Here is a 288,358-nt window from a genome sequence, read left to right as displayed (position 1 = left end):
TAATTTCATAGTAAACAAACTGTAGTAACTGATTATCCCTAATAGGGCACTGCCAAGCCAAAAATAGAATACAAACACAGAGTCCAAGGGAGCCACCCGGTCAACACCAAGGTACGGCAGCTCCTTTCCTGGTCTCAGTTTTACTCATTTCTGACTTTGCTTTCTGTCGGGCGTGTACTACCTGCTATCTGTGCACAGGGGCTAAAAGGAGGAGGAGGATAAAGATGATGAAAAAGGGGAAGAATTAAAAGAATGAGACCAGACACGAGTATAAGAATATAACTTCTTTAAAGAGATTGCCTATAAAGGAAACTATTTACAAAAACAAACAACAAAACAAAAAACTATAGTAAGGGCTTACCCTCATCTACTACAAACAATTAGGAGTCTAATATAAAAGCTTCCAACAGATCGGGATTTTTAATAAAAAAGAAACCAGTATTTTTGAACACCTTCTTTACTCCAAAAGCTATAAGCGATTTATAGCTACTCCCTGAGGAAAATACTACCCCCATTTTAAAGTATTCAATCAAATAATACTATTTGAGAGTCCAAGCAAGAATCTCAATGCCTACCAGTCCGACTCCAAAGCCCACGGACACTGTCATAATAGGGAAGATGAGTTAATACACTTTGTTTACTATGAAATTACCAGCCATTTCCTAAATTTCCACTTCAGCTCCAGGGCTGGCGGAGATAATCACTTTAAGGTTCCTCTGCTTTCAAATCTAGAATAAAGTTTTAGATTGAAATAACATTTTTAGAATACTTTTAAAATCTATAAATCTCTTAACACTTGCAACTGATTCTGGCCAATGTTTTGAACATGAAGGCTTGGCAACATACCAATGCATCTCCTCTCAAAAACAGTCAGCAAGAAGGAAAAGAATTCACGTGAAATTCTTACAAGATGTACTAAATGCTGTGTAGAAAGACAGACTGAAGTAAACAGACCAGAGGCTAGAGTACATAATGCTTCCAGCTATAAACAACTGAAACAAACAGAAAACCCTGTGACATTATCCTGTAAGCACTGTAAATAGGGAAAACTGAGCATGGCCAAGGACTTCCCACAGGCCTCTGGATAGGGAGGCCATGAGTGAGTAAGCAAAAGACACTCAACACATGACTGCAAATGAATCTTCTGCAGATAGAAAAGTTTGCAAACTGGGGCGCCTGGATGGCTCAGTCAGTTAAGCGTCCAACCTCAGCTCAGGTCATGATCTCACACTCCATGAGTTCGATCCCCGTGTCAGGCTCTGTGCTGACACCGCAGAGCCTGGAGCCTGTTCAGATTCTATGTCTCCCCTCTTTCTGACCCTCCCATACTCATGTTCTGTCTCTCTCTGTCTCAAAAATAACTAAAAACATTAAAAAAAATGTTTTTTAAAGTTTGCAAACATTAACTAGGAAGTGTGTCAAATTTCACAGGCAAGGTGATAGATAGCAAAACAGGTAAATAAAGAAGAATGTCCTTCAAAAGTAGGGTGGCCATGTCTCTGTCAGAGCCCGTTCTCTGGCATAATTATTTATAGCACGCCCTTTATCTCTCAAAAGTGTCCCAGTTTGGCAATTACATTGTTATTCTACTCAAAAGTAATATTTAACAATGAAAAGGCAATGAATTAAAACAGGGGGGAAAAGGGAAAGAAAGCCCCTTCTGCTTGCACAGTGGCTTCCCATACAGATCTGAGGAGTATTTCTTTGGGTGTATCCATTGTGCCTTTCAATTATTCATTTACTCATTCTGTCATTCAACAGTATTTCTGGAGTCTCATTATATCCCAGCATTGTACAGGCACTGGGGCAAATAGAAAAAGTGAAGCTGGGAAGGAAAGACAGACAGACCTGGAAATAATATACATCTAATACACAGAACAGGAAACCTGAATGGTCCTGGGAACCCAGAGAAGGGAGTGTTTTTTTTCCCCAACTGCAGAAAGCTCCCACATGGAAATGTTCAAACCCACACACAAAATCTCTACACTCAAAAAAGCCCTAAGTATCAGACTTCAGCACAGATCCACTAACAAAATAGCAGTAAGAAAAAAAATTAACATCTATCACTTCCAAACCATATGGTTATAAATATGAAGGCCAGGAAATAGCCCTTGCAAAATTCTGGTAAATAAATCCCACTAATCATTAAAGATTATGTTAGGAAAAAAAGATAAATTTTGGGCAAAGGAAACTGGTAGAGTAGAGGTTATGGATTCTAATTCTAGATTCAAAAACACAAAGAAAAAAAAAAAGGAAACAGGCAGTATTTCTCAGAGTAGCTCTTTGAGGACCGATCAGTAATTTTAAAAAAGCACCTGGAAAAAAAAAAAAAAAAAAAAAAAAACAGCTATTTTTAAAAGTCGCAGATTAATGAAAATATTTTGCAACCACCAGTCTCAAATATTACTCTAAAAACAAAAAAGACACAGACCAAAACATCTCTCAAGTCACAAAACACTGAGCAGAAATAAAACAGGTTAGCTGCTAAAGCACAACACACACAATGAAAACAAAATGCTTAGCTGTGCCTACCCTACATGATCCTCTTAAAGATTACTTTAATCTTACTTTTCCATTCGTAACTCATAAAAACTAACATCAAAAATTTTAAGAGCTGTTGAGTGTGACTGTTCTGAAACCATCCTTGACCTTACAAACAAATCACTAATCTCACCAGGGTGGTAAGACAACCCATAATTGGTTCAGTAGACAAAAATGTGTTTCTCTTGCTAGTATCAGTTCTTTCAATAGCAACCCCCTCAAAGTGCAGCATTCATTTTCCCCTCTGTTTCTGCTAGTAGAAATTAAAGCTAGATTACCAATGTTGTCTTACCATTATGTGAAGTCACCTTCTACTTTTAGAAAAAAAAAAAAATGGGAGTTTCACTACAAATATGACTGATGGTAACTGGAACTGGAGGTCTACATGCAGTCTTTACAAGAAATTTGCCTCCTAGGAAACATAACCGAAATGGGACAGGTGCACACGGTGGAAATGGCTAACCTTCCACATGAAAGCTTAAAACCAGAAACTTCTTCTGATAGGCCTGTGATGAAATCAAGAGTTCTCTCTGGAGGAAAGAGGTGATTCTTCCCCCAGAGGATATAAATTGGCAACAGCAAAGAAAATTTAAACACTGTATATAAAGTTTTATCACTTCTACCACACTACATACTTTTAAGAGTGTACAATAGCTTCCCGAAGCATACAAAGTTACACAGAGAAGGTAAACAAATTTACTGACCATTATGCAAGGTCAATGAATATCCTATGTATCTTATATCTTGGAATAGTCACTATTAAACAGTCTCATTTGCAATTAACTAAAATGCTGACAGAAGCATTTTCTATACACCATTCTTATCAAATGAAGAGGTCTAGGGGCTCATTAAGCCTTGTATTTCATCCTGGACATTTTATTAAGTTTATAATGCATACACAGTTACATGATAAAAACACTGAAATCTGTGAAACATTCATTAAACATAACTGTAAGCATAAAGCATGGCCTTTAATTAATAAAGCACCAAAAGCTTCTGCAATAATAACCAACACTTTATTTTGAAATCACTGGGAAAATAAACTGAGAAGAGATCATTTATATCTCCCTGAGAGTGTAACTTCTACAGGGTTAAAAAAAACATACAAAGCAACTAACAACTCTAAATTGTAGAGTGGCTCATCTGAGAAAAACAATGTAAAATGAAGTCTAGTAACGTCAGAAATGTTTTGCAAGAATTGCTCTTTGGGCTAGGAGTAGCAAGCATGCGATTAAATGCTACTGCCTCCATTCTTCCTCAAATGATTAAAAAGTTCCCAGCCCCAGTTTTACCTATGTACAACCACCATGCACAGACACTGTCAGCATCTTGGCTCGACACTCATCAGTAACCCACCCGGATGCAAACCGAAGTGGGTGGAGAAGCAGGAAAACCCTAAGGACGTGGAACACTTGCAAGGGGAAAAGGACGGGGCCGTCATTCCCTTCATGTTCCCATCTCCTTGCTGGCAGATTTGCAGATTCCACCACTAGAGAGAGTTTGGCAGCTTCACAATGGGGCCGCCTGCTCAGCGTCTGACTGCCGCCCGCCTGGAAACCCCTTTCCCCCGCTTATCACCCGCCCTACAAAAGTCCACCCGCGACAGGTGGGGAGAGGGCGGCAATGGCCAACAACAAATCTGCCGCTTTCGCTTCTGGCCAGCAACCCGCCCCAATCTACAAGCGCGCCCCTCCCGGCACTGCCTGCCTGTCCGCCCCCGCTGTACCCGCAGACGCGCAGCGGGCGCGGGCTGCGGGCTCTCGGGCGACCTCACCCCCAGGATTGCAGTGGGGGCGAGGAGGGCCGGCGAGATAAGACCTTCAGGGCTCGCCCGTGGGCGCTATCTGGCCGGGGCAGTCGCACCAGGCGCGCGGCCGTGGCGCGCCGCCAGAGGCGCAGCAGGCCAGGGAAAGAGCTACTTCTCAATGGGGCCCCGAGGCCGTCTGCCCCGCGGTGCGGGCACGCCGGCGGAGGAACCAGCGTGCGCGCCAACGCGCCTGGACTTCCGCACCGCCGCACCGCGGGAGAGGCGCTCCGGATCGCCGAGTCCCCGCACCTCCCCGGCGAGCGCACGCCGCGCGCACACGGGGGCGCACGCCCCCGCACACTCACACGCGCTGCACACTCACGGCGTCTCCAGCCCCACCCCTGTGCCAAGCAGCCGCGGGCTCCCCGCACCCCGTAGGGGCCCCACCCAGTTCACCAGACCCCAGCCTCCAGCTCGGGCGCTCAGGGACCAGCCCGCCGAGGCTCGGGGCCCCTGGGGTCGCCTCGTCGTCCACCCCGAGGCCGACCCGCCTGCCTGGGGTTCCCCGGCACCGCGCGGGCACCGCGGGCACCGCGCGCCCGGCCCCGACACGAGGCAGGGAGGAAGGGGCGGTGCCGCGACTGGGCTGGCACCGGAGCTCGGTGACTGGAGCACCCCCCAACCCACCCATCACCACCACCTTTTCTGCAGCACAAAAGGTTGCAGGCGGAACCGCCGTCCCCGTGCAACCTACCGGTGGCCCAGGGCTCTGCCACCTCCGCCGCGCCTGGGCCGCAGAGCCGGAGAGAAGGGCGGGAGAGGCGCAGGGCTGCGGCGCCGAGAGCCGGGCAGAGGCCGCCAGCCGAGCCAGCCGGGTACCCTCTCCTCTCCCACCGCGCTCGGAGCCAGCTACCGCCCGGCGTAGTCCCCGCCTCCTCCTCCGCCGCCGCCGCCGCCCGCCTTCCCGCCCTCCTCCCTCCGGCTGCGGAGGCGCAGCCCGTCTGCGCTGGGCCCGCCTCCTGCGCCCTGCTCTGACACCCGGAGGAAGGGCGGGCCGGCCGGAGAAAGGCGCTAAGAGGCCCGAAGTAGTTGGCGGGGGCGGGGGAGTTGCGGACTGGGAAGGGGAGGAGGAGTCGTAACACCTCCTCCCAGTCCAAACCTGCAGCCCAACTGAAGAGCTCCGACTCGCTGGCCTAGGCTGCACGTACGTTTCCTCAGGTGGTGTGGTGATGTTTCTCATTCGTGAGTCTCTGCTTAAAGGACTCAGCCCTGAGCAGACTGAAAGCCCATGAAATTACAAATTTGACCCTTCAAATCTTAGAAAACTGCTAAATATCTAGGGAATGGAGTGAGGTGAATTCAAATTCACATTCTGATTGGATTAGCTCTTTTTGAAGCCTCAGGCTTGATCTTTTCCATTCTTGTAAGAAATTCTTTTCTTTGATCAAGATTTTCTGTTCTCAATTCATATGCATCTCCTCCGCCAAACAGGTTCACAAACTCAGTGATAAGAATATATGCCAAGACTTTTCACGTGAATTTCCAAATTTATACCTCTCGACAAATTTGTGAGGGAGTGACCGATTATCCACATCCTAAAGGTTTGGAAAGTTTAACTTCCTCGAGGTCACACTTGTACTTAGTGCCTGAGCTGAGTCTGAACCCAGGCACTGGAAACACGAAATTGTTTATAGATGTTGCTAATTTATGTTCCAGTCTCAATCCAAGAGAGTTGTTACTGTTCTTTCTTTTTTTTAACAAAATACTTTATGTGAACACAAAAGGCATAAACGTAATAGAAATTTAAACAAATCTTGATTCAAACTTGTTCCCAAATCTGTATATGCTTCTGATAACATAAAAACAAATAAACCCGAACACCCCTGTTTCAAAAGAGCGATGCCCATCGGCTTCTCCGCTAGAAGACATTTTATATTACCTCTCTGTGTCCTAAAGTAAGTATGGGAAGTTAGAGGGAGAAGAAGACTTTGAAGAATATTCTCTAAAGAACAATTTTAGAAAACACAAATTAATTAAAATTGTTTTTAATGTTTAATTTTTTTTAATGTTTTTATTTATTTTTGAGACAGAGAGAGAGAGAGCATGAGCAGGGGAGGGGCAGAGAGAGAGGGAGACACAGAATCTGAAACAGGCTCCAGACTGTCAGCACAGAGCCTAACGCGGGGCTTGAACTCAAGAAATGTGAGATGGTGACCTGAGCTGAAGTTGGTCGCTTAACCGACTGAGACACCCAGGTGCCCCTTAAAAATTTTTTAAAATGTTTATTTACTTTTGAGAGACAGAAAGAGAGAGCGTGAGTGGGGGAGGAGCAGAGAGAGAGGGAGACACAGTATCTGAAGCAGGCTCCAGGCTCTGGGCTGTCAGCACAGAGCCCAAAGTGGGGCTCGAACCCATTAGCCGCGATATCATGACCTGAGCTGAAGTCGGTCGCTTAACCGACTGAGACACCCAGGTGCCCCAAAAAGCATAAATTACTTTATTTCAAACGTAGATGTGTACATAACTTCTCAAATATAGAACCTGGCACAACATACTAAGTATCAAATAAACTAATGGATTTTTTTTTTTTTTTGCATCAGTACTTCAGGAGAACACACTGAAAGTTATTGCAGATTATAATCTGTGACACAGCAGTGAATTGTTCTGATGATCATTCTCATAAAACCACTTCCAAAACAATGTGTATATTATATTAGGAAACTTCCTTTCATTCTGTCCTGTCTGAAATCTTAAAACCTTTTCAGAAGAATGCCTTGTACTTGCTCTTTGCTCTGACCGTTTAGCGATGTTTTTTTGACCAAAAGCAACAAAGTGCTGATTTGTCCTTAAGTTTTTTGTTTTTTTGTTTTTAAGTTTATTCATTTAGAGAGACAGAGACAGAGTGAGAGCGAGCACCTGTGCTCAAGGGGCATGCAGGGAGGGGCAGAGAGAGAGAATCCCAAACAGGCTCCTTGCTGTCATGACAGTGCAGAGCCCAGTGCAGGGCTCCATCCCACGAATTGCAAGATCATGACCCGAGCTGAAATCAAGAGTCAGATGCTCAAATGACTGAGCCACCCAGGTGCCCTTGCCCTTGAGTTTATTAGGCTCCAGGCTAACCCTCTTAGGAGAGCATTGTCTCCAAATTGCCTTGCTCCTTGGGTGGTGCTTGCATCCTTGCCTTAACTCCTCATCCAATCAAAACTTCAGTCTAGGATTGTCACATAGAACACCTGCCTAATAAACCAATTTGTGAGGCGGTTAATGACTGATAATAGCTTTATGTGTGGCCCCTCAATGACATGTCTGTGCCACCTAAAGACGCTGACTGGGACTGCCTTAATTCAGATGTGTTGTGGCTTGTAGGGGCTGGAGCTCAAGGGAGGTGGGGAATGTGGAAGCTCTTGCCAGAGCTTTCCCATATTCTGTGAAGATGATCTATTCAATCTACAAAGAAAAATGCTGTGCTTATAAACAATAGGGACAAAGGTAGAATAGACCTTGTGATCTGAAAGGCCATCTTTGCCTCAAGCCAGCCTCCCCAGAAAAATCACTTTAAAATGACGGTTGTCTGGGAAGGATTATACATTGATGTAAATAGTATTTATGATGTAAATAGTAAATAGCAAACAGCCAGCTTACGAGAACAGGATAGGTAAATTTGATAATAACATAGTGGATATAAAACAGAAACTACAGGGGCGCCTGGGTAGTTCAGTCTGTTAAGCGCTGGACTTTGGCTCAGGTCATGACTTCATGGTTTGTTAGTTTGAGCCCCAGGTAGGGCTCTGTGCTGACAGCTTGGAGCCTGAAGCCTGCTTCAGATTCTGTGTCTCCCTCTCTCTCTGCCCCTCCCCTGCTCACATTCTTTCTCTCAAAAATAAATAAATATTAAAAAATGTAAAAAAAAAAAAAAAAGAAAAGAGAAACTACAAAGCCAAGTGTGTAAGAAATACCACGTTGCACATTTCCTCTAAACCCTTTTGTTTGCATCGGGGGCTAACTAGGAAAATAGAGACCACTTCAAGTTTTTCCAAACAGACAACTAAACACAAGGAAAGGATAACACAGGCAATGGAAGAACTCAGAAGCTAAACAGGGGTTGGTGAAGTGAGCATAGACCCTTGCTGGAGAACTAAGGGGAGTAGAGAGGGTTACTGGAACCCAGGGACCCGGAGGTATGGCCAACCTGGGAGCTATGGCCAACCTGGGAGCTATGGCCGTAGAGGAGAAACAGCTACTGCCAAGTAGTCCTTTATGGCAGGGAAAAGGGGGAAATGTAAATAGGTTCTCCTCTCCTCCTGCCCTCTGATCTCCTGCCAGTGCCTGACATTTAGCCAAATGTAGACTCCCGCCATCATGAGAACCAGGAAAACACCCTTCAGGGCTTAGCCCTTCTGCAACATGGAGGCAAACAGGGGAAGGACATGGGGTGTGCATCTAAGGGCAAACAGGCCCCAGATCAGCACATCTTTTTATTTCACTTTCAAGGCTTCAGTCTTTCTCCCAGTTTTTTCCCCACTCCCTTGGGTAGGGTCAAAGTTCCAAGAGTTCCATTCCAGGCCATGGGTAGGTAGTGATGACAGGCAGTGGGAAGAAGTCCTTTGGTTTATATGCAATTATCCACAGAGGTTTCTATTGTCCCTTCCCAGAACTATCACCTATGGCAGCAGGCTGCAGTGCACAACATGTCCATAGATGGGATGGCCCTGTCCTATACACTTGAATCCTCCCTTTAGCCCTCTCCTATTCTAGCACACACTTGGAGCCAAAGAATATTTCTAAGGTCTAGGACTGTCCTACTAAGCCTCACACATTATCAGTCATTTATATTTAGGGTCCTTTATCAAACATATGATATAGGCAGGTTGAAAGTTTAAGAATGAAAAAAAAAGATACATCATGCAAATATTGTTGAAAACAAGAGTAGCATCATTAATATTAGATAAAGTAGACCTCAGATCAAAGAAAATTGATAGAAAGGGCATTATAAGATGATTAAATGGTCAATATACCCAGAGACTACTGTGCAATACACCAAATAGGAGAGCTGCAAATTACGTAAAACAAAAGCTGGTGAACTGAAAAGAGAAATAGGCAAACATACACTTACAGTTGAAGACCTCAACACCCCTCTATTAAGAACTGATAGAACAACTAGACAATAAATCAGCAAGGATCAATAACAACATCACCCAACAGGCTGTAACTGACATCTATGGAACACTCCACCCAAGAACAGAAGAATGTACAACTTTTTTTTTTTTTTTTTTTTCAACGTTTTTTATTTATTTTTGGGACAGAGAGAGACAGAGCATGAACGGGAGAGGGGCAGAGAGAGAGGGAGACACAGAATCGGAAACAGGCTCCAGGCTCCGAGCCATCAGCCCAGAGCCTGACGCGGGGCTCGAACTCACGGACCGCAAGATCGTGACCTGGCTGAAGTCGGACGCTTAACCGACTGCGCCACCCAGGCGCCCCTGTACAACTTTTTTTTTAATGTTTATTTTATTTATTTTGAGATAGAGAGCATGAGCAGGGGAGGGACAGAGAGAGAGAGAGAAAGAGAGAACCCCAAGCAGGCTCCACGCTGTTAACACAAGAGCCCAATGTGGGGCTCAATCTCATGAATAGCAAGATCATGACTTGAGCCGAAATCAAGAGCCAGACGCTCAACTGACTGAGCCATACAGGGGCACTTGTATAGTCTTTTCAAATGCCCATGGAACATACACCAAGAAGGACTATCCTGGTTCATAAATCAAATCTGAACAAATCTAAAACAACAAATCATACAGAGCATTTCCTCCAACTATAAGGAAATCAAACTAGAAATCAATACCACAAAGAAAACCAGAAAATGCCCAACACTTGGAACAAAACAACAAATTTCTACATAATCCATTAATCAAAGAGGAAATCTCAAGGGAAATTTTAAAAATACATTTATTTAACAGAGTGAAAATGAAAATACAACATTTCAGAACATGTGGGACACAGGTAAAGCAGTCCTGAGAAGGAAATTTGTAGCACTAAAAAGAGTACATTAGAAGAGAGGAAAATCTCAGATTAATAATCTCTTATTTTAAGAATCTAAAAACAAACAAGCAAACAAAAAGAGCAAAATAAACCCAAAGCAAAAATCAGAACAGAAATCAATGGAATTGAAACAGAAAACAATGGAGAAAATGAATGAAATGGAAAGCTGGTTCTTTGAAAGTATCAGTAAAACTCAGTTTCTAGCAAAACTAAAAAAAAGAAAATCCAAATGATCAAAATCAGGAATAAAACAGAGGATGTCACTGTAGGCCCTGAAGACATTAAAAGGGCAGTTAGAAAATACTAGGAACAACTCTACACTCATACATTGGACAACTTAAATGAAATGGACCAATTCCTTGAAAAATATAAACTACCCAAATATACCCAATATGAAGTAGATAATAAGAACAACCATGTAACTATTAAAGAAATTTAATTCATAACTTTACAGCTTCCAAAAAGCAATATCTGGGTTGAGAGAACTCCTAAAACCTCTATCATACATTTAAAGGATTAGTACCAGGGGTGCCTGGGTGGCTCAGTTGGTTAAGCAGGTAAACAGTTAAGCGTCCAACTTTGGGTCAGGTCACAATTTCATATTTTGTGAGTTCCAGTCCCGTGTCAGGTTCTGTGCTGACAGCTCAGAGCCTGGAGCCTGCTTTGGATTCTGTGTCTCCCTCTCTCTCTGCCCCTCCCCCACTTGTACTTTGTCTCTCTCTCTCTCTCTCTCTCCCAAAAATAAATAAATAAACATGAAAATAAATATATAAAAAAAAAAAGAATTAGTACCAACTCTGTGGTCCCTTTCAGAAAAAGGATGAGGAATGAACACTTCCCAATTCATTTTATGAAGCTAATAGTACTCTGATACCAAAACCAGAAAAAGACACTACTAAAAAAAGAAATCTGCAGACAAATATCCCTCATGAATATAGTTGTAAAAAAACTCAACAAAATATTAGCAAATAAAAATCAGTGATATATAAAAAGAAGTATACACTATGACTGAGGGAGTTTATATCAGGGATGAAAGGCTGGCTTGATACTTAAAAATCAATCAATGTTATCCATCATAGTAATATATTAAAGTAGAAAACTCATATGATCTCATCAATTAATAAAGAAAAGGCATTTGACAAAATTCAACAGCTATTCATGATTTTTAAAAAAGCTCATAGAAAATGGGAATGAAGAGGAACCTTCTCAATTTGATAATGAGCATCTATAAAAAAAAGCTACAGTTAATATGATATTAATAGTGGAAGATGAAATGCTTTCCCCTAAGCACTTGGGAAAATACAAAATTGTTCTCACTACTCATCTTCAAATTGTGCTGGAATTTCTAGCCAGTACAATAAGGCAAGAAAAGATTGGAATAGAAGAAAGAAAACTACTTCTATTTTCAGATGACCTAATTTTCTATGGAAAATCCCTAGAAATCTACAAACAAAAACAAATAAACAAACAAGTTCCTAGAACCATTTGAAGAGTTCAACAAGGCCTCAATATACAAGATATACATACAAAAGTCTACAGTATTTCTGTGTACCTGTAATGAGTATATGGAAACCAAAATTTAAAATACAGTATCAATAACAATCACTCAAAAAAGAAATATCTAGGTATAGGTATAGGACTTATATGTTGAAAACTATAAAATGTTGATAAAAGAAATCAAAGATCTAAATAAACAGAGAGACATACTGTGTTCACGGATTGGAAGATTCAACCTAGTAAAGATATCAGATCTCTTTAAATTGATCTGCTGGTTTAATGAAGTCCCTACCAAAGTCCCAATAAGGTTTTTTGTAGACAGAGATGAGTTTATTCTATAATCTATATGGAAAGGCACAGTCCCTAGAACAGCTTAAAAAAAAAATCTTAAGAAGAATAAAGCAGAGAGAATCAGTCTACTCCTTTGGAAACTGATTTTTGACATAGAAGCAAAAGCAATTCAACAGAGGAAAGATAGCCTTTAGAACAAATATTGCTCCAAGCCATCGGACATCTTGGAAAAGAAAATTGAAGCTCAACGTGTCTTACACTTTCTGCAAAAATTAACTAAAAATGAATCTTGAACTTAAATGTAAAACATAAAACTATAAAAACTATAAAACTTTTCAAAAACGCTAAACTTTTAGCTAAAACATGCAAAACATGATTCATAAGATGAAAAACTAATAAAGTGGACTTCATGAAAATTAAAAACATTCGCTCTGCTAAAAACCCTGTTAAGAGGATCAAAAGACAAACTGAAGATGGGGAGAAAATATTTACGGATCATATACCTAATGAAGAACTGGAATCTAGAATACATTATAAATGTTTAAAACTCAACCGTAAAAAACTCAATCCAATTAGAAAATAGGCAAAAGATATTTAGAGATATTTCACCAAAGAGGATATACAGATGGCAAATTGGCACATGGAAAGATCACTAGCCATTATGGGAATGCAAAGTAAAACCACAATGAGATACTACTTACATAACTATCATAATGGCTAAAATAACAAATAGTGACGACACCAAATGCTGGTGAGTATGTGGAGAAACTGAATCATTCACATTGCTGGTAAAAATGTAACATGGCAGAGCCACTGTGGAAAACAATCTGGAAAAACACTCTGGAAAAAATTAAACATGCAGCTACATATGACCTAGCGATTACACTCCTGAGCACTCTTTCCAGGGAAATGAACACCTACATTTACTCAACAAACTCTACATGAATACTTATAGCCTTCATAATAATGCTCAGCATTATTCATTATAGTCAGAAACAGGAAACAACCCAGGTGTTGTTCAATGGGTGAATGGTTAAACAGTGATGCAACCATACCATGGAATACTACTCGGCAATAAAAAGGAAAAAAACTATAGATTCATGCAACAATCTGCAGAGAATTGTACTGAAACAAAAAAGCCAATCTCAAAATCTTACAATCTGTATGATTCCATAAATAGGAAATTCTTGAAATGACAAAATTATAGAAATGGAGAAGAGATTAATGGTTGCCAGGGGTTAAGGCTGTGATATTGCACCATAATATAGTACCACGTAGCACTATACTGTAAGTTACCAATGGGGAAAACTGGCTAAAGAGTTCATGGAATCTCTCTGTATTATTTCCTATAACTGCAAAATAACTCAAAATAACAAACGTTAAAATATTGGATTTAAAAGCAGCACATCTGCATATTTAGAACATATTTTTAGAAGCATAGCCCAGAAGTGGAAAGTATTAGTTGCCCCCAGGGAGGAAAGATGATGGAAAGGAAAGATGATGGCTGGGGAACACAGTGGGAGGTAAATTTGAAATATACTCTTCTGTATATTTCCAATTTTGAACTATGCAAAATTAATGCCTATTCAAAAAATAAATTTTCACATATCTATTTTGTAATTCCTCAGCCAATCAAAGCCTGATGATTTCCAATTGTTAACAGTCTTGATTAACCTGTTAATTTTCTATTCAGAAAGTACATGAAGTGGCTCTTTTCCCCTTCCAGTCATTAACCTATTGCAGTATTACAAGTACTTTGTTCTTCCTAAACACTTAGCCAAAATCTTTATTTTTTTTTAATTATGAACATTCACTTTTATATACTCATTCTTTTCCAGAATAAAAAGCAGTTGGTGGGAAAATCTTTGTTCCTCTTTGTTACTAGTGTAGTTACTACAGTTTGTTTACTATGAAATTACCACCATTTCCTAGACTTCCACATCAGCTCCGGGGCACGAGTGGGATAATTACTTTAAGGCTCCTCTGTTTTCCAATCCAGAATGAAGTTTTAGGTTGATTTTTCTTTTGCTGTTGAAAAAATGTTGGACAATACATTTCTTCAGTGCATTTACAAGTTTGAAAGGAAGCATGTATCACCAAGTACATGGTGCAAATTATATGAAAGTTTGATTGAGATTTTACACTGTTTTTGAAAACGATTTTTGATTTAGACTTAAACCAGATCCAGACTTTTCCCATGTTCCTCCTGCTGGGTTTTCAATCTAAAATTGCCAGAAGTCTAAATGAAGTTTATCTCACTTTGTGATAGATGTAGTCCTGAAATATTCAGCGGAAATGTCGATCTGTATTTGATGCCCAACCACTGGTTGATACGTGTTTTTCCTGCCTTACGATTTATGATTTTAAAGTATCTTACCCGCTCCTGGAAGAAAGGGCCCGTGACTTAGAATGACTTCGTGGAAGACTGCGCTATGTGCTGTGACATGCTAACACTTTCCAGTTGGAAATAACACTAGAACTAGTAGCTAAAACTACCTCCCGCTAATCATTTCACAAGTGAGGCAGTAAAGCTTTAAAATAAAGTGCCTCCCCACACATTGGAAATAGAATTCCATTTACAGAAATTAATTTACATTTTTCAGGAACATGGTTATTGTGTAAAAAGCTGTACATCCGGGCTTATGGCTGAACAGAGGCCACATGTATATAAAGCAACGTCAGTGGGCTTTGGAGCCAGACGAGATGGGGTTCAGGTTCAGACAGCGTCACCTGATGGAATACTTACACTGGGGAGGATACGTCCTCGTGGAGTAGAAGTTAAGATGCAGTGAAAACAAATGGTGTAGGGCTTTTGGCGTCCAGAGGTGCTCAAAAACCTTAGTTTCTTCTTTAATTTCCCTTCCCCATTAAAAATCGATTTACTTGAATTAAGAAGTCAGGTTGCCGGGGCGCCTGGGCAGCTGAGTGGGTTAAGCCTCCAACTTCGGCTCAGGTCACGATCTCACAGTTGGTGGGTTCGAGCCCCCATTCAGGATCTGTGCTGACAGCTCGGAGCCTGCAGCCTGCTTGGAATTCTGTGTCTCCCTCTGTCTCTGTCTCAAAAATAAAGAAACATCTACAAAAGAAAAGAAGTCAAGTTGAGCTTTCTAACAGTAGTATTGGGGAAATTTGGAGGGGTGAGTGTATGAAATAAAGAATGTATTGTCGGGCAACAGCTTCGTGACATCACAGTTCACTTTATGTAAAAACCAGAGGCTTCATTGGTGGAGGAGAAGCTAGTGTTCATCATCGAGGTGTCTTGGCTCCCCAGTCTGAACAGGGTTTGTGCCACAGGCGGTGGCAGGGAGCGTGTCTGTTTCTTAAGTGGACCCACGTTCCGAAGGCTGATAAACGTGTGAGCTGCTCGGAATGATGGTTCTTGGTGCACGAACTCCTTCCAGTTCCTCAAGCTGCAGAGGCAAATCCCTTTAATTCGGGAATTATCCCTTTCCTTTGGCTAAAACTCTTCAGTACTGGCAAGGGGACAGTAATAAAGTGACAAAGTCCTTGCCTTTTCCCTTGCTGTTTGCAGTTGGGCATGTTTCATGGTAGCCACTGTGTCGGGCCCTGTGCACCTGTGGGGGTGAAGTGGCTCCACAAGGCTCATTTGGGGCTCCCTCGTCCCAAGTTAAACACAACAACAGAAATGCAGCAACCCAAGAAATCTTTCCAGGTGGAAAGGACTTTGGGGAATTTTCTTGGCCTTAAGAAGTTAAGCCAATTAACTAGTCAGGTAAGAGGTGAAGATACATTCTCTTACACATTATCTCCCATATTATATTACAGTTAGAAATATGTTTCTATTCCTTACTATGAATTTAAACTTTTGTGCTCTGACATTTATTGTTCATTTCCCTCCCCCACCCGTGTATTTGTCTCTTTCTCTGTGTGTGTGTGTGTGTGTGTGTGTGTGTGTGTGTGTGTTTTATTCATTAGTTACCCCTAGGAAGGATAAATGGATATGGCTTATTCTGTTTTTATTTTTTTATTTTTTTAATGTTTATTTATTTTTGAGAGAAAGGGAGAACACATGTGGGGGACAGGCAGAGAGAGAGAGAGAGGGGCACAAGGAGAGGGAGACACAGAATCTGAAGCAGGCTCAAGGCTCCGAGCTGTCAGCACAGAGCTCAATGCAGGGCTTGAACTCACAAACTGTGAGATCATGATCTGAGCTGAAGTTAGACGTTTAACTGACTGAGCCACCCAGGTGCCCCAGACATAGCTTATTCTTAAACCTTAGGACACTTCACTTTTTGAGAGCCAAAGCCAACATGGACTTTCTGCTGAAATTCCTTGATGTTGTTCCAGATTGAATATCTCACTGAAAATATGCTTGAGGATGATTTCGTTTTCTGGATTACATTCCTTGGAGGAAGGGGCTAGAAACAAGGGCAGGTTAAGTCCCTGTGGGGCAGGCCATAGGGTTTTACTAAAACGGGGAGGGTGAACATTGGCAGCAAGGAAAAAGAAGGAAGAAGAACAAGACAGATAGTGTTTGCTCTTAAATGATCCCTTTGATGGGCAGAACTTGCCTGTTTTTCTTTTCTCTTGGACTAGGGAAACAGACATATTTGGGGTATAATATTAAATAATATTAAAGGTTTTTAACCTTTGTTGTAATTAATTTTATTAAATTATTCTTCATTCTTCAGAGAAAACTGTTTCACCCATACAGCCTTGACTGCTGGCACTTTTGGGGAATTAGACTACATAGTAATAAATCAAAGTGCAGAATTTCCAACCACAGGAACATGGAGTCCAGGCCAGTACCCTAGCAGGGCGGACAGTAGGGAGTTCTAGAAGGTAGTAGCCCCCAGTGGAACTGAGGGCAATGGAGAGGATGCGGCATGAGGACCAGTTACCAAGATGAGGCTTCGGAGGTGGGGGTGGGGGGATGTGAAATGAACCTTCTCCTTCACAAATCTCATAAAGAGAGTAAAAGTCGGTGAAATGGGAGAGGTTGTCACATAGATCACACTCAGTAGACACAAAGTATCCCTACTCACAACGTGAAAGAAACCCCAGTTCCCACATTTGCCTCTCCCCTTCTTATCTTGGGTGCTTTCTTTCATTAGGAACAAACTTCCAATGTCAGAGAATTATCAGCTGTGTAGTCACCTAATCAAATAAGACAACAAATCAATCTGAGACCATTTTAACAGGTTAGTTCCTATTAAATCAGTAGATTAACACCAGTAATATACTGTATCTACATGAGCATCCACCTTCATTGAAGATGGCACAGAGCCACAGTTCCATAAGGCATTAACCTAATGTACATCAACTCAAATTTATGAAGATATGTGAAGTTTCTTTGATGTTTCTGTATTTCCATATTGTTTCAATAGCCACAAGTGAAATGTTGTAGCTAAAGAATATTTAAGATGCCTCTTTTACTGTAAGTTTCTAGTTGCCAGTTGAAGTCCCTACATTGACATTTAACTCTGACATCTACATTTCAAAGTATCCTGCCCTTGTTGATGTATAATTTGCATACAATAAGTTCTTAGCTCAAACTCTAATGTAGTCAAAAGGACAGTCAAATCACAGAACTTTCATACACTCGTTTCTGTAAATAGCACACATATATTAATGCGCACCACATGGGTGATTATCATTTTGGGGGTTTTTTGGAACTCAAAGAGATTTTTATATTGAAGTCATCATCCTACCTAAGTATTCAGCAGAATTCATGAATAGAAGACTCATAGGGACAGAATGGTCTAGATATCAATGGTCACTAACCTCCGTCTCTCTGTACTCATTATTGAAAAAGATAGTCTTATTAGGAGACTGGACTCTCCTTTTGTTGCACATGACCAAAGCTTTGAAATGTTGAGAGGTAGCATCTGTGAAGGATAAGCTGGTGTTCAAAAAGCTTCGTGCAGTTTTTTTCTCTCTCATCCTATGCTAAAGTTGATGATTTAACAACTGTAAAGATCAACTTATCCATTTCCTGGAAAAATCCACTACCCAAAGTCATATAAAACAAATTTGGAGTAGAAAGTCCATTTAATCACTTCTCAAAGAAATATTTCGCTGGCAGAGAAAGCAACTTGATATTAGAAGTTTGCCCATTTAGGATTTCAGTAAGAACTGCACATACCCTCACGGGGTTGGGTAGATTATCCAGGTCCTCCTGTTGGCCCATTTGACCTCTCTTTCCTGGGCAACCTAAAGACAAGAGCCCTAAATGGTTTCCAAGCCTCGATTTCCACTTCTCCAAGCTACCCTTTCGGTTCTTTGAACCTCTAAGTATTTACCTGGAAAAGCCCCCATGGCTGTCTTACAAAGAAAGCTTCTCTGAATCAACCTTTTTTTTTAAGAGACAGTATCTGGTTTGTTGAGGACGTGGCACCTCCATCCACCACAATTTAGTGAGTTTAATCAACAATTATTGTTTTAAGTACCTTAGCAAATAGGATGACTATGACTTCCTTATAAGGCATTGTGATTTTTGCACTATCACTTTATTGATTATTTTTGAAACTTAAGCCCATTCTTAATGACACAGCCAGAAATTGTAAGTCGGCTCTTGGGTTCCTGTGCTTCTCAGTAACATAGCCATCTTGGGAATGCTACGTTATTAACTCTATTATGATTATTACCAGGCAAATGAAAGCTTTGTTTCTCCATGCTAAATCACAGAATCAGAAAGTAAAGAGTTGGCTTTTAAAATCACACTGTGCATGCTTAAGTTTGGGCCTTAAATCAAACCTGGTGTGTTTGTATGTATGTATGTATGTATGTATGTATGAGAGGTGGGGAGGGAGAGAGAGGGTGGAGGAGAGAGAAAGAGAGTGAGAGAGCGAGAGAGAGAGATGAGACATTACTACATTCTTGGAGGAAGGCTGATCATCCTTTCCCCCCTAAAACCTAGGTTAGCTTTACCATGTCTCTGTAGTCACATTTTCAGTTCTTGCCTTTCCATTGCTACAAATCCTGGATGAGCAACTTTCTTCATTCCCACATTCTGGGAGCATACCTGCGACATACAATCAATACCTTCTTGGTCTAGATTCTATTCCCTCAAATCCCTTAGTCCCCAGGATATTCAACAAAGAACTGTTGAGCAAGGAGCAATTGCTCACCAGCCCTCCAGGTCTTGCAGAAGGTATAGATCAGAGATCAAAGCTTTTTTTTTCTCTTTTATCACCATAATTCAGTGCTAGTACATAGTGAGCACTCAATAAATATTGAGAGAAGCAAGGAAGGAAGGGGAATTTTGCAATTGATCTGGCAAAAAACAAACAAAAAACTGGGTGCTTACTTTTTATGGCATGGCATAAAGGGGTTGGTGGTTAGGAAATCCCAATGCCTAAGATCACTCAGAAGCAAGACTGCCATTTTATATATATGGGGGAGAGGGAAGATACTAACACACGTGAAAGTGGTGATGATGATGATGATGGTGACAATGATAATATTTCTTACTTAAAATTTACTGATTTTTAACTGGAGGACTAAAAAATTGAGGAAAGAACACACTTTGATCCGGTTATAATAATATTAGTTACAATCATTTACATGAACAACTTCTATCTAAGCCAGACTACTTTGCAATATGATAATGATAATAAACATTTTAATAGGTGAGCTTACTTTTATTATAATTTTATCCCACTGAAGTATTAATCTATATATACTTCTTCATAGCTGTCAGGTAGTAGAGTGATGTTTATTCAGAATATTGCTTAGGACTTTAAAAGAGTCAAAGAAAATATTGCATCTAGTCAAGGGAAAATATATTTCCCCCAGCTGTGGTGAATAAGCTGTTTTGCTCTTTTACTAATTATCCATATCCTCAAACCAGGTTGGATTATCTTCATAATCAGCCTTTGCAAACAAGTGCTATTTTGTTTTGATTACAAACAAGTTGATAGCTTAGAAATGTAATAATTTCTTATGAACAGTACATACAGGGATAAGCTGTATGTGTTTAGGGATACCTGATCTGCTTTTCCTGAAATTTACTAAGCTTTGTATCTTGGATATTCTTAAATTTTATAGACTATGCCTAAATGTGGCTTTTTCTTTATTTCTCATTTTTGTCACACACTATATATATTTTTTTCACTGAAAACATTCACCTTTCATTCTGGGCAATTGATGTCCATTGTTTCTTCAAACATTAACTCCTCTCTCTACTTCTGGGACTCCTAATATCAAGATGTTAGCTTTTATACTTATCACCTCCACATTGCTTAGCTTTCCTTTTATATTTTCTGTGTCGTTATCTTTACCTGTTCCCTTCTGGGAGAGTGCCTCCATCAAATCTCCAACATATTCATTAATTCTGCTATTGTGCCAATTCTACTTTTTATCCTGTCTATTGTGCTCTTTATTTCAAGTCCTATACTATTTTACACATAATATTTCCACCTGTTACTTTTCACATTTTCATACTGTTTCATATTGGTAATATCTTTCCTAAGCCATTTGAGTGTATTTATAATGCTTATTTTGAATCCTTGTCCCATCAGTTGTAAAATTTATTCTTTTGATGGACTCTAATGCAGTTTGCTGTTTTCTTTTAAAATAGCTGTGCTCCTTAGATATCTCCTTACTTTAACCTTTCAGTTAATATTGCTATTGGAGTACACATTGCTCTGTCCAGAAACATATGTGGGGGAAGATGAAAGGTCAAACTCCAGTCTAACTCAGACCTGATGCCCTTGGAGTGTTTGTGGGGCAGCGGACAGGTGTGCGCCTAAAGGTGGAGTGCCATGGGCACCAGAAAAACATCTTAGTTTGTGTCACCAGTCCTGGAGGTTTGGGTGAGGAGGCAGGGGAAGAGAGGTGACTGTCCAAGGCTATCAATCTCCACCTGCTTGTTTTTGAAACTCCTAACCAACATTTGGGTTGCCAAGATTTTACACTTGAGGACACTTGCATCTATGTGGATTCTGGGCACAACTGAGGCAAGATCGAGAATGCCCTGGACTAGGACCTTCATTCCCTCATGCAACCATTCAAAACAGCCCTCAATCTTCCCAGGAATTTCTGACAGCTTGCTGTCTATCCTGATGTTTCTATTTCCACTGTTTTCACTGGCGTTGATATTGGGGCAGTGATCTTGTGGTGCCTGATAGCACAGTGTCTTGATAGGAAGGGGTGATTAAAACTTATCTTACTTGGGGTGTCTGGGTGTCTCAGTTGGTTAAGTGGCCAACTTTGGCTCAGGTCATGATCTCACAGTTCGTGAGTTTGAGCCCCACATTGGGCTCTCTACTGTCAGCAGAGAGCCTGCTTCAGATCCTCTGTTCCCCTCTCTCTTTGCCCCTCCCCTGCTCATGCTTGCTTTCTCTCTCTCTCAAAAATAAGTAAACATTAAAAAAAAACTTACCTTACTGAAACTCCATATAAAATCATGCATGGTACTCCAGCGCTTCATAAACATTGTTAACATTTTGTGTAGGCCCACGGTGACAAGATGCTTCATTGCAATATGGAACTTTCAAGCAAGTAAATGGTATTCTATGATAAAATATATTATGGTTGTGAGATTGGAAATGATAAGTCAATACGTATCACCCAAAAATGTGGCCGTGTTTGTTTTATCTCTTCTATCTGAGACACATGATTGTGTTGTGTTTCTGATCCAGAAAGAGAAAATCCTTTAAGATAGCATCACAGGCCCACCAAAATCTGGCTGGCAGAATTTGCTTTGGCTCCTCTGATACATAGCAGTGCTAACTTCTTGCTTGCTTTAGTCTAGGCTGCTAAATTTGTGTTTTAAAAACAGTCAACCGTCAAATCCCAGTCCTTTAACACCACACGAGTTAACATTTCTCTCTCGTGTTATATGTCACCATAAAAATGCCCTGCTTCGTACAGTCATTCAAGGACACAGGCTGATGGACCTTCCACTATGCCAACACATGGTGGGAGAAGAGAGAGAAAGGACATCTTAGATCTGCTCTGCTGCACCACTGCTGCTCAAAGCTCATTGGCTAGAACTAGTCAAATTGCCAGGTCTGTCCCCAACGGCCGGAATGTGTTGTTTTCCATATGCCTCAAAGGAGAGGAGATTGGATATTGACGAGCTACCACATGTCCTCAATGCTGTGTCAAATGTGTTTATGATATAAGCTTGGTTTCCAAGATGATACACTACTCAGATTCTCCTCTTAGCTTTTTTATTCACTTTTTCTCCCAGTGGATTTACTTCTTTCACATCCCTTATAAATATGTTTCCCAAGGTTCAATTTCCAGCCATATGCTACACTTCTTATGTACTATTTTTCTTGAAGATTTAAGAATCATCTATCATGGTGTCTCTCATAGTTCCTTAACTATAGAAGTCTAACAAATATTGAATTATTGATGAGCTAATTAAATATGAGCTCAAAGCTAAATGCTGATTTTAGAAATTCTATATTTGGTATGCATATTTAGCAATCTTTTAAACTTAATAGTATAAATCTTCAGCATTCTACCTCCTTTTTCTCATTTCTCTTTTCAGTTTTTTTTCACCTTAACACCTTAACTTTACTATTAAAAAAAAAGTATTAACTGTATAATGAACTCTGGCCTTTGATAAACCAGAGTTTATAAGTAATAACAGCATGAGGATATTCAAATGATGAAAAAGTAAACAAGAAAGCAAAGTATTATTTTTTATTTCCTGCTTTCTTTTTTTTTAAATTTTTTTTTAACATTTATTTATTTTTGAGACAGAGAGAGACAGAGCATGAATGGGGGAGGGTCAGAGAGAGAGAGGGAGACACAGAATCTGAAACAGGCTCGAGGCTCTGAGCTGTCAGCACAGAGCCCGATGCAGGGCTTGAACTCATGAACTGCAAGATCATGACCTGAGCCGAAGTCGGACGCTTATCCAACTGAGCCACCCAGGCGCCCCTTTATTTCCTGCTTTAAACCACTGAGTGACCATCTTCTTTATCAGTTGTCTCTAATGACTGTTACACAAATAATGCTAACTTCAGTGCAAGAATAATTTTGGAAACAGTATTTCTTTTGTTTAGTATCTTCAATTGGAAGCTTTTTTAGAAGAGTAGTGATTTTCATAGGTAGGAGCAACGTTTAGGGCTAGATGACCAAAACTAATGTTTTAAAATACTGAAAGTCATCTTCATTAAAAGACTTTTATGTGGATATATAAGTAACTCAAAACACAAAATAGATTCATTTAAAAAAATCTATCGAACACAACTGTACTTAAGGCATCTTGTATAAATTCACTTTGAAATCTCTGACATTCAGGTAACAATGAATAGATTTCTAAAAATGTATCTAATCCTCTTAGATGGATTTAAATTTGTACATTTCTCTGTGTGTACTATGTATGAATATATATAGACACATGTACATATATGTCTCTGTATCTATATATCTAAAGAGAGAGCAAGGCCGATGATCTGACTCTTGTTCCTGCTGTTTTGTCATTGGGTTCCATGGGCCAGGAAAACTTTTTCTTGCATTCATTTTTCTTTGTTTAGTCCAAAAATATACCAAAGGGAAACTATGATTCCATATGGAATTAGAGGTATACTTTTTACTCTATGCCAAACATATTCATAAACAAGAGTCATAAATCAGATTAATTTTCAACTAAATTATACTGAACCTCTACTATAACTGCCTGCTAGAGTGCTAAATGCTTTTATGTATCTTTTATGTTTTATAAAGAGCCAGAAAACAGTACCATATATATAAAAATACTATGTCTATTATGATTTTTTATAGATTTATTGGAGTATAACTAAAATAAAACAAACTGCACTTATTTAAAAAGTACAATTTGTTAAGTATTGATGTATGTACACACTTGTGAACTCATCCCAACAACCCAGATAATGAAGATATCAATCAGCTGCAGAGTTACCTTGTACCTTTGTCATCCTTTCCTCCCACAGCGATCGCATTACCACCCCGTCCCCCACCTGGGCAGCCGGTGATCTGCTTTGTCATTAGATTTGTTTTCATATTCTAACATGCTACATACATGGAATGATATAGTACAGATTCTCTTACGCCTGGCTTCCTACAATCATCACAATTATATGGAGACTCATTCCTGTTCCTGCATGTATCTACAGTGTTCTATTTTAATGCAGAATAGTACATGTCCATGGTTTGGATATATCACAATGTGTTTATGTAGTCACCTGTTTGTAGACATTACAAGTAAAGCTGTTATGAACATTCAGGTTCAAGTATTTGTGCGCATTATGTTTTCATTTATCATGGGTGGATATGTACGAGTGGGATGACTGAGTCATATGATACGTATATGTTAATTTTTAAAGTAGGTGTCAAACTCTTTTCCAACATGGTCATATCATTTTAAATTCTCACTAATAGCGTATGAGGGTTCTGGTGGTTCTGCTTCCTTGCCAACACTTAGTACAATCAGCATTTTTAATTTTACTCATTCTAACAAGGGTGTAGTAGTATCTCATTGTGGGTTTAATTTATATTTTCTTAGTGACAATTAATGTTATGCATTTTTCATACGCATCTATGCAATTCTTTGAGGAAGCAGATATTGAGATATTTTGCAAATCTGGATATAGGAGTGTATGTGCCTTCAAAAGTGTTTATACTTTTTTTGTTTTTGTAGTATTTTAGAAGTCTGAAATTATTTGAGTAAAAAAGTAAAAGAGAAGAAAATTGTTATGAATATGGTCACAGGAATTATAAATGTTAAATAATCTCTAAGAATATATTTGCATATACAAATATAATAAATATTTAAAGTATAAATATATACAATATAATATTAAATATCATATAATATTATATTAAATAATAGTTTAAACCCCAAATGATGCTGGCAAAGATCAAGAAGTGGAGAAGGACAGGTGTGAAGAAACAGAAACATAAAAAGCTTCCTATCTATTGAAGTGAACTGAGTCAAAAAAAAAGTTAGTTTCAGTCTTCACTTGCATAATTAGAGATCTGTTTTTTCAATGCAAGTACAAACAAGAAATGAAACCCGTACAAATCACTGCAAAAGACAAAAGCAAAAGAACCAAATTCCTTATATCGAAAGACAAAGAGCACGGGGCTTGGCACCAACACATAAAAATAAAGAATTTAAAACAACATAACAGACAAATCATACATAAAGATTCTTTGAGACACGCAAAAAAAATGTTCATGACAAAATGTTAAATATAATATGTGAGATGCAAACGTGTATTCAGAATGACCATAATTATGTTAAACACACACATATATATTCAGCATAGAAAAAGAATGAATGGGGCCACCTGGGTGGCTCAGTGGGTTAAGTATCCGACTTTGGCTCAGGTCTTGATCTCACCATTTGTGAGTTCGAGCCCCACGTCCGGCTCTGTGTTGACAGCTTAGAACCTGGAGCCTGCTTTGGATCCTGTGTCTCCCTCTCTCTCTGTCCCCCAGCCCCCTGCTTGTGCTCTGTTTTTCTCTCTCTCTCAAAAATAAGTAAACATTTTTTTAAAATTAAAAAAAGACAAAAATGAATAGAGGTAAATACATCAAAGTAGTTGTCTTTGGGTGGTAAACTATGCATACTTTTTATTTTCTTAATTATAATTTATGTTTTTTTCAAAGTTGTCTATAGTGAGCATGAATTACTTTTATGCCAAAAATAGGAGTTGTATTTTAAAAAAGAAAAATATAGCTTTTTATCTCTCCCTGTTTCTAGAGCTAAACCTGATTAAATGGTGCATGAAATGGCATCAAGACCTTCTGCCTAACATTTTCCATGAAAAATGTAAGTCTGCCCCTCGGGCAACATTGCTGAGGTAACAAGTTTTATCACTTAAGTTGTTTTACCTGGAACACTATCCCTCACATCAATTTTAGTTTCATCTTGGGTATATGAAAGGTCATAGCAAGAAGTTACAGGAATAAACATTAATGTCAGTCAATTTTGATTAAAGTGGAAAACTTTCTCCCATTCCAGAGGACCTAAAAGAGAGGGAGTTTTTCCTTTAATTTTTCAATTGTTGTTTGTATTATTAGATGGTTTGGGATCACCTCCAGCAGTGTTCTATTTGACTTCATGGATTCACAAAGGCAGCAGAGGGCAGAGATTAAGAGCATGGCCTCTGGAGACAGGATCTAGACCTGAGTCCCAGTCCTTAAGCTAATAAATGTCTTTGTGCCTTAGTTCCCTCATCTGTGAAATGGGGATGATAATAGTATTACCTACCTCACAATTATTTTGAGAATTTGACGAATTCATGTTTGTAACATGCTCTGAACAGTGCCTGAAACACAGTGAGTGTTGTAGAAGTCTTAATTAAACAGACAAAATAGATAACTGAATTGTAGTCTATGGCACTTCCATCTTCCACCAAGCTCTTGTCCCCTAGAGTAACATAAAGTACTATTTCTATATCTTGTCATACACAGAATTGTGAAACACATTGCATTTTTCCATTTTTCCATTGTGCTCCTGCTTCCTTTTGGTCTCCTAGTCTTCTAGATACAGTGGTTTTCAACCCTTTCTTTATCTTCCATCACCTCCTCAAAAGCTACCTCTCCCCATGGATCCTGCATTCTTGCAGTCCTATTTTCTATTTTCCAGAATCATGGCTGGGGATAATCTCCACACCAACTTTTCTTTACGTGCTCTTCCTTTGCACAGAGCCTTTCTGGAGGTCATGCATCAATCCTATGGATCCAGAATGGTGTGACAAAGAACAGTCGTCAGAGGGACATTAAGCAAGTGTGCTGAGGAAAAGGAAATGGTGTTCAGAACTCCTAGGAAGTCAGTAAATATTCTGGGTTTAGCAAAACTAATCTATGCAATTTTGAGGACTCTATAATATGCTCACGTGTATGTTCCAGTAGGGAGGGAAAAGTGTGCACCATTTCTCAAGCTTATTTGCCTTGTGGAAACTTTTATTTTCTCTCTCTATTCCTGTTGACACCTGGAAGAGTTGGCAGAACACCGCTCTGAAAAATGCTGCATGCCTTTGCTGAAAGGAGTGGCACTCTGTGGTGGAAACAGTCTTGTGGGGAAGAAATATTTCTGAAGACACCATTCAAATTACACCATTTTGCTTTGGTGGCCAGAATAGATTCATCATCAAAATCCTGAAGGTAATTTGATGTCCCTCATCCTGCCCCAGGTCTTCATATGTGTATTCATTCTACACATTTAAAAAAAAAATTTTTTTTTAATGTTTATTTATTTTTGAGACAGAGAGAGACAGAGCATGAATGGGGGAGGGGCAGAGAGAGAGGGAGACACAGAATCAGAAGCAGGCTCTAGGCTCTGAGCCATCAGCCCAGAGCTTGATGTGGGGCTCGAACTCATGAACCGTGCGATTGTGACCTGAGCTGAAGTCGGACGCTCAACCGACTGAGCCACCCAGGTGCCCCTCATTCTACACATTTTTATGGAGAGCCCACTGCATGGCTAGATGAGCACCCCTGACTTTGTTTCCTTGGTTGGGACCACAGAGCCTTACTGGACAGCTGAGAAGGACTATGTGCTGAAGATTGGAAAATAGGGATCAGACATTCAGGTAAGGGACTTTACCCCCCACTTTATGGCACCAGGAAACAGAGTCAGATCCTAGGTGTGGATGGATTGTGAAGGAAGTAGACAGTCATGTGAATTCTGCTTGGTCCACTCTTTACAGTACACCATTCGAGTGTCCTTGGCAACATTCACTCGATCTTCAGTTTAAGAATGGTACAACTTAGAGTCCAACAAGTTACATGAGCTGATAATAAAAACAGTGATGAAAATAGAAAATATTTACTATGTTAGGCACTTTACATATGTTAAATCTGCTTTTACTTTACTTGGAGGGCTAAGTATATTCCTGTCCCTGGTTGAAATGTCAGGCAGATACCTGAATTTTTGGAATCTTAACAAGAACATACGCCTTCTAACCCCATCTGGGCATAAGAATATTCTCAGTTTAATCATTAAAATGCTCAGTGCAGTGTAATAACTCATGTTCCAAGCTTTCTTCCAAGTTAGTCCTCCCTTCCTGTCCCAGCGTGGGCAACTCCTCACACCCTCACTGCAGAGGTAGAGTCCGGGGCAGGAAAGCCCTGCTTGGCTGGCACAGATTGCACCTTTGGGGCTCCTGAGCTGGTGGACCCCTAGGGCTGAGTCCTTCTCTGGCAGAGCTCCTCAGAGACACTGCTGCTGGGGCTCTCACACTGTGAGGCTCACTGCGCCTTGCCCCAACTGGTCATCATGATTCCTCCCTCCTGCCCTGGGCATCTACTTGGTGACCCATCTCCTTTGTGGTGTTCAAGGAATTAAAAAGGAAGCCATGAGACTGAGCTGGCTCTACTGTCTTGGTAGCCTGTGTAAACAAGCAGAAACTTAAACACGAGTCAATTCCTGTAAATGCACTCCTTTGAAGAAAACGAAATTTAAGAACAACCAATCACAAACAGCCAACTGGTTGCTCCTAAATAAGGCAACCACATAAGCTACATTCAATCAGTTTCCTTGCTTTACTTCCAGGTTTGCTTTATAAAAGCCTTTTTCTCCCACCTCTTGTCCATGCAGTGCTCCATCCCTATCCACACTTGCTCTAATAAACTCTTGAAAATTGCAATGGGCCTCAGGTTACCCTGTAACACTGAGTATCAGATTGTCTTTCCAGATAGGGATTCTTCACATCCTTGGAGTTCACATCTTGTCCATGAGAAACAGCCATGCTTTCTGGCAGTCAGCAATAGAAGTGTACTTCGCAAGCAGTTCAGCTCTCCTCCCTTGGCTCTGCTACCTCAGGCCTAACCAGCCACAGCCTCTCACATGACCTTCATGTGCTTCAACTCCAGGACACTCATGTCAAGTCCTCCCAGTGTCTCAAACTCACAAACCATGAGATCAAGACCTGAGTCAAAGTCGGATGCCCAACCAGCTGAGCCACCCAGGTGTCTCTAAATTCTCTTTAAAAACAATTCTTTCTTTTGACCCATCCAAGCTCTCTCACATGCTTGAGGGTATGTATTGAGCTGAAGTTTGCAGTGGCTGATAACTCTTTTCTCAGGTACTGCATCAGTGGCCTATTGAATACCTTGCTACAAAATGTGGAGATATGTTGAACCTATGATTTAGTTCTCAGCCTTTGGGGATTCAGTGTAAACTGAGGTAGGGGGTCTCAATCTAACATCCTGGTATACAACCAGTGTCTGATTTCAAGTGATAGATGTTCTCTGATTATTAATTAGAGACTAGTTACTGGAGTACAGTATAAGCATCACACAGCCAAGGATTTCTATCCTTTTAAAAAGTACTATATCCCCAGCTCCTAGAACATTTTGAGCCTGACATACAGTGGCTCAACAAAGTTTTGTTAAATTTATGTATTATTTTACAGATAAGACAATTGAGGCTTAGAAAGGGTAAGTAACCTGTCCAAACTTAGTCACCTAGTAAACCATGGAGCCATGGTTTGAATAATTGGTGATAGAAAGCAACTAATGGTAATCAGGTATATTTTATTTAAGCTTTTCTTTTTTTTTAAAGCTCTTCTTTTATATATATTCTGTGACTTTATATAGAACTATTTGCATAGAGCCTTTAAATTCATGTTATTTTCATAGAAATCTTCTAGAATTTGATTACCCTGTATTTCAGAGATTCATGCTGGCTCATCGCCTATCAGACAACCTGACCTTGGATGGCTACACTGCCATCTGGTGTTGAATATATGAATTGCCTTTATTAAACACCTTTAGGATAATGGCTTTTTTGAAACTTTATATCCACTAAGTCATTTAATTTTCACAACGACCCTGTAAAATAGGTACTATTTGTATACCCATTTTATAGATGACTTATACACTGGCAGGACCAGGACTTGATCCCAGGCTGTCTAGCTCCAAACCTCAGTCTTTTATTACATTGTCATGTTTTTCTATAGAGGAGAACCAATTCACTCTATTTCAGTAATACTAGATGTTTTAGACCCTCTGCCTTCTCACACTTCTCCAACCTGATGTTGTAATTTTATGGGTTCATTATTATCTCCACCAGCCATATAGTTGATACTAGGGAGAAACTCAAAATCATTTTGTTATTTACTCATATAATTTTCTTTTCCTCATTTCTGAGTATTTTACCACCAATCCAAGTGAGGAAAGTTACAGTCTGGTATTTCACCAACCATAATGAAGCTTACTCTTCAACATCTATCATCTCTAGTTCAATAAACACTATGCAAGAGTTCACATGATATTGTTATAAAATAATGATCCACATGGAAATGTTTGCCTCATTACTTTATAGTTATTTCTCCTAAAGTTAATACTTCACTACCTGAATGGTTTGGAGGAGAACAGCTCTCCTTTGCTGAATCAGAAAATCTGATAATTGCATATCATTAATCTAATGTCATAGCACATTAAAAAAAATGAGTAGGTCAAACATTCTTAGTGAGACCAACATTTAATGCTATGCCCATTATTTTCATAATGTTTACTATCTTTAAAATGCCTTGCAGTTTGCAGGGCACTTTCACATAGCTTTTTTTGTTTTGTTTTGTTTTTATTCTTATAATTACAATTTGAAGTAAGTATTTGTACTCTCATTTACAGATGAGGAAGTTAAGACTTAGAAAGGTTTTGTGACATGTCCAGGGACATAGTTAATAAGTAGCTGAGCTAGTGCTAGAACTCTGTCTGATTATAATCTGGAACCAGACCATTTAAAAGGCTTTCCTAATATCCATACTAATGTCAATTTCTAAATGATCTTTCTCTCGCAAGAGATACATCCATGAGAAAAGAATTTCAAGGTCAAATGCATTTGGGGAACACTGTCTATTAAGTTCCCCATTGGAAGAATCACAGACTTGTTATCATTTTTAAAGGCTATGAAGGACCCTTGCATTAATGAAGCACATTTAACTTTGTTTAACCTGGGCTTATTCCCAGATTTAATTAATCATTGAACTTTTTCCCCCAAGTAATTGGTAATAACAGACAAAAGACCTGCATTAACAACTGTTCAGCTTTAACTGAACAGTGTATTACCAACCATTCTAAAAGGCCCAAGGCTCCATGTGGACAGGCCGTATTTTGGATGAGTTTAGGAAAGATTAGAGCAAGACAGTAGTCGTGAAAGAACAGAAGTGTTTGCTTTTGCTTTTTAGTTTTTAGTCAAAGGGACTTGCCTCACTATAAACGCCATGAAAGTAAGAACCATTTCTAAACATTTTGTGAGGCATATAGTGCAATCCCAAAAATGTATGTTATGGAGAAGAGTGGCATTAATTTCTCACATCAGTTTTATTAATCATAAACATTTGTTTATCAGAAAATTGGAAACTTAAGCCTATTTTTTTTACTTAATAAGGGGCATAGCACTGGGCAATTCTGATGCAGAAAGATCATTTACATAACTGCTATATGTTTAAGGGACTTCTGACCATCATCACTTAATGAATTGACCAATGTCCCATACGTAGTTTTCTTTTTCTTTTTTTTTTTTAATTTTATTTGAGAGGGAGAGAGAGAGAGAGTGCATGCGTACAAGTGGGGGAGGGGCAGAGAGAGGAAGAAAGACAGAGAGAGAGAGCCCCAAGCAGGCTCTGCACTGTCAGTGTGGAGCCTGATGTGGGGCTCCAACTCATGAACCATGAGATCATGACTTGAGCCAAAATCAAGAGTGAGATGCTTAACTGACTGAGCCACCCAAGTGCCCCACCCATATGTTGTTTTCTTAAAGGTCCACATTAATGCCAATAACATATTAGAGGGGATTCAAATCTATTAGAAAATAAATTATCTCACAATTGGAAAAATAAATATTTTCTACAGTACTTTTTGACTTAAAAATCAATTCTCTTTCCTTTTTTCCTCTCTTCTATTCTCTCATTCACCTGTTTACTGATCCAAATTTCTTATCTCAGAACTCTACAGTAAAGGAATTTCAAATGTCAGACAGAGTGGGTACAAATGGACAGACCGATGTATATCTTCAGTGCACCTAAAGCCCTGGCACATTTGGACAAGCACAGGTACAACCTGCCACACAGATACATATTAATTTAGCAGTCTCTCCTGCCCACTCCCTCCACCAAAATGGAACGGAAAACTTAAATCTAAACTTGTATTATGCCACATTTCAGTCAGGTCTTTAAATGAGTATTCTATGCTGGGCACTAGATTGTATTCTTGGCATCATGAATCTTCCATGAGTGATAACTCTGCTTGCAATAAAAGGTCAACAACAATTTTGAACAATTCGGTTTTTCTCCAAACATTTAATTCTTGCCTGCATGAGCACCTTCATGTATACAGACACACACAAACATAGAGTTTACTAAATTATTGCTCTTTCAAAACCTACTGTTTACTGGTAAGAGAATTTGAAAACCCAGTAGCCACATAGCAAGTCTGAAAACAACTCATAAGCTACCAAATTATAATAAACCTGGATTTAATCCTACAGATTGTTCCCTATTACGCTCATCCCTAAAGACCAGGAATTTCACATAGGTCTAATTGGTATACCTTTGTACTTTGTAAAGAGACACCCAGACTATTGTAAACTGCCACACTTGAATTGCTTTCGTGGTGGAAATATTTACTAAAGGTCAAGTTGTATCATTCAAGCAAATAAATCCTAACAAGAGCAAAGGCTGAAATGTCTTAAGTGGCCTTCCACTTCCAGGAACCTAAGAGGTGTCTCTTCACCTGTTCTGTGGTATTGAGGAAATAATAATATCTTACCTTGGTGGTATGCTTCATAGTCTACCAAACATTTTCCCATATATCATCTTACTGTTGCTTATCACAAAAAGCCTGGAAAGCAGGAAAAGCAGATATTATTTTGAATTTTACCTAAAAGGCAACTGAAGTTGGAGGAAGGTGACCAGTTTGCCCAGGGAGATGTACTAGTGGAGGACAGGGCTGAGACCCACAGACCTCCCAGATTTTCATTCAGTTCTCTTCCCATAACCACACTGTGGTCAGAGTTGACATACAGACTGAATAAATAAAAGATAAGGTTGAGTTATACTTCTTTTCAAAAAAATTTTTTTTAATGTTTATTTATTTTTGAGAGAGACAGAGACAGAGCATGAGCAGGGGAGGGGCAGAGAGAGAGGGAGACACAGAATCCGAAGCAGGCTCCAGGCTCTTGAGCTGTCCGCATAGTGCCCAACGTGGGGCTCAATCCCATGGACTGTGGGATCATGACCTGAGCTGAAGCCGGACACTTAACTGACTGAGCCACCCAGGTGCCCCAAGCTATACTTCTTGCATGAAGATTCCTGAAACCCAGTCAAGCTACCAGAATTTCTGTGCACTAAAATACTTCTGATTTCAAAAATATTTTTTTTCAGTAACTGCATAATGAATTGCAAACACCAAATGATACTTCCTCAGGACTTCAGCCACTTGGCAAGGTTAGCAAATTAAAGTAATAAGCAGTGAGAGAGCTAATCATTGAAAGATGGTTCTGTGAGACAAAAATGCCCAGAAGTTGGGCCACCTGAATTCCTTTTCCAGCTATGTCACTGACTTACTGTGTTTCCTTTGGCAAACTCTCTGGAGGTCAACTTCCTTATCTATCAAGAATAATAATACCTGCTCTGTTAATCTCCCCAGGCTCTAAGGAGCTTGGAAAAATAATTTACGATGAAGTTGAAAATAATGTCTCTATTCAAATGAAAGGCCTGTAGCTGAGTTACTTGACTAGAACTTCTTCTCTTTTTAAATCATGTGAATAATAAATAGGCTTAGCATTTTAAAAATCGTGTATTTTATTTCTGGTAATATATGCAACATTTCAGAAAAATACAAGCAATTTTATATTCCTTTCTGATGTTCTAATGACTACCCCCATTTACTCTGATTTTGCTTATACTTTTCTTTTTAATAAAGATGCCAATTGAAAGTGAAATGTATACTCAAGGAAATATTTAATGTCTTATCCATAGTTTGAGGAGTGTGAAGCAAGAACCAAAAATTGGGCAGGCTTCAATCCAAACAGATTCTGTAGTAAACTGGCTTCTTCAAAGTGAAAACTGAAATGGAAAAGCTAGGAATCTGTTATCTGTACAGTTTTGGCAATCAACTTCTTAGTAATGCAGTTAGGACAATGAGGTGAAGATACCATTCTCCTGTTTGTACTTAGTCATTATTTAAAAGCTGGCAAGATTCCAGAAAAGTATAACTTTTTTTTCTTTTAGAGAAAGAGAGAAAGAGAGAGAGAGAGAGAGAGAGAGAGAGAGAGAGAGAGAGAGAGAGAACCCCAAGTAGGCTCCAGACTTAGCGTGGAGCCTGATGCAGAGCTCAATCCCACAACCCTGAGATCATGACCTGAGATGAATTCAAGAGTTGTATGCTCAACTGACTGAGCCACCCAGGTGCCCCAGCTTAATAACTTTTCACACGAATTGCAAAAGGCTGTTAGTGAAATAACTTGTTTTTATTGTAATACAGTTTGCTAAGCACTAATTAGGTGCAAAAAAACATTATTCAACCTTCATATGCCTGTGCTAGAAAGCATTGAGGGTGTAGACAGTTTGTTAAACTTAGAAGTGATTTGATGCATAGAAATTGTCAAACCTAGAGATGTTTTAAGAAAGGAAAATGGTAAGTAATGGAATTAAATTTGTTAAGGAGGTTATGTAGCAGGATTTTAACACCAAGGAAAGTACTTTATTTTTTATTTTTTAAGCCATACTTATAGCTACTTTAAATTTTATTTACTTTAATTTTACTTTATTTTCCTTGCAGATTATTTTGATTTTTGCAATAAATATTCTGTCTCAATCTAAATTGGGGTAGATCAAAAAAATAAGTTGCTTATCACACAGACAGCAATGCATTTAATTAGGAATTAAACTATATACCAAAACCCACACTTCTACTACCCCACACTGTATCTCTTTACAACTTTTGATCCCATAATTCCACCTCTTGTAATTTACTACAAGGAAATAATTTATCAGAAGAAAACAAGCTGTCAGGAAAGAAAAAGAAGGAATTTAAGGTGTCTATAATAACACACATTTAAACAAATTAAGGTAGATGAACTAACAGGCTATTTACATATTGTGAAAGAGACTTCCTATTAATGAAAAGTTCAACTCTTACAATGTACCTACCCTTTCTTCCCAAACCACTCTAAAGTGACAAGAAAGGCGGGGGTGGGGGGGGTTGGGGGTTGGGGGGGGTGGGGGAACAACATAAAGAGAGTATGAATGGAAAGAACATCACATGAGAGGTGTCAACGGATTTATGGAAAGAAAAAAGCCCAGCACATTGTGTTACTGGATTTAAAGAGCAGAGGCAACTGCACTTGAAGGCACTGCAGATGGGGACACCAAAGAAAAGCAAACCAGCCACTCCAGGAAGCAGGGAAGGGCTGGGGGCATATGGCTCAGTGGGAGGCAAGGATGGGATGTGGCTTGGGGGAAAGGCTGTGTGGAAGACAATGATGGATTTCTCTTCAACATCTGTTTCTCACCCAGTCTTCTACAGGCTCACCCTTTCTCCTTCTTGGAAGAACACTGTGTCCTTCTCTGAGTGGGACCATGTGACTCAGAGGAGGACATGGGCACAGAATCTGGGAAACATAAAGCTAACACAGGAAAGCAAGGAGGCAGGCTTAGAGAAGGGGCCCACCCTGGAGCGACTCTGTTAATTGAGTTCTGCAATGCATGTGGTCAAGGGCAGCCTGAGGGCACAAAAAAGACTATTCAGAGAGCACTTTGGCTTTTAAAATGCTCAATTTAGTAAGGTTACAAATTCAAAATTCTTAAGCACTTGACTTAAAGATAACAGTATCATATTTATAAAGCTAGTAAATTTTAATCACTTTTTAGGGATCCTCTTATTAATATTCAATCCCATTTAGTAGCTTGGTTCATGAGACTTGTTTAAACTTTTTAAACTGCATTTTAAATGCTTTAAATGTGCGACACATATTCCAATCCAAGGTGCTCATATAATTCTTATAAATTTAATGTTAGATTTCAACTTGAAATCAAATTAAATCAATTACGCATCTTAAAATTAGAATCATAAAGCTGATTTGTTAAGTCCAATTAAAGTTTTCTTAAATACTACAGTTACATAAAACTCAAAACTGCAGATTCTTTTTTAAAATTTTTTTAATTGTTTTTAACATTTATTCATTTTTTGAGAGACAGAGAGAGACAGAACATGAGCAGGGAAGGAGCAGAGAGAGGGAGACACAGAATCCAAAGCAGGCTCCAGACTCCCAGCAGGATGGGATTCTTGCCTTCAATTTTGATTGGACTTACCGAGCACTGTTTATAGCTGCTATACTAAGTAAGCCATGACCTAAAGAAGGAAGAGGCTTTTAAGTACACTGCAACTCTTAAAATGAAAGTACACATTACCTATTTTTTCTGTCTACTCAAAGAAGTTATTTCAGCACAGAGACAGATGTGGGGCTTGAACTCACAAACTACCAGATCATGACCTGAGCTGTAGTCAGATGCTTAACCGACTGAGCCACCCAGGCGCCCCTTTAAAAAAATTTTTAAAGTTTATTTATTTTTGACAGGGAGAGAGAGAGAGGTGGGAGACAGAGAATCCCAACAGGCTCTGTACCACTAGTGCAGACTCCATGTGGGGCTTGAACTCAAACCATGAGATCATGACCTGAGCTGAAATCAAGAGCTGGTCTCTCAACTGACTGAGAGAGAGCATGTCTGTGCAAGTGAGGGAGGGACAGTGTTAGAGGGAAGGAGAATCTTAAGCAGGCTCCAACTCAGGGTGGAGCCCCACAGGAGACAGGACGGCAGGGTTCAATCTTATACCCACTGTGAGACTATGACCAAGCCAAAATTAAGAGCTGGATGGTCAACCAACTAAGCCACCCAGGTACCCCTGCAGAGATTCTTTAACACAAAAAAACATTGTTACTTTGATTCCCTAAATATTCCTCTAAATTCTGAGTCTTATCAAGGTTAAAAGATAAATAGTTCTTTCCCACTAAGGAAAAAACCACTACCTACCAATAAAATATTGAACTTACCATCCTATGTCATTTTTATGGCCATCTTCTCAGCTTGTTCAGTTTCCTTCTGTTCTGAGAAGACCTTGGACTAGGCAAGGATGGGATTCTTGCCTTCAACTTTGATGGGACTTAATGAGCACTGCTTATAGCTGCTATACTAAGAAAGTCATGACCTAAAGAAGGAAGATTTTAAGTGTGCTGCAACTCTTAGAATGGAAACACAAATTATCTAATTTTTCTGTCTACTCAAAGAATTCTTTAAGTCGACCACTTCCATGTATTTGGCTATATGACTTGATGGGATTTTGAATTTCTTTGGCCCTTCTTCAAGTATAAATATCTCCCTGTCTAACTTTAAAAACTGAACTTTACGAACCCTTCATTCATTTTGAATTTTTCCTGACTGGTAAGACCACACAACTCTTAGGGATAGAAAGATGTCATTGGATTGACCTCTGAGTATCTGTCATTGTTTTTTTGTCTAGTTTTGTGGGCCCAACTTCTAAAGTCATCCTACTGACAAGAAACAAGAAGGTGATATTCAAGGGGAAAACATGGAACTAATTAGTTACCTGTTACTTTGAAAATAATATTGAACTCTGCTTTATATATTCATTGGAAAATTTAAAAAACTCACAATACATATACTGAATGGGAACCAATGAAACAGTTTCAAGAAGACCAAGTATTTTACAAGAAAAGGAACAATCAGAGCATTCTACCTGGCTCAGCAATAAGCAGTATTTACAGAACCACTAACTGTATGCACTGATTAATGAAGTAAATTATCCTTGAAAAATCAGGGATTCAGGTACCCTTTGAGTCCCTTAGACAAAAGGACTTCAGACTTGATTCAATTGCTGATTCCTTTCATTTCTGATACCTTCTGGTTTTAATTTCTTGCTTTTGAGCTGCTACATGCATTTCCAAAATAAATATTTTATCCAGAATTTTTAAGTGTTTGAAATATAAGTTGCTCACTCATTTTGCCATGGTCTCTGTGATTGCTTTAGAGCACTTGGTCTCCAATAGATAGTAAATTCCTTGAAGAATGGCAACAGGACTTTCATTTTCACCAGGGTTTAGCACAGTAATGGGTTTATAATCAGCAACCACCACGCATTTGGTGAAGGAATGCCTTTCGGAAGACAGTGAGAAAAGCATTTGATAAATTATGGGGTTAATGGCCAGATTAATGACATAAGCCTTCCAAGGGTATTTGCATATTAAAAGGGGTTATCTATGTGTTTGGCAGGGAGTTCACTGAGCTTTCTTAATGATTCTCCCTACATAGACACTGTATCCAGCAAGTAGGTAAGATTTTGAGCAGATAAATTCCTCCCAAATTCTTACTCCTTACTTAGCAACCAACTTTCCTGCTCAGGTCGTAGCCTCCTGGCCCAAGTCTGTAATATGGGGGTCACCTGATTCCTATGGAGTAACTCTAGTTTTTTAGGGATAATTTTTTTTTTTTTTTTTTTTTGGTCAAAATGAGTTATAACCATGTTATGATAGGTTGTTATCAGTCTATTATTTCTCATACAGCAAGACAAATCATCCACTTCTTTGTGGTTGCAGCATTGGTCAGAATATAGAGGGCAGAAGGTAACAAGGAAAAGAACTTTCTTAGAATCACATCACCATAGACTAAAGACAGCTGAGAACCCAGATGATCATTTTATGCCACAACTTTACAGATGTCCATTTTAACAACCAGACAAGGCAATAATGCACATGTAGTAGAAATATAGAACTTATTCTATAGACTCAAAGATTTCCTATTAGCCATCTGCTTTTACACAATCATAGTACTACATCATCAATATGCTGGGTATAATTTTTTTCTTGTTCTTGCTGTAAAAACATTTCCATAACTATATTCTATTCTGTTTAAATATAAAAAAGCTTGCATTTATATTATCAACCAATATCCAGAACTAAATGAACTCAGGTTAACAAATGGGAGCTAGTAAAATCCTCATATAGATAATTCTAAAATTATAAATATTGAAGCATAAACTTTATTTATGCTTACTGTTAACAGTAAGTTCCTTAAATGAGCATCTGGGGAGCAAGAGGGAGTAGTAATGGCCATCAGTACCAGTAACTCTTACTTTAGTTATGCTATCTACCTAAATTAATGTTCAAGAACAAGGTAGGTATGGCATATGGCATATTAGAAACTTTCAGAAAGGTTTCTAAATGACTAATGAAGAATCAGTTATACAAAACTGTTGTGAGTTAAAACATTAGGGACTCCCAGGTCTCATTTTACTATAGGACAAGTTAGCATTTCTATGTATGGCAAGAGAGTCTTTAATTATCTGGCCTCCAACTTCTTCATATCAGCAATGTTTTTTGGTAGTACAGTAGAGCTTACGTTCTTTTATTCTCTCTGCCTCACTTCTCCCTCATTTTTTTCCCTTCATTTTTCCATCTATCCATCCATCCATCCACCTTTAACAATGAGCATTCTAGTCAATTGACTGGTTTCAGAAAAATCTAGTTTTCGAAAGTAGCAAAACACTTTCAGAAGGCACACTGTTTTTTTTAGCTCTTAAAAAAATCATCCTTCATATATCAAGGACTCTTGAAGCACGTTACATGGAATGATAAATAAACAGCTTACTTTCTTCATCGAGATACATCCTTGTAAGGGCTTTAAAATGGGTATCTAAATCATACATCCGTTATCTCACCAGGGTCACATAAATTGTGTCATTCACACCACACATGACATGAGATGGATGGGTGGGAGGGAAGGCCTCATTTTGTTTTGTTAAATACTGTTGTTTTATTTAAACCTTGCTTTGAGAAGGACTGTATTGTCTTATTTGAAAGATTTTATAAATGGAAAAGATGCCGAAATAACCTTGATTTTTTTTATTTTTTTGGTTTGCCAGATTGTTACTAGGCAAGCTATTCCTGTGGCAACAAAAGCAACCACAGAAGAGTATTGGGAGCTGTCTAGAACATCCTTGACTGCAAAAATGCTGAAATACAACTGAAAACAGAAGCCTGGTTGACATCTGGACTATATACAACTCCATTACAACAAAAGAACACAAATAATGCTTCAAATTTGTTCTTCCTTTTGCAGTTTACCAAATTATCATTTCATTTGATCCTGACAACATTGGACTTTAGGCATAAGTGGCATTATTAACTTCATTTAAAAAAACATAGCTGTGGTAAGAAAATAGAAACTTCTCCTTTTCTTCCTCTTCTTATTCCTTGATGTCAAAGGATAGTAATAAAAAAAGTGATATCCAGTTTGAAAATGGAGAAATCATTTCTCAATAAAAATGATCATCCCCAAATATAAATATAAATTATCTTAAAATAAAAGAAATATAAACAGTCTTCAACAAAACTATAAAACACTTGTAACCTCCGCCACAACTTCTGAGAAAGAGCTAACAGATGCAGTCAAGATATAAAAGGAAGATCCCTGGAGAGGATGCTTACAGCTCCAGACCTCAAAGTTATCAGAGCAACAGACTCCAAAATAGCTGGCATATTCTAAGGGGCAAAGCCAATTCCTTGTCTGAAACAATGGAAATGGAGTCAGCACCACCATTCGGGTGTTTTCTGGATACTTCCTGGTACCACAGAGGAGCAGAGCTGCAAAGCCCAAGGAGGAAATATAGACATGTCACTTACAAGAAGCAGTATGTGGATGAGACAAGAGTGGAGGAAAGACGCCCCAAAGGGGAGCAGCTCTGTGGCTGACAGTCACTGTTTGCTGCAGAGAATAAAAAGGCTAAAAAACAACTTTTGTAGACCTGCAGACCTGGGATAAGTCGCTTCCGTATTACCCAGGAAGAATTGTTAGCCCAAAATGCTATTAACTACCATATGGAAGTATATCAAATAGGTGATCCAGAAAGGAACTTATTTCGAGATGAGTGGTAAATGAAAATGAGCCTGCATAATAGTGTTCATACAAATATACTCCAAAAAAAGCAGGACTGGAACGGGAGAAACAATAGCAGATAAAACCATTCATTGGAAAAAATGAATCCACTGAGCATATGAAATATATGACCAAATAAGGAAACAAAAACTTCATCCAGAGATACAAGCGATCAGAAACCACATAGTGACACAACCAAAGGAAATGCAACAGGAGCTAAAAGACTTTAGGAAAGAAATGGAAAAGAGAAGAAGACGACCATCCTCCAAACAATGCTACACCAGAGGGAATACAAGAGATGGGTAAACTGAGAGAAGGCCAAGAGGGGATAAGGTGGAAATAATTTCAACCTGTTAATGAGGGGTTCAAAATATAGCATTTAAACTGATAAGCATGTAATAAAGGCATAAAACATTTACAGGTATAAAGCTAAACACAAGAACCAAGGAAATAATACTCTCAACTTAAACTGCTCTAGAGGAAAGGCAGAAAAAAGTACACTAATTGGACATTGCTCCTAACAGGGTATCAAGAGCATCTAAAAAATGAAATATATAAATCAAAATTACAGTTAAGAAGAGAACAAGTGGAACAAAGGGAAGTACAGCAAACACGGATAGTACAATGAAAGTGTAGTGTTCATATTGTTGATCACTTACCCCTTATTCATTCCTCCACCCCTTTCCTAAAAGAACCCTAATTTTGGTCATATATCTATCCTTTTTTCACATAATCTTATGCTTAAAAGCAAGGATTCTTAATTGGGAGTGATTCTGCCTCTGTAGGGGACATTTGGCAATGTCTGGAGACAATTTAGACTCTCTTTCAGGGGGTGTTACTGGCATTTAGGTTAGAGACCGGGACGAGGAGACCAATTTCAGGCCAAAACCCTATGTGTGATCTTTTAGGCCTTCTTTATCATGGGCAATTTAAAAAAGTTTTGCCTGGAAGTCTTTATGAGGAAAAGCTGTCCTCCATACACAGTCTTCTAAGGGAGCTATCTAGTCAAAGACACCAAGGGCCAGCATGCTTATATTCATATCTGCACTCCTAGCCCTGACACCTCCATTCAGAGGCCTCATTCTTATGGGACTCCTTCAGGTGTCTCCACTGAGACCTTCCCGGGGACAGGTCTTGACCAAGGTATTCTCCTCCACTCTGTTTTTCCACTTCTAGCCTTTCCTTCTCTCCCTGTCCCCAGTTCCCTGGGTTCATAAAATGGCAGTGCTCCTCAGCAATGATCAAAATTTCCACCAAAAATTGTTTTCAAAACACTGAGACAATTTCCTCCACCTGCACTGCTTGATTGACCCTTGCCCAGTGCCATTCAGTGGGGGGCTAGGAAAGAACAGTGAGGAGCCAGTGCTACATTCCTTTTTGGTCTCCTGCTTATATTGCCACAGTAAGTAAATAAAAATTTGATTATTATTTTCATTTTGGCTCATTGCCTTAACTGACTACCTCAACTAGCAGCTTAGCATAGGATTATTGCTAAACATCCTACTATGCAGAGAACAGCTCCCAGAAAAGCATTAAACGGTCCGAACTGTCAACAGGACTGAGGCATTTGGCAGAACTTGACTCTATCACCACCACCTCCAGAGCCAATAAGCCCATGGATTTCTCCTAGAGAATGTTATTCATCCAGGAGCAATAGATGACCAAATAAGAAGGCCTAATCATACTGAAATGAAAGACTATTCCATGGCTGAGGGAGAATTTTCCTCAATTTTTGTTGTGTTGGACATGAACAAGAGAACATAAAACCCTGACTGCCACTGGCAGCCATCGTGTGAACATGATGTGTGAACATTGTGGGAAAGCAACTTTGGGATGAAGTACTTGTACTATGCTACAGGAGTGAGGTAGAGAACCCGGGTCTTTGATGACAGTATGACTGAAAGCACTGTGTCCAGAACGCACCCCGTCTATGGACTTCCCAAAATGGGTAATAAATTTCCTTATGATTTTAAGTTTCAACTGGAGTTTTTCTTACTTGCAATGAAAACTGTTCTACAAAAAAGATTAAAAAAAAAAAAAAACTAAAAAAGCAATAAAAACAGAAAGCATTAATCTAAAAGCAGAAATATATTACATATAAAAACACTACACTAATGTATGAAATAGGAGGAATCCTAAAAGTGAATCACAAAGCAAACCACACTATTTTAAAATACCTAAACACAGTGACACAAACATAAACAAATTCAGGGATAGATAAAGGTGTATCAAGCAAATGTACTTTAAAATAAAACGTCATAATCTTAATATCTGACATTTTAAACTATAAGGCAAAAGCATCCAATGAAATAACAACAAAAGATATTGTTATAATGATAAATGTAAAACCCACATTGTAAATGTAGCAGTCATGAATTCATATGCAACAGAAGACATAAAAACATAGAAAGAAATAAAAAAAAAAACACAGGCAATAAAAGGAGAAAATCCTTATATGGAAAGTTTCCTTTACCTCTTTCAAGTCATGACTAAGCACATGGGCCAAAGGAAAAGGTTATAGAAAACCTAAGTGATATATTTGAGATATAATTTATATATGTTATAAAAGAATAGATTTTATAAAGTTTTCCATTCTCTGAAAATACAGAGTAGACCCTTCAACAAAAACTGACCCATATAAAGAAAACCTTACACGGCAATAGTTTGGTACCTATGAATGATTCTGTGCAAAGGGAGAGCTATTTCTACTTGAATTCCTTATATCAAGTGACCCCTTCAGAAGGATAAAAATTGTCCCCATGGGCAAGAATGCTGCTGTTGATGACAGCTCTGGGTACAGCTCAAGAGAATTAGAGAGGGTCTAAACTCACAGAGTTTACTAAGAATCCCAACATTACTAAGAATAATATAGGCAGTCTACTCTGCCCAGATAAACCAAGGATAAAATGAGGTCATATTAATGAATACTATATGTAAAGCAAACTTTGATAAGCACACAAGGAAATACTGTGGACTTTCCATTAAAGTATGCACACAAGACCAAGTAAAAGCAAAATCTTAGCATGAAAAAAATTTAGCATGAAACTAGGTAATAGTGGACATGCACATTAGAGTCAGCAAAACCTGGAGGAAACTCTGGGTAATAATACTGTTCAAAAGAGGCTTTTGTCTTGTCTTAAGAATTGTAATTAGATCTTTATTGAAGAGCGATACATTTAGCTTTTCTCTTTTAATTGCTGTCTATTGCCCTTTTGTTCCATGTATATGCAAGCACACTGTCACATGTTCTCTGTCCCTTTACATGGAAATGGAAATGCCTCCATTTCCTGCTCAAAGGAAACCTGAGATAAGCTGTTCAGCACATTTTGCTCTTTAATCCAATGTTGGTACAACACCCCAAAAGTATTTCCTGGTATTTAGAATGGACTTAGGAGAATCCTATAGAACCAGGGCAGCAAAATCTGCCAGCATTGCTTCAAGGGGAAAGTGAGGTCTGCGTTCAGATGCGGGATTAAGGATGGAAAGATGGAATAATGCACCATGAAGACTAACATCCTAGAATGGCTGGACAGCTCCTCAGGATGGGCTTTCTCATCTCTGCTGCTTGGAGGACTGGGCTGCAAGAAACAGTATCTTGCAGTATTTAAAACAAACAAACCCATACAGGGATAGAATCATGGGAGAAACGGATGGTTCAGTCAAACCTGCACTAAAGAATGATAACTGTAATTTCTTGCTCTGATATATAAGACTTCTGTTGTTTTAGAAAATGATTCAAAGATTCTTTCAAATCAGTTTATCTAATCAGTCTACACAAAAATATTACAGAGTTTAGTGACTACGGTGAAATCATAGTTCACGTATAACAATGGTAAAAATGAGCTATGCTGAATTTCTGTAGCTAATTTCTAGGAAATAGATATGGCCAACAGTAAGTTTTATTTCATATCTGAGATTAGCATCGTTTAATACTCAAATAGTTTTCTTACTTCTACTTTGAAAGCTAAAAGTAAAGAAATAAAGACTAGAAATCAAAAATAAGTTGCCACTTCATTGACTCTCTGATTCTGGAAATAAAATATTTTAATTAAGTTCCACTTAAAAAATAAAAGTAGCTTCTTACTCCCACACTGAGCACATTAACATTTTCACATACAGAAAGTTTAGGTACATTCAACTGTTTACAAGACATGTCTCCATATAATACAAGTACATTCACGTGAAGTATATGAACTTATATAATTGTATATATTTGTGACTTTTGCATCTGGTACCTTTTAAAACTAACACTTAATATGTTTATTTTCTAAATGTCAATTCATAGGTGATGATTTAAAGTTAGGAGAGCCTCCTGAAGAGTTTTAATAGTTGTGTTCGTATGAGAATTCAATAATATCCTAAATATAAGCTTCAAAGTAAAGCTTTAGCAACTTAAGTTACCTGACTGGCAATGCATGGAATTCTTACCAGGTTGTATTGTTTGGTTTACAGTTTAAGTCATTCAAGTGGCTTATAATTATTTGTGCACTAGGGGATAAAAAAGCACCAATACAGTAAATATTTTTTCACATCACATATGAAATCACAAAACAATGATCTCAATTTCCTTTCAAAATCTAATAGTTTGAAAAGAGCATTTATATCCAATGTTCAATCTTTAAGCTTTCTTAGTGAGATCAACTGATACACTAGAGATAAGAATGGAAATGCTAAAAAGAGGTGTTATGCATAATATCTCCTAACTACAGAATTGAGACATTCTCCTCACACTGCTGATATCCATTTTTGAACTGGTTTCCTTAGATCTAAAAAGAACTCTGAAAATAAGTGTAACATTTATAAACTTATCAACTATGTCTCTTAAAAAGAAATTCTAAAGATGTCTTTCTTCCCGATACATAAAGCAGTATTTTCCTGATGAGCAAAAGCACCTTATGATAAGGAAATATATAAAGCAAGTATTTTCTACAAATTAATATAGAAATTTATGCACATAAAGGTGTAGTCACCCCAGCTGTATATGTAATATTTTAAATAATACACAATAAAAAAAAAAACCTCAAAGCACATATTGGAAAAATAACCCATATGCTAGTACTCCAGTTATTAAATATTGCAGCATATATGTAATTCTAACAATTGGAGGAAAAAAGTTTCTAATCCAAATGGTCAGTGAAATCTCTTTGGAAATACACTTTAAAAATCTGTAATATGTAATCCTGGCTGTCAAATTCCAACTCAAGCTACAGGTTTTTATAGCTGACATACAATCCCATGAAAATGAAAGTATGTACAGAGGTCACCTCACAGATTCTTGAGTAAACAGCATTACTGGTGAGACACTGGGACAGGCAGGCTGAGGTCTCCTGTCGTTTTCTTTACAGAGGGAACATAGCAAACATAATATTAAGAATGACAGACCTTCATCACCGTAAGTTTTGCTAAAATGTTAATAAACATTGTTTTAAACATTTCAAGATCAAGAGAAAAGGTCCTTACCTGAATATATACAAAGAATTCTCTAGATTTAACATATTTTGAAATGAATACAGAGGTGTATAAGGAGAAACATCAATTACTTGCTTTGACAGTTTTCAGTCAAGGTTTATTACGTGTCTTTTTCTATCGAACAACGTGATTTTTATAAATATATGGAGCTCCAGCTTCCGCTAAGATTTCATTTCTTTTTCCCAGTGGTTTTTTTGTGTTCATGCATTTCTGTTTTGCTAGCTATAGTCTTTTTTCGAGATGAGGTATTAGGAACAACGGCATTAGAAGGTCCGCTGGTAGCTATACAAAAAAAGAAAAATTGTTTAGATTTTCACAAGCAATTCACGTTCAAATACTACTGCTAAGTGACAAATAATTAACTTTATAACTGTGATGTAAATGAAACATTGTAAACATCCAATAGAGCATTTTTAACCTTTTAACTTTTTAGAATTCAACATCAATACAGGAAAGTAAGGTCAATGGGGTGTGTTCCAAATTTGTCTTTTCACTCTACATTCTTCCTTAAAAACTAATTTATTCCATCATTTTTAACTACCATCTATCTATTGTGCTAACAATATTCAAATGTATACTTTTGGTTCAGGTCTTTTCCCTTACTTCAAGATCTGTTTATTCTGTTCATCCTATCAGAAATCTCTCTATATATAAAACTGACAGTAAACATAAACTTAATATGCTTAATAATGAACTTGTCATTTCCCCTTAAATCTATTTTCTCCTCTTTTATATTACCACTACTTAAAAAGTTCAAATATTAGAAAACTATACACAGTCTTGACTTAGAACTCATCCTTCTACATCCAAACCAACATTAAGCCCTTATGAGTTATTAAAAAGTTATTCTAAGACAGATGACACTTCTGGTATGGATGGGCAGCCCTATCAGACTAATTCTCCTGCAGGTTAACAAGTATAAACTCTGGATAAAATATGAAAAACAACTACTTGAAGACACTGAAGAGTAAACAAAAGCAGGTGTATACTGGAAAAAAAAAAAATCAACACTTGGAGGAAGGAAACTCATGTTGAGTCCCCCCCACCCTCATTTTTTTGAAAGCTGTAGGCCTAAGGAGAGTATCTGGTCTGAACCATGTGCAATGACTACAACTAAACATGAAACTCATTCTTACTAGCATGAAGAACCAGAAGACAAGTACTGGAGCAACTATAGCTGCTGGAAAATCAGGTGGGAGATCCCAGAAAGGGAGAGTCTCCAGTTCTTTGTATAAAGCATGATCACATTTATGGCATGGGGAGGGTAGGCTCCAAGAGTGTAGCTAAGGCCAAAAGAAAATATGTGAAAGATGAGCTGCTGACTACTTCAAGGAACACAGTTTTCCAACATGAGTTCGCCCAAGGTTAACTCTTTGCTTGAAAAAAACCCAAACAACTCAATACTCTTGGGAAAAGCGTAACAAAAATAACAGTCTGGAGTTTATACAACATCTCATTCATAATGTCTAGGATGCAATCCAAAAGTACTCAATGTATGAAAAAAAACAGGAAAACATCTTTCTTCTTGGGAATGGATAAATTGGTAGAGACTATTTCTGAGGTCAGCTAGATTAGTACACAAGAATGTTAAAGCAAGTACTTTAACTTACTCAAGAACAAAGGAAAATATGCTTATGATAAATAAAATTTTGGAGATCTCTGAAGAATCAAAAAAGAGTATCTAAAACTAAGGAATAAATATCTGAAAAAAAACCCACTAGATAGCTTAACAGCAGAATGGAGATGATAGGTAAAAGTGAACATCAACCCAGATTATAAAAAAAAAAAAAAAAAAAAAAAAAAAAAAAAAAAAAAATTCTAAGCATGCTTGCCATAGTCAAATTGCTGAGAATCAAAGATAAAGAAAAAATATTGAAAGCAGGCAGAAAAAAATAATTCAACCCACTGCACACATTGGGACAATTCAAATTACCAAAGACTTCTCATCAGAAACAATGGGAACCCTAAATAGGACACAACACCTTTAAAACACTGAAAGAAAAAACTTTCTTCCTCAAATTGTCAATCAAGACTTTTTCAAATACAGTAAGAGATCTGCAGTATAAAAATGCTAAAGAGATTCAGGTAGAAGGCAAATAAAACCAGATGGAAACAAAGATTTAGAAAAAGGAATGAAGACTGATGGCTAATGTGTGGATAAATAAAATACTTTTTTCTCTTCCAAGTGTCATTAAAATACATGACTGTGTAAAGCAAATATTCTAACATTGTACTGTAGCCTTTATAATATATGTGGAAGTAACATACATGGATAACTATGTGTCAAGGATGGGTGGAGAGGAAGGTAAATGAATCTACAGAGTTGCAAGGTTCCCACATTTTACTCTGAGTAGTATAAAATTATCTCTAAGTAGATCATGAAAAGTTAGGTATATTTATAGCCACTAATTAAAGAATGATGCAAAAAGGTAAAGCTACAAAGTCAATAGATAAGTTAAAATAAAACTCTAAAAAATATTGAATACAAAACAAGGCAGAAAAGAATAAAAGAATAACAATCAGAATGTATAAACCAAAAATATAATAACATAGTAGATCTAACCCAACCATATCAATAATTACAATGTTAATGAACCAGAAACATTGCAACTATAAGGCAGATATTGTTAGAATGGGTTTTTAAATTTTTAAAAAATATTTATATTCTTTGAGAGAGAGAGAGAGAGAGAGAGAGAGAGACAGACAGAATCGGAAGCAGGCTCCAGGCTCTGAGCTATCAGCACAGAGCCTGATGTGGGACTCAAACCCACAAACTGAGAGATCATGACCTAAGCCAAAGTTGGATGCTTAACTGAATGAGCAACCCAGGTGTCCCTAGAATGGGTTTTTAAAGAAGCCAAATATATATTGCCTACAAAAAAAAAAAAAAAAAAAAAAAAAAAAATCCCTTGCATATGAAGACCACAGGTTGTTTGGAAAAATAATCCATGCATACAGTAAGCATTAGAAATGTGAGGTAGCAAAATTGACATCAGATAAACTTTAGGACAAAGCATTACTAGGAATCAAAGGGAAATTTCATGATGATAAGTGAGTCAATACATTAGGAAGGCATACCAAATATGTATGTATGTAATCACAAAGCTTCAAAGCACAGAATAAAAACTGATTGAATTAAAGGAAGAAAAAGACAATTGTACAGCTGTGAGTGGAAATTGCTCTCTAAGCAATTGATAGCACATTCAGAACCTCTCCTCCCATCCACATGTCCCCACCCCTCAAAATAGGAAAAACACAGAAGATATGAAAAAGATTATCAGCAATTCTGACCTAATGGATACTGATAGAACATTACATCAATGAACTATGGAATAAAAATTCTTTTTTAGTGCTCTTGCTGCATTTAAGATGTACCAAGTCCAAATGTTAAGCCATAAAATAGCTCACATTTAAAATACTAAGACTGTACAGTATATGTTTTGTAATTGCAACGGTATGAAGGAATTGGTAACAAGACATCCAAACCCCAACCCCCAAATATTTGGAAAGTAACCAATATGTGTCTAAATACTCCATGACTCAAGGAATAAATCACAAATTATAAAGTATTTTAACTGAATGAGAATGAGAATTAAATGTAACTTTTGTGAGATGTAGCTAAAGAAGTACTCAGAGGGAAACTTAAAGCCTTAAATGTTTCTGTAACAGGAGAAGAAATGTCTAATAAAAAGTGATTTAAGAAACTAGAAAGAGAATAAAGGTCAACCCAAAGTAAGTAGGAGGATGGAAATATTAAAAGAGAGAAATCAGTGAACTATAAAACAAACAGCTAAAATCTGTTTCTTTGAAAACACCAACAGAAGGGATAAATCCCTAGTGGGAATAATGAAAAAAAAATCATAACACAAATTATCAGTATCATGAATAACAGAAATTATTACTAAATTCATTAAAAGGATAGTGCAGTGGGGCGCCTAGGTGACTCAGTCAGTGAAGTGCCTGACTTCGGCTCAGGTCATGATCTCATGGTTCGTAAGTTCGAGTCCCACCTTGGGCTCTGTGTTCCAGAGCCTGAAGCCTGGAACCTGATTCAGATTTTGTGTCTCCCTCTCTCTCTGCCCCTCCCCTGCTCGCTCTCTCTCTCTCTCTCTCTCTCTCTCTCTCAAAAATAAAAATAAACATTAAAAAATATTTAAAATAAATTAAAAAAGGATAATGAAGTAACAAGAAGATTGACAACTTAGATAAAATGAACAAATTCCTTGAAAAACCAAGTTACCAAAGCCATCACTAAAATGTAACAGAAAATTAATTCTATCAAAATTTAAGTAAGAAATACCTCTCTTATAAAAAACTTCATTCAGAAAATAGAAGTGGAAGAAATACTTCCAAATCATTTTGAGGCCAGCATCATCAGCCTGATACCAACATTTAAAAGACATCACAAAAACAAAAACCAACATGAAAACAAAAACAACAACAAAAACAAAAAATAACTACAGACGAATCATTGTCTTTTAAAAATGCAGGTGTCAAAATCCTCAAGGTCAAACTGAATCCAGCAACATTTATATAAATTATTCATCATGACCAAGTGGGGTCCATTCCAGGAATGCAAGATTGGCTTTTATTGGCTTATGTTACATTGAAAAAGTCAAAATAACACCACTTCATCTTTATTATTTAAAAAGGCATATGAAATAATACATTTATTATGTGTCTAATATATAGAGAAAAACAATGGACCATGATTCAAAGAGCATTCAAATCTTAGGCCTACGACTGTTATGTGAACAGGGATTAGTCACAACCTCTGCAATTTTTTCATCCGTAATGGCATAAGAATGGTATTGATCTCTGAAGGCCATGTTTAGAAATGTATGAACAAAAAAAGTGTTTTGTAGCATAAAAAACTATACAAATGTTAGCTTTGAGTTGTATATGGAATACACTGTAATTTATATTTAAGATACTTTTTCAGTTGTCTGTACCTGCATATATTGATTATTTAGACGGTGCAAACTTTAACTATATTTAAGATATTGCCTTTAATTTATAAGGCCGGATAACCTGACAGAACTATTATCAGGGATAAATGATCAAGTCAGTGGTACAGAGTGCTGTAAGAGTTCTTGTTTTGGTAATCATATAAATACATCACCAGTGGAGGGGGCTGGGTTGGGAGTGGGAAGTAAAGGGAGAACATTTTAGAAGAAAAATGACCTGAGTATCACAAGGATTTATTTGGGAGGCAGTGAACAGTTTGGCAACAGTGTAACAACAGCAACTAACATTTAGTGAGTGTTTACTATGTATGTCAAGTACTTTACATAGGTTATTGCATTCATTTCTGACAACCTTTAAAGGAGTACTATTACCCCGATTTTAGGACTATGAAACTGAGGATCAGAGAGGTTAGTAACTTACCCAAAGTCATAAAGCTAATAAGTAGTAGTGTTGAGATTTTAATCTAGGTCCCTCTGACTCCCAAGCCTAAACTATTAACCAAAAGAATTTGTGAGAGCACTAAAATGCTGAAAAGAATGAAGAAATTTCCAGTGAGGATACAGTCAAACCTTGGAGCTATATAGAATTCTCTCAAGAAAAAAAAAGGTATAGGGTAAGAAAAAGTGAACAGTTGGATGACCCTGTCTGGCATAGCAAAGTAGGAAGAAGAACAACTGTCAGATAAGACTAGAAGAATCGGGTAAAGGGAAATAACAGCAAGGCAGAGTACACCGTGGAAGTCAGAGTAAGAGAGGATTTCAGCAAGGATCAACCACACAGTCAAATATGCCAAAAAATAAGAACAAAAAAACAGTTGGGGTGTCTGGCTGGCTGAGTCAGTAGAGCATGAAACTCTTGATGTTGGGGTTGTGAGCTCAAGTCCCACGTTGGGTGCAGGGATTAGTTAAAAAATAAAATCTTTAAAAAAAATAGAAAAAAAGCTGATAAAAGATAGTTGAATTTGGTACTCATGTCATTAGACTGCGCATGGAGAATTAAAACACTGTAAAGAAAGAGACAAAAATAGGGGGCGTGTGGGTGGCTCAGTTGGTTAAGCGTCCAACTTCAGCCCAGGTCATGATCTCATGGTTCATGAGTTTGAGCCCTGCGTCAGGCTCTATGCTGACAGCTTGGAGCCTGGAGCCTGCTTTGGATTCTGTGTCTCCCCCTCTCTCTGTCCCTCCCATGTTCATGCTCTGTCTCTGTCTCTCAATACTAATAAATAAATGTTTTAAAAAATTAAAAAAAAAATCTTTCATATAAAATGACTAAAATAAAGCCTAGACTCAAAAGAAAAGCAATAGGAGACAGTTCATAAGTTAGTTTTGAGAACAGTATGAGTATGAAATATATTTTATTAACAGATACAGTGGCGGGGGAGACAACAGAGGAAAAAATACAAATACATCAACAGACTACAATAACGGTTTTTAACTCTAGGAAGTATAATGATCCTTTTTAAAAACAGATTTTAAACTCAAAAGGCAAGCTATTACTACTCCTCTAATTGCACTACAGAATCCACAAATTCACACAGTGCTAACCTGGCTTGCTGCTTGCTTTCGTATTCTTTAAGGTAGCTGGTGGTGTTGGGAGGATTTTTGCAGGTGTATACGTATTTAAAGATATTTTTCTTCTCATTACTGGACTGGAACGTGAAGCTGAAGAGGCTGAAAAGAAAAAAAAAAACAAAACAGATATGGCAGTTCAGTAATTTCCTACCAAGTCCTTACATTTAGAAATTTCTAATGACATATTTAGTGGACTTAGGACTATACGTTACAGGAGAAAATAGACAATGCAAGGTTTACAAAGTAAATTCGGATACATCATCTTTCCTATAAAAAGTTCTCTCATGCTCTTAGCCCAATAGATGTTCTGTTTATACTGCAAATAATAAGCATTTAACAGTATTTACTAATGGCATGCCAAGAATAGAGCAATGGACTTAATTTTATTGTCCTGATAGAAACTCAGATTCTTAAGGGATGGCAGAGAGCTAATGGCATAATTTTACTGCCTAGTTAAAAAAAAAAAAAAAAAGTCCCAAATTGTTTTTCTCTTAAAAATATGAAGTAGAGATTCAGGGACAGTTACTTTGTAAACACTATGGTCTATTAATCTATTGTATTTATAAGTAATAAATCAGACTGTCTCCCTATATTATCTAGTGAGATTTATCTTAATGCAAGGACTTTTAAAGATTTTTTTTCTCTTTCTAATCAAGGTGGAGTGGTTGAGAGGCATGAAAAGGAAAAGTACGGTAATTCTGAAGTATGAAGTCCTCTGGGGAAGGAGAGCTTCTGGCATGAGCTTCCAGGTTCTTAACTGAAGGGAGGTGAGGAGTTAACAAAACACCAACTCGCCTGCTTTTGCAATTTTTGGAGGACCTGATAGCAATAAACAGCATGTCTCTGAAAAACAAATACGTGAGCCAGTCACAGCAAATGTGTTTCATGTGGCTGACCCGTATCTACACTGAATGAATACAAATCCCATTGGCAGAAGCTCCAAGTAGTCACTAACGATATAACATACAAGTGATGACAAAAATCCCGAAAGCATCATGTAAAGCACTACACCACTACTAAGCTCTTTCCTGCTTACATGTTTGATCCTGTCTCGTTAACTTCCATCTCTAACTTATCCAGTTAGTATTTCCACACCTTTCCCCCCATCTGATACTGTTAGTGTTCCATTGTAAGCTACCTTCTAGTTGCCACAAAATTGATTTAATTTTGTTTGAAGTGAGGAAAAAGCCTTTCTGAACGACAGAGGATTAACAATATCGGCTTCATTATAAATAGCACAAAATCAATATAGTCTACATTATAATGCTAATTCCTTGACAATTCAGGGAATTAAGTATAAAATAATATAAATATACTGTGATTACTAAATATTAATTCTGCAGTTACAGTATAAAATAGAGGATTCAGAGGCTTCTATTACAGCTGGCACCTATTTTCTTTTCTTTTTTTAATATGAAATTTATTGTTAAATTGGTTTCCACACCACACCCAGTGCTCATCCCAACAGGTGCCCTCCTTAGTGCCCATCACCCACTTTCCCCTCCCTCCCACCCCCCATCAAACCTCACTTAATTCTGCAGTTACAGTATAAAACAGAGGATTCAGAGGCTTCTATTATAGCTGGCACCTATTTTCTTTACTACTCAAGAAGAACTAGAAAACCATACACTCAGAAGACATGGGTTTTTTAGTATTGCTTGACCACTAACCACTTGATTTCCTCAATGGTGTCTAAGTTTTTTTTCTTTAAAGAATAATTTTTTCTCAAATGAAATCTTAAATCAAATAGATGAAAACATATACTCTAGTTGAAGCAGCCATGCATGACATAAGGCCTAACCATTCAGCATCATCTTCCTAATGGAATTTCCAAAAGCTCTTGGGAATACAGTCTGAAGATCAATGAACTAGCTTGATTTTAAGGTTTATTCAACTCAATGAGTTGCATTAACTGTATTTACGTTCTTATCTAGTTTCCTTAGTAAGTAATGGCATGAAATTTTAAGAGAACTAGAGAATATGGGGTACAACTTATATCCATGATATAGAAAAGAGCTAATCTGAACTGGAAAAGGAATTTAATATCCTTCATTAATACACCTCAATAATATACTCTGATTAATTGAATTCACTAACCACAGAAATAAAGCCATCATAATAAAACAGCACCACAGAATATACCTTCAGAGATTTTCTTTCTGTAAATGTTCTACCAATTCTCTTTCCAAAACAGATGTCATTACTGCTGTTACCTGTAAGTCACTCACTGAAAATCTTCTAAATTCTAAATAACATTGATTATCTATCCTAAGTTCTTTTTTACTAATTAGAACTTTTCTTTCATCTTTATTTTAAGATTATAAATCCTTGCCCCAGTGAAGCTGTGAAACATCAAATATAAAGGGGTAAATGGTAAATGAGAATTAATTCAGGTTCTCCACTGCATTCTGAGGAAAAGCATTTTCCATTCTATCAGCTAACAGGGAAAAGAAGATAAACATACTTCATTTTCCTAACTTTGACCTCACACAGCTTAAAGAAGTTATTTCATTTGGAGTATTATCAATTCTCAGAGTCAGACACATTCACAGGAAAACTTTGAAATTAAATCCTACTTCCTAAAACCATTCTTAAAGTGAAATATTTTAGAACATAAACCCAAGTATCTCTCCATTGCCATCAATGATTGAAACCTGACCTCTACTACCAGACGTGGAAGAAAAGGGAAGCCCACTATACTGGAGAAATGCAAGGGGTGCCATTTAGACAGAATACAATGTGACGAGAACTCTCTAGAATAATACAATGTGGAAGCCAGAAAAGGGAAGAGAACAGCAATACACGAAAGTGGCTTTCATTCCAAGACCTCTGGTTTCATTCTTCAGAGAAACACATTTATAGTACGCTCCTTACAAAAAGAAGAAAGGTATACACTCAATGTTTGTGACTTTCCAAAAAATAGGACTAGCCCTAGCAAGATTCTTAACTAAGCAGAGCATGCTCTCCCAAACTGGATGCTTCCTAAACTGGAAATTCCCACAGGCTGAAGGATCCTATAGAGCTGAGGATCATAGTAGTCAGCTGACTTCTCATACCCAAAAAAGGTAGCCCTAAAGGTTTCCCAGAATGATGTCCCTCAGAATAGTGCTACATGGTGTCTAAATGTGTCACCAAAAATGTGTCTTCTCAAAAAATAAGTTTTGGAAAATCTAAGTATACAGTTTTCCTACATTAATGTAACTCTGTCTCTCCAAAGGGAGGTGGGATATAATACAGTTTCCAAAATTTACTGAGTCATGAATCCCTTTTCTTCACACACATGCATTAACTTTTGCAGAATATTTTCTGAAGAACATAATTTGAAAACCTGTTGTCCTAATTTGCTCTCTTTAGCCAAGAGCTCCTTCTGAATCATTGTGAATATGTACCAGAGGTGGTGAGGCATGGATGGTTATTTGTGCATGTGTGGGTTAATGACAAATGGTATTTTGTAGTTTTTAAAAAGTTTATTGTAAAATCACACACAATAAGAAAACGAAAAAAAGGCCATCAGTCTATATTGTTGACTTCTATTGCTGGATCTTAGATTTTTTTTTTTTTTCCTTTTTTGGGAGGAAAGTTTTTTGGGAGTTATAAAGAAAAGTGGTGCATTCCACATCAATAACACCAAAGAATTTCAAATAATGTTCCTTTATACCCCCTTCTCTCCTAAAATTTTATTCACTATCACTACATGAGTTTGTTGTAATAATTCTTCTTATAGTCTGATAATATCACTGCCACAAAATAATGAAACTAATAACAATAACAACAACAACAACAACAATAATAACAATAATAATTATTTTCCTACAAATTTCAGGGGTCTTCCGTGGAACTTCACTTGATGGAGAAGCAATGGAAGCAAGAAATTCATCCACCTGCTTTAAAGACAGGGCATTGTGAAGAGTTTCTAGAGGACAAATAGATGGCACCATGGAATACAATTCAAAGCCTGAAAAAAAGAAATGAAAAAAAATTTGGATATTTAAAAAATAATTAAGAAGGAAGAAGACCATTGCTTAGAACTGTACAGGTTAGGTCTTTCCAATCTATCACATGCAATCACATGAGATCTCTGAAGTCATGACACCAGATGCTATGCAATATGGGACTGGAACAAGATGTGACAAATATTTCATTTTAAATGTATTCACATAGTACCGCATGCACACAATTTCATTCTACACTTTAGTAAAATCTAAGAATGATACTTAAAGAAAAAAAACCTGGGGGGGGGGGGGACAGAAAAATTACATTAAGTTTATACTTTATAAAAATCAGGTCTATTTGACAGGTAAGTTGATGCCATGATGTGTCTCTGATGCTAGGATGTTAAAATTAACTTCTTGTTGAAAAATGATTACATTGTAATTACTTGAGGAGTGATTTTAAGTAACTTTTCTAGTAATACCAAGGCCAACAATACTCTCTAGTGTGACCTGAAAACCACACTCATTCATTTATGCTGAAAATCAAATTCCAAAACACATTTTACCTACCTTTATTGAAATAACTCAAATATTCTATTGTTGGAAATTGCTAGCTGAGTACCGTTAGGCCAAGTAAAAAGCAATACAAAATACAGACATGTTTGCATTCAACAATGGCACAGAAATAGAAAAATTTCATGAAACAAACCATGCACATAAATATTAATACCATCAGTGAAACAAAACTGCTTACAATATACACTTTTTTAAAAAACAAGATATAGGTTATTCGCTTTTTATAAAAATTGCCTGTTGATTTAAATTTTATTCAACTGAATGGCTTTTAAAATTGCTCTCATAAACAATTAAAGTAGTAAGTCTTCCTGCACCTCTTCTTTCTAACATTCAAACTAATTTCCCTCCAAAGGAAATACTTTTAATACTTAGATTAAGATTTTATATAAAGGCTAACGTTATTAAATAAAAAGTAAAAATTAATTAAACTCAAACAGACTACAACATTCTCTGCTTCAATAGGCATGTGCTCATTTTAACACTGACTGATATTTACTTAATTTCAGGAGGAAACAGTGACCCAAGAACTGACTAATTCTTGGCTGGAATAGGGAAACTGGTTAAAAGAGAATCTAATCTTTCTATGAAAATAACCAAAGGATTTACAAAATTGGTATGTTTGATTTTCAGGTGCAAACCAAAGCATGATGGAATGTTACATATGCTTAAAGAACAAAACAAAACAAACTATACCATAACAGCAGCTAAAGCACCTAAATAAAGCACTAAAAGAATTGGGCTTGCACAAGTAATACATTTTTTTAAAGTATAAGACTCATGCAAATAAGCGCAAACCCTTTCTTTGCATTACACTGAACTTAGCAATGTTATGTTTTTTATCCTTTCATCAGAATGTTGCTAAGTATTCTGTAACAGCTATTTCCTTGCATTTGCCTGTTAGATTTTATAACAGGCAAATAATAATATAATCAGGTTCCTCAGGACTGCATTTTTTCCCCATTTATCTTTAGTAAACTTTGTATTTAATGCACAATGAAAGGGTTAGCGCAGCAATTTAAAAAGCCACCCTGCTGTCATGTTTAGAAGCTATAAAAACATACCACTGGAGCCTAGACATTCCACAGAGGAAACGGACCAGCACCTATAGAGGTGTAGGTGTTCTGCACAGAGGCCCAGAAAATAAGGTAAAGCACTGTCAGAAGATACTTGTTTCACCATGTTCCTTGAACTAAAGATGAAGGGAGGGGGTAAGTCCATGATATGTATTAAGATGGAAATAACATGAAAGTTAGGGGGAAATAAAAAGTGAAAGAGTCAAATGACAATTCATAGGACAGATAAGACAACACAGTATAAAAAAGAAAAAAAATCTTGAAAACCCCAAAGAAACATTTCTAGAATTGAAAGAAATGCATTTTAAACGCATTTTAAACGCATTAAGTCACATGTGTGGAAAATCCACATTTTTAAAAAAGCTTTAGCCAAAGGAATATAAAGTTACTTGATTTTCTGTTAAATTTAACTTTTTTTTTTTTTTTTTTAAAGCTTCAGTAAACACAGATTTCTCCTATGTAAAACTTTCCATACTGGCTGTAAATACATAAGCATTCTGCACAAAAACTATAGTCAGTCTTAAACCTGCAATGTCTCTTCTTAGAATTTTGTGACTTGTTTTTCTTGTGACTTTGGTTTTTCTTCTAAGAAGTTCTTTAGAAGCTGCAGCTGTATCAAATAAGGATCTTTTTCTTCAGAAAGTAGCATTTAAAGAGCTACAAAGGAGGAAAAGCACATAAGCTTTAAGGGTAAATTTTCTTGTTGAGGATGAGATCTTCTTACTCCACCTCCAGAAGTATTTAGTGCACTTCTATAGGATCCAGAAGGGGGAGAATGGCTATAAACTTGTGTTTAATCCTTCAGTTTCATCTAAGTTTTTGAAAGACTTGACTTGAATTTTTGAAAGGTGTATTTGCAGTTAAAAGGAAAAAAAAAAATTCCAGGGGATAAAAGTACCTTCATTCCGAATAAAAGCAAAAACGGGTATGTTTTCTTTTAAATTCTTCTATCCTCAATTATTTACAAGTGGTCAGTAAATATTCCCTCTTGACCCAGAAGAACAAGCTCTGTGTAAGAAAGCTGTAATAATGCAACAATTCAGTTTATAAACAATGGCCACAAAAACACTTTACTGTACTGTTCAGCCTCAGAAATTGAATTTAACTGAATGAGCTTTCTAGATTTTTAGCTTAGTGTTCTTCCTATCAGAAGTTCTCCAAATTTTAACGAAAAGCAGTGGTACCAAAAAGAATTGGTTGCTTGACAACAGCAAACCATACGGACACATGAGGATAAAGTAAATACTGGATAAAATTTTCAGAGGTCTCCAGACCAGGTTGAGTTTGCTTTAGACAAAGAGCCACTGATAAATGTTACACAGTGAAATCTGCATCTCCTAGTTCCCAAGAACTTTTCAAAGACATCATCTGGCTGTTTGACAAGCGTGGCTCAGTATTTTTTATCAAGTAGCTCAATAAAATAACTATGTGATCAGAAAAGAATTCAGGAAGAACAAAAAACATTAAAATAATTAAGACTTAAAAAGAAAACAATACTAATTGTTGTATTTTTAAAATTTGTGTAGACTGATCACTTGAGAAATTAGAAGGGATTTTTAGGTGCTAATTTAGTATTAAAACTCATCATCATTGTGGTCATTTAAAAATTTGAGATGAGTGATGTTAAATGATTGTGTAAATTACAGCTGATAAAGGGAGCGAGACAGTATCAATATTTTGGATTAATAGTAAGTTGGAATTACATGCCAACTGAAATTAAGAATGGAGAAATGAATGATACTGTATACCCCACAGTTTGAAATAAAAGAAAAATAAAAAAGGATGAAGCAGGGGAGTATCTTTTAAAATAAAAGCAAAACGTACCATTGGTTGGGTGTCGAGCAAATGAGATAGAAAACCTTTTAACAGCAGAACCGCGTGTGGCGTCTGAGAAAGAGAAAAACAGGTACCTGAAATTCGTAATAGCTACCAAAAGAAGGACACTTAAAAAAAGAGGGAAAAAACAAATATATAAGGAGGTTAGAATTAGGTGACATGCAGAAGGGAATGAGAGAGGGTACTGGTTAAAAGTAAAATGGCTTGAGGATAGAGGCAAAGTGTTTAATGAAATACACAAAAGAAAGAAAAGCAGGATGAGCCAGCAATTCTGTTAAGTCCATGTTTTACTGACTTAAGTAAATTTGTGGATATATGAAAAGAAGTTTTAAATAAATCAAAGGGTAATAAACACTCCTATTAATAGAAGGGACAAGGTTCCAGAAGCCTCCAAGGATAGTCCAAATATTAAAACTTAAGGTACATTAACAACAGTGAGAGGCTATCCAACTAGGGATTCTAAAATATTCTCATCATATGTTTGTTTTTATAAAAATATTGCCAAGTATAGAAGTATATTTTCTTCTACTTATCTACATTCCATTCACTTTATTTTATTTTTATCAATATCAGTAAGTAAAATAAGGGATAACGATAAACAAAAGTTTAAAAGATCAAAGAAAGATTTATTCTTTATAATATGGCTTATCAACTATCTAAAAGACCCAATACATGTAATGCAGCTCTAAACTTCACATTTGAACAAACTATTTATTGAATAAGTACTGTATGTCTAACTACTATTAACTCTTTGATGAAACATGAATCCAAGCTATGGATGAGAGAGCACTGGTTGTCATTTAGGCAAAGGGTGCTAGGATTCCATTTGAGTTAGTCAGTGGGCTTAGGCTTGTCTTTGAGAAGTACTATATGCTCATGGGTGTGTGCATGGGTGTGGATATGAATCTGTGTGTGCATGTGTGCACATACCATCTATGCAGCCAGAAGAAGTCAGCTTTTTACGATGAGTACGAGCATAATCCTGTAGGTTAGGTGCGCTTGAAGAACCCCCGAGCACCGAGGTGCTAAACAGGCCCGCACAGTGAGACCCTGATGGGAGTTAGAGAAAATACATACACAACGGGTGTTCTTCCATTCACATTGGGAATTCATGCAGCATGCAATAACATGGCTCTTACCACACTTATCTGGCAGTGCCTTGAACAGGCTCACAATTCGCTTGTAATGTCAAGTTTAATATAATCACCACCACCATTTATCATATGTACAAATAAGGGTACTTAACACTGTATAAAATGTTGTCTTTGAGGAAAATAATATGCCTACACAATTAGACATATACATTTTAAAACTATTAAAAACACTACTATAGAAGTTAATTTAGGTTGATAAGGGATTCTGTCAATTTGCATTAACAGGTCATATAAAGAAATCTCTCTTCGCACAGATCTAGTCACAATAGATCAGCATTTTTGAATGTATGTCTGTAAATGAAGAATTTTGTCTGGTACCCTTGAGTTAAGAATCATCAACATATGTTATGAAATAAAACAAAGCTTGCTAATTTGTGAGAAGACCAGGTAAGAACAACTTCTTGTAGGTCATCCAGGCCTAAATCACCTTACACTTCTAATACTTGAATGACTTAAGATCTTAATTAATAAGACCCTATGAAACACATTATTAGCAAATAAAACACAGCCAATCCAACTGATGCTTAGTTTATAGTCAAAGTCTTCACACCCAAGTAAAACTTTTACCACTAGGTGAAGATTAAATAAGTTTCTATCAAATACATTTTGATACATAAAGGAAGATCATGTGGGAATATTAAGTTACCAACACAAGCTATACGTAATTAACTAAAGATCTTCAAGTAAGTAGGCATCAACAAGCAGTTCATATACTTAGTATACAGAGCAAAGTACATATATAGTTGAAAATTACTTATTTATACTTTTATTAAACCTATTTAGACAACTACTTACAGTATGCTATTACCTCATATAATTTATCAACAATGAGCTTAAAACCGATAAGTTTAGCAAGATCTTTCTCGATGTTGCTTTGCAACATTATTTGCAAAGAACCAATTATGTTCTATAGGTCAAGAAAGAGTAACAACTATCCCTGTGCATTAGTTTTGCTTTGGTTTTTCTTAGGAAATAGTCAAAAGGAAAATTAATACACCAAGAAAGGGTTTAAAACACTCTTTACTAACTTAAAAACAACAACAACAACAACAACAACAACAACAACAATTTTTTAAAGTAGGCTTCACAATAGCACAGAGCCCAACGCGGGGCTTGAACTCATGACCCTGAGACCAAGACCTGAGCTGAGATCAAGAGTTGGATGCTTAATCCACTGAGCCACCCAGGCGCCCCCCTAAATTTTTTTTTTTTAATCAGAAAAGTAGAAGGTTCTGTTTTGTATGCAATAGCGTATTCACAATTTTATCAAGTGGGAAAAATGAAGTTCCTTCCTAAATTAAAGAATTTTGGGATTTTAATTTACAGAATACAAGACTAAAAACTACCCTTGGCAATTGGACTAAGCAGTTTACATTATGGACACTTAAAAAAAATTATACATCAAAATTAAATGCTATTTCTTGTTCATTTTATCAAAACTTTATTGTATACTTTGAGTTGTACAACTCAACATTTTTGAATTAGTGTATGTTAAATAAAAATAAAGCATAGCATTTGGTCATGCTTTCGTCACTGAAGAGTTAGTTTTACATGTGTGCAAAATAGGGAGTTGAAGGTCTGGAGTTCAATTTCCTTTAGACCACATACCTACAGTAGGGTTCTGCTTCTGTTCCACAAGAGTTCTTGGTGTTCGCAGATAATTAGCGTTTTCAGATACAACCTGCACAAGGAAAGCAAAATAAATGAGGTAAAACAGTAAAATCAATTTAAAAGTCCATACTTCATTTGCAGCCTGTTCCAGACAGACAAAGGTTAATAAGCTGTATGATAAATATTAGTAGAAATACATAAAACATGAAAGATCATGCAAGATCCCCTTCTGAAGGGAGTCCATTTCATATGAAGTCCTTGCAATGAAGTGGTGCAAAGCAGGCATTCAGAATGAAATATCATGTATGAAACAAGACAGATGAAAAGAAACAATTAATAGATTGATAAAATTTCACACTCTCTTAAAAGAAGCCAAATGCCCACTTTTAAACAGCTCCTGTATTTGAAGGGGGGAAAAAACAATCACAAACAAAAGAAAAGACAGACAGAGACTGTTGAGGTCACCATACAATTACTGATCCATGCACGGGCTTTATCAGAGTAACCTTTAAATATTCACAGCCTTAATGGATACCATAATCCCTTTTCCTATAATCAAATGCATTATACTTCCAAAAGGAAATTGCTGAAATTCTCAAAAAAGTCATGTGTAACAGCATGGAAGTGTAAAACCTTCCATTATAAAACAAAACAAACCCCCAAACCCTAGTATTTTAAATTTCCAAATGTCATCACAGAAAGTCCTTCTGAAATCATTTAACTTTGGCCCACATTATTAGTGGGCACCTATACATTATACCCTCTCATAAAGAGAGCATTAAAATATTACACAACTAAACCCCATGCTGTATATATCCCTTAGATACTTCCAGATAATGCAATAGTGAGGGAGAGAACAATCAGTATTACATGAGCCCTGCTAATTAACACAGAACCATGTAAATCTTGGATTTTAAAAAATGTTCAAACTCTCAGCAAATTCCAAATGGAGTCTAATATTTCAATTATGGGGGAAATGGTTACTGAATTTTCTTACCATCAAATTATGTAATTTTGTTTCTAAATGTTTTAACGGACAACTATGCCAAAAAAACGATTTCTCTCCTTTAAAAAAATTTTTTTATTAACACTAAAAGTTCCAGGAGTATAAAACTTATTAATTTTTTACTCCTGGATATTTAAAACCCTCCCAGTAAAAATCCTAAACACATGCAATGTAAGTGGTTTCTTTCCCTCAAATATTGTCAGATATCACAAGCATTTGAAAATTAAAAATTAAAATACAGAAGGATTTACTCTGATGTTAAATATAAGGGATTAGATGTCCTCAAAGACAGCTATTTGTTGCTCTGAATGCAGGTAGAAAATTTTAATGAAGTAAAGTTTAAAAACCTGTTGCCATGAGCCAAAAATACTGGATGTGAAAGCCAATGATTTGGGGGAGACAGGGGAAGAAGTGATTTGTTCCCCTGATCTGCGTCTTCGACGCCCAGTACCCACACCACTGGTATAATGCAGCCAGGTACCAGTACCCTCTGGGCTAGACACACTCAGGGGGCTCTCTTCCTGGAAGTGAGAAAGGGGCAAAAAAAAAAAAAAAAAAAAAAAAAAAAAAAAAAAAAAAAAAAAAAAAGCAGAGCATGCAAAGTTAGATACAACAGAGCCAAATGATCAGAAAGAAAAAAAAATACAGTTTGTTTGCATTTGTTTAACAATTTTTAAAAAACTATTAAACAGTAATTTGGGAGCCAAATAATTCAAATATTTGAGAAACTGACAGGAATGGCTTACAAATCTAATTGCATGTGACAACAACTGTAAGAATTACCTTATTATCTTAAATATACAAAATATCTATACTGCTTAATAGTTGTTCCTTGTCTCTTAAAACTGGAAAGATTTAACAATTTTCTGTCTTAGCAACTTATAAAATATGAAAGTATTGTTTAATTTTAGATATTCAAGACGTTTTGTGCTATACTAACCTTTTAACCCAAAGCACTAAAGAATTGTGCAAAGGGTTAAAGAGATTTCAATGTATGTAAGGTAGAAAAGAAAACCTGTCTGCCAGCCATATTTAAAAAAAAAAAAAAAAAAAAAAAGAGGTAAGATGTATTCAAACTGCACTTGTTTCCACTTTCAAGTTATTTATTTGTTTACCCCCTCCAAAGATTATTCATAGAGTTCAATAGGCAAAACATGCAGCAAACATTCTCATTTACATGTTTGCATGTTCAGGTTTCAGACAGTGAGGACAGAGTAAAATCTACTTGCACAAAATGAAGAGAATAGTCTTTCTCTCTGTGTGTCTTTTGGAAGTACAAACTTCTGATATCCATGGAGATGGTGGATGCTGGAAAAAGTCTTCAAGGTTTTACTTGAATTATTTACCTTATGGAAGTAAAAGTTTAGCATGGCATAGAAATAATCTCTTGAAAGCAACTATTTAAGTATGAGAAAAAGGTTTATAAATGTGTTCTGCGTCTTAAGAATTAACAAAGGGCAGTAATTTTGTTGAAGATTTTATAAACATAAATGTGTTGCAAAATGGACTCCCAACACATTTGGCTGTATCAGTGTTATAACGTTTTTGGAGTGCAGGAGAAGGTTTAATGGTGAAATTTTGAACAATCTGATTAATTTGCAGATTGTTCTTATTCAACAACATCAAAATCACTGCCCTCACACAAATGGTAGTTTAGGTTATATTAATATGTCATTTCCCGATTTTTTTTAATTAAAGATACCTGAACATAACCCCAGGTATCTCATTTTTAAATTAAGTATAGTAGAACATAATCCCAAATTCTACAGTTGTTAGTCGTCCTCTTTTATAATTAACTTAGAATATCATAGAAATCCTAACTAGTACACAATTTTCATTATAAAATTATAACAATCTATTTTACTGATGGATGTTTTTCCTATTCATACTTGCCCAACTGGGTCACAGATATATTTGAAATTTGAGAATCGTAAAGCACTTATGTTTGTATAATTTGAGGCTATAGAAATGAGCATAATTCTTTTTTGTTGTTTATATTGACTCAACAACTGCTAAATAAATGTTATACCTAACTCTTAAGTCTTGGCATGTTTAATTATCAACAAAAAATATTTTTCTAATTAAAAGTTTATGGTTGTTTCTATCTTACAATCTTGCTCTATGCTTTTACTTTAGCATTTAGACAACATTTATAAGCACTAATCTCAATCAGTGCTGGGGAGAATCATGCTACTGAGAACACAGATAACCCAAAATTAAGGTATTTAAAATATAAAAATATATACAGGTGTTAAATATTTACTTAACTAGCTACAATCCAACTATTCAACTTTCCTCTTAAGTCTTCTTTTAGTAGTTATTTAAGTGTTATTCTATTAGAGAACATAAGAACTAGCTTTATTTAATTGTAGACAAAGGTAAACTTTCAACTATCTCTTCAAATTTTCAAATTCCTATACTGGTTTTTGCAATCAGGCTGACATTTTAGAAGTTCATATCTTTATTACAGTGTCACTGGAATCAGTTGTTGTTGAAGCATTTCTGGCAATACCTTTCTCCTTTCAGACAAAAATTATTCTCTGCTCATTACATCAAACTCTTAAAAAAGTTCTTTATTAGAATAACCTAAAGTGACAGGACAAAAAAAAAAAATAGATCAGCTCTTGGAAAGGTCTTATTTTACCGTATTTATTCAACTTGGTTACAAAAACTATACATAGAGCTCCAGATTCTTAAAACTGATCTCTTTTTTAATAGCCTCTATATTTTTAAAATATTTATTAGAAAAATAGGCAAAGATAAAAATAAAAAATCTGTCAGGGTCCCAAGTTCCATAATTAAAGCTGTATTTTCTTTTCTGGTTTATTAAAATATAGTTAGTTTATTTAATGAAAACGTGCTCTGACACATATGCTTACTTCATTTGTAGCCATCTTCCTAGATCTTGGAAGTGGAGACTTCCTGTGTATATGAATTGGCTCTGATACCATTGGTTTGAACAGTATCACAGCACGATCAACCTCATCTTTTTTAGAAGTATGTGGTTCCTCATCATTATCAATTTTAAAAGATCTCCTGCCTTCATTCTGTAGGCAAAGAATACAACATATAAAATTCAGATAAATTCTCTTCTGATGAACAATTCAACCACCAGTTGGTGAAGTCAGTTGAAGTACATATACAAGTTTGTTTATTCAAATCAATCCATATTAATTGAATTTTTACAACAGCCTAGTACTGTACTAGGTATCATGAGACAGATGACAGAGTACCCAACTTTAATAAAAACATATACTCCACAGAGAAATTAAACAGCTAAATGACAATATAAAGCCATCTAAAACAAAGTACTTAATTTTTATCAAATGCCAAAATAAATAAGAAATAATAACAAATGACAGTAATAACAGACATCAATTTTATTATATAGGAATGGCATCAGCATGAGCACAAACTAAAATAGCATTTTAATTTATAAATTTCAGAATATTTAAATTCTGTTCCAAATATTCCCAACACATGTAATGACTGCATACATAAATAATCATGCGATGACCTACTAAATATTTACTGGGTGTGCCAGGACACAGATGAATAAGATGAAGTCCCAGGTAAAAGATAAACAAATTAAAAAAATTTATACCAAATATATATCTATAATAGAGTAAGTAAATTGGGGCATAGTCATAACACTAAAACACGTTTTGTAAAGCAGCAACAATGAACAGACTAAAAGTAAATATAATTATATCAAAGAATCTCACAAACATAAGATTAGCAAAAAGAAGTCAAGCAGAAGTACCTAAAACCCCTCATCAAACTAAGGAGTATAGGAAATGAAGAGGAACTTCTTTCATTGGTTAAGCGATATCTAAAATCTTGACACATCGGGGCACCTGGGTGGCTCAGTTGGTTGAGCATCTGACTTTAGCTCAGGTCATGATCTAACGGCTTATGAGTTCGAGCCCTGTGTGGGGTTGTGCTTACAGCTCAGAGCCTGGAGCCTGCTTTGGATTCTGTGTCTCCCTCTCTCTCTGCCCCTCCCCTGCTCGTGCTTGCTCATACTCTCTCTCTCTCTCTCTCTCTCAAAATAAATAAACATTAAAAAAAAAAGATCTTGACACATCATCAGTTAATAAATCACTGAAATATTAGTGTGTCTACCATTACTAAATCTACTCAACACTGTACTGGACATTTGTCACAATTAATAGATATGGTCATATACATAGGAAATCCAAATGACTCTATGGATAAACTACTAGAATGAATAATAGCATGCAATGAGGCTGCTAGTTATAAAATCTTCATATAAAAATGAGTTAAAATTCAATTTGACAATAACAAACAAAGGAGAATTTGAATAAGCCATTTATGATAGCATAAAAATACAAAGACCTAGGAACTAATCTGACAAAGATACAACACATGAAAAAAGTCCCTTAATTGTACCAAAAAGATATAAAAATAGCTAAATAAATTCAGAGATATACCAAGTCCTTGTTATTGCCCTCAAATACTGTGTTATTGCCCTCAAAATTGATCTGGAGAATTTATGTCATCTCAATCAAAATCCCAAAAAGATCTCTTTGCAACATTACTTTTGCTTTAGCTTGAGAATGTCTAAGTGTTTAGTATCAACACTTCTATTCAACACCATACTGGTCCAAGCTAGTAGCACTTCATAAAAGCATATCCAAATGGCCAATAAACATATGAAAAGGTGCCAATCGTTACTGGTCATGAGGATAATGTAAATTTAAACCTTGACAAGAAATCACTACATATCCCTCAAAATGGCTACATTAAAAAAAAAATCTATTTATCTATCTATATCTATATCTGTATCTGTATCTATATCATACCAGGGGCTGACAAAGATGGCAGTATCTTTAGAAAACTATTTGACTGTATTATCTCAAGCTGAACATATGCACACCCTATGACCTAGCAAGTTTACTCCTTGATGTATATCCAAAAGAAATATGTACATATATTCACCAAAAGACTTGTACAAGAATGTTCATGAAAGCACTCATCTTCATAGCTTGACTGGAAACAAATGATCAAAGTGGAATAGATGAACACATTGCACTATATTTACTTCTATATATTGTTGCCATGTAATCCTAATGACAACAGAAACAACAGAATGGATGAAACTCATTAACATAATGAAAGAAAACCCACCTCACACCCCCCAAAAAAGCATGTATTTTGTGATTTCATTTATAACAAGTTCAAAAATATTCATAATTAAAACATGGTGCTGTCTTGATAGGTATCTTTGGGGAGAAGACAGGGAGACTATGACAGGGAGGGGCACAACTGGATCTTCTGGAATGATGATATTATTCTATCTATTACCTGGTTGGCTGTTTTATAATTGTGTTCCTTTTGCAATACATCATTAAGCTATACACTTTGGATTTATCAATATGAGTTATAGTTTAGTAAAAAGTTTTAAATTTAATATATATTTAACTTTGTAAGATCACTCTAAGAATTAAAATACAATAATTTGTGCCAAGTGCTTATTATTATTAGCACAATGTTTACCATGCAATAGTGCTCTGTGGGAGATGCAGGAGAGAAGCATCAAAGGAAAAGACTTCAAAAGGGAAAGGCTGGAGAAGGTGCAAGGCCTTAGGAAATGTTTACATACCTGAACTAGGCTGGCTAGACTCCTAAGCCTAGAGCCATTAACATTGTCCAGGGCCAGATCCTCCTTCACACCTGACCCTTCCTAGTGTTATAGCAACAATTAACTCGAAATTCAACCTTGAAAAGCTAAACCATTAGATTAATTAACACTTGCTTAGATGACTTTATGCACAATTATCCTAACAAAAAGCTTCATTCTGGAGGGGGGGGGGGGGCCCTGGGGCCTCATTCCATCCAGTATGAGGACCTTTGCTTAACTGCACTTTATTTGCGCACTCATCTTTTGCGACAGGCCATACTCCTTGCAACAGTGCTCAAGTAATATGACAACCAAAACCCAAACCAAAACTATAGTTAAGCATTGTAAATAATGGCCTTAAAAATACAAAAAGTTTAGGGGCCCCGGGGTGGCTCAGTCGGTTAAGTGTCAGACTTGGGCTCAGATCATGATCTCCTGGCTTGTGAGTTCGAGCCCCACATTGGGTTCTGTGTTAACAGCTCAGAGCCTGGAGCCTGCTTGGATTCTGTGTCTCCCTCTCTCTCTGCCCCTACCCAGCTCGAGCTCTGTTTCTGTCTCTGTCACTGTCTCTCTCTCAAAAATGAAGAACATCAAAAAAATTTTGAAAAAAATACAAAAAAATCTAAATAAAACATAAAATTCTAGTATGCTCAGAAATGTTGTCCTCCCAGGCCTGGGTGGCTCAGTTGGTTAAGTCTTCAACTCCTGATTTCGGCTCAGGTCATGATCTCACAGTATATAACCAAGCCCTGAGAATTTCATCTTTATTACCTCTCTTGAAGCTGGTCTATATCCATAGCCTGATGGTAAATTTTTGTCTTCTTCGCATCCTTTAGCTCCAGGACTAAAATGTAATTCAACATGAAAGCGTTCCTCTGAGGAAAGATCCTAAAAAATATTATAGAACATTTTCAAAATGAAAAACGTCAGGCTATTTATTTACCTATGGTAATACACCCAAATCAAGAACTCTTTTTACCTTGTTAGGATCCTCATAAAGCATGATAACAATCTGAGTCATATAATTGAGTTCATTGACAACATTTAAGTAATCCATAGCCCGTTTCCACTGTTCATCCTTCGATTCCTAAACAAAAGGTATATGGTAAGCATTTTCTCCTATTGCTTTACTTGAAAGTCACTCTATTTTCATTATGGTAGTTATTTAATCTTGAGTGATACCATACAAATAAGGTAAATAAGTATATGCTCAACCTCTCAAAATAACTCCACTATCTTTAAGTCTTGATAAATTACTTATGTTTAGGTTAATTATTTTAAAAATCTGTTATGGCATTCTTAGAAAGTCTAGTGGTAACTTTTTTTTAATAGCTTCTAGAATTTAAAAATTAAAAATCTCTAGAAATACAAACCCACAACTGAATTCTGAGGGTAAGGAGCAGTGAGTTGTTAACCTTAAGTTCCAAAGTACCTGATGTAGTATCATGCTTCGTAAACTGAATACCATCGTCTAAGAATAGAGCTATTTTTCCACCATCAAATAGTGCATGTATGTATTACATGCCTATCCGTAAATATGCCTTGTTACACTGCAGTGGTATTTAAAATAATCAGCAGGAGGTGGCACATGTAAGTTCCATTAATCTTACCATCTCTTTCATCGCTCCTCCACCTTCATTTAGATAATCATGGTCTTTAAACATCTAATCACAGAGCATCAGAACTGAAAGGGATCCTAGAGAACATGAACTACAAACATTCTAAGTAGAAAATTCTATCTGAAAAGGTTAAACTAGTCAAGGTACAAAGTCTACAGTCAATAGTCAATAGGGTCCACATCACAGAAAACTCTTTCATATGTCATAAACTTTAGAAATAAAGGCATACAACAATTTTCTGCATATAGTAAGAGCATTCAGTATTTTGCACTTCAGTATAAAATGTGCATTGTTTTAAGAAATGAAATTTGATATACAAAAGCCCAAACTTATAACACCACATGTTAATTGCATATTAAAAAACCCCAGAAAACAAAACTAGCATGTATTTCCTTTTCAAATTTAGACACTCGACATCCCTGAGGAAGCATGCCCCTTTTCAAGTTTATGGAAGAGTAAAATTAAATATACATCATATAATTTGTATTCTTCCATGTGTGCTTAGCATCATTATAACAAATGGCTATCCACACCTCTAAATGCTGTAATGCCAAGCCATCAAAGCTGCTACTCTTAACCTAAGCAATACTCCAGAGAAACAACTGCATCTGTGTGTTTGTGAGTGTATTTGGGGAAGGTATATGTGCAAATATATATACATTTTTTTAAAAATTAATAAAGAAAAATGTAAGTTAGTATAACATTTCTGAGTTACACTAAATGAGAATTACTATAAATGAAGGGTTTAAATTAAATACTAAAATTTTTCAATAGGTTCATGATCCTACATTATGAATAAGAACACCATCTAATAATATCTAATTCAGTGCTGTAGGTACAGGTTCTGCTAGGTCAGTGCTAATGAAGAGATGAAATTAAATAATATTTAGTAGCACTTTTATATTTATATGTTATATATAGTACTATATATCTTTATGTACTATACATATTGTATATATAATAATATATATATATACTATGTGTAGTATGTATATAATATATATAGCACTATATATACTACATATTTAGTATATTTAGCATATATTTAGTAACTTCCTGAATATAGTCAGTATGCAAAAATCCATAAAACCTTTTTTTTTTTTAATTAAGTCTCATTCAATATAGTCCCTGAAATGTTGTTTACAATATTGTTTCCTTAACAAACACCTTTAAAAAAAAATCTATTATGGAGAGCTAGATTTTACCGAGTTCACACTGAAAAATCTACAGTTTCAACAGGGAAGAGAATGAACAAGGTTTTAAGTATATTAGTTACAGGGTCTTATAAAGATATTATGACCTGGGACAATGATTTATAGTTCAAATAAATTAATTTTTTAAAATTAGCAAATGGGACATCATATTGATATTATAGACTTTACATGTATTTACTAACGTGAAAAATACTTTTTTTTTTCAAAAATCTGGAAGCAGAGTTTTAAAAGAATGGTGTTCAGTTTCTGTTTTATAAATGCAGCTGAGCGTGAGATATACTCAACAAGCTCTATTGTATTGCCATCACCCTAGTCCAAATTACATCATCTTTTTTAGATCACTGCCATAGCTTCCTAACTGGTTTCTTCATATCTACTCCAGCCTATCTGCTGTCCACACAGCAACCAAAGCCATTTACTTCCCTGCTTAAAAATGGCTTTCTAATCCCTTTAGGATTCCCAAAGCACTGGCTCTTCATCCTTATTTGTTGCCATTTTCTCCATTGCTCACTATTATGCTCCATAGCCTTGTTCTATTGGTTCCTATATGTTCCATGCTTCATCCCCTAAGTAAATGTAAGAGAGTAAAAAATGAACCATGTAAGAGACGTAGTTCTCTCCCCCAAAAACAATTCCATCATTACTATTGGATATGTGAATTCTTGCCTTGCTAATTAAGGGTCATTTTTTTCCCCAACTATTTCGTTTATTAAAGCTGCAAGGGATGTCACTTGGCTATTCCTTAGGGACCAACAAGAAACCAAAACAAGAGGGAAGAACATATGAATTAGAAAACATGATTAGAACAGAACACTGAAATAACTTCAGGGTTACTTTAATATTAGTTATTCATCAAGGCTAATAATAAAATTAAGAACCAAGAGACATAAAAACAAATCTTTGTTATACATCTAATTTCCCTTTACTAAAAAAGTAGGAAAACAAGGCTGGATTTTCTTTTAAGGACCGACCATTTTGTTAACAGATGTGTATAGATGTGTACATCAATATATATACCAATGTCAAATTTAGGATGTAATAGAATAAGAAAATTAAAGGAAAATTCTTATTTGTTGCTATTTTACAGATGATGCAAAAATATTTTTGATATATGACAGGGTGACATTGTATTTTGGATAATCTATGGTTTGGGTATACTGAGAAACAAAGAAGATATTCAAATTTTTAAGTCTCTTTGGTACATTATCACTTCCATTGTCAATCCCTACAATGTCATTTTTTTTATCTTTTCAAATGCAAAATCTCTGGAAATCTTATTACCAGCCACTACTTTACTGTCATTAATATGTTGGCTTAACTCTGTACTTTTAACTCACATCTGTGTCCTCACATATGAACATACTCAAGCTGTCTAAAACTAAACTTACTACTTTCTTTCTAAGACCTGATCCTCTCCGTAGGTGTTAGTTTTATCAGTGAATGGGTAGGAATATCTACCAATTTACCCATATTAGAGATATGGGAATCTTTCTCAATTCTCTTCTCTTTCTTAACCTTCATACCTGTGAGCACTGGAAGGCTCTCAAGGAGAGCATTAGTGAAAGCCTAATGGGCCGTGAAAAGGTTGTTGGCGAGGGATTATAGAAAGAAAAATGTTACTGGAAGGTATAAGAAAAAGAACTCTTGCTATGTAGTGGCATAAAGTGTAAAAACACTAGCCTGTAGATGGTGGAAAATAAAAAGCATATCTAATGAGCTAGCTATGGAGATTTCTAGGAAAAGTACTGAACATGTCATCAAGATTCTTCTCACTGCCTGTGACAGGAGACAGCTAAGCTGCAGGCAAATTGTCAATTACAAAGAAGCCAAGACTTAAAAAAAAAAAAAACACCAAAAAAACTGTTCCTCATTCCGAGCCTTTTTAGGGAACAAACAATGCTGTAATTAAAAGATGGCTTTCAGGAAGAAAGGGTACACAGGAATCCGCCATGAAAACGATGTGACTACAAAAACACTTGTTAAGACCTCAAATCCTCCAAAGAAACAGAAGACTTCCTCAGGATCTTAGGAATATGTTTTTCAGATGCTCAGAATTAAGTAATAAGGATTGCTGAGTGCCATCCCTTAATAACCACAGAGGGAACCCAAGGTAGAAAAGGGCTTATCCTTAAGAGATCTTTGGGTATGATTTATTTAGTACAATATATTTCAAATTACTCCAGTATGATAGAACCCTAATTAAAGAATGGGCAACATGTACCTAGGTAGATTTCAAAATTGCTATGACCAATGACTACAGTATACCTTCTGTTTTACCCTCTCTTGAAGTTTATCTACTATAGTTATCTCATGCCTAACCCACCACTGTATAATGGGTATTTGAAGGACAGATAATTGGTCTCTTCAGTGCATAGGTCTTTAAGACTGAATGCTTTTGAGCACTCAAGGAGTTGTGTCCAAGAAGCCCCATCTACATCTGGACCTGACTTAGATGAAGAAGCCTGGGATGCCAAGTTTATAATTAAATAGGATAGGATGGGTATTACTGGGTAAAAGGTTAAGTGAATTTTGAATATGGGAGAAATATGGATTGTGCGGTCAAGATGAGACATATTCTCATCGGATAATATGACAGTGACACTCCACTCATGTAGTAAGGTGGATCTATCTCCCCACCTCTTGAACCTGGATGAACCTCTGTGATTGCCTCAATCAGTACAGCTCAGTATAAGTGATGTTATGTGACTTTGTAAGTTAGGTCATAAAAATGTCTTGCACTTGCACCTTGTTCCATTTTGAAACTAAATCTTGGAACTCAGCTACCATGTTTGGAGGAAGCAGGTCACATGAAGAGGCCAGATGTAAGTATTGTGGTCAAGAACTCAAGCTGAAGTTCTAGCTGACATACAGCATCAAGCACCAGACCTGAGGAAAGCTTTAGATGATTCAAACCCCAGTCACTGTCTAACTACAACCTCATGAGAGACCCAAAGCGAAACTGCCTAAGTATATCAGTCAATCCTTTAAGCTGTGAGATAAAAATGTGATTGTTTTAAGCTAAACTTTGGTATGATTCATTACTAACAGTAGATGAGAGGAGCAATATCCAAACAAACACCAAGTTCTTTCTAACCCCTAAATAACTCAAATTTATCAGCTTCTCTTTATCTTATTACCACCAGCCTATAACATCATCTAAAATATTTTGCATTTGGGGCACCCGGGTGGCTCAGTTGGTTAAGCGGCCGACTTCGGCTCAGGTCATGATCTCGCGGTCTGTGAGTTCGAGCCCCGCGTCGGGCTCTGTGCTGACAGCTCAGAGCCTGGAGCCTGTTTCAGATTCTGTGTCTCCCTCTCTCTGACCCTCCCCCGTTCATGCTCTCTGTCTCAAAAATGAATAAACGTTAAAAAAAATAAAATAAAAAAAAATATTTTGCATTATTGTTTGTTTAAATTAATCTTCTCCAAAGGGAAGGGAACATGTCTTTATTCCCAACATCTATCACAGCGCTTGGAATATAGTAGACACTTGACAAATGATGGCAAATGATCAACTGTTGAAACTGCACAGTAAAGACTGGTGTTAGTGATTTGATTACAAATTCACAGAACCATATTTGTTAAGTAGATGGGAATAACTTACTTTACTTACATTGCATAAGGCACCATAGCGAAGAATAGATAGTAAAGAATGTACATGACTTTCACTGGTAAAATATAACCTGGTACGGACATGACGTTCAGGAGACAGAACACCTCTGGAATACCTGAAGTTAATAGCAGACAGTATTAGAATATAAGCATACAGTCAAAACTCATTAAGTACTGACATTATTTTGTAAAGTGGAACTTAATCTTACTAGAAGTCAAAGACCACAATAAGTAAATCTATCAGTCTTCCAACCACAAGGAGGAGTTACCTTAGTAGATATTCCTCTAACATGAAGATTAACTAGAACTAACTAGAAGTTCTGAGATTAGTCAAAACAAAAGTTAACATTAGTCAAGTTCACTGCAAATAATTTGGTCATTTTAGCTCCTCTATTAGCAATGACAACTGTCTTAGCACTAAGGAAGTTCACAGACATTTATGGTGCTGAATGGGGTACACATTGATGATCCCATGTGAATGATGACACATATCACCTTTTCCTGTACACCTCAGTTTTTCCTCAATTTGGAGACTTAAAGAACCTTGGTTGGAAGTTAACTGTTAGGAATATCTAGGTAATCCTTATTTCCATAGTGCGCTAAGTGACACATTCCTGATTTCTTCATAGGAACATTAGAGTTGAAGTATGCAAAAACAGATGCCTACAGATTTAAATACCAGTACAGTCTCTTACACAGGGTGGAGTTTATTTACAGTGTCATCATCTTGTGTCCTCTGAAGGTCTGAGCGAATTTTTCTAACTAGAGGAGTACAGTAGCCTTTGGCAATCTCCAGTTTTTCAGCTTTAGTTATACCATATTCCTGAGCAGAAAATACATGATATTAGAAAAAGGGTATAATGACAAAGCACTCTAACAAATGCACTGCTAAAACATTCTAGTAACAGACAAAATATTTCTATTAAGCTTTTTTTCTTAATATTACACAATTCCTAGTTTACATTTTTTGCAACTGCAAGGATACTATTCCTACAACTATTAAGTATAATGGGAAAATTTTTTTGGTAGAACTGAAAAAGCAAGTGATTTCTTAAAAGGGAAGGATGAATGGATGAATGTAATCTTTATGGACAGAAGCTCAACTGAATCATAAAGTTTTCAATGACGAAATAACCCTAAAAGAAAGATGGATTAAGGACATAAACACTAAAGCACAGAACAACAATCAATAACCCTATGAAAAGAAATATAAATGAAACCATGAGATTTGATTTAAATGTCCAAGATGAAAAAGGCTAAACAATTATTTAAAAGCCTTTGGCTAATACTTTTAAAGACTTACCTAGTGGTGAGCAAGAAATGTCATGAAACTGTCAAATTTAATTATGCCTATGAGTTAATTAAATTTACAATGAGGAATTACGATATGAAGTGTTAAGAGAACATACTCATAATTGTAATAAAAATGAGATCAAAGAGGTAGATTTAAAAATGACCTGATGTGTGAAGAGAAAAAGCTTTGACAGCTGTGTAGATGGAAAGAGGGAGAAAGCAGAAAAGTGGAGTGGGAGGGACAGAGACAGAAAGGAGAGAAGAGAGAAGGAGGGAAGAAACAGGCATACTATCTCTCTCCAAGTTCATTCAGGATATCTGAATTTAAAGGCTACTTCCTGCTATCAGGAACTTCCCAGATAGCAAAAATTCTTTATGGATAACAGATCTGAGAAGTGCCAAATAAAGAAGAGGTTGATTGATTACAGATGGAAGGCCTATGAAAATACTTCTTGGTGTCATTTATCTTAAACTAAAGCTTCATTGGTTCAATAACCTTACCAACATAGGTGACTGTGAATTGGGTATGCAAAAAACATGTATGTATACATATAATTGTGTATATGTGAACAAAAGGAAAATATTGGCATTAAAAATCATCAGGGGAGGGGTGCCTTGGTGGCTCAGTCGGGTAAGCATCCGACTTTGGCTCAGGTAACGATCTCGCTGTCATGGGTTTGAGCCCCATATTGGGCTCTGTGCTGACAGCTCAGAGCCTGGAACCTGCTTTGGATTCTGTGTGTGTCTCTCTCTCTTCCCCTGTTCACAGTCTGTCTCTCATTCTTTCTGAAAAATAAACATTAAAAAAATTTTTTTTGTTGTATGAAAACCAATTTGACAATAAATTTCATATATTAAAAAAATAATAAAATAAATAAAAATTAAAAAAAAATTTTTTAATTAAAAAAAATCATCAGGGGGAAATTGTGTGTGTGTGTGTGTGTGTGTGTGTGTGTGTTGTTACCAAGGTATGAATAAACAGGTAGTCTTCTACACTGTTTAACTGGAAGAAAACTGGTAAAAGATTTCTGGAGCTACAGAAATAGTCTTGAGTGCATGTAAAGATATTTAAAGAGAGCGAAATAAAAGAGATCATATTCCCAAATATGAAAAAATGGTTACATAATTATTACATCATACCATTTAGCTATTAGAAATAACGATGTACATATAGGTTTAATAAAATGAAAGAAGTTCTTCGTTCTAAGTGAAGAGACAAAAATCAGGTTGTAAAATAGTATGGCTTTCCTGGTTCCCTTTTGCAAAGAATACATTTGTTATATGTATGAATTTATGAGAAAAACTGTATCTTCATGATTCAAGAGAAAAGTCCTTTTAGAATTTTCCGAAACATTAAAATGTTTTTCTCTAGTTGGTAACATCACAGTGATCTTTTTTGCTATTTCTACATTTTCTAAATTTACACATAAGTATATTAATTTTGTAATAAAGAAATCTTTCCCTTTAACATATTGACATATTTTGTTCATCTGCTACCACCAACTGGGATCAAATAACTGTTAGATATCTTAGTTCTCAAGTGTAATTACAATATTTCTGCCATAAATAGGACTAACTAAAATACCAGATGAGGCTATCTGAAAGCTTATTATGTGGTTTTACTTAATGAGAGTGTCAATTGACTTTCTATGGCAAATACTGTTATAAACAATCCTCTGCATTTCACAATCCATAAATATTCAAAGACACGGTTTTCAAACTTTCTTAAATGTGATCTCTGTTAAGAAAACCTTAATACCAAATTTAGTCTTTAGATACTCTTATTGACTGCCATACAATCATGATGATTTTAAAGTATCATTTTTAAGCCAGGGCCTCTATTTGCTGAAAATTGAGACTGGTCAAAAGGTGAAAAGTTAATTTTATCACAGCAGAAATTCTGTTAACAGCTGAAAATTAGTTTAACTGTTAAAATAATTAAAAGTAATTATGTTGTATTTAAGCTTAGATATGATTAGAAGCACATATTTCACATAGCACTGATATAAAAATTAATCAGTTCAATGTAAGAGTAGAAATGTATTTTTAGAGGTATAGCAACACTTTGAGGTACACCAGATCATATATGCATTTTTCTTGCACAGTGATATTCTCTAAAACTAAATTAGTATATTCTAAACAAGTCAAAATTTTACATTATTTGACTGAATCAAGTCTCTCTGCTTGAAATACTCTTTATTTCCTTGAAAATGAGGTAGGCAAAATTTTCATTTTTCCCCATTATAAACTATAGTATCATTACAATTACTACATATACATTAGTAATTTTTAGTTTGTTCAGTGATTGAAAATGCCTGTTTTTTTTTTTTTTTGTCCATGGTTCTGGATTTATAAAGGCTTACTTAAAGTAACAAAACAAAATATTATTTATTGGGGGCGCCTGGGTGGCGCAGTCGGTTAAGCGTCCGACTTCAGCCAGGTCACGATCTCGCGGTCTGTGAGTTCGAGCCCCGCGTCAGGCTCTGGGCTGATGGCTCGGAGCCTGGAGCCTGTTTCTGATTCTGTGTCTCCCTCTCTCTCTGCCCCTCCCCCGTTCATGCTCTGTCTCTCTCTGTCCCAAAAATAAATAAAAAACGTTGAAAAAAAAAAAATTAAAAAAAAAATATTATTTATTGGAATGAATTCAGCACTTCATTAGAAAAGAAGAGATCCCAAATTTTTGCCACAATAAAGAATATCAAACCAAAAAGTTAGGGAGGTAAACCCAAAGTTGTCCTTTCCTCAAATTATAATTTCAAAACTCTAGGAAAGCATGTAAAAAAAAAACCTCAGCTTTTAAAGTTATAACTTTACCAAAATATAATTATGATTTTACCAAAAATAAGACTGATTCTGGCAAGCTTGGACAAAATGTTGTCTGAAGAGATGTAAGGTTTAAAAAATAAATAATTTATCCAAGAAAAAAATTCTGGAGATGTCTTCAAATAAGGTCTCAGACTGCTGAGAAGATCTAAGCTAAGTGCATCAAAAGACAATGTAACAGAGACTGAGAACCACTGAGCAAGACCAATTACTTTAAAAGATACAAATGACATCTCAAATCTTTCCCAAACTATTCTCATTTTTACTGGTTCTTTTAATTACAGTACTTTAAAAAATTCATTATAAAAATTTAAGTTACAAGGAGATGGTAAGAAATTTCTTCAGTGATGTAAGTAATATACCTGAAATACATACATAACACATAAGAGAGATTACATCTAAATCCCTTTTAACACTTGACTATCTTTTTAAGCCCAACTCTAAGAAACCAACTTTTCATTCCCGATTCTAGAACATGTAGTATATACATAACTGAAAAAGAGGAGACATGAGGTAAAATAAGCCATGTAACAAAACAGACATGATTATGTAACAAATCATTTGTGTATTTAGCCACTAAAGTGGTAAGTTTAGATATACTTAAAGCATACTTTGAATAATGAATATAGTCACCTGAAATATTTAAGAATCTTATATTAACAGCTCACCTGTTAAACAGCATACTTAAAAATAATCTCCACTGTAAGAATAAGTATAAATAATATGCACTGAACCTAATATGCACAAAGCAATACAAAACAGTGAAAAAAAACTGGATCTTACACTTCCAACCACTGAATCATGTAATATACCAAAGATGGTCTATATTATACATCTGATCAAACAAATAGTGTTCTCTCATGCTGAAAGAATAAGCTAATCTTTAACATGAACACAAGTAATTATAGGTAAGTTGTGCACTGTCTGAATTTCCAATTTGTCAAAGCCTGCAGTTTTTCCTGAACTTTCTGTAAATATTAAGGACACTGATCTTATTTAACTATTTTTATATGTATCTTTAAGTGAAGCAACTTTTGCTCAGAATCCTCATACTCTTCATGTATTCCATTTTTTCCTGCTTTTTAAGTTTGCTCATAGTTGGAATGTCTGATCTACTCCAATCTCCTCTTTAAAGGTCTTTTTTTTTTTTTTTTAATTTTTTTAATGTTTATTTATTTTTGAGACAGAGAGACAGAGCATGAACGGGGGAGGGTCAGAGAGAGAGGGAGACACAGAATCTGAAACAGGCTCCAGGCTCTGAGCCATCAGCACAGAGCCTGACGCGGGGCTTGAACTCACGAACCGCGAGATCATGACCTGAGCCGAAGTCGGACGCTTAACCGACTGAGCCACCCAGGCGCCCCTCCAATCTCTTCTTTACAGTATCCACATAATCATTAGTAATTGAGTTGAAAACGGGTCCCAAAAGGGTATCTGCTAACATTTCCTGTATCTCAATTTGTCTTGTTACTTACCTCTTTATTATCAATCTGATTCTCTGCCCTAATTACATTTAAATTATTTGAATTCTGGTTACACCTTTATTTTTATTCTCCTATAAATGAAAAGACCCATGACCCAACCCACACCCCTCTGATAACAACTTACACCTTGACCTCTAAATAATAATTTCAAAATACTTGCACATGAAGTAAAAAGACTTGCAAAATTTAGAGCCACAGGTACGATTTTCTCCCATTCCTCACATATTTTCATAGCACAGACTTGATAGGTACATAATGGGTACCCAGCAAACACTTAAGTAATTTATTCCACCCTGTTTTAGTTGTCTTGTTTGTTAGTATATTACTGTTCTTTAAGAGTATCAATTCTTAAATTTTAAAAAGTCACTACAATCAAACTATTAGAAAATCAGGTAATGACTTACTATAGTAAAAAGTTTTGAATATAAAATTCACAATTATTCAGTTTCCTTTTAAAAGTTATGGATTTTATAGAGAGAAGAAAACCAACTATGTTTTTTTTAAAAAATTTTTTTTTTTAACGTTTATTTTATTTTTGAGACAGGGAGAGACAGAACATCAACAGGGGAGGGTCAGAGAGAGGGAGACACAGAATCTGAAGCAGGCTCCAGGCTCTGAGCTGTCCGCACAGAGCCCAAAGTGGGGCTAGAACTCGCAGACTGTGAGATCATGACCTGAGCCGAAGTCGGCCACTTAACCGACTGAGCCACCCAGGCACCCCAAAACCAACTATGTTTTATCCAGTGATAGGCATTGTAAAAGAATCTACACAACACTGTAAGAAAACTGATTCCTAGGAATTACTCACCTGAGGGATAACAATATCTGCTAATGCCTTTGAAAGCCTGTATAATTCCATTGTATTTTCTAATTTCAAGGAACCATTATGCTGAACATCATATTTTATACAGTCATATATGTCAGGGATTTTACTAATGTCGTATCTTCCATTCTTTGTTTTAAAGTCTTTTTCCAACTTGGACCATCTACGTAGCATAAGCTCTAATGTTTCACTATGGTAAAGTTGAATATCTAAAACAACATAACAAATTTAGCATATTAAACTTAGACTCAGATTAAGGGTATATATTAAAAAGTTGACAATTAGAAACATTTTTAAATATCAGAGGTATAACTGTTAAGAAAGTAGGGAATATTACCATAGGAGTATACTATTAGTAACCATACATTTTATACACTTAAATAAAAGATATAAATACATGGCTTAGGACTTGGGTTTGGGTTTGTAAAAGACCTATCCTCATGTTACACACTTCAATAATCAAAAGAAAAAGAACAACAATAACAAAACTCTTAGGCTAATACATTTTCAATTCAAAATTTAAATACTATATAATTTTCTTATTAGATTCACAAAACTAACAGAATAGACAGTCTTTAGCCGAAAGGAATCTTAGAAATTAAATAGCTGAAAGGATTTATTCTTACCACCAAGAATCCTAGATTTCAAAGTTGCCAAATTAAAACCAAGCTAATCTCAGAGTGAGAGTCCAGATCTTCTTCCAATTGTTTGCTTCTTATTATGCTAGTTATTTGCTGCCTAACTATATGACAATGCTACATAATTAATCAAATAGTATTTTATTATCTTTGTCATGCTATCATGGATAAAATAAACCATAACCTAATTATTATTCTTTTGCTGGATGTATGTTAACTCATACCTAGATACAGTATGAGACTTAATTTTTTAAGAACTGATGTATCTTATTTTAAAATGTTTATAGTAATTAGTTAATATTTTTATTTGCTTTATGTTCCAAGGCACATAGTATTTACCTGATGATTTGGGATCTTCCATTCGATGTCTGATCTGAGAAGTCAAACTTTGTATCAAGGAATAAACTTTGTCACAGGTCTTCACAGGATTTTTAATTAAATGCATTGATTTGATAAGAGAAATGCTCCCAGATGGAGTAAGCTACAAATGAGTAAAGTATATATTTCACATGTAGTTATGCCTAATTGTCCAAGAGAACAATATACAAAACTTTCCAGTAGTTGGAGAACAATTTAATACCACACATGAAGATGACCCCCCCAAATATAGTAATAACATCAAGAAGGAAGTAAAAATCTCAGAATTACATGTTAAAAAAATAGCAAACATAAGCTATCATTAGATTGTCCACAGAGAAAATTTAGCAAAAGTACTCTAACTTACAATGAGAGTTTATTCTAACAGTGACAAATTGCTGACTCAATATGGTTCTAGTCGTTTGACATATATTTACATGTAATAACACTAAGACTCTATTATTTTCACCATCTTTTTCCAGATGAGGTACTTAACAGAGGTTAGGCAACTTGCCTAAGACCAAACCAAGAGTATGTCAAGAGTGGGATAAACTATAATGGATTCATATATAAATTTATCAGTAATTTATAATGTAAATAAAACTGCCTTAAACAAAGATTTTCATAATAAATTAAAAAAAACTAGCTTTATGCAGATTTTGATATACCTAAAAATATAATTTCCAAAAGATTGAAAGTAAAAAAAGATATACAATCCAAAATCAAGTAAGAGGGGAAAAGCTGTTGTTACTATATTCATCTCAAAACTTTGAGGCAAAATGTACTGATTGAAATGTATCTATTCTAAATTTGTAATCTACCTAATAACATGGTATCAAATATGTAAAGCAAAAATTAAGAGAACTACAAAGACAAGGAAAATCCACGAGTGAGAAATTTTAACACACAACAGTGAAGAAAGGAAAAAAGTCACAAAGTTTTGTTTTTATTGAAATGATAGAAAGTTCAAAATAAAAAAAGTTTAACTTAAAAATGTCATAGGTTTGGAAATTCTAAAACTACAGCTCTGAATCATCTATGACCAAAGAAGAAATCACAAAGGAAATTAGAAAATATCCCAAACTGCATAAACCACAAAATTTATGCATATAATCATAAAGGGAAATTTATGGCCTAAAGTCCTTATTTTAGAAAAGATTGAACATTCAAGAATTAATAAGTAGACAGCTAGTGACACAGGTTTACAAAAGTGGAAGGAAAAAAATATAAGCAAAAATTAATCAAGTAGAAAACAAGTGTAAAATTCAGAAGACCAACAAATCAGTTATTTCTTTGAAGGGAGTAATAAAGTATATTAACCATGGTTAAACTGATCAAGAGAAAAAAAAACTGTAGAATGTTATGAAATAAGAAGTGACAACTCTACAAAATCCTATAGACATCACAAAGAATTTTTTTTTTTTCAACGTTTTTTATTTATTTTTGGGACAGAGAGAGACAGAGCATGAACGGGGGAGGGGCAGAGAGAGAGGGAGACACAGAATCGGAAACAGGCTCCAGGCTCCGAGCCATCAGCCCAGAGCCTGACGCGGGGCTCGAACTCACGGACCGCGAGATCGTGACCTGGCTGAAGCCGGACGCTTAACCGACTGCGCCACCCAGGCGCCCCGACATCACAAAGAATTTAAAGAGGATACGATAAACTCTTACAACAATGTAACTTAATACTGACACAACACATAACAACAATTACCCTGGACTCCATGATTATAATGATTATTTGATTTCCCACAAAGAAAATGTCCATAGGATTTATCAGTAAATTTTACCGAACATTTCATTAAAGATATGTATACAAACTATTCTCCCAAAATAGGACTCCCTAACTAAATTTATGAGACTAGCATAATCCCGATATTGAAAGCAGACAAAGGCATAAGAATTAAAATTTAAAGGTTAATCTGAATCCTGAACATAGATGTAAAACTTCTAACCAAAAATAGTAAACCCAAACCAGTGAGATATATTAACACCACCACCACCACCACTATGTATCTATGTAAATTGACTTTATTTTAGGAGCCAAGATAGCTTAACTTTATTTACTTTTAAGAAAAAGTGAGCATGAAAGGGACAGAGAGACAGGGGCACAGAGGATCCAAAGCAGGCTCTGTGCTGACAGCAGAGAGCCTGATGCAGGGCTCGAACTCAAGAACCGTGAGATTGCGACCTGAGCTGAAGTTGGACACTTAACTGACTAAGTTGCCCAGGTGCCCCGGAAGAGCCAAAATAGCTTTACATCACAAAAAATCATACGATGCAACAGATGAAAAGAAAATGATGAAATTCAGTAACTTTTCATGACAAAACTTTTAGCAAAATAGGGACAGAGTGAAATTTATTTTGAAACAGAATAGTTATTACAAAATGTACAGAAAACATACCTAACGGACAAGCATTAAAGGCTTTCTTTGAGAACATGGACAAGAAAATAAATGCCACTTCTATTGAACATTGTTTTGAATGTGCTAGTTATTGAAGTTAAACAAGAAAAAGAATAAAACAAATAAGGATCAGAAAGGAAGAAACAAACCTGTGAGTATGCTTTTAAAGGATCAAAAAATCTACAGAAATATTATTAAACTAACAAATGAGTTCAATAAGGTTGATGCATATAAAGTCAATATTAAAAAGCTATTTCTACGTATCAACAATCAAAATAAAATTTTTAGAAGTACTATTTACAATGGCATAAAAATATATTAAGATAAATTTTCAGAAACTAGATTTGATGCATCTAAATCAATAACAACAGGATATTTGACAGCATATTTTAAAATTTATATGGAAATGCAAAAAAAGTCCTGAACAACTTGAAGAAGGAAGCATGTAGGACTTGAGAGATCTTATTCAGTGGCCCAGGATCGAGAAAAGAATATAGTGTAGAAATAGACCACCAGATAGATTATAAAGATGATACTATAAAGTGATACTATAAAGGGGAGACTTTTGGTATGTGGTATTGGTATATTTGGATGTATATACAGTTGGCAAAAATTAAGTTTGACATCTTTACCTTATAGCGCACACAAAAGTCAATTTTAGCTGGATTACAGATAAATGTGAAGGGCAAAACAATAAAGCTTATAGAAGATCATACATAAGAGTATTTTATGACCTCTAGTTAGAAAAAGAAACATTAAAATGCACTGACCACAAAGGGGAGTGGGAGATAGAGGCATCCAGTTATTGAAGTCATGAGGACAGACAGTACAGCATAGGGAATATGGTCAGTGGTCCTGTAATAGCACTGTGTGGTGATAGATGGTAACTAGACTCGTGATGCTGAGCAAAGCATAGAACATATAGATTTGTCTAATCACTATACTGTACACCTGAAACAACACTGTGTGTCAATTATACCTCACTAATTAAAAAAAAAAAGAAAGAAATTAGACGACATCAAAACTGCACTGACCATAAAGGAAAAAAATTCAACTTGGAGTTCATGAAAAATAAGAACCTCTGCTTACTGAAAGACATCATAAAGGCTCAGAATAGGTGGTGGTATTTAGAACACATATCCAAAGAACCTCTACCACTCAATAAGAAAAATACAGACAAAAGGTAGAAATAAAGGACAAGAGATTTAATAGAAGGCTTCATGAAAGACGGTATCTAAATGGTCAAAAAACATCAAAGCCACATTGAACTACTACACATCCATCTTCAGAATGGCCAAAACTGAATAGTCGGAGAATGCAAAGAATAGAGACTATGTAGAACAATGATTATTTTCATGGACTTCTAGTGGGAGTATAAATTGGTTCAATGACTTTGGAAAACAGTTTGACATTATCTGATACTGAAACATAAGCATACTGTGGGTCACAACAATTCCAATCCTAGAATGTACCCAAGAGAATGTATGCTCATATGCAGTGGGAGACATACAAGGACACTCATAGAAATATTAATCACAACAGCCCAAAACTATAACAATGATACAAGGTATATATCAATTACAGTATGTTCATAAAATAGAATACGGGTCATTAAACTATGGCCTGCAGGCCAAATGTGGTCTGTGGCATAGCCCATGGACAAAGAAAGGTATTCACATTTTTATTTTTATTTTTTTAAGTTTGTTTATTTATTTATTTTTGACAGACAGTGCATATGCAGGAGGGCAGAGAGAGACATAGAGAGAGAAGGAGACAGAGAATCCCAAGTGGGCTACACACTGTCAGTGCGGAACCTGACGTGGGGCTCAAACTCATGAACCACAACCTGAGTCCAAATCAAGAGACGGTCACTTAACCAACTAAGCTACCCAGGTGCCCCAGTATTTTTAAAAGGTGGTTAAAAATCAAAAAGAGTATGCATCAAGCGACCACATGTGACCGGCAAAGCCTAAAATTTACTATCTGGTCTTCTACAGAAAAAGTTTGTTGGTCCCTGAAATAAAGTACTACATAGAACTGATTATTAGTTAACTATGGAAATTCTCAAAAATACAGATAAATGTCACAAACACGACATAGGGCACAAGAAGCCAAACATAAAAGAAAACCTAATCTAATGTAAGAAACTTAGAAAACAGCCAAAACTGAGACCATAGTAGTTAGGGATGATTACTTATCCAAATAAGTATTCTTGATATAAGAAGACTATAAAAAAAGAGCACTATTAAGTCAGGATAGTAATTATTTCTAGGAGTTTGGGAAGGAGTTGCAATTGAGAAGGGGCACAAAGGGATCAGAGGTGTCTCAATGTTCTATTTCTCCATCTGGATGGGGACTATTGGAGTATTTGCTTTATTTAAAAAAAAAAAAATAATGTTTATTTTTGACACAGAGAGAGAGGCAGCATGAGCAGGACAGGGACAGAAAGAGAGGGAGACAAAGAATCCTAAGCAGGCTCCAGGCTCTGAGCCATCAGCACAGAGCCTGACACCGGGCTAGAACCCACGAACTGTGAGATCATGACCTGAGCTGAAGTCAGACGCTTAACCGAAGTCAGGCGCTTAACCGACTGAGCCACCCAGGCGCTCTTAGGAGTACTGCTTTATAATACAATAGGCTCTAAGTTTTTGTTTTATATACTTTTCTGTGTGTGCATATTTCACAATGTAGAAGAGTTTGCTAAGACCCACCTTTTCATAATCTTCAGCCGTAAAATCTCTATCTTTCTGAAGTATTTCATGAAGTCTTGCTTTCACACGTTGCTGGCAACTGCTCAAAGAGTCACTATCACTATCCAAAAGACCATTCATATTCGCACTTTTTACCATCTGAACAAGAATGGGTGTAAGCTCTCCTTCTAGAGCTAAGAGCCCCTAAACATATTAAATAAAGCCAACACAAATTCAAAAATTAGTATGCAAATTAATGAAAAGTATCATAATTATTTTGTTACATGCTGAATTTCATAAGGAATAAGCTAACTATTTGCAATGAATAAACTTTATTAATAATACAACCTATCACAATTTCAGGGCTTGAGCTGGAAATTTCAAATTCGGAATGTTTAAATATTGCCTTAGCAAAAATCTTTTAAAATGTGGTATTAGATGAAATTTCTAGTAATTCTGAAAAACATTTATTTATACCTTTGCAAAAGCAGCTGCAGTCATCTGGACTCGTCCTTCATCAGAGGCATATATTTTGAGGTCATGTCGGTAGGTACTATGTAATCTAAGTAAACCACAACCAGGAAATCCTGCATAATCTCCTGAAAATAAATACTCAAATCACTTAAGCTATATTTTTGTCTCAGTGTATTTCTATAAATATTTAGTAACATCTCAAAATAAGTGAAGATTTGAAAAAACAATGCATAAACTTAACCAAATTAAAGAAACTCCAAGATTTACCTTGACCTCCAGGATACATACACCTGAAAGCTCTTCCAAGTTCTTCAGCCTGGACCCTGCCTGCAGGAGTTAGTTCTCCTCCCCATTTTAGAACCAAAAGTAAGGATGGTTCTTCTCTTCGGCTGTCTAAGATATATGTTAATGAATAAAAGCAAATAAATGTCAAGTTGGTTTCTTTTAAAGAGGCGTATTTCAAGATTAATTTTTTCTTTATTTTCTCTTCTGTAGCGGAAAATAGCTTTTATGTAAATTATTTTGTTCCTTTGAACATACCTATCTTTGTATGCTTTTGATTCTGTAGGGAACAACCCTTGTTCTACCTGTTAAAATCTTACTCTAATTTCATAATCTCTTCCTCACTTTAGGAAGAAAGCTCTTTCCCAGTTTTCTGAAAGGAAGCAATGTTTCCACCTTCCCTGTTCTCATAGTGATATGACAGCAATAGTATTTGTCCAATATATTTAATTTGTCACAGCTGTTACATTAAGAGCTCCCTCACCACAGCGTCGAGATCTTGTCTTTATATCAAGAGGCTCGCATAAAAGGTAATGTTAGCCAAAGTGAAGATGTATACATTTTTACAAAGAGGAATCAATGATTTGTATAATTTTTTGAAAGATGTGAGAGAGCCTAAAACTTACTATAATTTAAACTTATGAATGAGATATACAATAAAATGTAGCCAAGAGCAGCTTTTTACATTTGGAATTGTGAGGGCACCTGGGTGGCTCGGTCGGTTAAGCGTCCAACTTTGGCTCAGGTCATGATCTCACGGTCCGTGAGTTCGAGCCCCGCATCGGGCTCTGTGCTGACAGCTCAGAGCCTGGAGCCTGTTTCAGATTCTGTGTCTCCCTCTCTCTCTGCCCCTCCCCTGTTCATGCTCTGTCTCTGTCTCAAAAATAAATAAACGTTAAAAAAAAAAAAATTTAAATTTGGAATTGTGTAATCTTTTTCTGTTCCCGACCAAAGTTTTTTCTCAGATATTCCACAAGCGAATGAATTTCTGTACCTAATTTATCTGCCCTTTATGTCCTAAGATCTGCATTAGGCTACAGAAAAGAGGTAATTTAAAAATGAGCAATATAAGTGCTAAAAAACTTAATGATGATTCATGAAAAGTGATAGGAATCAACTTTGTGCTAGGGGTAGTACCTTGTAGTTGTATGCGCTTCATCATGCAGGCTAATATTAATTTATGGAAGGACAATTAATTAACAGACTTTTTCAATCATTATATACAGAATATTTTTTATTACAAACATTAAAGTATAGGAAATTAATCTGTATTGCTACCAATCACAAAGTGTGACACAGTAGCAATGTCAAATTTTAAAATAAATATATGAAGATCAATATAAATAAACTTGTGTTCACATTAAAATAATCACTACTTCAATTTATGCCACTATAAATAATGCCATTTTGGATATCCCCACAGGCCAATCTTTCCCTGAATATTTGATCACTTCCTTGGGATAAATCCTTATAAGTAGAATTAAGATCATAGCATATGAGAGATGACTGGGTGGCTCAGTTGGTTAAGCATCAGACTCTTGATTTCGGCTTAGGTCATGATCTCATGATTTGTGAGTTTGAGCTCCACATGGGGCTCAGCACTGTCAGTGCAGAGCCTGCTTGGGATTCTTTCTCTCTCTCTCTCTCTCTCTCTCTCTCTCTCTCTCTCTCTCTCTCTCCCCCTCTCTCTCTCTCCCTCCCTCCCTCTCTTACACACTGTCAAAATAAATAAATGAACTTAAAAAAAAGGTAAAAGCATATTTGAAGTTTCTTATATTGCCAAATTACCTTTCAAAGGGCTACATCAATTTATACTCCTACCAACAGACTGAAATCCACTCATACTATATTCTCATCAACATTCTTTAATAATGATTTGACAAAATAATAAGAAAACACTCTGCTAGTGAGATAGGCAAAAGTAATTATTACTATTATTATAACTGTTTTATTGGGCATCTACATTTCTTCATGAAATGGTTTCTACAATTTCTGCCCATTATTATTATTTTTTTAATGCTTATTTATTTATTTTTGAGACAGAGAGAGAGAGGTGGAGGGAGGGAGGGAGGGGGGGAGAGAGAGAGAGAGAGTGAGCACAAGCAGGGGAGGGATAGAGAGAAAGGGAGACAAAGAATCCAAAGTGGGCTGCAGGCTCTGAGCTGTCAGCGCAGGGCCCAATGCGGGGCCAAACCCACAAACTATGAGATCATAACCTGAGCCTAAGTCAGATGCTCAATTGACCCAACCAGGTCAACCAGGCACCCCTCTGCCCATTTTTACTTTAAAACATAAATGAATTTTTGGAGTTTTATGCTGACTGCTTTTAGGAGAATGACCTTATTTAAATGCTTTATTCAGACTTAATTGGTGGAGGAAATTAACTAATTAGAAACATGATTATTGGTATTCTTTCAAATAGTCTTTTTGTACTTTTTGAGCTTTCTTCCTGAACACTCTGCCCTCTTCTACCAAAAGAGGAAGAAAGGGACCGATTAAGTAACATTTAGTTATAAATAAGGTTTCTGAAACAATCCCAGAGTAAATGGGGAGTCCTACAGTTTTTAAAATAAAATAGATCCTTTCCTTAAAGGGTAAACTATCCTTTATTTATTTATTATTTAAAAAAATTTTTTTTAATGTTTTTATTTATTTTTGAGAGAGAGAGAGAGAGAGAGAGAGACAGCATGTGAGCAGGGGAGGGGCAGACAGAGACAGGAAGACACAGGTATCTGAAGTGGCTCCAAGCTCTGAGCTGTCAGCACAGAGCCCGAGGCGGGGCTTGAACTCACAACACGTGAGATCATGACCTGAGCCTAAATCAGACGCTTAACTGAGCCACCCAGGAGCCCCAATCTATCCTCTATTTAAAGGATAGGAAGCAAAGTTGACAAAACTCCACTTTAATTTTCCTTTATTCAGCATGTCAGCTCCTTAACTGTTACAAAGGAGAGGGTACAAAGGCAGTACAATGAGTAATAAGTCTCTACATATAATTAAAACACAATAGGCATTAATAGTGATATACCTTCCTCTTCACTAGATGTTTTAGGACAACCATGAGGGAGATAAGTTAGTTGGACTTTACGATTTATTCCAGAAAAATGGCCATACCTGAAAAACAAAATGGCAAGCAGAATGAACGATTTTCAGTAAGTGTTCAATGAAACCTCTTAAAGAGAAACTAAAATCCATCTAGATAAAAATTAAATCTACATATTAATGCCCTCCTCTGTTTTTAATTAATTGTTGAATTCTTTAAAATACTGTAGCAGAAAGTCTGTACCATAGGTAGTCATTCTAATCTCATTAGAAAGGAAAACAAAAAAGTTTCTCTACAAAAGTTAGACAATTTTGAAGAGATGACAAAGTATAGAAATATATAAAACAGAAATGTATGGGCATTTAAAAAATTAAGGAAATAAGATTCTAGGTGGCCAAGTGTAAAAGCTTCCAATAGTAATAATGGTGTTATCAATTTCACTTGACTAAAGCATAGTTCAAAATTGTTTTTTACTTAAACAACATTTAATCTGTGCTCAAGTTAGACATGTTGCTTTCATCCTAAGTGGTACTTCATAAAAGATCCAAATGTTTCTCATCAAAATTAAAAGTAAAACTAAAACAAGAAACTTCAACACAACAATCTATTTTCTCACTGGTGCAAATAAAAGTCTCACTAGACTTTCGCTAATTTCTCTTCAGCTTCAGCACTAAAGTGGAAAACGATCAAACTGTGAAGGCAACGTAACATAGAAAGTCATACATTATAAAAGAACACTGTTATCAAATTTAGTTATCAAAATTAAGGGTTTCAAAAATATTCTCACATTTCTAATACGGTCTTAAGTTGTTCAAGTTTTGACTTGTTTTCTTCAATTTCAGAATCATTATTTTGCCCCAGCTCCATAAGAAGTTGTCGGGCAATGTCCAGCACTTCCTATAAAATAATAAAGAACTGAATTTTTATGTAACTTTGCCATTAGCAATTTATAACCAACAAGCAGTCAAATGCACTTGCCTGTAATTGTTTTGGCTTTTTGAGTTTTAATTTCCCAGATTTATATCCATCACACTTTTCAAAAAGATCGAAAAATCTTATTAAAACAAAAGAGCACAGTTAGTCCTTTGCAATAATTAATATTACTACCATATACTTAACATAAATCAATTATAAATGAAGACATGGGACTTGGTCTATGGATTTCAAATACTGTATGTCCTCTTTCACTATAGAAGGTTGCTCATTTACTGTCAGTGACAAAACTTGGTATTCTCCTAACCACGGCAAGCTAATAATCACTATAGATTATTTTTAAAAGTTTTCTCATGATGGAAACTGAATATATGATTGTAAAATTGCATATCATATTCTCTGAAGTCACTGCATACGTATACATATAAAAAATGTTTCAACACATATTTATTGGCTCAAGTTTTAAATTTTTATTATTTCCAAATCAAATAGTGAATAGAAATAACAAACTTTTATTCTACCAAGTTTTTTCTACAAGGTTGAGAGGTTAAAGGACTCAGAGAAAGCAATGTGAGAGAATAACAAACCAAGATTAAACATCTTAGGATGTTTACACTTTTACAATAAACGAAAGGTGGGTCAGATGGATGATAATTTACAGATATTGCCATCATAATTTTCAGATGCTAATATATACAATTACTTTAAATGGATTTTGTCTCCATCCAGTGGTTTAAATTAATGGCCAAGAAATGGGAAAACAGTTTTCCTATATGATGTATTGATCAAAATAGCTAATCACCTATCAGAAATCTTAAATTATCTCCTAAGTGTTAAATTATTCCCCTTAAAACATACTTTTGATGCCTCACTTCCATTTTCATTTTTTGTTTTGGTGTTCGATCCCCATGACGTATTACAGCTATGACACATCTGAGTTCCATCCTAAAATAAAATAAAAGTTCTCAATTTTCTAACAAAGATTTGTGTTATATAATTCAGACTCACACAACATCTCATTTCTTTAGAGCCATCTTTTACCATTTCAAAAAGTTTCCTATGAAGATAGTACTTGTAACAACTAGTCAATTTTATCAAATCCAATCTTAAAAAGATTTTAAGAAGCTGGAGGGGGAGTAATATTAAGCTATATATCAGCTTCTTCTCTAGAGATGACTATGCTAACTTTGGAATAAAAGTAAACGGATGACAATCCCGGAACTTCATAAAATACTTGGTCTGTAGCAGAGATCATTACAGACTGAGATTTCATTAAATCAAAGCAAAATAAAGCTTTACTTGATAGCTGCTATATTTATTTTGCCCTTGTAAGAAGAACAAGTACTTCAAACTCAAATTACTAGAAGATAAAACTGTCTTAGAAAGAATGCTAGGGTATAATTTAGTGTTTGCAAAACTACAGGCCACAGAACACAACCCTGCAGGATTTTAATAAGTTACCTAAAAATTTTTATGTTAAATAGTTTGAGAATACTGGTTTAAAACAAAATTAAATATTTGTGTTTCTCCATCCCAACCAGCCCTTCGCAGAATATTTAACATGCTAATGTAAATGTCTAACTTGTAAATATGAAGCATTTGGTCAACCCACCTGAGTAGCAGGTGAGTTTCAAGCAGTAATTTTCACTAGAATATTATAAAACAGTTTCGCAATATTGGTCTAATTAATTTACCTCAAGATAAAACTGTATATTTTTTCTTTATACAATAAGAGAATAAAAGCTGTACAGCCACTGACTATGAACCTTTAAGTGACATACCTGTTGGTACCTCCTTTATTTTTGTGACTTAATTCAATAGTTCTATAGTTACACAAGCATTTTTCAGGATTTTATTTAATTTTTTTTCAGATTTTATTTTTAACAATACAAAAGAGTTTTGGTCTAGGTGGACCCTTGCAAAAGCATATAATCTATTTTTCCATCTGCAAAGTGAATTATATGAAAACATACAAAGTGTCCAATGATCATTTAGAAATTTAATCTTTATTGTAATAGCAGAGACTGATGTACAAAACCCAAGGAATTTCTAAATGAAAATATTCAAACTTACATAGTTCCAGATGTAGTTGGTACAATTGGGATATCTTCAGCTTCTAAGGGTATTGACCAGGGGATATGAAATTGTGGAGCAAGCTCTCGCATTACAATATTGCTTTGATACAAAAATAAAAAGCTAAGAATTAATTTACTTTAAGGCAAACCTCAGTACTTAATGACTAATGATATAATCAATGAAATTAAAGTCAAACTAGTGATTCTGTGATTACAGCACACAAAAATTAACTCAAAGAATCAATCCTGATAAAGATAAACTAGATTAGCAGTTCTAAACTGGTATATCAGAACACCCTAAAGAGATGCCATGAATTTGGAATTATTAATTATTTACGTTAGTTTTAAAATATAAGTCACATTGGATTCAAATAAATCACTATAACTGCATCATATGCACTTATAGATACAATCTGAAAACCAAGATTGGCTCCTCTTTATGGCTACGGATCATTTCTTACAAGTTTATTGATCACTTTTGAAGTTACTCTAAATACTGTGGCTCTTTTTTAATAAATTTCTATTATACTTTCCTAATAGGGTTAAAAACAGAAAACATGTTAAGTAATTATAAAACATTTTTTGTTTTGCTTAAATTTAGCACTTATTCATGCTAAAATTTAGTAAGCTCCCCTAAATTTCACCTTAAGCGTTAAGTTCACCAATCTTTAAAATATTCTATAAAAGCTGACTCCAATTAGGACAATACATTTATTTATTTATTTATTAATAATAAATATTTATTTATTTATTTATAAATAAATAAATATTTATTTATATTTATTTGAGTGAGGGAGAGAGAGTGCATGCATGAGTGGGTGAAAGGGGCAGAAGGAGAGAGAGAGAGAGAGTGAATATCCTAAGGAGACTCCAAGCTAAGCATCACATGAGGCTGGATCCCACCAACCTGGGATCTTGACCTAAACTGAAATCAAGAGTGAGATGGTCAACCGACTGAGCCACCCAAGTGCCCCATGATAACACATTTTAAAATGTAAGTTTCTTATGGCTCTGTCATATATACTTTGAAATGGTTCAAAAATATTTGTCTTATGAATCTTCTAAATCAAACTATAAGAAAATAGGTCAAAGAATATAAAAATGGTATTTCTACATGCAGTAATTTCTTTTGGATTCACTAATAATCTCATGGGATTATCTTTAACTGACATATGCTTGTAGAAAGCAGTATCATTCAAAAGAACCCTGAATTCCAAATATTTCTATTTTACGCTAGTTACTTATTTCATGAATATTCATTCTGTACCTTAAAGTAAGAGAATTAAACCTTTTCAATTATGTATCAAAATCTTGAGGGACAAAGTAACCTAACAAATTAGCTGTTTCGACTAACAATCACTGTAATAATCACGGTATATATTTGTGAATCTATGAAGTTAAATATCTTTAAAACTTCATCTATATTGGCCCTAAATTAATCCGCCTTTGACAACCTGAAGTATAATTCAAGATTTGTCATAGTTCTTTGGAGATGTCATTTTGTGAACATTTGTTTTTACTCTAGAATGCTTATAAGATTCTGATCATTTGATGCATTTACAATTATTTGGTTTCTGAATACCTACTATGCATTAGCTATAACAAAGGTATAGAAGAAAAAGATAAAAAATTCTTACCCAAGTATTTTTGCACAATCATCATAATACTTCATGGAATTTTTCACAAAACTGAAGCCATTGACATCACAGACATAGGACTGTCCGTTGGCCCGTAACAAATCAAAACCACAAACTGTTTGCTATTTAAAATAAATTGTAAGCTTTAAAGTTACATTTGAATTAGGATTCACAATGTACTAGTCTTATTACAACATATCAAATTTTATAAATGCCTAAAAATGTACTACTGCATCTTAGTTTACTTCATAGTAAGTAATGAAATTACTCATCTGTAATCTGAGTATTCTGAAAATATGTCAAACATACTATATGATTGTTTTAGTTCCACACCATGAAGTAAATATGGAACAAAAATGCTTCAGGGACTAGAGAGGCCAAAAAATAACCTACTGTATCAAGAAGTTCTTCAAGTAATATTTAATTAAAAAGAGTAAAAAAATTTTTAAAGGCTTTGTAAAATTTTGTGATAGTAGAAATTATATCACTTTAATCCAAAGCATCAAGGAAAACATAAAGAAAAAATAGTTTTGAAGATATGTCCCAGAGGAAATGTCCAATTATCCCTATGAATCTTTTTTTAAAGAAAGATTTTATTTTTATGTAATCTTTACACCCACTGTGGGGTTTAAGCTCACAACCCTGAGATTAAGAGTCGCAGGCTCCACAAACTGAGCCAACCAGGTGCCCTTCGTTCTGAATCTTTTAAAACTTGACAACTATATACTTGTGAGCACTTGAAATAAATTAAATACATTTTATTTGGGAGAAGAAAACCATTGCAAGGTATAAATTTCCTACTCAGGCTCCAAGAATTTTCTAACTTCTGCATTTTACATTCAAATCATGACACATTAGCATAAATATGATTTTAAGTCATGTCTTTTAGAATCCTGGTATTACGAAGTTAAGACAATTCATACAAAGCTATTAAAATATACTTACAGGATAATATTCCTTCCATAAAAGTGACTTCAAATTATTAAGACATAAAGTATTATTTAATAACCAGTAACACATCCTAGTCTTTACATTATAACTCAAGACAAGACTTCAAAAAGGTGAAGTTTATCCTTTGTTAGATGCAAGTTGCACTACTTCTATTTAAATCTTTACCATACATTACTGGAAACCTAATGATGTAGACTGAGGGAACTAGTCAAATGTTAGAAGTAAAAAGTTTTCTTTAAGGAATGTTATTTGTATTGCTTTCAAAAACACATTTTATTATATACAATAAATAGGCTAAAGGATGTATTACCAAGGCTAGAAGACTACTGAAGACCTTTTTTATTCAAGAAAACAATCACGTATCAATTCTGAGTAAATAGTACTTGCAACCAGTTGTTTTAAGCATGTTAAATAATACCTCTAAACACTGGTTAATGCTACTGTTTTAGTTAAGTTTTCCTCCATCATTTTAATTTCTGAATAAATTGACAAAATTGCCTTTTATATAACAGATAAAATAGAGAGAAACAAAGGCCTTCACTTATTATATATTTTTATTAATGGCGCTATAAGAATCCCCTGAAAAGTACATAAACCATTTAAATGTATCATTTTTATTTTCTCAGCTTACTTCTCCCACTAAATGCCCAAGTAACATTTCTTTTACTCAAAAAAGACATTGGAATTTCTTTGACAGGGGCCTGTATGGCCTTTAAAACATCTTACCTTAAAAGCAAGGCAGACTTTCCAAGCAATTAATTTCTCGCGTGCATTCAGAATAACAGGGTATCTAACTTCTTTTCCCTCACTATCTCGTTCCACCTTGCCATCGAGGGCTGGAGATTTTCGAGCCTCAGCATGAGCATAATCTGGACCCACTGTATAAACCTTTCATTAAAGTTAAAATATATAAAAAATTTTATATTATTTAAAATGTATTTTAAAAAACAGCAGACAACAACCTAAAGAAAAATAATAAAACTTTACTTCAGTCTCCAGACTATTCATTTCACACCTCTTTCTATTTCACATGCCAAAATTTTCAATACAATGGAAAAGGTTATAAACAATAACATGGCAAAAAAATGGTAAAGTGAAGTTCTGTTCTTTACAGAGACTGATTATGCTGAGCATTATGAGGGAATACTAGGTTGTATATGAGGTGATCTTTTTCAAATTGTTTTAAGTTTAACAAAGGAGAGGTACAAGTTAATTATAAAAACATAAAAGAAAGTAATGGCCAAAAGGAAGATTAAAAAATGGGGGTGGTGGTGAGGGACAGCATAGAATGAAAAGCAGATAAGAAAGAAAACAGCACCCCAAGCACAGGTAATTAAAACAGAGGCCAGAGGTGTTAAAGAGCATGATGTATTCAGATAAGAGTAAATTATTTAGTATAGTTTATACTGTAAGAAATAAGGTTGATAGAAGACAGACTAAAACATTCTGTATGCCACACTTAAGAACCTGATTATTATCCTCTGGTCAACAAAAATCCATAAGAGAATTTTAAAGGAGAGGCTCATGATCAGGTTTATACCTTAGACCAAGGTCTAGGTCTTTGTCACCAAAAGAAGTCAAACATATTTTTACATTATGCTACAGTTGCTGTGGATCTCAAACATCATTTATGCTAATCAATGCTTAGAAACTGGTGGCTATTAGACCTTTACTGCTTTATTATTTAATGTCCTTTTAAAGAAGCATACATTTTATTGTATCACCAAGTTGTTTATTAAATATTTTTATAACTGTATTTCAATAAAATTTGTCTCCTTGGCAATCCTGTTTTAAGCATTTAAGAACATTATTCTAAATAAAGGGTCCATGGCCTTCAGACTGTCAAAGGCATTCATAATACAAAACAGATTAAGAATCTCTAGTCACCAAAAAAAAAAAAAAAAAAAAAAAAGAGAGAGAGAGAGAGATCCAGAATATAGATATAACTAATTAAAGGGTAATCTCTTTTTCTGTTGCCATCGGTAAACTAAATACAAAATTAAAATATACTGTAATCAATCCTACCTTTACGTCAGTACCATCTGTGGGCATAAACTCTTCATATATATATGAGCCTGTTTTTCGTACATTGCTTTCTGGGGAATAAACACTACTTCTACTGCCAATCTGAAAACAAAGATGTCCATGAATATAAAAACTAAATTATTCATCTCATTTTATTAATATAAACTTTCACCATATTTTTCCATCTTAGATATTTCCAAAAAATTTTTTTGTTGTACAAGTATTTAACAACATTTACTATACAGTTGACGCTGTATTATTTTCTTTTTTTTTTTTTTAATTTTTTTTTTTTTCAACGTTTTTTATTTATTTTTGGGACAGAGAGAGACAGAGCATGAACGGGGGAGGGGCAGAGAGAGAGGGAGACACAGGATCGGAAACAGGCTCCAGGCTCCGAGCCATCAGCCCAGAGCCTGACGCGGGGCGCGAACTCACGGACCGCGAGATCGTGACCTGGCTGAAGTCGGACGCTTAACCGACTGCGCCACCCAGGCGCCCCAGACGCTGTATTATTTTCTACCATAATTACAATTTATATGTAAGTTAAATAGCATAAATATACAATGAATGGTAAGAATAATGTTTCTTAGATTCAACCATGTTGTTGCATGTAACCTGGTTTGTTCACTTTCTCTACTATAGAATTTTCCACTGTGTACGTACACGGAATTCATTCATTAATGGATATTTCGGCTGTTTTCTAAGCTTTTGTCAGTAGAATAGTTTTGCTTGGAATATTCTTATATGTGTCCCATGTGCAAGAGGGTTTCTAATGTATGTTCTACAAGTAGAATTACCAGGTGATAGAATTGCTAGGTGCTCATATTCAACATACAAAGATAATACCAAAATCCTTTATGAACTGTTTTAACAATTTAGAGTTCTCTTAGCACATATATTAGTTCCCACTGCTCTACTATAATTGGTATCGTTAGACTTAATATTTGCCACTCTAATGGATATAAAATAGTATCCCACTGTGTTTTTTCTTTGCATTTCCATGATTATAAATGTACACACATTTTAAATCTTAATGTATTATTAAATTATATTGCTAAGAGGCTATATTAACTTGCATTCCTGCCAACAACATGTGGGCTTGTGCTTGTTTTCCAACTACCTCAATCTTTTAGATCTTTGGCAATCCAAAAAGTAATTCAATGTCATTAACTTTTAGACTTCATTTGCATTTATTTTATTATGGGTGCAATTTTTTTTAAATCTTTAATATTATTTTTTATTATTTTTATTTTTTTTAATATATGAAATTTATTGTCAAATTGGTTTCCATACAACACCCAGTGCTCATCCCAAAAGACGCCCTCTTCAATACCCATCACCCACCCTCCCCTCCCTCCCACCCCCCCATCAACCCTCAGTTTGTTCTTAGTTTTTAAGACTCTCTTATGCTTTGGCTCTCTCCCACTCTAACCTCTTTTTTTTTTTCTTCCCCTCCCCCATGGGTTTCTGTTAAGTTCCTCAGGATCCACATAAGAGTGAAAACATATGGTATCTGTCTTTCTCTGTATGACTTATTTCACTTAGCATAACACTCTCCAGTTCCATCCATGTTGCTTCAAAGGGTCATATTTCATTCTTTCTCATTGCCATGTAGTACTCCATTGTGTATATAAACCACAATTTCTTTATCCATTTATCAGTTGATGGACATTTAGGGTCTTTCCATAATTTGGCTATTGTTGAGAGTGCTGCTATAAACATTGGGGTACAAGTGCCCCTATGCATCAGTACTTGAGTATCCCTTGGGTAAATTCCTAGCAGTGCTACTGCTGGGTCGTAGGGTAGGTCTATTTTTAATTTTTTGAGGAACCTCCAAACTTTTCTAGAGCGGCTGCACCAGTTTGCATTCCCACCAACAGTGCAAGAGGGTTCCCGTTTCTCCACATCCTCTTATGGGTGCAATTTTGAGCATACTGTCATGTATGTAAAAATTATTGGTATTATTTTTGTCTATGAATCATCCATCTTGGGGTCTATTTTTCTTCTCTTTCTCTGTTTTAAATAGGCTCCATGCCTAATGTGGGGCTTAAACTCACACCCTGAGTCGCATGCTCTACCAACTGAGCCATTCAGGTGCCCTAAGGTGCCATTTTTTCTTTTCTTTTTTTTTTTTTTTTAACACTTATTTATTATTGAAAGACAGAGAGAGACAGAGCATGAGCAGGGGAGGGGCCGAGAGATGGGGAGATAACAGAATCCAAAGCAGGCTCCAGGCTCTGAGCTGTCAGCAAGAGCCAGACGCGGGGCTCGAACTCACAAACCACAAGATCATGACCTAAGCCTAAGTCGGAGGCTTAACTGACGGAGCCACCCAGGTGCCCCAAGGTGCCATTTTTCTTAAATACTGCTGATCTTTACCTGATTTCTCATAGGCCAGATACATAACTGGAAGATGCAAATGAAATCAAATAATACTCTTCATACTTTGTACCTAGAAATTTTGCATGCATTGCATTAAAAAATAAAATAATGCCTTGCTTTTCTAACAAAGAAGAGTACCAGTTTTCATTTATTCCTAAATGATACATTCTTAGTCTTAATTCTATTAAATACTTGATTACTTTTAGTAAAATTTGCACAAAGTATGAAGAACAGTATTCCCTGGGATAACAAAGGTTTACCTTCCGAAAAAGTCTTTGACTCCCACCACCAGCAGATGTTGGGTAGTAAATGTAAACATTATGATCCTCTGCACTGACTGGCTTTTCTACAAATGGCTTTTGAAAAACTTCACCATTTACTTCTACATGATCTTCACCTTCAATCAGATTGCACTCTAAAAGTCAAACAGAACATCAGGAAAAATTACATACTGTATATTATCTGGAAATAGTATAATTATTGAAGTTTTTACTACAATGGAGAGTACAAAGAAAAGTAAGCTTGGATAATATATGATTTGATTTTAGTTAAAACTATTTATGCAAACAACATACATCAACATCTATGATCTATGACATTAAAAACTATAGTTTTTCTTCAAAATCTTATGAACCTGTCATTTCACCTTATCAATCCACAGAATACAAAGTTAGATAGGAAATGACACCAACAAGAAAGACTGAGAAATAATTTTAGAACGCTATCATCTTCTGAAAAATGTAAGGGATCATTTGTATCACAGATACCATAAAACATGAAATTATTCAGGTTACTAAAGTAACCTATACAAAGTAAGCAAGCAATCTAATTAGGAAGTTATTTTTTTTACCTCTAGACAAATGAGGGAAGTTCCCTGTTACAGATAATAAATGCTATATTTTGTTTTTAATAAAAGTTGCTTTTAGATACAATAAAATCATCAGAATTCCCTAAAATACTCTTATCAGAATATTAAATCTTAATGCAGATAAACATTTATCTTGGTTTTTTTAGACTGCTATATATAACTTACATGGTATGTTTTAGATAACCAGAAAAATGAAGCAAAGGGTGCTTTAAGACATTAGTAGGTAATAATACTCCAAAGTTCCTAGTCATCAGAAATTTAATCACAGCATTCTAGTGTGAAGTTTCTAATGCTTAATTCAAGAGTCACAGATAAATCACTTGTTTACACTAATCAATACAAATTTATTAAGCACATAATTTAAAAATTCTTCTTTACATTTCCCAAATAGATGTCAAATGCAAACCAAAGAAAAGTAGGATATATAACTCTTAAATTATTACTGGGTCTTTTAGCTTATAGTGCTACACTTCAACTGGACATAATGCTTAATTGGTTCATTTCTTTAAAAAAAGTAAACAAAATACTATGAATTCTTCAAATTCCTTCTACTTAATTATAGAAGGGAAGTGGCTCAAAAGTATGTTGAGTGACAAAAGGCAGCTCGCTCAAAATCTCTTACTCTTACCTTTGGGATTATTTGGGTCACGGTTCAAAATTGCGTAACGTGGAAGTAAAATACCTTCAGCCTGAAGAATACTGTATACTTCTCTCCTGAAAAAAAGCGAAAACATCCTTTATTGTTTTATTCTATTTCACGAGTACATTATTACTATTGTATTACTAAAAAGGCATGGATATCAAGCCTTATTTTTTAAACAAAAATTTGTCATTTAAAGTATTGAAAAAATATGTATTCAAAGGAAATATTATGCAATATTAAAACAAAAACGTCTGCACAATACTTTATGTGGCATATTAAAATACTAACATTTAAAATTGGGAATGTAAATGCATAAAAAGAAATGGTCAAATAAAGTTGCTATAAGCAATGACAGAATATTACCTAACCATTAAAAACTTTATACCTAAAGAATATTTAATGGCATGGGAAAATGTTCATTGTATTGTAAGAGAAAAGTGACCCTGTGTAAAATGTGAGTGCATGTACATATTGCTTTCTATATGAAAAAAATATGACAGATATGGTGGCAGGGTAAAATCCTTCCTTGATGCTTTTATTTTCCAAATTTCTTAAAGTAAATATGCATTTTCATATATATGCATATAATATATAAGCATGTATTAATATGGAAATCTAGGAAAAATGTTTTAAAGTTTTAGATATCAATAATGTCACTATCTGGAAGAACAGAATACCAGAAACAAAAAACCATAAGGCCTTATAGTTTATAAAGTATTTTCATACATATAATCTCATATTGTAATGTTCACATAAAGGAAAATCAAATGTTGGTGAAATCATAAGGGTAGCCATCAGAGTGAAACATCAAACAATATAAATAAATATATTTGCATTTTACAGTTTCTCTTGGAAACCCATGCTTTTGGCCTGTAAAATGAATGCTAAGATAGTGAGGTATTTTTCAAAACAGTTGCACTTTACCATTAAAAATAATCTAGTATAGTCCTAATTTCATCATCAGTCACCATGACAGAGAAGTTGTTCATAATTTTCAGTGGTTCAGTAGACTCCAGAAATTAAATAAATCTGGTTTAAGTCCTCGTCCCACTATTTGCAGGACTACTTGTGACTTTGGGCAAATCAATTCATCTCCCTGATTTGCAAGATTCTTCATCTACAAAATTGGGTATAAATACCTATTCTTAAGTATTATTTAGAGGATACCAAAATTAACGTATATGAAAACACCTGATGCCGTATCAGCTTACAGTCTATACTAAAAAAATGTTAATTTTCCTTCCCTTATTCAGCCATCTCCATCACTCACCTATCTTGTATGAGATACTGCATATTCAAGTCATTGATTACAAATGGATTCCTGAGTTTTGCATAGGCAACTGCTTTGTCCAGTGGAAATCCTAAGAACACATATTATTAACATATTCTGTACAATCTCAAGATAAGTTGACATCTATAACTCTATCAATTTGAATTTATGCCATTTCTGATAAAAGGTTAGTTTTATTAATCACTACTTTCCATATAAATCATGGAAAAATAAACACATAAAACTTAACTTGTACTATTAATAAGTCTTATTTTTTCCTAGATTATTAATTTGATTGATAAGGCACAATAAGCTAGTGGTTATATAACCAAATTTAGACCACTGACACATTAGTCAACACCTGATTATTCAAAGTCAATGATAAAAAGTTAAGATTACCTCATACACAAACAGAAATCTATATATAAATAAATATATCACAATCACTTGGTGATTTTTAAAATATATATAACTCTTTTTCTCACTTTTAAAATTTGATATCTATACATATAAATTGTTGATAATTCAAAGAATTTATGCATCTTTAAAATAGTAAAACAAAAGTTAATTCTCTTGCAAAGATATGCTCTAAATATAAAGTATATGAGTAGAATCATACTTGCTGTTACTTGGTCAACGTTAAGATATCAGAAATTAACTCAAAAATGACTAGACTTTGGTAAAATTACTAATTACAAGGAAAATAAATCAAATGGCAGATATAGTAAGAGGTCTAAAGTATCTAAAGCATTTTAATGATTCTACTATGCTGTCTGTATTGATGCTAAAAGCTCCAGTTTTATCCATCAATACCTATTACTTAGAGATGGTAAGGCAGTATTCCCTAGAGGTTAATATAACAGGGTCCAAAGTCCTGGCTCCATCTTTCATTAGCTACGTGATCTCGGGCAAATTTACCTAAAATCTCTCAGCCCCTGATTCACAACTATAAATGGGTATTTTAACAGTCTTACCTAGTAGTTTTTGGAGGAACTCCATCAAGGAGTATACATAAAACACTTAGCACAGTACCTGACATAATAAGCTCCCAATAAATATTATTATTCCTTAAATGAAAATATTTTAATGAATATCTAATTGAAGAAACAGAGTAAAAATCATTAGGTATGCATAACTTTAGAATTTAACTATAGCACACTATAGTATACCTGTGAAGACGCTGTGTTTTGTAGCATTATCGGAACGGTTGGAGAAGTTAAGTACTAAGGCATACTGAAGTTAAAAAAAACTAAACAAAAAACCATAGTCAGTTAAAAAAGACTTATTCCTAAATTCCTTTTAGTTTTTAAAATGTAATGAAAGTACTCTATACCTAGAATCACTTGGCCACAAATTACAAACCCTTCTACTTTTGTAAAGACTCTCAGAAGAATTCATCACTTGTCATAAAGGTATCTCAAGGTCTATGATTTCATGTTTCCTAACAGAACTCAGCATATAGGAACCCTTATTCAGTTCCCTGCTTTTGTTGTTGTTGTGGTTAAAGAGGACATTTCCCTTACCAAGAGACAGCATATGGGATATCACCTTGGAGAGCACCTAGTTTTTACAAGCAAATAAATAGCTCTGTAGGAAGAACCATGTAGTAGTAAGGGAAGAAACCTTACCCTCAAAGATAAGCTAATTTTCATATTCTCTGAAATAAAGGACTTCAGTTTATAAAGAAGACCAGGGCCTTGGCTTCTCTATAGGCTATAGGAGCACAAGAAGTCTCAAACATGCTCCACCCCTTTCTGGCTGAAGACGTTTCTTGAATACCTAAGTAAAGTGAAACTTTAACACAGCTAGAGATTACATATTTTGGTAACAAGTTTGCTTTAATGTGAATTCATTTATAACTGAGTACATATCTTTTAAATTATAGTTCTTAGCAAGAAATACATTTAATTCACAGATAACTGGGTAATAAAAATTTCAGATGTTCACTAATAATTTTGATTAGTGGGTTTTACTATGAAGGCATATTTTACCATCAAGTAATACTGAAGTTTAATTATATTTCACTTTGGTTTATAAAAGAAACCGAGTAAAGTCTAAAATTCAAATATTAAGCGCCTCAGAAATAAAATATAAAAATGTATATGAGGAAACATCATTTTCTATATGACAAAAGCATAGACCTTAAAATATTCATTAATTCAAGAATTCATTCTAAATAACTTAGAGTAACAAAGATATACTTTCAAAGAATTCATCAACCTATTTTTCACTATTTTTAATAGTGAAAACCGGAGACTAATTGTTAAGATACTGGCTGAATATGTTATAGTATATCCTCATGATGACAAGCTGTCATTAAAAATCAGGTCTCTGAAGAATGTAATGAAAGGAAAATAAACCTCGATATAGTTAATGGAAAATTAAATATAAAATTACATATACACTGTAATAGTAAATTTGTTTTTAAAAAATATACAGAGGAAAAATGGCTGAAAAGAAATATATCAAAATGTTAGCAACACTGATCTGTGAGAGTGGGTAAGTTTAATTTTATTTTTCTATTTTATCTAATAATCTACAATTAGTATGTATTGGTTTTATTATAAGAGGATAAAAGTAGTTCCCACCCCATTCTTTAATACCTTTAGAATGGAAAGAAATAAGACAATCACATAAAGGCCAGTTTTCTACTGGTTCATTCAAAATGACATCTTCTTCAAATACTACTACTGTGATATATTTAAATAAGGAGATCCGTTCAAGAATTTCCTTCATTGGTTTGGATTTGGATTTCTTTGCCATGGAACATATTCCAACCACAATCTGTCTTTCCGGCGGCTAAAACAGAAGGAAAACAAAACAAAACAATCAGGTTGACTCGACACGAACTGCAAAGTAGAGCTATTTTAAATCTTGTTCAGAAGTAGATGAGGGATGTGATTAATACAAATGACACACTAACCAAAAAAGGCATTTTTCAAAATTACATTGTTATTATAATAAATAACAAATAGTTGTTTACAAAGGTTTGGAAAAAATTCTAAAACAATACACTTTCAGGACATCGTTACTATTTTCATTCTGATTTTAAACTTAAATACTCCTTTCTTGACTGTCTTCAACACTTGTTGTTCTCCTTAAAAAAGAAAGGGGAAAATAAGGGCCAAAACTTATCTAATCCAAGTAAAAAGACCAATGAGAGTGAGATAAAGAATTCTCTTGCCTAAAATAAGATGTTCTGACTACAAAGCTGTACTACAGTGTTGAACTATTTTTTGGAGACTGAGCTTGAATAGGAGTTGGTCACCAATGACAACTTGGAAGAAAATTTTGGAGAACGCCAAACTGCTAACAGAGGTGTCATTGCTCTTTGAAGCTCCTATCTTTATACTCAATATTCCCATTAATGGTGTTGCTCATCTCTGGCACCCCTACTATAGCTAAAAGGCCATGGTTCATCCTGAAACTAAAAAAAGGAGGAGACAGAAATAATTTATGAGCAGCTCACAGGTTTACAAAACCACTCAAGATTCATTCTGAGGTCTCTGCATTTAAATAGTTAATAATTTATCAAATAAATAAAGCTGTGTCTAGTTTTTCTTTTTAGTTTTCCCCCTTCCATATTTTATATATTTCAGATGACAATATAATCCGTGCTCAAGTGTTTTACTAGACTCTCTCTTATAAATCTAAAAATAAAATAGGATAACATCAGATTTAAATTGCTATTCTTTATGCCTAAAATTAGATTTCCTCATTGCCTCTTCTAACTCATAAAATCTAGAGGTCAAATTGGTATTGAATTTGATTGTAAAAATCCTAACCTTCCCAGGATTTGCTGTCTTTCCACCTTGATTATCCACTTTTATGTTCCCTTATTCAATTATTTCCTGATCAAAAGCCTCTATCCAGCTCATGATGTTCCTAATGAATATTTCCCTAGCCAACAAAAGTACTCAAGCTAAACCATCAACAAAACAAAAAAGGCAACCTACTGAATGGGAGGAGATACTTGCAAATGATATATCTATTAAGGGGTCAACTTCTAAAATATACAAAGAACTCCTACAACTCAACATCAAAAAAACCCAAATAATCCAATTAAAAAATGAACAGAGGACCTTAGTCGGACATTTCTCCAAAGAAGACATACAGATGGGCAAAAGATTCATGAAAAGATGGTCGACAACACTAATCATCAGGAAAATGTAAATCAAAACCACAATGACACATCACCTCGCACTTGTCAAAAAGGCTAGTATCAAAAAGACGAGACATAACAAGAGTTGGCAAGGATGTGGAGAAAAAGGAATCCTCATGCACCATTGGTGGGAATGCAAACTGGAGCAACCACTGTAGAAAACAGTATGGAGGTTCCTCAAAAACTTAAAAATAGCATATTACCTATTAATCCTACTTCCGGGTATTTACTAAGAAAATAAAAACACTAATTCAAAAAGATATGTTTACTGCATCATTATTTACAACAGCCAAGATATGGAAGCAACCTAAGTGTCCATCCATAAATGGATACACGTGATATATATTATATATATTACACATACCATATATAGTGTATATATAATGTATATGTGTATATATACATATATATAGATATAGAATATATATACATGCATGTATATGTATATATATATATATATTTAAATTAAGCTTATATCAGGCATAAAAAAGAATGAAGGGGTGCCTGGGAGGCTCAGCTGGTTGAGCATCTAACTTCGACTCAGGTCTTGATCTTGCGGTTTGTGAGTTTGAGCCCCACATCGGGCTCATTGGTATCAGCCTGGAGCCTGCTTTGGCTTCTCTGTCCCCCTTTCTCTGCCCCTCCCCTGCTTGTGCTCTTTCTCTGTATCTCAAAAATAAACCTTAAAAAAAAAAAAAAAAAAAAAAGAAAAAGAATGAAATCTTGCCATTCACAATAACATGGATGGACTTATAGGATATTATGCTAAGTGAAACAGAAAAACATATACCTTATGATTCCACTTACATGTGGAATCTAAAAACTGGAAGAAATAAAAAAATAAAAAAACCATCTAGACTCAAACACAGAGAACAAACTGGTGGCTCTCAGTGGGAAGGGGAGGTGCAAGGATGGGTGAAACACGTGAAGGGGATTAAGAGGTACAGACTTCCAGTTATAAAATAGAGAAGTTAAAGGGATGAAAAGTACAGCATAGGGCATACAAAGTAGAAACTTTGTATGGTGACAGATGGTAACTACACTTATCATGGTGAGCATTCTGTAATGTATACAATTGCTGAATCACCATGTTGTACACATGAAACTAATGTCAATTATATTTCAGTAAAAACAGCATTCAACCTAACACTTCCTACTGTTTTACAGATTAAAAGGCTACTTTTACTTTATTTTATTTACTTTTATTTTATTCAATATTAAAATGCTAAATTTTGTTTATTACAGATCTATTTAATATCTACTCATTGGCTAAGATCAACTAGAAACTTTCAAGTTTAAAATGCACAAATAAAGCTGCATTAAGACAAAATCACAGAATTTTTCTATCAGGTAAAATTACGTGATAGCATGTAATTACTTTTTAAACAGATCTAAATTACTTTGTCAGATTTAATGTCTAAAATGAAATTCATACCTTTAATCTTAAAAACAGAATGACCTAGAACAAATCATTTTGTTCTATAGGTCAACAATCTATAGGTCAAATGAACCAAATTGAAGCTACTCAAAAGTGACAATTATACATCACAAATGTGAGTTCAATTTAATTAGTGCCAATAGTCTAAGAATTAAACTAAAAGTTAAATATACAGAAACTACCTACACTCAAAGTGCTGTGAATCTAACAGGGATTACAGTAACAATGCAGTACATTATGATACATGGAATACAAGTATATGTGTTAAGGTATAGAATGGTACTGAGGAAGAAGTATTCAAGTTTACAAGGAGAAGGGGAAGAATCAATATGAATAATGAGCAGGGTTTTGAAGAATGAAAAACTATTCACAAGGTATCCCTTCCCAGAAAAGGGCATTCTATACAGATAAAGGAATATACCCAACGGCGAAGAGGCATGGCACAACATAGAATAACACGTGAAAAGCAAAAATTTGATACTGCTAAAACATAAAAGGCAGAAGGGACGAGAGACAAATAGAGTTCTGGATATAAGGGACAGAAGTCCTTATCTGGAAAAAGTGGACTTGATGGTCAGTGACATTCACAGTGTGTTCAGATGTACTCTAGTGAAAAGGGATAGCAGTACTTGAAGCAGAGTCAATAGCACTTCCTAGTTTAAGTCAGCCAGAGAAGGTCTGCTTTCCTGTTTTACTTATTGGATTTCTAGACAATACTTCAGATGAAGAAAAGCACTGCTCGTAAGAGAAGCTTGAAAATCATCTTTCCTGGGCTGAGGATGAGGGGTGGGTGGGAAAGGTTTCAAGTGAAAGCTGTCTGATTCACATTTCAGACATGCATAACTGTACTGGGAAAAGTATTAAATAATTAGGAAAAAAGATTTAAAGAATAATCTAATAGCTATTTTTGGTTTGTTTTTAACTACTTTTACCAAGTATAACAGGTTTGAAAACAAAATTCTCTTTCGAACTGGAAATATAAGGGAAAAAAACATAAGTTTGTATCTTGAATCAGTCTTCACAGTAAAGCAATGTCTATGTGTAAAGGGAAAACAAGACAAATGTTGAGCTAATATAGCTATGGTAAAATGAACATAATAAATGGGTGTTATTCCTGAAGATCCACTATGGTTATACATCCTAATAGATAAGATAAAAAAGAAAGTAAGACTTACACAGTTACACACCCCTGTGGATACTTGAGGTAGCCTCTCCTAGCCACACAGTTACAGGCTTCTGAATAGTTAATACATAAGGCTATCTGAGTCAAGCACCACTTGTATTGACAACATGACAAACTTAACGAAGCTAAGAAGTCCTTCTTTGTAACTTTAAAATGATTTCCTTCAACTTACTTCTTTCTCTTGACATGTTTTTTAGGTACTTCTACATACAAGAAATCCTTTGGTTTATGGCCCTATTCTTTTTGCCATGTTTTCAACTGAGTCTTGTGTCACGCTAGGCATACCAGTGAAAGACACTAGAATAAGCATCATTAAACAACTTAGAACTCTGACTCCTGATTGGATTTCTTGATGCAACATAGATTCAATAATGTTGTAATGAAACATGCTGTTTTAGTGCAAAAGACTTCCAACAAATTACTGTGTGCAAAAATGGCTTCACAATTTAGACAGTAATAATTCACTTTAACAGTGATGAGTAAGAAGTCTATACTGTACTGGTCTTCTCTCACCAAACAACTTACAGACTCATCCTCTTCCTCCTCATCTTCATCTGCATGGTGGAAGAAATGTCGATAATTTCCTGAATTTATTTCTGTATCTTCAGGCCCAACAAAGAACCTGGGGGCTTCACTCATTTTTATTTCATTTGATATAGATATAAAGCACTATACTAAAATTGCTTTTAAATAAACCATTCTCTCTCTACTATACAAGGTCTGTTGCAGCTTGTTTTTGCTTTTACAATCACTTGAAATTGTGATGACAGTTAGCTGGCAAATGTTCTTCTGTTCTCAGATATCATTGCTTCATTTGTTGATGAAGTTTAAAAGAGAGAGGCTTAGTGCTTCAGTGAGTCGATGCAACAATCTTTCTACCTAAAATACAATGAAAAAAATAATTTTGGAGACTGTACTTCAAAAACATTCATGTAAAAGTAAAATGATACTTGTAAAATCATTACCAGTAATTTGATGCATACCTTCAAATACAAAGACATTTTCTTCCATGATATTAAAAAATTAGGCATTGATATTCAATAATCTACATTTTAACAATTCAGCACTGATTCAAAAATAACAAAAAGACAGTAACAGTAACAAAAATACACAGTAAATTCTTTAAGTCCAAAAATATCTAATAAGTGAGAAAATTATTCAAATTATAACAAAATTCCATTAAAAGCTGAATTCCTTTGCAACACAGTTCAGTAATATCTGAATAGATCAGATCAATATCTGGGGGAAAAAAACCCCAGATAAAATGCAATGTAAATTTAAAACCCATTGACAACTATAAATCAATTTGAAAACTCATTAAATCAATTTTTAAAAGGTTTTAACTTGAAAGTTCAACTTGCAAACGAGGCTTTTTTTAATTTTTATCTTTTTTAGGGAACAAAACCTTTCTGCATTCTAGTCTCAAAAAATATCAATAAAACGAGAGTAAAGAAAATATTTCATTTTAACAGCAGCTTTTGAAGTTTTAGAAGTCAAAAATTCTTTGGCTGAACTAATAAAAATCTATGGATTCTCTCCTCAAAAAAAAAAAATGTACAAGTGTAACAAATTCTGCAAAAATTTTATGTGATTGACACCCAAGCTTTCCACATAAACAGATGTCTATCAACATCAGTTCAAGAAATCTCATGTAACAGTGACATCTCAAAATATTCTTTACCAAAGTTGTTTACATGTACTTGTTTCTTGGTCACATTAAAACTAATTACTTACCAAGATGAAACTATATATCAAATAATTCATTGGATTACTGGTAATATAATAAATTATTTGATCAAATATTCTTAAGAGTTGGGAGTGTATGTTAGATAAAAAACTGTAAGGTGTAACTCCAAAACTCTTATTTCTAAAGATGTAATTCTAGTTTAATTGGTGGCTCCCTATTAAATACTGAAACCCTAGTGTACCTAGGCAGGCTTCATTGTATCCAATTTTCAAATTAAAATTGCATGGTGTTATGAAATTTAAAACAGTTTGTGATTAAAAAAGGTAGAAATACTTGTTCAAAAGACAAAAGCTACTCAACTCCGATTTATAAATTGGAAAGTACATTGCTACTAAAGTATCGACACTCGAGGAAGTGGTTCTCAAACTTCATCATACATCAGAATCACCAGGAGGGCTTGTTAAAATACTAAAGTCTCAAAGTGGGAGCCAATACTCTGCATTTTTAAAATTCCATGGTGATGCTGATGCTGCTGGACTGGTAATCACACTTTGAGAACCACTGCTCTAAGAGCGCCTGGATGGCTTAGTCTAATAAGTGTCAGATTCTAGATTTCAGCTCAGGTCATGATCTCACGACCCCAAGGAGGGATTCTCTTTCTCCCTCTCTCTCTGCCCCCTCCCCTGCTCAGGTTCCCACTTGCTCGTGCTCTCTCAAAAGAAATCAACTTTTTTAAAAAGGAGAGAGAACCATTGTTCTAGACTTTGACAAAAGTGGGTTAGAAAGCTTTTTCTAATAGTTGTTCAGATCCGTATCCTTAACTAAGTTACTGAAACTCTCTAGCCACCATCTGTAAACTGTGATAAATTTAATAAATTATTTTGAAAACTAAATGCCAAAGCAGCAATTTAGCACAGGGTAAACATTTAGTAAATGTGAGGTGTTTCTTTTATTGGCTTTTATAATTAAAAAAGAGATTCCTGATCTAACTTAACTGGCACAGAACAAAGACAAACAATTTAGTTTAGAATGTACCTATTTACTGCCCTTGCAATGAAGCCACAGAAACTCCTCTTTGCCACTGCTTCTGCTGGAGACCTCATTACGTTTTCTAGTCTTACCACACTGCTTCAGACTGTCATGAACACTACTGCCTGGAATAAATACTCATCTTCTCCCCAAATTTAAGCTACTTAATCCTTAAAATGACAACTTGGATCATCCATCAGTCCTATGTAGTGTACAGAAGTCCGTCTTTCTTGAGGACCCTCAGCTCTTACTGCTCAGTCTAAATAGACACATGACCAATTTTCCTGAAACCCCAAAAGCATTTTCCGGATGGAAACACTGCTGTGAATGGTGACAATGCTGCTGTCAACGCTAAGTGTAATATCCTCACAACTACCATGAAAGTCATAGGAGTTTAAAACCCAAAATGGCAAGATTTGACTGGACAACTCTGAACCTTCTGCACGTCAGTTTAATCACTCGCTTTAAAAAACCCACGCTACCGTCAGTATTTTGGTTTCTAAACTATTTACTTCTGCATCAGAACAAGGAAGCTCCATGAGGACAGAGATCATTTCGTCAGACATAAATAGGCACACTGAACTTGTTTTTAATGAATACTTTCAACCACTTAAAATGTTAGTGAAGTAACTGGAAGCAACGAAGCACAATGGTAAGACAATAGTAACAGTCAATAATACAGATTTTGGAACCTGAAAAATCTGGTTTCTAACAGAGGTTCAAACGTTTACTAATAGCAAAAGTTTATTAGGACGAGTTAAGTGACCTCTCCAAGCCTCAGTACCTACCTCTGGAAAATGAGACGAATAATCTAACATACATCATGGAATTGTTGAGAAGTACATGAGAACATATGTAAATCACCTGGCACACATAAGAACTCAGTCAATGGCGGCTATCTTTAATATTTAATCTGCCTGAAACAAAAACTGTATTTTTCATTGAAGAATTTTCAAAAGCAAAACAATACCCTATCCCAGCGTCGGGCAAGGATGCTAGGTGCTAAAGCCAGCCATGCTTCCTACTTCCCCAGCTAAGCCTTCCAGCACACTAGATCAAGACAAGTATCACCCATAAGAATTCAAAGGTCGCAAACTGCCAGAAGTCGTCCATAAACTAGTAAATGTGATACAATGGTCGCCACCCTCGTTCCTTCTCCCTCCAAGCGCGCGAGGTGCAACAATCAAACTCATTAGGTGAGGGAGAGACCTGCAGCCTCCGTTTTTATTCTGGAAAGCTGCAACGCAAGGGCCTTTTTGTTCTCTTGAAGTGGGGGTGCAGGGGGCGAGAAAAGGGGCAAAGACTGAAAACAAAAACAGCGATCTCGACCCACAGCAGTCCCCAAACTCGAGGCTGCCTACTTTGGTGGAGCGAGCCCACAGGCTAGAGTACCAGCTTAGGCGCTCGGCAGTTCCCTTCTGGCTGGGCTGAAATCTCGTGTATCTCAAACCCAAGAAATAAAAAAGGGACGCAATAGAAGAGAAGAAATCCAGACGCGAAAAGCGCCTCAGGGCTGTAGTGTCACTCCTTCCTCGCCCACGCTGCCTTTTGCTCTGGCACACGCCCCTGGGAAGAGCGCGTGTCTGGGCTCCGCAACGCGCAGGAGACAAAGCAACTGCCCAGCAGCGGCCTCGGTGACCGGGTTCGGCAACTCGGTTCTCCTCCGGTCCCGGAATCCTCACCTGCCACCGCTGCAGTAGCCACGCGAGCTGCAGGAAATAGCCAAGCCCACTCGGGCTTCGGTTTCCCCTTTAATGCCGGAGACAGGAGTGAGGTGTTCGTCAAAAGACTACAGCTGTTAGGTAGGACGTCGGTCTCCTCTCTACAGTAGCAGATGAAGGGCCACGCAGAGGTTCTGCAAAGCACTACACCACCTCCCTTATCTCGGTCGCGCCTCTCCCCGCCCGCCTCGGGTCTCACCAAGAAATCTCACCGGGCGGAACGATTTCCGGCAATTGCCAAACAGCCCGCACGGCCCTCATAAGCACACACCTCTTAAAGACACCGGTAGTTCCGCTTCCGGCAGCACCAGATAAGTCGCGAGAGGAAGCTTAAATCCTGTCGTTTGCTTTTAGGACCACTTTCGGTGAGTGGTCGTCCCGGTATGCTTTGTTATGTCTGATGATTTTTAAAGTGAGGCATCACCTGACAGTAATTTCAAAACCATTTCTATCGACTAGTTTAAGAAAGGGTTTAATTGACTGTGGAGATTGCGCAGGCGCTCTTGGGGCGAGAGGGCCTTGCTTGGGCGTTACGGCGTCCCGCGGCCGCTGAGTGGAAAAGGGGCGAGTTTTGTTGTCAGGCGTGGGGAGGTGCCTAGTCTGTGTAACCGAGTTTTACTTGATGGTCTTCCTGCTTTTGTTAAATTTAGCTGGACCTTGCCCTGAAGAATTGATTAACGAGCCATTAAGCCTCCCTGGAAATGCTCTCTAATAGTTAAAATAGCGTCCGAGAGTCAGAGCAGGTTCAAAAATTGACCGTGGCAGTTGGCTGACATGAACGAAGTCTCCCTACTTACTTTATCATAGTTGCCATTTAATCTGAAATATTCGCCTTTCGCACCAAATTACAATCTCCTGTGGCGGGGAGAGACGCGAATTCAAGGGACAATCTTGTCCCGTAGTTCTAAAGGCAAAGTACACACTTTTTTTCTGTGGACTTTTCCTTTAAATGAGCTTTTCTGAACTAAAGTGGAGAAATAATTTTCAAAATGGAAATTCACTTATCACATGTGGCTTCATGTGTATGCATATAGGGATGAAGGCATTTTTTTGTTAAAACCAATTTATAGGTTGAATCAGATTAGAAGTGCCTGGTGTAATTAGATTTCCCAGTCTTTAACATTACATAAAATTATGCTTTTCCTTTTGTCAGAGATTAAAGTAGACCAACGCAGAAGTAAAAATAATGATCACAAGTTCACATGTTCATTGAAATGTTACAGATTTTAAGTTTTTAAGGTGGAACACATGCATTTAACAACTTTTTGGAGGCTTAAATTGGTAGCCTTGATGGGTTTTGTCCAATCCTAATTTTATTTAAAGTGATACTTAACCACTTCATTTTATTGCACACAAAATAAAATGATTAAAGGAATTAAGTAATAAGTATTTACACAGGTACTTACTGATTTTATTTGACGTTGTATTAGGGACATAGTGTTAAAGCTCAACCAAGTTTGATCCTGACAGTTCCTCCTGCAAAATTAGAAGTTGTAGTCAGCCACCTTCACCTCCTTTTCTCATTCCTACTTTTTTTAATACACAAATTCTTAAAAATAAGAACATATTTAAAGAAGTCCTAAACTTCATTTTTATAACTTAAACCACTTAATTCTATCCTGTAAACGATACCTTCATTCAGCATTTGGGTATAGGAAGATATTTAGGTTTGTTCTAATATTACAGTTTAAAGCCATTTTCTTTATATTCACTACTCAATTGGATGGTTTTTAGGGATCATATGGTGAGTGTACTTTGACAAGAAAAAACTACTGGTTCTTTGAGTTACTCTTGTGTATAAATGCCAATTTAAAAAAAAAATTTTTTTTTAATGTTTATTTATTTTTGACACAGAGAGAGAGAGACAGAGCCTGAGCAGGGGAGGGGCAGAGTGAGAGAGGGACACAGAATCTGAAGCCGGCTCCAGGCTCTGAGCTGCCAGCACAGAGCCTGACGCAGGGCTCGAACTCACAAACTGTGAGATCATGACCTGAGCCGAAGTCGGCCGCTTAACCGACTGAGCCACCCAGGCGCCCCTATAAATGCCAAATATTAACAGCAAACTAACCTAACTTACACGATTTTCCTTTCTGTGAACTGATTTTTCTTAAGTATTTAAGCTTGTGAACCCCATTAGACTGTAAACTCATTATAATGTATTAAATAACTCTTGAGTCTTCTGGGTTTTGATGTTAGCATTACAACAAACAAACATTGCCATAAAACATTAATCACCATAAGTGAAGAGACAAGATTTTCAATCTTTTTACTTGTAAGGAAAGCTTTTGAGAAAACAAAGTGTTCTTTACTACTTTGAACAGCTTGATGTGGCTGATAATAGTGAAATGTTTTAACAGTAATTGTATATTGCTTGACTATTTGCAAAGGACTTTCCAAGTCTTTTCAATCTCATTGATCCTGATATTTATGAAGAAGGAGGGATAAGTATTATTTTCTTTTTTCATATGTGGATACTGAGACTTAGGTACTTAGGTAGCTCTTACACTAGAAATTCTGACCCCTAAAAGTCTTGACTTCTTTGACACACCCTTCTTGGAGTGCGATAGATATGCAAGTGAAGTATTGTTTTCCTAAGTGAAATAACAATTATCTTTGGAACATGTGCCCTTTTCTTTTTTCTTTTTTTTTTTTTTCTAATTCAGTGCTATCTTTCCTATGAGGAAGAGCAAATAATTCTTTATTCATTTACAAATAGTTGAATGTCCATTGTGTCCCAAACCATGTGAAATGATTAAAAATTAATATCGCTTTCTCATATATAACCTGAATTATTAATTAAAAAGTATTTTATAAGTTTTCTAGCAGAGGCCTGGGCCAAGAATTATTAAATCTGAGGACAATAATTCAGTTATTAGTGTAGCAGGGGAAAAAAAGCCAACGGGAAATTTGAAGCAACATAGAACAGGCTGCAAATGCCTAGTGCTTGCACTTACTGTGTTGCTTTGTACAAATTGGATAATGTCTGTGAACCTCTATTTTCTTATCTATGAAGTAGATATACAACTAGTACCTACTTGACAGGATGTTGAGAGGATCATCACAGTAAAGCACTGTATAAATGTTTGCAATTTTTAAAAATTGCTTTTGCAGTTATTTAGAGAATTCTCCTTTAAAAAAAAAATTGTTCCCTGTTCCTGTAGTTCCTATAGTTTTGGCTTTTCTGGATATTGTATAAAACAGTAGCATATAGTGTGTAGCCTTTTGTGTCTCACTTTTTTTACTTAGCATAATGATTTTTGAGATTCATCCTTATTATTAAGTAGATTTTCAGTTTGTTCCTTATCGATGTTCCTTATCAATTCCATCATATGGATCTACCATAATTTGTTTACCCATTCATCCACTGATGAACATTTGGTTCATTTTCAGATTTTAGCTGTTAGGAATAAAGCTTCCGGAAACAGTCACATATACATTTTTGTATGAACATATAATTTCTCTATAGTTAAAACTGTTTTCAAACATGTTTACACCATTTTTTATTCTCACCAGCAATGCTCTGTACCCTTTGTAGTGCTTAGTATTGTCAGGTTTTGTTTCTTTTTTGTTGTTTTTTGCCATTTTGATGGATGTGTAGTAGTATCTTAGTTTTTATTTGTATTTTTTTAATTGTCTAATTGTGTTGAACATGTTTTCACCTGTTTACTTGCAAGTCATCTTTAATGAAATGTCTGTTCAATCTTTTGCCCATTTTTTAGTTGGATTGATCATTACCTTACTGAGATTTGAGAGTTCTTTTCAAATTCTGGACATAAGTTCTTTATTATATATATGTACTACAAATATTTTCTCTCAGCTGAGATTGCTGTTTTCGTAAAATTTAAATTATTTCTTTTATGGATGGTTCTTTTTATTTGCTCTCTGGAAATCATAGCTAATGTAAGCTCACCAAGATTTTCTTTTTTGTTGACTTCTAGCAGTTCTGTAGTTTTAGGTTTTACATTTAGGTCTATGACCCATTGGGATTGCTTTTTACACATGGTGCAAGTTATGAATTGAGGTTCATCTTTTTTCATATGGGTGCTTAGTTGTTCTAGCATCATTTGTTGTAAATATTATCCTTTCTCTATTGAATTTCTTGGCATCTTTGTCAGAAATTAATTTACCATTTCTTTGTGGTTGTTTCTGGACACTATTCTGTTCCATAGATCTTTGGCTATCGTTTTCCAATACCACAGTCTTGATTACTATAGATTAAAGGAAGTCTTGAAACCAGGTAATGTGAAATTCTTCAACTATATCCGTGTTTTTTGAACTTGTTTTAACTATTCTAAGTCTTTTGGTTTTTGAACTTGTTTTAACTATTCTAAGTCTTTTTGGTTTTCTATTTAACTTTAGAATCAGCCTGTCAGTTTGTACAAAAGAGCTGGCTGGGTTTCTGATTGTGTTGCATTGATTTTGTAGATCACTTTGAGGAGAACTGACATCTTAGGAAGTTTACCCAGCTTTTTCTCATTATTAGGATGGGAAGGGCTCTTGTTCCAGCATTCTAGATTCTAAGACAGAAGCTTCTGTGGGGATTTTTTAATGCTATTTCAGAAAGGAATAATGTATTTCCATTGTTGAATATTATAATTTACCAATTTCTATCTAAATTAACCACCTGAAGTTATTTTCCTTATCTGGAAAGTGTGAGATTGAATCATAATCTCTGGCCTTCCTTTTAGTGGTAACCTACTGTGTTCTACAGTCAAAGATCTAATTTTTACATTTGCCATGTGGTATATTTAATTTTTCAAAAATTTATTCATATTTCCTTACTTCTTGAAAATTAAATTTACTTTTAGTATCCTTTTCTATATTTGTGTGATACCAGAGAATAGAAATATGAAATATAGTAAGCCTTCTGTTAATAAAATTGGTCTTTCACATTAGAAAGCCTTATTTCAATGAACTTTTTTTTCTGGAAGCTAGAAACACGTATCACCAAGAAAGGTGTATGTTTTAAAAGTGTAAAAATTAACTTTGAAAGAGAAAATGAAATAAGAAATCTTATTCTTCTATGAAATTAGCTCTTGCTTTTTTTTTTCTTTATTTGGAAAGTGCTTAGAGAACAGAAATAAGAGATTGACCTAATAGGTGCTTTCTGTCATATACTTATAGAACTTAGTATTAACATTGATATCTGCCAGGTTTCTTTGGTTCCAGTTAAACATTTGACAAAAACTTTCAGTCTGTACCTCTGATGAACCTATAATTAAAAAAAAATTTTTTTTAATGTCTATTTTTGAGAGAGACAGAGACAGAATGCGAGTGGGTTAGGAGCAGAGAGAGAGGGAGACACAGAATCCGAAGCAGGCTCCAGGCTCTGAGCTGTCAGCACAGAGCCTGACTTGGGGCTCCAACTCACAAGCTGGGAGACCATGACCTGAGTCGAAGTTGGACACTACTGACTGAGCCACCCAGGCGCCCATGAACCTATAATTAATAAATATCAGTGTTCTGGGGTACCTGGGTGACTCAGTCAGTTAAGCGTCTGACTTCAGCTCAGGTCATGATATTACTGTTTGTGAGTTCAAGCCCCGTGTCGGGCTCTGTGCTGACAGCTCAGATCCTGGAGCCTGCTTTGGATTCTGTTGTCTCCCACTCTCTCAGCGCCTCCCCTACTCATGCTCTGTTTCTCTCTCTCTCTCTCTCTCTCAAATAAGTAAACATTTAAAAAAGAAAAAAAAGAACTCACACAACAACCGAAATATATATATATATATATATATATATATATATATATATATATATATAAAATCAGTGTTCTCAGTCTACAGCCTTTCCTTAACATCTAGATATTTAACTCAATAAATCTAGTTTGTATTTACTTGTTAAATGCTTTAACTCGCGGTTCTCAAATTGTGTGCCAAAGCTTTCCTGGACATCATAGTTAATTGACAGGATGCCATGGAATATTTTAAGCTTTCAAAGAAGCACAGCTGTACTCAACATCTATCAGATCTCTTGTGGACTACTAGTCTGAGGTAGTTCACAGTTTCAACATATGGTCACACTACATTGCTTTCTTGATATCTTCGCAAAACTGGTTTTTTAGATGGTTGCTGTGGTAATAAAGCAAATACTGCATGAAAATCAATGTGGAAGAGGAAATGAGGCCAGCAGGGTCTAATCTGATTGCAAGCTTTGAGAATTTGTACACTGACTAGCAGGTACATGCATGCCATTATAAGTAATTGTAATTATGTAAGAATAAAATAAAAAGATTATTTTATTCTGCTTATATGTATTTTTCAAGTGGTTTCTCAGTTTTTAGGGCTTAAAGTTCTTTATATATGCTGAGTATGAGTCCTTTGTTAGATATATATATTAAAAATATCTTCTCCCAGTCTGTGGATTAACTTTCCTTTCCTCTTGAACAGGCTTTGATTTTGATGAAGTGCAATTTGTTACAATTTTTTTCTTTTAAGAATAGTGATTTTTGTGTCCTGTTTAAGCAGTCTTTACATATCCCAAGGTTTTGAAGATCTTCCTATATTTTCTCCAGAAACTTTATAACTTACCTTTCATATTTAGGTTTGTGACTTATCTGGAATTAAGTTTGTGGAAGATGTAAGTAGTTAAGATTCATTCCCCCCCCCCCTTACATATAGCAGATATTTCCAGCATCATTTATTGAAAAGGCTTTCTCTTCCCCCCTTTGTATTTATTTATGCCTTTGTTGTACATTGATTGTATACATGTGGATCTAATTCTAGACTCCTTGTTCTGTTCCAGTGACGTATTTGTCCATCCTTATGCCAATACTTCACTGTTGTATTAACTATAGTTTCATAGTAAGTCTTAAAACCTGATCCATTCATTTTTGATATTTTTTAGAAACTGTAATAAGTTACATTTGTTTGATTTTGGGATATAGCTGTTATAAAATGAAAAATGCATATACTTAGTATTTAGTTGAAAGTGAATAAACTTAGAACAAACTGTTTTATAATACATTACAGAGATAATTAACTTGTTTTTTAGGTTATGAGAGGACAGAATTAGCTTTCCAGAAACTTTGCTTTCAAAAATGGCTTATAGTTCATGCTAACCCAAGATTAAAAGATGTTATAAATGTACTGATATCTTCAGTGGAAGTTATGAAAAGATCAGAAACATAGTTATTGAATGTGGAAAGTGATATATCATAGGGGAAGACACTTAATAGGCTATTTAAGCCATGGGTTCCTAGGCACACTCTATTCTTTTTTGTTCTAACATTCTCTCTGCAGTAGCATTCTCTTGTAGCCTCCTCCCTAGATTTTCTAGTGGTCAGTAAACATCCGTATTATTTTTAGAAATAAAAACTTTATGTATTTGTATCAGAGCCCTGGTAGGAAATAGAAGATACATTTTACTGGGAATTTGAAGAAAATTTAACGAAGCTCCTCTATAAAGACATAAGAACAGGGTACGGGAAATCAACATGGAACCTGGAGATTAGTAACAGCAGGAAATAAGGATGGCATAGTACCTCTGAATTAACAAGAAGAAATGATGTTATAGACTTCTAATGAGAACTAGAGACATGGAGGATGGGCTACTCAACAGGAGCTGTAGTTATAGAAGGTTGCAGCCCAAACCAAGGAAGGACCTGTGAAACGAATATCCTGACTTCTTCTCCATTCTGATTTGCCTGCTGGTACCTCCCATTGGACAAGTCTAATCAGAAAACTATAAATGTAGTCTATAAGGGTCAGTCTCTTTGGGCACAGTAGCAGGGAAAGAAAGGCCAAAAATTGATCTGGATTGATGAGAGTGGTGGCACACCCAATACTCTGCACAGAATAATTCCTTTTAGCTGAAAATATGAAAGACAAGGTCTTTTTTTTTCTTTTGAATTTAGTGATTTTCCATATAATTTATGGTCTAAAATAGACACATTTTATTTTGTTTTAATTTTGCCAGTGCACCCAGAGTTTTCTTTATAACATAAAGTATGTACAGGACCAAAAATCATTTCTCTTCAAGAAAAAGCAGCTTAGATGCAGTTCAGAAGAGCATATGATGAGATCTAGCATAGCTAAATATCTTCTTTTTCATTTATCATTTGAACATTTCCAAAATCTCATAAATTATTTGGATAGGCTTTGTTTTTGCATTTCCCAATGACCATAAATATATTTAGGAATAATATAAAACTATTTCTGCCTTTTATAACCTATCATGTATTTAAAAGTCACATAACAACCATCTTAAATAAGTGACATTTCAATTGATGGTAGTGAGAGACTTGAAGCAAAACTTTTAGAAGTGTACTTGTTTATTTTCTTTTTTCCCATCATGTGGAAAATTTTCAGCGTTTATTCTCACATGGAAAGAGACAAGATAATGTGTCATGATGTATCTCAAAAATAGCTTTTGAATATTTTAGTTCATATACGTCACACAGTTCCTTTTCTGTACTATAATTATCTCCGTCACAGATAATATCCCGGGAATGTTCAATTCATATGTAAGCAGAAATATGACAGCAGCCTGCACTGAAATAGCAACTGCACAAGCTTATCATTTAAGTTATATCTTTAAATATCTTTTACCTAGGTTCATGATGGTCCGTAGTGGAAAAAATGGTGACCTTCATCTTAAGCAGATTGCATATTATAAACGAACTGGTGAATATCATCCAACTACGCTACCAAGTGAGAGGAGTGGCATAAGAAGAGCAGCAAAAAAATTTATCTTCAGAGGTAACATTAATGCCCTACATCTTAAGTAAAAAGTTAATATAGATGCTTTTCCATGTGTGTTCTCTTTGGAGTCCTGAGAATTTCTGCAGTAACTGGTTGTTGCTTAACAGTTACCAGTGTAATTGATGATGCCACTCACTCAAAAGCAAAATAAAAATGACACTGAAGCTAACTGAATGCCAGCAAGCATGAAAAGGCCATTTTAAATCATAGACCGAAAATGATACCATGAAAAATTAAACACTCACCTAAATTAACCTTGCCTGCTTTTGTTCTCAGGTGGTTCCAACTTTAATGACACTTTCTACCACTTATGTCACTATTAATGAAGAGCTTAATTGATGCTAATATGAAAGTGTTGACGTTAACTTTTCTTGCTATATTTATTCCTGTGGTCTCCCCCTGCCATCAGATATTCTCAGGATCACATTCATTTTTGGACACCTAATCCCCCTGAATGGAATGAATATTTGAAAGGCAGTAGAATCTTTATGTTGAAAGATTATGATAATTTTTCTCTTTCTCCTCTTCATAGGGAAGAGAAGTTTTGAGTTGAAATAAGCTGGTAGTCACCAGATAAATGAATGAATGTTGGTGCTATTAATGGGAGTTTTGTCTATAGGTAGAAAATCAGACTTCCTTAAAAGCAGGTCATGAAGACTATAAAATAATAAATAAACACCTCCTCTTATCTCTCTGTGTATAACCCTTCCTATAATTCCTCTACACTTAGTAAGGACACGTTTTACTTTTTGGTAAAGTTAGGATTCATTCATTTATTTATTTAATCATTTATGCAGCAAATGTTTACCAAGTTCCTACTGTGTGCCAATCACATGTTAGGTTGAGGATAATACATTGATGAATAAATTAGATGAGGTTCCTGCTCTTAAGTTGCTTACCTTCTAATTCAAGTAAGGAATGTTCCACTCAGCATATAGTTAATTAAGCACATTAGTAACTTGATGCTGTATTTTGGAGTTTTTTTCCAGTTTGAGTACTCCCATGAAAAGATAATTTTATACTTCTGTGGTTATTACATGTTTTGGTGAGCAAGCTAGCTCCACTGGTATAGTTACAAAATTACAGCAACTGGTGCTCCTCCTATGTATCTAGTAAGTTTAGCAGCTGAAAACCTTTCAGACTGCATGTATTCATTACAAATAAATATGCTATCTTAGAGGGAAAAAAAGAGTAAAAAAAAAAAATGTAACGGCTTGAAGATAAGGCTGTGATTATTTTAAAACTATATTGGTCTCTAAAAATTGCAATTATATCTTTTTGGCATTATTTATTCTAGAAAAAAAGCTGTTTTATGTTGGAAAAGACAGAAAACAAAATCGTTTGGTGATTGTTTCAGAAGAAGAAAAAAAGAAAGTCCTAAGAGAATGCCATGAAAATGACACTGGAGCTCATCATGGCATATCCAGGACCCTTACTCTAGTGGAATCCAGTTATTATTGGACTTCTGTGACCAATGATGTCAAACAGTGGGTATGGCTTATGTATTAAGAATTTCTTAGGGGTACCTGGGTGGCTCAGTCGGTAAGTGTCCGATTCTTGATTTTGGGTCAGGTCATGATATCACAGTTGTGAGATCGAGCCCCACAGTAGGCTCCTCACTGGTGTGGAGCCTGCCTAAGATTCTCTCCTTCTCTCTCTGTCCCTTTCCCACTTGTGCATGCACGAGAATATTTTAAATAATGTCTTTGTAGTAGATATCCAAAATTCTTTATTGCTCCAGATTTATTCTAGATATTACCTCTTATTAAGCACTTTTTGTATGGTAGTTTTTGTACAAAAACATTTAAAAGGAGTTTTACTTCCCATCAAAATTCTCCTTTAAAATCACTAAAGTATAATTTGAACTAAAACATTATTTAAACATTTGAAAAATAGCATATTTAAATAGATTATTTAGAACCAGATTTTCATCATTCAACTCTTGTATAGGCAGAATTCAAATGGGGCTGAAATTCTTTTGACTAAATGATTACCTCTCTGATGGCAATCATGTGATCTTTTCTTGAGAGGAGACTATGTTCATAAGTCAGATCCATTGTATGCTCTCATCTTTTGTGCATATTTCATCTTGATATAGAAAATATCAAATATGGTAGATACCCCAAATCAACTAAAGGTAAAATCAAGTTGCAATAATGAAATTCGTCTGAGTTTTGTAACTTTATGACCTATTAAACCTTCAACTTCTTCTTATAGGAAATTCATCTAGGAATTGTGGTATTCTTACTGGTAGGTCATCTGATTCCTACTGTTTCTAGTGTACTTTATATGATGAATGGTAGGAATTCCTTGGTACGTATATGAGATCCCTTTAATAATTATAATAGTACATTGAAAAGATTGTCATTTCAGGTATACTAACTAAAAATCATTTATGAGTTATCAGTTTGTAGTCTATGCATATATTCTAAGACCTCAGTAATTGTATTTGCCTTTATAACCTGCCACACATTACTTTATTCAGTGAAATATTTGCCAAATCTTTATCATTTGAGAATGGATATGATTTTTGGAAATAATCAGAGGTTATTATGAAAACTAGTATATAAGTTGGAAGAAAAGACTTTTGATTAAAAGTAACTGTAATGCAAAGACAGTTTATAAAATTTTGTTCACAAGTTGGTTTAAAAGAAGTTTCCTAAGTGGAATTCTAGAAATATGTTGAGCAGTGGCAGCATCCATATGTTAATCAATTCTCATCCCACTTACGTAAAAACCTCCATGACAGCATGGGCTTTGCTTTTGGTCTTTCTATTTTCTTGAGACCTCGAGGGATTTCTGGCATCTGTAAGTATTGTTTGAATAAAATTATGTTTTAATAAATATTGTTGGAATGGATTAATGACTACATTTATTAGAATGATAACTTTAAAAGAAAAAATCTTTTGATTATAGAAATTATTGTATATTCAGCTACTGACTTCAAATTTTAACAAATTTGATATAAGAAATTTGAAGATTTATTCATTTAATAAATATATATTGAATATAAACTATTGTTCCATGTGAATAAGACCTGTTAAGGTAGTCCTTGGATTGTAATAACAAGTAATATTTTGCTTATTATTCTAAATAGAAGGTTTTATTCTATTCTGAGAATAGTCTGAAAGTTTCTCTTTCAGAACACAAAGTACCAGTTAACCATTTTAAAGTTCAGATTTATAAGACTGGTATTATGTTGACTATATTAACATCTGTATTTCATTTCTTTTTTTTTTTTTTTACTGTGTGCCTATTTTATAGGTATATGCTTGTCAGCATTGCCAAGTGGCAAAAAATACAGTTATTCTAGCTCCTAAACAGCACTTTCTCAAGGTGGAGAATCCATGGAGTATAGTTACTGTTGATCTGATGGGCCCATTTCATACAAGCATCAGAAGTCACGTGTATGCTATAATCATGACAGATTTGTTCACAAAATGGGTTGTGATTTTGCCTCTCTGTGATGTTTCACCATCAGAAGTTTCTAAAGCTATTATCAATATATTTTTCTTATATGGACCACCACAGAAAATAATAATGGACCAAAGAGAGGAGTTCATTCATGAGGTAAGATAAATAACTTATATCTAAGAGCATATTTTACTTACCTTTCAGTAAGTAATGAAAAGTAACTAATGAAAAGCCTCACCCTAAGTGCATATAGTGCTTAGAGATAATAATAATAACACTGTGAAGCTATTATGAATCACCAGTTTTTCCAGTTATGTTTAAAGTCATGTGATAATCCAGGAGTTTGGAAATTTTACCAAAGGTATCAGTAAATGTTTATAAGCCTCTTTTGTGAGGTTTAATAGCAAAAAACTAAAACTCACAGAAGATTGAGAAAATTTGTTCTTTTTGCTGTGATTTCAGTGGTTTAAATATTACTGAGAGAACATAATGGTGACAAAATGTAATGTTTTCTTTTCCAGAAAATACATAGAAAACACTGCTAAAGTGTTGAAATAATATTAGAATATTACAGTGTGGATGAATACAATGTGTGTGTGTGTATTACACAGTTGGATGAAAATACAGATGTTTTAATAAAATGCACGAACTTTTTGTAAGTCTCTGAAGGAAAGACAATAAACATTGTCAAAGGAAAATCTGCTTCTTTGATTTTAAAGATAGGTCTTAAGGAAAACCAAAATTATAACCATTAATAGAATGTCTTGTTGATGGAAGAAAAAAGGCTCTTGGGGTAAGGATATCAGGATAGCATCCCACAAATGAATTCACTGGATCATTCCTAGACAACTTATTGAAACAAAGTTGTCTGACCCTTTTCCAGAGGTCAGTCATTTAAAGCCATTGATTATAACCTCAGATTGAGGCTATCCCAAATGATACCGATTCTCTGGGATTTCTCTCTTTCTCTGTCTCTTTCTCCCTCTCTCCTTCCTCCCCACCCAATGTGGGGCTCAGACTTAAAACCCTGAAATCAAGAGTCGCATGCTGTACCCACTGAGCCATGTGGGTGCCCCTCTAGGATTTCTTCTAAATTACTTTTGAATTAAAAGGAGGCAGCCTAAATTAGTACATATATTAGCTAGGAACTCTATTAGCTACAAGTAAGAGAATAAGGTGCTATCCTGATATCCTTACCCCAAGTAAGGTACAAGAGAGTACCCCTCTCTTCTCTTGGCTGTCCAAGGTTGGAAGGGTAACTCTGAATGTCATTGGGGACCCATGCTTCTAGTATTATGTTCCATCATCTTTGAGATGTGACTCTCAATCTTATGTTCATGACATGGCTGCCAGAGCCCTTGCCACAAAGTCTGTGTTTCAGACAGAAGAAATGGGTAGGACAACAGACCAAAAAAGCTAGTACCATCTGAGTCTGCCCAGCAACTTCCATTTACAGCTCTTTGGGCCAGAACACTATATCACATGACTACCCTTACCTGCACAGCAGCTTGGGAAATATGATTTTGTTTTTGTTGGTTTTTTTTCCCTAATTTATTAGCTTTACCTTTTTAGTTACTATGATACTTGTCTTCTTACAATTAAGCAACAAGAATATAGTTTTTCAAAAGACAGGTTTATTAATCAAACATTTACCCAGTTAAGAATAATAAAACCTAGTCCGAGGCATAAGGTAGGAAAAGTAAGTTGTTTCACATTTTATAGACTTACTGTTAGAAGTTTTCTAAACTCATTTTGGCTTTTGTTAGGTCCTGCAGATAATAAAATAACCACAACAATAATAGTAACATTACAAGTTATAAAGTACTTAGTAGTTGCCAAGAACTGTTTTAGGTGCTTTACAAACATCTACTCCTATAATGCTCAAGAGTCCTGGGTAGGATTTTCCTCATTCTACAGATGAGGAAAGTGAGTACACAGAAGTTTGGTTACTTGTCAAAGTCACATAGCTATTAACCAGATTATGTGACTTCGTGTTTTTTTGAGAAATTGTTTGCTGAATTAAAATGTTACATGAACTCAGGGTTAGTGTTAAATTCTATTCTTTGATTTCCTTGCTGTATGTGTATGTTTAGCAAGGCACTTAGCCTCCCAAAGCTTCAACTTCTTATCTGTAAAATGGAGTTAATGATAACTTATGATTGTTCTAAGCTAATGTAAAGCATTTAGTGTACTGACCACATAATGACTCAATAAATAGTCATTGCTGTTTTTAATACAATATGTATGCTTTTATATAGAACGGCTACGATCAGTGAAAAAGGCAAGATTCAAATTCTTTTGAAACCTTTCAGTCAGTGGAAGAGTAAAATACAAACTTTATTATTTCTTTAATTTTTTAATTTTTATATTCTCAAATTAGGTAACATACAATGTAGTCTAGGTTTCAGGACTAGGACCCAGCAATTCATCTCTTACATATGACATCCAATGCTCATCCCGAAGAGGGCCCTCCTTAATGCTCATCACCCAGTTAACCCACTCCCTCACCCTCCCACCCCTATCAGCCCTCAGTTTGGTCTCTGTATTTAAAAGTCTCTTATGGTTTGCTTCCCTCTCTGTTTTTATCTTATTTTTCCTTCTCTTTCCCTATGTTCATCTGTTAAATTTCTCAAATTCCACGAATGAAATCCTATGATATCTGCCTTTCTCAACTGACTTACTTCGCTTAGCATGATACTCTCCAGTTCCATCCATGTTGTTGCAAATGGCAAGATTTCATTCTTTCTCATTGCCAAGTAGTATTCCATTGTATGTATATATACCACATCTTCTTTATCCATTCATTAGTTGATGGACATTTGGGCTCTGCATATTTTGGCTATTGTTGATAGTGCTGCTATAAACATTGGGGTGCATGTGGCCCTTTGAATCAGCATAAAATACAAATTTTAAAGTCAACTTTGTTTATATATTTTTCAGATCAATGTTGAACTATGTGGATTGTTTGGCACAAAGCAAATTGTAATTTCTCACGCCTCCCAAGCTGTTTATCGAACTGAAAGTACATCTAGCACAATCAAAGCATTTCTTTGTAAACACTGTGCTGACCACCCAAACAACTGGGATGATCACCTATCAGCCATTTCATTTGCCTTCAATGTAACTCACTTGGTGTGTGTCTTTTTATACTTTTTATAATTCCTCACTTTTGAGTGATGACTGTTTCTTGCTATGTAATTTATTACAAATTGTTGTTTATTTTCGTTAAAATAGGAACCTACTAAAAATACACCATATTTTCAAATGTTTACTCGAAATCCTTATATGCCTGAGACTTCAGATATTCTTCATGAAGTGGATGGTGATGATACAAGTATGTTTGCCAAAATTCTAGGTGCAGTTAAAGAAGCTGATAAATTATCAAAAATGGAGAATAAGACAGCATCAGGACGACAGGTGATTCTATTTAATAGAAAACTCTATAATCTAAAAATCCATAAGGCAATTTAAAAAATTTTGGCATACACGTACATACACACGGAGGTACGCACACATCCATAAGCATATATATAATATACTAAGCCAAATTTTTTTCTGTTAAATTCTGTTTGTCTTGATAAAACAGTATGCTTATTAGCTATAAAATCTTGAGAGACCGGGGCGCCTGGGTGTCTCAGTCGGTTGAGTGTCCAGCTTTGGCTCAGGTCATGATCTCACCATTTGTGAGTTTGAGCCCCGCGTCGGGCTCTGTACTGACAGCCCAGAGCCTGGAGCTTGCTTCAGATTCTGTGTCCCCCTCTCTCTCCGCCCCACCCCTGCTTGTGCTCTGTCTCTCTCTCTGTCTTTCAAAAACGAATAAATGTAAAAAAAAATTTTTTTAAAAATCATGAGAGACAATAATGGGAGAACCTTGTATTTTGGTATCAAGTAGAGCTGAACTCAGATTTCTGGTCTTGTTGCTTTCCAGTTGTTTGATTTGGGCCAATGGCTTAACCAGTCTCAGTTTAACTTCTTTGTGAAGTTAGGGTATTAATGATACTGGTTTTGAAATATTTTAAGATTCAAATGGGATTCATACCCACTTTGTAGTAGTATCTCAGTAAAATAACCATTTTGTTATTATCTGCATTTACCTTCAAGATACTATAGCTCTTTCATTCCTTTGTTCTCTTTTTTATTTTGCTATTGTAGGTGGAGAACAACAATTTTGAGGAACTGAATAAAAGCAAAGTCATTGTTAAAAAGAAACCAAAGCAGTTAAATCCATTTCATCTAAAAGTAGGTCATGAAGTTTTACGACAAAGGAAGAATTGGTGGAAGGATGGTCGTTTCCAGTCTGAATGGGTTGGTCCTTGTGTCATAGACTATATTACCGAAAGTGGATGTGCTGTTCTGAGAGACAACACTGGGACTAGACTTAAAAGACCTATCAAAATGTCCCACCTTAAGCCCTATGTAAGAGAGTCCAGTGAACAAGGTAAACATCTGTCATTTATCTGAATTTTTACTCTTTGAATGAGGAGAGAACTTAAAAATAATATAAGAATCCCCCGACCCTGGCCTAAACTCCTTCTCTTAGTTAGGTTTTCTTTCCCCTTCCCATTTTTATAAAATGTGGTATAGTTTTAGATACCAGGTATTCTGTTTTATTAGAATGTCTCTTCTGAAACTGTCAGGCTTGGAAGAAATTTTATTTTGATTTCTAGTTTACTTTTCACACATTTGCCCCACAGTTCACATAGGAGATGCTGTACCTATTTCACAGAAGGAAGAATTAATACCTTTTCTATTTTTACTTTCACAATATTTTACTTGTCACTTTGTGCCTTGTTTAGCATCAGAAAATATCAACTAAGATAAATAATGCCAGAACCAACCGTACTAACCATAATTCTGTGAGATAAATACACTAGGGAACTTTAAAAAAAAAAGTGATTAATTTGTAATGTTGCACCATAGTCAGGTCATGATGGATGCAAGGAGGGTGCAGAGTAGGGTGTAGTCAGAATGCTTTAAGGTACTGTCAGAAGAGGTGATAGCCTTTTGACAGCAAGGTTATACTTGCCCCCAAATGTGGTTTTGAACAGTCAGGATGATATCCTGATTTCTTTAACTCTTCCGTTCAGAGATTAAGAGATAAGTGACATTTTGCCATGGCTTTCAGATTAAATCCCACTTTCTCCAGCCTATTTTAACTGCTCCCTACAGATTCTCTTGGGTGGATAACTGACAGGGAGTGAATTGGTACCTCATCCAGTTAATTTTGCTTTTCCTATAAAGCAGTATTCTTTGAATATGAATAACAAAGGAAGATAATACAGTACCAGGCTTAAGTGAATATTATAAGAGCAATAATAGACTATTTATGTTTACCCTAGTTTTTTAGGATAAAAAAGGCCTTGGAGGTTGCTCAAGAATAGTTTAGCTTTGCTTCCGATCTGGGTTACAACTCTCATGTTTAAAATTCTTAGCACCTTTCCTTCTGCTTATGACAGCCTAATTGCTCTATTAGTAAACTTACCTTGGACTGTTCTAATTCTGAAATCTCACAGTACTCATTCTCTTTCTTGGAAGGTCGGCGCTTTCATTCCTTGTACCTCTTCTCAGTACTGAGTTCCCTTCATGATTTGTCTTATGCAAATTAAGTAGGAAAAAAACTGATTATACAGGTACATGTTGTCCTTTTTTCTCTAGCATGATTTTCTCCCTAGTCTCAGCATTCAGGACTTGCTCCCTTCTAATGTGTAAACCTTCCTTAATTAATACAAAATTTACATTGAAAATGTTGCTATATCAGGATCTGTTTCAACATTTTACAGTTTGCTGTTACCAAAGACTTTCTCAGAAAGGAGGCCAAACATTTTGCTACTCCTGCATATTTCAGAATCCAATTGAGGAGAACGGTTTCTAAACAGAGGCAGTCTAATTTTTGCCTCATGCTCGAATTCTCTGCTGATATTTCTTCCAGTAATATAAAAGAAATTACAATTTTAGTACTAGTGTACATATAAGAAACCTGAGATAAATGGGTAAAATTGTTTTTTCTTGTTAATCAAAGGACGTGTGGTCTGGCCATCCTGGAATCTGGTTCTTTTTTTTTTTTTTTTTTTTTTTTTTTTTTTTTTTTTTTTTTTTTTTTATTTATTTTTGGGACAGAGAGAGACAGAGCATGAACGGGGGAGGGGCAGAGAGAGAGGGAGACACAGAATCGGAAACAGGCTCCAGGCTCCGAGCCATCAGCCCAGAGCCTGACGCGGGGCTCGAACTCACGGACCGCGAGATCGTGACCTGGCTGAAGTCGGACGCTTAACCGACTACGCCACCCAGGCGCCCCTGGAATCTGGTTCTTGATTACTCTTTGTTTCTTATTTTGTGTTTCTTTTTCTTTTCTTTTCTTTTCATTTTTTTCTTAGATTCAAAATAAATGTGATTTCTGCCATCTTTTTCTTCAGTATCACACATTTTCTTGAAAATCTTTAATTCAAAAGCTGATTTTAAAGAGTCCTTGAGCTGAATGTGAAGCAAACTAAATGTCTTTGAATGACTTAAATCCTTTTCTTTCATTTGACATAAATTTGAAAGAGGTATAGCCTCTGCACTTATCATTGCTGTGCACTGTCTGTCTGCACTTATCATTGCTACTCTTACCAGCCATGAGATCTCGTAGCTGTTTTAAAGACTCACTGTCCAAAGCAGATAAGCTTCTGTTGCCAACTTCTTATCCATTCTTATCTAGAACATGAGGGAACACATTCAGTACTAGGTCTACAATATTTCTCATTGCTATTTTTAGCAACCCTATGTCATTTTGTTTAGTAGTTCAATGTCAGGTACCTTTTCAAGACTAATTATTTTAACAAGAAGTTTTATGACATTCCATACTATCTTTTTGTGATCATAATGTTCCCTTTGAAAGGAAAAATGTTACTGACTCCTTATCGTATCCAACATACATTTTGAGTAGTTTTATTTTGTTTTGGGTGGAAGTTGTGATAGATATCTGTCTGCTGATTGCCCTTCACAATTTATGAAATGGTCTTCATTATTTTGTAAGTTTCCTTTTCCTGCCATAACAAATTACCATAAATTCAGTGGTTTAAAATGCACATCTTACAATTCAGTATCTTAGAATGCCAAGATAATTTTTCTTGGGCTAAAGCCAAATGTTGGCAGGGCTGTGTTCCTTTCTGGAAACTCTAGAAGAGAACCTATTTCTTTGCCTTTCCCACCTTTGAGGGGCTGCCCACCTTGTGTGGGTTGTGGTCTCCTGCCTCTCCAGAGCCAGCAATGGCTGGTAGAGTCCTTCTCAGGTCACAGGCACTGCAACCTTCTCTCTTCCTCCCCCTTCCACATTTAAGGACCATGTTCTTGAGGCCACCTGGATAGTACAGGATAATCTCCCTATTTTAGGGTCAGCTGGTTAACAACCTTAATTCTGTCACTTCTCTAATTTTCCTTTGTCATGTAAGGTAATATAAGTACAGGTTCAGGGAGTTTTTGGTACATGGACATCTTTAGGGGCCCATTATTCTCCCAACCACAATTATGGTCTACAGTCAGGAAACAAAACTAACCTTAGTTCTTTATTGTCAAGCCCATGATTTTTATTGTTAATGTAATTCATCCACAGAACCTCCCTTTGTTTGGGCTCCTAGTTGTATAATCTCTAAATCAAGAGTCCTTCAGTTCTCTGTTGTTAGTATTGCTTATCTATTATAGTGACAATTATGTAGTATCAAATTATAATTATTGTTATTTTATCATAAGGAAGGATATACTAGTGTGGCAATACATTCTAATACTTTTAGGATTATCAGGCCATATATAGAATTAGTCTGGTCACCTCTTTTCAGAATAAGAAAATTATTTTAAAACCATGTATTTTTCTGTTTGAAGAAACAAATTAAACCGAATTATGCGGACTTTTTTGAGACTTTAATTTTAACTTATTTTTCTTCTTAGGGAAATTTAAAAATTTGTTTCTTTTATTTTTTTACCGCTTAAAACTATATAAGGTGGGGTGCCTGGGTGGCTCAGTTGGTTAAGCGTCCCACTTGATTTCAGCTGAGGTCATGATCTCATGGTTTCTGAGTTCAAGCCCCATGTCAGGCTCCATGCTGATTCTCATTCTCATTCTCTCTCATTCTCTCTCTCCCTCCCTCCCTCCCTCCCCCACCCCTCCCTGCCCACCCCCTCCCCTCCCCCACCCTACCCTGCTTTCTTGCTGTCTCTTAAAATAAAAATAAACTTAAAAAAAAAAAAAAAAAACTGAGTAAGGAAAAGTATGTCAAACTGCTGGTAACACCTTACCTCTTTTTGTGAGAAACTAAAGACCTAATTATTCAGTCTGGTCAAAACTGAAATAATGCTTTTCAGCAAACAGATGTCATAATGATAACTAAATTAACAGAATGAGAAAAGAAAAATTAAGTAAAGTTTATCATGTAATGTGACTGAATTGAAAATGTTTTAATATTGTATGTTTACCTCTCTATCTTGGGGGTAAAAACTTAATTTCTTCTTTTTTAATATCCCTAACTCAGGATTATTCTACATCAGTACCATCCAGTAGATATATATAAAATGCAAAAATTATTTAATAGTGTAATTTTAAATTTTCTAGTAGTCACATTAAAGTAGAAAGAAACAGGTGAAAATAATTTTAATAATATATTTGATATAACCCAGTGTATCTAATTATTATTATTTAATCATGTGAGTAGGGCCTGATCGAAAGTCTCTTTCAGGTAATTTTTGGTAATTTGTTTTGAAGTTAAAGAGCATTTCTGTTAGCTCCAGTAGGTTTCGACCATAGTAGGAGTTGAAACATATTTGACCTTTCTGAATGAATGAGAATTTTGTTTTTTTTCTTACACAAACAAGGCTTGAAATCTCCAGAGTAATTTTCCATTGCATATAAAGTGATTTGTATAGAATTTGCCAGGTATAGTTCTTGTTGTTTACAGTGTTATTGCAATAGGTACTTTAAAATGTATCACTTATTTAAAAGAAAAAGTATGTATATTATATAAAGACATATATAGAAACTCTCCTCTCATAAACAAGTGAAGTTGGTAAAATCCATTTATTTCGAAGTTCAGTGTAACAAGGGGGTGTTTAAGCTGAAGGTCTGTGAGTACATTTCCAAGATACCAAAGTGGTAACTTCTAAGAACTTTATATCTGTGCATGTTTTTCCTGTTGATACATGTTTACTGGACATATTTTTTAAAAGAGACCTGATTTATCTGCATTGAAAACAGTGTTTGAGACCAAAAACGTCCTTCATCAAAGATCTTGGCAAGGATCTTTGGAAATACCTTAAATGCTGTGGTATCTGCTTTCACTGATATTTTTGCAGCTTTGTGCAGGAATTCCCATGGCTTATTTGAAAAATTTCATCAGCAATGCTTTTATCATACCTAACCTTTTAAAGTTCTCTTATATACTAGTATCTAGCCTTCTCCAATATTAAGAGCCTTAAGAGTGAACTTTGATTTTGAATCTTAGCAACATATGCTAAAAGTGTTTCAAATGCATTGATCACAATTTTGTTCTTTCTTACTGCTCTTGGGCAGTAGCACTTCTCATGGTTTGTATGATTTGGTTTTTATCTTTCAGAGTACCTCTTGTCCAACAGTTCATCATGCTAACATACAAAACTCATTCTTAACCACCTTCAATTATCCATACTTTGATTTTCATCATAAATATGTGTATCTTCTTACCATCCTTCTCAATTTTAGTTCCTACTATTCATAAATAAGAATTGGTGGGGTAAAACTTGGAAAAACCTCTCAGAACTAAAATACCAAGTATACTTTGCTTAATGAAGAATAAAATGGGCAAAACTAAATGCCCACACAAGCCAAGTCCATTTATACCATCTGTGGGTAGAGACCATGGCTTTGATCTTTGGAAGTTTTTAAATCAAAAGTGCTTAAATGTTGTAAACTTAATGGGATTGGATTAGGCTCAGTAAGCTTTCCACAAGTTAGCATGAGAATGGGTCGAAGAGGATCATATTCCAGGGTTTATTAGGAAATTTATATGCTCTGAGAAGTTTTTGTTAATCTCTTATCTAAATGGGCAATTAATCTTCCTTTTGATATTTCTTGAACTTAAAATTTGAGGATTCTTTAAGCCATTAAAATCGTAGAATTATGAATGTTTTGGGAGAAAAATCCAGAAAGAGAAAGCAGGGTTCCGGGAAGTTAATCATCTATGGTGGAAGAGTTCTTTGTTGTAACGAATTAAAAAATGCCAGGTTGGGAGGAATCCTTTTATATACATTAATCTTTTTTTTTTCTTTTGCAAAGATGCTACTGCTTTTCCATCAGTTTAACATTCATATTAAGCATTTTTTTTTCTTGATAGTGATGATAACTTTGCTCAAAATAGAATAAAATGCTGGCAAGGAAAGTTCCTTGTCAGTATTTCAGTATGAATTTAGCTATACCTTAAAACTTCATGAACATTTTGGTATTAAATTAGACTTAGGTAAGCTAAGTATTTTAAGCCCACTTACACATAAGCTTGCCTACTTACCTGTATCATATAAGCCTGACTTTAGTAACTCTCACAGAAGCCTCATTCTAGTAACTTCATATTATTATTCGTTTATAATTTCATATTATAAACAATTTGATATTATTGCTCTACTACATATTCTATGAAGATTAGGTTATCTGAAGTTACAAATGTGAGGATTTAATTTGTTAAATATCATTCAAGATCCCATTAATTCACTCAGAGGTGCTTTTAAGGATAACACCAACATCAGAAATAGAGTTCTATAACTTTGCTTTTAATCTTTACCATCATCTTCAGCCCCTTCTATCCCTTCACCCATACCTGCCAAAGACAGGTCAAGGGAACAGGACAACTTGACTCTTTTAAAATTTTTGGTCTTTCCTGAACTCTATGCATATGAACTGTATTTGTCATTTTTTTAATGTTTATTTATTTATTTTGAGAGAGCATGCATGTGTGAGTAGGAGAGGGACAGAGTGAGAAGGAGAGAGAGAATCCCTAGCAGGCTCTGTGCTGTTAGCGTGGAGCCTGATGTGGGGCTCGATCTCATGAACCATGAGATCATGACCTGAGTTGAAATCAAGAGTCTGGTGCTTAACCGACTAAGCCACCCAGGCGCCCCTGTATATATCATTTTATTCATCCTTTGACATGTATATTTATTTAGTAGATAGGAGAACCCACCAGAAGTTAATCTTATTGTTAATTTTTATTACTTGGGGTTTCATCCTTATTTAACATTGTTTAATTTTAAAATGATGTTTAATTATAATACTAAAAGGTGACCTTATGATGTTTCTTCTTTCAGACAGTCTTTATCTCTTGCAAGGTTCGGTAGTGGCAGATCATGACTACATCGGATTGCCTGAAATTCCAGTTGGAGCATACCAAGCAAATATTCTGGTAGAAGATGCAACTATTGGCGTAGTCGATAATGAATTACTGACATCAAGCAAAGATGGTGAACTATTAGAATATAGAAGTGCCAAAATCTCTCCATTGCTGGAAGATCATAGTACTCTTGAAAAGCAGACTTTCAGTCTGTTGGACTCTTCAAACCAAGTCCTTGAGTACTTAAGTTAGTAAATACTAAAATCTATTTAAAGTGTTTGTTTAGAATGTATAACTCCTTGAATCTTGATATCTTTTCCATTCAAAAAAGTTGTATAGAAGTGTCTTGACACACTCTCGATGACTAAATCCTGAAGTTTTATTTTATAACTATTAATTTATATAAACTTATGTTTGAATGTCAATACATATATATAAAGGCAAAGAAAACATATAATATATAGAATTCCCTTTTTCTTCTGAAAAGAGAATAGGCAAAGCATGATTACTTCTTAGGAAGGAAACTGAATTCCAGCTCAGAACTCTCAGATCTTTCTCTGCTATTGGTGCCATGTTTTCAGTTTAATTTTTTTTTGGAATATTTTCCCCCTTTGAAAAGTAAGTTTGAACTACCTAGAATGGGATTAATAAATATTTATTCAACCATAACGATGAATTAAGTGAAACTTCTTTCTGTGTCATAGGAACTTTTAAAAACTATTGTAGGGAAAAAATTTTAGAGTTGTTTAATAAGCTCTTAAAGGGTATTGATAATTTCACCTTGTAGGCTCAGAATTTGTATCTGAATCGATGTATTGGTTTGAAAACAGTTGTGCATTTCCATAGTATATATTAAGCCAAAAACACCTTTAATAACATTTTTCTTCGATCTTAGAGAAGTAAATAATGCTAACTAGTATAAAAGATTTTAAACTATAAGCTCTGATATTCTGATATTTATAACTTTATTCAACAAATATTTGCTGTAAAACACTTTGAAGAATTTTGTGGGAAGATTAAAGAATGAGTTAGATGTGTGTCTCATCTTCATAAGGGATTTACAGTGTGGTAAAGATTATAGACCATATAAGTCATGTATAACACAAGTTACAAATTACATGCTGAAGTCCATTAGAGAAGTACAGGTAATATACAGAGAGTGTCATAAAGGAGAGATTTTAACTTCTAGATAGAAAATTTAGGATTATGCTTACAAAAGAAGGATCATTTGAACATGACTTTGAAGAATGCACAGGATGTGATGAGACGGTACAAAAGAGAGGAAGAAAAATGAACAGAGTCAGAAAAATATTATAGTGATTCACAGAAAGGCAGGGCTTTTGGTTGTCTATAGTACCTCAGATACTTACATTCAGGTGTAATGTATGGGAAAATAAAGCTGAAAAGGGAAGTATGAATGAAACTTTGTGGAGGGTGTTGAATACGGTTATGGTTTGAATTGTGAAGTACTAAACTCTGGTACCTCAGAATGTGACCTTATTTGGAAATAGGGTTATTGCAGATGTAAACATCAGTGTAGATGGAGTCATATTGGAGTAGAATGGGGTCCTAATACAATATGACTGATGTCTTTATAAAAGGGAGTAATTTGAACACAGACTCAAGAGGAATGAAGAGGAAGGCAGGGACTGGGCATATATCTTCTACAAGCCAAAGAATGCCAGATTACCAGCAAACCTCCAGGAACTAAGGAGGAGGCATGGAACAGATTCTTCCTCACAGGCCTCAAAAAAGAATCATCCCTGTTAACACCTTCATTGTTGATTTGTAGCCTCCAGAACTGTGAGGCAATAAATAACCTTTTTTATACACAACCCAGTTTATGGCACTTTTTTATCGCAGCCCTACCAAAGTAATACAAATACCTAGCTAAGTTATTTTTTATTTTCTGAGGGCTATTGAAGGTTTTGTTTTTGCTTTTTATTTTTTTCTTTTTTTTTTTTTTTTTTAAATTTTTCTTTTCAACGTTTTTTATTTATTTTTGGGACAGAGAGAGACAGCATGAACGGGGGAGGGGCAGAGAGAGAGGGAGACACAGAATCTGAAGCAGGCTCCAGGCTCCGAGCCGTCAGCCCAGAGCCTGACGCGGGGCTCGAACTCACGGACCGCGAGATCGTGACCTGGCTGAAGTCGGACGCTTAACCGACTGCGCCACCCAGGCACCCCGTTTTTTTTTTTTTTTTTCTTTCTTAATATAAGTTCTACACCTAGCATGGGACTGGAACCCATGGCCCCTAGATGAAGAGTTGCATGCTCCACTGACTGAGCCAGTCAGGCACCCCCATTGAAGGTTTTTGTATAGGGAGGTGTCATGATCAGAAATACATTTTAGAGAGACTCCTGCCTGGGTGGCTCAGTTGGTTAAGCATCCAACTTCAGCTCAGGTCATGACCTCTCAGTTTGTGAGTTTGAGCCCCGCGTCGGGCTCTGTGCTGACAGCTCAAAGCCTGGAGCCTGCTTCAGATTCTGTGTCTCCCTCTCTCTCTCTGCCCCTCGCCTGCTCACACTCTGTTTCTCTCTCTTTTCAAAAATCAACATTAAAATTAATGATAAAAAATACATTTTAGGAAGTTTAATCTGATAGCTAATAAAGGTTAGAGGAAGAGAGAAGAAAAGAATGGGGATTATTTGATACAGTTTGGCAGTGATGAGTAATGGGAACCTAAACTGTTAATGAATAGAGCATATTTTAAGATCAACAGAATATCCCACACATTATGTATGAACCTTACTGAACGGTGATATGATACGGGAAATAGAGACCTGAGATACTGTAATTACTCATTTAAGAAGAAAGATTAGGGGCACTTGGGTGGCTCAAGTTGGTTAAGAGTCAGACTTCAGCTCAGGTCATGATCTTGCTGTTCATGGGTTCGAGACCCATCTTGGGCTCTGTCCTGACAGGTCAGAATCGGGAGTCTGCCTGAGATTCTGTCTCCTTCTCTCCACCTCTCCCCCACTCATACTATGCTGTCTTTCTCTGTCTTAAACATAAACATTAAAAATTTTTTTAAAAAGGAAAGATTAAATTATGTTTAATATGGGCTAAAGGATATGTGATTGAAGGAAGAAAAAAAAAGAATCTGGGGCCCTATACCATAGACCAATTAAATTCCGGGTAGGAGTCCAGAAAGAAATCTTAAAGTATAGTCCAAAATAGTGATAGCTATCATGCTCCTCCCATCAGCAGAACAGGGTTTGTGATGATGTCATATTGGGCCCTTGATGGTTAATATAATGGTCAAGTGTCCCTTGCTCAAATGAAATGACTTTCCTCCAATGATCATCTCATTCAAAATCAGCCTCTTTTTCATTGTAACAAGGTAATTAGTAATGAGTCATTTATTTTTTTAATTTATTTATTTTGAGAGAGAGTGTGAGTGCAAGAATGGAGGATGGACAGAGAGAGAGAGAGAGAGAGAGAGAGAGAGAATCCCAAGTAGGCTCCATGCTGTCCGCGTAGAGCCCTATGTGGTGCTCGGTCCCACAAACTGTGAGATCATGACCTGAGCTGAGATCAAGTCACACGCTCACTGACTGCCACCCAGGCACCCCAAAAGTCATAATTACAATTTCTAGACACTCTAAAAAAAATTCTGCCTTCCCTAACTAATTTATGATCAAACTGATCTTTATCCTGTGTGCATTGATCATGGTGGGCTACACTATGCTGTGTGTACGAACGACCCCAAAAATCTTAGTGACAACACAATGAAAGTGTTTCTTAGCTACATTCTTGGTTCATTAAGGCCTTGGCTCCATTTTTATCCTCACTCCCAAGAGACAAGCTGGTGTAGCCTCACCTGTGGAATACCGCCACCACGGCAAGGGGAGAACATACCCAGCACCATGAAGAGCCTTGCTGTCACGTCATGCACAACCTTCCATCTCCAATTACGGTGGTCAAACCTAGTCATACACTGCTAACAGGTACAAGTTTCTTTTTGTGGCAATGGTACAAAAGTCCTAAAGTTAGTGGTGTTAGTTGCCTAACTGAAAATATTAAAATCCACTGAATTATACACTTTACAAGGGTGATTTTATGGTGTGAGAGCTACATCTCAGTAAGATTATTATAAAAAGAGTCTAAACCAAAACTTAAAAAAAAAAAAAAAAAAAAAGCTAGCCACATGGCCACACCTGTAATACCTAAGGATAGTTTAGTACAGTCCTATATTCCTGGAAGGAGGAAAACTGAAATAGTGGTGGCTAGCTATAATAGCTGCCTTGTTTACCTTTGTTTATAAATTCTATTATAGGCCATTTTGATGACAGTTATTTTTACTTCCTGATAAATAGCCAATACAAGCTAATCATATAAGCTGCTGATTTTATTGCTGAAATCTCAGGATTCTAATGTAGTCTAATTTCAAGTACAGATTATAAGTAAGCAAATATACACAAAAAATAACAAATTTTGTATGTGCACAGTCTCATCTCTAATGTTTGCAGGACTCTCCATGAAAATGGAGGTCCACAAACCATATGCCTAAATAATGAGAAGTTATAAATCACACTAACAAACTGTTCCTACCTTGGCAAACATGCCTTCTTAAGGTTCCCAGAATTCTCGGACTCCTCGAGCCCGGCACTGATGAGCAGCAAAGCAGGGCGAGCTGGACTCAGCTCTCTTTGTCCCAACGCCGTCCTGTCCCAAGGACAACCCACCCCCAGCTCCTGCAGGTGTGCTGCTTCAGCGGTCCAGACATTTGGAATGTGCTTCCCAGCTTCATCCACTGTCCTGGGATGGACCAGGAAGGCCTTGGAAGAGGTTCTCCAGGTGAGGAGGGACACGTCCCCAGTTGCTGTGATCTTACCGTGTGGGGAGGGACATATGATAGAATGGGACAGAGCCTAGCTCTCAAGCAAAGGGTCCAGGGTTGGAGTCCCTCTTGCCTGGATTTAAGGGAGGTTTTCTATAAGTATATAGTAAAGTTTTGACAGATGTCCAGAAATGTCTTTATGAGGTTTTGTATGCCACCTTGTGGTATACACTTAAAAACATGTTATAGGAGGAAATGGAGATGCTGGACTATAATAAAACAAAAATATATTTTAAATGAGAATAATATCTTTGAAAAGTTATTTTTAAATTTTGCTTAATGGTTATTTTTGAGAGAGAGACAGAAACAGAGTGCAAGCTGGGGAGGGGCAGCGAAAGAGGGAGACAGAGAATCCAAAGCAGGCTTCAGTTTCTGAGCTGTCAGCACAGAGCCCGACACAGGCTTGAACTCACGAATTGTGAGATCATGAAGTCGGACACTTAACTGACTGAGCCACCCAGACGCCCTGTGAAAAGTTATTTTTAAATATCATGATTAACCTGTGAAGTGTAGAATTTTCTTATATGACCGTCTTAAAAAAAGCAACTCACTAAGATTTATAAAAGAAAACTTACCACATGGTTAGTTATCGGATTCATTCATACAATAAAAAAAGGTATGTATTTAAAAAAAGTGGGGGAAGGCGTACCTGTGTGGCCCAGTCGGTTAAGCATCTGACTCTTGATCTCAGCTCAGGTCTTGATTTCAGGGTTGTGACTGCATAGAAAGTTTTAACTGTTTTGTTCAGAGCTCTACAAAGGACTGTGCCACTTCCATTGGGAGTTTCTAACTCTAATAATTAAAAGCAAAAATAAGCATTTAAAAAGCAAACTTATTTCAAACTTCTGTTTTCTACAAGTGCATCTGTTACTAAATGGGAAATGCTAGCTTCGTGCAGTGTTAACAATTAATGTTAAGCAGGCAAAGATCAATTCAGTGTCATCAAATTAAAAAGTATCTAAATTGGTAGCTTGCTCTGAGCGTGAGGCCCAGGCAAATGTTTCTTTTGCTTCTTCTAATCCCTCAATGTTCTCCTCACCCCCTTTCTTACTTCCTCATGCCCATTAATGCTACATCCCTTGTGTACCCACTCACACCTTGTTTAGAAGTTAAGTAGCCCTGGGCCTGGGGGACTTCCCTTATCTGACCACCCAATTATCCAACCTTTGAAGGTCCTTGTGAGGAGCACACAGAAGGAATTCCTTAGTCTGCTGAGTAGCTGGAGGAGACCAGAAAGCCAATGACAACTTCATTCCTCTCCCCTACCTCGCAATGAAACCTCTGTTAGTTCTGAAAGTTCTCAAGAATTGAAGTGGAGAATGGAGGAGAAACTAAAGGAAAGGTAGTCTGACTGTAATCCTTGCCTTGTACTATTTTCATATAGTGGTAGAGGGAAAAATACTAAATGGAATGGTTCTCTTCCTCCAATATTACATGTTGCTATTGCATCATAGTACAAAATCTATAGTCTCTGGGCTTCTGAGCAGTATTTTATACTGGGTTTTGCTCTTTTTATTTAGAATTTCATCCTTACAAATATATATATATATATATATATATATATATATATATATATATATATATGAAACACACACATATATACACATATTACATATATATTCATTTTTCAATTTTATGTGGTACATAAACAATGATAAAATGATCATAGTGGTGGTTTATGTGACTTGGTCATAGCTAGAAGTAAATTACTGGCAAATCTGCCTATGCTTTCAGAATAAGACTTAGAGTCAGACCGCTGTTAAGCCATACTGATCACAAATTATGTTGAATAATCACTAATTTTACCTGAGGAAGTTAATATGTTATGGGTTGAAGAGGTAATAGCTTCTTTTTTATGTAATGTAGAAAAAACATATAAAATCCGGAAAAAAGGGGCGCCTGGGTGGCTCAGTCGGTTAAGTGGCCGACTTCGGCTCAGGTCACTATCTCACAGTCCGTGAGTTCGAGCCCCGCATCGGGCTCTGTGCTGACCGCTCAGAGCCTGGAGCCTGTTTCAGATTCTGTGTCTCCCTCTCTCTCTGACCCTCCCCTGTTCATGCTCTGTCTCTCTCTGTCTCAAAAATAAATAAACGTTAAAAAAAAATTTAAAAAAAATAAATAAAATCCAGAAAAAATACAAATATATTAAAAACCCAAAAAATTCAACACCCAAAAAGACAACAACCCAATTAAAAAATGTGCAAAGTACTTGATTATGCAGTTCCCAAAGAAGATATACAAATGGCCAAAAAGCACAGGAAAAGATGCTCACTTAACATCTTTAGTCATTTGGAAAAAGCAAGTCTAAACCACAATGAGATATCACTTCACATCTCCAAGAATGGCTGTAATAATTTTTTAATTGAAAGTTACAAATGTTGATGGGAATATAGACCAATTGGAACCCTTGTACATTGCTAATAGGAACGTAAAATAGTGCAGCCCCTGAGAGAAACAGTCTGGTTGTTTTTCAAAAAGCTAGATAGAATTACCATATGACCCAGTAATTTAATTCCTAGGTATATACCCAAAGTATTTGAAAGCTGGGACTGGAAGAGATACTTCTACACCAGTGTTTATTGCAGTATTATTCACAATAGCCAAAAGGCAGAAACAACCCAAGTGTCCATCAACAGATGAATGGATAAACAAAATGTGGTATGTACATAGAATGGAATATTATTTAGCCATCAAAAGGAATGAAGTTCTGAATAATGCTACAACATCATTGACCCTTGAAGACATTATGCTAAGTGAAATAAGTCAGACAAAAAAGGAGAAGTATGATTTCAGTTAATGAAATAGAAGAACGGGCAAATTTATAGAGACAGAAAGTAGATACTAGTAGATACCAGGATATACAGGAGGGGGAAAGGAGAGCTAATGGTTATTGATTTTAGCATTTCTGTTTGAAGTAATGACAACATGTTGGAAATAGATAGTCGTTGCGCAGCATCGTGAATGTAAGTATACCACTGAATGGTGTACTTTAAATGATTAACATGGCAACTTCTATATTGTATATATTTTACCATAAAGTTAACATGTAACATACCAAAAACTATTGAATTATTCACTTTAACTGGGTAAATCATATGGTATGTGAATTATGTCTCATGAAAGCTGCTTAAAAAACTTGTGGGATACAGCCCAAATTGTCCTTAGAGGAGAATTTATGACTTAAGTGCCTATCTTGGAAAAAAATAAGAGTTAAAAAGTAATGAGCTTAGCATTTAATTTAATGTGATGTAAAAATAACAAGTGAATAATCCTAAAGAAAATACAATAAATGAAATCATGAAGATAATAGATATTAATGGAATAGAAAATAAACATGTAATGACATGCACTGAGGGAAGAGTTAGCAATCCTACTAAAACAATAAATCTAGGGAATTTGTAAATAAATAATACTGTGAGGTAAAAAGGGTCAGAACCAGATATGAGGCATATATTATTTAAAAGATAGAGGGTGTCACAACTTTGTTTCAATAAATTTAAAGACTTAATAAAATGGATAAATTCTAAAAAAATTTAACTTGCAAAAGTGATTTTAAAATAATAAGCCAGATGATTTTTCCAAAAGTTTGTAACAAAACATAAAGAATACATATTATCTTATATAAATTATTCAATCTAGAAAAACAGAACACTCCTTAAATCTTGGCATGAGGGTAGAAGAATCATATCAAAATCTAAAAAGGACAGAATAAGAAAGGAAAATAACAGGTTATTCTCTCATAAATAGAAATACAAAGACCTCAAAGGAAAAAAAAAAAAAAAGCAAACTGAATGCAGTGACCTATATAACAATATGCAATATGACCAACTGAGTAGATCCCCAAAATTCAAGGTTGGTTTAATGTTAGAAAAGCAGTTTGTATAATTAACAGCTGCACTTCTAAAAGACATAGCAAGAAAGAGATGAAACACAAAAGATAGTTATAACTGAAAGAAATTTAAGGAACAGTTTACAGAAGGATTAATGGAACCCATAACAGATACTTGGACATCCTTTTGGTGACTAACAATAGCCAGAAACCTCTAGGATTGAAAGGGCAAAGGCAAAGAGAGGAAATGCTTAGCGAGAAATGGAATTATGGAAAAGGGTTTAACCATAAGTCTTTGTAGCCGTAGAGGAATGTATCCTCTGCCAGAACCATAACAAGTCAGAACTGTGACCAATGAGGGCTACCACCCTCCCATCTCCTGGTACTGCCTCTCATTTGTCAGCCCTCATGAAAAGCCAGTGGCAAGGGAGCTTGGGGATGCAATTAGTGAAAATAAGCCTCAGAGGGAATAGAGCAGTAAAGGGCAGAGAATGGATTTGGGGTGTTCGCTTTGAGAACAGCCAGCTAAGCCATATGATCAGAGGTAAAAAGGAAAGTTGTATAACCATCTAGTTGACAAAGTTCTGCAAAGGGCTAATTAGATAGTAAGTATTTTTAAATTTGCAGGCCACGGAACTACACATTTTGCCATTGTAGTATGAAAGCAGCCATATTGTACTTAAACAAGTGAGTGTGGCTCTTTTCCAATAAAACTGTATTTACAAAAAAAAAAAAATTGTTGGCTGAATTTGGCCTTTGAGGACAGTAGTTTGTAGACCCTGTATTTAGTAGATGGAGAAAAAATATTTGCTGAATGTTAACATCCATTTGAAATTTAAAACAACAACAATAACAAAAACCTCTTGGCAAACTCAGAAAAGCATTTCCTTATCCTGATTCAGTATATGGTGTTAAGAAAAAAAAAGCCTATAATAGGCTTTATACTTAATGAAGACAAATTTGCAAATATTCTGTATAAGATCATGAACCAGACAAATATCACTGGTTTTAATTATTGGGGGCTCTAGCCAGTATATTAAGGCAAGCAAAAAGAAAGAAAAGTCATAACAATCAGAAAGAAACTAATTTTATTTGCAATAGAAATAATTGTCCACATAAAGAACTAATATAAATCAATATGAAAAAAATAACCTAATATAAAAATGGGCGAAAGTCTCCTACTCATAGGAGAGAAAAGTAAAAATGAATAGCTCCTGCAAATATCTTTTGTTTGTCCCTATATACCAACTTTACATTCTTCACCCCATGCTTCGTTTAGGATCCTGGCCTCAGCAGCGTTCTCATCCTCTTTGACATCCATTTGGATTCAGCCAATGGGGATACCTGGCAGAAGATCAGGAGAGGAGAATGAAGTTGAGATATTTATTCTCCTTGATCCCTTCCTCACTCTAGCTGTTTCTTCCAACCAAAGTTTCCTGCTTCATAAGACTCTATTCCTCTAGGTTTCCAGTAACCTTTCCCTCCTCTTATCCTTTTGGATCTAGGAGTAGAAGCAGCTCTATTGCTGACAGTCTGGATTCACCTACACTCCATGAACATCTTTGTACTTAGTTCCTTTGATTATCCTAACATGTCATTTGTTCCCTCTTCAAATCCTGATACATTTGATCAGTATATTAAAAGATGCTCAATCTCATTGATAGCCAGAAAAAAAATGCAGATCAAAACCATTATTAAAGATGATTTAAAAACTGCCATATTGGGAATAATTAAAAATCTCAGCAGGGCTGTAGAACAGACAATACAGTTATATATAGTTGGTGAGTGTATAAATTGATACAACTATTTCTGAAAAACAATTTAGCATTCTGTAGCAAAGCTGAAGATGCACAAGTCTATAATGCAGCATTTTGCACCAGGTGCTGTGTTCATGAATGTTTATAGGAGGATTTTTTTTTTTTTTGCAATAGCAAACATTAGAAACACCATAGCTATCCATCAATAGAATGGATAAACAAATTGTGGCATATTCATACAATAGAATACTAAGTGGCAGTGAAAATGAATAAATTACAGCTACATAAAAAAAGCATGAATGAAGTCAGGAACACAATAGGGAGCAGAGAAATCAACCAACAGAAGGAGGTGACACATGAGCAAAGTTTTGAATAAAGTGAGAAAAGGAGCCATGTGTATACCTGGGGGAAGAGCATTCCAGAGAGAAGGAATACCAAGCGCAAAGATGCTTCAGTGTTTCTGTGTCTGTGGTTTTGAGGAATAGTAAGGGGCCCAGGAGACCTAGAACAGAGTAGTAGGGAGTATAACAGAAGATCATAGAGGCAAAGTGGTAGAATAAATTGTTTCAGGCCTCATATTGACTTTGTTTTTAGTCTGAGTAATATGGGAACTCACTGAAAGTATTTGAGAAAAGTGACATGATATCAATTCTTATTTTTTTAGATAATTACTCTGGAAGCTGGATTAAGAATGGACAGAGAAAGGGCAATGGAAGACTGGTTATGAGGCTGTTACAATAATTGAGGTGAGAGATGATGATGGCACTGGTAGTAATGGAGGTGGTGAGAAATGGCTAATATCTGTTGTATTTTGAAGGTAAACAGGATTTGCTGACACTGGAGGTGGATGTTTAGAAGAAGAGAGAAATCTATGATGACTCTAAACTTTTTAGGCTTGCATAACTGGAAAGATGGAGTTGCCACTAAGATGAGGAAGACTAGGAGGAAGAGACTTGGGAAAGAAAAGAGAAGTTCAGTTTCAACGTGTTGAGTTTGAGATGCTTATTATACATTGACGTAGAACTGTTGGGTAGATATTTGGGTAAGAGTCTGGAATCCAGGGGATAAAAATTCAGCATTCATTTATGCACAGTTCAGAACTCTCCAGAATAAAACTTCAATTAATATGTTTCCCTTTGGAGAGGCCAAGACATTCTCTTTGCTGCACTTATAGTTGACGTGCCACATTTCTTGTTAATCACTGCTGAGGCAGCGATCCAAAGCATCTGGTGACTGATTGTACATACTCTATGGCATTATTTATATTACCTGGCAGATCAAACAGATGCTCAAGCAAGTTTTCTAGCTTTATGAATGATGGCAGCAGAGCATTTGGCCCCCTTCCTCCTTTTGATGGATACAGCTGATGATAACACCACATTTAAGGGACTGCAAATAAAGCTTGCAAGTTCTCAAAAATCTCATCCTCATCTTTCAGTACATACTGAATGAGACAGAGCGTTGGTCTCAGCAATAACATATTACTTTGCAATCACATAGTACTTTGTCTTTGCTGAGGAATTTACAATCCAGTGTAATTTATACAGAATATCACTTTTCCTATTTTTACCTCAATTTTCAGTTGGAAAACTGGAGAGAGAACTTTTTTTTTTCCAGAAAAAGAATCAGAAATTCTTAGGAATATCTCCTATCCTACCTCACAAACTTGAGTTATTAGCCTTTAATTCTAAATCTTCCTTTGAATTCTTGTCATAACCTAAAAGTCTTAGCATAGTGTATAATTTTACTAAGATACCTAGATTGCCAAGGTCATTGGGATACAGGGCTTTACTGAAGCAATATGACATTTCAGTTAACTTGGAGGAGAAAGCTGTGTTTGGCTCCATTGGTAAAGAGTTTTATTCCAACTGTGATGAAGGACTGGTCATATGTGAGTAGGGAAGATGGAATGGGCAGTGAAGGTAGTGAAGGAGCAGAAAGCTGAATGCTTTCTGTTCTCCTCCCACACATACGCAGCTCTTTCCATAGCTAGCTTCACATCTCTCCCTACTGAAAGGCCCTCTGTCTTTTAGGTTTTGAATCTCATGGACAGAGGCTCCCTGAGTTGAGAAATCTAAAGTAGGCAATAGATCTACCTGATGGTGGGATGGTGACATACAGCAAGAGGACAACACCAGGCAGAGAAATTCTGCTGTGGGACACAGACTTCCACATGCAACAGAAACATTCCGGTATCTGTGGGTCTCTCCCTAAGCAAGGAAGGCCGTGTTGCAGGAATGTCCTTGGAGAAGTGTATAGCACTGGCCTAAGCAGGACATCTATAGGGTATTTTCACAAGTGTAAAGCTAGGGAATTACTTAGTGAGGCGCTTGGCAGGGGTAGGAATGATTCAGTATTTGAAGGAGCTATGACTCAATTTTGGAAGACATGGAGGCATTTCTCCATGGCCCACCTGTGATCAGGAGTTTTCAGGCTTTGAGGATGGATGTGGTTTACTGGGTTTGAATATGATTGCGTGTGTGTGTGTGTGTGTGTGTCTGTGTGTGTGTAAAATTAACATACCATAAAATTCACTCATTTAAAGTGAAAATTCAATCGTTTTTAGTATTCATAGAGTTATGATTTTACTCATTTAATGCAGAAACTTTAATTGTAAACAACTTGAAACCAGCCATTCTGAGGGGTAGCAGGAGAAAGCCACCTGAGAGAAATACCTGCCAGTTGCACTCTAGTATCTTCCCCCTTTTTGGCCTGTTCCTCCACAGAATCCATGCCCACCTCTTCTTCATCTTTCTCCAGAGCTGCCAGGTTCTTCAGGGCCTCAGAGAACTCCCCTTCATAGATGCCTTCTCCCATATTCACTTTGCTTACATGAGATCATACTTTTGGTTCAGGGAGGCCCAGACCTCAGCCATGGCAGTGGTGTTGCACAGTATGCACATAGTCTGCTGCACTTTGACCAGGTCTCCCCTGGGGATGACAATTGGGGGGCTGGCAGTTGACCCCACTTTAAATCTAGTTGGGCAACATCCAAGCTGGATGGTGCACTTCATCCTGATGCTGGTAATGGCTGTGTTGACATCTTTGGGACCATGTCCCAGTTACATGCTACAGACGACGTATTGCTTCAGCAAGGGTCATACTTGGCAATCTGATTGGCTGGCTTGCAGGCATTGGTGATGTTGGCCACAAGCAGCTACTCATCATAGGCCTTCTTAGCTGAGATGCCTGGGGATTGGTAGCCAGTGGAAAGTGGATATGGGACCAGGTTGTTTGGGAATTCTGTCAAATTCACATTCAGGGTAGTGTCAAGTTGCTGAGAGGTAGTGATGGTGGACACAATCTGCCCAATCACATGAATGAGATTGGTATATATGGGCTGTTTAGTATCTAGGTTGTGTCGACATATGTCATAGATGGCTTCCTCACTGACCGTGAAGGCACAGTGAGAATGATCCAGGGTCGGGTGGGTGATCAGGAAGGAATTGTGGTGCTCCACTGTGACTGTGGAAACCTGGGGGATTGGCAACTTTGAGTTTGGACTTCCTGCCATAGACTACCAAGAGCTGTTCCATAAGCAGAGGCACAAACCTAGAGCTGGTGCTGCCCCTGAAGCTGTGGAAGATATGCAAGTCCCATAGCCCTGTACACAGATCCACCAATTTTCAGATCAAGTCTAGGTCAGTAATCTCCTTGCCAATGATGTCATGGCCTTTGGCATAATTACTGGCTGCATCTTCTTTCCCAGGGATCAATATTAAGCCCCCAACTTTTTTACTTTTATGGACCAAATTTTTATTTTCTCTTATTTCTTAAAAGTAAGAAAATGATTTTGAAAGACATTATATATGTTTATTTTTGCCTCAAGTGCTCACATTAAAAAAAAAAAAAAATAGCCAAACAATTTCATGATTTTCTGTTCTCTGGTGACTGCATTGGCAAAGAGGACATGGGTACTGTCAGTATCTATGTGACACCTGATGTTCCAGATCTTTTCGAATACCTGGATGTATGGCATGATGTAAACATAAAAACTGGATGACTAGTACCATTTTAAGTTGTTCTTGAAGACACAGGCATCATTCACTGAATAGCCCCTTTTATGAGTGCACAAATCCATGCAAATTTTTTGTTTTACCACCAGATGTCAGCCATTCACTGCACTGGTAATAACTATCCTGAAGAACTCTTGATGAGAAATCTATGTATGTGGATGTCACCTTCATCTCTCCCTCTGTCCTTCTTTTCCTCCTTCCCGCTATGACTGTCAGTCAATAATCAATTGACTTATTATATTTTAATTAGAATGCACATTTCTCTTCTAATCTATCTAAATAATGAAAGGGAGGGGCGCCCGGGTGGCTCAGTCGGTTAAGCATCCGACTTCGGCTCAGGTCATGATCTCACAGTCCTTGAGTTCGAGCCCTGCGTTGGGCTCTGTGCTGACAGCTCGGAGCCTGGAGCCCGCTTCGGATTCTGTGTCTCCCTTTCTCTCTGCCCCTCCCCTGCTCATGCTCTGTCTCTCTCTGTCTCAAAAATAAATAAAAACATTAAAAAAAATTTAAAAAACAAAAAATAATAAAAATAAATAATGAAAGGGATATATTAGATATTTTAAGAAAACTAACATGATTTAGAGTTTAAATATTATCATAAACAAATGTGAAAATGACACTAAAATGTTTTTTAAACTTTGATCTGGAATTCAGGCTCTTTTCAGTCCAGGAACTTTGGGACCAATGCAATATTTTGCAGCCTTTGTTTCAGAACATACTTTCAACTGTCACCCAGAACTTTTGCTTTTTTGGAATTTTTATTAGATACTTGTTGGTATTCTGAAATTATATTCTTATTGGAAGAGTATCAACTACATATCGAACAAACTATGCAATATTTGATTTTTAGAGAAGCCCTAAGGTGATTAAAAAGCTAATTAATTATTGAAGAACTATGTAGAATTTTTGCCCACCAACAACTTCCATTTAATTTTTTTTCTATTAAATGCCTTCTTGAGTATTAACATATAACTTCTATGATCCCTGACTACAAACTTTGTCAGGTGTGTTGCTCTACTTCAATCACTGAGTTTAATCCAATGATTTTATGCTTTTTGCCCTTCAACATTGTGAGCTTTTTGAGGTTTGGGGAGTTTGGCAGGTATCTATTGATAAATGAATTTTATTCTCTAAACTTAGAGTACAGCTAGCCTGTAGTGGACTGTTGGTTGCCTCCTTAACAACCATTTTCTTCTACCTCTCTTTCCTGTCTGAATTTTGTTTCGGTGTCTAGCACTTCTCTTTTGGAGCCATGAGACTTAGGGAAATTTCATCCCATCAAGCTTCATGCATGGGCCTGAGTGGTATAAAAATGATCCCATTCCCTTTGCTAAGGATTAGCTCAGAAATGACCATGGCCATAGAAGGTCCAAGGAAAACTTTTCCTCACTTTCCTCACTCCTAAAAGAGTGAACTATAAGGGCTGATGGATATATCTTTGTGAATCTATTGTCATTCCTGAAGAAGAAAATACTAGTGTTACTGTGTTTCTGAATCCTTTTGGCGGAGTGATATAGATATGGGGAATGTAGGGGAGGCTCTCTCAAATTTTCAGACATCTACCAGAGATATCTTTCATATCACATAGAAAGAAAATTCTAGAGTATGAAACCAACACAGAGGAAAACAGCTGCAGGGGAGAGAGAGTGTGTTAAGAGAGAGAGAATGAGAGAATGAGGGAGAGACAGAGAGAGACAGATCTGATGATAGTTTTTGTGTCCCTAGATCCTCTGTTATGAAATAATGAGCCAAAAAATTTTGTTCTTATTTAATTATAACCCAGTGAGGTAAGAGTTTGATAGGGGAAGTCTATTTAGGCATCTGGAAAAATGTCTAGAAGCTGGAAGGACAGTAAGGGCATGACCATTTGAGAGAGAAGTCAAATGTGGCTTCTCCTTGGAGTGAGGATGATAAGGAGAGTTGGCTTCTGGGCCTTTTGCTCTATAGAGACCACATATTTGAGCAAACGGCTTTGTGTGCCTAATAATTTGTTTTAAGTCTTAGCTAATCCTTGTAGGACCGTATTTCCTATAGATGGTCCATGAAACACCTGGATCCAAATCACCAGGGGTACTTCTTAAAGATGCATAGATCTGGGGCTCCTGGGTGGCTCAGTTAAGCTTTGATTTTGGCTCAGATCATGATCTCATGGTTCATGAGATCAAGCCCCGCTTCCTGGTCCGTGCTAATAGAGTGTACCCTGCTTGGGATTCTCTTTCTCCTCTCTCTCTTTCTGCCTCTCCCCCACTCACATGCACTTTCTCTCTCAAAATAAATAAACTTTTTTTAAAAATGCAGAGATCTAGGCCCCGCTCAATGTAGTGAATCAGAAACTCTGGGAATGGGACCAAGAGTTAGTCCTTATAAGTAGCCCCAGTTGATACTTAAAGTTGCTGAAGTCTGAGAAGTATTGCTATAGGCTACGTTAACTTTGACATCGACTTTGGGCTACTAAGTAGGTGACAGTCTGGGGAATAAGCCCTAAAACCAAGTCTGTGGCTTCCCTTATCATTCAGCTACTTAAATACTCAATTTATATAACATTTGAATGAGAGTTTAAAGATATATGGGAATTTTGAAAAATAATATGCTGATTTAATAAACTAAGAAGATGGGGTACCTTTGTGACTCGGTTAAGCGTCCAGCTCTTGGTTTCAGTCCAGGTCATGATCTCACGGTTCATAAGTTTGAGCCCCTTGTAGGATTCCATGCTGACAGTGCAGAGCCTGCTTGGGATTCTCTCTCCTACTCTGTGCTTCTCCCTTGCTCGTACATGCTCTCTCAAAATAAATAAAACTTAAAAAAATTAATGTATTAAAAATTATAATAAACTAAGAAGAAAGCTTAGAACAAAAGATTTTATGCATATGATAATTCAGAGCCAAATCAGTGAATGAGTGTTCTTTTACGTCCCCCAAACAATAGTATCTGGATAATTTAATGTAAAAAAAAAAATCAAAGCCCAGCTGTTTCTCTTCGCCTTTTTAAGAAGTCAATTATACCTATTTTAATTATCTAATTTAAAACAATGAACAATTGAGGTATTCCGATCATGGTACTAATGGTTAAAACAAAATACCTCAGACCCTGTCTCCTCTGTCCAAACATCTGTAAATTATAATTTATGTGCAAATATAGCTATCTACTTGTAGTAACTGGCAAAGTTGAATAGCCAATTCTCAAAAACAATGGTTTTCAACTCTAGATGCACATTAGAATTACCTAGAGAAATTAAAAAACGTGACTTATACCAATGTCCTACTGTAAGTCAACTAAATCAGGCTCTCTGGAAGGAGTGTTTTGTTTGTTTGTTTGTTTGTTTTTTTTTTTTTTTTTTTTTTTTTCCTTAAATTCCCCAGGGGATTCTACTGTGAAGCCAGGGATGGGATCCACTTCTTGAGACGCTTCCCAGGCAGTGCATTCTCTGAGTGGCTCAGTGAATGAAATTCAGCTAAGAACAATAATCAATGGAGAGATTGCTTGAAGGCAATGCAGTTCATTCATTTCTAGTCTACCATCTTTAAGCCAGGTTAGTAGAATAAGGGTAGTGTACTAGGACAGGTTTATAATGCCCCAGATTTTCTTTTTCTGTATCTTCTTTTTTATAATGCCATTTGCTTATATGAGATATAAGATGTCACATGCTATATTGAGGGATATATGTAAGAACAGACTTGCAAAATGTATTTGTCTACTCTGGATATTGTTGAAGACTTGACTCACACATCTTGCTGCTGTCTTTCAGAAGATATTTGGGAACAAGTTTTTCTGTCCTTATAATTAGGAATTCTAAATGTTTAATGGATTTATGAATTATATAACTAATCAAGTTTTATTTAATGAGCTGCTAGAAATCTTAGAGCCAACGTCTTGGCCTGAGCAGGTGTAATAGGAACTACTCTCGTATTAATTTTTCTTTTTATCTTTGTTCTCCATTTATCTTTTTCACCTCCTTATCATTTATCATTTTTATTTATTTTTTGCATCCATTGAGTCATTGTAAACTGTTTAGGAATAAGATTTGATGTAGGTAACATTTAAAAAAGCAGCTAATAGAGCTGATGATCAAATATTGCACCACAAAATATGACCTTAGTGCAAGTCAACTAATTTCCTCAATGTAAGCAAACTTGAACAGCATCAAAGTCAACCTATAAAACATGTGTCTTGGTGGGGGCGGGGGGGGGCGTACTGGACTAATTCTGATGTTGAAATAAAAATATCTTACATACTGTGAACAGGCACATATACCTCAGAATAGTGTTATCATTCTACATTTACATGTTTACCAGTATGCACTGAAAGGGGCATAAAGGAGTGGGCAAAGGGAGGTAAATATATCCTTATTTGAGAAGGAAGATAAGAATAAAAAAAAAAAGGTGAAGCTTCTATTTGGGTAGGATGCCCAAATTAAGCTATACCAGGAAGGTGAATATATGGGAAGTAATAAATCTTTCAATCAGATCTTCTTTGGTGTGTGAGAAGAAAAAAATCTAGGTTATGTTAGATTTTTAAAAACAACATAGCTGGAAGACATTCTAATTAATATACTTTTTTTGCAAAGCACTCTATTGTTTTCACGATGAGTCAATTAAATCTCTAATGTGCCACTAGTAAGATGCCTGGATTGCAAATACAGGCATTTTGAAGAAAGGGTTCTAGAGTCTGATTATTACACAAAGAAAAGTGATCATGTTCTTACTAAACTGCATTGATGAATTATGAAAAAGATGTTATAAAAGTAATTCATAGTTCCTGTAAGAGATGAATATTCCCATGAATACATGGAATTGGAGTGAAATTATTCTTTAAAAAGAAAACTAGTAGTAACCTATATTGATGGGTCTATTTGCATATGTAACTTGAGACACAGGTTTCCTCTTAGCTAGATCACCTTTTATTAAATTATTTACCTCCTGATTGATACACAGGCAAAACCCCTCTTTAAATTTAAAAGAGAGCCTGGATTTACACATGTATGTAAACTCTGATGCTGGTTTTTAATTTATATCAGCTACATAACAAAATATCATCTTCATTTTAATACAATACAACACATTTCTTTCTGCTGAAGACATTGGGTAGTTTTCACTATATCCGTGGTTTGTGTAATTATTACAAAAGTTGTATACAAAACCCTGCAAGTATGCAAAAATTGCAAAATACACTCTGACAGCTAATGCTCTGAAAACACTTTATTACACAAATTACATTCAGATTCTGAAAATAGTGTTCTAACAGTGTAACCATCTAAAAATAAGACATCCCAAAAACACACCAACTGAAGAAAATTAAAAAACGAATTTAAATAGAGACTTTTTTTTCTTTCCCTCATTGCAATATAATGTTAGTGATTTTAAAAAAATAGGAGATTTAGCAGCTTTGTCCTCATGTAGCACAAAGTTTCTCTTTACTGCCACAGGCTGAGAATGCTGAACAGGAAAGGCACCAAAGACAGACATAGGCAATGGAAGTGCTATTGGGAAAATACTGTGTTCAAGCAGAGAATGGGGTTATTTACATCTACAGAAAAGTCTCAAAAATGTAAATGAGCAAAGCTTCCATCATTAAATTAGTAGTGTGATGGAAGAAGAGGACCATTCCTCTAGGCTATGTTCATATAAAGACAATGGCACTGTTATGAACTTTTAGGAAACTCCTCAACTAGAAACAGAAGCCAACTAAAAACAAATGAAATAAAACATGTACAGTCCCACATAGACTAGTACAGTTTACAATTAAATACGCAAAACTCTAAACGTGCTAAAGGGAAAGGAATCGGGCATTCTTGGAAAATCTCATCAACCTAAATCAAAGCCCGTCTTCAGGAGGAAGAAGGTGAGGGCGCAGGCAGAGGTGCTGAATACTCCTCTTCCGATTCACTTCCATCATCCTCCTCTTTCTCTAGGTCACTTCCCTCGGTGCTAAGACGGTCAAACCCTTTCCGGCTGTAGCCTTTCCGGCTTGCAAAGAAATTTCCGAGGTTTAAGCCTCCACTTCCCTTTCCTGGAGAAAGCACACAGTGACATAGAACTGATGGAAAGTTTGCACAAATGATTCTCGGTGTACTTGTAAATTCTTAAATGGTAAACACATTAGATATTGGGATGGGAAAGGGTAGATATTAACAACAACAACATAAGTGAAAGAGATACTTAACCTACAGAGTCAGAAAGATATTACTTGTACTGATTTATTAAAATAAATAAGAAAAAAGCTCCCCAGGATTATGTGTTTCTGTAGGATTCTTTAAGATTCATTTCCCAGCTCCTGCTTTTTCCAGGCTCTCTGGAACTGGGATCCCTTGAGGAGCTCTTCATTTCAATGACTATATGAAAAGGTCATCTTCACTATGACAAGCACTGACATGCTGACAGGAGTGAAAGAAAATTTACTGAAGACAAATGAAGCCAGATAGATAAAAGGCAGGGGAAGAGAATTAAATATAGAAAGGCAAGGTAGAAAAAAACGAAACTGGGAAATGTGCTGCCAGCGCCACATACTTCAGTTTAGTTTACGGTTTGCATTCTGCATTTAACATTGCTGTGCTGCACATGAGGAGTTTACTTTTCAGAGAGAGTATGGGAATTAGATCCCTGCTCTGTAAAGGACATGAGCGTGTTGACTCTGAGCCACATGTGAAGGATTCTGAAAGGTCACAGGCATACCTCTGAGTCTTCCGAGCACTCTTCCTGAACTTGCCTCAAGTTTGTGTTCAGAATCTGCTAGAAAAAGATGGCACATTTCAAAATGAGTCCCAGTCACCCTCCTCAACCATGGGCTCAACTTTCAATACCGAATCAGAGGTTCATAAATGATTAAAAACAAGGCCTGTGTTTGTCTGTAAGCAATTCTAAGGGGGAAAAAAGGCGGTATGTTATTGTGATGTATCTGAGGGCCAGAGCTGGGTTTGACTTCAATGCTGTGCAGTCTCAATAAATTACTTCTTTGAGCCTCAGTTTTCTCATTGGAGAAAAGAGGGATCAATGATAATTCCCTACCCATCTGCAAGGTTTAGATGGGATACTGCATGTGATGTGCTTAGAACAGTGCCTGGTAGCTACACAGTAAATGCTCAATAAATATTAGTTATTTTTATTAGGACAAAATTAAATTACCAAGAGTTTATAACAACTTGGGAAGCTTTGGTTATTATAAATTAGGACTTTTGTCTTAGGCTTTAATCTTTCTATTAAGCACAGTACATGTTGTGCTTGAGACAGCCTTGGATTCACGTACATCATTTCTTCTTTGTGTAGGACTTAACTGAAGGCAAGGACCTGAAACACTGAATAATTTCAGTCATAAAAGTGACCCAAACTCTCCCTTGGAGCTTCCCATCTTCCTGATGGATGGACTTTCTTTCTTTATGGGGAGGCAGAACTCCCAATGGACTTATTTTTCCCTTTGCTCTGTATCTGTCTGTACTTTTTGTCCTGACTTCCCCTAAGGGCTACTCCCCTAAGGGCTGTAGACAGGGAAGTGAGGCTTGGGGTTCTCCTATGAAGCCTCTAACCAGGAGTAGAGGCAGCCTCGAGGAAAAAGCTAGCAAGCGGATGGCAGAGGAAAGGTAGAAGAGTGGGTGTGGAGAAAAATAGGCAAGAAGGGAAGAATCTGATTAAGACTGTTAGAGAGCCAACAAATTAGATTGTAAGTTCTATAAGGATGCAGGACAGCCTTTACTTAGCTGGCTTTGTATTCCCTGTGCCTACCACAGTGTCTGATGTGGAAGTGACATGCAATAAGTATGTGTTGAATAAATGGAAGGTCTTTTATGAGGGTTACTAAAAACTCATTAATTGGACAAGATCTATCCAGAACAAATGCTGAAAAAAGGTGACAGGCTGATCTACTTTTAGAATTAAATGTATTATATGGAACCATATAAAACTGCAATATTTCTGTTGAATATTTCAATATGAATAAAGGTAATTTCATATGGTCTGACTTAGGTCTCTGCCTTCCCAACACACTCCTGTAAATTCAGTATTCTGTAACAGTGCCGTGTCACACGTGCTTACCGGTGAACAGGAGAGACCAAACCTTCTTAACTCCCCAGCTACTACTCCTTCCAGTGTGGCTGAATACCACCATTCCTGCTGCCTGGTCCCAGCCCCTTGTGTTCCTGATGCTCTGCGTATTTATCACTGCACTTACCACCTTCTGTTGTTACCTTTATAGACAGTCCTCTCTTTTTTTATGTTTCATCTATTCTGTGAGCTCCACTTATTTATTCAGTCATTTCCCCAACAACTATTTATCAAACCCCTAGTGCCAGGAACTGTGACTGTGCTGAGGATACATAAGTAAACAAGTCAACATGTAAGATTTTTGCTCTTTTGAAGCTTCCATCTAACTCCATGAAGACAACGACTATGTTTATCTTTGCTTCTGCTTACCACAGTTCCATACCCTTAACAGGGGCTCAAAAGAAGTTCTTTTTGAAGAGTTAATTGTATTTTTGAGAGCTTTATCAATTGCAGATGAACAGCAAACCAAAGTCCTAGAAAAATTCCCTTTCACAACTAATTAAATGGAATCCTCTGTTTTTTGTTTCTGTGTGCTTTTCTGTGTCAGGGCTTTGCCGTGGGCACTGAATCCCTGCCATGGTCGCCTTGGCCTGAAATAGAATCAGATGCTACTTCTTGATCGAATGCTGCCTCCCACCCTGGCCCACAGATTCCTTCCCCAACACAGTTGTAGACTCTTGCCTTAGGGCCTGGGAAGCCAGCCAAGGGACTGCTCCTAGGAGGTAAGAATCATGGGTTGGATTATTTGTTTATTTATTTGAATGTCCTGAAAGGAACACAGCTCCTCTTCCTACACTATGATAATGATCTGATAAAATATTGATTCCAACACTGGACCCTGCCTTGTCTGGTGAAAGAAGGCTGATGGCCCAAATTGTGACTATTTAAAAGCTACTGAATGATGTATTGTAGGAATAAATAGTTAATTTCCTGAGAAAGTTGAGGTTTAAGATAAGTATCTTTTATGACTTATGACTTCTATTACTGTATTACCAATGACTGTTTTTCACAATCATTGGTGTTACTTGAGCACTTACCTGGTGGCAGATACTGTTGATAAATGCTTTATGTTTATTATTTCCCTTAATCTTCACACAACCTTGTGAGTATTTTATCCCTACTTTATAGATGAGGAAACTGTGGCTTGGAGAGACTAAGTAACTTGCCCAAGGTCATGTAGCTAGGAGCTAAAGCCAGGACTAGCAGGGGAAATATATAACTCCCAAAGAATGGACCTAGGTATTTTGAGGCCTGGGCCTGTTTCTAACAGCAAGGATCTCCTCCTTCCTGACCCTAATTTATAGTGACTACATATCTACACAATTTCATGTGGAGACATTAACTGGGCTTATGCCAATTGCTAAAAGGCAGTATTAAAAGTTATATTTTAATCTAACTATCTAAATTTCTGAGGCTTCAGATACTTTTTCTATGGTGATACTAACTATAAACAATATTTGGAACATAAACAATAATATCCAAAAAGGCAGAGAGCATTTAGAAAAAACACTGAAAAAAATCACAACCAAACTTTGGGGATACTTAGGCCAAACACTCTTTCAAAGGTAGGTTCCAAGTTCAAGGGGCTCATTTTACTTGCCTCCAAAGGCCTTTGATTTTTTCCACCGAATAAATAAGGCAATGGCCAGCAGGACAACCACCGGAATAACCAGAAGGGTTGTAATGAGAACAATGGGCACTCCAAAGCCCGGCTCTTTGATCAGTTTCTGTTTCTCTTGCATCTTCTGCAACTCTGTGGAGGCCGGTTTGTTCTCCATTTTGTTTTCAACAACTGCCTCGGATTCTTCAGGGAAAGAAGAGTTCACAATATTCAACTGACTCAAAGATTCCAAAACCCAACCACCCACCCCTACCCAGTCAAATCAACAACTGCTCATAAAGAACTTGAGTTCCATGCATGTGGGGTTCACATTTCAATATCTGAATCTACCAAGCTAGCAGCAGGTATTGTGATTAGTAATATCCACCCAATGGTTTTGTACCTTTAAGTTGGTTTTCTTTGATCCTACCCTTTATTCCCCATAATTCCACAAAACAAATATCCTCCTTTTGCATTTTTTTCAAAGTTAAAATTAATAGGCAGTATGGTGCAGGCAAAGAATTGGTGTGCATACTACAGTCAAATGAATCTAGGCTGAAATCCTAGTTCTCCTATATAAATTAGCTGTGTAACTTTGGGCAAGTTACTTAAATAATCTGGGCCTTAGTAACCTCATCTGTAGAACTATGATGATAAACAAACAAACAAAACACCTCCTTTATAAAATTGTTGAGTGTGAATGTTTATCATAGAGATGGTGTTTAATAAGCATGTTTCCTTGTATCTTTAGTTTATGAATCTTGTTAATGTTCAATGAGTTACTGGCACATCACATGCACAGTGACACACATTAATTCTAGGATTTCAAACTGGAAAAAGAACTGTGTCCTTTTCAGGTTCTTTTATACAGTTCCTAGCAAGCCGTAAGTATACACAGAAGCACTGTATATATGATTCTGTGTATGATGAAAATAGAACAATTCTCTGGTATTGACTGGTACTGGGTAGATAACAGGCCTAAAGTACTGTTTGGGAAATGATTCAACTGAACCATATAAACTGCTTCAGGTATCTTAACAACTACTGACTTGAAGGTTGAGCCTTCCAACATTCTTGCCCTCCAGAAGCACATATGTGTGCTTGTACAAAAACCCTAGTGTGCAAAGTCTAGAAGTTACTATCATCTTTGCCAAAATGCTCACAAGATTTCTGGAACTTCAGTTTCTTGGTGTGATGTAGAGTGTATCATATGGCCTCATGGAAATTTTGACAAAATGGCAGGAATAGCTGGTTCAACACAATCAGGAAAATCTTTGGTTAATGTTTAATATGTGTTCACATTCTTAGTAGCTTGCTGGACAATTCTCCAAGGAAGAATTTCTCAAATTACTTAAGACACTATAAGCTTTTTGCTTATAAGCTTTTTGCAGCTATTTGCTTCAATGTTCTGAGCCAGCCTCCTTCATGATCTCAATGAAACCTACTGAGCACTTAGACTGTTTCAGGCAATGTTCTCATTTAATCATTACACCAAGCCTATGAGTAGGCATTGTTAGTATCACCATTTTACAGATGGCCCCATAGTCTTCATTTCCTTCTCTGTACTATGGTTAAGGGGAAAACATTATTTCAATTTTTTGTCCACTGGAGTGGCTCTTTGAAACTTCAGCAGGAGAGAAGGAAAGGGATTGGTTCGTAGATCTAGATGGCTCCAATTTAACCTGTCTGGATCTCAGTTTCCAAGAGGAATATAAGTGTGATTCTTACTCTTCCTGGTCACTAATTGTTACATCTTTTTCTTCATTACTATAGGAGAGATAGGCAAATTGTTCTGTTTTACTTAAATTCCTTCTATATTTAAGCAGGAAAATAACAATAAATAGAAGACAAGATTAAAAAAACAGACCAAAGATACAGATTGGTAGTCAAAAATTTGTTGCCTTGAAAGAAGGATTTGTTTCTATTTGAAGGTGACTATAACCAGAATAATTACATAGCATTTTCTGTCATTTAGTGGGTTTACTGGCACCAGAGACAATGGCTGTACCAGCTCATTTTCAGTTCCCTTTTTATAAAGGCAGAGCTAGGAGTGAGCTCCAGTAAAAGGAAACAAGAACTGTGAAGTAGGTGACAGACAGAATCAGTTTAGCATTCACAGAGAGTATGCTGAGAATGAGGTAATAACCTCACTAAGGTATACACACTACACTTGAGAAATTCTTGATGTCCACATTCCCTTTGGTAATCTGAGTGCATCTACTAAAAATACACCAACATTCTAACTTTTGAACCTGCTGAAGTATGTTTAGATTTTTAAAAATACTCTATATCTTAAAGAAAGAGGATAAATTTAGATTTCCCAGTAAAAAAACAAAACAAAACAAAACAACAATATTGTTCTTTCTCAGGAACTTTTATAAGTGGAATAAAAAGTCTAAAAAATAGTTATGATTTAAGGAATTAAGGAATTTCAAAACAGTAACAATTCAAATTCTGCCACTTTTATTCTTTATCCTAAATTCTTTAACTGAAAATTAAATTCTTTAATTTGGAGCATCCCTGATGAAGGAGCAGTGAAGAAGCTCCAATATTATCCAGAACCTGGGGCTTCTGGAAGAGAGGGGCTGCCTCATGTGACATTTTTCTATCATGTACGATGCCAGATGTACTGCATTTTAAACAAAAATGTCTTCAAACAAGCTCTTCTGGCATCCCTATACATACTTGGAAATAAATATAATTTTGAAAAGCTGACATACAGGAAGTTTTTTCCCTTCTTTAAAGCCCTGAGTTTAGAAAGGGAGCCTAGGTGCATTCTTGTGTGAGCTCACACACTCAAGCATGAACATGTTTCTTTCCCCTTGAGAGAGGGGAGAAGCCCAGAGACCTCTTGGAATTGGAATAACTCGGACAGTAAAGGAGAGACATTCTTAATACAGCAATACAGCAATTATTACCCAGTTTATTACAGACAGAACTGACGACTGAAGGTTTTAGATGGCATACTAGCAAGTAACAGGAAAAGTGCAGATAGCACCAATGAGATTACTCTTTCCTTTCTTTTTATTACTATTTTTTTAATGCAGTGTGTTTCCCCTATAATGTGTTGTTCTCCATAAGGCCTAAGACGCTAGCTGCCCTAGAGAGTTTCTTTTTATGTTACTGAGACTGATTCACTATCATCATCTTTTATTTGGGGAGCTAGGGGTAAAGGCTACGATTTTGACATCTTTCATCCCTAGCAACTTTATTTGAAAATGCTTTTCCTAAGTTTCTTGTCATCACACATTCTCTTACTGTGCAACTCCCTGTGAACACAACACTGGTTCTGAAACCCTGTTATTACTCATCAGTTATATGACCATTCACAGTGGGGATGAAGGTCATCAGAGGTTACTCAAATTTGGAAATTTATACAGCAGCTAAATCTGGAATGATGTTTCTCCCTCTCTTTTGTAAGGGATGGTTTAAATTAAGTTTTCAGATTTTGATAAAAGACAAACTTTTGGAGATTCAGCATGCTTTATACTCCTTTGTGTAATAAGGAAATAATCTTAAAAAAAGAAAGGTTTAATGAGAGTCATATGAATCCAACAGAGGACTAGAACAACTTCATTTGAGTTTGGGTATTTGAGTTTAGGTATTCCTATTAAAATGTGAATGTCATGACAAGATAGCTCAATGACATTTACTATTTGAACTCCTGTGTTCTGCCACAAGGCTGGGAGGTTTTCTGAATTCAGTCAGTGGTGTGCACTGAGGAAAGAGGACATGGTGTGGGGAGAGCGCTCACTGTTCATCCTTCATTGGCCAGGCGAGAAGAGATCAGTGTGGATGGGCTGTTCTCAACAATCCAAACACTATAATCTACGATTTTTATTTTATTTTATTTTATTTTTGGTGGAACTTATTTAAACAGAAGTGGCTTGAGGCCACTGTGAAATCCCAGAGATTTCAGAGTAAATACAACCATCCCCAACCTATAGCTCTTGGAAGAATTTATGGTAAATGAATTGGTGGTATTCATTTCTCCTCAGTAGTACAGGAATAGTGGTTACCAGCACAGACTTCAGTGGCAAATAAACTGTGGTTTAACCCTGGCTCTATCACTTAGTAGTAATTCTGATCTTCGATTTCCTCATGTGTAAAATGGGGATAATACCAAATTATCACATGGCTGGTGTAAGGAATTAATTTAGTAATTTTTGTATAGTTCATTGTTTGTGCTCCATGAATGATAGCTATTATTAATAATAATATATTTATTCCAGGGAAAACAACTCACCAATAATTCTGTATGTAACAATCATAGAAAAATAAAGGATCAGGAACTCTTCAATATGAGTGTGGTATCAATGCCACCCAGTAGAGTCACCTGTGTTGAATCTCTATAAATGCCAAACATTTGCTATTTATTTATTTTATAATATTATCTTACCCCTTTCAACCTTGAGTTGGCTATATTCTCTTATCTGCCTATATAAAATCCCTAAGCTCCCTCTTGGTTCTTGCTTCTTTGTATCTTTTTCCATCTGCTTTCATGAGAAAGGAAAACAAGTAAGCCTAGGGTTAAGTCTGAATATCTAGGTGAATCATTTGTAAAGCAACTAATAATGGAATCACTTTGCTTCTTAAACATTAGGAGCACCCTATATTGAGTTCTTAATTTTACATGACCATGTCAAAACCCTGCAGATAGTATAACGTGTACAAATATAAACTGATCCTAGGAAAGGAAGAGAATAATTTGACTAGGATTTCGAATTAAACCAGTGGTTGCTTAACAGTAGCTAAATTCCATTTCCCATTCCTGATAGTATGTACCAAAGCTATACTTATTTGTGTATATGCATATGCGTGCGCGTGCGCACACACACACTCTCTCTCTCTCTCTCTCTCTCTCTCTCTCTCTCTCTCCCTCTCTCCCCTTATAGGTTATAAGTCTTTTGAAGTCAGGCACAGTTACACTTCCCTTAAACCAATTATAGCCCCTTATACATAGATGGCCCTCAGTAAATTTTGGGGCGATTGGTGTTAAGATTGGAGCTTAGGGAACAGCTCATCTTGTCAGGCCCCTATAACAGTAACTCACCAAAGATATGTTTTTCACTCATTTAGACTACAGCCCATTATGGAAGGCCTTTTCCAGTATACTGGATGGTATTTTTCTGCTTGTCTGAGGTTAATGTACTTCTAAAAGTGGCTGGCTTACTTTTTTTTCCTCTTTGAATGTCTTTGGCCCGGTTGTTCAGAATCACTTTCTATCACTTGAAATCAGTGAATTTGAGCTCATTATTACCAGTCCATTTAAGAGAGAAAACAGTAGCAACATGCAGGTTTAAAGGCTCAGTACATAGTAGAAGTTAATGGATGATTTACCGGATTATATTTTTAGTCTGATATTTTTTAATGTGCAATCAAGAGCCATAAAATAATTCAGCACAAATAGTCTTGGGTTTCACAGTCATAAGAGGAATCTGACCAACCTTTGATTTCCTGGACCTCAATGCCAGCCTTTTTTACTGATCGATGTTCCATTTCTGTAAATAGCACAGCAAAGGAAAAAGAAAATCAAAATCTCCAAAAAAGATTTGAAAACTTAATTCTGACATTAATTTTCCTTAATAGCAAATATTTTCTCACTTCATCAAATGCAATATCATATTACAGAAGAGTTTTAAGACAAACCACTAATTTGGTGCCAGGCCCATGAATCCTGGATACAGTCTCCTAGGGAAAGCTGAAACATTTCTAAGCTCTTCATATTCAAAATAAGATTTTCCTTGTGGAGTTCATAATGAATGTATTTTTGAAATATCAAGTGGTTCTGTTTTTATATGGACATGGACTGATGACTAACTCTGCCATGTTTGATTACCAGTATTCTAGCTACATAAGTAGATTTCACTAGTTAAATAGGAGAATGCAAAGACAGGGGACATTTGTTTAGCCTCCGATGGCAGTCTTACTGTTCCAAAAGTACTGTTTTCGAGATTTATTATTCAGTTGCATTCTGGACTCCAGAGAGCATTTTTCTCTTTCAAAGCTGAATGTTTATTGCAGCGCTTCTCAATCAAGGGATTGTCAAAACCACTTGGGAAGACTTTCCAAAATACACATATTGTCACCCTCTTCTTTCTATAGATCTTGAGTAGGATCTGGCCACGTGTTTTGAAAGCCCTCCCCACCATGACTTAGATATGCATCTCTGTTGAGTACTGACCACTAGGATGGTATAAAGACCCTCAGACCAGAATCTTAATGAGTTCAAGTATCATATTCCTGTCTGCAAAATGAAGATACTGTCTAGATTTCTGAGGTCTTTTCTATCTTGAAAGCTATTCATTTTTTTTTTTTTTTAATTTGGAAAAGCCTGGATTTAGTCTTGGATTTGGAAATTATCCATCTATTTACTTTCCTGTCTGCCACACGTTCTGGTTCCTCTTTGAGGAGGCAGGTGGTGGGAAAGCTACACTTACAAGGGGAATGTAAGGCTACTGCTGGAATAGAACAGTCCACAGACATCTCTGTGCCCTCAACTCTAACTGGGTCCTTATTACAAAACAGCAAAAGCTACTCAAAGGACAATTCTGAAGATAGCAGTTATCAAATTTACTTGGGTTCCAAGATCTGTATGCTCAACGATTAAAGTTTTTGGACTCTTGATATTACTTCTCTTTCTTATAACTTACTTCTTTTCTTTGTTGTAATTTTCACTTTTCCTTGTTATAATTAGTATTTATCTTCATTAATTCCAAATGACCTTATTATGTATCTAAAATTGCTTGTTGCAGTTCCTGATACCTCAGCTTTACTGTCTTCCATTCTTTAATTATTTTCCTTAACCCTATCTTCTCCTATTGTTTCTACCCTGTCTTTTTTTTTTTTTTTTTTTTTTTTTTTGTGAGAGAGAGAGAGAGAGTGTGAGTGGGGGAGAGGGACAGAGGGAGAGAGAGAGAATCTTAAGCAGGCTCCACTCTCAGCATGGAGCCTGACGTGGTGCTCGATCCTATGACCCAGGGATTATGACTGACCTGAAATCAAAAGTCAGACACTCAATCGACTGAGCCACCCAGGTGCCCTGGACCCTGTTTAATTGAGAAACTTGTTTTTAGTATGATGTCAGAGGCTAGGTTAGTATACTTTTCAAGAATTAGAAATAATGTCCAAATTGCCATTACAAAATCCCCAAAAGTAGCTGGCTTGATCCTAACGGGGAAACTCTTCTGTCCCCAGACATAATTTTGAGTTATGTGAAACAACAGTTCAGTATTCTGAACAAGCTGAAGTCTAAAGGAGAAAATGCAGTGCTTCCTGCTTGGGATACTATGTGTCTGACACAGATGTGCTGGTGCTCCTAGGTGCTCGGCAGCTACCGAGAGCTGAAGAGCCACATGGGAAGTGACAACAGGGTTGAAGCCAGTAGCTCCTCTGCTTTGCCAAAGCCATCATCTCCCTCTGGAACTAACTTGGAATTAACATTGGCTTTCAATGTAACAGACATTACTCCAGGCATCAAGAATTTCCTGTGGAGTATCTGTGGAAACAAGGGGATAACTGCCAGGAAAAAAAAAAAAAAGTGTTTCTACTTTTTTTTTTTTTTTTTAATTTTTTTTTTTTTCAACGTTTATTTTATTTTTGGGACAGAGAGAGACAGAGCATGAACGGGGGAGGGACAGAGAGAGAGGGAGACACAGAATCGGAAACAGGCTCCAGGCTCCGAGCCATCAGCCCAGAGCCCGACGCGGGGCTCGAACTCACGGACCGTGAGATCGTGACCTGGCTGAAGTCGGACGCTTAACCGACTGCGCCACCCAGGTGCCCCTCTCTCTACTTTTTAAAAATCAGCTTAATCCCTGAAATGAAACCAAACAGGTCGTTTAACAGCTGCCAATTATGCTTTGATTTCCTTCTCCTATCAATAAAAAGAGAAGGGAATGCAAATATTTTTTTTCACATGCTCTTAAGCGATGCAACTGAGGAAAAATGTGGACAATAATACTCTAAAAATCATACTTTCAGTCAGGGTGAACTTCCACACAGTGTTGGTGTGAGCGTCTCCAACATACACAGTCCCATCTTCTGACGCAGCAATATCGTGAGGCATGTCAAAGTGCTGCCAGAATAAAAATGAGGGTGGTGAGCCTACACTTGAATTCTTCATGAAAAGGCAGAAAAACAAAGCAAAGCACACAACAAAGCAAGAAGCCTATGAATCAAACCAAACAACCTATAATTCTGTCAAAGCAACTCTAGGCCAAGAAGAAGCATTCACTCATTCACCAGACACCGACTCTGCCACCTCGGGAAATGCCAAGGGACCCTCACCACTGACTTCCAAATCTTTTAAAAGTGAGCATTTATAGGAAGATTAATTTTTTACAGTTTTGTTTACTTGCTGTTACATTAGCCACCTATTTAGTTATATGTATTTTTGCCTCCATGTTTCTTTCTTCTTTTAATCACTATCACATTTGCCTGTTTTAATTTACACAAGTAAAAAAAGACTGAGTATTAATTTTTGTTATTGCTCCCATCAAGCTACCTACCATATGCTACCTGACAAGCTGTTTATACGTTACTGATAAGAGGAGTCATTTCAAAGTTTCAGGGCATTCAGTCTGAATGCATCCAAAGTGATACGCAGCAAATGTGGGGTTTGCTTACTCTGAAGCCCAGTATTTGTAGTATTTTCAGTCAGCAAAAGGAAACAAATAGAGTGTTTCCTGCAAGTACTTCCTGTTTTTTGTTTTTTTTACCTATTTCAATATTCAGTGGTTTAATGTTTTTCTTCATGACATAGTTCCATTTCAAATCATTGCCATCTCAGTCATGAGGACATGAGACAGGGGAGCACTTTCTGTGACTTTCCTAAGGTCACTAAACTAGTTCCTGGAAAAGCAGCCTTAAAATGTTGTGCTGCTGCCATCTCTGTCTGGCTACTGAAGCTTTCGGAGGTGCCACGTGTCCACCAGCTGGTAGGACATGGATGATTTTTTTCACCTTTGAGGTCAGTAGGCCTGAGTATACAGTTCTCGGAAATATGACCAGTGCGTGTGAACAGGAGCATTATCCTGCCTGTGGTCTTATCAGACAGGATCTGCCCACTTCAGTTTGCTGAGTACAAAGGGCACCGATGAGGCAAACCACTGTTCCTAGCTCACTTTAGGCGGGCAGAATACATGCTGTGGAGATACTATTGTACTTTGCGAATCAGCAACAATTTGTCACACTGAAAAGAAACATGAGACAGCCATGCCAAGGAGGCTCATTCCCTCATACTATCAAATGAGCTGTGACAAATGCACATGAGAAGAACAGAAAGCCAGAAATCAAAATGTTGCCTTGTTGAAATCTCACAAGCCAGTGATTAAATGTTCATCTTTATTTTGGGTTCAGCTAATACGTGGCAACAGACTTGTAAATTCTAGGCAGTTCCTCTTCTGTACCAAAATATGTTCTTAGAAACTGCTTTGCAAAGCATATGGTTGTAAAGTGCTGCATATTTTCTGACAGGAAAAATAATATAAATAGGTGAGGGGGAAATGTGTGAACTCGTCATTAGCTAAGGACTTCGGTTTAAATAAATCACAATATGTCATCAATTCCATGCTACAATAACAATAAACTTCTCTCTGGTTCTCAAGCTGATCCAGGGAACCAGGGGTTCTGCTGGAGATACTCTGCGGCCATTGGAGGGGCTGAGGGGGGAGAAATAGTGGATAGGACTTCGGGACCTCTATTCCTACTGCAATCAGAAGCACTCAACTGTAATTTCTTTAATGAACTATTCTGTTTTGTGTTATCTGAAACAGAAAATCATGTTGTAAGCTTTAGGATTCCAGAGTTGAATGGATTTAAAGACCTTCCAGTCTAGGCTTTGTAAACTTTTCTGAGGTTTCTCCTCTCTTCTCTTGAGGTACCCCTCCCTAGCAAAGTAACACTGACAAGAAAGAATGACAGCATCCTCCTGGGGCATCTGATGACAGAGCCCAGGGCAATCAACCTGCTCTCAAAATCTTATATTCTGTCTTAAAACTGCATAAGGGATTTGTGTTCTCTGTACAGTTATGTTTTCTTCAACATAAAATAATGTTTAAAATTACTTAATATGAAGTAAAATAGCTCTCTAAGAAGTTGCACCGAGTTATGTTGTAGTTTAATATAATCCATTGGTATATGGATGTGTACCTCCGGGAATTAAAAGGTTAAAACACATTTTAGGGTCTAAAGACTTGTGTTTATGATCCAGGTGTGCTACTTACTCTGTAGCTTTGGATAAGGAATTTCACTTGTGTGAAATTTTGAGTTCAAATCCTATCAAATCCTGTAATTTTAATCTCCATTGTTAAGGTTAGAGAAACAACATAAATATAGGCTGGTTTTTGTTTTCTGTTTTTGGTTTTTTTTTCTTTTCTTTTCGCTTGGAGTGGCAGGGATCCATTCCATTCCAGCCTGAAGAATGTGTGTGCAACCAGATGTTAGGGACCGTAGGCTTTCTTGTGATAATGGGGGTAAGAAAGTAGAAGGTAACTGTGTATCTTTTGCCCTGATCTTTACTGTCCTACGGTCTGAGCCTCCCTGCATAGACATAAAATGAAGCTCATACATTCAGGCATAAACTTTTCTAAAGAATGTAACAGAAGAGAGAACTGAAGTACATGGGGAAATATGTGGTGGACAGGCACAAACAGGTACACATTATGCAAAACCTGACTTTTGATTTGAAAGAAGAATCTCTTCATACTTAGGAATCAGAGTACCATATGGTTTCCTTCACCCAAATTTAATCTTTGTGATGATAATGTGATTAAATGGGAATTCTGAGAGATTCATCAACTGATGTTAGTTTACAGAGTCAACACAGAACAAATTTCTACATTTTGTTGTAAGTCCTGTTTATTGAAAGGAAAAGCAAATTTCACCTTGGAGTTAGACTCTCTATTTAAGTTTGCTATACTGACTTACGACTTACATCTTGTGACTTATTCATTGTTGAATGTCTGATGAACGCTAATGTTTAGGCATAATGCTTTCTAAGATTTTCATTCATGGCTGTTCATATTTTTATGAGAATAAGGCTCATGTAGAATTTAGCTTCTTGCTTAGCCCATAGTTTTGCTTTCTAGATGCATATATGAATTAAAAGTTAATGTCCTGGTTGACACAGTATATTATATTAGCATTAAAAGAACAATTATTATATTAGCATTAAAAGAACAATCAAGGCAAACACTGTACTAATACAAAGTGAAGACCTGAAAGAAAGTTAAGTCTCTTACTTTATCAATAGATATGAGGAAGTTAACTCAAAGGGGCAAAACAATGAATATCAGATAATCAGTAAGGATCTGCAACACTACTGAAGTAAAATAGATATTATCAATGTAATGAATTTCTTTCTGAAGGGTACTATGACTGGATATTTGATTCTGTATAGCTTTTCAGGTAAAATACGGTGAAAAGTCCTTCTTGTTGCATATCAATAGAAACTTAGGAAAAATAAGGAATTTGTACTACAATCTTTAGTTCAGATTCAGTTTGGTTCAGCTCAGATCCTGTAACTTTAGCTAAAACTCCATTTGAGGGAGAGGCTATGTAGGCTATGTCCTGTTCTGTTCACCACCATATCCTTAGTTATCTAACATGGCGTATGACAGAGTAGGGAGTTAATAAATATCTCTAGGATAAATAAATCCCAGACTAGCTGTCAGTAGTCTCACAGACATATTTCTCAAATATTGAGACACTTTAAAGTTTGTTTTTTTTTTTAATCTAGCAAATTTGGTATTTTAAAGAATACTGTAAGAATTATGAGTATGGATATAGTTTGTCCAGTGCTTTATGGCAACTGCATTTTGATCCAAGTAAAGCCAATAAATATTTGCATGTTTTGAAAAATAACTCTTATTAAAGCAGCATTTTGGCAGGCTGAATTTTTTTTTTTCTTTTACTTAAAATTTAAATCCAGGTTAGTTAACATATGGTGTAATAATGTTCCATCACTTACATCTAACACCCACTGCTCATCCCAACAAGTGCCCCGTCTAATGCCCATCACCCATTGAGCCCATCCCCCTACCCAACACCCCTCCAGCAACTCTCAGTTTGTTCTCTGTATTTAAGAGTCTCTTATGGTTTGTCTCCCTCTGTTTTCACCTTATTTTTCCTTCCCTTCCCCTATATTCATCTGTTTTGTTTCTTAAATTCCACATATGAGTAAAATTATATAATATTTATCTTTCTCTAATTTCTCTTAGCATAATACACTCTAGTTCCATCCATGTTGTTGCAAATGGCAAGATTTCATTCTTTTTGATTGACAAGTAATATTCCGTTATGTATATATATACTACATCTTCTTTATCCATTTGTCAGTCGATGGGCATTTAGGCTCTTTCTTTAATTTGGCTACTGTCGATAGTGAGCAGGCTGAATTTTCTAAAATTGATGTGCTGCCACAAGTACATCTAGGAAGTTTATATGAACAATCTGATCATTCAGGCAGTCATACTGAAGAGAAAGTACATTGAAGAGACAAAAGAGCTGTGGGCATGATGAACCAGACAGTGTGTTTGTAAACAAGCAGTATTAGAATAAACAGTGGTAAGCCATTTGTGAAGTCAAAACTAGCCTTTAGTCTCTTATCTAAACCAAGCCTTTAGGACTTAAACTCCAGGAAGTGCTATTTTGAAGTCTTGTTGCTCAATGTAGTAACAGCATACAAAAAGCAAACGAGATTTCTGTTGGATCTAAGAGAACTACAAAAGTACAATTTGATATACTGTGGTATCTTCTCTACTTGGATGAAACCAGGAAAAGACATTATTATTATTTTTTTTTTGGTGTTCTAACTACAGTGAATTTCAACCTGCTATCCTGCGTGAAGTCTACTAAGAACCTTAGAAAGCATACAGTGTTGCTTTGTATCTGAAGAAACTGATCTAAGAACAGACAAGGATATTTATTCTAAATAAAACATAGTAACAGGAAACCCCTATCAACCTAGCTAAGACGGTTGGTTATCACATCTCCTTAAAGATTTTAAAAATTATTCAAGTACAAATCGAATGCCAAGATTCCTATTTTAGTTTATTCCCATGAAAACTGATACCTAGGCAATATATGTGAATACCTTGCGCACTGGCTTGAAGACATCCATAATTTCCCCACTGGAAAAGTTCAACACAAATCCCTGTACAGGTTCTTGGTCCCCAAAGTAAGGCTTCCCATTCACCGCAAAGAGCAAACCTGTGACAACACATCCAGTTAAACACTCTTTAAAATATGGAGAAAACTGGCCTTCAAATATATACATGTACGTTACACAGACTATTAATATAGGGTCAGCCTGGTCCTTATAATTGAAAACAAAAGTAGAAAATAATACACTAAGCAAATTTATCTTCTTAAGTAATAACAACAGGGGCAAACAGGTTAAGGGACTAATCTCCTTGCAATAGGAAAACCAGGAATTACAAGGCCTCTCCATTTAGGAAGCCAGTAAAAATCAGGAATACACACATAGTGATATAGATATAGATACATAGGCTTAGGAATAGATCTAGATGGAGAGACATATCACAGACATCCTAGTGATAACCTTTACATAAATTATTGTGGGATGTTAGATCTTTTAAAAAATAATATCTGCTATCCTTACCAGAAGAATCAGAGAAAAATACACAAAGGCAATACGTGATGTTATAGCAGTAACAGAATAATATGATTTTAAACAAATGAAGTTTGAAAATGTGAGATGCATACTTCAGATTATCAAAGACCTACTTTTTCCTAATTAAAAAAATCAGACCATCTTTTCATTATTTATTTATTTTTAAATGTTTATTTTGAGAGAGGGAGAGAGGGAAAGAGAGTGTGAACGGGGGAGGAGCAAAGAGAGAGGGAGAGTGAGAGAATCTCAATCAAGCATGCTTCACGCTTTCAACATAGAGCCTATCGCGCGGCTGAATCTCACAAACCATGAGATCATGACCTGAGCCGAAATCAAGAGTCAGACACTTAACCAAATGAGCCTCCCAAGTGCCCCTAAACCACCCTTTTAATATTAACTTCATGAATACTTTTTGTAGCAAAATTATATTTCTTAATATAGTAGTACTTATAAAAAATAATGGAAACAGTGATGTTTGGCTTAAACACTTCAGATGATTGAATATTATGTTTTAAAGAAGTAAAACACAAGGGGCGCCTGGGTGGCGCAGTTGGTTAAGCGTCCGACTTCAGCCAGGTCACGATCTCGCGGTCCGTGAGTTCGAGCCCCGCGTCAGGCTCTGGGCTGATGGCTCGGAGCCTGGAGCCTGTTTCCGATTCTGTGTCTCCCTCTCTCTCTGCCCCTCCCCCGTTCATGCTCTGTCTCTCTCTGTCCCAAAAATAAATAAAAAACGTTGAAAAAAAAATTAAAAAAAAAAAAAGTGAAACACAATAAAATACACATCAAACTAAATGACTGTTGAAGATCCTTTCATCTTTTTTTTAAGGATTCCAGGAAAAAGTTCTTCAGCGTATCATACTAAGAAAAAAATAAATACTATGACAATCAACTACTATTGTGCAATATTGTAGAGAGAATTCCAAATATAATACACTTTGTCTTTGCTTAGATTGTTTTTAACCAGATTTTCTCTCATCTTCTCTCTTAATGTTTTTCTCTTCATATTTGATTTTTTATTCACTATGAACTTGATCACCCTTTTTTTAAGTGAATGGACTTGCCAAATTTATTCCTTAGATATAAAATAAAAACCAACATGAGAATTTCTTTTTCACTGACATTAATTTATGAGTCTTTTATCACTTCATTACTTATTCCTTGTGGAAGCCAAATTTGCTCCTTATCTGCATACTTGAATCCGTTTATTCCATGTCCTAAATAAACTGGGGGCAGCTTGGGAAGACAGCAGGAATATGCAACTTTAATAAAACAAGAAATGTAAATATAACAGTGGTGGCTACAAATAGTCAATACTACTTTAATATAGGTACACCTATATTTATGAAATATATTATAAAAATTATATATAGTTTAGAAATATATTTTCAGTTGTTCAGTATTAATGATTTAAAGAAATCTTATGCAAGTTATTTTGTAATATGAATTAACTGGATCTTATGTCATAAGTTTATATTATTTTTCTGATTTTCTTCACATCAAGAAAATCTATTTTGAAAATAGGAAACAAAATTCTGGATTTTACTGGTCACTCCTCCTGACATTTAAATACAAGCCTCACTTAATTTACATATTTATCTTCAGGGAAAAAACTTGGCCACTGCTTTTAAAAAAAAAATGTGGCGCAGAAGCATTTTGGATACTGATTTTTCAGACACACACCATCTGTTGATGATGTGTGAAGACATAATATGAATCATTTAATAACTAGAGCAAATGATCATCATTAAGGAAAAATGAAAATCAATGTTTGGAAACAATTTTTGAATCCATTACACACAGTTAAGTTTGAGTTCTTTCTTATTGCTGAATAAAGAACAGGGTCACCTGAGTTGAAAATGATTTACAAGGCATCTTTACACTAAAAGAGTGTAAGATCTGATAAAGCATCTTCAATCCCTTAATGAGAAAAAAATTATAATAAGAGTATACTAAGATAAGAGAAGTAACTTGTAAGGATAGAGGACAGCATGACAAAATATAACAAATAAAGATGAAATACCTGGTATATATGAAATCGCAAATACGTTTCTTCCAAATGACGCATGCTTAATCTCTCGCACAAAATCTTTGGTGTCAGTTTTAAAACACTGGATTCGACCATTTTCCCTGTCTGCCACACATAATTGGCCCAAATGAGGCACAAGAGCCAAGCTGTGAGGAACCCTGAACTGGCCTGGTTTAGGATTGCTCCCAGAAGATTCTATAGAAGAAAGAAAAATCTCGGCTATACAATTTGTAAAATCACCCAAACCTCTAATGTTAAAGTTTTCTAGTTTTCCAAATTCATGATAGTAAACCATTAAATATTTGGAACCAGGGGAAAAATGAGGTACTAAGTTTGTTCTAGAATATCTCTTACCCACAAACACATTACAGATTTTCTCCCTTTTTGGACAAAGTTTTCAGGTTGAGGCATTCTTTTTCCCTTTCACAAGACTGTGTGTGCGTGTGTGTATGTGTGTGTGCGCGCGCGCGTGTGTGTGTGTGTGTGTGTGTGTGTGTGTGTGTGTGTGTGGTGTGTGTGAGAAAGCTGGCAACTGGGTGCAAACAAAGGCCATGCTTTTCCCACTGGAGGGGACAATTAAATCCTAGAGAATGTGAGGGGTGGCCAATCTCTAGTTCCTAGTGTTACTGGCTAAGAATAACAATTAGAGATCAAGTCTTATTGAGTACCTTCTCCCCACTGTGTGATGAACGTTCCAGTTGGTGAAAATTGCACAATCCGACTGTTGCAGTAACCGTCTGAGACATAGATGGTTCCAGTGTCTGGATCCACAGCCACATCAGTGGGTTGACAAAAGTGATTCTGGTCACTGCCTGGTTGCATGCTCCTTCCCAGGATTAACAGAGGACCGCCTTTACTGTTTGGATCCAGTTTGAACACCTTTTTAACAAGGAACAAAAGCCTTACCCACTTTGCATGGTTACTAGTGGCACACTCCTGCCTTAGAAGACTTTCACAGGCAATTATAGTGTAAGCTCCCAGAGATTTATTTAGAGGAAGATACTTTGTAGAACTGGATGGGACTCTAAAGATCATTTGGTCTGATTCCTTCATTTGATAAGGGAGGCCCTTAGACATTAAGTAATCTGCTCAAGGTCATCCAGGTAATTAGTGGTGAGGGGAGACTAGTACTTGGATGTCTTGTTCCACCCACCTCACACTTCCTTTTGGGTCTCTCCTTGGCTAATGTAATAATAGTACAATGCTCTCCCAATAATACATGAGCAATGAATGTTTACTGAGATGATGTTTGAAGACTCTTACAGTTATGTCTTCTGAGTTCTAGTTGTGTTTTTTTTTTTTCTAGTTTTCATACCTCTTTGCCACTTATTCATAAAATGGTTAGTAGAGCTTATCTTCTGAGAGGAAGACTTTAGGCTATTCTGTGATAGAAATATAATTTCCTTTAAAAACAACAAAAATGTTTTATACATAAACATGAATGTACTAAAGACCTTGAAGGATTTATAGATTAAGGTAGTTTAAAACAACAAGTGACAAAACAGAACTAAGACTTGGGGATGCAGGAAGGAAAAGCAAATGTGGAAAAGCCAAGAAGGAGGGTGGGATGGCCTATACAGTGGTCAGGGTGAAGCCTCACATCAGGCCCTTAAGTGTCCCACCAGCCCTGCAGAGAAGGGTGACTCGGTTACGTACATATTAGCTCTTCCTGGCACTGAGTTCAAAAAGAAAAATTTCAGTTTTGGCAGTTGTATTTTCTTGTTATCAACTTCCTGGGTGACAGAAAAATACCCACACAGCTCTAGAGCATATCAAAAGCATAACTCCATGAACTTCTAGTTGAATAACTGCCAAATGGAAGATTACCTGATGCAGAGCAACGTCTGTGACCCAATAATTTCCGTCTTTATCTATGCTCAAGCCATGGGGCAAATAAAACCTGCAAAATAAAAATAATTGTCTTAATTGTACAATTACTCCCAAAGCCCCCATGAGAGGAATTTCTTGCTAATTAATCTGTAAAGGTAATATAAATTGATAAATTGATAAATGGGTACCTGCATTCCTAAAGACCAACATAAGTTAAATGAAAATGCCTGTTATCATAGAAACCTCCTTGTGACAAATCTTAAATGGCATTTAATCTTTCAAAAACCCATAAGTGAAGCCTACAACCAATTACAAATATTTATTACAAAGTATGGTATATTAAACAACACAAATCACATCAATTTAAAAATGAGTTCAAGGGTAATATTACCATTTTAGAAATGTGCATAAAGCAAATTGTGTAGAAAAATACAAATGGATTTATATAGTTTGAATAGCTTCAGTATACTTCAAGGTAATGTAATGAATGCCGTATTAATATAAAATATTAATTCTATGACTCAAAAGCTTTAAGAGCGTCTCCTAAACACAATAAAACCCAACAGAACATCTTCCAGCAGACAGGGGCTGTGTTCATCTAAGCAAAGTGAAGTAGTGTTCTGGATAATCATTAGAGAAGGTTAATCTATTTAACAAAATCAGTTGGAATGATGTGGGTGGGAGAACTGTAATGTACACAGAGGCTCACAGGCTTAAGGAACTTAGAATTAACAAACACCTGGACAATATCTTAATGTGGTTTGGTCACATGACATCCAACAATCCACAGGCTGTTTGTCAGCTTCTAGCCTTAACCAAGGTGTTGACACCACAGATTCTTTTTTCATGTGCCAAGATGGGAACACCCTGACCTTGACTAATTGACTGAACTAAATCTGTGTTTTGGTGACTGAATGTGAGAGTTATGATTTGCTTTCAATACAGACTCCCCATGGCTGGCCAGGTTCATTCGGCAACAGTTGCTCTGCCTTTCTCTGATTCCCTTCTGGAAAAAGAATGTTTCTGATTCATTAGTAAAGCATAGAAGAGACAGGTTCAAATACACGAAGTGATAAAGCTGGTATTAGGATTTGGCCCCTGACTCCACCATCTTAGAATCCTATAAAAAAAAGTATCACCATCTCCATAAGCAGCTGCACTCAGGTGGATGGATGGCTCCCTGGCTTTTCCTGTGCCTAAGCAGACGGAGCAGGGTCTAGTTCCTCAAGCTGCCAGGTTAAAATGGTTGAGGACACTCTGTAAGCAGGTGCCCTTCCTTTCAATGACCACGAATATCAGCCAACTTTTTTTTTTGGTTGCCAAATGTCATCTAGGAATAAGAGCAAATAATAAGCGGCTTTCAAGGCCAAATTACCTATGCATGCTAAGAAAAGCTAAAAATGCCATTTGTTTAGTCTTCCCTTTGAGATGGGAAGAAAGAAGCCTTTTTCCTTAATGTTGATTACTTGATGAGTTTGGTTATGTAACTTTTACGCTGAAAAAATTTTTTTAATCTTCAAATCTAAGCTGACTAGCAGCTCACTTCATTAGCTATGTGTATCAATGGTTCTATGAAGTTTGAGTACCTATTAGAATCACCTGGGGAGCTTTAAAAGTACTGTTTTGATGCCTGGGCCTCATTCCAGACTAAATCCAATCTAATTTTTCTGTAGTTTCCCAGGTGATTCTAATTTCAGTTTAGAGCCACCTATTTAGAAAATGAAAGATGGGATGGCCCAATTAGTCACCTGCTTTCTTAAGCTCCGCTTTTTTGCCACTGTTGTATAATACACCCTTTACAGGACCAGAGCCAGTGACACACTTTGATAAAATATATGCAGCAAGAGCCTTAATAACAACATAAGTAGGGGAGCCTGGGTGGCTCAGTTGGTTAAGTGTCTGATTCTTGATTTCTGCTCAGGTCATGATCTCACATGTGGGATTGAGTCCCTCATTAGGCTGTCTTCTCTCAGCAAGGAGCCCACTTGGGATCCTCTGACTCCCTCTCTCTCTGCCCCTCCCCCATGCGCTCGCACAGGTGCGCGCTCTCGCTCTCTCTCAAAAATAAAACATTTAAAAAAAATAAGTAATTTAACTCACAGATTTTTTCCACTGGACTGTAGTACTGCAGCATTATTTGGATCTATGACAAGAATAGTGTCTTCTTCAATTGGCCCCAGTCCTCTTTGCTGGTAAACAAACATGCTGTCAAAAGAGCTTAAAACAAACAAACAAACAAAAGCATTAGAATGGAAAATAAACCAATGAGAAAGGTCAATGAGCTTGAGAAATGCAGACCATTCACTTGAGATTCTAAATACACAGTCAACCAAAGAGCTTAGACTTTGATTTCATTCTTTGTCCTTCACATTTCTGTACCTTTGATTACATATATATATATATACCAATATATATAGGGGTAATTACATACATAATTACAAATATAATTACATCTGTACCGTTTGACTGTAGAACTATGCTGCTGAGAGGGGCCAGGGGAACAATGACATGGGGACTGCCTGGAAATGCAAGGTCTCAGACCCACTGAATCTGAAGTCCATACTTTTCACAAGAACCCCAGGTGATTCATATTCACATGAGAATTTAAGAAATACTACCAAGAACTCTTATTTTTTCAAAGCTCCTCAAAATATTTTAATTCAATAGCTATTTTCTTTGAAACTACAGAAGGAAGCATAACTTATTTTAACTCACACTGTAATAAGGAAAGTGTAAATGATAGCAGGAAGGAATATAAAATATGTTTGCTATAGTATTTGCCATAAGAACCGCATGCAAATACAAATATTTTTAAAATTATTTTTAACATTTATTCATTTTTGAGAGACACAGTGTGAGCAGGGGAGGCAGAGAGAGAGAGAGGGAGACACAGAATCCAAAGCAGGCGCCTGGCTCTAAGCTGTCAGCACAGAGCCTGACGTGGGGCTCGAACTCACAAACTGCGAGATCATAACCTAAGCTGAAGTCGGACGCTTAACCGACTCAGCCACCCAGGTGCCCCAACATGCAAATACATAATATAAGGATATAGTATATAATGTTCAAAGTATTTAAAAAATATAAAACATAAATTGATTCTGGAATCATAAAACTTCTTCCATAAAACAACTTTTCTTTAAGTACAAAATGACCAACTACATAATAATATAAAGCTAAAACAAACATGACGGTTTCTGCTTTTTAATTCTAGCTCCCAGGTTATAAAATATTATGAACATATATGTTTATATACATTTTTTCCATTTATATTTCTATATAAATTGCTGGTAGTATCTTTACCTAAATTGACAATTAGCATAGATACTATATTTATTTCAATTCCTGTTTGGGTAATTATTTGAGACAAATGACAAAGATAAAATCTTGTAATATAAGCTTATATAACAGAAAGGTAAATCTACAAATCACAAAGGGACCAATTTATATGTTAAAGAACAAAGAATTGAATTAGCACATAGTTGAGCCATACATATGTGTATCTACATAAAAATATACACAATATATACATATTTTTCCAGACGAGTCAGTGGATGATCAACAAATATTTCTGTAACAGAAACTATTTGATACAGTCAAAGCTGTAACAGAATTTCCTTTATAGAATCAGACAAAGCTGTGAAAAAAACTAATATGTTGTAGTTCAACTGTGTAAGCAAAAGAAGAACCTGAATAATATTAACTATTAATGGAGATACATTTGCAGTTTGGAAAGGCAAAAGAGTGCTCAGATCTGTCACAGACCTATTGATTAGGTTGATATTTGATTGGTTGACATTTTTGTGGAACTTATGTAGAGTCCCAGTAGATGAATAAAAATTTCAAAATTACATTCTCTTGCCATTAAAAAATTCATCACACGATTATTTGAGCTTCTTGACTGTTAGAGTCTTTGGGGATATTTTCCATGAAAGATAACACTAAGTCCCTGAAGTAGTTCTTATTAATGATGCATTCAATTAAAAACAAAATATTGATTCAACTTTGTCAACCTAAAACTTAAGTAATACTGTTTACATATGCTATTACGTGTAGTTAAAACCACACAGCAGTACCTAGAAAAAAAAATACCTGAGTTTATGAAATAGAAGTAACATCACTAACAAAGTAGATTTTCTAAGATATTCATGGGATCTTCATTAAATTGAAATGTGAAATTTTATTAGAACCAATGTAAGAATGTACAAGGTGTTATTAAAACATGGGAGACTGGTAAAGGGCAAACATGATGTAATTCTTTAATGAAACACCAAAGAGTTATTCTGTATCTGAAACTCTATTTTCAATATGAATTTCTATACTAAAAACATCATAACTATTCTTCTAGAAAACAATGGCATTGGATTCAACCATCAGTGTTGTTTTCTTTTTCTTCCAACATGTCTATGATATTGGATAGCATAAGGTCAGCATGTCTGAGACTCAGAGTATGCTATAAGGTTCACATTCATGTACAATAGAATAGTCTCTTCATTTATGATCTGTTTTAAGGCATATTCTTCATTATCTAGGAACATTCCAGTGCTTTATGACAGCACCATAGCAGTCTAAATAATGTGAGAATTATGCTTTCCCTGCTGTAAGGAGTTAAAATCTGTTTCCTCTTTTTTGAAAAGAAATTTTGAATTGAACTGTGGATTCATATGTACTTCTCTCTTCAAAAGTAGCATTTTGCACAACTACAATACAGCATCATAACTAGGGTATTTATGGATATTGCTAAAAATCTACTGATTGTATTTAGATTTCCTTTTCCCTTTTGTATTTTCTAAATTTTTCATGTATTCTCGCAGTTTATTGGATTGGGCATGAAACATACTAGTGTATTATTTATCTACTTTGCCCCCACTTGTGAGTTAGTAATATGGAAAGTTACCAAGTCCTCATAGTTCTTACCAAGTGCTATACACTTGATACATAGTGTTCTGACCCACTACTGATACTTAATAATAGTGGCACTGTATAGTGGCAACAATGCCTACTGTATATCCCGATAAAGCTGGAGCATAACAGATCTCAGCATACCTATAGCTGCACATCAAGAGACAGTCACTCAGCTGATTGGCTGGCCAGTCGCGATCCTTTCATTTGGGATAGTGGAGCTTTGTGCCACTAACAGTTCGTGCATGGTAGTCACACAGGGCAAGGGACAGAAGAAGTTGAAATTTTTTCTTAAATGGGAAAGTCACAAACATACACATGCACACCAAATCTGCCAAATAAAGTAGTTTATAAATTCCTGTAATTCAAAGAACGGTAACCCTTGAACAGTTCACAAATGGATGTCAGATTACAGAACTGGATATACTGTTGCTATAGCAAACTGCTTATTTAGTGTTCTAAAGCAGCTACCCCACATTATATGCTGCAGAGAAGTCTTTATTTCAACCACATTTAACTTTTTACAGGATATAATAATACCCTGCAAATTTCACACAGTGCCTGGAGCACTGCTGACTTTTGTTTGCTTCTCTGAAAACACACTCAGTCAAAAAGACTGAACTATGGTTCATGGGCGGGAATTCATCACTTCTTTATTTTAGCAGTTTGAATCCCCCATTAATGGTTTTGCACATTAGCAGCCAATCAAATAGTTTAGATAAGGCTGAGAAGAAATGCTCTGCTATATTCACACAAAAAATAAACTCCAGTAAGAAGAAAATAAGCTTCTGTGCCATCAATCAAAATTAAGGGAATGCAAAATAAATAATAGCAACTGAAGAGAGAAGTATAATATAATGTTGCAATTACATAAATTAAGAAGCTGGAGAGAGAACCATAGGTTTTCTCTTTCTTTCCTTTTATGTTTTAATTTTAATTCCAGTGGAGTTAATACATAGTGTTATATTCATTTCAGGTGTACAATACAGTGATTCAGCACTTCCATATATTACTCAGTGCTCATTATAAGTGTACTCTTAATTCCTTACACCCAGTTCACCTATCTCCCTCCGCCCCGCCCCCCGCCACCACCTCCTCTAACCATCTGTTAGAACTGTAAGTTTTCAAGTGAGAAAATAAGTGGAAAGATACCCTCAATATTAGGAAAGCAAAGATATACCATATAAAGGCCAGAGTTTTTAAGTGGAATATACTTAAATAATATGTTAAAAACACTCACTTCTGAATATATACACATTGCAAAAAATCTCTGTGAGGAGGAAATTAGGTAGACAGACAAAGAAACCAGTATGACTCTTTAGTGCCCCAATGGACCTAGCAATGGAGACATCACAAACAGGGATGAAAAGAACAAAGAGCTAGGTATTATAGCACCAGCTCTGCTGGGTCAGTAAAGCCACTGAGTAGAAGTCACTGAACAAAGTGCTTTTTGTTACTCAAGAGAACGAGGCACTTATTAAAGTCCTCATTTTTTTGGACTAGGGAACTGCAGGTAAAAGGAGTGCAAACATCTTCATGCAGGTCTCAGAGCTAGAAAATGGTAACCAAGGTTCAAACTTAGGTTAGCTGTCTTAAGATATATATATATATATATATATATATATATATATATATATATATTTTTTTTTTTTTTTTACATATTTGGATATTTATACATATAGTCTCCTCTTAGTAGGACTGACCTCACTGGACTGGAGAATCTCCCTGCCAGTTATCAAACTGAATGTGTGTATGCAAAAGCGATAGAAGAATAGTCACATAACGAAGAACTAGAGAAAGTAACATAAATCTGGAAGAAAATGGTTTGAGTGGCAAATGACAATGTGAGAGAGAATGCTAGAATATGGAAACATTCTTTCTGTAGAACCCCTCATGATTTTCTCTCAGATATGAAGGTACTAAGGTACCATTCAGTCACTTTGAGTTCTGTTTTACAGGTTCACTTAATTCTTAAATGAAGCAGATATCTTAACTGAGGCTCCAGAAAACCAGTGAGACAAATCTTGAACCGATTTTTCTGAAAGGATGCAGAGAGATTTCTGAAACAATAGAGCTTGGCAACATTCCATAAAGCACTGATGAAGACATGTTTTGTGAGCTATTTGGGGGGCAAATGGGAGAAGAATCCCAGAAGACCACATATCTAAGAACAAAACTTTGCTAAGCCAACCACTGAACTATTCAAATTTTATAAACAACATTTATGAAGATATGAAAGGCATGTACATGAATAGACTTGATACAAAGCTGGGAGGGACAGCTCATTCTCTGGTTAAATAATATCTATAAATTGTTAAATCTAATGAAGGGAAATATAATTGGAATAAAGTCCTGAATTCAGTATTTTTAAAACACCACATAAGTGGGGTGCCTGGGTGGCTCAGTCAGTTGAGCGTCTGACTTCAGATCAGGTCATGATCTCACAGTCCGTGAGTTCAAGCCCCGCGTCAGGCTCTGTGCTGACAGTTCAGAGCCTGGAGCCTGCTTCGGATTCTGTGTCTCCCTCTCTCTTTGCCCCTCCCCTGCTCATGCTGTGTCTCTCTCTGTCTCTCAAAAATAAATATATGCTAAAAAATAAAAACACCACATAAATATAAATTTCCAGTAAAAGTTTTATGAAATGTATTTAAAGATTTTAGCAGATTCAACACACAACAAGATGATATGAATGCTGAATAAGAGTGAATACAAACTTTTTACAGTGAGAGATATCTAGAATACACATTAAGGATAGTAATTGCATTGCTGAGCAGATAATACATGAGGTATTGTGGCCACTTCTCCACAAAACACTTTAAAAGGATGAGAAATCAAACTACCTTCAGATGACAGTATCATGTCAGCATACAGACTGGTTGATGGCCTGGGGATACTTATTCCAGAGAAGAGAAAACTTTCTTCAAATGTGTAAGTAATTGCCATGGATAAATGGGAGTAAGTTCACCCTGCGTTAGGTTGTCATGCAGGTGGAGTTAGGAGACTCGGATTTGAGTTTAACATAGTGAAGAACTTTATAACAGCTAGATGAGTCCCATAATTGGAAAGTATGTCTCATATCATAGGGAATTTCTTGGTACTGAGAGTCCAAGCACTGGATGACTGTGGAAGATCTTCTAAGAGGTGTGTGTACATTAGGCGGGAGATTGGAGGTGAGCTCTCTGGTGCACAGTTGCTCTTCTGGGTGCCCAATGTCTGCTGCCCCACACTGAGCTAATGAAACTTCAATGTTTCTTTAGGTGACCCAACATTCTAAGCCCGCTGTCGGTGCATTTGCTTCTGATGTCAACTCTATTCCTACATTCCAGACACAGAAGAAAAAAACTCAAGCTAAGCCAAAGAGTGGATTTTATTTTTTTGCCACAATGACTGGTTTGGAGATAGAGGAGACATGACCCAAGTCAGACCAAAAAATATGCTAACAGACTCAATTTAAGGATTTTCTGTTGACCTGTCCAGGACACAGACTACATCTTCTGTGAGACTAGTGTGATAATGTGATTCTGAAGCTGAAAGCAGGGACAGAGATCAATTGGGGCGCAGGAATGGAGCTAACCAGGAGAAAATTTGTTAAAAAATGGATCCTAGTGATGTCATCTGGATTACCATACCCTTGAAGTTTTCACTTATACAATCTAATCTATTTCTTCTTTTCCTAAGGTAGTTTGAGTTGTTTTTCTCTCTCACTGAAAGAATTCCAAGTGATACAACTTCCAACTTTCCTTTCCACTCCATGTGGAAAACTTACTAATTGTACAAAGGAAACAACTTTTTAACACCTAAAAATAAGGGGTAAAGCCCATGGTTTAGTTAAGTGGGTATGTGATGTGAGTCTTGCACAGTGGAACCAGAACCATAGCTGAGATAAATAAAAGAAAGGCCAGGAAGCAAGATTTGACAGCAGTCTGGATTTTAAGACTGAGACCCAGGAACAGCTGTTACTGAGGCAGGAGCTACCCACCTCCTGCTGGGACACATTTCAACTTGAAAAGAGCTCTAGCTGTGATGCCTCCCTAACACCAGGACAGACCGCAGGCTCTTAAACATTTCATTACATCCTTCTGATAATAGGCATTTCTTATTGCAGCTAGAAGAAGCTTCTTAAAGTAGCCATATTGTAGTCAGAGATGGACAGGAAGGAAAATGGAAATCAAATACTGACAGGGAGTGATGACCACCTTTCAGGAGGTCAAGTGGTTTATTATTAATTATTATTATTATTATTATTATTATTATTTCAGTTTGGTTGCCATGCTTATTTAGCATGGTTAAATAGAAGAGTAAGGGGGTGATCAGGGAAATCAGGTAGAAATGAAGAGTAATACTACTTATAAAAAAGTTGATATGATGATATCAAAGAGCTTTGGGTACTAAGTATTAAGTACGGATTATTAATATGAAGCATGCCTAATAGTTAAAGAATGATCACATCCTAAAAATTAGGGGACACAGAGTGCTTAGTTTTAGAGCAAGTCCTGACCTTAAGGAAACTACAATTTTGTGAACATGAGAACTATCAGGATGAGAAAAATTCCAAGGAAGATTAATACAGGATTTCTCACTACTCTATTCAAACAGTGGTAGCAATAAGAATGCAATTTCCTCCCAATGTTTAATGTCCATTGTCTCTCACCAGTACATCATAAATTTTTCAGGAAGGTGCTGTCTTTTTCTTTTTACAATCCTTGGATATTTAATGAGGGAGAACAAAAACTATGTACTTTGCCTATTTTATATAATGCAGCTTATATATGAAGGATCGCTATGCATGACTGTTCAAAGAACAGAGCCTACAAATCCAAACCTATTTTTCTAAAAAAATAAAGAGTAATCCACTTCTAATTCTCTTCATGAATAATAAAGCAGACAGTGGTTAAAAGCAAAGAAGTACATTCCAGAAGAGAATTTCCTTGCAACCACTGACTGAAAAGGCTGCTAGAGGCCAATGGACACTACAAGAGAGACACAAGGAAAGACAGCTAACAAAATTCTTACACCTGAAAGATAAAGATGAATAAGAAAGAAGAAATAGAGATTTAATAAGTTAAATCAGCACATCTGCTCTGAAGAAGTCTTGCATTTTTAACAACACCCTTTTGTTGGTGCCATTTATCGGGATAAACACACCAGGGCTTTGGCACTGAAGCTGGAATCTATTTGCACATGATACTGGTTATCTAGATGAAAGCTAGATGCCAGGAAAAAGCAGTTCTTGAGTGAGGACTATCATATAAGTCACAGAAACTGTTCTTATGTGGCTCCTATTTCAGTGTTGTGTCATCGTCTCCCACCCCAAGCTGGCCTTTACTGATCCCTTCTCCTGTGAAACTGTTCCAGCCTCTGCTGTTTACTTGGAATGAGTATCACATTCAAATGGAGACTTGGACTTTATCCAATTTAGCTTTAGCCAGCTGAAACAGTATCAATGGGAGAAAATGATGCTGTAATTTTCTCCTCTGGTAAAATGTGGCTAGAAATCCATGCAGAAAATGTAGCAATATTCATTAAAACGAAGAATATGCTACAATGAATAGTAATAGTTTGCTTTTAAAAGCACTTGTTAAAATACCATTAGATGTTCAATAATGACTGAGACGATGTAACAGAGATGTATGAATACGAATATTGAGTTCGATTGCTTTGAACTCTGAAGTGATTCCTTTCTCAGATTCCATTTTCAAGTGTGACAACTGGAGAGGACAATTACACAGTAACCAAACTACCAATGTATTGTGAAATGCTGAATGAGTGCCATCTTGACCTGCACAAAGAAAAATACTTACACGTTTGTGTGACAGAGCAGAGTTAGCACCAGCATAAGTATAATCACTATCTCTGAAATTAGAGGGAAAAAAACAACTGAACTATATATGTAGGCTCTCCGTTTTCCAAATGAGACCCTACAGCTATACACTTGAAAGGAGAAGATTCGTTACAGTTAATTGTTAGTTTAAGATTCACCTTCATATGCACATTTGTGATAAAATAAATGAATAAATGGATATTTATTACTCAGGAGAGTTGAGACCAACCTTTTAAAAATGTCATCATGTGAATGTGCTCACAATCCTATAAAACGCAATATTGCAAAGTGGGCAACTGGGCCAACCCTGGAGTCAGATGAAAACGAAGTGAAGCTTGGTTTTGCCATTTTCTAACTCAGAGACGTGGGGCAAAACACTTACCTCCTCTTGGTTTCATCTGGAAAATGTGAATGATGGTGATAGTAACAGTGCCCAGCTGTTGTAAGGTGATTTAGGTAAACATTTAAAACAGTGACAGACCCACAGTAAACAATAAATGTTAGACATTTTTAGTCAAAATCCTTCTAAGTAGATAGTGGAAGGTAGAATAAAAGGTTGGAAAGAGAAACCCAAAGGAAAAGCAGGGGAATTAGTCCTCGTGTTATTCTTAAGTCTTTGGTGCTCATAAAAAGAGAAAATTTGAGTGATAAAGTTAATCTGTATGAAAATATGAAGTCAAGCTACTATTTCTATACATGTGGTGGCTAAACTGGTTCAACCATAATCTCCAGAAGATTAATTGTTTTCACTGCTGTGCAGCAGTCTGATGGAAAAGGAGAGTCCAATGGTCTTAAAGTGGTTCTTTATGCAGCATGCACACGGAAATAACAAAGTGTTTTCTTGTAGTCAACTAGTAACTTTTCTTAGTTGATCATTTCTCAGGATGCACTTTCTTTGAAGTCTTGAAACGCCTCAGCAAATGTACTCTCTTAACTGCCTTTTAATATTATCCTCCTTAAGAATGTGAAGGTGGCTTCAAGGACAAGGGAAGAAAATGGTAAGTAGGCAGAATCAGATTGTCATTGTCTTTCCATCAACTAGTTTGTGAAACTACTTTAATTGTTTTAAAATGCCCAAGACTTCCTCTCCATTACTTATCAGAGTCATGCATTAAAAGGATAAATATGGTTTGCTCACAAAAATCAAGTTCACAAAGAACCTTGGTAGTTCTCTTACTATTACCCTAGTTTAACAAAAAGTGATGCATGCCACATTTATTTTCATTTACACCCTGAAGGAAAAATATTACTTACTTTCCATCCCAGACATGGTCACCTCTGTGGAAAATCACCAGGTTATTCTTAGGGTCCAGAGCCACCCCAGAGACCTGGCCTGGTAACAGGTATACTCCAGGCCAATCCAGTGATTCTTCGACATGGAAATCTATAAGATAAATACAGACATTTGGTGTAAAAAGGAAAGCTGTATAACCTCATGAAGATGCACAATGGTTATAAGAAACTCATGCAGTAATGTCACTAGATGCAAAGAAAAAAAAAAGTCAAGCCGTGCTCTAAATAAATAAACCACATGCACATGCCGAGTAGCTTCCTGAGCTATGAAATGAAGTGACTGTGAATTTGTTTGGGGACCGTATGCCCTCTTTTCCTCTTGGTAACATGCCTATGAAAACAGCTTACCCGGAAGTCCTTATAGAACAAATCTGAGACTACTTTCTTCTTGACATGATTATTTAAAAATAGTATGTTTGGGAAATAAGACCACATGGATGACATCATTTTAATACAGAGCTTTTACGTGTGAATCAATAGCAAGCATGGGCAGTAAGCCTGTGTGTGTGTGTGTGTGTGTGTGTGTGTGTGATCTGACTCCTGTGTAAATTCTAGATGTTCAATAGACACAAGACCCTATAATAAACCATCGCTAATTATATCGTACAAGGAATCTATATAAGATACCAATCTCATTTCTCTGAATGTGAGGGTTCCTATAGCAATGGGAATGGAGGGACACTCTCTTTCATGGCTTATATTTCACTGTTTCCTGACACAAGAGAAGGGAAACATAACAAACTCTGTGACTCTCAAGTTATTCTGATTTCTAATCAGAGTACCTTTATACTTAGAGAATACCTGCATTTATTTGTGTTAGGCCCTTTTATAAACATGCTTATGAATAAAGAGGTATGATGTATGAAGTAGCTGTACTGACTGAGGATATAAAGTTATGAAGATACTGTGAAATCAACTGTATCAGTTCCATATTTCTTTCCCTCTCAAATACTTCAACAGAGATGCCGAGAGGTAGAAATGCAGCAATTCGAGTCTCGTTTCTCCTTCCCATCCTCTGGAGGATGTGGCAACATGCAGTGAAATCCCTAGAGTCAGGCATTAAAGACTGGAGGAAGAAAGGAAAGCACAGGGCTTGTAGGATCAGCTTATGAAAGCTTGAGAGCATGCTGGTATGAGAATAAACACTTTTGAAGTAATTTTCTCAACTGTACTTAAGGAAATAGTACTGCTTCATTCAAAGTCTTTTTACCTCTGCACATTTAATTTTTTTCTTTAATAAAAATTAAGAAAACAGCACAACTGAATACCTAGGTCAGTTCTGCCTACAACTTCTGCAGAAGCATCTTCAAGTATTCACTAAGTGTATTGTCTATGTAAGGCATTGCTAGATTCTGGGAATAAAACATGGCTTTTGGCCTTGAAGACCTTGTAGAATAAAATGAGAAAAACAGAAACCAAATACTTATGACACACTGTAGTGATGGAACACAGGAGAGGGCCCATAATCCTTCCTGGGGCTTGGCTGGGAGAGGGTAGGGTTAAGGTTAGACCTGGGAGATTTCCCAGAGAAATAAACACTTGTGTATGCACTTCAAGGTAAGTGAGGAGTTCACTGAGTGCAGAAGCGAGCAGAGAATATTTTGGTCAGAAAGATCAAAAGCGAGGATGTTTACAATTGCAGAATGTGTTTCAAGATCTTTAATCTGGAAAGGATACCTCTCTGTGTCCAGGTGGGGCTTAGGAGAGCAAAAGGCGGGATTAACAGACCTGGAGATCTAGTTTAGGCTGGAAAATATATTGTATACCATATGACAGAGTATGGATTTAACAACGAATGAATGTCAGTCTGAGCTGTGGTGTCTTGATCTATACGAAGATTAATTTTGAGGCATGCTGCAAGTATATTATTAGTATCAGTAAAACACACAGTTTGGAATAATTTACTTTTGAAATATATTAGGGCCCATGAGAATGTCATTCTCACTCACGTGTTTTGATACGCCTTCTTGAGTTGAAGAGAAGGGGGACAGAGTTACAGCTGGCACGCTTACATTTGCAAACAATTCTGGGCACAGCAGTGGATGTGAATGGGGCTGCTCAGATGAATAATATTCATCATCTATCACGTTTGTCATAATAGGAAAAAAGGACGCAAATTGCTGCTACAGGCGACTGGTAGCCACTGAAGGTTTCTAAGCATGGGGTGGCATGATTAAAACTGTGTTTTTGAAAGTGAAATCTGGAAGCAGTGGTATGAGCATGACAATTAGAGATGTCTAGATAGATCAACAGATGGATAAATCATCCCCCAAAGAAAATGTTTTCAATTATTTTAAAGTTCTCAGGTTGTATGTCATTCACTCCCATCTCCGTTACAGCTTGTCCATTTGGTGGTCATTGTTCTATGCTCATTCATCAGCTCCTGAAGAGTCCGGATGGTCTTCAAGGCAACCTTGAACCTCATGATAACACAGATATTTAGCTGCTTTTCATCAGATTCTCAGTGCCCGGAACTACTGCACCCAGATGGAACTTCTTGAGGGCAGGGATTGTGTCGTATTCACTATTTGTTGTAAAGTCTTAACACAGCACCTGGCTGCCTGTTATGGCCTAATAAATACACTAAACAGAATGCTGTGGTCCAGTCTACTTATTTATGTTGTCAACCAGCACTTAAGCACCCTTATAATCTTATATTTCACTTGTACTACCTCTTTTTACTCTCCACACTGCTGAAGACGTTAAGAGACTCAATAAAAATGCTAATTGGCTAATCATTTTTATTAAAGAAAATAAACAGATATGTTTCCTAGAACATTTCTATTCAGTGGTTCATCCAGCAGGTACTGGAAGCTAGGTGCTCATGAAGGTCCAGAGATACTAATTCTGATAAAAAATAGATGCAGCGTCCAAAATAAACAAACCGGGACACATGTGAGTTTCATTAACTATTGGAAATATTGCATAATCAACTTTAAACTGGCTATGAATGACCCCAATTACCAATGACCTTAGATTGGTAAGCACTCAAAAGTCTGCTAAAAGCATTGACTGATAGGTTGTTAACAGCTTATTTTGTCACATATGAGAGTCCATTTGGTTGGAAATTTTCAAGAAGGAAGAATAGTGTAAATAGAACATATTATTAAAATGTATAGGTTTGGTGAATTTTCAAAACAGTAAAGGTAATATGTAAGGAAATATATAAGAAGAAATATATATACTGTGAGTACTGAGTCAATGCAAAGGAGAACTACTTTGTGCATCGCAAAATTTTTAGAGAGGTTATATTATTTAAAATTTCATTTAAAAATACCATCACACGCTTTTAAGATTACCAACCCAAGACCTCAACATTCTTAGGATCTAGGTCTCCAGGTTAAATAGAAATTGTAAAATAGTTACAGAAAAACTGAGTTCATGTCTCCTCTGTGAACATTAGCTCAGTTAATTGATGTTTTTGCTTCCAGTGTCACCATCTTTTTCATTATTAGGTGGTTAAAAGCTGTTCCCTTTAAGATTAGATGATCAAGATTCAAAGCAGTCTTTTAGGACTAGTGGTCTAGGTATATGGATGGAGTCAATAACATGTTTCTCCAATCCCTGCCTGTTGCTACATGAGAGTCATAGAATGTCAGAACAGTACTGGGTCATCCCAGGTCGTTTTCTCACTTCACAGGAAAGGAACTGTGGGCTTGGACCAGACTTCAGTTGTCAATGTCAAGATTGATTATTTTCTAGACCCCAATTAAGAAATATTTCAAATCCTTATTAAAGAAATTACATGATAAAATATATTTGGGTTCTAACTTAAACCTAACTTTTTCAATCATGGAGAAGTTAAAAATTAAGAATTCATATTTTTCTTAGCTTTCATTTAAGAGGCGATTCAGTATGTGACTAATGTTGTAGCCTTTCAGTTTTAATTTGAATATTAATACAAATTTCTTAGGCATGACATCTGGCAAGCCATTCCCAACTCTGTCAGCTGCTCTAAATTCAGATGTCAAATAATAGGATTTTTTCAGAGGAATTCTTGCACTCATTATAAAGGTCAATGTGCAGCCTCATATTCTATATATTTAGAAAAAAAGTTAACGACCTTCAGAAAAAAATAAACATTACTATTAAAATTATATCAATAAATCACTAAGAATTAATGAATTATACCTTTCCAAGAAAGAGATTAATGTAGTGATCAATGCTACTTTCATATGAAATTATTAATATGCATTTAAAAGGGCATTCATTTATCTGTGTTACAGAAGAAATGACAGAATTAAGTTAAGAGAAAATCTAATTTTAAACCCAGAGCTGTGACTTCAGTGTTACGTAATTAAAAGATTAGTTTTAGTGAAATCACTAGATGACTTCAACAAGAACAAAATGTAATGGCTGCTTTTTCTACACTTGGGAATTCTCACCTAGTGAGGAAAGGTGACTTATTTTGGGCAGAGACTGTTACTCATCAGAAGTGTCGGCCATAGCGATAATTAACTGAAATCAGATGAGAAATGTTTATAACCAAGTCAGAAAGAAAACAAGGATTAAATTACAGTGTTTCATTTAATGAGGATGAAGTGAGGAAGAGAATTTAGACATAGGGGCCAAAAGCATTAGCAGAATTTCTTTTCTTTTTAAAATTTAATTGCAAATGAGATCTTCGACTTGGTCAAAATGTTTGGATGCTGACTGAGAAAGTATGATCAAAAGTAATCTACACCAAGAGTTACTGCAAGTGTAGATGAGATGACAGGATGATTGGAAAAAAACCTGTCATCATGCTTCCCTCCTGCATGCCTGCCTTCCTACCTCTCTCTCTCTCTCTCTCTTATCTATCTATCTATCTATCTATCATTTTATATTATTGTGAGGCAGAATAACAAAGTGATTAAAACCAAGACTTGAGCAAATCTTGGTTCCTTCAGCTATGGCACTTTAGGCACATGACTTAACCTTTCTGTGCCTGTTTCTTCCTCTCTAAAAGGGTTTATAAATAGGGTTGTTATGGGGATTAAATAAGTTAATGCATCTAAAACACTTAGCCTGGCTCACAGTGAGGGCTATGTATATGTTTGTCTTTATTAGTCTCCTTCCCTCCAGGGATGAAATTTCAGCCAACTGAATGCCTTATTTTACCTGGTAATTCTATAAGATGTGAACCTAGAGGTAAGCATATGACTGAAATATAGACTCTGAGTTGATTAAGAGTCTGTGAATACTTTGATAAGCATCACACACATGCAGATACTATTTTCTGTTCACAGGTATACAATACATGCTGAACCAGGCTTCCATATGCTAGCAATAGCATTCCAATCAAATCTGCCACTGAGAATATAGTTTTAAATTTATTTTTCAGTGAGTGTGGTTTCCAGAAGGCCACTAGAATAAAGACTAGGATTTTGTTCCTATCCTACGAATATTGTCTCAATATAAATATCAAATTAACGGTAAAAAAACAAATGATGTTAGGTGTAAAAATGAGTGTATTTGCTTCTCAGTTTACCTAGTCGGATATTTCCACACTGTACATCATGTATCACAGGAAAACGTCAAGGCAGGTCAATGTAAGTGATCAGAGATTTGAGAGCCACACACTGCCATTACGACAGAACACTGCCAAGTCATTTTCTGAATTTATCAAATTAGAGTGCCAAATTTTACAGCTTTCCTACACTTTCCAAGAAAATTCTCTCATGGGTGCTGCTTAAGTTATAGTAATTAACATTTACTCCTATTGCTTTGGTGTTTAAAATTTTGAAATCCTAATCCGACATGATGTTAACGGTGGCAATTATAATCATATGTATTGTTAATGTATTACATTTATTTAATACTTTGTGTGTGCCAGAAACTGTTCAAAGCCCTTTCCATGCATTACCTGGAATACATGGAAGTATTATTTGACCCTCACTAAAACCCTATGAGGACTGTACTGTAATCATCCTCATTTTTATAGATGAGAAAACTAAAGCCCAGAGAATTTCTTTTCTAATTTTTCCTACGGACCACATAATAAGTGGTGTAGTTAGGATTCAAAGCCAGGAAGTCAGGCTCCAGAGTCTGAAGTGATCCACAGCATACAACCTGCGTGGAATGGTTTTCAGATTTTATTTTGGCCAAATGCAGAACTGTTCTGGGGTGAGCTGAATCATGTGTGCGCAGTGCACGCATGTGTGTGTTGTATGCATGCATGTGTGTACGTTGTGTGGAGACTGCAGCTATAGCTTCCTATGTGAGGCACGTCCTTTCCAAAAATAGCTGCAAAACCTCTGTGCTAGTCTAGCTACACCTGTCCGGGAAATTTCCCTGTTTCTAATGTTGTTCTCACAACTGTTGGGACAAGAGTTTTCAGAACAGACTCACCACAGGTCATGAAGACAAGACTTAGAAAGAGGTGCTAGTTGTGGATATTTGCGCTCTTAGAGACACGCTGAAGACACAATACTTAACCATCTTGTTCTCGGGAATGCTAAAGGCTTCATAGAAAAGATGGAAGATGTCATTCTGGTTGTGCTCTTCATGCAGCTGTGTCCAATGATGCTCATCCCATTATGAGGTGGGGATTCAAGTTTAAAGGCAGCTGCCAAGGTATGGAACTAAGTGGAATTCAGACAAATCTAAAAGTCCACAAAATGGTGTTTTTGAAACCATGAGGTAGTTCTGGGCCTACCACATATAGTCACATCCAGATTTTTGAGCCGATCCAATAATTTCACCTGTGATCTCTCAAATCAGCTGGATGGGATACATTACTGTATTGTAGTTCCAAAGTATGGTCCAGTCAATGAAATCCAAAGTGCTGTGGCATAAAATGCTCCTGTATTGGATTGTGCTAGTGCCATGAACTGTGGACATTAGAACAGAGTCCTAAGTGGAAGCCTCCAGCTTGTCAGCAGTTATGGCCCAGAGCTCCAGGGAGGCATATCTGAACTGGGCGAACAAGTTAGCTCAGTGTTTTGAGCAAAACTGTAATGAAGTGTAAAGAACTAGGAAGTGTACATTCTAGTTTTAAATTCAGTTATAAAGTCCAAGTTTTAAATTCAGACTCTGTGACCTCACTGAAATGGGTTAACTTCTCTAGGCTTCAGTTTCTTCATTTAAAAATTAAAATAGGTCTCAAAGGCATCTGAAATGAGTAGGAGCTATAACATTAAGCAACACCATAGCCTCGCATTTTTGTTTGAGTAATAATCTCATATGATAAACTACCTTCTTCTTTGAAGGTAATATAATTTCTTACAGCAAATTAGGCATTTAGGGAGACAGTTCCTCCAGACTATTATAGGGTCCCCTTCTCAGCTTTGTCTGAAGTAAAGAAAAGGCTATGAGAACAACAATGGGAGATTATCCATCAAATTTATCCCCCTTGCTCATACCCTGGGAAATATACATGAATTAGACTACTAATGTATTTTACCAGGGTGTTACATGCTAATAATGCCTACTTTCTTTTTTTGCAAATGGAAGTTTCCTGAGGATAGGGCATTCTCTGGCTTACACAAGGGAATGAAACATTTTCAATTAAGGTTAGGTTTTATATTGTGCTATGGTAAACAGTGACAGAAGGGTGAAAAGAAAAAGACTTTCAGAAATAGCTTACCTAAATATGAATTTTGCTATTTTACATTTAACGTTTAAAAGGTTTTTGAATCAGAGTAGTGAAATAACACTAAAATAAATCATTGCAGAAAGGAAACACAGGCACATTTTCTTTCTATAATGAGGATCTGTGCTGTATGTTTCTATGACTCATCATTTTATTTAATTCAGTGACGTTTACCCACATATTTTAAATGAAAGGAAATTTCCTGACCCAGATCCTGAAGCAACATTTTACTCCTGGACACTGCCATTTTGACCACCCTATAAGGTATGAGATCTGGCAAGTAAATGTATTTGGGGTATTTTAAATATTTCTTTCTTAGAAAAGCTAACTAGGTTTTAGGAATACAATGCCCTAAGCCAAACTATGATTTTTACATGCATACTTATGATACCTATAGGTAAATTATAAGAACCACATTATTTCAAATCCAGGGTAACAAAGAGAAGTCATGGGATAAAATATATTGCAACTCTAACATTTCGCACTTGAATAGAATTGTACTCTTGCCAAAGAAGCCCTTCTGCCTTTTATATTTTCATATCGTATGGGTTACCATTTGCTGTCCTTAACATAGAGGTTCAGAAAGACCCTCAAGTCTGTCTATGAAATGGATAGGGACGTGATAAACTGCAGATTTTCTAGGCACCACCCTTGGAAATGTCAATTCAGTTGTTCTTAGGTAGTATTCGGGAGTCTAGATTTTTCATAAGCACCTTAGGTGAGGTGATTCTAATGCAGTGGAGTTTAGGAAACCCTCTTGAGAAATAGTTTCATTAGATAAATTTAGGAGTTAGAGCAGGGCTGACTCTGTTTAAGTACGAAGATGTAAAAAACTGAGTCCCAGTACACCCCATAGAAAGTATTAGACCAGACCCAATGGACAGTGCTTGAAACTTCTGTGTGAGCAAAAGGCACCACATGCTTTTTTTCAATTATAAATAAAAATCAGCTGGGTGTTGAATAATTTATGGCTTACTGCAAAGCTGTATTTGAAAACACCAAGCTGGCAGCCTGAGCCATTCCAGCCCACGCATGGACAGCTGCCATGCACCCATATCTGTTACTTTTTTGGAGATTATCTCCACATGCTGTATTATCTGGCTTTCCACATTAGCAAGTAACATGAAACACAATCAATATGAAAGAGGCCACAATACAATTAAAGACAAAGATGAGGCATCTATAGCTTGCTGGTACAGAAACCTGAAGGGAATAAGGTATTGTCCTCTAATTATGGAAGCCATAACCAGAGGAATCCTGGTTAGAAATAAAGATAAATCTGATAGTTTCTGAGTTGCTGGAGGTCCCCCCAGGAAAGAAAAAAAAAACAAAAAACTAAACTAAATTTTCAATTAAGATAGTAATTGATAATGGAACTTAAGAAATCAAAATCATAAAAATGGTTATATTTTACAAGTCAATTGGAAAAGAATGCTGGGAAATAGAAGATTCCTTTGAGAGGACCTTAATTACCTTAAAAGAAGGTAGCATATAAGCATTTCATACACTGAGACTTTACAGATCAGGTGTTGAATTTTCAGTTTCTTTCCATTGAGCAAAATAGAGAATACTGATTTGGTAAGAATTTGTTATGCTGAATTTCACGTGCCACTCTCCGAACACGATCTAGATATTTTTGGTCCTGGTAATTCTGGCTCATCAACTGAACAGAAGCTGAATTTATGAACTATTGGACCAAAACAAAAATAAAACCTCAAACAAAGGTGGTATCTGATAACCCAAATCATAGTAATGTTTTTTTCTCATGAGTTTTTTTTTTTAATCGATAAGTATTTTCACCCATTCATTTTTATTCCCTTCAGATTTTGCTAATGTGGATTGTAGCATTTCATAGTTTGTTCTTTAAAAGAAGCCCTAAACGCACCTCCTGTGTGTTCGGGTTCCCAGGTGCCTTCACCAGGTAGGGGCTGCTGTAATGACAAAACTCTGCTTTCTGCTGGCCTCAAAGTAGACTCTAGTCTGTGGAATTTGTGAATTCTGTCTCTGACAAGAATAGCATTGCCCCTCTCCTCGTGCTCTGCACTCTCTCTGGCATCAGATCGACCAAGATCCTTCTTTTGGACTACATTTGCAATCTCAGCTACCAGGTCTGACTCTGATTCTGCCTTTTCTGTAGGATTATATTTATGCACATGAACAACATCTTCCCTTTCTCCTAGCAGCTTGGAAAGTAGTGAATAGAAATCACCTGTGGAAAAAAGAGAAGAGAGAAGGGGTGGAGGGTTGATAAGATTGCAAACTTTACAAAATTTTGTGCCTTAAAAATACCATTGCCTGATTCGTCATAATAAGTGAGAGAGAAGGTTGCTCTCAGATGTTTAAGCATCAGGGGAAAAAGGATGATTTTCCAGAACAATGAAAAAAATAATAGGCTTCACATTTCATTTTATATACCACCTATGTCCTTCTATTATCTCAGAAGCCAATAACACCAGATAACCTCTATTTGCATATTAGTGGAAACAAAACGATGTGCATGTGATTGCACGGCATGTTTCAGTAAATGGTTTTCACAGTAGAGTCGGGTTGATTTGGAAGTTACAGTTCATCAGATTTCTAAAAGTATGATCAACAGCTACATCAGAAAAGAGCTACCTTCAAGGAAAACCCTTTGAAGTTGTCTTTAAAAGCCTATTAAAGTATAATGCACAAGAAATTAAAGGTATATTTTTTTCAGCATATGCTATAAAACACAAGAAACGTAACAGATATGCATCTCTTTGGCAAGCAAAAAACCCATGTTTTGTTATTATTATTTTGTTAGCAGTGCTACTGTGTGTAGCTCCAGTTGTTCATTTTAGACAAGAAATGAACAAGTTCCAGAAAAATAATTTTGTGAAAAAAGAATACCTCAAATCAGTTTCAAACAAAAGAGATTTTAACAAACTAATATCATCGGAATGGTTCATCACGATGTATTTCATGCCTTTCTGTACTAAAAAGTAAACTTGGATGTGATCGTCCATTATCACGAAGACAGTATTATTTATAAAACATTATGAGAGATATAAAATATGACTATGGAAAGTTCACAAAGCATTTTAATCCTTATCATTTACATCTATGGCTTTAAATCCATTTACATCAACTATGTGAATCGGAAACATGTCTACGTTCTTGATAGAAACAAATCTGCTCTTCTAAGCCAAACCCCAAGGTTGAACAAACACTCAGTTCTTTTCCCTCACCCTATTCTAAGGGCTGCTAATGAAATTAGTTATGACCGTGGAGTCTTACTGCTTAAGTTTTAATTACATTTACAGCATGATCAGTTAACATTTACAAAATCTTTTTTATGACCAGTAGGAAATGAAAATGATAACCGGTTTTGCTATGATGCGTTCCACCAAAGAATATATTAAAAAATTGGTGCAAGGGGACATGAAGTCTTTCCAAAATGATGCTAAGAGATCCTGTCATGTTTACAAATAGTCTTGGCTTAATGACTCAAAGCTTTCAATTCTTTCCCATGAAAGCGGCTTATCCCAGGTGAAATCTTCAATCAAAAAATAATTACCAAGTAATAGGGCCAATCTCAGGAAAATGAACAAAGCAAATTACAACTCAACCAAATCTGTTAGGCCACAGTGGCATTTTCCCTCACAGGGAAGAAATTAATTCATTACTGTTAAATTCACCTGCCCTCACACTAAATACAAATAGTTTAATGTGCTGTTGTGCAATGAAACATTTACATGGAAAATAAAACACAAGATTATTTCAGGAATGAGTAAAAACCAGAATTTTAAAACTTGAATCCGGGGCGCCTGGGTGGCTCAGTCGGTTGAGCGGCCGACTTCGGCTCAGGTCATGATCTCGCAGTCCGTGAGTTCGAGCCCCGCGTCGGGCTCTGTGCTGACCGCTCAGAGCCTGGAGCCTGCTTCAGATTCTGTATCTCCCTCTCTCTGACCCTCCCCCGTTCATGCTCTGTCTCTCTCTGTCTCAAAAATAAATAAACGTTAAAAAAAAATTAAAACTTGAATCCATGTCATTAGTCTAATATTGATGGAGGAACACAGACTTGCAACTATGCATGGTTCTTCAGGTTTGTCAGTAAAAATCTAAAAGCTGTGATAAAATATGAAATGCACAGCACTCCAGTTCCTTTGAAATTGTCATTTACAGTTATCATTGGGTGAGGAAAGTAAACCTTTAGCAATGTATTAGGCTTCGCTGCATACAGATTGCACTGGCCTTATGAAAATGAAATTTAGGGCTGCATCTCATTTATAGAGATGACATGTGAGAGAGAGAGAGAGAGAGAGAGAGAGAGACCACTAGATGGCTATCTCTTACACTCTTACACACAAACTAGAGAGTTTTTCTTTCGCTTCTGGGGTATTGGAAATATGGAATCCTGAGATGTTAAATATTTTTCTGTGCCAGGTATGTCTAACCTTGAGTGCAGTGGATGGAGTAGAAAACTAATGGAGCAAGTTGTGGGCTCTCTACCCCAATCTCATTTCTCAATATTCCTTTCTTTCTCCTCAGTTTATGTTACACACATATTGGACTTCCCCTTCCTTCAATGTCACTCTACAATGTTGTTTCTTCTTCCTGGGACAATTGCTCCCCAGTAACCAACTAGCTCCTAAGCCTTCAGATCCTACTGAGGTGTTACTTATATCCAAGAAGCCTTCCTTGACTATCAAATTAGGGGTCTTAGCTATGTGCACATATGGCCCACAGGTCTTTCACTGTATTGTTACTGCCCAATGTCTGGGGTATACTGCACACTCTTCTTTGAATCCAACCCTGACACTTAGTAGCTATTTTGTGCCTTAACATTATATAGACAATGACCACTACCTTTAAGAATTCTTTGGTGGATTTAAAGAAGTTAATGTACAAGGCCCAGTTCCATGTATATCATAAAGGAGGTATCACTAAATTATAGCTAATTACCAGCAAAAAAGACATAAATTCCAGTTGTAACATGCACATGCATCTGTTTCCAGCTATTGTTTACCTAAACTTAAAAAAAAAAAAATCAGTTCTTATCTCATATACAGGTATTGGGATTTTCCTAACAGAAAAAAAAAAGGTTTCTTTAACTTTACAGCCCTATATTTTCTCAAGTCACTATGGCTGTTGTAGTGATTTGCGTCCTCGCTTTGCCAAAGTAAATTGTACTTGCGCTTTCTCTCTTTTTTCTTAAGTCTATTTTTGGAGAAAGAACTATCCCTACTCCAGTGTTCTGGATGCCAGCCCTCTCACTACCTTCTGGAGCCTTTCCTATTTGCTTCCTTTTCTTTTCCTAATTCAGCCTCTTTGCCAAAGACTTGACTCAGGATAAAAGCACACTCAGCCTGCATTTATCTTGAGTGGGTCATGGAAGCAAGGGAGACCCTCCTCTGACACAGTCTATCTTTCAGACTTTTCTGCCTTCCCTTTTCCAAGTTCCAACATGGCCTAACAGTGCTTTCTGTGATAATGGAAATACCCTGTTCCTGTGCTGCCCAACATGACGCCACTAGACATGTGGGGCTACTGAGAACTTGTAATGTGGCTAATGTGATTGAGGAGTTTAGTTTTTAATTTTACTTTTAATTAATTTATACCCCAATTTAAATAACCACATGTGGCTAGCGCCTACCATATTGGACCGTGCAAGGCTACTTCATCCTTGCTCACAACATCCTCTCTCCTTCCCAAGCCAAAGGCATCTGATTCCACTTCTTCATTCATCCCTGTATGACTTCCACATGAGTTGCTCAAGAGCTCTTAGTTGCCACAGCCATCTTAACCTATCAGCGGCATGCAGCACTGCTGAAAAGTCCCTTCAGAAACTCTCTGCTTATAACATTGTTCTTTCTAGATCTCCTCTACCTGTCACCTTTGCTTTCTCATATTCCTCTCCCCAACATATGAAAATGTTGTTTTCTGAGGTCTGTCCCTGGCATCCTTTCTCTCCGCTGGCTAAGGCCTCTTCCTGCTGAGAAATATCAGCCATTCACAAGGCTTAAGTTGCTGCCTCCAGACAAATGACCCTCATATCTGGAGCTCTCCTAATACCAAATTGATTTATAAAACCACCCTGTGGAAATTTCCACCTAGACGTCTGTTTCATAGGAATTTTGAACTCAACCTGTCCTAAACTGAGCTCTTAATCTCCTCCCCATACTTTATCTTTTTATAGTATCTGTCTTGATGATGAAGCATGTTTTGGGTCCATCAATCCAGAAAACTGGATTCATCCCTCTCTCACCAGTGAATCAACTGATTCATCAATGCTGATATGTCAACATCATTTTTTCCCTCCCTACCACCAGGACTCATTTGGGATTCTTATCATCTGATTGGCGTGCTTAAAGACTCTTCCCCTCCTTCCTCAGAATGGATTTTCATCCCTGCCTTCAACGTCAAAATCTGTCTGTAATGGTATTAAAGCTGTTCTACCTCTGTGGAACTGACTTTTGATTCATGGTAGCCTGCTTCCCTGGACAGTCCTTGCTTATGCCCCACCTTTTTCTCGGCTCTGTCAATCTATATACTTCTCAGGGGTACTCTCTAATTTTATTCTGGCTCCCACTGCTAAGATGACCATATAATTTCTTTCCCAAACTGGGACATATTTGAGAAGAAAAAGGGTAATGGTAAAATTTATACTAGGTATAAAATGGGACAATTCTGGCAAAACTGGGATGTACAGTTACCCTACCTATTGTTGACAGAGATAAGAGGATAAACAAGTACTTTATAAACTGCACATGACAATAGTAATAGCTAAAATTTTTTGTGAGCTTTGCATTACCTAGTTGCTTTGCTGAGTTGCTGTATATGATTTAACACATTTCATCTCTACAAAATACTTACTGTCTTCAGTTGAGATGAGGAAATCAATGGTACACTACAAACCTGCACATCTGGTAGGAAGGTGAACCGGGATTTGAAGGAGCAACCTGTATTAAGGGCACACCTTCTAACTGATGACTATACTGGATCCAGGTTCCACTTTTTTTTTTTTTTTCCCTATAGTGGCTAATAAACTCCTGTGAATTTACCTCAGACCTGTCAATCTTACTATATTTGTTTTTCTATTTAAATGAACTGTCTTCTGAGCTTTGTGCGAGGTGTGCTCTTTAACTGAACAAGTTTCTTTTTGTCCTTTGCTGGCCTGCCTTCTCCACATCATAACATAAGATGCTTGTAAACTAGTTAATACCTCCATACCATAGTGATTTGACAAAGCTGGCCTAAAGAATAATGACTGGCTACCTTTGGTTTGAAAAAGTAGGAGCGTTTTCTGTTCTCTTCAATAGTTTTCACTTCCCACTTCTAATATACCTTATGTGTAGTATGATCAAACTCTCTAAGATTTTCTTAAAAAAATGGTACATTTAAATTATCTGAGAAGGGACAAGTGGCAAGGGATAAATGTGATTTTTTATGGAAACATTAAAAATCTCTCATTTCTTACACATTGTCGCATTTCCAGTGATTAGTACTATTCCTATCACAGCAGCTACCCAGTAAATTATTATGGGATGAATAATAATTTGTTAGAAATGTCACCCTTTGCCTCTGCATCAGTAGAAATAAAAATATTTCTTTGATGATTTTAGGCTGCAGTGAGTCCATTTATTTTTTTCTCACTCAAGCTTTGATTCTTATAGAATGCACAAATGTTCTAGTTCTTTTATGTCATTTGGCTGAGTGGGTCTGGATTTGGAAAACATAACTGTGCTAGCAGCTAATGTGCCAGGAAAAAGTACACAGCATAGTAGAAGAAAATCTAAAACACTACCAATTAAACTCCCAATGTGTTAAGTTGTATGCTTGCATTAACTACTTCATGACTCAGTGGGCCTTTTTTCTTTAGTAGGGACCATTCGCATTCCCTGCCATCAACATGAAAATTTTTCTGGCTTACCTTCAGGAATATAGTGAGATCAAACTGAAATAAAAACATACATTGAAAAATTGCCCCATGAGTTTTTTTTTTAATAAAATGCTTTAAAATTATTGGAAAAAAAATAAGTATCTCTACTTTTAGACAGTGTAAAAAATCTTTAAGAATATATTTTTTTAAAGCTTATTTATTTATTTTTGAGAAAGAATCCCAAGCAGGCTCCAAAGTGCTGTCGGCACAGAGCCCAACGTGGGACTTGATGTCTTGACGTGAGATCATGACCTGAGTGGAAATCGAGAGTCAGCCACCCAGGCACTCCTAGACAGCGAAAAATCTTAATTGTGGAGGCATTTAAAAAAATAATCAGAAACATCGTGGTAATCTTCAGACTATGAAGTCCTATTTCCCACACATACCACTAGTACTTCATTACCCAAACCAAATAACGCTCGTTATTGCTCTGTCATTTCTATGGTACATGGAAAGTAAATAGGATGTTCATCAGCGTTTAACCCCTGACAAAATATGCCAAGTAACTAAGCTAGTGAGATTGCAATGTGCAATGTAACTGATTAATGACAGAGAGATGAGGAATGGAGAAATAAAAGCATTTCTTTTCAGATTTTAATATTTTTGGTTTGTAACTCAGTCATAGTTGATTTTCCTTTCTGGTTAGTTGATTTGGTTTATTCAGCACTTACTTAACACTAACATTTATCCCACTAGCCTTAAGAGAAATAAAGCATGATCATGATGACAGCTCAAGGATCTCAAAAGAAGTGAACTTTATTATTTTTTCCTCTTACTGAATTGAACAATCAGAAATGAGCTTCTCCCTGCACCTTTTCCTAAGAAAATGAGACAAATATAAAAAAGGAGAAGTTAGCAGATGATGGCTTCTGCAACTACCATGCACACAGATCTGTATCAGAAAGCACAACTGTGTGATAAATGATCATTCTCATCTGCCTATTCTGCTATTAGGAAACCAATTCAAAACAGCATCCACTCAGCTTCCCAGAGCCTTGGGGGGTATTTAGAATTGCGTTTGATAGATGAGTTCAATATGTAAAGACTTGTGAGCTGCTCATAAATCATAACAAACCGATAAATTTTTAGCGAATAGGAATACAAACAAGAATTGTAACTTCTTTCAAACAGCAAAGTGGCACTGAGGGCGCTTAGAATTAGCCAAGAAGATGCTACTAAAACCATTTGGACTTTATTAAGGGATGAATGAAGTATTCTATTTTGAATAAAGCAAAGAAATACAAATTGTGTGATTAAGCCCGGACTTTGCTCCACTCCTCTATAAATGGTTTACCAACTGTCACCTTAACAAGCTTTTGCAGTAGACTATTGTCTTTTAAACTTGAAACCTTGTTCCCTTGATTCTGCTTATTTGATAAAACATGCCAATGGTAATTCATTTTTGTTAGCATAAAACCAGGGTGAAATTATTCTGTTTCACAGAAGGTGTCTGAAGACCTTTAACTATCTGGGGTCATGGAGTGTTTTCCCTCTACAAATTGTATTTTTGTCATATTCTCCCTGCCTTGGGAATATAGTCACTCATGCTGACCTTTGAGTAGAAAGATTGATTATATGAGGGCACAAAGACTACAATGAGAAGAGGTTGGAGAAAACCGAGTAAAACATGTTAAAAGGCTCTTTCTGCAGCAAAAGCAATGCTGTCTAGAGCATAATGTATAATAACAAGGACAACTGGCATTGTAGATTTTGACTTTCAATTCTGCCATGATTTTTTTTTAAGACATCAAATCTTCACAATACAACTAACACTGAATTTCAATGTTCAGAATTTCATTGCAGAATGCAGAATTCAATGCAGAATTTCAATACTGCACCTTATACTTTGAATTATAAAGGAGAGAAACACTCAAAATCAGCACTCCTAATAGTAGTTGCATTGATGCTTGCTTGAAGCTGGTAAGCTTCCTTGTTTCAGCCCAAGCTCCTCACCCAAACAATGTTGAAAGAAAGCTCAGGTTGTACCACAGGTAGAGCGAACGTATATGAGAAGTCATACGCATAAGAAGTATAGAGAAATTACAAAACACACTTTACTTTCCTAAAAGTGCCAACCATAAGATATAAGTAAAGGATATGTTCATGTGTCTGCTCTGGGAAACCTCAACACCACCCTTTCATTCTGAAGTCTCCTGGGATTCATTTTCTCCACTCAGAATCAATGTCTAATTGAGTCGTACTGTTTAGCTGACTGTACTTATTACAGATATAGGTGATTCCTCACTTACAGTGTTTTCAAAGGACAGTAACATTTCAGTTCATTTTGAATACCTATTAGTGTTTTTCTGCTTGGAGGCAGACACAATCAACTCATTAACAGATTAACTCACCTACAGGCAAACAGGCTATTTTCAAAGCAGTATAGGTAGGAATATACACATACTATGCAGGCATTAAAAATCATGCTTGCTAGTGATTTCTGTAGTTGGAAGAAATATTCAAGATACAATATTTTAAAAAAAGGAGACAAAACTGTGCATATATGATCTAAACATTATTAAAATAATGTATATATAATATATATTTCACACAAAGATGTCCATATACATCCATATTTCTGGGAATAATGGATGATTTTTATTTGATTCTTTATACTTTTCCTTAAATTCCATATTTTTTTAAATGAATATTATTTAACAACTCAGACCGCCCCCACCGCCCTCCCACAGACTTAATTAAAGCTTCACTAAAATGTGTCTCATTGTTGTACGATCCAGGACAACCTGATAGGTAAAGCTGTCATACAATGAGGCTCTTCTGATGTCTTCATAATTACATCTTTTGAGATAAGGTCTGAGATACATTTGCCTTACACCAAATTTTGTTCTACAGAAAGCAAACATATACAAGGATACTGCAGAAGGTAAGTGTGTTTGTAAGCATAGGCTGGGCAGTACTACATAGATTCATAGATCTGAGCTGTCTCTTTCAAACTCTAGTAAAATTTCCAATCAAGGTTAATATCCTGACAAAAATTAATAGCTAGCAATTTCAGTGATTCGAATTTCAAAAACACCCCACTTCTATTCCTTCTGGAGAAAAAGAGTATCAGATAAATAATGTGACAGAGCTACATTTTTTTTTCAGCCTATAGCATATGAATACTTCTCTCTCTCTCTCTTTTTTTACTACCTTAATAAAAGTCATCCCTTCTTTCCAATGGACCATTTATTATATATCTTGACCTTTATCTTCCTGTATGCTTTCCAATGTATTAAGATAGGAAGTAAAAATAATATTGTTTGTATTCTCCAGGAAGAACTATCTCTATTATTTAGCTACTGATGGGTATAGAACTTGCCTTTCTGATATTTGGGGTCTTTTCTTTCCTGCTCCACAAGTGTTCTATTTCCATTGGGGATCTGACATCCTCTGTGTGACCAACATAGATGCTCTCTGTTAACTTGTGGCTAGCACAACTGAAATGATTCATGGCTTTTATTTATTAGGGATTTAAAATATTAAAAGAATCAGTACAACCTGGAGGAGTACCTGAACATAAATTGTTTTGTCCAGAGCACCAAAATAAGGCAGGAGGTTGAGTTGGAGGGTTTACTTTAAAATCAGCAGATGTGGCATAATTTATCTGAATAATTAGAGCCCTGATCAATCTATCAACTCAGGGAATGAATACAAATACACATTTTGTGCAAATCAACATCTTTCAGAAGAATGGGGTACTTACTCTCTCAGTAATGAGTAGATTCGCCACGTGTAGCGCAAGGAGACAGATTGACCTCATTAGCGAATCAAATGGACTATGTGTACAAATATGCATTTGGCATACCTTTATATTCTCTAACTTACAGGCTGGTGGTCCCCAAAGGCCTGTAGAATAATATATAGGCTACAATGGACATTGAATGGTTTTTGGTTAGGTATCTGTCTTCAAATAACCTGGGAGGTGACATTTTGATGGACCCACTAATGTCAACATGTGAATGCCATAGCCCATTTTCGGTAGTATGAAAATTCAGTCAGAAGAATATTTTTTCTTCTCAAGTGAAATAACTTTACAGAACTTTTATTCGTAAGTAGAATAAAGCACTAACTATAAGAAAATAATTTCTTCTGTGTCCGTGGAATTCTTCTCTGGAATCAGTAAGTCTTTGGATATATTTAAACTTCTTAATATTATATGTATGCTATCAGATGTGAAAGGGTAAATGACTGGCAAAACATGAAAGTGTTTTAAAGAATTTGGTTTTTAGGCATAAGTGATAGACCCGTCCTAAATCTTATTTGAAAAGAACAGGTTAAACTTGACATTTAAGGTTCTTCACCTAGTGAAACTTTTGGGTTTCTAACCTTTCAGAAGTTTCAGTGTCTCCCTTGATCAACTCAACAAACTTGAAAAGGAAAACACAGCCCAGCCTAAGTTTCCATAGAAACTTACCTTTTTATTAGACACATCTACTAAATGATGGTCTCATTCCATACTGTATCACATATGTTACTATTTGGAAGAGTATGCGAAGATGACTCAAGTTATTTCAAAGACATATATTCCAAACAGTGTGTTCATTATCAAAACTGAAATGATTCATTTTAAGTCTGATCAAATTTCAGTACAATTATAACAAACACTATTACTACTACTACCATATTTAGGTTATAATTACTAACTTCCTTACAATTATACACAAAGGATTGATAAATTTAGCTAATTTAAATCATACTCAATAGTTTAGTATGAGCCATTTAGTTAACATCATCTCCCATTTTTTGACTCAACAGAAAAGTACCAACAACTTTGAGCTAAAGTCCTATTTTATTTTTCCCAAAGGCCATTTTGTTGGAATGAGATGCTATGGAACATACTCTATATAACTGAAAAAACATTTCTATTACGGTTTACCTTATTTCCCTTTCAGAGTGCATGTTTCCCTTTAAAAAGTCTGTATTCTTTAATTTTGCAGATACTCTTAATGCAAGAGTGTTATCTTTGTCCTAGACCTCCTAGATACATTCTGAAGAATTCCAATAGTGGTTTACAATATCCAAAGAGTGAGAAATTTCTGTCTGTTGCCAATAGAAAATATCTATTTCCTGTACACTTTATGTTGTCCTAAGAAGTATGTTTGCATTAACATTAATGTTTTAAAATATATCCTATCTAGGCCAAAAAGACTTGATAAGATAACATACTCCAACACATAACACAAAGTATCATCTTTGAAACCACTAGTAAGAAAAAATTGAGGAAAATATTTTTCAGTGCCAAGATACGCAGTGTATGACATGCAAGGACCAAGTATTACAGCTTCAAATAAATGGATCAGAGGAAGAAGGATGCTCTCCTGATTCATCAGATGGCAATTTAATATAAAACTATAAATGCCTAAGTTGGTAATCCCACCTACCTTACTGAAGGCAGAGAAGACTTAAGAGAGGCCAGATGCAAGTTTAAGTCCTAATTTATTTTAAATACAGTCAATGAACATACCATACAAAATACACAAGATTTTAAATGGTAAAGTCCTTTCAAGTTTAAAATGCTGCCCAATGAATGTTTCTAACAATTATATTTGCGCTATATATAAAAGATACAATATTAAGTAAACCAAAACAAAGAAATATCTGATAGGTCCAAATTATTACATCAAGGAATTTTACTTTCAAAGCTAAAGTACAACAATTGACCATTTTCTCATGAATTATATATTATATAAACACAGCAATACACAGGGATCGAGGCTGGTAAGACCTAAAATATCTTAGTAACTTTAAGATTTGGTTGCCCAATTGGAGTATGAACACTTTTACAGGCCAAGTTATAAAACTATGCATACATACCCTGTTCTAACACTTCTTCTTCTCCTTTTGGCTGCTGTTGTAAGGAAGTCTTATCTTTGTTCTCTGTTTCTGTAAAGGATCAAAAAAACCGAGCATAAATTTGTGGGATATATCATATACTTTAAATAGCTTATTGGAAATATGCCGTCAACATAAAAATATTTTCAGGGTCTTATGTTTCATAAAAACAAAAGCATTAAGAATTTAATTCACAAAAATCTCCAGTGTAACCACCAATTAAGAAGAAGATTTCTGACTTAATAATTAAATCAACTACCCTTTCAGTAATACATACATGATACCAAACTAAAAATGCATTAATAAAACTGCTTATAATTTTAAAAATTGAACTTACTGAAATTTTAAAGATATTTTAAGAACATTTTAAAGCACATTCTATAAATATATTAAGATCTTAATAAGTGACCTAATTGCTATGTAAACTTCATTCATAAAATTTCTAATAGAAAGATATAAGAAGGTGCTCTGGCACTTTAAGATTGAACTTGTAAAACTCAATGAAGTCTCAGCATACTTCATCCAATAAAACAGGGTGTGGGTTTTGCAATTTTAAACTAACAAAATGACAATCAGTATGATCATTTTGCAGAGGAAGAGCAAGTTCATCAACAATTCTGAGAATGAGACCAAAAAGGCCAAGATTAGAAATGCCTCATAAATCACAAACTCTTCTTTGCTTGAGGAGGCCCATTAAAATAGATAATTTAGGGTATGGTTGGAGACAATCACCATTTTCATTGGCAAACTGAAGTACTCTTCAGAACATGGTGTATAAATTCATAAATTACATAAGTCATTACTTGCTATGGAAGGAATCAAATGGGGAAACTAGAAAACATGAATTGAATGAAAAAAAGAGGTACATTTCTGGAATTGGCCCCCAAATTAATCTGTTTCATCACCAGTTGAGATTTTTCACTTTAACTGTTTTGATGGGGACATGTCAGGAGGGACGACAGGTTACAAAAGAAGGGAAAGTGGGAATTGGATTGTGTGTACAAGTGATTGTGACAGGAGGAGGGTGATTTTAAATATTAATCATACAGTCAAGTGTGATATGCAAGAAAATATAAAATATGAAATCATATTGTACTGTAAATTAATACCCATTTTACCTTTGTGATGTCCATGCATCATAACCATATCAGACTGCACAGGAATTGGAATATTGGCCTCCGGTGGTATGGTTCTGAACATATCTGGAGCTACATTCTGCGTGCAGGTCATGAAAGAGACTGCGTGCCTAGCTTCCATGTAATACATAATGTATAAGTTGCACATTTCATCACTAGATGTGCCACTGCAAGCAAAAAAAAAAAAAAAAAAACAAGACATAACAAATCAGCCATTCACATAAAACACGTTCTTAATGCAAGAAAAACACAACCAGTAAATCTGCCAGCAATGGGTTCAGAGGTGGAAATATTGTGCACTTATTTTATAGCTTTCATTAAAGCCCATCACAGTTTTTAGTATCTAAAGCACAGTGTCAAAGGCCTATCTCCACTTCATAATGGAGTATCCATTCGCACTCACTCCATGCAGTACCAAGTACGGCAGATGGAAATGGCATTTAAGCAGCCATTCTTTCCTCTTTTAAGTCCTTTTATTCTTTAGCCCTTCTTCCATTTGCTAAAACTCAGAGATTGGGCAAAGTACTTTTCTGACAGAAAAATCTTAATTATTCATTTAATAACGGTAAAATTCAGGACACTTTAACAGGAATGTCATATATTATTTACAAGCCTTCAAAATGCCTTCTTCCATTTAACCCTGAGAGTCTAGGATCTTGCTTTAGGTAACTGCCTTCTTCCTCATGGTCACATGAACGGAGAGTCATGTACTGACCCTAAGACATCATAAATGTATCCCTGAAACCTGAACTGGCACCTTGGCTTCTACACCAGGGAAGAAAAGGGAGCCTCAGGAGTGATACAAAATGAAAGCAATCCTAAGCTCTTCTAAAGACTCAGACCTCCATGGGGCAGCACTGAACAACTGAAAGACTCAATATTAAAAATAGATTTTAAAACAGTGCGATGATGGGTGTGTGGGTGGCTCAGTCAGTTAAGTGTCCGATTCTTGGTTTTGGATCAGGTCATGATTTCACAGTTTGTGAGGTTAAGCCTCATGTTGGGCTCTTTGCTGACAGTATGGAGCGCGCTTGGGATTCTCTCTCTCTGTTTTTCTCTCTGACCCTTCCCTGCTTACACATGCTCGTGCACGCTCTCTCTCTCTCTCTCTCAAAATAAATAAATAAACTTAAAATAAATAAATAAAATAAAACAGTGGGATAGACATTTCCAAGATAAAAGTTCCAAGTAATATAAGTTATGCCTAGTAGTTTAAAACATGTTTTCTTCTGGGGCGCCTGGGTGGCGCAGTCGGTTAAGCGTCCGACTTCAGCCAGGTCACGATCTCGCGGTCCGTGAGTTCGAGCCCCGCGTCAGGCTCTGGGCTGATGGCTCGGAGCCTGGAGCCTGTTTCCGATTCTGTGTCTCCCTCTCTGCCCCTCCCCCGTTCATGCTCTGTCTCTCTCTGTCCCAAAAAATAAATAAAAAACGTTGAAAAAAAAAAAAAAACAAACATGTTTTCTTCTTTCTTTCATGTGGGTTATCATGTATTTCATTCTCTGCATTACTATTAGGAGGGAATTATTTTGGTACACCATCATGAGACTTTCATTTCCAAGGTAGTTTGCGCAGATGAATGTTTCCTTTTTGGTGTTCTGACAATTTTTAGCAAGCCTCTGCTAATAAAAAACAAGCTATGAAGTGGACTATTTGCTCTACAAAAATACGTCAGTGGTGATTTTTCCAGCAATGTCATGTGGCACTCTCTTCCTCTCCACAGCAACAGAATGACATCAGCAAGGGAAGGAAACATTTTTTTTTTCAAAACAGGGATGTAGTTTCTGTAAGGTCTGAAAATGTAAAGCCCCTGAGAGACCAGAGGAATGAATCCCTGCCATGGGAAGCACTTTTCATGCTTTAAAAGTCATTTGGCTTCTCATTCTCTGAATCTGATACCTGTCAGTGTAATTGCTTCTCCCGTGAAATATAAGCAAATGGTGAGGTGCAATCCCAAACAAACACCTGTTCACTACACAGATCTTCATGTGTCAAAACACCATTCCTAAGAATTCCATTTTAACATTGCTGGAGTTGGTCAGAAAACTGCGCTATAAAAGAAATGGCTGGTGTCAAAGTAATAAAACCAGAACCTCTCACCATATTATCTACCCTTCCCCTGTTCAAAAGGAAGTAAAATATATAGATCAAGGGACAGAGATGAGGGAGAAGAAATTCAAGATGTGGCTCTAGTTTAGGAGACCTTGAATCATCATGCAGAGAGGGAAAGCAAAATAATCATGTATGCTTCTCCAATTAGTGAAAGTAAAATCTTAATAAATTTATATAGTAATAAATGAAACTTGCAACCAATCCATGGACAGATCCTCCCATATTTTACCTGTACGGGAACATCATGCCCATGTTCATCTCTAAACACACGCCTGTGAGATAGCATAATCTGCTCACCAATATAGTTTTTTTAAGATACCGATTTTATGATACAAAATTGAGCTGGTCAAATAACTTAAGAATCTTTGCTGTCATACAGAAAATTTCATTAAAGAGCTAAAGAGAAAGAAAAGAGTCATACTTTATTCCTTTCCATCCATAACTGAACTTGTAGTTGAGGTAACTCTGAGTTCCTATCTGACAGGGAAACTATCACTTCTTAAATGGGTTAGGACTCAAGACACCCTTAATATCAGCAAACCAATTTGCCTATTTTATTCCACATCCTTCTTTCTTCCACTCAACAGTAATAAAAAAATATGACGTTAAATCAAACTGCTTTTGGTTAAACATCAACTCTTGATTCTGGCTCAGGTCATGATCTCCAGGTTTGTAAAATCGAGCCCCGTGTCGGCTCTGTGCTACAGCACGGAGCCTGCTTGGGATTCTCTCTCTCCCTCTCTCTGCCCCTCCCCTGCTCACATGCAAATGAGTGTGCATGCTCCCCCCCAAAAATAAATAAATAAACTTAAAAAAAAATCAAACTGCTTTCTGTATTCCTAAGGGAGAATTCTGACACATCTACCCTTATTTTCCATAAAGAACAACACGTGCAATTCAACTCTGTCAACCTAATGACTATTAACATGAGAAAGTATGTTGGGAGGATGTGTTCACACGTAGGCCCTGGCTCTGTTGAATAGCCCTTTATGCATTTCCTAATGCCAATGTGATTCCCTGAACAATGCCTCCTAGTACCAGCTGTATTCCAAAATTACAGTGGTGCAGGTCTTTCATCAAGCAAAATAAAGTGCTTATGTGATTACTACTTTTTATATCAGCTAGCTCTCAATCTGACAAAGTGTGATGAACCTGAAAATTGTTAAGCCCTCAATAAATATTTGTTGAAGGAAAGAATGAATAATCTATTTTAATAAATGTTTACAACTTGTTATGGCATAACCAGTTACCCCTAATATATCATACTGCTGAGTCAGGTTAATTTTATGAACTTGGTCTAAGGCATTCCAGAAAAATATTTATAGCTATCTATTTATCTATCTACCTATTTATCATCTATGTTCTGTGAAGGTTTTAGTAAAATATATTATTTCATATAAACATATGTAATAGAGGTTTAAGAAAGTACAAAATATTCTCAAATGTCCCATTTTAAAGAAACCCAAATCTTGTTGTACACTGTGACTCTGATACTCCTTCCATTGATCATGGCCTCAGCCCTAATCCCATTAAAAAAAAAAAAGAATGATGGGAAATACTAATTTTGGAAAGAAATATGAACACTTTAAAGAACTTCATTTTCATGGGGCGCCTGGGTGGCTCAGTCGGTTAAGCATCCGACTTTGGCTCAGGTCATGATCTCACGGTCCGTGAGTTCGAGCCCCGTGTCGGGCTCTGTGCTGACAGCTCAGAGCCTGGAGCCTGTTTCAGATTCTGTGTCTCCCTCTCTCTGACCCTCCCCCGTTCATGCTCTGTCTCTCTCTGTCTCAAAAATAAATAAACGGGGGCGCCTGGGTGGCTCAGTCGGGTTAAGCGTCCGACTTCAGCTCAGGTCACGATCTCGAGGTCCGTGGGTTAGAGCCCCGCGTCGGGCTCTGGGCTGATGGCTCAGATCCTGGAGCCTGCTTCCGATTCTGTGTCTCCCTCTCTCTCTGTCCCTCCCCCGTTCATGCTCTGTCTCTCTCTGTCTCAAAAATAAATAAAACGTTAAAAAAAATTTTTTTTAAATAAACATTAAAAAAAAACCTTAATTTTCAAAACTTCGGATTGTTTCATAAGGGGTTTCATGGTGCTTTTAAACTTATACATTAAGGAGTTATTGATCATATACCTTTATCTTTGCATATAATACACTTTAAAATGTTGATTACAGTATTGTATTTGATATCTATGAATATCCATCAGACATTCTCATATGTACATGAAATAACTGGTTCCAAATGAAAAATACGACCAAGAAAAATGACCAAATAGGTAAATATTATCTACCAATTCTCAAGAGTCAATTTAAAAATTTAGCATATAAACTTTCTGGGAAATTAACTGACTTAATTAGCTTAATTAACTGACTTAATAAAATTCTTTTTTGGTTTGTTTAAACTTGACTAAATGTTAGAAACGAATTTAGAGAAGTCTCATATTGAATATAAAATAGGTACTGCAGTCAGCCACAAAATACTGCTTTTACATAAATTAGGTAGTACTATGTTGCCAGTATATACATCGGTGCAACTTTGTCTAAGACATGTTCATATTTACTATTTAAAAAGAAATTTAATATATCTAGGTTAAAAAATATTACCATTAAGTAAATTAATACGTCTTATTTTAAATCCATCAATTTTTTTTAAGCTTATTTATTCATTTTGAGAGACACAGAGAAAGCAAGCCAGGGAGGGGCAGAGAGAGAGAATCCCAAGCAGGCTGTGCACTGTCAGCGCAGAGCCCAATGCGGGGTGTGAACCCACAAAATGCGAGATCATGACCTGGGCCAAAACCAAGAGTCAGATGCTCAGCTGACTAAGCCACCCAGATGCCCCCAAATCCCCTTGTTTTTTCGAAAATGTTTATTTATTTTAAGAGAGAGAAAGAGAAAGCACGGAGGGGCAGAGAGAGGGAGAGAGAGAATCCCAAGCAGGCTCCATGCCATAAGCAAAAAAGCCTGACATGGGGCTTGATCCTAGGAACCGTGAGGTCATGACCTGAGCTGAAATTGAGTCGGACGCTTAACTGACTGAGTCACCCAGGCACCCCCCCCCCCCCCCCAAATCCACCATTTTTTAATGGTTGTATTTTCTGTTGAGTCCCTGCTATGAAAATATCAGTCCCTATTTTTAAAAAGTGCTTTTTAAAAGCCTTTTAACTATCATTGTTCCACTCAGGCAAAATTTTCTCCAGTCCTAAGATTTTTAGCTTACTACAAACTTAAGCTCAGATTGGGTGGAAGAATACTCAGCTGAAAATCCTGGTAGGTCACTGATAGAATTTCCCCGTAAAACCTAATTTCCAGGTGGCTGCAGAAGAAGAAAGTTAAACATTTGATGCAGGTGGTTCTTCCAGGACATGGAGGGACATCTCCTAGCCCCATATGACCTGCAGGTAAGTGGGCTTGCATCTTAGTAGGCTTCCTGCTCATGGCTCACACCTGTGCCCAGAGGGAGTGCATGTTCATATATGTGGGTTGGGAGTTAGGCAGGAAGGGAGAAAAGGGAGAGGAACTTTACAGAGTATCATTTAACAGATTCATAAAATACTGGTTTTCTTTTTTTACTTTTTACATTCTCAACTGTAATTCTATACTACCCTATGGAAGTAGTATCCATTATTTTACAAAATGAATGCATTGATGCTATAAACTTTCTAAAACTAAAATGCATATTAGTGCTATAGGAATACCATGTGTTGTTATGAGAATTATTATTCATATTCAAATTTTATTCAAGCCTGTCTTATCAGTTTATCATTTCACTGGGAAAAATTGCTTTCTTAATATAAATTAAATATCCCGAATATGGGCTCATCCCATAACTTAATTTCCTGTAATTTCCCTCTATTATCATTTATATTTCAAAATGGCATTCCCTTTAGCCCACATGGGATGTACAGTCATTTTAGGGTATTATTTTATTATTTATTTACTTATTTATTTAGACAGAGAGAAAGTGTGTGTGCACGTGCAAGAGAGAGAGATCTCAAGCAGGCTCAACGCCCAGCATGGAGCCTGATGCAGTGCTCAATCCTATGACCGTGAGATCATGACCTGAGCTGAAATCAAGAATTAGACTCTCAACCGACTGAGCAACCCAGGTGCCCCAAGCAAAATGCATATTTTTAAAAAAACTAGAATTATTTGGAATTAGTTCTGAACTCCGAAAAATGAAAGAGCCTTCCTGAGATTACTTTGGCCTCTCATTTTGGCACTATTAACAAGTTACTAATTTTTATGTTGGATACTGCCTCACAGAGGACACTCAAAGGATATAATTTGGTCAAAGTTATAAGTCCTTCCAAATTGCTAAGGGGGCTCTCAGCAAAAATTTCTACCTATTCCACACTTGAACTTGTACACTAATACACAGAATGTGTTGAAAGGGATTTTTTTCTTACTTTGTTTACCTATTTCAAAGGTTAATAAAATCACCAATGGTACTTAAGTAAAGCTGTGGAGGTCTACGCTAACAGAGTGGAAAATAGCTGATCAATACCCTGTGACTCCTATTACTTCACGTGAGAAGTAAATGTCTAATTCTTTCCTTCACATCTAATTTTGTCTACTTTGTCAAGCCTTTTTTTACTTACCATTCATGAGACTCAGTAATTTTGCTGTTTTCCTCAAGACTCCCAAACTTAAAAAATTTATTCAAAAGCAAAACTCTTAGAAACTTCTTGTTTAATATAACAATAATTTTTTTGTTTGTTCTATCTTTAGCCTTAAAATTGATGTTTATTAATATAAAAATCATCTTAGAGAGAAATAAAAAATCCTATTCCACTGTCTCAAACGCCTTTTTTTCCTTTTACTTGCTTCAGCATCTTTTCCCTTTCCCCTGACAACCAATAGCTGGTGTTGTCATTGTAAGAATCATCATTAGTACATCTAGTGCATATTTTCAGGTGCCTACTTTCTATAAATTCTCTTTGATCAAAGACAAGTAGTTTAAAATTCCAGCTTCCAGGTGGCATCAGTAAATATTTTATAACCTAGTTTAACATGGAAAGAAGGCTCCTTGGTTCTTTTCTGGCAAAAACAAAACAAAAGAAAACAAAACAACAAAAAACTATGATAAGGGCCTTTATCTTTCATTTTTAATTTAGGCAAACCTTTTTTGAAAGAGTTTATAGTGCTTTGAAAATTTTACTTAGTGTTATAAAAAATATACTTCTTTCAAAGAGGCTCAGTATTTATTTATTTATTTATTTTTTTAAATTTTTTTAACGTTTTTATTTATTTTTGGGACAGAGAGAGACAGAGCATGAACGGGGGAGGGGCAGAGAGAGAGGGAGACACAGAATCGGAAGCAGGCTCCAGGCTCTGAGCCATCAGCCCAGAGCCTGACGCGGGGCTCGAACTCACAGACCGCGAGATCGTGACCTGAGCTGAAGTCGGACGCTTAACCGACGGAGCCACCCAGGCGCCCCGAGGCTCAATATTTAAAAACTGTTTAAAGTCCAATGTTCTCTTTTAGAAAAGTGCTACATATTATTATTCTCATTTGGTTGACTAAACAACTGGAAAACAATGAATACATAGAAGTTTTAACAGGCAGAAAAAAATCACAGTTCTGAGTAATTAATGGACACCACCAAATATGGAAGCTATATATTTACCTAAATTTGAACATAGGGCAAAAGGACACTTGAGAAAGAAATTTCATTTTCCATTATGTTTTTCTTCATTAAATGAGCCTGAGGAAGTAATATACACTCTTGTGACAAGTATAATATATGGAGGTGTGATATGGAAGGCTTTGAATAAAAAGGAGGAAGGCAAGCATAAAAAAATAAGCACATGTTCTGGAGTTTATCCTCATCACTCAGTTCTAAAATGAGAAAAGGCTATATATAATTTATTATAATTGCTCATGATAGGAGAAAGTCTGTGATTCAGCCACAAAGATAAATGTCACTTATAATCATGCCTTGCCCCAATAAAACACTTTTAAATAGTGAAATTTGCAAAACCATACCCAATGTGCGTGGCTTCTGTCCTTCCTTCGCCAGTGAATACACATCTTGCTGCCAATATGTCACCAAAACTAACATCTACTGGGTGTTCCACAGGATAGAAAGCCTGCCAAGAAGATAAACACAATTCATTAATATTACCAATAAACCCCAGAACTGCATGCTTTAATAATGTGAGGCTTGGCACGCCCTGGGTAGAAAGGATGAAGACACACACATGCAGACACACGCTTCATCGTCTGTTTAGAAATGTTAAGAGAAACCATCAAGTTGGAAGTTGTAAAAAACGCAGTTACACACAGCTTAGATACAGAATAATGGTAGATTTAGAGACGCTAGGATTCTAGAGACATTCACAAGGATTCTATGAGGGTTTCTAAAATTATTATCTGCTGATTAACATTTTTTCTCTCAAAATTAAACTAGTTTCTACACACCTGTGGCAGCTGGGGGCTCTGGCGTCCAATCAGTGTCCACTGTCCATTTCTTACTCTATACCCACTCACAACCTTACCTGTAATGAACATAAATTAGAATCATATAATATCATAAAGTATTAGAAAAATAAAAGGCATTATTTGCTTTCCTTTTTCAAAATAAAATCTGAATATTGTCAGAACCCCAAACGCTAGGTATTTTAATGAAAAGATATGAAAAAAATATAGAATTTCAAGGTATTATGCAACAACATCTCTCATAGAAACAGACTTAAGGTCAAATATAATTTACATTGTACATTTATAGCATTAGCAAGCACAATGGTAAATATTTATAATTTAACCTATAGTTTAAAGTTCTTACCTAAATGGTGAGTGTGAACTCTATAGGCAAAGACATGCATTGGATACTTTTTGTAATGGCATGAAATATCCGAATTCACCACTGTTAGAAATGAAAACACAGAAAACAGGTCACTATCCAGCTGGAAAACAACATTATTCTTGTCTAAAAGTATGTATAGGTAGTAGTATGTACAAGATGCTAGGCACAGGGATTTTCCTATAAAGTGGACATGCATTCATGTATTCGGTGGATATTACATGCTTATTATGTGCCAGCCAATTTACTAAGATGACCTCTTACCCTCTTGCAATAACCTCTTGCCCTCACATTTAATTTCCTTCACAAACAAAATGTCTAGGACCAAATCAAGACATACCGTCAGGAAAAACATAGGCTTAATCTGTTACTTTTACCATGAAATTTATGCAGTTGAAAAAGCTTAAAAATTGTTTTTATTTCTTAGAAAATAAGGATTTTTGAAAAATTGCAAACACCTAAGGTAATTAGATTGACAGCTCCTGTTGAGAAGGAACCACTTCATATACATCTCTTTCCCTTCAGTTTAAAACACTGTAGTTATTCAATAAATATGTCTTTGATAATAAGTAAGCAGTAACAATGATACCATACTTGTCATTAGCTTTAAAAGATTCCCAGTAAAAACAAATGAATAATATTTAATAGGGCATTTTCATCAGAAGATCAGATACATTGATAAATAATATTACACTTATTCCAAAAGCTTTTAGTAAGTTTAGGAGAATCAGCTATTATTATCCCCATTTTACAAACAGAGAATTAAGCTCAGTATATCTGAATTCGAAGATTGAGTCAAATCAAGATTTGCTAACTTCTTGATTTTGAACCTGATATTCTCTGTAGCAAGTTTATGTCACAGTATGCTATGAGGTTTGTTTTTGGCATCTAAAGAATGGAAGACTGATTTGTAAAATACTCAGGATTTATTCTTTCATTTACATAACTTACTACCTACCCATGGACCTTAATTCTTAGCATCTCAATAAAAGAATGGATGATAATAAGCTACTGGCTTAGAATAATACAAAAATCTATTTTAAATCTAAGGATGATAATAAGAATTGTTTTAGTTTTCAGAGATATTGGTCATTTCAAAATTTTATTAAAAATATTCTGTAAATGCATTTCTATATATTAAGTAATGAGATCATCGTAAATCTGAAAAAATAATTACCTTTTTCTCCTGGTGGAATAACAGTGTCAACAGACATCATAAGGTACATGCCAGCAATTAATGGCTGTCTGCGGGAAACAATAATATTTATCTTAACTATTTGAAACATCAAAACTATGGCCTTAGAAAAACAAGATATACTTCAGTACACCAGTCTATAAGATTCACATGAAAACTAAAACAAAACAATATGGAAAAAGAGGTAGAATAGATGTTTTTCTTAAAATAACTTAATTTCCTGGGCAAGGAATTAAAAACACATTTTTATGGCATGGTGCACTTGGAAAGCAGTCTCTAAATGGCTCCTGTGATGGTTAATCCTATGTGTTAACTTGGTGAAACAAGTGATAGCCCAGTTGCTTGGTCAAACGTTGGTCTAGATGTAGCTGTGAAGGTATTCTTTAGATGTGACTAACATGTTAATTATCGACTTTGAGTAAATCAGATTACCATTCACCCTGTGGGTAGGTCTCTTAAGAGAAAAGACTGAGGTCCCAGGAAGAGGAAGGAATTCTGCCTCCAGATTGCACTGGAGTCTGCCTCGAGTCTGCATGCTGACTCCTGCCAGAATTTCCAGCCTGCCTTGCAGATCAGACTTGCCAGCCCCCACAATCATGTAAGCCAATTCTCTGAAGTAAATCTGGCTTTCTCTATACGTGTGTGTGTGTGTGTGTGCGTGTGCGCACGCGTGCGTGCACGCATGCATGTGCGTGTGCTTTCTACTGGTTTGATTTCTCTGGAGAATCCTGGCTTATAATAAAGCTCCCAATAGTTAGCTCTCAATATCTTAGCTCTGACACTCATGCCCTTGTGGAATCCTCTTCCCTTAAGCATGGATTGGGCACAGTAACTAGACTTAGGCATTTGTTATTTCTAACAAGCAGAATAAGGCAAATGCAATTTCACTTTTTTTTCCATAGGAGTCAGAGTATAAAGATTTGTGGCAACTCTTTTCTTCACCTATCAGACTTCTATATTATTCAGTAGCTTCTGATATTAGGCTGCAAAAAGGCTATGGTTTCTATCTTACACGCCCTTTCTTGCTTTCTGTTGCTGGGTGTGATGGTAACCAGGTGCCATATTGTGAGCTGTCTTGTTTAGAGCCTACGAGGCAAGAAATGAGGGAGTCCTCCAGCCCACAGCCAGCAAGGAATTGAATCCTGTCAACAGCCATGTGAGTAATCCCGGACGTGGCTCTACCTCAGGGGACCCCTCTCCACCCCTCGCTCCCAATGACTGAAACCCTGGCTGAGCCTTTGATCACAGCCTTTGTATGAGACCACTAGCCACAGCCCCCAGCTAAGCTTGTGCCCAGAATATTTGTTGTTTTGGCCACTAAATTTAGAGTAATTTGTTATACAGCAATAGACAATGAATCCAGTGGATTTCCCACTTTTAAGTTCTCAAAGATCTTAAAGCTGTCACTGAGCTGGGGTAACTGGAAGTACTTACGGCAGGCGGGTGAGGTGCAAGGACACACCAGAACAGTCTTTGTGATTATCTGAAAATACACACACACACACACACACACACACACACACACACACACACAATACACATCTTAAATATGAAAATGTGAAAATCGAATTTCAAACTAATAAATTTTAAACGATTATAACTCAACACTAAAAACACCCAACTATGTTTTATCTCAATGGTGCTTTATAGTTTGCAGAGTACTTTCATATTCATGAATATATTTAATCTCCAATGCATCATGACAACAAAAGTCTGTGGTTTTTTCTTGACACCACAAACTGCTAAGTCAACTGCTTTCCTGCAGATGTTCAAGATACTAGTCAAAGCTTAGAGAAGAAAGTTGTTGCTGCTCTTTATGAATGAGCGACCTCGTTGAAACATCCAGAAAAGTTGATTAACTGGATGGTTTGCTCCACGGTGGCTCCAGACAACTAGTTTCTCTACTTTTAAAAAACTGTAGCAGTCCATACTTTGAGCTTTCAAGATACAGCCATGTTTAGAGTCTGCAATGTTTTTGATACATGAATAGGAATCACTTTGTTTAACTTCTATGCCTTGCCCATTCTTACCTCCTAAATAGAGACCTGATGCTAATTTTCACCCCAACTGCAGTGGAAAGCCTCTGACCATCTCTTTATTTTTGTCAAGGACCCTTTAGAGACCTCTGACAAATCCTTTTCCTTATGCCTTTGCCTTCCTGAAGTAGAAAGAAGGTAAAAACTTAAATGACCCATCCTAATTTTTATCTCTGTTGAACTTGCTGATCTGTCACCACAGAGACCATGAGTAGTAACTCATACTTACTCATTCCTTCTATTTCTGTATATGTTAAATTCTTTTTACTTCACATTTTATTCTAAGTATTTATAACACATTATATCTCAATTTTGAGTTGATTTAATATAAATAACTACTGTGTGTGTGCAAGATTGACAGATTTATACTTGAAATTAAGAAGTGAAGTATGCTAACAAATAACAGCAGATAGAATAGTTTATGAGAATTTCCTTCTTTCAGCTGTAATTCTTATGAGAAAAACAAAGGTAGCTTCATACAGTAATACATAAAAATAGGTAACCTAACTAACAAGATATACATTTTGATTTACTAGATATAAAATTCAGAAAGTATAACAAATCATTATTTAATACTTTGGCCATAAAACACAAAGGAAATTTCTTGATATAGTATTAAGATTGATTTTAACAAAGATAGTGCAGGAATAAATTCAAAGATAAACATTTTATATTTAATCAGGTTTTTTTTTGGTCACTTTACAAAGGGATCTCTATCTAATCTCCTAAATCAAATTCCAATGTGGTGATATTTTCATAATAATATTAGTGAGGTTTTTTTTTTTGTTTTTTTGTTTTTGTTTTTTTTTAAATTTCAAGTGAGTTTTAAAGAGATGGCGAGATGAGGCACCTGGGTGGCTAAGTGGGTAGAGTGTCCAACTCTTTGATTTTGGCTAAGGTCATGATCCCACAGTTTGTGAGATTGAGCCCAGCATCAGGTTCTGTGAAGACAGTACAGAGTCTGCTTGGGATTCTCTCTTGCTCCCTCTCTCTTTTCCCCTTCCCTCCTCTCAAAACAAATAAATAAACATTTAAAGAGATGAGAAAATAATAACAAATAACAACACAGGTTTATCTTAATTTTTGTCCATGCTTTTAAATATAGAAAGGATAATTAAGTATTGTTTTTTAAGGTCCTAAAAAAATTATTTTGGGGGCACCTGGGTGGCTCAGTCAGTTAAGTGTCCGACTTTGGCTCAGCTCATGATCTCACGGTTTGTGAGTTGGCACCCGCATCAGGCTCTCTGCTGTCAGTGAAGAGCCGACTTGGATCCTCTGTCTCCCTCTCTCTCTCCGCCCCTCCCCTCATGCTCTCTCTCTCAAAATTAAAATTAAATTAAACATTACAAAGGACTATTTTTGAGACTAAGGTTTCCTAAATGAACTACATGAGCTATAGTAAATATGCCTAGTCTGTACTACTTTCAATATGATTAGCCAAGGACTTCACCCAGAATTATGTAAACATCTACATGATCAAAAGAGAATGGCTGAAAGTATACCATGCATTCATGCCAAATGATTTCCAAACTCCAGAGACTCACTAATTTAGCTTAGTCAATTTTAGGAAACATTTCTCGTATGTATAAAAAACATCATACCCATCTTATAAGCTTATTTTGAGAGACAATAATCATCCTTTCATTCAGTTAATATTTATTGAGTACTTGCTATATTAATACACTATTCTATACATGGGGGATGTAGTGAAAAATAATATATTCAAGTTTCCCACTCTCGCGGTACTTACGCTCTAATGCAAATGGAGGGATAAGGAAATGAGGTAGGTAGGAGAGATACAGAAAAACAAAACACCGAATATATAAACAAAATAATGTCACAGTAAACTCAACAGGATAATGTGAGAGTGCATAGCAATTTTATCCACTGTGGTCCAGAAAGGATGGCGTGGTCATGGGGCTAGAGATTGTGTAGGCCATGCAGAGTGTGTTAAAAGTTTTATTATTCTCTGTCTGAGAGATGCCACTGGAAGATTTTAAGGAATGAAGTGACAGGATCATATAGGTGTTCACCTAGCACAGTACCTGGCACTTATAGATGACTAATTACTGAATGTTAGGCTTTGTAAATTTTTTTAATTAACAATATACCAGGAGAGAGTTTTTCCCCATATGATGTCCATCCAAACAAAAGGGCCAGTGTGCAATGAGAATTGCTTCTTGGATTTACATTACATTTTTGCATTAAAAGAACCAAGTGAGTCACATTTTGATATCCGACTTGGCTAATATTCTTTACCATGACTTAAAGAAAATCAGGAACAACTAATAAATAAATTAACACATTTCAGGAACTATTAAGGAAATTCATCATTAAGGCTGAAATGTCATCAAATTCAGAGTAGCAGGAATGTTACTAATAATAGTAACATGCCAGCTAATGCCAGGGACAGTGTGTCTTCCTTTAGATAATGTTCTTTACTAGAATTGTCTAAATGGAGAGGATTTTTACTCAGAGAAAAGCTCAAAAATAAGTAAAAAACTTATGTTAGTCTATACATGTCGAATTTTAATTTGAGGACTTTTTTTTTAAATACCCAGACTTATAAAAGTTTTCTCCAAATTAAATAAGAGCCATTGCTATGTAATTGTTGTATATTTACTTCACTCCAGAGTTTTAAGAGTGAGTCACAGTCTCACCACTCACTCCACTATAAAGACACAGTACAGGTTTTCTTTTGAACTCATGTTTATCAACCACATGCCATATCCTATAAAAAGGTCAAGGATACCACACAATCATAGCAAATCAGCTAAAAACTCAAGTAGTAATATAAGATGATCAACACATTCTTAAGAAAAACATCTGAACTTCTGATTCACATATCATAATGACTTTAGGAAAGATTGAATTTTAAGGCTCTACGTTTTTGTTTTTTTTTTTTTTTTCCTATATAATGTGACTCTTATATGGGTAGAGGGTTGGTGAATATACATATAAAAATCCAAAGTAAAAATCTTGCCTATTTTACAAAAAGCTCAAGAAATAACAATATATAGAATTAAAGTTAGTTACAAGATACACTTAAAAACCACACTAGATAGAATTTCTGAGTCACTGCTGAAGGAATTTATTTACATCAAATTTATCTGGTCAGTGTGATCCACTGAATCAGCAAGAAACAAGGCATTTCTAAAAACTATGCTGTGTGTGTGCACGGGTATGTGTGTAAGCATGTAGACAGTATGTTTTAAATTAAACAGAACACCCTGGATTATCATCATTATTTAATCATGGGGTAATAGAGTTATAATTCTGTGTTACTTTAAGAAATTCTGTTACTTAGGGGCACCTGGGTGGCTCAGTGAGTTAAGTGACAACTCTTGATTTCAGCTCAGGTCATGATCTTACGGTTGGTAAGATCAGGCCCCACATTGGGCTCTGACATTGTGGAGCCTGCTTGGGATTCTGTCTCCCTCTCTCTCTGCTCTTCCCCTCACACTTTCTCTCTCTCTAAATAAACAAATAAGCATAAAAAAAATTAAATCCTGTTTAATCACACATAGTTACTTAATAATGGATACACATTTTTTTTTATTTTTTATTTTTTAATATATGAAATTTACTGTCAAATTGGTTTCCATACAACACCCAGTGCTCATCCCAAAAGGTGCCCTCCTCAATACCCATCACCCACCCTGCCCTCCCTCCCACCCCCCATCAACCCTCAATTTGTTCTCAGTTTTTAACAGTCTCTTATGCTTTGGCTCTCTCCCACTCTAACCTCTTTTTTTTTTTTTTTTTCCTTCCCCTCCCCCATGGGTTTCTGTTATGTTTCTCAGGAATAATGGATACACATTTTAACAATGATATTTTAAGGTTTCTTTTTGAGTGAGACAGAGACAGCGTGAGTGGGGTAGGAGCAGAGAGAGAGAGGGAAAGAGGGGGAAAGAATCCCAAGCAGGCTCTGTGCTGCCAGCACAGAGCTTGACGTGGGGCTTGAACTCATGAAACTGTGAGATCATGACCTGAGCTGAAACCAAGAGTGGATGCTCAACTGAGTGAGCCACCCAGGCACCCATTAACAATGATATTTTAAGTTGAATAAAATTGTAGAAGTTATCTCCAAGTGAGGAAAATACTTATAAAGCATTACTTATATACGTTTTAGACATTATTACAGTCAACTGCTACATAGATATCATTTCAAAGTCAAATTTTATTATTGTAAATGGTTGTAATCTCTTCTCATGCTACTTTTTACAGTTTACCCTGAAGATCCCGTGTGCTTGCATACACACACAGTGAGAGGTCCCCGAGGGAGCAACTTAAACTCCTTCAAACAAGGTGGTCTGGGGGCCTGGAGGGCTCCTGGATCCACTGATATTCCTACAGCAAGTGGTAGCTCTGGAGAGAAGCATATTTCAGCCTAGTGTTTGGTGCGGAGATTATGACCTTCTAACTCCCACTGTGATCATTGCCATAGTGATGCATTCTTATTTCCATAACCTCTACTCTGATCTTACTTCTGGTGAACTCAGAAACTTCTCCTAGTTTTGCATATTTCACTGATGGTTTCCAGTGTGCTCTGACTTTGCCATTCTATTGTGACACAGTACTTCAGCGACAGGATACGAAGCTTCATAAGAATTAATTCATTTCAATTCACTAGGCTATATATGAATCTGTCTCTGACATGCATCATCATAAAAATGGATGACAACTTAAAAGGTTTATTATCATTAAAAAATACATCAGTGCCTCTGCTAATATTTTACCACATAAAACAAAAAAAGCAAAATAAGGACTGAGATCATTAAGAAATGTATAGAAAATGAACTCAGAATGTCAACATCATAAGCTAGCTGAAAAAACTCCTCGGAAAGGCTGATTCTGTGACTAGAATGAAAGTAAACAGGAAAGAAGAGAGAAGAGGAAATAGATGGGAAAGTTAATGTAGGGCAGAAGACCAGAGAAATGGAATTCCATAGCTTAAAAATAGATAGGAACAGTAATGAGTCAAATAACTAAAATAGCCTGAAATTATAGGATTGAATTTGAAAGAAAGCTAGACTAGGAAGTGAACAACTTCCCCAATTTATATTTCCATATAAATATTGTACATGTTTGTACAGTGGACGACATGTTGGGTGGAAAGTTTGAAATTAATCTGTGTATTTTAATCACATACAGTTACTTGATCATAGTGCCTTATAAGATCGTAAGTTGCAGCCAGGTGCTCTTTGAGTTCCTTTGTCTACAATGAGTAGGATCTGGAAGGTTATCAATTTTAATACTTGGTAGATTTAGTATTCATAATCAATACTGATACCACTAAAAAACCACAGTCTATAAATAAGATAATCTATGTAAAGAACGTACAGTCTTTGCGGATCACAGTAAATATCCAATACATATTAGTTGTTATTATTATTATTCTTTTCATTGGTAGATCCCAAAAATCTTCAACACATGAATATTTTATTTTAACAAATATAATTTCATAGTCATAGGTATGGAATTTCTTTAACTGTAGAAACTAGACCACATAAAATTTCTTCAACTATTAACAAAGTTATAAAAAAGGGGAAAAGGAGATGAGAATATTTTTTAATGTTTATTTATTTTAGAGAGAGAGAGAGAGAAATAGAGAGAGAGAGAGAGAGAGAGAGAGAGAGAGAGAAAGAGAGAGACAGAATGGGGGAGGGGCAGAGAGAAAGGGAGACATAGAATCTGAAGCAGGCTCCAGGCTCTGAGCTGTCAGAACAGAGCCCAACGTGGGGCTTGAACTCATGAACCATGAAATCATGACCTGAGCCAAAGTCAGACGCTTAACCAATGGGGCCACCCACCAACCCCAAACATGAGAATGTGAAATGAGTAAAGACATGGTTAAAAAAGGGAATTAGAATTGAAATGGTATTTTAAAGATGTTGCACAAAATAGGAATACTCTCAAAGTAGGAACAGAAATGCTGATTAAGAAGGGTCTGTACTAGGTAGATACAGAACAGAGTAATCACTAAATAAAGAAATATTAGTAAGACATAAGTACCATGGTCTGGCTAAGATGAAATTCTTGGACTGGGTACCACAGGACCATGAAAAAGTTGATAATGCATTGTTTCAAGATCCTTCCACAACTGTTAGTAATAAAGCATCCCCTGATCAGACTGAAGACAATCTGCTTCTTTCTGAGGTCTGGACTAGAGGTCAGTTCAATAGGATTCTATGTTTGCAGAAAAGACAGCAAGGCCATTTTTATCCTGATACTGAAACTGTTGCTTTAATTTACATTTATTCACTTATACTGCACAACTGTCTTCATGCAAAAATCCTGACAGGTCTTCCTTCCAGCTAGCTTCATTTATTTTTTTAAATTTTCTTATCCCAAAGTAAACTATTCTCTTCCTCATTGGATTGGGCTATAGGTTCGTTCTTTCTTCAAGGTACACTGGTGAATACTTGACTCCTAGCTATTAATGTTCTGTACTTATCGAGGATTGAACCCAAGATGTCCCTGTTAAAGAGATCTTTCATGATCGCTGTTCTCTTTTAGTAAGACATAATTATAGCCTAATGGATTTAAAGATACAGAGATGAAACTTCACTCACTAGATAGGTATCAGAAGACAATGGAATATATTTCATTATATGTCATTATATTCCATTATAATGTCATATGTATGTACTTGAAGCTTTAGTAATGGTGAAGATGTTAACAGTGGAAAAGTTAAAAGAATTATTTTTTAAAAGAGATGTAAAATAAGAAAGTCTAATAATGTCTTAGAAGCACATCACAGCATAGGACAGTAAAGAGTACTAGTAGTTGAATGGTAAGACTTCTGGAGAGTAGTCTGATAATGGAAGAAACAAGTATTTCCAGACACTGGATGAAACTTGAAAACAGCATTCAATCAGAATCTAATCTTGAGCAAAATGAAAACTGGACGACCACTCCACAAGGGTCTCAAGCTTGTCTCTTGAGAAATTGCTCTCCTCTATTGAGGCAGAGACCTATAATCACAGCAAGATAGTTTATCAAATATATAGACTCAGAATTTCAGAATTGGAAGGGACTCTGGAGATGATGGAGTTCAACTCTGGCACTTTACAGAGAAAAAGAGGCTGCAGGGATTAGGAGCTTTGGCCAAAGTAATTTAGCTAACTGGGTCATACCTGGGTATCAAAACTAATTCTCCAATGTTACTAGTTAGTAAACATTACTTACTTAAAAAAAAGGTTCTATTTCTTAAACACTTCCAAGGGATTTTATTTATGAAATATCCTGAAACTAAGATAAAGGAATTAAGCAAGAATGGATAAGTAACCAGTGGTACTTAAGGACATCCACTTAAGCAGGAAGTTCATTTCTCTTAATGGCAGGTGAATGCATGGGATATGAGGTTATCCATTCCAAACTATTTAGCTTGCCTTTCTAATAATAGCTTGTAGTTCCTGCTTGGATACATAGTTAAGTAGCAAAGTAACTGTGGAATAATGCATGATAATAACCTATTACATTGTAAGTCCTTAGAAGACTCTTGGTGTCTCCTAATCTTTCCCTCTAGAGATAGCCTTCTACATTTCATGAGCTCATCTTGTCCTGGTTGTTTCCTGCTTTAATAAAAAAAAAATAGGTTAACCATCAATCCTGGGGGAATATTGTTATAAACTACATCCCACTAATTGGAAAAATCCTCAGAAAGACAGTTGTAGAGTGGATTTCAATTCACTGCACTCTCCTAGGGTGGTAAAGGATAAAGCATACCCATTATCTACCATTCCAACCACAGTTTTGGATAATGGATCCTTTCCTTATGGAAGTACTGACAAAGCATGTCTGAAACCATTGCCAGGTCTTATGAAAACAAAGAAGTAACATCTTTAATGATAAAAAACATATTTCACAAAATTTGTAAGCAAATAGTAAACTGTATCATACCTTTCTACTCTCTCAGAGTGCTCTGAACAAAAGTTAAAGGCTACCTTCCCAACTTTTTCTCTGTCTTGAACAAACAAAAATGAATGAAGGATATCACTAGTATACACCAATAATTCTGCAATAATGTTTGTACAGATAGCGTGGTAACTATTTGCTTATTAAACTGGCTTGATCTTCACCTTATGGTTCTTTGTTCTAAATGAACAATATTAACTTAATGAGACAGAGGATGTTTTTCTGAGATTACATCATGGCTCCCAAGGTGACCAAGAATGGGAGAGTACTTGGGGATTCATTTCTAAAGTCAGGGAAATTTTCACGTAGACAAAATTACTTGGAAAATCCCTTAGGAGTGTAGATGGTGTGGTCTCTTAATAGATTAAACACAGCCAGTCGCCTTCGCATTGGAACAGCTTGCTGTCAGTTTTATCAGCTGGACTATGTTGTTAAAAAAATAAAAGTTATTTCTATACAGTTGGACTGTGTGGTTATATAAAAAAAGGTTCTTTCTGTAAGTTGGAAAAGTTGTAGCTGATGAGATGGACACAGCACAGGAGGCAGAGGGAACAGCAAATTGGGGTCTTTTCCTGTGTTCACTCTGGTTTTAATGAAGCTAATACACAGCTCCTTTATTGTTTTTGTGGTACCACCTGTATCATAAGTACAGGTCTCAAAGTCACTGGACAGTACTCAGTAAAAAATGATCCTCCAAATTTACCAAAAAATGTATACCTGGAAGTTTTTTTTCTTAAGAGTTTCTTCAAGACAAAATTTGAAGCACCAAGTTGCTCCTAGAGAATCCGTGGATCCCTGAAATCATAATCTCAGAATATCAGTACTCTCCAGTTATAGATCCATTGATATAAAATAATCTTCACTCAAAAAGCATGAATACCTTGAGCTGTCACGGCAAATGTGTATCTGTTTAGCAAATATAACTGCAATAGGGGCACTGCTAATACAGACACAACCTGGAGGCCGTTGAAAGCTGGCTTAACAGACAAGCTTCGGTGCTAAATAAACCAGCACTACAGAAAAAAAAAATCTTCAAAAAGGGATTCCTTTTGAAGCTGTCACTGCAGCGAGTTAGCCTCTTTTGATTTTGTATTCTCTGCTATGGGACTAGAAATTACTAGCTTCCATCTGTCCTGTGGCAAGGAAGAGAAAATGCATTTATCCATCTTGCAAGAAGACGACTTGCACAAATGATGGCCTGTGCTGTTTCCAAAAGAGATCAAATGGAAGGCAGGCAGGCAGGCTCACCAACGTGCTTTTATAATCACTCTGTTGGTGGAGGATGTTAAGGCATGACTAATGTCAAAGCACCTTCCTGTTTCCATCTTTTATGAATGCAAGAAAAAAAAAAGTATCTACAGCAAAGCTTAGGATTTATGTGACTTCTGTCAGAATTACGAAACTGCCCCAGAATCATAATTCTAAGGAAGTAAAAGACAAAATCCACCAATCCTAGGTAAATATTTTTTAAAAATGGCACTGAGTTTTTAATTGTTGATTGATTTTTGAACTTTTTGTTGAACTACATAATATACAGAAAAGTGCACAAATCAAAAGGTACTTAAGCTTCAGGAATTTAAAAATGCTAACATACCCTTGTAATCAGCATGCATATCAAGAGGGAAAACCCTCCATTTGTGTCCCATTCCTAAGGCATTAAGTTTTAAATCTTTATGTCATGGATATGCCTTATGTAAACATTTATTAGTCTTTCTGGAGTTGTCTTTTAGGTAAAACCCAGCACACTTAACTAGCTTCTAGTTAAACTGGACTATTTTAAATATCATACCTGGTTACTATGAAATATTTTTTCCCTTTCTCTCAGTGAAAGCCCTATCAACTTTCTTACTTCTGTATCTCTGTTTTTAGTATATATTCATTTTAAAAATGATAATCTAAATTTTCTTCTGCATTCTTCCCAATTTTTGTTTGTTCTCCCCACTGAGGGCTGAATGTCCATGCAAAAGTCTAGGAACCACAGAAAAAGTATTAAATAAATAATGGAATGAAAAGGGACTTGAAAAGTTTTTAAATTTTTTTTTTTCAGTTTACTTATTTATTTTGAAAGAGAACACACAAACAGGGAGGGACAGACAGAAGGAGAGACAGATTCCCAAGGAGGCTCTGCACCATCAGTGCAGAGCCTGATGTGGGGCCCCAGCTCATGAACAGTGAAATCATGACCTGAGCCAAGATTAAGAGTCTGACACTTAACTGAATATGGCACCCAGATATTCCAGGACTTTCAAAGTTTTAGTCAAAGATACTGTTTTAAATTCAATTTGAAATATAAAGCTAAAAATGTTTCTCATATAAAATGCTCTATCATGATTTTTAAAATCATTTTGGAAGGTTTTTTTTTTTTATGTATATAAAAGGTTAACCTTTCACCTCCTTTAGAATTCTTAACTCCTTTGTGCAAGATGCTCTCCACATTTTATTTAATTTAAACCTCTAAATGCTCACGAATGATAAACAAAAAGAGGGTATGCTATGGCAACACTATCCTACTTTGTTTTGACAACAGGAACTTCATATTCTGCAAATGCAGTAATTTAACTGCAATATATGCCTTTTGAAGCTCAATCTAAAATCAGTGGCTACATTTTCCACCCAATTATCTTCCTCAACTTAAAATACTATTGTATATTGTGCTTGGTTCTTCAGTGAAAAAAAAATAATCTAAAAAATCTAATTTACATATAATTATGCATGCATGTAGTCCTTGGTATTAATTAGGGAATACACTTTGAACATTATAGCTCCTGTATTTGATTTAGCATTAGTTTTCAGTAATTCAATAAATATGTTTATGTTGTAATGTGAATAAAGTAACATTTATAAAACACTTCAGAGTTGAGAGGTGTAAGTGCTAAGTATACTTATACTATAAGTATACTTATATATAGTATACTTATACTGTAACTATACTTACATAAGGTATATAAGTGCTAAGTATCACTTCTACATTAACGAAAAAAATACTGAAACCCCTTGGTGACCAGATTTATCTCTCAAAATTCCCTTAGTCCTTAAGCAAGTCTTTATACCATAACATAAAGGGTTAGTGTAGAAGGGACTGTGGTTATTGATCAGATTTTATCCTTCTTTCAGTTAAGTTGGGGAAACAAGAACAAGAAACATTTGCAAAAAAAAGATGGGGATAGACAAGTGTGAAGAGGAGAAATATTGCTGCAAGAAGAAAAATTCTTGAAAGTTTTCAAAGATAGAGAAAATAAGAATTAATTTGTAATGAGAAGAAATGCAGAGCAGGATGAAGGGTTTTCAAATTGAATGAGGAAGAGAGAAATGTTTCCATTGGCAGAAACAGGGAGGTTAGTGGGGTTTCCTCCAGGTCTAGGGAAGGGTGGATTCTATTTTTCTAACAATATTTTGTAAGTATCACTAAATATTATAATTGGATCATTTTCATCAAATGCTTTATTTGTCAAATATTTATTGAGGGTATCTTTTCCATTTTACAAGTAAGACAGTCAACTACCATAAAAGGGTATTAATAGTAAATGGGAAATGGAATGTGCAAATCCTAGCATATCTCTCTAAAAATTCCTCTTTTTCCAGAATTCCTAGAACATAGGAAACAAACATAAACATGCTAAGGCAATGATGGGGAGCAATGAGAGACAGGGTGAAGGGTAGGAAACTAGCTGGAGTATGTGCAAAATGGGTAACATCCAAGGATGATGCCCTGGAGAGTGTCAGTGCCCTGAACTAGATTTCACTGAAACATAATTGCATCTCCCTATTTTTATGTGAGCCAATGGGCAAGTAACTTTATTTCTCCTCTTAATTTCTTTTGGTTAAAAAATGAAATGTTATCTGCTATTAATTTAAACAGAATTAATTAGTTGGGACTATGTAGCCCTGACCAACTTCAAGAGAGGAGTTAATAAGTACGAGTGATTATAAAGGCATGAGTTGCAAAGAGGTAAATGAAGGTAAAATATAAGCTTTGCTTCAAAAACAACTAGAAAATAAATTCAAAATATGAAAAAGTAAATGGTATTAGGGGAACTTTTCTTCCTAAAAAAAGACACACTTAAGCTAAATATTACATTGTTCAATGTTAAATTGCTTTAAAAAACACATTTTAAGGGATAAAAATGTTCTGAATATATTCTTTAACAAAGAAATAATACTGCAGTGTTTAATATGTCTTCTTACAACCAAATGAATGAAAATGCAATTTCTGATTCTTAATGACCATATTTAGGTATTAAAATAAACAGGTGTCCCATGGAATGAATGAGATGAATAAGGATCATTAGTCTTCCATACTGAGGATGATTAACAAAGTGAAAAAGCTAGGGAATCAGAAAGCTCACATTTATGTGAAGAGATTGGCAAGAGCAAAAAAAAATATTGCAGGAGAATAGGCTTCTTTTGGATCGTTTGAGAGGTACTGAATAGTCCTAAAATCATTCCCATGACTCATATCAAGCTGCTTGTGTATAATGAAGGGTAGACAAGAACATGAAGAACATCCGATTACAGTTCTTCTGAAATCAGTGGTACTATCAAGCAACCTGATTTAGAAATATCCCTGCTGGATAAGGGAAGTGGATTACTTCATACGTCAGGATGAAAGGCAGAAATGAGATGAGGTAAATGACTCCATATTCATTCAAAGAGCTCATTCCTCCTGGTTCCTAGCAGTTCAAAGGACTCTTAGAAACACTGACTCCATTATTTGTTTTATACAGTCAAGACATGGACTTTGGCTCATAGGCAAACTAGAAATCCAACACAAATTAAATTGCTTTGGTTTTTAATAGCATTGGACTAGTAGCTATATCACCTTAGGCAAATCACTTAACCTTTTTCAGCATCGATCCCCTTTCTGTAAAATGGAGGGGTTGGGCTAGATGATCCCTTGAGGGACATTGTTCATGCTGTGTCACCCTGAACACTCAGTCTCTGGTGTTAAAAACCAGTGCTTTAAAAACAAGTTAGTACACAACTCATAAAGGTCTATGGTTTTCACTCCTTTTTTACGACAGAAGAAAAGAAAAGTTATGGTTTTATTTTTAACAATTTTTTTTTTTTAATTTTATTTTTGGGACAGAGAGAGACAGAGCATGAACTGGGGAGGGGCAGAGAGAGAGGGAGACACAGAATCGGAAACAGGCTCCAGGCTCCGAGCCATCAGCCCAGAGCCTGATGCGGGGCTCGAACTCACAGACCGTGAGATCGTGACCTGGCTGAAGTCGGACGCTTAACCGACTGCGCCACCCAGGCACCCCTATTTTTAACAATTCTTAACCACATTTCCATCTCTTATCTGAAAAGGCCTAAGAAGCTATGGAAATTTTGTGCAGGTGGAATGTTACCAAGTGCTTGCCAGTCATTTCTCTTTCAGAATTGGTCTCATGGTCTCTGCTTTTCTCTTACTTTCTAGTCCTTGTCACTCCATAAGCTCCACTTAAAAATAAAAATGTAAGGGATGCCTGGGTGGCTCAGTCAGTTAAGCATCTGACTCTTGATTCAGCTCAGGTCATGGTCTCATGATTCGTGGGATTGAGCCCTGCATCAGGCTCTGCACTGACAGCATGGAGCCTGCTTGAGTCTCTCTCTCTCTCTCTCTCTCTCTCTCTCTCTCTCTCTCTCTCTGTCTCTCTGCTCCTCCCCTGCCTGTTCTCTCTCTCAAAATAAATAAAAATAAACATTAAAAAAAGTAAAAGTGTAAAAACTGGGGGGAGGATAGAACTTATTTTTGCTGCCCTTCAAAAAGGTTCATCTAGATAAAATGTAAATAAGGAACATTTGCACACCTATATATAGGGAGGGAGTCCCTATATATGTCCAAGGCAGTCATCTATTCACTCTAAGTGGCTTCTACTTACACCACTTTTTTTGATTTACACCAAATTTTGTGAAAACATTAAGAATAAAAACAAACTCTCTTTTAAATTTCTAAGTGAAATCAAGAAAGTGCTAGAATAACCAGGCAATAATTAAATGCATTTTCCTCTTTCAAAGCTTCCCCTTTCTTAAGAGAATTGAGATTTAATTATACTTATTTTGGTAAATGCAAATTATTCTGCTCATGTCCCAAGTCCCCAGGGAATGCCCTGACACACCTGTAGCATGGGGGGAAAAATGTAGAAGGAACTCAATTCTTACTAGAAAAATCTGAGCCTCAGTTTTTAAATTTTAGTTTGCCTCAAAATCAACTGGGTAGCTCATTAAAATTTCAAAATTCTGGGCTCGCTGGTGTGCGGGTAACATATTGTCTCTCGGGAAAAATATGCTTGTGTGTACACATAAATATATTATAGTTTTTGTTAATATAAAAGATATGCAACACATAATTCATAAATAATAATAAAATATATAATATTCTTTATTGTAAATTCCATATCACCAGTTGAATTTCACAGAATTATTTCCTTAATTTTTGCTGAACTTTTCCATAGCCGATATATAGTTGTAACTGAGGAGTAATTCAGAAAAGAATGTTTGTTGATATTCTTGGTTATTGAAACAACAAAGATATATGTAAGAACTGCATTTGCTTGTCAATGATGTGAGCAAAATCTTTCCTGTACTAGCTAATAGTTTTTGAATACTGGAGGAATATTTCCTCAAATTTTTTGACTATTCACAATAATCTGCATTACTGACATCTTTTCCATCATTTTTTAAAAATATGATCCAACAAAATAATTTCTCAAGCACAGATCTACAGCATTTGTCAATTACCATAATGTAATGGTTGATTTCAAGTTATCAATGTGACGTCAGTGAACACTAGGTTGGGAACAGATGAGCAGTTAACACGCCACTTTATTTTATTTCCACCATACAGATACAATAGAAATAATAACTTAAATATCCCCAAGAGCAGTAATAGTAAAATGCGGTGAAATAATTAGGAGATGATGATTTTTGAGTATCTATTGCCTTCATTTTTAATGATGGTTATAATTAGCAAACAGCTCAAAAAACATGTGAAAATTAACAATTGGGTCTTGGAGTCATTATGAGGCAGCTCCAATACACCTGTGCCTCACCTCTACCTTTTATGCATCTGATTCAGTAGGTCCGGATGGAACAAGAATTTTCATTTTAAAAAGCACCCCAAGGAGATTCTGGCGCAGGTGGTACTCAGATCAGATTTTGAGAAATCCTGAACTAGACTATGTACTTTAGAGGTAATTCTATTAAGACCTTCCAGCTAATTCCAATCCTTTTAATGAAACAATAAGAGGAGTTCCTTTGTTTAAGTAAACAATGGGCAAAATTTTTCAAGTGTGAAAACATCTAGGGGAGGGAAGGATATGGGGCTCACTCATTCACTTGGATTGTAAATTGGAAAAACTGTTTTGTCAGGCAATTTGGTGGAATCTGTTAAGGTTTAAACACTCCACGACCCAAAAATCCCATTTCTAGAAATCTACCCTGCAGAAACAATACATCGTTACCTAAAACACTGCTTACATTAAAGTTCACTGCAGCATTGCTTGTGATAGCAAACAACTCAGAACTTAAATGTCTTTAATAGAGAGAAGGATGTATAAATTATAGTATATCTGCACAACAGAATACTAGGCAGCCATTATAAATAATGGAAGAGTTTTACATGGGCTGCTTCAGAAATATGCCCAGGGTACATTGTTAAATTAAAAACAACAGCAGGTGCAGAACTGTGAAAAGTGGTCTGATTTTTGTCCAAAAGAGAAAAAGTGCATATATACATATCTGTTGTTTTTGTGTGTATACAAATGTTAGTTAGGATAAGCATATGAAAAGTAGGCAGATCTAAATGATACTTACCTGAAGCTGGGTGTCCAGTGAGAAAGGGAGGTACAAGTGAAGAGGGTATTATAGATTTTTTTTTCTTTGCCATCTATATACCTTTTCTTTGATAGCTTTATTGAGATATAATTCATATGCCACACAATTCACCCCTTTAAAGTGTATCATTCAACAGTTTTTAGTATATTCATAGAGATGTACAACCCTCACCTCATATCACAGGTTTTTTGAATAGTAAGGCATTGTGAAGGAGTTTTTACTTTTCTTTTTTAATATTTTTCTGTATTTTCCAAAAGATTAAAAATAAAGTTTGGGAGAGATTATTTTAATGGGAAACTATTCAAATATATCCAGAGTCCTCCAATCTTGTTAGTATTGCAATTGATAACTCAAGTATTAGGGAATAGGTTTCTTTCCTCTAATAGAACTTTTTGCAATTCTGAAATCTGAAAAGCTCTGGAAGCCTAAAGAGTTTTTTAATAATGTTTGGCAGCAAAATCTGGGCTGAATGGATGCGATGCTATTTATATCTTTATTTATCCCTTGTAATGTGACTATTTGAATATTTTGCTATAGGAAGGTCAGCATATTTGATGAGAGATGGTGCCTCAGCCTCCCAAAGGTGACATAATGTAATACATGGATTATGAGCTTAAGCACCTTTCTATCAGGTTTACAATCCTTACTTCCAAACCACATGTGGCCCAAAGCACCTGAGTAAAAGTTTGTACTTTTATCAAGTAATAAAAGAGAAATAAAAAGTGGAAGTTGGGGGGTGCCTGGGTAGCTCAGTCAGTTAAGCATCTGACTCTTGATCTCAGCTTAGTTCATGATCTCACAGTTTGTGAAATCGAGCCCAGAATCAGGCTCTGCACTGACAGCACGGAGCCTGCTTGGATTCTGTCTCTCCCTTGCTCTCTGCCCTCTCCTTGCGAGGGTGCACATATGTGCATGTGCATGGGCTCTCTTACTCTCCATAAACAAATAAATAAACTTTAAAAAAAGTAGGAGCTGGGGAGGGAAGAAAGGAGACTTGCTGAATGGCATGGGTATCACAGCCTTGAAAGAGAAAAGGGCAAAGTGCAGCCTTCCAGAGCCACATTTCTGTATCTGCTGAAGGTACACTTGCTTAAGCAGGGGTGCTGTTGCTGGTGTTGAGAACTTGGGCACATTATGTGTACTCTGGAATAAAAGACCATGGTGAGAACGAACCTCCTATATTCTGGAAGGGGATTAGGCTTTCTGGACTACGTGCACTAATGGTCCTATTCAGGGAAGGCCAGGCTGAGGACTAGAAAGATGCCATCTAGGTTTCTCTGTCAGTGTAAAGGCCCATGGCTTTCAGGCATCTGGGGGGTGGGGAGGGGCTGGGGGTGAGGAGAAGCATGAACAACAGTCTCCACATTTGCAATTTCAAAGGAGGTTAATTAACTATAGAAAGTAATCCAAACCAATGGAAAATACTTGGCTTTAAACACCCCACCTATAGTATCCCTCACTTTGTAGAGACGTAAAGTCAAGCATGGGTGTATCTTCCTGGAGAGAGCGCAGGAGGAAGCCTCTGAGAGAGATTTAGAGAAGACAACAGAGGAAGCGGTGGGGTGTGACCTTCCCTGCTGTTATCCAGGACCCAGGTACCAGGGAGTCAAGAGCATTCTCACGCTTCCACTGAAGTCAGAGTAGTCTGCTTTATACGGAATGAAATAATTTTAAGTGTCGCTGCCCTGCCACTGATCTATACTCCATCTTGCTCAAAAATGCATTAGCAAGGGATTTTTCCTGTGCTCACAATTTCAAAGCTTTTTCCGATAGCTTCCTGGCAGTAGTCTTGTAAGAGGCAGAGATGCAGCAGAAGTCACAGTGGAATTAGAATTCCTCGAGAGCCCTCTCTTTTCCCTTCTGCCTGCCATTGACTCCTTCATGCTCGTTCTACTGTTCCTGCAGTGGTGGTGAGACGGGGACCCCCAGGGTGTGCATGTGGATGAGTGTGACGTGTGAATGCGTGAACTCACATCCTATGTCCAAGAATACCCACCTCCCCTGAACTAAGCTGCTCAGAAGCCACACCTAACGGATCATAGGATGGAATAAGACAAAGAAGCCAAGTAGAAATCAAATCCGAAGGTCACCAAGTTCAGGCACTAGTGTTCTCATGATTTTGTTCAGAAAGTTCCTTTTAAACGCTTTAAATCTGAGTCTGTTTATTCTAAATTTGGAAACAATTATATGAAACTTAGTCACCTGGATTTCATATCTAATGCATCAATTTAGAACAAGGGAGCACAATGTCTATAAGAAATCAATCTCTGGGGTACCTGGGTGGCTCAGTCGGTTAAGCGTCTGACTTTGGCTCAGGTCATGATCTCACAATTTGAGTTCAAGCCCCGCGTCGGGTTCTGTGCTGACAGCTCAGAGCCTGGAGCCTGCTTTGGATTCTGTGTCTCCCTCGCTCTCTGCCCCTCCCCCCTCCCCTCAAAATAAATGAACATTTAAAAAACTCTTTAAAAATATCAATCTCTTTCTAAACTGGGTATGGTCTTACCTGCTTATCAATCCCCTCTCTCACCACCTGCGAGGACTGTGTACTGACTCATGTGATTATAGCTATTGTTTTATTTTTTGCCATTGGATGGTGACCTACATGAAGGCAGATTTTTGAGCCTACTCATCTTTACTTCCACGCAGTGCTCTGTGGGAATTAAAATGAGTTGAAGTGGTAGCTTGACAAAGAGGAACACACAGAAAATATAGAAAAGCAGATAGAAGGAGGCAACAAGCCCAATAACACAGAAAAACTCCATATATTCAATTTTGAGGGAAATCATTCTGCAGTCGTTGACGTTTAGAACGATATCCCAAAATAACAAAGAAAAGAGGGATGGGGATAGGGAAGGAAACGAACAGCTGTGTTGGACACAACTATAGACATTTAACATCTACCACCTATTTTAATTTGAAAAGACATGTAATATACTTGGGAAAGATTTCTGTCTAAAATATTTTATAATTATAATACTTACAGAGCTAAAACCTTGGCTTTCTAAAAAACTTGGCTATTAAAAATGATTTCTTCTTTAAGGATTCTAACTGGAATTTTATGATCTGATTTTACTTATAACCCCAGAAATTTGGAGACTAAATTTCTGAGAGCTCACAGAAAAGAGAGTTGAAAACAGGTACCTCAGGTTTCAATCATCTCATTTAGAGTGTAAGTATTAAACACCCCTCTAAAGGAAAATGAATCTTTTAGCTATATTCCAAGGAACATGCTAAAATGTATGTGGATTTTGAGAGCTGTGATGAAGGGGTAAAAGCAAGCCCTAGATATGTATGTGTGTTTGGGGGGAGGCTGTGGGAAGGGCTCTGTATCCTTGATAGTTTTCCTATCAGCAACAAGAGCTGAAGGGACAGTAAGTAGTTGGAAAGCAAGACAGTTTGGAAATTCTGCCACACAAAGATAGTCAGAACTTCTGCACTCGGGCAGAGGTTCTTATCTCCATTTTAAGGATATCCGTTCCAACTTCAGTTAGTGAGTGAGCAAGTTTTCCAATTTGAGAAATGAGTTACTGCTGGAAACTAGCAAGCTAATGCCGATAACTCTGGAGAGACCAGTTTCTTAAGATTCCCCTAGGCCAAAGCATCCAGAAGAAATGTGCCAAATTTCTACAGCAATCTCAGGATAATTTTCTTCTTGGAACAAGACATTACTGAAAAAAACTTGTCAAGAAAGAAAAAAGAGGAGGAATCTCTATTTCCTATTATTCTAATTCCCTTGAGGGCAGGGACTGTCTTGTAGTTTATCTTCTTATAAATGAACTATGAATAACAACAAATGCTGTGGAGAACAGGAAACAGCATAACCAGGAAACTTCTAGTAGCTTAGTTCTGTGTCTAAATACAACAAGACATTATAACACCCCTGAAAAGTAACCAACACACCCTTTATATTATAGGCAACTACGACAAAAGGTTGCATTTAGGGCAATTTATTGTCACTTTGAAGCCTTTTATAGGGACTATAATGATACTAGCTAATATTTATTGAGCACTTACCAGGTACCTTTCTATAAACCATTATGATCCCATTTTATAGATGAGGGGGCAGAGAGGCTTAGAAAGTTTGTGAGGGTAACAAAACAAGCAAGTGCCATTGCCAGGCCATCTGGTCTTAGAGTCTAAACACCTAACCCCTGAATGCTATTGCTTATGCGGGATATTCGTTTCTTTTTGTTGTTGTTGTTTTTTAATTTTTAAGTAATCTCCACATTCATCATGGGGCTCGAACTCACAACCCCAACATCAAGAATTTCATGCTCTCCCGACCGAATCAGCCAGGCTCCCTGGGACATTCATCTCTAATTATATTACATTATGTTTTCCATGGAATATTAATTTATAAAAATTAGTGAGTCTATATTTTAAAAACAACTCATTCTGGCTTTCCGGAGCCTCAGTTCTGGGTTACCTGGGCCTCCTAAAGCCTCAATGCTTTCTTCATAAGGCTAGTGGCTTTTCCACAGTCAAGCCTAGGACTGAAGCCTAGGTTACTGTCTGGCTGACAAGCACTCTGAGTGTTTGTGAGAATAAAGTCCTGACAAGGCTCTGTATGGTCTGGCCCTCACCTTTCACCAATGTTCTCATTTCTTGCCACTTCTGTCTTTACATTTCACACTCCAGGAGCACCAAATTACAGAAATCTCCTCATGGATGGGCTTTTCACTTCCCTGTGTCTATATACATGCTTTCACCTTTGTTTGGAACATGTCTTCCCCCTGCCCCTGCCTACCTGGGGGTTCCTGACCACCACGCAAATCCTTGCTCTGTTTCCACCTTCTAAGAAGCCTTTTCCTCTCGCTGTCTCCTGCTTTCCCAGCAAACCTGCGTGCTCTGCCCCTCCACAGCCTCAGTACTTGATATACATTTCTAGAATTGTCTGTAAATGCAGTTTTGTGCTTGTCCCTCCTGCTGGCATATACTAAACTCCTCTGGGCAGGAAGGTTAGGATCCCAGCACCAGCATGGGTCTGACACTGTGATTGACGTGGCATTTAATAAAGATAGCTGTTTTTAAATGACGCTTTTAACAGCTTCACATTCTGTGCAATTTCCAAAACAAACAAGGACCCAAACCCAAACAAATATTTCATGTAATTCCACAGAACTCACTCTAAAATCACACTCAATTTTTCCCACTAATAGAGACCACAGTGTAAGACACACCCATCTGGCTTCTGATACTTTAAAACATTCCAATAAATTTTAAAGTATTTTACCTTCACTATTGGTGTTTCTATTAAAGAAAAGTTCTAGAGACCCTTAAATACAGAGAACAAACTGAGGGCTACTGGAGGAACGCTGGGTGGGGGTATGGGTTAAATGGGCGGACATTAAGGAGGGCACTTTTTGGAATGAGCACTGAGTGTCGTATGTAAGAGATGCATCACTGGGTTCTTTCTACTCCTGAAGCCAAGGCTACACAATACGTTAATGAACTTGAATTTAAATTAAAAAAAAAAAAGAAAGAAAGAAAAAAAAAGTCCTAGGCTTCTCAGACGTCTAAAACATTCCCTGTAAGGATGAATACTCACACCCTTAAGCTGAACATTTTCCTATTTTTCAGGGGTGCAGTAACTTCCTTGTAGTGTTAGTCTGCTTTTGATATATAATTTCTATACTCAAAAATATCATCAACAGTTTCAACATCATTAGGTTCAAATCCTGACCAACACCAATACGACGATATATGTGTGTATGTGTATGTGCACATATGTGATTTTTCATCACTAGAAGATAAGATGATATAATTATTTTCTACTTCTAGGTATATCTAGATATAAGTGTGTCATCAGAACATAGAATTTTTATATAGTATAAATCACTCCTTATAGGAAATCAGGCATATAGAGGAGATTTATACTGATGCTTTTTGTCAGAAGGGTATGATTGAGAATACAGCACGCTAACTGGTAGGTATTAACAGACTTAACATATTACTTCTACTTGTGGAATTTTAAAAACTTCAAGATAATGTTATGACACTTTCAAGAAAAAAAAATAATCACACAAACCTGTCTTTCATGCTTATTGACTATTTTCTTTTTTTTTCCTTGTTCCTTATAATACTTGGAAACATGCAAGCCTACTTATGGTTTTATGTGGTCTCTATACATTTTTATGATTTATTATTTTTGTTATTATACCATTTATTTAACTAGTCCCCTATTATTAGGGACATTTGTTAACTTTCCAGTTTTTCATATTAATAGTTAATGGAGCAGAAACAACCATGGGTAGGTAGCTCATTTAAAAACAACAACTCTTTTTAGGATAAGAGCCTTGAGCAAGATTTTACTGTTCTATATAAAATGTATCTAATATGATAATATTGCTTTCCAAAACAGTGCACTAATTCAAAAAGCTCCCCAAACTGTACCACCAGATTAGTCCAAACCCTGGCAGTCCTGGGTTTTATAATTTAATCTCCACACACCCCCAATTTAATAAATATAAAATGTTCTCTAGTTTTAGTGAGATCTGATATTTTCCCATGTGTTTATTTACTATTCTGAGCCATGTACCCGTGTATAGCTTAAGGCACAAAACTGTATCTAAGGCTACTGAAAAAATTACATGGTGAAATTTGTTGTTTATATTTTTATTATATTACAATAAGGCCTATGAATTATAGCACCAGTAATGCTTCTAACTCATACCTCATCTGTACCTTCTTTTAGGAAAATTGTTCTCAAAAAGGTGGAAAATGAAAAATTAGTATAAAAATTTCTGATCAGTCTCTTATAGTAAAGAATAACTATATATTTACATATTAAATATTGGAACTTTTATTATTTAATGTTTATTTATTTTTGAGAGAAAGGCAAAGTTAAAGCAGGGGAGAGGCAGAGAGAGGGGGAGACACAGAATCTAAAGCAGGCTCCAGGCTCCGAGCTGTCAGCACAGAGAGTGATGTGGGGCTCAAACCCGCAAACCGAACCGTGAGATCAAGACCTGAGCCAAAGTCTGATGCTTAACCAACTAGGACGCCCAGGCACCCCTAAATATCAAAACTTAAATTATCCCTAGATTAAATATAAATTATAAAACAAAATTAATTCCTCACCAGTAAGAACTTAATATATATTATGACAGTAATATAGCTTAAAAACTAGTCTATATCATCCATCTTGCCTAGGGTATCATTGTGGTATCTGTTAGCATGTACTATAAAGCTAAGAGGAATTAGATTGAAAAGTGAAGTCCAGGGCTCTATAGAGGGACCGAGAGTCGGAGTGGGGGAGCGTGTGTAGGTATAACCGGATACCTTAGTTGTGGGAACAGGGAAAGCCTTCCTTGCCTTCTTGGGAAAATTATTGTCAGGTCAGTGCTTTGAAAGTCAGCAGTGGTGGCATCTGCCTGTTCCACTCACACCCACACAGTCAATTTTTAGAAGAGATAAGTTCTGTCGTTGTTGCTCAAACACATTTATTTCATTGTTTTCAACAGAATCCTCTATCAACACTACAGTTAACAACTTAAGGTTTTAGGTTCTGTTCCAAAAACGGAAAGCTATTTGCATACTACACCTCAAAGTATATTTTTAATAGAAAAACAAGTTTCATTTGGAAGGCAGGTTCATGGGCTGGTCCACAGGAGGTTGTTTAATTGATAATATGTCTGACTGCAATGTTAGTTCTAATTGAAAAATTATATACAATTTTTCTAACATTTGTTCCCAGAGGAAGACCGCATTTACTGTCCCCATCCTGAATACTGGGAATCTATGGAAACTATCACCACACGAGGCACTCTCAGCAAAGGCCCCAGAGGATAATTCATAGGCAGAGATGGACATGTACTTCAAGACTTAGTTACTGGATAGAAAGCTAATGTGTCTGGAGAGGAAAATGTATCAGGTTAGTTAGCAGAAATATAACGTTAAATTAGAAAACTTGGAGCAATATGTTTAAGTCAGCAAGACATAGTGGAAAAGCTGATAAGCCAAGGAGAAGACTGCTTAATATTTACACTCCCGTGAACACTGAAGTGTGAACCTGGAAGGCAGTTGGAGTTTGACTAAATGTAGCAGAAGGAATAACAAGTACCAGTCTCTGTTGCCTTGGGAACAGGGCCCCTTCCTCATGTTAATGATTCTATAATAAGAAAAGGAGGGTTTAAATGAAGTACATAGTACAAACTTCCAGTTATAAAGTCATGGGGATTAATGTACAGCATAGGGAATATAGTCAATAATACTGTAATGACTTTGTATGGTGACAGATGGTAAGTAGACTTATCATGGGGATCGTTTCATAATGTATAAAAATATTGAAACACTGTGATGAACACCTGAAACTAATCGGATATTGTATGTCAATTATACTTCAATTAAAAAAATGAAGTGCATCGTAATCATGGGCAGACCAATGAGTGTCTAGGGGGGTGTTCAGCAGTGTCAGAAGAGTGGGTGGGGTCTGTGCATTACTGCAGTGGATGATGGATGAGTTCATGAAGTGGCAAGTGTAGATTACAGAGAAAGCACTGACATGAGCCCTAGAGTCTGAGAACCTCCCTGGTACTGCAAAGTATGGTGACTCACTCAGTGGCTTGCCTCTAGCAATGGAAATAAATTGCTAGTCCCTATTCTTCTGACGATACTGCTTGCAAGGAGAGGACAGATAAGACAATACATTGGAAAGCAAAGGAACCATGAAGTCAGCATAAGAGAAAGAAGCATAGCAGAATAGTAGAATGTATAAGATGGCATCATTTCCAAAATAAAAGTCATTGCTTCAATCGTCTCAAATTAAAGGAAACAAAAGCAGTTTTTTCCCAGTGAGCAGAGAGTGTGGTCAATAGTTTGTACATACATTTTAAGTTTTTTTATGTATTTTATATATTTATAGTATTGAAAGTTGTGCTTAGTTCCAAAATTTAAAAACTTACCTCTAAAAGCACTAATATCCCCATAGTGTACTTGTAGTACAAAGTATTTACTTCCAGTCTCTCCTCCGACTCTGAATCCAACTCCTAAAGATTTATAAAGATGATAAATTAATATTTTAGAAATGAAAGTCTAAAATGGAACTAATCTCAGGTTGCTTATCTATGAAATCCAAAGTGAAATAAAATAGCATATAACATATGAAATTATGTTATATGAAAAAGGAAATGAACCAGGCATTCACTGAAAATTTCTAATATAATCTATCATTCCTTCTACAGGCTCTGATAGGTTTCTATCCATACTTCCCATTTCAGAACCAGAGTAAATACATACACTTTAAGAGAAGAATTTACTCATTTTGAAAGAAATAGAATGAAACAAAATTCTGCCATTATTGAGTACATAACAGACATACATAAACCCATTTTCATTTTGTTTTGAATATATTCACATTCATTTTTAGTTTCTGACTGAATATAGAAAACAGACTTCTTAAAAATATCTCAGGGGAAATGCTTTTATTCCCATATGAAAACAGGTATCTGTGGAAAGGTCATTGAGGAAATCAGTTATCAATTAGATTACAAAGTCCAGTGTGTCAATAAGTGCTTGGAATCTGAAGGGTTCCTAATGGTCTTACTATTAATAGAGTTTCCTAGGAAGCTTTTTAAACATCTACAGAGAAAATATTTACAGGTGGAGAAAAAAATTTTTTTTTATCTGCTCAACCAATGGATCTTTAAAATGTCAACAAATCTATAACAGCCTTCCCCCAGCCCCCATTAGTTTGCAAATGTGTTTGGTAGCAGCTGCCTGGTAAACTATGGAGAGGATTCAGAAGCTCATTTGAAGCAAATCAAAAGAGGTATCAGTTAGAGCTGGCAAAGTTAGGGAGGCAAGAGAGAAACAGGTGTATAAGACACCATCCCTGAACCATGGCAGACATATTCTGTTACAGAACTGCACATTCCCTTTGACATTAAGAAACATCAAGGTAATAGAAGAGAGCCTGATAATTCATTCACACATTGGTAGTGATGAGCAATTTAGAGTGAAGATAGAAAGCCAGCTGAGGTTTGGTATTACATTAAATACCCAGGTTCCAAGACAATTTTTTTTTTTAATCTGTTTGCTGAAACAGCAATTTATTTAATTCCTAGCTCTCTTGGCTTCTGAAATGCTCCTGCTGTCAGGAACCAATGTGCTGTAGGCCAAAGGTGGCTTGAGGTATTCTAGGGTATTTTCTAATTCTATCCAAGCTGTTGTGCTGGGCAAGTTATACCAAAGAGAGGCAGAGAAAGAGCAACTACTTAAATGAAACCTTTTCAATACAAAGCAGGTAATACAGATATTTTTTTAGTGTGAAATTGCAAAATGGAACACTGTCAACAACTGTGGAAAGAACATATAATAAAAAGTACTTTGGAGTCAGAAATTAAGCAGCTTTATAGAAGAAGACTATGCAAGAGGCCTCAGATATACCTTTGGGGAGTCTGGTAGGGGGAGCATTTCTTGCCCAGGCATATAGAATATTGGCTTTATCTGTACAGGTTCCTTCATCACAAAACCTGAAGAAGAAAAAAAAAAGTAGCCATAAATGAAGATTCAAGTAGCAAAATGCATAAAAAATCTCCACCAAGGAGGGCAGAGAGGTTAAGGGGAAGGCATTTGGAAACACAGTAAAATACGTCATTGTATCATGATTGTAGTCATACCAGCTCTAAGATCTTAACAAAGACTAAACAATAATTTTACATGTAAAAAAAGTAAACACAAAGGGAGATTTGTCTGTGTGTTGCCCGATGTGAAACGATCCTGTGAAGATGATATACAATTTATAATGTGATATGTCCCTGTGTGGAATGTATTCTGTGTAAATTGGGTAGGAACGTAAGCATCACACAGAGAATGCATATAAACCAAAGCTAACACTGTTACTTTGGAAGTTGACTAAGCCAAATGTCATACACATGTCCCCTTTGGGGATCAGCATTGTCAATATGTCTTTGGCCACGGCAAGAAACAGTAGTACCCAGTGCCTACTCTCAGCAGAGGGAACAGTACAAGTATATCCCACTTAAGATGTTCCTGGTGTTATACATATGTGACTTTTTTCTTAAGTTTATGAATACTGGTTGTGCCATTTATAAGTTGTTTCATGTTGCGCAAGTCACTTGAACTAGTGAGCCTCAGTTTTCTCTCTGGACAAACAGGGTTAGTTATACTTACCTCACAGTTATTCCATAAATCAAATGAGATATAAATAAAAGCACTTTATAAACCTCAAAGCACTATACCAGGGCAATGCATTATTTAATAAAACATTCACTTTATCTACAGACTCATTATTGAGAGGCAGTGTTGTATGGTGACAGGAGCCCAGGCAGAAAGACGTATCTGGAGTTGAACCTCCCCCCTCATACAGACTGGGCATGTCTGTAAACCCTCCCAGGCCTGGTTCCTGTATGGAAACTTCTCTGATCGGGCTGTGGTGGCGATGTGGGTAAGACACTCACTATGGTAACCGGCACATTGGAATCTACATCGGTAGATAGAATTTCATAAGCGAAAAGCTGTCTGATTACAAGCCACACATTTTTTTCCCATTACACTGTATCTTTTAGTTTGTTCCGTTCTAAGAATTGGATTTGTTCAAAACACCATTTGGTGATATTTTTAAGTGCCTTCCCATATTTGTGTTTTGGGAAACTGGCACCAAGCAAGGTCAGGGGCAGGAGTTTGGGCAGACTTGAAAGGTTTCAGGACTAGCAATGAGAAGGACAGAGATAGCTTCTTGGGCAGGACATTGGCTCACATGGTAGAAAATGGGCAGTGCCCATGGGCTGGGAGAGAAATGAAGGCAGACCGTGGTAGCTTTCTAAACAGGTTAGGAACTGAGGCTAGACACTGGGACAACACCCAGGTCACAGATAAGAAAATCACTGGTAAAATGTACTTTCACACTCAGAGGCACGGACATGTCTCTGCTTATAGACAGAAATGGGTGGGAGAAAAGGCAGTAAGTGCAGACAGTTGTTATCCACCTGGATAAATGATTGAGGGACTGGGAACCAGGAAGTCCCCATAAGGTTATATTTAACAAATGTTTTGCTTCTCTCAATCAGGCTGTAGAAAGAAACTGGTTAGTGTGCAGTGTAAAACACATCAACCTGTGGTTTCTTAGTGTTCACTGTCAAGAACAATATATTTATGATGAAGGATTATTATCATCCTGTGAGACTTGTGCACTGGAACATGTCTGTGACATCCTTGTGCCAACCGTACCAAAGGCATAGGGAATGGGACAGTGCCCAAAAGCAAAATTTTCCTCCTTGGACTCATGCTATTATAGTTTAAGAAATGAGACTGTCAGATGGGACGAACTTTATATCTCACTATTGTGAGCTACTAAAATTTACAGACTCGGGTGGCAGTTTACAGAGCTTTCAACGAAGATCATAAATATACAAAAGTGCCTAACATCAACGTGATGACAGTCTTAGGTTAAACAAGATAATTGTTTCTTCTGATATGGAAGTCAATTCAGTGTATGAGTAGAGAGAACCGGAATGAAATATAACAGAGAAAACAGCTTTAGTACGTTTTTCTAACGTACATATTCGATTATGTCATTCACTGGCACAAAATCTTTCAAATGCTTCCTCCCAAATAACATGAAAATAAAATCCAAACATTGTAGCACAACATATTAAGGCTTTTCATTATCTGGGATCTTTTATATCTCAGAAAAAAATTCCCCTTATACTCATGCCAAGTTTCTGCCAGTTTCTTTTTTTTTTAAATGTATTTATTTTTGAGAGAGAGAATGAGACAGGACACAAGTGGGGAGGGGAGGAGAGAGAGGGAGAGACAGAATCTGAAACAGACTCCAGGCTCCGAGCTGTCAACACAGAGCCAGACGCGGGGCTTGAACCCACAAGCTGTGAGATCATGACCTGAGCTGAAGTCAGCTGCTTAACCAAGTGAGCCACCCAGGCACTCTAAGTTCTTGCCAGTTTGTAAAGTCTCTCTTCTGTACTATTCCCTTTGCCTGGAAAACCCTTTCCCCAAATCTCTGCCTGACAAACCTGTACTGACTTTCTCCTTCAAGATTCCCTCTAGGCTTTCTCCTCGAGGAAGTTTCTCTGGTCCCTATCCAGGCCAACTTATACTTGTTAACCATAGTGTTCATCAAGTATCAGCTTACTAATATCCTGTGCATACTTTGTGATTTAAGGTCATAAACTCCCAGCACCTGCATACCTGCCTGTCACTGAATCAATATCCAACAGGTGTTTGGTGAAGTTGCCTTCCAAGTATGTTTTTAACTTTTCATATATGAACACTTAAAAAATCTGAACTGACCTTAATTTTACTGTACACTTTCAAATATAATTTTTTTTAATTTACTTAAAAAGTTTTAACTAAAACATTAAATAATGATAAATCTGAATTATTACTTGCCTGGTGTTTTATAGAAATCAGCTTTCACAAGAAGAATACAAAGAGGTTATGCTTTACAGCTGATTAAGCTCAGAGAGTTTAACTTCCAAAGGTCACGTATTCAAGCCCTGATTCAAAGCTCTGCCTGTCACACTCCCTTCTGTCTCAATTCATGAGATTGATGTATGGGCAGAAAATTATATTCTATGAAGATAAGCTTCGATGACTACACTACTCTCATATCTGAACTAAGCTGCAATGTATGTACACAATTCTAAAACAAAATTCTAGATAAAATAAGTTGTCCTCACTTATTCACAAGAAGACAATGATTTTACATTTTCTTTCTTTCTTTTTTTAATATTTACTTTTGAGAGACAGAGCATGAGTGGGGGAGGGGCAGAGACAGGATCAGAGGATCCAAAACAGGCTCCCTGCTGACAGCAGACAGCCAGATGCAGGGCTAGAACTCACAAACCACCTGAGCTGAAGTCGGACCCTCAAATGACTGAGCCACCCAGGTGCTCCATACATTTCATTTTCTTCTGAGCTCTGGTAAAAGTAGAGCTCCAAAAGCAAACCTTGATTCTTTTAAGTCCTGTTTTATAATTTTTAAGAAATTTATTAAACTCAAGACTGAATAAAGAATGACTCACTGGAAGGCACTGGGATATTCAAACTAATCCTAAAACTTCATATGTGAGAGGACTAGGTAAAGAGGCAAAATAAGAAAGCCAAGAGAAATGGGTTCTAGAACAGATAATACAATGGCAAACGGGTGGCAAAAAACATTTAATTAAAATCCCTGCAATCTTTTCATTTTCAGATTTCCATTTTCCCTTTTAAGTGAAAAATAACATCATATTTTCTCCACATAAGATGACCACCAGGATAAAGACAGTATTGTGTATTTTGGCTTTTCAAAGAGTACTGTAAAAATAGAGAGGATTTTTACTATTCTTATTAATAAGAAAAGTCTTCAGGCTAGGCGGCAATGTAACCCTTGATCAATGGCTGTTGTAATTTCAGGCTTCATCAATTGGGTGTCTTATTCTTATAAATCTAGCAGCTTCTCCTAAAGGCTCCTCCAGATTAAGCCTATTAATTGTGAAAAGATTCACACAGTTCCCTTGTGGTTTCTTAGTAGTCATAGTGAAAATGATGAGAATTAACTTTTGAAAAGAAAACTATTCTGGATTCCTGGACCGTTGCTTTAGAACCTTTTCACCTCTAATCCATGGGGAAACCATTCAGATGGCATGAATATTTTCAGGCTATGCCAAGCACTGAAAAATGCTAACCTGTCTTTTTGAATTATCCAAATAAAGCATGATTGACTGTTAAAGTACTCTCTAGTTGTATCAGTTAAAGGCTATTTAAAATCCAAGGTTACTCAGGGAAGATCAGATCTGACAAGTCATTTCTTCTTTGTCTAAAAAAAATTTTTTTTAAATAAAATTGTCATGCCTTCAAGTTAAGTCTATATAGCCTTAAATTCCAATTTTAATAAATTAAATATCAGGGCCAGTGAAAAACTAATCCAAAGTTAGAATGTTTCTTTAAGAAACACAATATAGGGGCGCCTGGGTGGCGCAGTCGGTTAAGCGTCCGACTTCAGCCAGGTCACGATCTCGCGGTCCGTGAGTTCGAGCCCCGCGTCAGGCTCTGGGCTGATGGCTCGGAGCCTGGAGCCTGTTTCCGACTCTGTGTCTCCCTCTCTCTCTGCCCCTCCCCCGTTCATGCTCTGTCTCTCTCTGTCCCAAAAATAAATAAAAAATGTTGGAAAAAAAAATTAAAAAAAAAAAAAAAAAACACAATATATAATCAACGGCACATGTGGAATGTCTTTATCATTCAAAACTGCATCCTGAATAATCAGATATTCAAATTTCATTAACTGCTCTATAAACCCATAGACAATTATTTCCCAATTCAGACAAATCCTATGTGAATATCAGTGCAATGGGTAGGCAACAGGTATTGCTAATAACACAGTAATTAGAAGGATACTTAATGGAAAAGCTAAATAAAAGTGATTTAAAGTGGCCTGATAAATAGCCCCACAATACCCACACTCCCACCTTCCCAGCAAGATTAAAGAAGCCATAAGTTCCATAAAAAAAGAGGGTGGGTTTGTTTTGTTCACCCACCCTCTTTTTTTATGTTAGGCACCAAACTTTCAGTGCCTAACAAAGTACTTGGCACATAGTGAATGGTTAATAAATATTAATAAACAAATGAGGATAACAACTACCATTTATTAAGGACCTCTACGAGCCAGGCACCGCGCCAAACACATTATTTACATTCCTTTACTTATACTTCATGATGACCCAATCGGGTGGGATTAGTAGTCTCATTTTACAGATAAGGAAACAGATGAACACAGGTTAAATAATTTGACCAATGTTTATTACTACTGGCTCTAAACTAGGTGTTATAGCACTATGCTTCGTCTTGCCAAGAAAGAACCATATTCAAAGTTATGTAATTTTTGTTTCTGTTGAAACTGTCCAAATGGTTATAATCATGCCATTGTATATTATGAAAGTTTACACTAGTCTACTAAGAACTGGTCAGTTGCTAAGGAACTCCTATCAACACCTCTAATCCAGGCACCTACAAATTAGCCAAGGAATAGGTTCACTGGTAACTAGAAGTAAGAATAAGTACCAAGTGTATTTTATATAAACAAAGATCCCTTATGCTACCCTGATATGTGCTATCATATGAATCTATTACATTCCAATTGAAAAAGAAAATGGATACAATTAATTTTAGCCTAGTAGAAATTTATGTCTAAAATTTGCTACTACACTCAAAGACACACTTTGTGTCCTCATGGCTTAGAATGAGGAACAGCGCAGTTTTTGGAGATTGTTATTTTTATTTATACTGATGAGGATGTTATGTACGTTATCTTTACAAGTTTCTTTACAGCAGAAGAAACAAAGAAGAGACTGCAGAACATACACTGTGCACGGATGACACATAGCTAGGATATGGAGAGGGTGCATAAAGGCAGTGTATGCGAATGCCACTCTCAACCAAAGAATCATTAGCATCATGAGGGAGGCAACAAAACTGTAGACGTATCTGGAAAGTACTAGCACCCTAAAAAAAACAGTCATTTAAATGAGTAACCAAGCAGGGTGTCTCACATACTGGCTTCTCTCTCTCTCTCTCTCTCTCTCTCTCTCTCTCTCGATATATATATTTGTATGTTTTAGCTACTTTTCTCTTTCACCACATCAGCATCTGTAACCCTGTGGAGACAGTGGCATTTAAAAAGACACAGCAGGTGGTTAATAAATAGAAGCAGTTGAAAGGGACTGAAGCTGAAGCCTCATAGGATGGTAAAGCACTACTGCTTTAGCTTGAGAAGGATTCCAAGTTAGAACAGCTGGAAACAGCCTCATTTAACCAGCTGGGATTCTTCTTTTCAAAAAAGATCAAACAACCCTGTAGAAGCCATCTTTGATTTGTAAAAAGTACTTGGTCATAAGCATCATTAGAAATAGTTTTTAAATCAAATATTAATTGCTAAGACTAAACATAATGACTTTAGTTATGTATAGAAGATGATGCCTAAGTACAAGGCAGGATACATGAGAAGCCCATTCGCTTTAATCACCCAATATTGTGAGCACATAATCTTGCAGTTTGCAGTCATAAATTGCTTTAAACCCTAAGTCCTGTGCTCAGCAGATAAAAGTGCACAAGCCTGTACAAACTTGCATTACAAAAAGTGGTGCTCCTGAACTACCCCAAATGTCAAACAACTTGTATGAACAAAACATCATGATTTTCAAAGCCTGAAATACTCTCCATAGCCAGCCATGCATTATTTTTAAAAACTGAGAATAAAAACAGAATAAAGAAAGGTATTCATAGAATAGACAAATGCAGTATTTCTAAGATCTTTAGAAATTTACCATTTTTTAGCAAGGAGCTGTAATAGATGTTTGATGTCCAAATTACCCAGTTTACAGCACCTCATTTCCTTACTGACGCTAAAAGGCACATCTACTCACCTATGGCTCACGTGTAGCCAACAAATCTGGAGAGCTTAGAGCTGCTACGCTTTGAGTGAAGTCTGCAAACACCAGTGGAGTCCAACAAATCATGCCATTGCTACGCTTTGCTCCAGTCTTGGTGCTATTACTTTCTGTTGGTCCCTAGATACACTTAATTGTCTCCTCCTCTAAGGGCCTGGGAAAGAAGGTTTGAGGGTTACATCTGACAGGTACTGCTGCCTTCTTCACAAGGGCCAGCAGCTTGTCCATCAGCTGGTCCTTGTTTGCATCCTCGAGAGGTATGTTAATTTGGAATTGAGCACCAGGCCCACTCTAACTGTAAAGGGACCACCCCACAGTATATTAAAAGGTTCACATCAATGTATGCAATTTAAATGCACATGCATATAATTAACTAGACACATTAGCGGTGTGGGCTGCTAATTTGGAATGAGACACAAAAGACTGGAATATGTGTGGGGAAAAAAAACTTTAAAATTAAAATGACTACATAATGAAAACTGCTTCATGCTGTGTCTAGTATTTTCATGTAAACTTAATATAACTGTAAATATATTTTAATGAACAGAAGAAAGAGGCAATTACAAAGAGCAAAGGAGGGCAGCACAACAGTGAAATATCATCAGAATAGCTCTTTGTTTTCATATTAAAAGTGCTGCCTGAAGACAGGGGATGAATTATAACTTCATAATTTCAGGGGGGAAATGTTTACTTTATTAGAGACACATACCTATTTGCCAACCTGCTGGCAATGAAAATAGAACAGTGACGTGAAAACAGGGGGCTAATCCTAGCTAACAAACAGAAAAAAAAAAAAAAAAAGAGGAAAGCTTGACATTTTGGTGCTAAAATATCCCATTAGCTTTTTCTTCTTTCACTAAAACAGCTTTGTATTTCCATAAAGGTTTTCCCAGAGTGTGAAGGAGTTCTTGATTTTCTGAAGCCTCAAAAAACATTAGAGGTAGCATAACCAAAAATATATGTGAACGTTGGGGAATCTTAATTTAACTACTGTCTGTATCTTGGAGCTGTTGAAGAATAGATTTGCAACTGTAAAATGAGTGTGATAAATTCTATGACTCAAACATTCAAGAAAAATAATGCGAGGCTTTGACACTGATAGATTTTTGTTATTAGTATTGTAATTCAGGTGGGAGGATAAGGGGCAAAGCAGTTGAAAACATCCGCTGTTTCCATGGCTGTGCCTGTGTGGCTGTGAGGAGACAGGGTATGAGATGTTTCTGTGAAGCAACTGAAGAGTTCAGTCTGTGAAATATTCTGTGAGTGCCAATGCTTTAAAGAAGCAAGGATCTTGCCAAATATTGGGGGATAAAAAGTCTATACCATCTTTATATGGAGAATAAGACTGGATTGTGGAAGCCAGAGTCACTGGAAGAGTTTTCCTTAATGCATACCTCTTGGTTTACATTATCGAACAGATCCTAGATATGTAGATTAAAAAGATCCTACTTTAAATGTTAGATGAACACTTGCGCTTGGCTCAAAGAAGATAAATACCACCATCAATTACTGTCCTTCTTGTATGGTTATAAAGTCAATCGTAACAAACCTATAGACTAAGTGGGAATGTGGGCTGCAGGGTAGATTACTAAAATCCCCTTAAAATGATATAGGTATAATGCCATTCAGAGTTCTAATTACTCAGCAGTAATGCAGTGGGAGGCCTGCTTGAGGTGAGTCAACCAGTGCACATATCTCCAATGCCTTATAATGATGACTTTCCAATCTGACTCAGCATCTGCATGCAATTTATATTCATAGAATTATGGAATTACAGAGCATAGAGGAGTTCTAGAAATGATCCAGTGGTAGTCCCTTGCTGAAATGAAGAAACTTAGACCAGTCCACATGAAATAAGTAATTTACCCAGGGAATCCAGCTAGTTAGTTCACTACTCTTTCGCTGTACTATGTTGCCTTTCAAGTAGTAATTTTAGCAAAATAATACATCTAGCAATTACTTTACTCAAAATTGCCATTTTCACTTTCATTTACATTTTTCTTCGAATTCTCTCTTTCCCCAACTTGGAAGTCTTTTGGAAAAAAAATATACATATTTTACTAGACTTAATTTCAAATCAGTATATTTAAGAATATTAATAAATACTTCTACAGGGCCCAAATAACATTTGCTCTGATATTCCCTTGAAAGGAGAACAGTAAACCAGGCTTAGTTCATTGTATATAATCTTTCTCAATTAAAAGCGTAACAACATTTAGTGACGTTTTGTTTTTTCCCTCATTCTCTTCTACCAAGGTAAAGTTACAGCAGGTTTTAAAAGCTTATATTCCTTCCTGCCATTTTCACTAATTCCAATTCAAACTAAATTTTTCCAATTTCACAAGAAATATTTTTAAAACGTAAAATCAAAGGATGTGATTTATTGTATAAGATTCAGAAAAAGCTGTCACAGAATAATCTTTAAAAATTTTTTTTTAACGTTTACTTATTTTTGAGACAGAGAGGGACAGAGCATGAATGGGGGAGGGTCAGAGAGAGAGGGAGACACAGAATCTGAAACAGGCTCCAGGCTCTGAGTGGTCAGCACAGAGCCCAATGCGGGACTCCAACTCACAGACCGCGAGATCATGACCTGAGCCGAAGTCGGATGCTTAACCGACTGAGCCACCCAGTCGCCCCCAGAATAATCTTTTAATCCCAGAATTTTATTTACAAAAATTTATCGAAGAGCAAAAACTGGATTGCTGCTATCAAAGAGTGTTAACTGTGATTTGCTGGCTCCATTTTTATATAAACCCAGTCATGTGAGCAGGATTCCTATGTGATATGCTCCTTTCATCAAATAACTTAAGCCTATTAACAAATGCTTTGATGGTACTTGGTCCCTGGAGATTTCCACTAATTGCCCTGTGCTTTTAACAGTTCCAAATACATATTACAGTCGTTTGTTATAAGAACGACTAGAATACAGTTGCTGTGTGCCTTGCATCAGCCTGATGAATATTAGGATGCACAGAGAAGGGTCTATCAGTCTACATGATTATGCACGGACAGGAACACAAAACAGATACTTTTTCAATGCAAAGCAAGACACACTAGTCATTCTGGACTGTGAAATACATAACAGTGATTCTGGCTATCGGTGCAAAATATGAGGCTTAAATGCATGGCTATTTTCAAAGCTCACCAATCTTCATGAACTCCAAAGAACAAAAGGGAAGGACAGATCTCAAGTCATAAATTAAGCTGTAAGCTTCTGGGGGTTAAAAATATATCTATGTATTCTATTCCACAGCATCTGCTATAGTTCTAGGATACAAGGGGCATTTAATAGATGCTTACTGATCATTCATAACATGATATTAAGACTCTACATAGTGATTAAAATAAATTCTAAAACTGCAACAGTTGCTCGAAGAAATGGGAGGCAGCGTGGTGAAATGCTGGATTTGGAACCAGACAACCTAGGATTCTATCCTGGTCTGACACCAACCAGCTGTGTTACCTTAAACATGATACTGATTCTCTTCAGGCTCTTGTTTGTAAAGTGTGGACAATAGTAACTGCTCTACAAAAACTTTAGGAGAAAATGAAATGGTGTATACAGATTACCTAGCACACTGTCTAGGATAAAAGAGTGCTCAAAGAACAGAGCCATGGTGCTCTTTGGATTAAAGCAAGATCTTAAAAAAAGTAAACATCAGAACATCCATTATCTAAATTGTCTGTCTTTTTTAAATAAGCTGTCTGTACCTTGATACACTATCTACGACAACAGACATACATTTATTAAGTCAGTGTCTAAGACTGATGGATGTGCTCCATAGCAGACTAAATAACTGATAATCAGACCATGATAACCACGTGATGCAAAAGAACAATGTTCTTTTCTGAAAAGTAAGCATTCTACCTATTTATTAACCAGTTGTAAAATACATACACAGATGCAATTTGTATTTATAAAACATACACATTTTCTACACCCCTTTTGACTATGAGCCCATTATCCCTTACCAGTAACTTCCGGTGGAAGAAGGCATATTGCATCCAAAAAGTAACATATGATGGACAGTATCCATGCTGGCACGAGGTTTAAAGTCAACTGTTAAAAGAAAATGACACATGAATGTGAATACAAGTTACACGTCTGTGCACAAATGTTCCAAGAGACCCCATCATTCAACCATTCCAATAGCTGTGTAACAATGATATTATGTTGCTCCTGATTGTATAAACTATCTTATTCCTTAAGATGAGCATGATTTGACAATTTAATTTTGCAGGACAGTGGTCAACTATTATAGAACGAAAAGAGAAAAGCAATAATGTACAGGCTGCAGCTATACATACACCCACATACTTTTTAAAGGAAGACCCCTTTTAAAGTGCTGAGAACAGTATGCGGGTACAAAACGAAAGCTCCAGGCTACGTGTTCACAACAGATTCCCTTCGAGATTTCAGTAGAGTGCTGAGTACTATAAAATACTGCACAACACCGCAGTGAAACAGAAACCACAGTGAGTGGTCAGAACATGAGCGGAAGGATTCTTAACGCAAATTTATCACCATCTTAAACCAACAGTAGTCACTAGGATGTGATATGAAGAAACAGTTTACTACAAAATAAAATAAAATTGGAAAATGTGTCTTTATGAAAGTACAGAAGAGAGAAAAATCACTGTCCTAGAGGAGCACTGTGCGCTTGTTACAAGGATAGTGAAACTTATTAAATGTCACTTCTTTATTTTTCTCCTAATAATAGTGGTTGAAAGACATTAAAGTAAACAAAAATGAGTTTGGAGATAAGACAAAAAATTAAAAATAAATTATACTATTGTGCATGGTCAATATTCAGCATGAGCTGCCTTTTCTGGTTTGGGTTTGGCTCAGCTACTTTTGTCTGCATTCAAACTGCTGCTCTACCAACACAGTTTACCAGTCACCTTTACATAGAAACATGCTAAACAATCTAAAATGATCTTGAATCGCAGGTGTATGCAAAACTGCATATTTTGTCTTTTCTTGTCTGATAAAATAAAACATCATTTATTGTTAAAATATGTGAGTACAGGTGTATTTACAAAATAAAATATGTTCTACATCAAAGTATAGTGTCATGACTTGGAAAGCGTGGTTGGTCAGAAAACTTAACACCTACTATGAGCCATTTGACTCACAACTTTCAGGGGAAATAAAAAGTCTTTCACTTACTGCATTGAAAATAAGAATTTAAAGTCCAAAAATCCCATCATGAGATATTAATACCACCATTTAAAAACCTAACAAATGGCTGGAAAATGGACTTGCTAGAACTTAAGGCTTTGTTTTCTACCACCAAAGAATACAATAAGCCTAGGAGGTTGAAGAAGATACTTTAGAAGGAAAGAATCAATTGGAAGTTACAACAGTTCATAAATCATAGAAAATCCTACTGTTAACAAGTCTACATTTGTTACCAAGAGAAATAGAAGGAATAAGAGGGATTCTATCTCCATAGACTCACTCTCAAGTACAGGATATCCTTCTTTTCTTTCAGAATCCTCCCGGGGTATTATCCCTGGCAGAAGGGAATTTGAAAAAAGCTCTGAGGTGGGAGTAGCTGGCCTTTGTTTTTTATTCACTTAAAATTTATTTTGGTATGCGCTGTAATTGTTATCTTACATTCATTTTTATGAAATGGCTTATCTCACTCTATGGACATCTAACTTTTTGATCTGACTGTATCCACCTTCTACTCTCTCTCTGTTTTTCAATATCCCTCTGTCAATACACGAGGGGTTTGACAAACAAGAAGATAACTCCTCTGTTTTTTTCAGAACCTATGTAGATGATCATATGGTTCTCATCCCCCTTAACTTCTTTTACTATGGGTGGATTATATTAGATTTCCAAAGTTTGAATCATTCTAGGAATTTTGATAATAAACCAACATGGCCAAATGCATTTTATGAAGAATTAAGCTGTTTGGTGCAAAGCAACACGAATTTGAAGTGTCATCTAAAAATCCAGGTGGAAATACCCAGTAGAAGATTGGACTCTTGCTCAAGAAAGAAGTCAGAGAATTACATACTTGGGAACCACTCAAAAATTGAACCCTCAAGCCATGAGGGTGAACAAAAGGCTCAGGACAGAATTTTCGGGAAAGCTCTGAGCTGTCAGGATCTGTGTAGGAGACCCCAACAGTTTTTGTTTTTTGTTTTTTGTTTTTTAAATATTAAATCACTGTGTGTACTGCTGGGAAACGAGGCAAATATTATTTTTGAAAAAAAGGGGGCCATCATTAAATTTATAAAATGAATTATTAAGCAAAAACATTTAGGGAAGGATGGAGAGGAGACTTGTTGAGAGAAAAACAGATCATGAAGATATACCATCTCTTTGGCTTTTCATTAGGAAGGAAAGTCAAATGTTTCACCTGAGCCTCTGCTTATGCAGAGGACTAATTGTCCTTTGTAAAGGGCAAAAATTATTCAAAGTATAACTTCTCTGTCCATTTTCTGATTTTCTTCTCCTTCTGACATACTGCTTTAAGAACCACTTATTTGCTCCACATTGAAAGCTTACCAGATTAGTGTTTAATTTTAGTTTCTATAATTAGAAACAAATCAATATCTTTAAGAGGTAGTTAACAGAACATTCCTCAGAGTTCCCTCTCATAGAAACTTACTCTCGTGACTCATGCATTCTTCCAGAAACTCAAGATCTCATTTGAATGCTAAGTAAATTACTGGTATAGAGTTGTATATAACCATCTTTTTCACATCCTAAAGAAAGAGTATAATATCAAAGTATTTATATGATTATAGTTCAAAGTACAATTCATTGCAAGTTGAAATGAAAAGTACTGCCAGCAAAAGGAATGTCATATCAAAATGTAAATCTAAAACAAACAGTAGGTGCCATAAAATAAAGCAGGCCTTGGACAATTTCTTTGAAGGGCCTGCTGCCAATGGTGGGGGGTCAACTGGGAAAAGATTATGCTGACAGGTTCATTACCTGGGTTTGCTCCATTCCTACTTATTATCCCTAGCTTTGCAAAACAAGATCCCACCCCTAGTGAATAAGAATGAGATCTGTTGGGCACAAGATACACATATGACCATGCTGGAGATTTCAACACTACACAAAAAGAATATGGGAAAATATTTTCAAATCACATCTTAGAAGAAGTTCTCCCTTCTTTCTCTCTCTCCCATCATACGCCAAAGAAGTCCAGGATCCAAGGGGAAGGGAGCCAGAGGATAATTACGACAGCTAACAGGCAGAATAAACAAAGGCAGCCTTCGGATGGCCACAAACAGGCAGAAGCACAGCCTTGTGAGAATGCAAGGGAATATTCCATAAGATTAAAAAGTGCCACCTACTCTTCTAACTCAATAATAAGATGACAGTTACTTAAGTGGAAATGGAACTTCAGTCTCAATGGGTGTTAGTTCAGACTGCCTGATGTATAAGATCAGAGAGCAGTTTACAGGCAAGCAAGTGTGAGCAAGTCCTGGGAATCAAATATTTCTGAAGGACTAAGACTCCAGAAATAGTAACTCACGCACATTAATTAAAGGAAATGCAATGGCTCTGAAAGTGCACAGGGTGGAGGACTTCTCAAAGGTTAATGTCATCTGCAATGAAAGACTTGAAAGGATGTGTGTGGGCGACGTACTTAGCAGAGACAGTGAGGTCTATTTTCTGGCGTTCTAAGCAAAATTTGTTCTAACTGCATGAGGTTGTTTGAAATTTATGGCTTCTTTTAGCGAACATCAGACACAAATCAGGACCATAAAATTCTCTAAGAATGTGACCTAGGATGGAATTTCATTTAGCACTTGGCTTTCTCTCCGTTTTTCCTCTCCAACTGGATATCCAGGTCTGCATATCAAATGTTGATGTATCTGCCAGACGTGGGACATGGAAAGATTTTGAAGAACCCACATGGCCAAGTATAGGAACTAGAGACTTAGGAGATATCCATGCACAATCAACCCTAAATTACCACTGAATATAAGAGGTACACCCCTCTCAGCTAAAGATATGCCATAGAGGAATACTATAGACCACCAATAATTAACCTATCAAATAAAAAGGAACTGACTTTTCAATGCAAGTTTGGATCTTCAGAATTTAGGCACTCTGGAATTATTGCCCATATATATCATTAGAGATCATTATTGTTCTCTTTGTTTCCTTTTTCCTCCCAGTGGAATCATATTATACATAGTAAATGGTTTCTTTCCTATGCTGTGGATATTTTTACCTGTTATTAAACAATTTTTGTCAATGATACTTTTTATCTAATAATGTGCATTAGAATTATGCTACGCAGTTTATTAAAAGTAGAGATGCTCAGAGTTAATCCTGGGTCAGTCCTACCCCTTCCCCCATCAATATCTCATTTAAATCTCAGAGGTCATTCCAGGCATGTATACATTTGAAAAGTTTCACAGGTGATTCACAGGTGATTCTGACCCCAGTCGACATTTTTAGTGCCTGAATATATATATTATATAAGCATGCTTAGAGTTTGGTTAATAACTCATCTTAGTTAACGTGGACTGTGTTACTCTCTTAAAGGCACAGAGCAAACAGTAAGAACAAAGTTTCTTTTAAAATTAATTTATAAAGAAAAATTTTCTGGAAATAATTAGCTGATCCCTCAAAATCAGTGTGTTAAAAGAGATCACTGGAACTCTGCAGTACATTGTACAGCTTCAGCTATATCACCTGAAGTCATTTTAAGGCCGAGGTCTGAAGCAGGCACACAAATGGAGCCTCTGGTGATTACAGTCATGTCTGTGTAGTGTCAGTCTTCTACTACTGTTAGTGTTTCCAGTCATATTCAGTATGGAGACTAGAGACATGTAAGGTTTAAGACATAATAACGTAAAAGAGCTGTTAAAATTTTTAAAAAATGACAGGCCCCAAATCTTAATATCCCTTCCATAAACATTTCTCTGTTTCCCAAAAAATAAAGATTATATATCAAAATCTATTGCAACTGAAGATAAGGCTGTAAACTATCATGAAAGTGTAGGATATGATCACCCTTAATGTTCATAATCTTGCAGCTGGGTCAGAAAGGTTCAGATAAATGTAGAGCTCATAGCAGTACAAACCATTTAGCAGCATGTTAAAAACCCACAGCAATCACACATTATATTATCTTCTACCAGCTTCCTCCAAAACTGTAAAGCAATTCTGCACCAAAATAAAGACCTTTTGCTTGAACGTTTTTAATCAGAATGTTTAATAGATAAATTGTTGTTAACCCTCACTAGCATGGACAATGATGTACACTTCAGAAAGAATCCCTAATGTGGTTTATGAGGATGTTAAGCTGCTGTTGCCAAATTAAGCAAGAAATAAGACACCTGAGCAAGCCTTTAAATTGAACATGAATTTAAAATGAAATAATCCTTGCCTCTGAATAAAATAATTTAAGCACAAAAAAGATTTAGATTTCTGGATGATATACCTTTTAAAATGGAACTTTTTTGGTATATGTCAGAACCAACTAAATAATCAACAAATAGACTTTATCAGCCAGGCTGTGCAAGCTAAAATAGTATAAGCTTCATTAATCCCTATATTTGTAACGTCATCCCTCTAGTAGTCCCCTATTAACTTCCTATGGAACAAAATCCATAGCTCCTTCTGACCAGTCTCCTGGTCCGCGATGTTTCCAACATGACAGCTCCCTACACTCACCCTCCCCTCCCCTCGGACAGCCCTCTGCACCTAATAACCACCCACGACCACTAGCATTTACTGAGGGCCACCCCCTGCCAGGCTTGCTTATTGCTCACAGTGACCCTATGTCTGGTCTTTTCCCCTCAAACAGATGAGCCTTGAGGAGAGACAGGCTGAGTAGCTTGTGTACAACCCTGCAGCCAGCAGGTGGTGAGGCTCACATTGTGCCCAGTGTGCTCCTTCACTGATCATACTGTTAGCCACTGGAATATTCTCCTCCCCTCTGCAGATCCAAATAGACCATCTTTCCAGATGCAGATAAAATCCTGTCTGTCTCTCACATGATGTTTTCTCTGACTAGAACAGTTCACGTTCATCTTTTTAGAGTTGGCCCCTACAGTTGTCTGTACTGAAATAGCAGAAATGGCTACTTCAGAATGACTGTCAAAATGTCATGTACCCTTCACTAATGAAGGGCATTCACACATCGAATATGATTCAGACCTGGGCTTTCTGGATTGGCCATTTTCCTGGGAGTGTCGGCAGAGGTGGGGGGGGGTGGCATTTTGACATTAATGCAATAAAGCAGCACAGTCAACGTGTCAGTTAGTTTCTGGTGATCTCTAGATGTATGTAACGGAAGACATCCTAACTCTCAGCTTTATAAAATATGATGAGATGGTTCCTACTCCTCCATCTCCCTTTGTTTTATTACTTGAAAGAACCCTGGGCATTATCAGGGGTTGTCATGTTGGAAATGTGGTATTTGGGTGACCAAACAATAGAAGACATCCTAGAAATACTCTGAGACAAGGCAGGCAGCAACATCTTTTCTTTTTTGTTTATGACCAAGCAAATCAGGTTTTATCTGCACAGACCTATAGGTGTAGCATATCTTATTTGCGCTAGCTCTCCAAGTAACTTTCACTATGATGCTAGAAAAGCTTCTGAGGGTGATTGCGGGAAGATACCCAATGGTCACGTGAAGACACAGACTACAGTTTTGATGTTGGAGAAAATCCTAGAAGAGGGAAAAGAAAAGTTATGCAGGCAACTAATCAGAGGCAGAAAGGTGACAGAGTGACTTCATGGGGATGGAGACTCACACGTATGTACACACACACACACACCCTTCTATTTACTGCTGCCATGCCATAAAATGTGATTATCTGAGCACTGTATCCTACCCGACCTTGGTCTTTATAATCTTGTAATGACCTTATGTAATGACCCATAAACATGATCAAAATTAGACTGCTCCTGTATTTTTTGAGGTAACTCAACATCACCTGAACATGTGCTTTGTTTAAGAAAGGTCACATTCAGAAATATTTAAGTCTCATGGTGCTATTCTGCAGAAGACATTGTTCTACATTCAAGAGAGAAGCCCAAGGAAAGGAAAAGCAATGAATCATTAGATTAATTTCATCTATTTCTAAATTCAATGGCTTCTAACTCATTTGTATAGTGCAATTTGATAGATAGGGACCCGCCATCATTCACTAAGGAAAAGACACATTTATTTACTGGTCATCCATGTGAGGGAAAGCAAGTGGATGAAGATGACAGTCAAATTTCTTGGCTGAGTGGGCTGCTGTCAGAGTCAATTCCTCAGAGTGTCTGTAAAACACCTTTTAGACAGCATCACAGTTCAGTGGTCAAATGCAGATTTTATCATACCTTCACCCATTCCAATCTGTGATTTCTTATTAAAACAATAAACAAAAGCAGTGCTCTAGGGAAAGCTATGATTCTGTTCAAAGTATAAAAATTATATTTATCTTCATTAGAGTATTTCCCCAAACAACTACTTTAATTCACATTTACTAATTCAATGGAGACATATAAATACATCAAAGATGTTGTGCATGCTTATACATAAAAATGCTGGGCATATGCACATATAAATTCTATGACAATTGTGATGGTATCTTCTCAGAATTAAGAAATATGTTTGTCTAAAATGAGTTACATAACTAGTCACACAAGCAGAAAGCCAAAATTATGAATTATTCAAATGCAATTCTGGCTTTTAACACCATGAAGAGAGTTTGTTTTAGTCCTAATAAGCAATCTCAATTGTACTCTGCCTTTTGTGATCTTCTTTAGAAATTTGAAAAGCCAAAGGAGAAAGTTCTTTTCAGATGTTATAATATTTATATTCTTGTCTTTAGAATTCTGCCAGGCTATAATTTCTTTGAATTGGTGTCATACCTCACATCCCCATTGCCTTGCCCAATAACTAGCACACAACAGAATTTTTAAAGTCTGCCGAATGTATGAACAAGTGGCTTTTCTTAAAAAAAGAATTATTCCCTTATATTCAAATAAGAGTAAAATTTAAGGCAAAAAGGTAAAGTGTCTACTAGATGATACATTGTCTTAAAAATAGCCAAGCACAACACTTTTTTTAGTATTCAATCATGTATTGAGCAAGCAATATTGAGTCCCCACCATATCCAGTAGCACATATCCTGCTGGCCTTCAAAAATTGAAAAGGCACAGATAATGAAAGCAGAAAATATAAAATTGATAAATCTCTTAAGAGAAAAATAAAAGTAGTAAATGCTTTACAAGTCTTCATTTTCAACCATATCTTATCTTATGATAAGGCATCCTGAGACCTAGAATTTGGGAGAACCCACATATTTCAATCATGGCAAAACCCTGTTTACCACTAGCAGAACTTTCACTCTGGGAATAGGGAAAAGCTATGCATGATCACCCTCCCAACATACAACCTATATATCCACTTTTCCTACTGCAAATCTTTCACCTTTGTGTATCCTGGGTTTCGCTTTGTAGGATGGTTTGAGGTTTATTTTTGTTTTTGACAAAACTGACCAGAGTGTTCCTAGTAGAGACTGAAAGGTAAGGAAATCAAAGAATTGTATTTGATGTAAGACAGAGATGTGCGATTGCTGTATTTCAGCTCTATCTATCCATTTGATAACTTCTTTCATTTCTTCCCCGATTCACTATCCTCACATCCAAATCTCTTATGACAGGGTAACACACAGCTAGTAAAAATCTTGCTCACGTTCCTTGACCTCTCTGACCATCCATTTCCTCTCTATAAGATGGCTTAAATATGCTTAGGTGTAAGTATATTAGTGTCTTGTAGGCCCCTGGTAAATTATGGGTGGTAATGAGCTGATTCTATGAACAAGGATCCTATACAAACTATTGCCCTCCTGTTTGATTAAATCAAAGACGGAGATGTTCCTTTGTTTCTCTAATTATAAACTGGGGCTACCTTCAGGTTTGCCCTAAGAATTAATGAGACAATACACGCAAACTTCCCCTTACTTATTCCCTTATATGAATGATTGTTTGGTTTTCAACTTTCCAGTTCTAATTTGCTTACACCTAAACATCTGTGGTTGCTGGATTATGCAAATAGTAGTAACCACAAACGCCTGGAGCTAGTACATTAAAGGACTCACATTGAAGATGAAACAACCCTGTTTTGAACAAGTGACAAAATCTTTAGTATTCATGCAATCCTCCCAGCCACAGAGAAAAGAAAAAAATATATTGAAAATAATTATTAATCTTACAAGATCCTTTAAGGACCTTCAAACTGGGAACAGTTTAATCTTAGAAGGGAGGTGCTTAAGAAAATGCAAAACCATTTGGTACCCTAGTTCTAATATAGTCCTTTATGAGTTTCCCATGAATATTTTCCTTGACTGAATATATTCACTTGTACTTCTCGATTTTAATTTATGTGAAAGTAAACACATTTCTATTAGGAGAGCAATAACGCATTCCAGGATATATATTTATAGTCCTTAGAGTCACCAGCTCTGAAATCATATACTACCACCAACCTCCAGAAACAAGTCAATAACCTCTTAATGTGAGACCTATAATGTTGCTGTGAAACATGACATTCATATGCATACAGGCATGGAGATGGCCTTCTCTTCTATGCAAATGTGAAATAGGAGGAATCAAGCTTTCTTGGAGCTTGGAAAGAAAATATAAAATCATAAAGAAGAAAACATCATGTAAATGCCTTTTAGTGAGTAAATATTATTTTCTCCTAGGCTGCCAAAAATGTGGATATGATATTGAAAAAACCTTTACTGTTGATATTTCAATGATGAATTTGTAACCTAAATCACATTTACTATTACACAAGGCACTACAATTATTTTCTCTGTCTTTAAAGTTAAAGTTGAGGATCTGGGAGCATTGTCGTTTCTACCTTTTTTCTTGGTAATATTCGATTATTATACAAAGTAAGGACACACAGGCAATGCTCAACTTCCTAAGGCCTTTCATTCTTAAGAATTAACTCTGGGAACAAATTTGTAGAGTGCTATTCTAAGTTGTATTTTCTGTTGGAATTGCCACCAAAGTGTGTGGAAAAAAATGCACATTGCTCTGGCTTTTCAGGTCTGTAATGTATACTCCTGTGGGAACATCTCATGAAAATTTATCCTCAGATGGCCCCGAGGCAACAGTACACATTTTATAATTCAGATAATGGCCATTTCAGACAGCCTACTTGAAGATTAGTTTCATGGGACCAAAGCACAACTCTCATTACCATTACTTTCTCTCCAAAATTAACATCTCAAACCAGAAAAGTGAAGCAGTGGGAGACAGAAACAAATCCATGAATAATTTGTCAATCACACCTCCTCCCAAACAGTTAAAAGTTTGTCATAAGGATATTTCAATGAAAACAACCTAGATGGAAACAGATGGTATTTTGTCACTTTTCTTATCTGACTTAAGAGCTCAGCTGGGGAAGGACCTGCCATTTATGAGTCCTCTTATTCTACTATAGAAACCACAGGACCAATGTTCCTGCCTTTCCCAATCTCTACCTCCTTCGCTTCTTTCCTTCTTTCAATTTCTCCTTCCTTCCTTTCTATCCATCTACTATTTGACAGGTAAAATCTTAAATTCCCCAATGTTGATTCTAAGTACAGTCGATCTATAGCATGAACCAGCAGGTAAATAAACAGTCTGTTGAGTGGAGCGGAATTAAGCATCCAGCCACAGACAGAAAGCCAATACTATACAAATGGGACCACACGGTATTGGCGACCATTGACATCTGCATGCAACTCCTTAACTACTATTACTCATGAATCTCTCCAGATACAGTTTGCAACCTTGTCTCTGAGTGGCTCTCTCTAGTTTGTTTCTGCATTAGGCATGATAAGTGCATTTTAGAAACTGACAGTAAAAGATTAATATGCTCATAACCATCAAAGAGAACCTTTCACTGATTTCAAATAGCTGCCCTCCCTTCGACCGCCCACCCTGGCACACCATCCAATTAATACTTACTCACGAAGGCTTCCTCATCCACCGGCAAGCGCATTGACATGCAGAAGTACGTATCAGACTGGTAGAGAAAGAAAGATACAAAATCTGAATTAATCTGCAGCTAGTAAAGAAGGAAAAATAACAAGTAAAAGCATGGGCTCTATGACTGAAAAACAACTATTGGCCCAATGAGGTGAAGATGCCTGCTGAATGGGTGTGACCAAGTTAATAGAAGGGCCAAGTCTAGAACTTAGGTACTCCAAACATTTTTCTAAGACTCTTTCCTAATTGACCTCAAATCCTATTTATAACACCAATTATTATGACTGATATTTCTAGTTCTGTCACAGTTAAAAGGCAACATTTTAGATACTTCTATAAAAAGAGTGAACTACTTTATGCCCTTGACCTTAAAATGGTAGGTTAGTTGGTGTTGACCATCTTCACTATATGCATAATTATTCAATTTCTTGAATCACTTTACAACTGCCCCAAATATTAATTAGAGAAGTACAATGAAAAAAAGTTGGTCTTAAAAGGTAATATATATTTGGTTCTCCCTTACTTTAACATTTTTATGTAGTACATTGAAGAAATCAACATTAACTCAAGTTATTCTTTCTTTTCCAGCATCCAGTCTCTTACCTAAATGGCCATTTTTCCACTATCAAATGTATTAACACCAAGAATTTTTAGTGATGAAAAATGTAATTTAAGGAGAATGGGATTCTCTTTTCATCTATGCATTCCACTTCATTAGTGGAAGACCTATGCACCATAGTTGGTAATATACCCAACACAAATACTGCATTTAGTAATTCATACTTCATGGATTATTACTATACAGGGCTGGGATCAAGAGATTCCATAAACATGGATAGAGATCATTTGGGTATCTCTGAACCTACTAGTTAGCGTTGAAAAACTGTGAAATCTGTACCTCTTCTTAAAATTCTGTATTGGGTGGGAAACAAGGAAGTTCAAATATACAGCAAATCAACATCTCAACTTTTGAAAAATTTGATAAATATGGTTCAGTCTTTATTACTATTTTAAAAAACTTTTAATGTTTATTTTTGAGAGAGAGAGAGAAAGAGCACAAGTCGGGGAGGGGCAGAGAGAGAGGGAGACACAGAATCCAAAGCAGGCTCCAGGATCTGAGCTGTCAGCACAAAGCCCGACACAGGGCTCGAACTCACCAGCTGTGAGATCATGACCTGAGCCGAAGTCGTCAGATGTCCAACCGACTGAGCCACCCAGGCACCCCCATTACTACTCGTATAAATGCCATTTTTTTTTTCTCAATTAAGCAAACTCTTTTGTTTAAAAAAATTTTTTTTAATATTTATTCATTTTTTGAGAGAGAGACAGAGTGAGAGCAGAGGAGGAACAGAGACAGAAGGAGACACAGAATCCAAAGCAGGCTCCAGGCTCCAAGCTGTCAGCACAGAGCCTGACACGGGGCTCGAACCCACGAACTGTGAGATCAAGACCTGAGCCGAAGTCAGCCGCTTAACCAACTGACCCACCCAGGCACCCCGAACTCTTTTGTTTCTTTAATGGATTTACAATTATTTAGATTCACCTTTACTTTCCTAAGAAGGAAATATGCTGGGAAATATTGAAGGTTGAACAGTAAGGAGGTTAAGCGACATAAATGATGGACATGTGGCCTGCATATCTAAAACTCGAGAAATACAATGGCAAAATGATGCTTAACGATCTTAAAATCACACACAATATTGCTCATAAATATTTTTCCAATCTCTGAATTATTACCATTACAAAACGTACCTACTCCATTCTAACATAAAACACAGGAAGTTTAAGATTCTTTGCTATTTGGTCGTCCTGATCTACAAGCAATTCAGGATTTGGTCGTCCTGATCTAGAAATAATTCAGGACTAGAAGATATTTAGTAGCTACTACAGAGCTGCGGCAACTATTGCTATTTCTAAGCCAACAGTTATAGAATGCTTTTTATGTGCCAGGCATAGCTCTTCCTGTTTTACTTGTATTATATCATTTAATAACTAAAACAATCAAATATGGTAGATAGATACTATTATGAACTCCATTTTAAAGACAGTGAGAATAATCACTAACATTTATTCACAGCACTGCTCTAAACACTTTACATGTATTAACTTCTTTAATCCTCAAAACACATCTCTATGATACTATTATTCTCCATTTTACAGATGAGGAAACTGAGGCAAACTGAGGTTAAGTAACTTCACTGTTTGCTCTAGCCAAAACCTGACAGTAGGCTGATAGGCTTTTGAGTAGTACCCCCCCCCCCACTTTGCTTTAGAAAGTTGGCAATTATAAATCTTTGCTCTGCCTCTTTGAGATATAAATCTTCTATAACCCAGAACTGTCTTCTGACATTCAATGAGACAATTCTGCTCTGGTTGTCAGCCAGTGGATGCCTTGCTCTAAGTTATATCACTGCTTCCTGTCATGAAGATAGGAGAAGCTTGTTTTTCTTGTGGATAGGTGCCAATGAACAAACCCAGAAGCACTAGTCACATGGACCAACCTCCCTAAAACCCTTCAGGGCTTTTCCCTTAGTACCCTCCAAGGCTTCAAAGGTCTTCTGTTCTTTGTTTTGGCAAAATTGAGTTCAGTCCACACTGGACCTCCTTCACTATTACAATGGTTAATTTTGAAGAAAATCTGTCCTTACCACTTCAACTAGTGTCCACCTGATTTACCTTTTACCCTAACAAGTGCAGGAGCTGGCATCTGAACACAGGCAGTCCGACTAATGCATTACAGATCATTCAAAGCAATATGAACAATTAATGACTTACAAGCAAACATAAAAACAAAAGTCAATTTAGAGTAGCTAAGCATATATTTGTAATAATAAAGGATCAAAGGTTGCAATTAAATGTAAACCAAACAAAACTTCTTTTATATTTGGATTTAACAGTTTTCGGTTTTATTTTACCTTTCATTTTATTATAAACCATCTCAACTTGTTTTTGGAATAGTAAGTTATAGGAATAAATACATATATCAAGTTTAAAAAGTTGGTTCTTTTGATTAAAAATAAACAACGAAGCACAATAATGGTTCCATAGACGGAACAAAGGAAACTACTATCATACTCAGAATTGATTGGATCCATGTTGTAATTCTTATTCTCATCAGCAGCTGCACAATTTAAAAGGACAGAATAACTTGGGAATGTCTTCCTCTTACCAATTTTTATTTCTTGGCTTATACCTTCTCCGATAGTGAGAATGTATTCAAATTTCAATGGTTTCTTTCCTTTTCTGTGGAAACCAGTTTAGAAAAAAAACGAGGATGAGATGAGGGAGAGCCTCTGCACAATTTGGCAAAATTGTTTTGGGACAGCAAAGTCTGTTTTATACTTTGATCAATGGTGTACCATGCCCCATCATACTCTGATTTAGTCTTTTACTTATACCCCATTTTTCAAGATAAAAATAATTCTGTTAGAAGAAAAGAAGGTAAAACTTTTTTTTTCTAAAAATGAGCACATGAAAAAATAGTATGTATCAAATCAATAATTAGCCTTCAGCTAAAAGCTCTGAAGACCACAGTTCGATGGAACAGAGAATAACAAAAAGTAATTTATTCTTTTCTCTGCAAGTGTAAAAGGTGTCAGTGATCTGTTCTGTAACATTCTGGTAACATAGTTTGGTTCCTAGAATTTAGTTGAGAGCTCAAGATCTATGTAAGGGTATGATCATATGGGATCATATGATCTAACGATCATTTACAGGGACTAATCGGAGAAGCCATATCTTAAAGATGACTCAGGGCCAAGTTCTGTCCGCCTTAGGCAGGCTGAGTCTGAGTAAGCACTCTTTTTGTGCTACTTTGTTTTCTTCTCACAATTATGCTGTGAGTAGGTCTAACAGGCACTGCATCATTTTTACAGAAATGGAAACTGATTTACAGTAAGGTTATTGATCTACCTAAGGCTACTCAGGTAGTTAGTGTCAGAATAAGGATTAAAAGTCCTCAAGTTTATGCCTTTAAAACGATTAGAGATAACTATCTATCTTTCCTGCTACTTTCTTGTCATTAATCTAGTTTCTTGCCATTTTAATCTAGTTAAATTGTGATTCTGGAGAGAGTCTTTGAATCTTCATACCTCTTTTTCTCGAACTATGAGACTAAATCCTATATTTAAAATTAAATGTAAGACTCTTCATAAGTAAATGAGTAGCTTTTTTTTTTTTTTTTTTTTTTTTTTTTTTTTTTTTTTTTTTTTTTTTGGCAAGACAGGTAATTTGCTGAATAATGGATTGGACAGCGGCCTTTGCCAAACTATTATGAACTCATTATAGCAGAGGGAAAGAAAAATTATTTTGGTGATTACAAAATACTGTTTCCTCAATACAGGTTAATATCTATAGCAGGTCACCAAGAAGGGACAGTTACTTAAATTTAAATTCCATGCTGTAAACAACAGTCAATATAAATTTAAGGCTATAATAACATGTAATTACATAGTTAATTGCTACCAACCTTGTGATAGAGAAACTTTTTTAAAAAACAAAGCCTCTGAAGACAACAATATTAAGAAAAGTGGGACAACACATTTCTCAAAGTAATAAAATCATTATATCACTGATATGAACAAGTAACCAGTTGTGTTTTTCTTTTTTGCAGGATGACCATCAAGAACACGATTTAATAATATGTTCATCAGATCAATGTAATCTCATACTCTCTGTCAACCAACAATACAAAAAAAAAAAAAATTCAAATGACTTAAACATTCAATCAGCACTTGGTGTATGATACCTTGTAAAAGGGAAAACATTTACTGAGCCTTCTACTTTATTCTAGGAGCTTTCCATCAGTTATTTGCCATGATAACACTGCCAGGTGGTGTTTAAGCAGACACTGTTTTAAAGGTGGAAAACTGAAGCTCAAACAGGTAAGTAACATGTTTGTGATAAAACAAAATTCTTGAAACTGATGAAATGGAATTTGAACCCAGCTCATTAAAGCACTTCTCTTTCCAATATAGGAAGACAGCTATTAAAAGGTTGTTTTTCAAACCTCTCTAATATTTGAAAAGAAAATTTCAATTCTTAGACACAACTTTAGTTGTTTCTTTGATTAAGGGGAGAAATAAAGAAATCAAAGACACATGACATTTAACAGGAAGTTTTAGTCCAAGTCCCCTAAATTTTCAATAGCACGTGAGAGTATTTCATGAAAGCCTGTTGACAAACCGCAAGGAACTAGTCTACAGCCACAGCAATTTAATTTTGCCATTATTTTGTTTCTGTAAAGTAAAGCTATTTGAAAGCATATACATAACTCAGATCAATGCTTCTCTCCAACACATTCTGTAGACACAAAAATAGCACCTTACTGCCCATTATAATAGCTTCTTCATTTGAACACACTGTCCCAGAAAGGATGCTTCCATAATTCAACCCAAACTACCAATACAACCTTTCACCATTTTCCATATATCATCATCATGAATCCTCTTTTTCTCTCTGTGGGAAAAACATTGGATCTGAGCTTGGTGCCAGGGGACTGTCTGTAAAATACTGTGGATTCAAACTGCTAACATAAGGCTCAGATGTACAAAAAGGGAGAAATAATGTGAATCTACATAGCTGTGTTTCCCAGTGCTCTCTGTTATGGCACATCAGCCAAATCTGAATCAAGAGGGATATGATATTGCTGATGCTTCTTTACTGCTGCTACTGGGAACTATCCAAGAAAAGCACATTTTTCCAACAAAAGAAATGCACTAGAAACGAAAAAAAAGTACTTGTTATTAAAGAACTCCTATTATATTCTATTAAATCAAGCCATTTTAAAACGTGAGTTCTCCCATAGACAATAGGGTTTAGTAACACCTTCCTTACATTATTTTAAAAGTGTTCTTTATTTTGATTTAGTCATTTGTGAGACAGAGATGCAGTGGTTTCTAAGGAATGAGTAGTTAACAAAATCAACTGCTTATTTAAATTAATATGGGACAAACAAAACCATCTGTTCACATAAAACTAGTAATTTTTGTTTTGGGAAACCAGAGGTACTATTCAGATTCTAGTGTTGAACACTATTATTTGATCTTGATTAGATAATATCCTCACTGATATAGCCTCATATATATATATATATATATATATATATATATATAAATTTATATTTGAGAGAGACAGTGTGTGTGTGTGTGTGTGTGTGTGTGTGTGTGTGTGTGAGAGAGAGAGAGAGAGAGAGAGAGCGAGAAGGGGAAGGGCGGAGAGAAGAGAGAGATGGAGACAGACTCTGAAGCAGGTTCCAGGATCTGAGCTTCAACACAGAGCCCAACGTGGGCCTCAACCTTATGAACCGCGAGATCATGACCTGAGCCAAAGTTGGACACTTAACCAATTGAACCACCCAGGCACCCCCCTCGCTGTCTTTATATTGTTTGAGCTTGAAAAATCCCTGCAGACAACCTCTCTTAAGGAGACTACTCAGTGTAATGACACAAACAGGTTTACAAATAGACATGACCCAGTTTTACCTGGACATGTTTATTTCCGTGGCCCTTTGCAAATTGGTTGTTTTCTGTTAATAGGCCACAACCTGTAGAAATATTATATTGTGTATGGTACGGTCTCTGGTAACCTTTCTCAGCCATCCCTTGCTAAATAACCAGAGTGGTGAAACCATTTCATGGTGGCAACTGTGACTTTGTGCCTTAGAGTATTGCTTACAAAGCAAGTAGTAACCTCTTTACCAACCCAGATCATGCACAGTTTAAATCTGATCTAGACAAAGTGTGAAGGATCCACAAAGCCCTTCATTTTCATACAGTACTCACTTTGGGTTTAAGTAAGTTTCATTTTACAAAGAACTAGTGGAAATCTCAGGGACTAATGGTGGTGATGCCAGTCCAACAAGGGAAAGGCCCAGGAAGTGATCAGGCCTCTTTGACAAGGATTTCAGTTAGGAGAGGAAGGAAGCAACTGGAAAATTATCTTTCAAAGTTTTCTTTTAATTGATCCAGATGGAAAATGGAATCAAACTGCTATTTCCCAAAGTGACTTTAATGCATGCTTATTAAGCTTATACTGTATCTTTTAATATTATCCTAGTATAAAAGAAAGTAGTCTGTATTTTCAACATCATCCTAGTATAAAAGAAAGCTAAAGCAAAGGAAAATTATAGCAAAACACGGAGGATTTTCTCAAGTGAAAAACTCAGGTTTAAGAAGTCCACCTCTCTAGGCAAACCAAGAAACAGCCCCTTAACTCTAGAGGGCAATCTGAGAGTTGCTGGAGGGGAGGTGGGTGGGGGATGGGTTAAATGGGTGATGGGCATTAAGGAAGGCACTTGTAACGAGCACTGGGTGTTGTATGTAAGTGATGAATCACTAAATTCTACACCAGAAACCAATATTACATTGCAAAGTAACTGGAACTTAAATGAAAATTTGGAGAAAAAAATATCAAGAAAGAAGACAAACAAGACTTTCTATTTTAGATGCTGTATTAGATATTAAAAGAATAATAAGCTATTAAACTTCTTCACCAATATATACTTATGTTGCAAAGTTGGAGGAAGATGAGGAATAAAAAACTCTTTAATTAAAAAAAAAAGTGTACTTCTCTAAAACCAGAACTTAAGATACTGACAGATAAAATCCCTTAAACTGTCACTTTGTATATAGTCTATCTTCATTTTTCCCTTGCTGTTGTCTTTCCCTTACCATATAAATAAAAAATATGTGCCTATTTATATTTGTATTCATTAGGCTCTGGAAGAAATAGTCATCGTGCAGATTTTATGTTAAAACATTCCCAAATTGACTAAAAGAAAGTATTCTCCAAATTGTTCCACACTTGCCCTAATATTAAGCTATAAGCCCCAGCCCCACGTACTTTTTGGATGTTTAGCCCAATCTAGAATGTAATCTTCTTATAACAGTGTCTGTTTTGCATCCTATTTAGAATAATATCTGGCACATACTGGGAGCTCTATAAATATTTGCTGAATTTTGCATGTACCTTCCTCCTTTGGTGGCAATAAACTGACAATTTAAGAAAGGCTGAACTGAAACCTGTATTATAGATGCTGCCTAATTAGGGTTTTATACAGCATCACTTTTTCATATGAATTTCATCCTTCAGTTGATTCATCCCAGAATCCCATTTGCATTTTTAAACTATAATCACACTGTGGCTGATGATGACAAGATTCTTAATGCCAACTAGCTCAAGTGGAAGCTACTTCCTGGCAAGGGCTCTTCTTTGGGAATTACAAATCTGTGTGAGCAAATGATGACGGAAAAAATATTTTGGTGAGTGAACATCTGTCTTAGAGCTTTCACACGCTTTCGTTTAAGAGAAAACAGAAAGGAGCTTACTAATAACAGTCTATAATTAATCACCTATGAAACAACAGGTGGTGACAGTGGTGGGTTTCTCTTTGGATTCATGATTATGGGGAATTTATGTGAGAGGAAACTAGGGTTCTGAACAGAGGTTGCTGATGGCCTCTACTACTTACCTTCTCCAAGCTTAAGCCAGTGGTTTATGCTTTTCATCATTTCCCCAGAATGAAAAGAGTCAACTTTCGGAAACTTTGACCAATATTAACTAGCCACGCCTATGTTTCTATCTTTTAGCACAGCAAATTGGAAAATAACTACCTCAGATCTGTTTGGAGACACTTCAGAACAAAAAAGCCCCACAGTCACTACCCAAACACCAGGCTTCTGTGATAAGTGCCTTCCATTTGATTCTGGGGCAATACAGTATCGTGGAAGAGAAGCTCCAGAATTCAACAGGTCTGTCAATTACCTTCCCACTTGAGTTGCCTCCTATTCTCTTGAAATTTAAAAGGAACCATCAGCAAACAAAGTGGCCAATACAATTTCTGGGCCTGTTCCCACATGTCTTGTCATAGGCATCTCATTAATACTTGCCTACCTTTATGGGCCCAGCACGCTTCCGCTGCGCCACTCTGCTATTGTTATACTTGCCTACCTTTAGGTCTGTTTTAATGTCTGTGTAGAAATCCATTCATCTACCCATTCATTTGTTCCTTCAACAAACATATATGTTGGGAGACTCCTAGGAACCAGGCACTAGGCTACACTCATGAAACTGTGAGCAAAGGTATATATCGTTTCTCTTCTCATTGAGCTTGCAGTCTACTAACAGAGCAGACAAATAATCACACAAATGAATGTTAATTTTTTCCCATTTTAAATAATACATGGGAACAGTACAAGTTGCTATAAGAGCCAGTAATTCAGGTGAAATGACCAGGTGAAGGGGGGTTAGCAAAGTTTTAGGCATACGAAACAGCATTTTCAAAGGTCCTGTAATTGGAGAGAATTTGATGTGATCGAGGAAACAAAAGTCAGTGCATAGAGGCAAGGGCACATGTGTCAAGCTGGACTGGAAAAGGAGATGCAGTACATACAGCTAGACCTTGTGGTCTATGTTGAGGACTCCAGTTGTTTTGTTTTATTTTGTTTGTCTTTTATTATCTTTTTTTTTAAGTTTATTTTTTTAGTAATCTCTACACCCAATGTGAGGCTCAAACTCACAACCTCAAAATCAAGAGTCGCATGTTTTTGCAACTGAGCCAGCCAGGTACCCCCGTTTTGTTTTTCTTGAGAGCAACAGAAAGCCAATGAAACTTTTTGTAGGAAAGTGACATGGAGGCTAGAATTGATTAGATGAGTTAAGTAAAAAGGCCACATAGTTATTCAGAAAAAAAGATGATATTAGCTTGAAACTGGGTGTTTGCACTAAAGAAGGAGAAAAGAGAACAGATTTTAGAGACATTTAAATGGTAAAACAGACATGACTTAGGAGTGGATTTGAATGGAAGGGAAGGAGGCATTATTATCAAGGAAAGTGTTTATCAGAAACAGCCCTTTTCTCCTGTAATGGATTGAGCATACACTCACCAGGACATATCACAAAGACCGTACTAAATCAAATACATACCATCTCAGTCATATGTAAAAGGCCTAAGAAAATGTTTGTGATCACTAAGAGTACATTTTGTTGCAAATTGCAGAAGAACTCAAAATGGCTTAAACAGAGATGCAGTCTCTCACATAATGTGTGTGTGTGAATTCCAGAAATAAGACAGGGACAGGAATGGTTATTTCATCCAGCAACTCAACAATGTCATCAAAGACCTAGGTTCTTGCCATCTATCAACTTTATCATATTCAGTATATCGCTTTTCATCTGTAGGATTCTTTCTTCGTGATTACGAGACAGTTGCAGCAGCTTTCAATGTCATATTCTCAGGTTAATTCCCAAAGGCCAACAGAGGGAAAGTCCTTCCTTCAGTTCCCTTTCAAGAGTGAAGCTTTCCCAGAAGCATTTGCTTCCAGCAGAATTCCCTTTACATCTAAATGGCCAGAACTGTATCACATGCCATTTTCTAAACTAATCATTACAAGGTAAAACAATTACTATGATTGGCTTAGTCTAATCAAGATTCACTTTCTGGGCTAGGGAAGGTCAAAGAAAGAAAGGGAGAAAAAAAATGCTGGTAGAGTAGGCAACCAAAATGTCCTGACAGAATATTACTGAGAACAAAAACAAAAATCCTCAAAATTCTGAATTTAACCAGTGGTAGATAATCTTTGGGTAGCTGGGTCCATTTCAGTGTATTGATCTGCAATATTCAGAATTTTTGAAATCTTTTCTTCTTGCCTAGTAAAATAATTATGTCAACTAAATATATACTACATTAGACATTTTCTGTTGCATCTCTTAAGTAGGTGCCAAAATACACTAAGATTTAGAGGCCAGGAGCGGATAAAATGCCAAATTCCCAGTTTGGCAAACCTGAGGATCTTGAGGGAAATAAGAGATGGAAAACCAGTTTAACCGTAAGTGAAAAAAAGATAATTGTACCTTCCGAAAAATGTTTTTTTCTTCCAAACAAGAGGTACCACAGGCATGATATGCTTACACTTCTGTCTCTCTGAACCTCCCTCCCAGTGATTTTGCAAACTGTTCATTTTCCTTAGATTTCCAACTCATAAAGAAAACATTACTACAGATTTGCATCCTTTGCCTCAAATTTCTAAGAGGAACTATAAAATCAAATATAAAAATATTCTTTTGAATGCTCTTTGCTTTTCCTTCGCACATCATAAACATCTCTGTTTCAACATCAGGCAGGTTAGAACAAAGCTCCTTGTTTGCTAGTGTGTCCCCTTGTTATTACATTGTGTTTTAAAGGCTGAAGCCTTGATTTATTCTTGTTTGTATTGCCAAAGACCACTTGGCATAAGAATTGGGTATGTAGTGAATGTTGGTTGAATTTGTTTGTTGAATTTTTTTTTAAACTGCATGACTAGTAACATTTCACAAAGGTCCTATTCCTACAAAAATAGCTCCAGAGCAGTGAGTCATTTTTTCCTTTAAGGATTTTATTTATGCTTTAAACAAAAGACTATCAAACTAAATTTATCCCACTGCAACTTTCCAACTTCCATTGAAAGACAAATTAATAATTCAAGAAAATGAATGACTCTACAAAGGTTGTCTTCTCTTTGTATCTCAACTCCCAGGGGTGGATACTTGTCATATAGTTAATGGAGTTATTATTGCAATGAACCAAAGATCTTAGAAACTGAAAATGTCCATTTCCCAGATATATTTTTACTTGTCATCAGTTAATTTTACATTATAAACATAAATACTGCACTTTAGTATTGGCGTCCTTTGTTAAACCAGCTTGGGAAATCCCTGACACTAAAAGAAAAAGTAGATTCAACATTTTAAAATCAGCTTCATTTCTTGAAGTTTTCATAGACTTATACATACACAGCATAAGAACAATAAACTAAACAATCAGTAGCCCTTAGTAGGTGCTATAAGAAAATATCACCTTTTATATCTAGCAGTTACAAGATATAAACTGTGTAAACATAATAAACTGAATTTAAGAGTGATCAAATGGTTTTTGTAATTATTATTGGCTAAGTATAATGAACATACAATATATTAGTTTCAAGCGTACAACACATTGGTTCAACAATTCTATGAATTACTCAGTGCTCATCACTATAAGTAGAGTCACCATCTGTCACCATAGAATATTATCACAGTATTATGTTT

The 288,358-nt window shown here is 36.2% G+C and overlaps 4 protein-coding genes and 1 pseudogene across 38 annotated transcripts in view; 1 reads left to right on the top strand and 4 right to left on the bottom strand.

Moving 5' to 3' along the window:
- The window catches only part of MACIR (macrophage immunometabolism regulator), a 17,404-nt gene extending 11,697 nt beyond the window's left edge, over window positions 1–5,707 (bottom strand). Inside the window, exon 1 of the mRNA XM_049647688.1 lies at window positions 5,043–5,707. The gene's annotated coding sequence lies outside the window, so the exon portion shown is untranslated. The remainder of the gene's footprint in view (window positions 1–5,042) is intronic.
- A 39,284-nt stretch (window positions 5,708–44,991) lies between these two features.
- Window positions 44,992–116,615, bottom strand: PPIP5K2 (diphosphoinositol pentakisphosphate kinase 2). 22 transcript variants are annotated; one of them, XM_049647652.1, is made up of 31 exons: window positions 116,528–116,615; window positions 112,643–113,008; window positions 107,950–108,145; window positions 105,347–105,437; window positions 104,062–104,147; window positions 102,826–102,980; window positions 100,184–100,285; window positions 98,885–99,046; window positions 97,208–97,329; window positions 95,569–95,670; window positions 94,354–94,440; window positions 93,537–93,616; window positions 93,350–93,455; window positions 92,548–92,633; window positions 89,505–89,630; window positions 89,241–89,362; window positions 88,785–88,967; window positions 83,651–83,792; window positions 82,659–82,882; window positions 76,946–77,073; window positions 76,252–76,366; window positions 70,785–70,892; window positions 70,577–70,693; window positions 67,041–67,208; window positions 64,509–64,682; window positions 63,153–63,225; window positions 61,321–61,440; window positions 60,379–60,441; window positions 56,788–56,928; window positions 52,947–53,072; window positions 44,992–46,716 (listed from the first exon to the last, which is right to left on the bottom strand). In XM_049647652.1, the coding sequence occupies exons 2-31, from the start codon at window positions 112,766–112,768 to the stop codon at window positions 46,604–46,606; spliced, it is 3,744 nt and encodes a 1,247-aa protein (XP_049503609.1). In that variant the 5' UTR covers window positions 112,769–113,008; window positions 116,528–116,615; the 3' UTR covers window positions 44,992–46,603. The 22 variants fall into 22 exon arrangements, with proteins under 22 accessions (XP_049503609.1, XP_049503610.1, XP_049503611.1 ...); XM_049647653.1 differs by having other exon boundaries at window positions 89,241–89,359; XM_049647654.1 differs by having other exon boundaries at window positions 112,655–113,008.
- A 214-nt stretch (window positions 116,616–116,829) lies between these two features.
- On the top strand, window positions 116,830–196,177 carry GIN1 (gypsy retrotransposon integrase 1). 6 transcript variants are annotated; one of them, XR_007461331.1, is made up of 14 exons: window positions 116,830–116,931; window positions 125,117–125,262; window positions 126,563–126,756; window positions 128,530–128,835; window positions 131,620–131,811; window positions 131,914–132,096; window positions 132,832–133,117; window positions 139,981–140,250; window positions 143,806–143,954; window positions 144,582–144,804; window positions 146,020–146,189; window positions 151,098–151,179; window positions 163,027–163,201; window positions 195,924–196,177. XR_007461331.1 is itself a non-coding variant. In XM_049647685.1 (9 exons), exons 2-9 carry the CDS (start codon window positions 125,121–125,123, stop codon window positions 141,712–141,714), a joined length of 1,683 nt encoding a protein of 560 aa, XP_049503642.1. In that variant the 5' UTR covers window positions 116,830–116,931; window positions 125,117–125,120; the 3' UTR covers window positions 141,715–141,838. The 6 variants fall into 6 exon arrangements, 2 of the variants coding, with proteins under 2 accessions (XP_049503642.1, XP_049503643.1); XR_007461332.1 differs by lacking the exons at window positions 163,027–163,201; window positions 195,924–196,177 and adding an exon at window positions 147,367–147,505 and having other exon boundaries at window positions 151,098–159,962; XR_007461334.1 differs by lacking the exons at window positions 151,098–151,179; window positions 163,027–163,201; window positions 195,924–196,177 and adding an exon at window positions 147,367–148,634 and having other exon boundaries at window positions 116,857–116,947.
- Window positions 153,041–153,984, bottom strand: LOC125935251 (tubulin alpha-3 chain-like; annotated as a pseudogene).
- Window positions 159,627–276,375, bottom strand: PAM (peptidylglycine alpha-amidating monooxygenase). 9 transcript variants are annotated; one of them, XM_049647674.1, is made up of 23 exons: window positions 276,275–276,375; window positions 265,294–265,381; window positions 254,300–254,385; window positions 252,817–252,900; window positions 227,574–227,622; window positions 226,122–226,189; window positions 224,927–225,007; window positions 224,563–224,639; window positions 224,128–224,231; window positions 216,014–216,198; window positions 214,878–214,946; window positions 203,043–203,366; window positions 193,546–193,675; window positions 183,672–183,788; window positions 181,569–181,641; window positions 180,410–180,620; window positions 179,736–179,936; window positions 177,176–177,291; window positions 172,057–172,156; window positions 169,527–169,580; window positions 164,080–164,283; window positions 161,118–161,174; window positions 159,627–160,455 (listed from the first exon to the last, which is right to left on the bottom strand). In XM_049647674.1, exons 1-23 carry the CDS (start codon window positions 276,312–276,314, stop codon window positions 160,274–160,276), a joined length of 2,700 nt encoding a protein of 899 aa, XP_049503631.1. In that variant the 5' UTR covers window positions 276,315–276,375; the 3' UTR covers window positions 159,627–160,273. The 9 variants fall into 9 exon arrangements, with proteins under 9 accessions (XP_049503631.1, XP_049503632.1, XP_049503633.1 ...); XM_049647675.1 differs by having other exon boundaries at window positions 161,118–161,171; XM_049647676.1 differs by lacking the exon at window positions 161,118–161,174.
- Window positions 276,376–288,358: the final 11,983 nt, after the last annotated feature.

The sequence above is a fragment of the Panthera uncia genome (genome assembly GCF_023721935.1).
Source record: "Panthera uncia isolate 11264 chromosome A1 unlocalized genomic scaffold, Puncia_PCG_1.0 HiC_scaffold_17, whole genome shotgun sequence".
NCBI lineage: Eukaryota > Metazoa > Chordata > Mammalia > Carnivora > Felidae > Panthera > Panthera uncia.
This window is presented reverse-complemented; position numbering and strand designations above follow the sequence as displayed.

Excerpts from the sequence above, each read along its gene's own strand:
- GIN1 (XM_049647685.1), top strand. The coding sequence starts at position 125,121 with ATGATGGTCCGTAGTGGAAAAAATGGTGACCTTCATCTTAAGCAGATT. Across the intron at positions 131,812-131,913 it reads CCTTCAATGTAACTCACTTG|GAACCTACTAAAAATACACC; the intron begins GTGTGTGTCTTT and ends TCGTTAAAATAG. Across the intron at positions 132,097-132,831 it reads AGACAGCATCAGGACGACAG|GTGGAGAACAACAATTTTGA; the intron begins GTGATTCTATTT and ends TTGCTATTGTAG.
- PPIP5K2 (XM_049647652.1), bottom strand. The coding sequence starts at position 112,768 with ATGAGTGAAGCCCCCAGGTTCTTTGTTGGGCCTGAAGATACAGAAATA. Across the intron at positions 99,047-100,183 it reads CAGATGGTACTGACGTAAAG|GTTTATACAGTGGGTCCAGA; the intron begins GTAGGATTGATT and ends CTTTAATGAAAG. Across the intron at positions 82,883-83,650 it reads GGAAGATCCCAAATCATCAG|ATATTCAACTTTACCATAGT; the intron begins GTAAATACTATG and ends ATGTTGTTTTAG.
- PAM (XM_049647674.1), bottom strand. The coding sequence starts at position 276,314 with ATGTCAATGCGCTTGCCGGTGGATGAGGAAGCCTTCGTGA. Across the intron at positions 254,386-265,293 it reads TCTTCCACCGGAAGTTACTG|GTTTTGTGATGAAGGAACCT; the intron begins GTAAGGGATAAT and ends TTTCTTCTTCAG. Across the intron at positions 181,642-183,671 it reads CAGTCCAGTGGAAAAAATCT|GTTTTATTTGCCCCATGGCT; the intron begins GTGAGTTAAATT and ends TTTATTTTGCAG.